The following is a 271657-nucleotide window of genomic DNA, read 5'->3' on the forward strand; positions in this document are numbered from 1 at the left end:
GAGATAAAACAAATCAGTAATCACGTTCGTTTTGTTTAAAATCAGAATTTTGGGAGTAGGAGAAAGAAGTTTCAACAGAAGACAAGGCTTAAGTAAAAACCCTGTAGATTTGGATTATAATTCAAAGTATTAAGGTGAAAAACGTGATATACTTTATATTTAAAATGCATATTTTTGTATCAGTCAGCTTTAGCTGCTTAACAAACCACCCCAAAGTTTAAGGGCTTAAAGCAACAAACATTTTTATTTCTCATGACTCTGTGGGTTAGCTGGGTGGTTCTTCTGGTTTGGGCTGGCTAGTTTGGAGATGGACTGTGAAGGATAGCATAATTCACACGTCTGGGGCCTCAGCTGCGACAGCCAGGATGGCAGTGCCTCTTTCCAGCTGGGCTTTTTTCCTCAAGGACGCTAACTCAGCCTTCTCCCCAACATTACAGTGAGCAAGCCCTCATTGCCCATGTGCGTGTCAGATCTCTGCTTTTGTCACCTTTGCTGTTGTCCATTAGCCAAGACAAGATACAAGGCCAAGCCCAGATTTGAGGGCTAGAAAAATAGATTCCACGTCAAGACAGGAGGGCAGTCAAACTTGCGTTGCAAAGAGGCATGTTGCATACAGGACGCAGAGGGATTTGTGCCTATCTTTGCAACTTACCATAATTTCCTAGCGCTATTTAAAAGACCTGGAAACAATTATCTACTAAAAACTGCTATTTTGAGACCATGATCTGGCCACTACAGGTCCTCACTGCTATCCAGGTGGTCATTGTTCCTAGGTATTTTCAAATGAGTAGGAATCAGCACTAGGACTCCCTGGAGAGATGGCTGCTTCCAGGTCTGGGGCAAGAAAAGTAAAAGATGAAGCTGGAATATCTTATAACACCAGACCACAAGAAAACTATTAAAGACTACTAGGGTTGTATCAAGGGACCTGGAATATGGAAACGACCTAAATGTCTGTCGACAGATGAATGGATAAAGAAAATGTGAAATATAAATAAAAATATTATATAAATATATAAACGCACACACTATGGAACATCATCCAGCCACAAAAAGAATGAAATCTTGCCATTTGCAACATCATGGATGGAGCTTAAGCGCATTATGCTAAGTGAAATAAGTCAGAGAAAGACAAATACCACATCATTTCTCTTATATGTGGAATCTAAAAGAAAAAAAACCCCAAAAACCCAAGCTCATAGATACAGAGAATAGATTGGTGGTTGTCAGACGTGGAGGGTTGGGGTGGGTGAAATGGGTGAAGGTTGTCAAAAGGTACAAACTTCCAGTTATAAAATAAATAAGTCCTGGGAATGTAATGAACAGTACGGCAACTATAGTTAATAATATCGCATTGCACATTTGCAAGTTGCTAAGAGAGTAAATCTCAAAACTTTTCATCACAAGAAAAAAAACTCTGTAACTATGTGAGGTGATGGATGTTAACTAGACTTATTGTGGGGATCATTTCACAATACATACAAATATCAAATCATTATACACCTGAAACTAATATAATATTGCATATCAACTATACCTCAAGAAAAATTATTTCATAATACAGGATATATACTGTTATTATAGAACACTGCACTTAGTAAAGTAAAAAAAAGAAAAAGGAACTTGGAACCAACTTGAATAGACTTACAACAGCCAAAGATGGAGAAATTTGAGCATTAATTAGAATAATAACTGCAAGGTATTAAAATACATCAAAAATGTTTAAAATCCCTGAGTTCATAATGACGCTAAAGAAAAAAATACCATTGGTCATCTTTGGAGGATGCTCACAAACTAAGTCATTATTTTAAAAACTGGTAATTAAGCAAAGAATCAAGCATTTATTTTGTCTTTTTTATATTAGTTGTACCACAAGGTAACCTGATAGTTGATGATGGCAAGTTTCTCTTTATAGATGTTTCCAGCTAATAAATGAAGAAGAATGATGCCATTTTTCTATCTCTAGTGAATTAATCAATCTAGGTAACGGTCATCATCAATTGCAAACACATACATGCACACAAAGACAGCTAGACATCATGGGCCTCCTGCTGGAATATACAGCACTACTTGTGAAATCGTCTTGCCCCCCAAAAAACAAACATCATATCTGAATCTGATCAAGACTCTAAATTGAAGCATCGGCATAGAGGTCAGAGGAATGGGTGTTAAATGACACCATAGGGATGAAATCAGAAAATCTAGCCCTGCAGAAACAAACAATCTTGTCTCTTTAACAAAAAATTGCAAGGCATTAAAAAAAAGGGGGGAAACCTAAAGATTAAGAGAGTTAAGACATATCAACCAACTGCAATAAATGGACTGATGTTTGTCTCCCTTCAAAATTCACATGTTGGTGGTGGCCTTCAGGAGGTGATTAGGTCACAAGGCGGGGAGCCTCTTGAGTGGGATCAGTGCCTTATAAGAGAGATCCCAGAGAGTTCCCTTTCCCCTTCCACCATGTGGGAACCAAGAGAGGAGACGACTGTCTATGAAAAAGGAAGCAGGCCCTCGCCAGACGCTGAATCTGCTGGCGCCTTGATCTTGGACTGCCAGCCTCCAGAACTGTGAGAAATCAGTGTTTGTTGTTGAAGCCACACAGTCTATGGTATTTTTGTTATAGCAGCCCAAAGGGACTAAGGCAGACTTTACTGGGCTTCTGATAAAAAAACAAAGTGCAAAAAATGTTTACAAAAATTGTTTCACAGGAAACTGTGCAACCTGATTGTGTATTTGTTGCTATTTTGGTGCTAGCAGTTTCATTTTTTTAGGTGTGATGATATTGTACTTATGTTTTAAAGAATCTTCCTTTTTCATGATATCTACTGAAATATGTATGTATGATTTCTGGGATTTGCTTTAAAATAATCTGGGTGGGGAGAACAGATGGGATTCTAGAAAAGGAAAGATTGCCTATGAGCTTTGTCGATGAAAATAAGCCATAACCAATCTATAAATAAAAATTTGGGTGAGTTTATTCTGACCTAAAATGTGAGGGCCATGGCGTGGGGCCTTTCTTCCCGAAGAAGTGGGGTGCACAGAGTGGTTATATACCCCCAAAAAGGATGTTTCACATATGATTGAAATGTCCCTTTTACAATCATTGCAAGACTGCTCTGTCGGCATGGCGATTGATGGACACAGCAGGTAGGTCGCTGTCTCCGTGGACACCGCTGGGTGGCAGTCTGTTGTCTCAAGCCGGGTGGTCACAGGTGAGGTGGGTGGTCAAAGGTGAGTACAGCAATCAGTTCCTAGCCTAAGGAAAGATGCTCATCCTTAAGGAAATGCCAATGCGGGGGAAGTTGCACCTTTATCCTAAGGCCATTTGTTCTTGCCATAGGAAATGTTTAAAGCAGATATACGATGCGTGCTCAACAGCCATGTCAGGCCCTTTTGGAAAAACAAAGCCAGGCCGAAAGGTTTATACTAAATGGCTTCCTCATATACTCCAATATATCCTATTGCTTGCCATTTCTATTTGTCAGCTTTTAACTGTTGATGCTGAGTGGCATAATGGTTTATTATACCATTCCCTCTACTTTTATATATGCTTGAAATTTTCTATATCAATAAAACACACACACAAAGACAACATTAGGAAGATCAGGGCATAATAAGGCTCGACTGGAAAAAATGACGACAAGCATACCTAGCAAGGAGAAAAAATATGACAGTGAAGTGCAACAGCATTGACTTGGTTGAAAGATTTCTATCATATTTGACTTCCTCTTCTCTGTGGTCTATTTTCTTTATTCTCTCAACAGGATTTTCTTTGATACTTATGCTAGTCTCCATTTGACCAGCCAAGATCCATTCTCTTGCCCTTCTTTGCCTTTTTCCGGATTCCTGGAGGCTACCTCTAGGAGCTGTGTCACCCAGTCTCCAATATAGATTGACTTCTGGTTGCGTTTTGTCTGAGAATCACGGAGCAGACAGAAGTCAGGATGCAAGCTCCTCCCCTTCCTCCCCGCTGGGCACCGAGGTGTTAACCGCGGCAGTTTCCTTCTTGCAGCTCCAGCTCTTGCAGGACGGCTCCTCCTCCCTGGCTGTGCTCTCCCTGAGCTCTGATAACACGATTTGCTCCGCTTCTCCCTTCAGGCCCAGGCACGCTAATAGATTCCCACCCTTGCAAGCTCCAGATGCTTCAACATCTCTTGCTTGGTCCTTTCATGAAAGCACTCTTGAAATAGTCCCTTCATTAAAGCCTCCTCAGTTAAAATGTGTGAACCTAATTGCCAGGTCCTGAACAGATACAGTTCACCTTAATGACACACTATTTTCAGGATAACTGTATTTTACACTACTCAAAGCTGGAGCTGAATTAATTGCCAACAAATACTTACTGAGTACCCGCTGTGTGCCAGGCACTGTGCAGATAGATATCTGCTTATACAAGCGTGAATGAACCAGAGGTCTCTGGCCTCATGAGACATAGAGTCCACGAGGAGAGTAAGACGGTATAACAAAATCCTTCTAGTTGAATTGAAATGCTGAACCCAAACTGGCTTATGCAAAAAGGGGAATTCATGGGATTTTTTTTAAAAAGTTCAGAAACAGGGCTTGCTTCCCAGGAAGTTTTATCTAGGACTTCAAGCAATGTCGCCAAACCCAATTTCTCTCACGGTTCGGGCTCTGTTTGCCAAGTGAGGACTCAGTGTTCAAACTAGCTCTTCCATGGGGCAGCAGACGTGACGCCGCAGTTGGGAGGACCGCGCGAGCGCCAGAAAATATCTCAGCCCTGCTCAGTGGCCGGTCGGGAACGCGGCGCTCTGATTGGCCGGCCGGAGCCTCCACGCCGTCGTCAGCCCTGGGAGCGGAGTCTGCGCGTGAAACGCCCGGATGCAGAATAGGGGCGGGGTCTTCTGCAGAGGAGCGCTGCAGTATAGAATCCAGCCGCAGCAGCTCCAAAAACGTTAGACGTTCGCGAAGAAAGATACACAATGATGTGTCCTGATAAGTAAATTGAAGCTGATCAATATTGTTGTGCAAGGTGACGTAAGGGCAAAGCCTCTCCGGGTGAGCCCCGTCTGATTTTAACCGCACCTCTAGCGCTCAGTTCCCAAGCGCCTGGACGGCCTCCACCTCTCGTTCTGCCTCGGGGCTTCCTTGGTAGGTTTGGGAGCTCGCTCTGACCGCATTCAGGGAGAACTGGAGTGTGCACCAGGGCAGCCCTTAACCAAAAGAGGAGAGAAGCTGGTGGGAAAAGGCCCCAGCCTCCAATCCTTTTAGAGGACAATCCTGAAGCACATTCTACAGGGTTCATCAGACGGTTCCCAGGCGGAGGGAGCCCCGGTTGCTCATAAGCGTAACCAACCAATAAGTGGGTCTTTTACTGGATTTTCCTGCTCCCCCATCTCACTCTCCATCGCTCCCTCACTAATCCCGCCCTAAGTCCTTATCCTATCAGTCTCTGCTCAGGAGATATCAAGCTGAAACCCAGCGGGAGAGGAGCTCGCCAGTCACAGCAAGAAGACCGTGGTTTTGAAAAGGAGAGAACTCTCCCATCAAATAGGAAAAATATATCAATTTTAGACAGAGGAGAGCTAAGAAAGGTAAAAATGAAAGTGTATTAATGAAAGCACGACTGAATTGCTTCTACAGTTTAATAATAATTGTAAGGATTCTTACAATTACTTGCATATTAACATAATTCGTCAGGATAATAAATGTAATGTGTATAATTATTAAAGTTGGTTAACCTTGTTCCCCTCTATGCACTGCAATTTTTTTGAAAGCAGGAAGTGCTCCAAACTGATATCTCTAAATTAAATTTAACTCAATAAATTTGCCTTGAGTGTATTCTGTATCCAAAGCACTTTGCTAAGTGCTGTAAAACAAATTGTCCTCTCTCAAGAGGTCCTCAGAGTCTAGTGAAGGCAACAGATATACGTAATTAGCTCAAGACTTACCAAGGGAACTCTGAGGTTACAGGTATAATCGTAGTACCCGGTGATCCCTTAGTAAACATCATATATTCATTCATCTTTTACTGAACATATACCTTATGCCAGATCTGTATGAGGAGCTGTATTATTCAGGTGCAAAAAATATCAATGTGTTTCCAAAGGCCAACTCTTCTTACAACTACCTGCAACTTCTTTACCTTTGCTGTGAGCATCTTTCCTGCCTTTCTGAGACTCTCCAAAGAAAACCCCCCATTTGGTCTTTTTCATTGCCTCCCACGCCTACTTCCTGAGGGTTTTGGAACTTCTTCCTCTGGAAAACACAAATGCTACTCTTACAGATTCACAGAATGTTAGTTCTGAAAGGGATCTTCATGTTTTTCATAGAAATCCGTATATATACTGTATACTAAGAAAAAGGAATAGGAAGGTTTGTGGCTGGAAGTGGCAGATCCAGGGGCTCCGGCTGCCCTGAGGGCTGAGGGTTCAATACCTCTGCATGCCAGTGTGACTAGACGGGGGCAAGCAAATGACTGTCAGCCTGCCCAAAAGCCGTTCCTGTCACACTGATGTTACTTAGCACACTTGCTTGGAAATACTACCTTAGAGATTGTTTAGCCCAGCCCTTCAGTGTGTTTGTTTATTTTCTGGTGCTTCAGTTTTAGAAAGGAGAGAACCAAGGCTCAGAGAGGTGGCGCGGCTTACCCTAGAGCGCATACTGAGTCGGAGTTTCTCCCACTAGCTCCATGTAGAGATGGCTCCTCTTCACCACTATAAGGTACTTTCACAATGCTCTAAGTCCAGGGTCCCCAACTTCCTGCCCCTTTGTTTATGTCTGGAAAGCGCGTCATTCCATTTCCCACTCATTTCTTCCTCTCCACTTGGTGACTTCCTATTCATCCTTCAAAGCCCAATTAGATTATTTACCTCCTTTGTCTAGCCTTCCCTATCTGCCCTGGGCAATTAGTCACTCCCTCTTCCTTTACCAGTGATTTCTTTTTTTAAAAACCAGCTTTAATAAGATACAACTTACATACACTGAAATGTGCCCAGTTTCAGCGTACAGCTCAATGCATTTTGACAAACGTATCCACCTGTGTGTCTACCACCACATCAATATGTAGAACATTTCCATTGCCCCAAAAGTTCCCTCATGCTCTTTTCAGTTAATTGCCCTCCTCCCCCAGCCCTAGGCAATCACTGATCTGCTTTCTGTCCCTGTAGATTAGATTTGTGTTCTCCAGAATATCATATAAATGGAATCAAACAATATGTACTGCCTTGCCCTTGGTTTCTTTTGCTCAGGATAATATTTTTGAAACTTGTCTATGTTGTTGTCTGTATCAGTAGTTTGTTCCTTTTGTGGGAGTAATATTCTATTATGTGGAGAGACCACAGTTTGTTTCATCATTCACCTGTTGATGGACATCTGGATTGTTTCCAGTTTTTTCGCTATTATGAATAAAGCTGCTGTGCACCCCCACAGCGTTTTACATTGACTTGTACTATAGCACTTTTCATGTTAATTCTAATTATAGTTTATATATAGTGGAAAGAGCACTACCACCAGAGCTGAGCCCTAGATTTCTGGTTCTAAGTTAATGATGTATGTAAATTGCTCAGCACAGTTTCAGCATATGGTAAATGCTTAATCAATAATAGCTATTATGGCTGCTGTTCTTTTTACCTGTGTGACCATGAATAAGTTACTTAACCTCTCTGAGTCTCAGCTTCTCCTCATGTGAAATGAGAAATTTCCAGGGTCTTGCCCGCAATGCTGAAACACACTGTGAGGGGTATCCAGCAATCATGTAGGGCGTTGGTAGGGGATGCTCTCCCAGTGGCCGATTAAATAATGGATGGTATGACTTAAGACTTGTTGGAGGGCCAGCCCGGTGGCATAGGGGTAAAGTTTCCACGTTCCATTTCGGTGTCCTGGGGTTCACCAGATCATATCCAGGGTGCAGACCTATGCACCACTTGTTGAGCCATGCTGTGGCAGGCGTCCCACATATAAAGTAGAGAAAGATGGGCATGGATGTTAGCTCAGGGTCAGTCGTCCTCAGCAAAAAAGAGGAGGGTTGGAGGCAGATGTTAGCTCAGGGCTAATCTTCCTCAAAAAAACAGACAAACAAAAGACTTGTTGGGAGTGACATGCTCAGCCAATTCAGTGGGAGGAGAGTTTACAGTGGGAAGCTGGGGAGAGATGGGCATAGGGAGCAGTAATAAGCTTCATGGAAAGTTACACACAGACACACAGGATGTGGGACAGAGCATTTCTTTGAGCTTCAGGGAGCATGTCCAGGATGGGCTTACATGTGTGCTAAAGCAAGTGAATTATGATGATCCTCCCCAAATAACTTGGCTTTAGTGCTAAGGATATCCAGCCAGGCTCAAGGTTGCACAAGCCTTTTTCCCGTAGCTCTTTGCTAATTGAATTAAACCCTTCTTGGCAACAAGGGAGTCTCCCAAAGACTGACGGGAAGGATTGATTTTGCCAGTTGCTTCAGGCTGTGTGTCTCAGCTCAAACGCCTCTTTTAGCTACTGCCTCCTCTCATCTTCCTGTGACCGTTAGTGACACCTGATCGCATTACACACCGGTGCCCTTCTGGGTATCATCTGTTGGCTAATACAATTGCTGCTAATTCGTAGAGGACAGGGCTCTGTACCCGGCTGGGGAGTCTTCACAGTGTCCTCACGCCCTTTTCAGCTTCAGCTGCAATGCCAATGGAATTTAAGGTACTTCACTCAGAAAAGGGAATGCTGTGTTTTGTTTTCCAGAATCACGTATGTGCTAGAACCCAAGCCAGCAGTAGAACAAAAGGAAAGCCACAGAATTAAAGTCTGTCTTCCAGCCCTTCACCTCCTCCTACTGTGGGCTTCAACTCACTGTCAAAGCTCACTGTGCCTTGCTCTGATGCCGGCCCTGACATTGGTTCCCCTACATTAAACCCAGCATATATGGGGTTAAAACCAAGAGCACCCAGCCCCTTCCCCTGCTTCTCCAGTTCCAGTAACTGGTTCTTGAAATTTATTGTGGGGAAACTGATAGCCAGAGAATAGCAAGAAGCTGAAACTTCCCAGACCCCAACTCCTCAGCTTCCTGACACCAGCGTAGGGGGTCGGAATTGATCACCCTAAAAGGTGTCTCTTTGGTTAAGGACAAGAGACTCTAAAAGAAACTTTGACCTTCCCCCTAACTGCCTAAAAGAATTCAAGATAGACGTCCTGTCCCCAGGACAGGCTGTCACCATAGATAACTCTGGGTATCAGTAGACTGTGAGGGTCCTTGCTAAGCCCATTCTTATCAAAGTTCTGTTTACCAAATCTCTGCTTTTCCATCTCCATGTGAATTGTCTTCCTCCCCTTCAAAGTCCCAAACCTCTACCCCCAACATCTTCCTTTGTCTTTAGCTGAAGATGGTATTTAAGGTGACATCTTCACCCATTCTGGCCCGATACTCAGTTTTTCTGGGTTTCTCCCATGTATATATGTTATAAAGCTTTGTTTGATTTTCTTCTGTTATTCTGTCTCATGTCAATTCAATCCTTAGACCAGCAAGAAGGACCTAGATGGTAGAGGAATTGTCTTCCTCCCCTAAACCAGAATTCACCATCCATCACAGAGGCAGACAACCAGGGACATGGATCTGTGGATTCTTTTATCTCACCATCCACCTCTCTGCAAGGAGCCTCACAAGGCCAAACACAGGCTGGTGGGAAGGTGCCAACCAGCAAGGCTACATGTTCCTCCTCCCTACAAGCAGCCACATTCCTCACAACCTTTGAAAACCCTTGCCTCCCATCTTTTGAAGAGACAAATTTGAGGGTTTACTCTCATCTCCCGGCTGACATCACCCAAAATAAACCCCTTTCCTTGCCATAAGCCTGGTGTTCCAGTTTTTATTTTGGCCCTCTCTTATGTGGTGGGTAAAAGAATGTGTGTTTGTGGCTGATAACAGCTCTGCCTGGAGCCTTCGCATGGCATTCTCCCAAGCTCTGAGCCTTCCTCCCATTCCTTCGTGATAACCTCTCTTTTGTGGCATATTTCCTTTTCGTTAAATTCATAAGTATCTAAAAATTGTGTTTCAAACTGCTAAGGCATCTCTCTCATAGGTCAAATACTTCATAGCTATAAGTTCCTTTGGAGAATTAGAATTTACCTCAAATGAGTGATTCGCAGGCTGAGCATTTCAGGTAACTTGATGTACCTGCAATTGGAGATATTTTGAGGCAGGTGGTTATTTTATTTTTTTTAAAGATTTTATTTTTTTTCCTTTTTCTCCCCAAAGCACCCGGGTACATAGTTGTGTATTCTAGTTGTGTCCTTCTAGTTGTGGCATGTGGGACGCTGCCTCAGCGTGGTTTGATGAACAGTGCCATGTCGGCGCCCAGGATTCAAACCAACGAAACACTGGGCCGCCTGCAGCGGCGCGCGCGAACTTAACCACTCGGCCACGGGGCCAGCCCCAAGGCAGGTGGTTATTTTAAGTTTACTTCATATCAGCTACTAATGCTCGCTAACATGGCCTATGAGATGAATAGAAATATTTTACAGTGCTTGTGATTCTGCATAAGATGGTAATTTTACATGATTGTGTGGAAAACTGAACCAGGAGCTACCTTGTCATGGAAGCAGAACTGGTCATCCAGTTCCTCAGTATGATAGTAGGACCTATGGCTAATAAACTAATTGGGACTGTTTGTTCCAATTATTTGTTCAGGTCCAATTCTTCTGTGGCCATGTGACCACAGCGTTTATTAAAAATTGTCCATCTTGCTTCCAGGAATAAACAGTAGCATGATTCATAAGAGAGGAAAAGGCCCTTAAGGTATGCAATCATCGCCACGCCAGAGGGATGGCTACAATTTATCAGAATCACCACTGTCAATAAATAGTGGGACTTTCAGAACTTGGTTGCCTTCTGAATAAAGCCAGTAAGGATTAACACATGACAAGTAATTTACCTTTTACAGAAACCACGCAGAGATGGTTTGTAGATATGTAATTGTTAGAGATTCAGGAAACCTCTAAGTTTTATAAAATTGATCTAGATATACCGTTTAGACAGGAACATCACCAAAGAAAGCTATAGCCTAGTAAACTATATTATAGCCTAAATGCATGAACAAATCAAGAAGAAACAGCAGGTTGTGTTCTTCACGGAGCACTCATTTAGCAGTGTTCTGCTGCAGTCGGCAGTACAAGTTTATAAGAACTGATTGTTAAATGTTCAGGAATTTTGCAAGTTGTTGTTAAATTCTGTTGGTGGCTTGAAATAAGCTGTGGTGGGAGTGTTTAACCACAGAAATTGGCAACTGCTATAGACCGGAGCTTTTTATTTGTTTGCTTTGTTTTGTTTTCAGAGAGCTGGTTTACCAGTCCACCGATGTCTACTGCTGTTGAAGGCAGAGAGATTCTATCTGTCAGGAAAATTTATATTCCCATCTCTCAGAGAGGGATGTGTTATTGTGGAACTGGAAAAACTCGCTAGACATTTTCCAGAAACTACGATTAGTATTCCTTCAGTTGTCTTTGCTTCAGGTCTGTGCTCCCCAAACAAACTGCTGCTTATTTATCTGGTACAGTAGATCAACTGGTGTTAAATGGTACTGCTTAAAGCCCTGGGGAGTCTAAGGAACCCTCTTAGGGGACATCTGGGGAAGGGAGGAGAAGGGTCACGTGAGGCTGAGCAGGACTTTCATCTATCTTCAACCAGAGCATTTTTATTTTCTCCATTTTACATATTGGTTGTCCACAAAAAACAAAACCAAACCAACAAAACACTTGTTTGAAGAAAGCGGACCACTGCTGAACAAACTTCTGGAAATAGAATGCCAGAACTCTTTGTTCACCAGAAAAGCACAGCCCTTATTGTGAATAAATTATTATTCTGGGTATAATTCAGCCACTTGTGAGTTTAGTTAACCTCACTTAGTTTCCTATTAACTGGTAAGGTTGGGATACACCGATTGAAAATTCAAATTTCTTGACACACCATGTTGAAGACCAGACCCACGCGTGAGGAGCTGCCTTTCCGAGATTTTGACCAGAGCGTCAGCAGGCCATCCTCTCTGATCGCTCTCTCTTATATGTAGCAACTGGGAGACTTCCTCTTTGCTACAAGGAAACTGGAAAATGAGTCAATCAGGTGAGCTGGGCTCAAGTCCTGGAAAGTTTTTAAAATGGCTCCTCTTCTAGTTACAAAAGTGACCTGACGTCCCTTATCAAGTTTTAGAAAATTAGAAAAGCAAAAAGAAGAAAACAAAAACCATTTGCACTATCCAAAGACAGTCACCATTACTTTCAGAGGATATTCCAGCTGTTGATACAAACATACATGTTCACTCACATATACGTCATTCTTTTTTAAGAGGAGTTTTGAAACATTCAGTTCGCAATGTAATGCCACTTGACTGGTTCTCATCATAGCTTCCTCATCTGTAATACGTGAGTGTGGGCTGATCTATTCATGAAACGCCTCTTCTCTATATGAAATTCTAAATAAAAGCTAATATAAAACCTTCAAATTAAAAAAAATCAAGTAGTTATTTTACTAGGTACTCTATGCATACGGTATAATCAAAAGCGCAGTATAGTATTCAACAAACAGACGGCTCCCTCCTACAGCCTCCAGTTCACTCCAGAGGCAATCATTGTTAGTGGTTCCTTGTTCATTTTCCAGAGATATTCTGAGCGTATACAAGCATATCTGTAAAGTGTAACAACTAATTTAAAGGAACGATTTGTGGTTTATATATGGAAGTAGAGCTCAAATGTTTTCAATCTATTAGAATCTTTTTAAAAAGTGTTTTGTTCTTGGGGCTGGCCCTGTGGCCGAGTGGTTGAGTCTGCGCGCTCTGCTGCAGGCGGCCCAGTGTTTCGTTGGTTTGAATCCTGGGCGCGGACATGGCACTGCTCATCGAGCCACGCTGAGGCAGCGTCCCACATGGCACAACTAGAAGGACCCACAACGAAGAATGTACAACTATGTACTGGGGGGCTTTGGGGAGAAAAAGGGAAAAAAAAAAATCTTAAAAAAAAAAAGTGTTTTGTTCTTGTTTTGTTTTTGTACTTTATTTTCCTTTATGGCTAGAGAAAACTCATCTATAGTGATTATTGTTGTCATAGTCATCAGCAAACATAAATTAAGCCCCTGTTGTATGCAGGTTACCGTAAGAGTATCTTCACTTAGAGAATGAAGTGTTTTGACTTTGGGAGTGGGAGTTGGGGCTTGGTAAGATGATAACTGCATAACAATAAGACTCGCCAAATCAGAAGTAAAGAACATATCTTCATTTTTTGTCTGGAAAGTTAAAAAGAAAAAAATCCCAGCATAATCACATTTAGAAGTGAGCAGGTACTGTGTGTTTAGGAAGTCAGTGTAGATGTGGCAGTTTTTGTTACCTGTGTATAGCCAATGTGGAGATGGTATTAGTTTCCTATTGCTGCTGTGACAAATCACCACAACCACAGTGGCTTAAAACAACACAAATTTATTAGCTCATAGTTCTATAGATTAGAAGTCTGACACAGGTCTTACTGGGCTAAAATTAAGATTTTGACAGTGCTGCATTCCTTTCCAGAGGCTCTAGAACCCCTTTTCCTGCCTTTTTCAGTTTCTAGAGGCCACCACATTCGTTGGCTCACAGCTACCCTTTTCCACCTTCAAAGCTAGCAATGTTGCATCTCTGCTCTGTCTTCGGTAGGCACGTCTTCCCCTGACCACAGCCAGGAAGGGCTCTCTGCTTTTAAGGTCTTGCGTGATTAGATTGGGCCCAGATAATTCAGAATAACCCAGATAATCTAGAATAACTTTCTTATCTCAAGGCCCTTAATTTAATCAAATCTACAGTCTCTTTGTCAAGTATGGTAATATATTCACAGGCTTTAGGGGTTAGAATGTGGATATCCTTGGGGGGGCCTGCCTACCACAGGGGGCAGGAGAAATGAATTCCCAAAGGAAAGAAGTATTCCTTCTATGCTGTCCTATGTGATGAAGGATTCTTGTGAAAATCCCCAAATAGGGCCTGAAATGTCTGGCCCTAGCCAAGTAGCAATTTTCTACTTCTTATGGGAATAATATACTAGCACATTGTGACCATTGTTCATAAGCAAGGCAGGCTGGAGTCACTGAGTCTTTTCCTGTAAGATATTTTAATGTCTCACTGAGTAACATATACTACTCCTTTGGTTGAAATCCCTCTTATTTAAGAATCCCGTTTCCTTAACTTTTTAAGATGCATTTCTTTATAAACAGTCAAGGTATAAGCTTGTCACTTTGAATCTCAAACAATGCAAAAGGAAGTTATAAAAGTATTTTTACCAGTGGCCCAGAATTAAAGCTTGTTGAATCTGTAGAGACTTAACACTAAGGCCAGGGGAAAGCCTCAGTTTCTCAGGGAGGAATTATAGATCCAGAGTCCTTTGGCAAACTGAAGATTCCCACCTACAGGAGGAAGACTGAAAGCGTTATAGAAAATACCCAGATATTTTTGGGACGTTGCATATATTGACAATTGGTCTGAGGAAGAAAAAAATCAAACTTGGTTTACAGAGGGGTCTGTACAATAAGCTGGCACCATCCAAAAGTGGATAGCTGCAGCATTACAGCCCCACTCAGGGATGACCCTGAAGGACCAGAGTGAAGGAATCTCCTTCCAGTGGGCAGAACTTTGGACAATAGATTTGGTTGTTCATATCTAGAGTGAGAGATGGCCAGAAGTATGGATCTACACTGCTTCATGGGCAGTTGCTATTTGTTGGGCTGGTGGGCTAGGGACTTGGAAGAAACAGGATTCAACAATTGATCACAAGGAAGTTTTGGGAAGAAGTATGTGGATGGACCTCTCTGAACGGGCACAAACTCTGAAGATATTTGTGTTCCACATGAAAGCCCACTGAAGGACATCTACAGCAGAGGAGGCTCTTAATTATCAGGTGGACAAAATGATGCTTTTTGAGATGTCAGTCACTTTGCCTAGCCACCCCAGTGTTTACTCAATGAACCTCTGAACAAAGTGGCTGTGGTGGCTGGGATGGAGACTATGCATGGGCTTAACAACACACACATGCTTACTAAGGCTGACTTGGCTAATGCTTCTGCTGAGTGCCGAATCTGCCAACACAAATACCAACATTAAATCCCCTTGGGTGGCTTCTCTGACGCATGGCTTATGTAGCACCCACTGACCACCAGCACCCAGTGGCCAGTAGGTGGCACCTCTCCAGGCTGTTTCATGGTGCAGTGTCTCCGGTGAGACATCTCCCTGTGAATAACTTTCCTTAGCACCCTAGAGGATGGATTTCCAGCAAGTTCTGCCAGCACAGCACCATGAAGACTTCTCTGTCATCCAACGAGTCACTCTTGAGCTCTCTCCAAGATTTGGACCTTGAACCAGGGGACTGAAACAGATAGAGAATAAATAAACACTTTCATTAATTTGATTGATTATTGTCCTGAAATTTCCGTCTCACTGTGATAAGAGGAATCAAAGCCTGATCCAGTCCTAAGAGGGCGAAGGCATCCCCAAATCTCACATGTCCTAAAATAGGAAACAATATTTCTTCAAGAATTCATGAAAATTTATTTCTTATTTTTAAACTGAAGCTGAATATACAAGAATAATTCTGCATGACTTTTGTTTATAATTAAAAAAAATCCAAATCCTTCATGTTTGCATAAACTTTTGTTTTAAAAAGGGTTGTCTACAAAATTGATTGTGACGGAAGAGATTAATGTATGAATGAGCCTTTCCAATGTCCACCTTTGGTTTTAGGCTAATGCAGTCTTTTGGTGCTTGTGTCCTGTGGCTATTTAAAGCCTGAAAAACAACAATTAACCTTGGAGGTGCCTTATGACTTACAACCTACTTTTACATATACTATAACTTTTAATCAACAACCTTCAAAGTTAGTTATGATAATTTAAATAATGTAACTTTTTTCTTGTTAAAATATTATATTTTTATTGTAGAAAATTTAACAAACAGCGGTTGTTTGCACATTCTACTTCGGCAGCCCAGGGTCGAGGTTTAGGATCCCAGGTTCGGGCCTATGCACTGCTTGGCAAGCCACGCTGTGGCAGGCGTCCCACATATAAAGTAGAGGAAGATGGGCACAGATGTTAGCTTAGGGCCAGTCTTCCTCAGCAAAAAGAGGAGGATTGGCAGCAGATGTTAGCTCAGGGCTAATCTTCCTCAAAAAAAAAAAAAAAGAATACATTTTAAATGACCTATAATCTCACTATCAAGTGATAACTGTTGTTAGAACTTTAATGTATATTCATCCAGTCTTGTTTTTATCCATATAAAGACATGTTTTTCTAAAAATGGACTCATGCTGCACGTAATCTGCTAATTTATATAACAATATAGCATGAATATGTTTTTATGTCATTAAGAGTGTTCTCCCTTAACCATGATCTTAATCCTTTGGAATTAAGACCTCCTTAAGAATCTAATGACGGCTATATGCCTAAACCCCAGAAGAAGCAATTATGCAAATACACAATTGAAATTTATCAGCGAATGAACACAGGAGGACCTAGGATTTCTGGGAGTTGAAGCTTACATAATTTTGGAGACTCTCTCTTATTTTCTTGTTTTAAACTTTATTTTCTTTTTCATAGGTTGCACACTTACTTTTAAAACATTTAAACAATGCAAAATATATAAAGTGGCAGCAGCTACCCCAACCTGGCCCCAAGTCATTCTGGTAAAGAGAATGGTATTTTCCCTATTTATGAAACTATAAATGAATAATATTTTCTACAGTATTAGTTTTTAAAAAATGCAAATAGGATCATACAGTTCAACAACTTGCTCTTCTCACTTAATAGTATCTTAGACATTGAAGAGTATTTATTAAATGTGAGAAAGTGAATTTAATTTTGACTCTCCATCTCTAAGTTTCAATCTAATTGTTAGCTGATATGAAAATGATTTCTTTAATGTTTTCATATCAGTTAATTATTAATTAGGTAGCCTTTTGGAAATGCTGCACAGTTTTATTAAATAGGAAAAAAGAGTGCTTTTAGTACTTGTGATTTCTGTTAAAAAAGTTTATTTTATTTTGGTTAAGAAACAAAATGAAACACTTGTCTAGACTGCAGGATTGAGAAACTGACCTGAAAATGATGGAAAATTTCCATTTTCTCACACCATAGGGATGCTCTGTAAAAGGAAAAAACCAAAATTACATATAAGTGTGAATATTTATTTAGAATAAGAAATCACAACATCTTGCTAGAGACTTAGAGATTCAGTTCCTTTTTAAATGAGATCTGTTCAGGAAATTTACCAGAAATGCTTATACAAAAATCCTTCCTGATTGCAACCTGGCTTCCCCTTCACATGTGGAAACTTCTTTAACTCTCAGCAATTCAGTACTCACAGAGGCCTGCATAAATAAGGGGTGAGAGAGCCTTCCTAGCCCCTCATTTCATTAACTTCAAGGTAAATTCACGTCTGTTCGTGAATTAGACCTATTGGGCCCCAGGTGAAGAACCCCTGCTCCACCGTAGCATCTTTAACGGCTTCCCAGTGGGCTACTGCATGGAGGTACAAAAGTGTGCTTAACCAGGTGCCTTCTGTTGAACATTTAAGATGGTGTTATAAACAACTCTGGGATAAACATCCTTATAGCTAGATCTCTGCACACTTCCTTGGTTATTTCCTTAGGATAAATTCCTGGAAGTGGATCAAAGGGTACGGCAAATTTTAAAACTTTAGATTTGGCAAGAATACTTAAGTTCCATTTCACATATAAAAAAAGTGAGGGCGTAGTGGTTCACAGATATGGATCTTTAAACGCAACTTCTCTGACCCGAATCATATGTCATTCACAGTCTACCACACGACTCCTGTAAACCATCTGCCACTGTAAAGGTTTTGCCTCCAGAATGACTCCATTGTGAGAGATGCTCCATTTCCCAGCCTTGCCACATGCACTTAGCTTCAGCTCAGGTTGTTCTCCACGATTTAGTTGTGGTAAACCTTTTAATTTGACACAGGACAGCCGTTAGGTATTTCTTGGGCATTGCTATTTGCTTAACTCCTTGGATTTCAGGAGGACTGTGTCTGGCACATAAGAGATGCTCAGTAAACTGTTGATTGTTGAAAGGAGTTGAATAGTTTCAACAGTCCTACAACTCCAGAGACGGGCTGTGTTTCCAAAATGTCACCATCTAGCTTGTGCTCCTAACATTTATGGTCCCAGATGGAAATGGCTGTAGACTTTTGAGAGGTCCATGGCTATTCCAAACCTTATGGCTATACAGTTTTGTGACAAAGTTTGTTGCATTTTGTACACTACTTTATTAAAGGTATGGAGGTAAGGGAATCAGCAAACGAGGGGACAGGTAGCTGGCTGCAATGCTCACTTTTCTCTCCCCCTGACTAGTTCAAAGCTAAAATAAGCAGACGTTTACTGAATACCTGCAAGGCATCGGCCACACTGGTTTAAGGAGTCTCAGTTAAAAGAATATCATTACATAGTCAGATTCCGACCTACATCACACAATTATTTATGTTTAGTTTTATATATCATTATAAGGTGTATTGAGGAAGCTGTCTAAAATAGTGGAAAAGAATGACCAACAGAGAGTGGTCTGCTTTTTACCTAGTTGTCTGGGTTAATCTACCGGGTCTGTGTCCTGGTCATCAAACCACACTAACAATGCCTTGCTAAGATGGAATTCGAATTCTACAAACACACACATTCATGTTTATATCTATATCTTTCTATATTTCGGGTTGATTCATTTAGGAAGATACTCTTTGAATAAAGTTTCATGTATATAACATGTTTAACTTCTGTAAGACGTTTAGTATTCATAGATAATTAGGTGTTCTTAGATAATGCTTTTCAGACGGGGTGTTTGGAGTGGTGATTTAATAATCATTTAAAATACCATAAACTACTTTGTGGAGCTCACAATGGGGGAAACTACGACATTTATGAAATGGTAGCTCTTGTTCATCGGAGTAAAGACATCCGCGGAGGGCAAACTGCAAGAAGCGTGTGTGGCGCACCTGGGATTACTTTTTGAACGCCTTCACATCTGCTTAATTTTGTTTAAACATGACGGTAAGAAAACAAAACAAAACCCTCACAGCCGTCAATTTATTTCCCTATCTGGTTGTAATAATCTTACATTCTTTAGGAGCTACTATAAACAGCAGCAAAGATGATCCATGCTCTTGAAAAAAGTAATTGTATTTATTAAAAATATGTCACAATGCGTTTGTGTGCAGTCAAAACAGAAGGGGGTGTATCAGGATTTAATGTCTCTGACACATTCCTTTGGCTCAGATAAAACATTACCTCTTCGCCTTCAGTGGCCAATTTAGCATAACCATTTTCATGGCTATATGTAGGCACATTACAAAAAGCAAAAAATAAATCACGATGCTATTCCTTTCGCTGCAGCACTAGGCATCTAATTGATTGAGGTTTGGCCACAAAGTGCAATTTCGTTGCGTTCTGGCAGCCCAGCTGGGGTAACTGCCCACGTCCCCCAGCTGCTTCTTAGGGACACTCCCGGGGTTAGGCAAAGGCTAGGCCTCACCACGGTCCGCAGGGTCTGAAGCGACCGCGGTACCACCCGGGCAGGAGCGTCAAGAACCGCTCGTCGGCCGCCGCTCAAAGCCTCCTTCCTAAGAGTGCGGCTGATTGACGGTAGCAGGTGGGCGGGGGCTCTAATTGGGAGCGCGGAGAAGATGATACGAGGAACCTGTGGAGCCGCCCGCAGACCGGTTCGGTTCGGTTCGTTGGGCGGCGGCAGCCGAGAACGAGCGCCGGCTGCGCGCGCAACGCCCGCTCCCGACTCGGGCCGCGCGGCCCCCCGGTCCCCCGGCGGCGCGCGCGCCCCGCCCACCCCCCTGCGCGCGTTCCCGCCCTGCCGGCGCGCGCCCCCGTCCCTTCCCGCCTCGGCTCCTGCCCGCGCGCGCCCCGCCCTCCGTCCCGCGCGCGCCAGCTCTGCGCCCACCCGCCCCCCGGCGCGGGCGAGCCGGCTGGCGAGGCGCGCGGGGGGCGGGGCGCCGCGCTGACGTTGCCCGGGATGCGGGCAGGTTCCGCCGCCGCCGCCGCCGCCGCCTCGCCTGCCACCGGGGTTTGTATGAACACACCGGGCGGCGGGCGGCGAGGGGTTCGCCGTGCGCCCGGGGAGCAGCCGCTGGCGCTGCCGGCGCCGAGCCGGGTGCTGCGGCTGTGCCCAGGCCCTGCCAGCGCCCCATCCTGGAGCCGGTGAGCGCCCCGCCGCCGTCCGCGCGTCCCGGCCGGCCGTCCCTCTGCTCTCCGCGGCTGCGGCGTCCGGGGGCGGGGGAAGCGGGCAGCAGCGGCCCCGGGCTCGCCGCCGTCTGCGCCCTGGACCCCTCCGCCCCTCTCCTGACAGGTCGGGGAACGCGTGTCTTTCGGGGGGTGGGCCGAGTCGTGAGGGAAACCCCCGATGGGTTGGGGCTGTGGCCGCTTTTTGGAAAACGCCCCACCCAGCCCCCACCTCCGGACGGTCGGTCGCCCCCGCCCCAGTCCCCGCGGAGGGTCCCCGCGCAGAGGCGGCCCCCGTGCCCTGCCTTTCCTCTTGGGCCCCGAGCGCCGGTCGCCGCGGTGCGGCGGGAGCAGAGCCGAGGGCGGCGGGCTGGGGCCGAGCGCGCGCCCCGCGTCCCCACCCGCCGGGCCCCCGCCCCTCGGTGCGCCGGCTGCCAGGTGGGCTGGTGAGTGTGACAGCGGCGAGGCGAGGTTTGCTTCCTCTCAGTGCGGGGCTTGGCCTGAAGTGTGTTCTCTGTTTACATCTTGTCGCCTTGTGGTTTGATTTGAACCTGTATCCGATCGCCCTCGATGACAGTGCAGTGTCCCTACGGCCTTCCTGCCTGAGTTGCGGCTTCTGAATCGCAGGTGTTCAAGGACTCCTGCCAGCCCAGCGCCGGGGCTTGCCGGGCTCCACGGCCGCTGCCGCCTGGTGCCGCTTACGCCTGGGAGTACCTGTGCGGTTCTGAGTCGGTTGGTTTCCTTTCCTGGGCATTTTCTCGTGATCGAAGGGAGTTTTGGTACATCTTAGTGTAATCGATGTGAATACAGCCCATTTCTCGTTTTAGTGTAGCTTGCTCAAGTGTCTGAAGGTCTGGCACTGCTGATGGCCTAAGACGTTCTAACACTTAGCGGGAATTTTCATTGGCGATATTAACTCTGTGTGGGTTTTTTTTTTTTTTCCTTCACGTGTTCAAAATTGTAACAGTGTTTAATTATAATGCATGACAATTTGTCATTAGAAAGGACTTTAACAGTTATCTCGATCACTCATTTTCACTTCCCTTTTATGTCCGTGTTATCTCTGTGTAAATGGAGTTATCACTTTATTTGTTAACTTCTGAATAATTCTTATAAATTGTCTTCTTTCCTGAGAAAACCAGAAAGTTATTTTTGTCATTGTATTGTGGCGGGAGGCCAAATAAGTAGTAGTGTATTTAAGGCACTTTAAATGGTACATATTTTTAAACATGTGCCAAATGTTAATCAAAACCAACCAACCAAAAAAAAGAAAACCCTGGAAGATCTATAAGCATTTCCTATGTAATTACTATGAGAGAGTTGGCGGTTCCTTATCCACTCCTTATTTCTCATCCTTAAGCAGAGTTGTAATGTGACTTGTTCAGTGTCCCTTTCCACTTGAGTTAAGTTCTTGAAGGAAATTAGAGGTTAATGACTTCAAAATTCTGCCTTGAATGGCTTCAACACATATTTAGAACTGCAGTCTCACTCTGAACTCTGAAATGAAGGGAGCAGACTTACAGTTACCCTTGTAATTGGCCAACACTGCAAAAACATTTAAATGTATTAATGTAATTTAACTTTTGTAGAAGCAATTTTTACAAAGCTTTGAATTGAGGCGCTATTCTCTTTAGAACAGTCTAGCTAAACTTCTGTATGATAATGGTTTTATCTCTGATAGCAAAGAGAAGAGAGGTCAAGACTTGTGAAATTCCCTAATTTGTATTATAGTCTGCATTTTGGAGTTTTAAAAAAATTCATCTTTCAAATTCTGCTCTTCTTGCTTGAAGTCCCCCAGTACCTGGAAGTTGAACAATGCATCACCCTGTCAGAGGGCTCTCTGCAGGTTGGGAGCTTCCCTTAGGCGGTGGGTCTCCATGTAAACACTAGGAATTGTTTAGAGTGGGCGCTGAATTTCAAACTTTGTACATTGTTGCTGGTTACTGTGCCTGTGTACTATAGTGTAGTGGCTAATCGGGCCTCAGAGCCAGACTGGCTGGCTTTGAATCCGGGCTTTGCTTTAGGCAAGTTATTTATCCTCTTTGTGCTTCAATTTTCTCAACTCCAAAAGTGGGAATAATAGTTATACCCTTAAGATGGTCTTGAGTATTAAATGAGTTAATACACATGAAGTGCTTAGCCCACAGTGCCTCGTACATAGTTAGCGCTCGGGAAATGCTGCTGCTTTTCCTCAGTCTTCCATGGGATCTAGTAAGCCGAAGAAGGACTTTGGGCTGATGGAGCGTTATTAGTGCAGATTATTCCTCTATGACCCATTTGCTCCTTTGAGACTAAATGAGAGCTTAGTTTCACTGTCCTGCCTTGGAAGCATGCAATTTAGTTTTAAATAGAACAGCTGGGAGCCTGAGCTGGGTGCCCTGAGATGCTGCTGGAGAGCTGCTCAAGTGCCCTGTTTGAACCCTCTGACAGGACCTTGGATTGTCTCCCTCCTGGTGCTGTTGGCTGCTATTTTAGTCACCTGTTTTTGAATTTGTGATTGTGCATTTCTTTGACTGTCATGTGCTGCTATCAAAAATATTATCTATCAAACTCTTGAGACGTATATATGTTTTTATCTGATAAGATATTGCATGATGTTTCCAGGATATATAAAGTCAGTTTCGTGTACGCTTTCCTTTTTGGTTTTGTTTTCTTCTTTATTGATCTTGCACAGAGTGAGGTTAGTTTTGCTTTGACATTGTGTTCCTTTTCAGCTTTCATGTAATTGTCCTAGGGAAGTTTGTTTTTAAATTAATGATTTTATGTACTGTTGCTCTTCCTGGTTTACAGGGATCTGCTATGAATACTCTGTTCTTTAAATCAGGTGTTTTCAAACTTTTGATCTAAGGATGCTTTTATACTCTGAAAAAATTATTGAGCACGCCAAAGAGCTTTTGTGGATTATATCTCTCTATACTTTTTATATTACAGATTGAAACAGAAATATAAAATTTTCTATTAATTCACTTAAAAATGACTTTTTAATAAAAAATGACTTTTTCAAAACAAGGTAGGAGAGTGGCATTGTTTTATATTTTTGTAAATCTGTAATATCTGGTTTAATAGAAACAGCTCGTTTCTCATATCTGCTTCTGCATTCGGTCTGTTGCAATATGTTGTGTGGGTTGAAGTATACAGAGGGAGAAAATCCAGCCTTACACAGTTAATGGCTGGAAAAGGGAGGGATATTTCAATAGCCTTTTCAGATAATTGTGGATATTCTTGTTTGGTACTACGTGAAAACTCAACATGTGGTAGTTTTTTAGTTATTTGCAATATAGAATCTGAAATCCTATCTGTGGACTTTTTCATAATGTTGTATTAAAATCCATTGGTCTGAACTTTGAATGGATCTTATAGAATCAAGTTTGAGTTTTATAACATCATGCCTTGATCACTGGTAAATATTAGTTCAGTCAGTTATGCAGATCTTCCAAATGTTGATACATTTCATTATATAATATCAAAAAGTCACATTTGTTAATATCACCACTCATTCTATCAGAAACAAATTATTGGGAAGCTGTCCAGGTCATGACATGATAGTAGATATGAGTTTTCCAGAAATCTGGTTTTTGTTTAAAAGCTTATATTTTATCATTGGCAACAAATATGACTGCCAGTTGTTTCCTAGAAGTGCAGGCAGACTTTGTTCATCTCTGAGAGAACCTCTGCCATAATACCTTAGTCTGAATAACCTTAGTCATTCTTTCAAGTAAAGATAGTGTTTTCATAATAAAAGGGGCTAGTTCAAGCTCTCAGTTCAGTGACACAGCATTTTTCCTTGAGACAGCCATCAGCTATTGTAATTCAGGATGTAGCCAACCCTGGTGGCCTAGTGGTTATGGTTTGAGAGGCTCTCACTGCTGCGTCACAGTTCCTTTTTGCTTAGGGAACAACACCACCATCTCTCACTTGTTACACTGTGACAGCTGCGTGTTGTTGTGATGCTGAAGGCTGTGCCACTGATATTTCAAATACCAGCAGGGTCACTCATGGTGGACAAGTTTCAGCAGAGCTTCCAGACTAAGGCAGACTAGGAAGAAGGACCTGGCCACCCGCTTCTGAAAAAATTGGCCTTTGAAAACCCTGTGAATAGCAGTGGAGCATTCTCTGATACAGTGCTGGAAGGGGAGCGGATGGCGCAAAAAGATCAGGCAGGTTCCGCTCTGCTGGACACAGGGTCGCTAGGAGTCAGAATGGACTCCATGGTACTAACAGCAGCAAATGTAGCCTTCATGCATACTTACCATTCTGTGTCACAGAATATTAAAAGGATGTATATTCAAGGGCCGAGATTTAATAAAATAAATAATTTGTACTGTTTTTTTCGCCTTCTTCTTCCCAAAGCCCCCCAGTACATAGTTGTATATTCTAGCTGCAGGTCCTTCTAGTTGTCCTTTGTGGGGTGCCGCCTCAGCATGGCTTGATGAGCCCAGCTAGGTCCCCGCCCAGGATCTGAACTGGTGAAACCCTGGGCCGCTGAAGCTGAGCGCGGGAACTTAACCACTCGGCCACGGGGCCGGCCTCTAATTTTTACATTTTAAGGACATTCTTAAGTGAAAAAGCCTCTTTCTTTTATAACTACACTTGATGGTGAAAAATACAATAACTAATAGTGTGGTTTGGTACCACTACCATAATTTGTTCCAAGATGCCAGAAATTTTACACACCATTGCTTTTGTACCGTAAGTGTAAGTGTTAATACAATTAAGAAGGCTAATAATATTTTAGTAGTATTATGAAAATAGTTTTGACCTTGTGGACCTCCTTAAAAGATGTCTGGACCCCAGGGGTCCATGGACCACACTTTAAGGACTTCTGCTATAAATCATAGAGCATTCCCCAGCAAACTTTGATTAGGAAGGGAGGTGGTAGTGTCAATCTCTAGTCTGTTTTTGCTTTAGACTTTTGGGCCCTGGTAAAGGCCTTCTTCAAAAAAATTTAAGCATAGTAAAAGTTTTTTACAGAAAATTGAGAGGTTTCTTAAGGATTTTAGTCTGGTGCTGATACAAGGGACTGTAGTATTAGTAATCTGAAATTACACTATCTAAAAACAAAAAGATTTGGTAGTACATTGCCATGTAAATATTCAGTCTAATGTTTTTGTATTTTACATACTAGACAAAGTGAAGGCACAGTGTGAAAAGCTCAGCTGATATCAAGATCATAAGCTAAAAAGAAGAAAAGCCAAAACAAACTACTCAGCTTCCCTTCTTAATCTCTGTTTGTTTCTCACTTAATTCAGGCTGAGGGTGAACTATCCTAAAGAGAGGTGCCCAGTACTTGCTGTCTTTGCCTCATGTCTTATGGGGAAAACGATTTAAGATGATGAAGATTATAAGGGTATAGGTTACATTGAGAATGAAAATGATAATAAGGTCAATGAAGGATTTATGATAGAATAATGGTGGTAAATACTTGAACACTGCCTACATATAATAGAGTTTAATGAATTGAAAAGAACAGTATTTTTGACAAGAACTCTCGAGATTAATTTATCATAGGCACGGTTTCTGGTTGCATGTAGGTAGAACTGATGATGGGGAGTGCAAGACAGCTGACTTCCCTGATGAGCTTCTTTCCTAATTGCAAAGTGAGAGCATCTGACCACCAGGTGATCTGGCGCTGCCTTCAATTCTAGAGTTCTGGGATTTTTTTCTTTGCCTGTTGAAAACATCTCCTTCATCTGTTAATTTCATCTCATCAATTTTAACTTGTGTTTACATGTGAAACTTATTTTTTCCAATTTTTAGCATTGATTCATATTCCTATTTTCAGTTCATATTTTGATTAAAAAATGTATTTCTAAAAATTATGGTAAAATATATAGATCATGAAATTTATGATTTTAACCTTTTTTTTTTTAAAGATTGGCACCTGCTAACATCTGTTGCCTATGTTTCTTTTTCCTTCTTTTCTCCAAAGCCCCCCAGTACATAGTTGTATATTCTAGTGGTAGGTCCTTCTAGTTCTTCTATGTGGGACACCGCCTCAGCATGGCTTGATGAGTGGTGCTAGGTCCGTGCCCAGGATCTGAACTGACGAAACCCTGGGCTGCCGAAGCTGAGCGCGCATGGGGCCAGTCCCACCATTTTTAAATATACAGTTCAGAGGCATTAAGTACACTCACATTGTTTTGCAACCATCACCGCCATCCATGTCCAGACCTTTTTTATCTTGCAAAACTAAAATTGTACTCATTAAACGATAATTCCCCATTCCCTCCTTCCTCTAGCCGCTGGCGACCACCATTCTGCTTTCTCTCTCTATGAATTTGGCTAAGTACTACATTGTATGAGAGGAATCATACAGTATTTGCCCTTTTGTGCCTGGCTTATTTCATTTAGCATTATGTCCATCCATGTTGTAGCATGTATCAGAATTTCCTTCCTTTTTAAGGCTGAATATTATTTCATTGTATGTACGTATCATGTTTTGTTTATTTGTTCATCCATCAGTAAACCATTGGGTTGTTTTTACCGTTTGGCTGTTGTGAATAATGCTGCTGTGTACATGGGTGTACAAATATTCCTTTGAGACTCTGCTTTCAGTTATTTTGGGGACATACTCAGAAGTGGAATTGCTGGGTCATATGATAATTCTATTTTAAATTTTTATTTTATCGCGGTAACATTGGTTTATAACATTATATAAATTTCAGGTGTACATTGTTGTATATTTTGTTTTCTGTGTAGATTACATCATGTTCACCACCTAAAGACTAATTACCATCCATCACCACACACAGTGCCTCATCACCTCTTTCTCCCTCCTCCCTCCCTATTTTAAAACTTTTAAGGAACTGCCATTCTCTTTTTAGAGTGGCTGCACCATTTTACATTCACACCAGCAGTGTACAAGGGTTCCAGTTTTTCCACATCCTTTCCAATGCTTGTTATTTTATTTTTTTGGATAGTAACTATCCTAATTGTGTGAGGTGATACCTTGTTGTGGTTTAGATTTCCATTTATGTTGCTGAATTTGGTATGTTGGTATTTTGTTGAGGATTTTTGCATCAGTATTCATGAAGGGTATTGGTCTCTAGTTTTCTTGTAATGTCTTTTTGTCTGGCTTTGTTATCAGGGCAATGCTGGGCTCATAGAGTGAGTTAGAAAGTCTTTCCTCCTCTTCAGTTTTTTGGAAGAATTTCAGAAGGATTGATGTTCTTTAATGTTTGGTACAATTCACCAGTGAAGCCATCAAGTGTGGGGTGTTTGCTAATTAGGTTTTTGGTTACTGATTCAGTCTCATTAATACTTAGAGGGCTCTTCAGATTTTGTGTTTTTTCATTATTTAGTCTTAGTAAGTTTTGTGTTTCTAGAAGCTTGTCAGTTTCATCTAGATTATCCAGTTTGTTGGTGCACAATTGTTCATACTCCCTTGAAATCCTTTTTGTTTCTGTAGAATGAGTAGGAAGGTCTCCACTTTAGTTTCTAATTTTAGTAATTTGAGTCCTATCTATTTTTTCTTAGTTAATCTTGTAAAAGACCTGTCAATTTTATTAATCTTTTCAAAGAACCAACTTTTAATTTTGTTGATTTTCTCTCTATTTTTCTATTCTATACTTCATTTATCTCTGCTCTAATCTTTATTATTTTCTCCCTTCTGCTAGCTTTGAGTTTAGTTCTCCTTTTTCTAGTTCCTTAAGTTGTAAAGTTAGGGTTGTTGATTTGACATCTTTTTTAAAGTGTGTTTATAGCTATACGTTCCCCCCTTAGCACCACTTTTGCTGCGTCCCATATATTTTGGTATGCAGAGTTTTTGTTTTCATTTGTCTTTAAGCATTTTCTGATTTCCCTTGTGATTTCTTCTTTAACTCATTGTTTAAGAATGTGTTGTTTAATTTCCAGAAATTTGTGTATTTTCCAGTTTTCCTTTATTTCCTTATTTATTTTGAACTTCAAGCTCTTCTGGTTATAGAAAATACTTTGTATATCTGTCTTTTAAAGTCTGTTGAGACTATTTGTGGCCTATCATATGGTCTGTCCTGGAGAATGTCCCGTGTGCTCTAGTTAAGTAGAGTGTTCTGTATAGATCTGTTATTTCTAGTTGGTTTATTGTGTTGTTCAAGTCCTCTTATGTCCTTACTTATCTTCTGTTTGGTCGTTCTGTCCATTATTGAGAGTAGGGTATTGAAGTCTCCAACTATTATTGTGGGAGTGTCTGTTTCTCCATGTAATTCTGTCAGCTTTTGCTTCGTATATTTTCATGGTCTATTACTAGGTGCATGAATGTTTACAGTTCTTATTTTCTTGCTCTCTTGAACCTTTTTTTAATGTATAATGTCCTTCTTTGTCTCTTGTAATCTTTTTTGATTTGAAGTCTGTTTTGTCTGACATTAGTATCCATTCCTGCTCTCTCTTGGTTACTATTTGCATAGAATGACTTTTTCTGTCTTTTCATGTTCAGCCTATTTGTGCTTTTGGATTTAAAGTGAGTCTCTTGTAGACAGCACATAGTTGGGTCATGTTTTTTTAATCCATTTTGCCAATCTCTGCCTTTTGATTAGAGAGTTTAACCCACTTACATTTAAAGTAATTACTGATAAGGAGGAACGCCTGTCATTTTGCTATTTGTTTTTTATATGCCTCATGGCTTTTTTTGTCCCGTAATTCCTATATATTTTGATTTTTCTTGGGATATTAGTGGGAGCTGACTTTGGGCTGTGGTACTTTCCTTAAAAACAAACAAACAAAACAAACTTTGTTTATGAGTCAGGCAAGGAAAATGGGTGTTTCAAGGTAAAACTTTTAATCTCATCTATCACCTATAAAGATTTAGAAATTTTGGCATCTGTTTAAGTCTAAAAATAGTAGGAATCCGAGTTGGGGAACAGTTATTTTAAATAAATTATTTAATTAAATTGAAATGTAGCGGGGTTCTGCTCCCAAAGCAATAAACTCTGTTATTTGGTGCATAATTAAAATATCACATAGCAAAACAAATTAGACTCTTTTTAAGTGCCTAAACATCTTTTGTGGTCTGATATGTGAACCATTCAAATTTGTTTTTTTAAAGAAGATGCATGATGAGGAAAGGTAAAAGGTATAAACTTTTTATAGATTTACCTGTACTTTTTGATAAAATTAATGACAACAATGTAAGTGAAATAAATTTGCCTGTTTGCAGATTGAGCTAAAATATTCATAAAATAATCATTGCATATCATGTGAGTAAGGTAACTGGATGAAAATGTATACCTTAGTACAGTAATTTAGGTTAATGTACACAGACCATGTCCAATGTATATATTTTTCTCAATTTAAATGCTTGGCTGAGGTAATAATCTCTATCTGCCTATTATTGCTGGGAATGTTACTCCTCTTTCCTTTAGACAACAGATACTATTTACCACCTTCCCTCAAAGTTTCTCACTTTTTCCTTTATGATCTTGCCAGGGGTTTGGGCATATTCTCTGGGATATTTTTATTAAATAATCAGCATTTGTCACATTGACATTGCTGGTGTGGGGAATAGTAGCTTCCTTATGTTATCAAAAAGTGATTTCTTCTTTTCACATCTTGAAACAGTTAGAGAAAGCTGATAAAAGATGATGCTGATGCCTTTTCAATGTACTTGTTCCCCGTCCCCTATGGTAGAACTACCTAGATCTTTTTAAACTACAGTCTTCCCCTAGTTGCCCACATCCACTCCAAGAACAATAGCTAGTATTTAACAACAAAGGTTGTCATTGTTGATCAGAGCAGTGTTTCTCAAACGTTTTTAAATAGTGGAAGCTTTTTCTCTGATGATGTCTTGTAGAGACCCATTTGTGAAGAGATGAGAGTAAAATATTGAAGTTGTTCTGGTTGAATGAGAATAGGGCCAAGTTTAAGCAAGGTAAGTCAACAGGGGATCATATTTCCTCAGATTCTATGTGGAAGATTTATACTGGACACTGGAGTGTGAACAGTGTATGTTTCTTTGCATTTTTTCTTCTTCTCTTAGCAATTTGACTTGAAATGAATTTAAAACCATGTGTGTTTGAGGTATTTATACATTTAGATCATAGAGCTTTAACTTTGGGGTGTGTGTCAGACTTTCTTTTATGGCTTGTTTGTGGAATGAAAATTAGGATGATGAAATTCTGATGCCTTGTGTATGTGTACACCCTTCTCGACTTGACTGATGAGTTTGATTTCAGGCTTACGCCAGTGAGAACTGAGGGTTTCAGTTTTTAGATTCCCTGGTCTCTGGAACTAGCTCTATTTTCTTCTTCTTCTTTCTTCTTTTTTTTTTTTTGAGGAAGATTAGCCCTGAGCTAACATCCATCGCCACCCCTTGTCTTTTTGCTGAGGAGGATCAGCTCTGAGCTAACATCTGTGCCCATCTTCCTCTATTTTATATGTGGGACGCCCACCACAGACTGACTTGATAAACAATGTGTGGGTTCACACCCGGCATCTGAACTGGTGAACCCCGGGCTGCTGAAGCAGAGCACAGGAACCCAACTGCTATGCCGTTGGGCCGGCCCCTGGAACTAGCTCTATTTAAGAGCAAAAGAGCAGGAAAAATCTAAAAAATTTAGAAGATGCAAAATGTGTCATTTTTCTTGAGGTAGAGTATACAAAATTGCTTGCTTTTCCTTACATATAGGGTAGTTAGGGCAAGTTGATAATGCTTGTAGGATTTTTCTGCTGATAGGGGCAAATTCCCACATTTAATTCTAGTATGAGCCCACCTTTAAATGTATAAAAGTCGACTCATACAGATCCCTACCCCTACTTGGGAAATATATACTGTGAATTTGTATGGAATAGCATAGATTTTTACTGCAGCTTTTTTCTTTTTTTTAAACTTCTGCTGGCTAAATAAGTCAGAGTACACCTTTGAAAGACCCAAAGAGGGTCAATAGTTTAGATCTTTTGTAAAAGGATGTTGTATTCTATCATGGGAAGCAGGCACTGAGGTACAGAGGGCATACGTCCCTAATCCTAATTTAGGAATGGTTGAACTATGAAAGTTCCTGCAGAGACTGAGTTTTTTTTAAAACAGCTTTATTGAGATATAAGTCACATACCATACAATTTCATACAATATGAAGTATGTGGTTCTGTGGCTTTTAGTATAGTCACAGAGTTGTGCAACCATCACCACGATCAATTTTAGAACATTTTCAATACCTCAAGAAGAAACCCGCATCCATCCTCCCCCCTCCCCTTCTCCCCTAGTCCTTGGTAACCACGAATCTACTTTCTGTCTGTGTAGATTATATACCTATTTTGGATATTTCATATAAATGGGATCATAATGATGTGGCCTTTAGTGACTGGGTCCTTCCACTTAACATAATATTTTCAAAGTTCATTTGGTAGCACATATCAGTACTTTTTTATTTTATATCACTGAATAATATTTCATTATATGGATATACCACATTTTATTTATCCATTCATTGGTTGATGTGCATTTGGGTTGTTTCCACTTTTCCATTACTAGGAAATACAATACCATAAACATTTGTTTCCAAGTCTTTGTGTGGCTGTGAGGTGTTGTTTCTTTGGGTACACTCCTAGGAATGGAACAGCCGAGTCGTATGGTCACTTTCTGTTGAGGCTTTTGAGGAACGGCTAGGCCGTCTCTAAAGCAGCCGCGCCGTTTTACCTCCCATCAGCAGTGTGCAAGGGCTCCGACTTCTCCACAGTTTTGCTAATCCTTGTTATCTGTATTTTTTACTATAGTCATTCTGATGGGTGTGAAGTGGTTACTCGTTGTAGACTAAGTTTTTAAATAGTGGTTAGGCATAACAGGAGTGATAACACTCTTATATGGAATTAGTATTACAATTAGAGTATTTAATAGGCTGACCTAGGAGTATAATCATCAGTAGCTGTTATGAACCCTGGCTGTATGTAATTAGTATCATTTCCCAATTTAGAAAAATGATGTCACGGATTTATCTCATCTCCGAGGATATTATATGATTCACCCCCTGCCTCCTACCCCCGCCAATCCTTTGTTGAAGAAGAAAACAGTGAAGATTCAGTTAAAGAATAGAATCGCTCTAGATACCTTAAGCTGAGAGAGTTTTTTTACTTTAGGATACTAAATAGCTTAAGGAATTGTTGGGATGTATTGGTCTGGGTCCAATCAGGAGATAGAAACCAGTATAGTAGTATAATAGGGAAAGATTAATATAAAGAATCGTTGACTATAACAGAGGATCAGAGCAATGAGGGATTTACCAGTAAGAAGTAAAGATAACACTAAAGAATATAGGAATAGCTGATATAAAGAGCAGTGACTACCCCCAGGAATGAGATAGAGTGGGCCCCCTCTCCTGCTGAGGTCTAGACCTTATTGGAAAGGGCAAGGTCAAGGCAAGTAGCTGTGCTGTGGCACTGGTGGAATTTGCTGGATATCCGCCTTCTAGGGTGCCAGGGAAGGCTATTCATGGGGAGATGTCTTGCCAGAGGCACTCTGCTACAAAACTGCGTGGCCTCCTGTTGGAGAAGCTGCACATGCTGCATCACGAGCCTGGTGTTGGAGAAGCCATCCTCGGTATAGGACTGCGTCCTGGAGAAGCCATCCTCGTTATAGGACTGGGTCCTGGAGAAGTCTTGCCCGCTGCAGCCAAGTGAGCACCCTGGAACCAGGAAGCAAAATCCTTTTCCACTGCAGTGTCTTTCCTGTGCCCTCTATTGACAAAGGTTATTGTTATGCCACTGGCCAAGAAATTACTATTTAAAGGGCGCAAACCCATTTTCAGAGAGCAGCCTGCAAGAGTGAATTTGAAGATGAGGGACAGTATATCAGTATCTGGGACAGGTATTAAGTGGTTTACGGAATCGTTTGATCTAAAGAAAGAGACCCCAGGTTGAGCTTTAAGGAACACCTCCCGAAATCTCTGCACAGAACTCAGAAACCAAGGAAGGTGTTCTCTCTTTTATGATTGAGAGGCCTCCTGTCTAATTGTGCAGTTGCTTCTGGATCTTCACTTCTAGAACCACACTGCTGTTTTAAAATCGGGGAACTGTTGTGGTCAGGAGGCTGTGGTAGTCAGGAGTCTCTTGCTGTACTTACCAGCTGTAGAACCACACTGGACCAGCACCTGTTCTGGTCTGCACCAGCCCTGCATATGAGAGGCTAGGTTAGCGTTTCTCAATCTTTATGCCCTGGAGGATCCATGAAATAATTTTCAGGTCTCAGGGAGCTCTTCCATAAAAATTATAGCATCTACGGCTGTGATATTATTCTGAACAGAGAGTTTAGGTAAAATAATTGTTCCGATCACCTCCTGTTTAATCCATTGGTGAAGGAGGGATCTCTTGTCCTAAATAGTGTGAGATGGCTGCTACCTGACACTGATCAGATGAGATTGACAGCCATGTGTTAGTCATACATACTCACAGTCTGGGAGAGAGGCTACTGCCTGCCGCATGGGTGTTGCACTTGGGAATAGAGTGAACCAGCCGTGGGGTCTGTGGGAGGCAGGATTCATAGTAACAAAGGATGAAGTAACCCATCTCCTCCTGGGAGGGTGTGATTAGTTTGTGTGAATGATTCTGAGGGCTGGCAGGGGGACTGAAATTAGTTAGGTTGAGGATTGAGTGGAGTGCAGCTGGTTTGGCTGATAGTGGCCCTAGCTGGGTGAGGAGCGGGAGCCTTTCCCGCTGGGTGGGGGCGCGTGTGGCAGGAGTGGGAGAACCCCCATTAGTCCTCTGGGGCTCTGGGAGGCTCCAAGCTGTCCGGGCAGCACTTGACATTTTAGGTCTTATAATACAGTACGTCAGTGATGATGGCTAATGCTCTTTTGATAGAGAATGATGTTTTTCTGTGCATCTGTTTATTTTGGCCATCTAAGTTGTCTACTCTTTTGTGAGGATACCCAACCCCACAAGGGATATAAACTCTAATGTGAGTTGGTAATGCAGATAGAAAAAACAAGTTTTCCTTTTCTTTAATTTCCCACTTTAATTTTTTTACTTTTACAGGTAGGTCTAGGAGTCTTACTACAAATTTTTACTATACAAGGTATTAATAAAGTATGGCATTTGTATGTGCTATGTGCAAGAGTACTTTTATTTTTATTTAAAGCACACAAAAAAAGACTTTAACCAACCTTACTTGGAAAACAAACAAGTGGTAAAACTTAGCTTACTATTCTGGAAAGTAATCTCTTTTCTTTTCTTGATTTTTAAAAAGTTATATGGTGAAGATAATAAATTTCTGTTAAAAACCTGGCTTAAGCTAATTGAGATTCAGTTTTTTTAAAGGTAGGGTTGAAAGACTTAGTTGAAATAAATATTCTAACCTAATGTTTTTGTAATTCTTTTTTATTGTGGTAAAATATATCTAACATAAAATTTGCCGTTTTAACCATTTCTATTCAGTGGCATTAATTACATTCTTGATGTTGTACAACTGTTACCACTATTTCCAAAATTTTTCATCACCCCAAACGGACACTCTCTAATTACCATTAATCAGTGACTCTCCATTCTCCCTTGCCTCCTGTCCCTGGTGACGTCTAATCTGCTTTTTATCTCTATCAATGTACCTGTTCTAGATATTTCATATAAATGGAAGCATACAGTACTTGTTTTGTTTCTGGCTTATTTCACTTAGCATAATGTTTTCAAGGTTCATTCATATTGTAGCGTTTATCAGAACTTCATTCCTTTTTATGGCTGAATAATATTCCACTGTCTCAATATACCACATTTTGTTTGTCCTTTTATCTGTTTGTGGACACTTAGGTTGTTTCTGCCTTTTGGCTATTGTGAATACTGCTGCTATGAACATTGATGTACAGTTATCTGTTTACTTTCCTGTTTTCTGTTTTTTGGGGTATATACCTAGGAATAGAATTGCTGAGTCATATGGTATTTATTTTGAGGAACTGCCAAACTGTTTTCCACAGTGGTTGCACCATTTTACGTTCCCACACAGCAACATATAAGGGTTTCAATTTATTTACATTCTTGACAACACTTGTTATTTACCGTTTTTTTGAATATAGCCATCCTAGTACATGTGAAGTAATATTGAGATTTCGATCTGCATTTCCCTAATGACTAATGATGATGTGCATCTCTTCATGTGCTTATTGGCCGTTTGTGTATCTTCTTTGGAGAAATGTCTGTTCAAGTCCTTTGCTCATTTTTAGATTGGATTGTCTTTTGGTTGTTGAGTTGTAGGAGTTCTGTGTATATTTTGTGTATTAAATGCTTATCAGATACATGATCTGCAGATATTTCTCCCATTCCATATGTTATCTTTTCACTTTCTTCATAACGTCTTTTGATGCACAAAAGTTTTTAGTTTTGAAGTCCAATTTGTCTTTTTTTGTTGTTGCTTAGACTTTTGCTGCCATAGCTAAGAATCTGTTGTCAAATCTAGTATCATGCACATTTACCCCATGTTACCTCCTAAGAGTTTTAGCACTTATATTTAGGTTGTTGGTCCATTTTGAGTTAATTTTTATATATGTTGTGCATAGGTGTACAACTTCGTTCTTGTATGTGTGGAAATCTAGTAGTCCCAGCAATAGAAGAGACTATTCTTTTGTCATTGAATGGACTTGGCACCTTTGTCAAAAATTAATTGGCCGTAGCTATATGTTTCTTTCTAGACTTTTAGTTCTATTCCATTGGTCTGTCGTTTGCCAGTACCACTGTAAGCTGATATTAATTGTTGTTTACAACATGAAAATTATTGACAAGGTCAAATAGTAAAGCTACTAAAAACTGTGAGCCAAAATAATATTAATAAAGATATAACCTAAGACATAATCTATACCAGAATTTGAAAAAACAAACTTTTTTTTGTCAGCTCATACAGTGAGGCTCAAATATAGCTCCAGAAGTTATAAACGATTGTATATATGTGTGTGTATATATATGTGTTTACTCGATCTTTTATGAAAAGGCTTTCTATAATAGTTATTTTTTAAAACTAAAAAATGAAATTTATCGCCTTCATGGGAAACTTGTTTTGCTTTCTTTTGTGGAACTTGAAATAACCATTCACAGATTTCATTTTCAACTGACATGAAATGATTTCCTTCTTGCTCTTAATGCTTGTTAGCAACAAAAAAATTTCCTTTCTTAAGAAGTTTGAACACCTGCCGCCCAATGTTCATTACTGTCGTGTGATTGGTAGGACACTACAGAACTCCTTTAGGGCGGGTTAGTGAATCTCACTGTGAGTGTATAAACAGCCCGCAACGCGTGAGATTCCTCCTCCTCCTCCAGTCCTCAGCCTGAGCAGAAGATGCGGAGGAAGAAGATGCAGGCTTCTGTTTGTTTGAAGGAAGGGAGAGTGCTGTTTAGTTTTGCTGCTCTCGTTAGCAAGACTTGAGATTTGCAGAGATCACCCTTCACTTTCAAGCCCCAGCAGCAGGAGAAACATTTTATGATTTCCTCTTGTCACATGATGTTTTCCCAAAAGTCCTGTTACTTGAAATCAAAACGTTTTCTCTCAGGTCTTGCAGAGTTGTTCAGTCGTTCCAGGCGGTAACATGTCCCCATGTTGGCCATTCGGCTGCCATTCCTCCTCGGCGCTCAGCGGGGCAGCGGCTGCGTTGGGGGGTGCTCCGGGGTCGCCACTGGGCCCCGGCCACTGAGGCCGCCTCTGCGCAGCCACGGGACCCCTGCGCCGGCAGGACAGTGTCTGCCCTTGTCTAGCTTCTCACACAGTTCTTTAAACATTTTTGGGTAAACAGGTTTTTGTCTAATAAAGTTAATCATTTTTTATAGTTTCAAATAGAACTTTTTTCATCTCTCAGAACTTTTGACCCTAGCACTTCTCTGTGAAGAAAACACTGTATTGTGAAGTCAGTTTTTTTTCCCCAGCGAGAGTGGCAGTCTTCACGTGGAGTCACTATTGATGGGACGTTATCAGTACAGATGCCAACATAGTTCCTCCAACACAGACCTTCTGTTTCCAGATAGGAGGACAAAACATTAGATATCCTGTCCTTGTTGGCCTTGGTCAGCACTCGATAGCCAAAAAGTTTTCTTGATTTTACCCATTTTCGAATCTTATAATATTTATAAATTCATAATACATGTAGAATATAATCTTATAAATATTACAGCTGAAGTCTGTTGACTCATTTAGTCTGCATAGAGAAACTTGTTTTTCTGTTTATTATATAGGCTTTTAATATCACATGACATGTTGATATGTTGACTTACCCTACTGTTATTGTATTGTAGAACTTTAAAAATTTCTCTCACTGCATCTCATATGACCATTTTACTCAGAGTAATTTTACATTCTGGCCTTACTAGCTTTTCAGTAATTGGGTGACTTTCCTTTTTGTGGTCAGCAAGTTCTGCTACTATATAACTTGCTACCTCAGCCTTTTCATTGTGTGTAATTTTTTAAAAATAAAAGCTTTATTATTTTGTTTTGAGATTCCAGTAGTACCTTGTCACATGACTACAAGTTGTATTTAAGTGTCTTTTGAATATTTCTGGAGCCATTGCTGTACTTGTGAAGATGTTTTCCACAGACAACACAAAATGGAATACCAGCCCATGTGTAAATCCATTGACAAGTAGTTTTCATCGTAAAGACGGGAATTTTGTGTGTGTCTCTTGTTGCGCTAGTTTAGTGAAATGACTTGCAAGATACAATTCTTTGTTACTATTTATCTTACCGGAGTTGTCCACTGGCCCTCCTCTTGTACTTCGTCCTCAAAAATTGCCACATTGGATTATCAGGCATACATGTAAAATACAAATGTTAATATATAAGACATAAGGGCATAACAAATAACTAAATGAGAAAAAATCACAAAAAGTCCAAAAATTTCATAATATAGGTCCCTTGTAATTTATTCAGTCAACATTTTGGAAAGTTCACCCAAGAGGAAAGCATTGAGAATGGGACAACTGCGTATAAAAATTTTTTCATTAAAATTAAACTTTCCCTGCAATTTTTTTATTACACTTGCAGAATTTGTTTGCTCCTGTAAGGCGGTTACCAGTGCATAAGAGGAGGTTAGGGGAGGTAATTTGAGAGGGAGAGGCTGGTGCTCCTCGGCCTCCCATCCTCCCCTTGTGCCATGCAGCCTCCAGTTATCAAGGCCAATTCTAACCATATGAACATGACCCTACTGTGCACCATCATATATGGCTGATTTCTAACAAAATCCTTTGTTACTGTGAATGCCACCATTGCTTGGTGCATAAAAGTAAAAAAAAAAAAAAAAGGAAAAAAATTCCCCCTGCCCTCAATCGTGAGCTCTCAAAGAGCTCTGGCAACAGTTTGTGGACCCCCATGTTGAGAAACCCTGGCCTAGACTCTGGGACCTCTGCATGCGCTGCTGTAGAGTCTGCTTGCCTGTGGAATCAGGAGGCCTCTACCTGAATTTTAGTATTGTAAATCTCTCACAGATGATGAGATTGGTGGATTTAAGTCACATCTGGAACCCTAGCCACAGGGGAGTCTGGGAAATGCTGCTTTTTTTTTTTTTTTTAAAAGCTTTCAGGCTCATGTACTACAGAAAGACATACTAGAGGGAAATGGGGAGATATTGTGTGCCAGTATACCATTTCTACCATATTGTCAGATTTTTTAATAATGAACACTTTCTCGCTCATTTGTGTAGTACAGTTTTCTCAAAAGTCTTTAAAGCATTTGTTTGTTCATTCAAGAATTTGTTTAGCACCTGCAATGTACTGGCACTATTCTAGATATGTGGGAGGCATTTAGTGAGCAAAATAAAGATTTCTGCCTCATGGAGCTTTAATTCCAGCGGGGAGAGAGAGAGAATAAACAATACACAAAGTTAAATTTTCTAGTTTACAAGACGACTAAAAAGAGTCAGACAGTGACCATTGAGATATTAGATGTTAAACCATGTGACTTCTTATGAGGACATATCAAGAACCTTGGGTTACCACCGCTTTTTCCTCAAAACTTTGAGGAAATGAAGGGACCCATTGTGATAAGTTGGTAAGGGTCTGGGATGAATTTGTGTACAGGATTGATGTATGTGGTGTGATGTGGCATATAGTGAGCATTTGTAAGTTTATAGAACTAACCTGATTGTTCCCTTAAAAATTGGGTTTGACACATGTTCATAGAGTTAGTTGTTGAGTAGTACAGTTTTCAAAGTGTTCAGTTATCGTTGAATCATCCCGTATTAGAAGGTGGTAAATGGTCTGGAAGAAGACAGGGTAGGTTCACGCAAGGGGCAGTGGGTATACTGGGGTCTGGAGGTGGCTTACAGTGTTAAATAGGATGGCTGGGATAGGCTTAAAGGTGATACTTGAGCAAAGGAAGTTTGGCAGTCGATTGGTCATTGGGTTATGTGGCAGAAGAACATTCCAGGTAAAGGAAGCAGCACTGATAGAGCACTAAGGTGAGGGGAGCCTGGCACGCTGGAGGACAGCACTGAGGCCCGGCCAGTGCGTCTGGGGCAGAGTGAGGGAGAAGAGTTGTGGGTAGGTGGGAAGGTCAGGGAAGGAAGGACTGGGGTGGTCCCCTCACGCCCTTAATGCCGTTGAAATAGGCAGCGTTGCAGGGCTTTGAGCAGCGTGGGGACAAGATCTTGCTAAGGTTTTTTGTACTCTTTCTTTTCCTCGAGGTTTTAAAAGGATCAGTCAAGATGTGTTGAGAATAGACTGTAGGGGGCCAAAGGTAAAAGGGAGGCTAGTAAGGACAGTGGCTTAACCGTGGAAGTAGATGTGGTGAAAGTGGTCAGATTCTGGATATATTTTGAAACTGAAATTGTCAGGATTTCCTGATGGAATGGATGTGGGGTGTGAGACAGGAGTTACGGAGGAGGTTAAAGTTTTTTTTTTTTTTTTTAAAGATTGGCTCCTGAGCTAACGTCTGTTGCCAATCTTCTTTTCTTCTTCTTCTTCTCCCCAAAGCCCCCTGGTACACAGTTGCATGTTCTAGTTGTGGATCCTTCTGGTTTTGCTGAGTGGGATGTTGCCGCAGCATGGCTTGATGAGCAGTGCCGTGTCCGTGCCCAGGATCCAAACCGGTGAAACCCTGGGCCGAGAAGTGGAGCGGGCGAACGCAACCACTCGGCCACAGGGCCGCCCCAGGAAGTTAAACTTTTGAACTGAGCAGTTGGAGAGAGAGGATTGTCGTTAACTACAGTTGGAAAAGCTGAGGGTAGAGCACACAGGGGAGGGGAAGGAAGGTCAGGAGATCAGCTCTGGATATGTTGAGTTTGTGATGTTATTAGAGACCCCAGTGGAGAGGTTACGTAGTCATGAGGCTGGATGAGATCACCAAGGAAGAGACTGGAGTTAGAAAAGGACACGAAAGAACCTAGCCGTGGGGCGTTCCAGGAAAGGAGGCTTATAAAGAGTAAGAGAAGGTAGGCAGAAAACGGTATGGCCAAATGAAAGTATTTCTAAGAAGAGGGAGTGATCAGCTGTATCAGACCCTGCTGAGAGCACCGGTAGATGAAGGCTGAGGATCCCCAGTTGGGTTTCGTAACTCAGAGGTCCTTGGTGACTGACAGGAGCTGTGTTGACGGAGTGGTGTGGGGAAAACCGGACTGGGATGTGTTTAAGAGAGAATGGGAAGAGAAGACTTGTTGATAATGTGTATAAACAACTCCTTGCTTTCAGGAGGGGGGAAATGGGACAGTAGCTGGATTGGGGAAGTGGGACCAAGAAGGTTTTTTTCCCCCTAACACATAGAAATAACACGATTTTATGGTGGTGAAAATGACCCAATAAAGAAGAATGAGTAGAGTATACCTAAATTCTGTGGTCAGTTCTTATAGTTACTCCTGTGATACCCTCTCAGCTTCTTTGCCTCTTTCTTGCTTTGTCACACTTGGTTGGCAAAGCCACAAACTTGGTACAATGTAATGCTTCTGTTTCTAGGTGCCTGCGCTTTCTTTGACACCATACTGTAATGAACCCAGATTTTCACAGCAAAAAAGAAGGGTTTTTGTTTACTCTGAGGCACTCTGGCCTCAGGCTTCAGCAACAAAAAGGGACCAAGGGACCCTGGCTTAGCCCTGGGATGATGGGGTTGAGAGCTGGCCTTTTTCCTGGGGGACTCAAATCCCAGACAGCAGAGTTCTTTCATTTTGACAAATGGCAAATGACAGAGGCTGTCATTTTCTCTAGTGAAGATTTTTTGCTACTTCTGTGACTGGCTGGTGAACATTTTCCACACTGGTGAGGCGTGGGGGTGTTGAGAAGGGAAAAGGTTATTTGCAGTTGTAGAGTTTTAGTTAGCTGTTTTGAGGTCCCCTTCTGTTGTCCTTGGTATTTCCGAGATTCCTGAGTTCTTCTGGACAGAGTACCCCTCGCCTTCTTAGTTTTCCTTTTTGTCACTGTGGGCTTAAACATAACTTTATTTCTTTACTGTCAACTTTAATCTGTCCCGGAAGGAGAGGAGAGAAGTGCGTGTGGTTAAACTATTATTTTATTGTGAACTGAAAGTTTGAGTCATTTCTTAACTGTTGAAATAGAATTGGCTATAAGTGCCCAACATTAACCTTTTCAACTCACAATTCATAGTGGACTTTTCATGAGATGTGCTGTTAGTGTAGTTTTAGAGAAAGTTATATCACTCAACAGAATTAACTTCAGTAACTTCTGTTTATGGCAACAACGGCACTTTTGAAAACACACAGGATTTTTTTTTCCCCTATCCTGGATGTATAGGATTCTAATTAATTTGGAAGTTGGAAAAAGTTACTTTGACTTTGTAATCATTTAAAATAGTCAAAAGAAAGAATAGTTAGCAATTTTTAAATTTCTTATCAACTTTAAAAACAGGCCATGTAATTTTTGTACATATATCCTAAATATGTTTCCTCTTTTATAATTGAGTTAATAAGAAAAATGAAAAAAAATAGTGTTTTGTTGAAGTAAAAGTTCTGTTATTGAAGGACATCCCGAATGCCTATATTTTCTAAATCTATTACGTTAGACAGTTTGAAGTTTAACATTCTCTTCTGTTCTTTGCATTTGTTTTCCTTTAAATATAGCATTACTAAATATTGCAAAAGTATGTGATTAACTTGTTGAATTGGCAGAGATTATTTTAATTTTTAGTGACACCACAAAATTCTGCTTCACTTAACATTGATATATAAAAGTCATAGATATCTAGAGTTTTTTGGGGGGTGCATAGTTGCAAAATAAATTGGAAAAATTATAGAAGTTGTGTGAATCAAGATTTAAGGTTTTAAAATGTATAATATGTACTTTCTAAAGATGAAGCGTATACTGATTGAAGGAAAATATGCATTATGTTAAATGAGATGATGTTATAGAAAGTTTTTACTCCGTCTAAACAATTTGTTCTTAGTTAAAAAAGTGTTCTCATACAGAAATAATCATACATACTTACCAGTACAGTCATGTGCTGCATAATGACGTTTCGGTCATTGATGGACCGCATATATGATAGTGGTCCTATAAGATTAGTACCATATAGCCTAGATGTGTAGTAGGCTAGACCATCTAGGTTTGTATAAGCACACTCTTTGGTGTTTGCACAATGACGAAATCGCCTAACGATACATTCTCAGAACATATCCCTGTCGTTAAGTGACATGTGACTATATTTGACTACTCTGTGAATGGTGGACAATACGTACTCTAATCACAGGATGCTGTGGTTGGTTTGAGTATTTTTGAGGAGGAAAATTAGAACAGGAGGATAATTTGAACTGTTTCAAAAGAAATTTTGACACTAGATCATAAAGTGTGTTATGTTAGGTTTTTGCATTTTTGTGGCTCCAGGATTTTGATAACATTTTACTGGCTGATTTTAGGTAATTTAGTAGTCACACACTGCACATTGAAGTGATTTGCCAGAAGCACGTAAAACTCAAACTTTCTCCTTTGGTTTCCAGTGTTATCTTGTGCTGCCCATAGTAAAAACTTTCAGTTGTATGGTTTTTATGACAGCTAATATGTAGAAAACAGAATTGTGTGTTTAATATCAACGTTTTTCTTTTAGATTATCTGCACTGGTGAAATGAAGTAACTCAAGATGAGCAAGTTAAAAGTGATATCAGAGAAAAGGTACTGTAATTCTGAATACCAGTACGTATAAATTACAGAAATAATACATGAAGCGATTGTTTGAAACTCATTACTTTAAAAATTATTTGTGTTTAAATAATAGTGTTATATTCATATTATTTTATCAATATTTATTAATATTTAACTTTTCAGTTAAAGTAGGAGTTGGCCACCTATGACCTGCAGGCCAGAACTGGCTCAACTCTTGTTTTTCTATAGTCTGTGGGCTAAGAATGGTTTTTACATTTCTAATCGGTTGGGGGAAAAAATAAAAAGAAGAATAGTATTTTATGACACATAAAGATTATATGAAATTCAGATTTCAGTGTACATAAATGAAGTTTTGTTGGGACATAGCTGTGCGCATGCATTTATGTGTTGTTTGGCACTTTTGTGCTGCTGTCACCAAGCTGAGCAGTTGTGCCAGAGACTGTATGGCCCATGGTGCCTAATACACATACTATGTGGCCCTTTACAGAAAGTGTTTAACTGACCCCTGAGTTAAAGCACTGTCTCTGTTAGAGCTTTTATGTACCAAGAATTGTTTTCTCATTGGTTTTACTGTGGACTCTTTCAGTTAAAAGAAAAATCTGATTGATTCTGTTCGGGAATTTTCTTAGCTAGATTGCTTAACCCTGTTAAACCTCAGTTTTCTCATCTATAAAATGGGTTTAATAATAATGCTGTTACAATAAACTTGTGAAGACTAAATAATACCTGGCCAGCTCAGTAAGTGACAGCTTATTAATATTGATAAATATAAAAATGTCTCCTTTTTAACAGTGTTGTATTTTATTTTATTTTTTGCTGAGGAAGATTTGCATTGAGCTAACATTGGTCACCAATCCTCCTCTTTTTTCGCTTGAGGAAGATTAGCCCTGAGCTAACATCCATGCCAGTCTTCCTCCATTTTATATGTGGGTCACCGCCACAGCATGGCTGACGAGTGGTATAGGTCTGCACCAGGGATCCAAACTCACAAACCCTGGGCTGCTGAAGCAGAGCGTGCTGAACTTAACTGCTATCCTGTGCTGGCCCCCAACATGTTTACAACTTGTTTACGTGTTTATCACTTTGCATTTATAGGTATGCTTTGAATATGTTTTATAATGAGAATACATGCAGTCTATTTAGATAAGATTTATTCCTTAAATTGTTAGGTTTTCCAGTTATTAACTATGTAATACATTATAACAGATTTCGTTGTTCAAGTATTTGTGTCATTTCTTATAGGAAAGGAATTAGACACTGCTTGTGTCTTAAAAAGGAGCTCTAGGGGTGGCTCAGTGGCATAGCGGTTAAGTTTGCACACTCTGCTTCAGTGGCCTCGGGTTCTCAGGTTCGGGTCCCAGGTGCAGAGCTAGTACCCTTGTCGAGCCATGCTGTGGCAGCATCCCACGTAAAACAGAGGAAGACTGGCACAGATGTTAGCTCAATGACAATCTACCTCAAGCAAAAAGAGGCAGATTGGCAACAGGTGTTTGCTCAGGGCTAATCTTCCTCACAAAAAACAAAAACAAAAAGAAAAACAAACAAAGCAAACAAAAGGAGCACTAGCCTTACTTTTTGTATTAAGTCAAATAAGCAATGCTGTTTCTACTGATTAGGTAAACTATTTAAAATTAATAGGTTGTTTTCCATAAGATTTGAAGTTATAGTTTGAAAACCTCTGGCTCTCAATTTTTTTCTCCTTAAATAGATTTTACTGGATATTTACTGTTATTTTTGTTGTTGTTTTAGGCCAACTAAATTGGAATCACTGCAAATGATCTTCATCTAAAGGAAATTATAATTTCTAGTAGTACTTTTCCTATTGCTCTGTGAAGAAAGCTGAATGCAATAAGGTGAATTGAGATAGAAAAGGGTCAGAATCTTTCTTCAGCCTCCTATAGTTTGCCCTATTGACACTCATTGTTTCTGAGAACTCAGAAAAAATGTCTTCCAGGGATCTAAGAAGGGGGGGGAAATCATACTTCCAGGTATTGTCCTGAATTTTTTTCCTTCCATCAGACTTGATCAAAGCATACCAATTTCCACAGAAAATTTGTTATTTATGTACTTTCTGTATCTCCAGAGGCTTCTACAGATGCTCCCTATTTATTTTTTGCCCCTTTTAGATTTATTTCTCAACCATGAGGTTATCTGTTAAATACTTTTATCTACCTATCTTGGCACTAAATCTGTGAGAGTAGAAAAGAAACATAGTATAACACTTACTACAGTGCTTTGCAGAAAATGGGTATTGAGCGTGTTCTAAAAATGAGTCCTACTCTCTTTTTACACGAAGCTTGTAACCTGATTGAGAATACTGAACAAATACACTATGGTGATTTAACCAGTGTGTAGTGAAGTGTTAAATTGTGAGGTCCATGGAGTTAGAAAATAAGATCCTCGTAAAGAGGTGTTTATTGTGTGATACCGGCTGAAAGAGGCAAGTCTCTTACTTCCTAGCAAATATGGAGGGGTGGATGGAATACTGATACTTGCTGAGTTTAGACAAGGATTGTAATTGGATGGATTAGATTGGCGGATTTAAAGACCATGTGAGTGGGAAGTGATTTAAATCAAGTAAACAAGTTTTATAAGATACAAGGAACAGAATTTTTCTCTATCCCTCGCTCTCCATCATCATGGTCATGCCCTAAATGTTATCACTAGCCAGACTCTCATTTCAAAGTATCAATTCAGACTTTTCATTCTCCAGCAATGATATTTTATCTTACTAGTTCTTTTGCTCAAATGTCTGTACCGCAAGAGTTCTGCCTTACCCAGAGCTCTAATCTGTTGTTGACTTTTATTTTGCCTCATTCATCTCCTTCTTTCTTACCCAGTGTAGAGCCCGTTGTCTGTCATTACACTCTTGCAAATAGCGGAAATGTATTGACCTCATTTTGTGTCTTTTCATCACACCAAGCCTGGATAAACTTTTGTTGAGCAGCTGAATGATGTTGGAGGAAGAAGAAACTTGGTACATGTCACTAAAAATTATCGATCATCAACTGAACTGAGCCCAACAATCTTACACTGTGGTTCTCTGGGAAGTTCATTTTCCCAGTTTTTGTAGTGACTCGTTTATACTTTCTCTATACTCTTCATACCTTTGAAATCCTCAGTGTATCGTATACATACCCTCAGCAAGTGTCCTTAACTCTTACCTTCTTTACCATTTGAACATGAACTGGATTTTCTAATATTTAGACTCTGCTTTTCTGTTACTGCTCAGATTATCTGATTCCCTTAAAAGCCAAAAATTTTGAAATGATCTATAAATGTAATCTACGTCTCATTGCAAACTCTCCAATCACTTCTGTTTAGTTTCTGCCTTATCCACTACACCAGCATTACTTATTAAGGCCACCTATAAATTTTTAAACAGCTTTATTGAGATGTAATCATCATACAACAAATTGTTCATAGAGAGTACAGTTTGGTAAGTTTGGCCTGTGTACACCTGTGAAATCATCCTCTCAATGGAAATAATGAACATACTCATCATGCCCAGATGTTTCCTGGTGCCCTTTTGTATTCCTTTCCTCCCACCCCATCCCTCACTCCAGGCAACCACTGATCTGCTTTCTGTCACTACAGATTTGTTTGCTTTTCTATGACTTTATATAAATGGAACCATACGCTGTGTCTTTTTTTGGTGGTGGGAGTGGAAGGTAGGGATGTGGGTCTGCCTTCTTTTATTCAGCACAGTTATTTTAAGAATCATCTCTTGAAATCATACCTTTTTTTTTTTTTATTACTAAGTAGTGTTCCATTGTATAGATATACCACAATTTGTTTATCCACTCAACTTTTGGATATTTGGGTTGTTCCCAGTTTTTGGCTATTACAAGTAAAGCTGTATGAACTTTCGTGTATTAGTATTTGTATGGACTTATGCTTTCTTTTCTCTTGGCTTAATACCAGGAGTGGAATGGCCAAATCACATGGTTCGTCTGTGTTTCTTTTTAGAAAACTGCCAACAACCTATTTTACAAAGATATCATACCATCTTATACTCCCTCCAGCAGTATGTGAGAGTTCTGGTTCTTCTACAGTCTCACCATTACTTGTGTGGTCATTCTTTTTAAGTTCTTAAATTTTTATGGTCATTCTTTCAAAATTTTAGTCATTCTAATAGGTGTGTACTGACATTGTGATTTTAATTTGCATTTCCCTAGTTACTCATGATGTTGAGAGTCTTTTCGTGTACTTACTTGCCTTCAGCGTGTCTTATTTGGTGAAGTATCTTTCCAAATCTTCCTCCATTTTTTAATTTGGATTATTATTATTTTTTTGTTATTGAGTTTTAGAAGTTCTTTATATATTATAGATACAAGTTCTTTATCAGATAGTTGAATTGCAAACATTTTCTGCCAGTCTTGTCTTTTCATATTCTGAACAGTATCTTTTAAATATTGGAAGTTTTTATTTTAGAAACTGTCCATTTTGTTTATTTGTTCTTTTATGGATTTTGCTTTTAGAGTTGTATCATATGTGTAAGCCATGTTTACCAATGTTTTTACTTATGATTTCTTGTAGACGTTTTTATAGTTTTAGACTTTACATTTAGGTCTGTGCTCTATTCTGAGTTAATTTTATGTATGGTTCAAGGTATGGATAGAAGTTCTTTTTTTTTGCATATGGATATCCATTGTTCCAGCACCATTTTTGGAAAGACTGTCTCTTTTCCACTGAATTGCCTTTGTACCTTTGTCAAAAATCAGTTGTCCATGTGTGTGTGGGTCTATTTTGTACTCTTTTTGTCCCATTGATCTAGATGTCTTAGTGTGGATACCTCATTGCCTTGGTAACTGTAGCTTCGTAGTGTTTCTCGAAATTAGATAGTCTTGGTTCACCAACTTTGTTCCTTTTTTCAAAGTTTGGCCTATTTTAGGTTCTTTGTATTTCCGTATGAATTTAGTATCAGTTTGACAATTTATACACAATAGCCTGCTGGGATTTTGATTGGGATTGCCTTGATTCTGTAGGTCAGTTTGGGGAGAATTGACATGTTGACAATATTGAGTTTCTTTGCCCTTGAGCATGTGTTATCTTGTTTTTATTTATGATCTTCTTCAATGTCTCTCAGCAGGATTTTGTAGTTTTCATGTACTGGTCTTTCAGGTTGGTTGTCAGATTTATTCCTGTTTCCTATATAAATAGGAAATAGGAAAAAGACCCCCTCTTTGGGGGTCTCTAGTAGCTTTTAAGAGTATGAAGGTATCATGAGGCCAAGAAAAACCAGACCTAAGAACCTCTGACCTAGCCCATACTAACTTCTACCTTAAGCTAAAAATAAGGCTGAGAAATGTGGTTTTAACAGGGTGGCCGTATGCCTGGCTAACTCTCATTACTGTGAAACAGAGACAGATATTGGGGGAAAGTGAGCAGTTAGCCACATACACTTAGCTAATATCTTGCCAGAAAAGGACCAGAGAAGTTATAAAAAATAATGAATTTAAAATAATTAGCATTTAATTAACTTTAGTGAAGGACTTTAAAGGACAACTTGATTAATTATTGCTGATGCTAGTATAAATTCAGGTAATTGAAAATTTTAACAAGCTTTTACTGTTGTCTTTAACAAGTCACTTGGTAGTATTGAGCTAGAATTTATGGTTAAAGAAGGTTTTAGTGCATTTAATTGTTATATAAGAAGTAATCAGAGAAGTAGTTATTGTTTTCTTACAGTTAGAAAAATATTGTTTTCTAAACTTACATATTTAAATATTTAATTTTGCAAAAGAATAATGAAATTTCTATTTTTCACTGTCCTTTGATTTACGATGGAAGGAAAGTCATGTGTTCAGTATTTGTAGAGAAACAGTAAAATGTGATTAAAGCAAAAGTAATAAAGAAGAACGTTAAGAAAATTATGAATGAGGAACAAACATTTCTGAAAGACTAATTTGACTAAAGAATAAAATTTTAGTATGTTTTTATGGATTTTTTTGCTATTAGATGATTTTACGTTATTTATGAGGACATGTTTATTACCTGCATTCACTTTACATTTTAAGGTGAAAAAGCTGAAATTTATTTATAATGTGAGACAAGTTCTATAGCCCTTGCACTTGCTTGGGAAATTATTTTTGCAAGGTAATATCTGTACACCATTGCAGCTTTTGTAATATCCAAGGAAATTTGTGTTTTTAGGAAAATAGCTCTGAGACTCAGTGTAAACTCAAAGAATCAAAAGGAGCAGAAGACTATTACAGTGAAACAAATATTTGAGTGATGATGTCTTTAAAATATGCATTTGGAAGTTAACTTGATGTGTTTCACATTGATCGTCTTTCCAGGTCCATGACTTTTCACTATAAAGTAATTAACATTAACAGTTATAAATGGAACCTCTGGAGGTTGGTCTTAGCCTCATTTTGATTCATCTAAAAATAGTGTAAGGCAGGGAAGATGCATCCTCTTCTGAGTCTCTTTAAAATTTTTCTGCTTTGCAGTGTAACTCAGATTGTTCGTTGAATATAGCTATGTAGCTGTTTTTTTTGCCTTCACCCTCAGCTTTTCCAAAGTGTAAAGATCATTGAGGAGGTGCAGCTGCCCCCTGGCGCTCACCCTTTGATTCTCTCAGCGTCAGTGTCCACAGCCTTTAATTGTTAAGAGTTGAGTTGTGGGTAGCTTACAATATTTTGCTCAATTTTCATTCTGTCGATGAGAAAAGTAGAAATAGAGAGGGAAATTGACTGCCCTGCATCCTCAATGTCCATTTATTTGTCTTCCTTCAAAAAAAAATTCATCCGTCTGTCATCTGTAAGAGCATGATTCTAAATAAAGTAATCAGTTGTAAGTTGTTTTTTTTGCTATTGGTGTAATTATGTTTTAAATTTTAAGAGTTACTGACAAAATAAACTCTTACCTTGGAATGGAACATATGTTATGCTCAGTGTGTTCTGTATGTTTGTGAATTTCTTGAATAGTAGACGTTTTATTAGAAAAATGCTAACAGATGACCTTTAAGAGAAAAATAATTGGAGGAGATAAATAATAAAACACTCAGTTATTGAATTTCAAATTTTGGTGTCCATAATGCAAATTTCTCTTATGTCTGGGTTACAGAATTGTTTTTAAAGATGTGTTTGCTCCCTAGTATGCACTGTGCTGTCTTAATACCATTTCTCATCCCCAAAAGAACCATGGCTCTTTGGAGAAAGGGTGGATTCCAGATCAGGAGTGCAAAATATGCAAGATAAGCCTAGAACAGCAGTTTTCAAACTTTTTGGCTGAGAACCCCTTTGTGCTTTTAAATGAACACAAACTCCAAAAAGCTTTTGTTGATGTGGATTATTTTACCTATTGATATTTACCATATTATAAATTAAAACTGAGAAATTAGGGGCCAGCCCAGTGGTGCAGTGGTTAAATTTACATGTTCCACTTCAGTGGCCCAAGGTTTGCTGGTTCAGATCTTGGGTGTGGACCTACACACCACTCATCAACCCATCTTGTGGCAGGTGTCCCACATATAAAATGGAGGAAGAGAGGCACAGAGGTTAGGGCCAATCTTCCTCAGCAAAAAGAGGAGGATTGGTGGCAGATGTTAGCTCAGGGCTAATCTTCCTCAAAACAAAAACAAAAACAACTGAGAAATTAATTCATTTATAAATAATAATATTTATTCATTTAAAAATAATAAACCCATTGTATAATGACATAATAACATTTTGCACTAAAATAGCTATGCTTTCGAAAAATAGAAAGTGGCATTGCTTTATTACATTTTTGAAAATCTAATGTCTGGCTTAATGGAAGATAGCTGGATTCTTTTATCTGCTTCTGAGTTCAATCTATTATGATATATCTATATATATTATACATATGTGTATCACACATGGATATTTTGTTTGTGTGTCTTGTTGAAGGATATGAAGACAGTCTAGGCTCACATAGATATGTAATTGGAAACGGAAGGAGTATTTGGATAAAAGGCCTTTTCAGATAATTATAGATGGTTGTCCTTCGGTTTATGATGGAGGAAAATAAAGTTGTGTGTTCAGTATTTGGAGAGATACATAAAAATGTGATTGTAGCAAGAGTAATAGTTATAATGAAGAACAAACATTTCTGAATGATAATACTGCACTTTGGAAATAAAGCCATATTGTTTGCAATTCAAATTGAAATGCATGTTCTTTGAAATTACAGTAAAACTTGATAAGTGGTAGTTTCTAAAAGATTAGTTGCAATGTGGAACCCGAAACCATATTGGTGAACTTTTTGTTCTCTGCTATATTAAAATCCACTGGTTTCTCTTGCACACTGAATGGCTCTTTTACCCATGTCTAAATTTGTAATGTCATATGTTGGTCATTTGGAAAATATTGATTCAGTGAGTTATACAGATCTTCTAAATATTGACACACTTTATTACACAGTTTCAAAAAATTACATTTATTAATAGCGCCATTGATTTTATCAAAAAATTCTTTTAGTAGAGGGAAGCTGTCAAGGTCATGATGGTAGATCTATGTTTTCCAAAATTCTAATTTTTGCTTGAAAGCTTAAATTGTGTCATTGGCAGGAGATCCGACTGTCACTTGTTTCCTTGAAATGATAGACTCAAGGATAGACTCACTTTGTTTATTTCCAAGGAAATGTGTGCCAAAATACCCCAGTCTGAATAGTCATTGTTTGTCAGTTGTTTTTTAAAGTAAAAGTGATCTTATGTGAAAAACGTGGCTAGTTCAGCTTGCAGGTTAAACAATCACACAAGTGTTTCCTCTCAAGGTAGCCATCATATTGCAGTGTAGCCATCATATTCCAGTGTGCAGCTGAAATATTTTATGTGTACACAGAATATTAAAAAGATGTGTACTCATAGGTGAAACTGGTGGTTTTGTTTTTAACTGAGTGCATGTTGGTGAAGAACACAGTGACTGCTGCTGACTACACAGGGACTAGTTTGGTGTCACTGCCTTGATTGTGCCACAGTGCCAGCACTTTACCCACTGTTGCCTTCAGACCATCGGTGCAAATGTCAGCAGTGTCAAGGATAAATAGTGTCTTAGTATTTTTATGAAAATAGTTTTTGACCTTCCGGATTTTCTGAAGGGGTCTCAGATACTCTCAGAGTTTTGTAGAGCACATTGAGAAATGCTGGCCAATAAGAGTCTGGTCATACCAGAAAGCCAGGAAGCTATGAAAAACTAGGATCATATCAAAAGGACTTAGGAGCCCACCTGAAGAGGCTCCCGTTGATCAAATGTGGGCAGTTAATAACTGCAGTGGATAAAATGTATGAAATGTCTTTAAATCTATCGGTTCATATTCATACGTGAAACCAAATACTTTGTTGGTTACCTGGGGAGGGTTTTTGAAAATGAACTCATTCTTCTGAAAACTGGTAAATATACATAAATTAAAAATCCATCATTTCTTTTGCTTTTATTTGATGAACTGTACCTCTGGATAATCAAATAAAGGATATTTCTGTTTATGGAGTTGTCTTCATTAAATGAAGAAGGAATGGAATGATAGAGTATCACTGTTTTTCACCCGTTAATGAAGTGAATGATCTAGACACTGGTGACCAGTCACTGCTTGTATTACAAAAACTAAGATAACCAGACACTAGCTGCCTCCTTATGGAAGATTACAGTACCACTTACAAAGAATTCATGGCACCAGATAAACCTTAATCAGATTAGGCCTTTGAATTCGACAACCAGTTTACACACAGTATAAAGGATAGACAAACATATTAATGATATACGGAATGCAGGAAACAAACCAAACTTCTTCAACAAATAAATTATGAGGGAAATAAGAGAAAGAGAGGCATAGGAAACCTGTAGGTTAAAAGAATGAGAGAGACAGACAGAGAGAGAATGAATGAATGAATGAATAAATGAATGAATTTGGGAAATTTGAATTCAAACTAGGTTTTGATATTAAAGGATTTTTGTTAGTGTTTTTGATATAGTAGTGATGTTATAGTTATATATATTTTAAAGAGTTGTTATAGTTTAGAAAATAGGTAATGCCAAAGTATTTAAAGAGGAAATGATCTCATTAAAATTTGCTTCAAATTTTGCCAATGGAGTGTGTGTGCTTGTAGGTAGGCACGGGTGAAGTAAGATTGTCCGTGAATTGATAATTGTCGGAGCTGGGTAATGGGGATATGATGGTTTATTATACTGTTTTTTCTTCTTTTGTTCATGTTTGGAATTTTCCATAATGTTAATGTTTTTGCTCATTCACATTTACAATAAAAATTTTAAGGAATCATTGCTTCCTCCTGCAACAGTGGAAGAGAAAGAAAGTACGTAAAAACTTAAACATGTAACTTATTTTTGTCTCTGTAGAATTTTTTTACTAAAAACAATTATCCAATACTTCTGAAAACCAAAAAGGATAGAGAACAGTATTGTGAACACCTGTGTACTGATCACCCAAGACATAAAAAGATTACAAATACAATGTGTACTGTTGCCTAATAGCATTTTTCTCCCCTATCCCCAGAGGTAATTACTATTCTGAATTTGGTGTTCATCATTTCCATGCATGTCATTATATATATAATACATTTTCTTATGTATTTTATATATATGTACATACCAAAGTATATCTTGTATTGGATTTGTATGTTTTCAAAGTTTATATTAATAATATCATACTGTACCTATTCTTAAGTTTTTCTGTTTTTTTCTCTTTTGGAGATTTATATGTATTGATATAAATTTTCAATTCTACACTATACTGGCTATCTGAAAAACTGAGAAATATTGCATTATTTTATTTTAAATGGTACATTACATTTTCAAATAGTGTGCTCAATATGTTGTTGTCAACCTTCAGATACTGTTTCAGATGAAGAACCTCTAAATTTAGAGCATTGGATCCATTTGTTAATCTGAAAAAAGTATAATAGACTTTTTTCCAAATGTTTCCAGATTTTTGGTTCATTCTGGAATATAGCTGTATTCCCTATTCTGTGCTAGACACTGTTTGAAATAGAAGTGTATGGAATAAGACATGCAAGCTTTCTACCTCCATGGAGCTGATTTCATTTCAAGTAGTGATAAATTCTCTGGGTACATTTTAATATTGGAAGTGGAGGGGCTGGTGGAGAAGTGGGGACATCTTTAGGTTGTAACCTCAAGTGAGAAGGAGCCCCTGTATGAAGAGCTGGAAGAAACTGTCTTCCAAGACCTTGAGGTTGGGAAAAATTTCCTGTATGCAAGGAACTGATAGAAGGCCAGTGGGACTGGATCCCAGCACGTGAGGGTAACATTGTGAGAAATAAAGTCTGAGAGGTAGATGGAGGCCGAGTGACATGTGGCCTGTTAGGCTGTGATAAGAAAGTAGGATTTTACGTCAAGTCTGATGAGAAGCCATTGAAGGGTTTTTCGCTGGATAACAACTTGATTAGATTCGTAGTTATACAAATCTACATGTGTGATCAAATGGCATAGAACTATATACCTGCCAGTGTCAGTTTCCTGGTTTTCCTTTTGTGCTATAGTTATATAAAATGTAACCACTGCGGAAAGTAGGTGAGAGGTACAAGGGACCGCTTGACTGTTTTTGCAACTTCCTTTATATGCTCCTTTTTGTGAGTCTTTATAATTCAAAATAAAAAGTTAAAAAAAATCACTGAGAAAGTGGATTATTGGGCAGCTAGAATGAAAGCAGACTAGTCAGGAGGCTATAATTTCTAAGTGAGAGATGATGATTGCTTTGACTTGGGTAGTAACAGTAGATAAGAAGAAAAGTGGTGGATCTGAGATGTTTGAGAGTTGGGGCTGATAGTGGGTTGGGGTGTGGGAAAGAGAGTCTTGATTTTTGTCTTAAGCAACTGATGGTTTCATGTGAGTTTGGAGGAATAGGTGGAGAAGAGGAAACAGAAGTAGTTTTATATTGGGCTTGTTAGGTTGGGTAAGCTCTCAGAGATTGAGGTTGGAGATGAATGTAGGAGCCAGGTAGCATATAGATAATAATTACAGCTGTGGGATTAGATGAGCTCATTCAGGTCAGGAGAGTGGAGAGAGTGAAGAGAAGAGGGCTGGGGATAGAGTGGTGGGGGGAGACTTCAGCATCTAGAGGTGTGTCAGAGGAGGAGCCAGTAGAGGAGATCTAAAAGAGGAGGTGATGGGAAGAAAATTAGGAGAGTATGGGGTCAGGGAAACCTGGAAAGAAAGTGTTTGAAAAAAGAGGGAGCTATCTGATTTGGATAGTGCTGAGATACTGAGGATGACAAGGAAAGAAGTGACCCGGGAGGTTTTTGGGAAATCTCAGAGTGCAGAAGATAAACTAGTAGCTTGAAAAAGTGAACAATGTGTGAGGAAATGGGGAGAGCAAGTCCAGATATTTCATTCAAGGAGCAGCGGAGAAATGGGGTGGTAGCTAGTGGGAACTCCTAGATCATAACTGTTTGCTGATGGCTGTGATCCCGTTGAAAGGGGGAGAGAGATGATGGAGCAGAGAAAGGATAACTAAAGGAGCAAATACTTTGAACCTGCAAGAAGGGCTGGGCTCAAGTGTGTAGGTGGAGGGAGTGTTCTTTGAATTGTACCATACCAGCCAAAGAGAGCCTTTTAAAAGCAAGTCAGAGCACATTAGTCTCTGCTCAAAAGCTTCCCACCCCACTCAGTGTAACAGCTAAAGTTTTTACAGTGGCCTGCTAGGCTCTGAGTGATGGCATTCTCTCCCACCCCACCCCGACTCTGACGTCATCTTTTACTGTTTTCCTCCTTTATAAAAGTCTACTCCAGCCACACTGGCCACCTCACTTTTAGTTGAATACAGCAGGCCTTTTCCTGTCCGGGGGTCCTGGTGGTTGTGACTCTGTTTCTGGATGGCTCTTTCTGCAGGTGTCTGCATGGCCCACTCTTCTTTCAGGCCTTTCTCTAAATGGTCCCCTCTCAATGAGGTTTTCCCTGACCACTGTGTCTAAAATTGCACCCTCCCGCACCTTTTATTTCCCCCAACCTGCTTTTCTCCATATCGCTTCCCACCACATTAATACCATGTAATTATTTACATATTTAATTTGTCTGTCACCATTAGAATGTTCACACTGTGAGGGGCAGGAAGTTTTGTTTGTTTTGTTTGCTGTTGGCAACACCTAGAACAGTATCAAATGTTCAAATGTATAATGAATGGGAACAAGGAAGAAAGGATGCCGGTAGAGAATCAGGTTTAAAGATCTGGTGATGGGAAGACGAGTGTTTTCTTGTTTGATTTTCTAACAGTTATGAAGCAGGGCACTAATTGAGAATGGAGTAGAGTGGAAGGGATGGTTGGAGTTTTGAGGAAAGTGTAGAACGTGTAGAAAAGGTTTCTTGGAGAGTGGAAAGGTGAATGTTCAGGTTGTGATTCAGGTGACAATGTTCAAGTAAGATTGATGGTCAGGGTTGAAGGCACATTTTTGATTTGTGGTTTTCTGAAATAGAATGTGTTTCTCATTTAAATCAATAGAATTTTAGCAATGTTCGGCTGTAAAACAGTAACGAAATGTGACATGTATAAAGGCTTAATGTTTTTAGAATGGTAGAGTTTTGTGTTTTTTTTAAGAGTGATCTTTATAGTATTGAATTTACAGTTGATGTGGAACATGGCCTGATATAAAATAACATTCTTTTTAGCCTTACCAATAATTCTCGGATTTTGGGACTCCTGGCTCAGCTGGAGAAGATCAATACTGAGTCTGCAGAATCAGATACTGCCAGATATGTTACGTCAAAAATTCTTCATCTGGCTCAAAGTCAAGGTAAGCTTTAATCTCTTCTTTTTGGAGTGTTGTTTTAATTCTTTAAAAGTAGATGCTGAGAACCTTCAAACTTTCGATAAATAGATGATTTTCTGTAAAAATCAAACTTTCTCTAATGGACACAAGAAATATAAAAATGAATGACCATGGAAGAAATTGATCTTAAAAGCATTGTTTCTAAAAATGATTATGACTTTACTCCTGTATGATTGCTCCCTCCATTTTCAAACAACACCTAATTCAAATGCTAATTTTTCTAGAATGGTGACAGAAAGATGTGAAGTAGCATACAACATTGGTGGTTAGTGTGGTTCTCAATTTGAAGTTGCAAGCTCTGTCATTCAATGGCTGAGTGACCTTAGGGAAGTTTTGAATCTCTAGGACTTAGCTGCACCATCTCTGAAATAGAGATAAGAGATATCATGGGATTGTCATGAGATTTACACGAGAAGGATGGAAAAGAACGTTAAAAATGTTGGATAAATGATATCTATAATTAGACATTTCTCTATTTTAGGAAGCTATCTAGTACTACTGAATTGGTCTCAAAACCTTGGCAGAGTACGAGAGAAGAAAAGTATCAACTTTGCATTTAGGGATATATATGTGAAAAAGCCCAAATAAAACATTAGTGAATTAAGTCTTATTATACATTAGAAGATGAATATCATTGCTAAAGAACATGTGTTTTAGGAATGTAAAGTGGTTTAATATCGGGAAATATATCAGTATAGCATTATTTGAACAGGTCAAATAAAATTCATCTGATTATCTCAATAGATGCTAAAAAGAGAATTTAAGATTCCAAAACTTGTACTTGATTTAAAAGACAAAAAACCTGATTTTTCTTTTTTTAAATAAGGGTAAACCAGCAGCTACCTTAATATTTAACAGTGACACATTGAAGGCATTCTGTTAAAATTAAGGTCCAGACAATTCACAATTAATATTTTACAGTCAAGCATTGCTTAATGATGGGAACACCTTCTTAGAAATGCGTTGTTAGGTAATTTTGTTCTTGTGTGACCATATTAGAGTGTACTTACACAAACCTAGATGGTACAGACTACTACACACCTAGTCTCTATGGTACTAATCTTATGGGCCCACCCTCATGTATACCATCTGTCATTGGCTGAAAGGTTGTTATGCAGTGCGTGGCTGTAATTTATTTAATGTTTTTATTACTCATTATTCTGGAGGTTCAGGTCATTGCTGGCGTTTACTCTTTTCAAGAGCTCAGTATCTGTTAACCCTTCTTTGTGGTCACAGACTCTTAATTTATTTTGATAATTTTCTTCTATGCAGCCTGTGTGTTTAGAGAGGAATTGACAGCACCCCAAAACCTGGGAGAGGTCCCTAATAGATTGCATTTGTTTCTAGCAAAATCTAAAATACCTATACCTTTTAATTCAGAAAGTTACTAAATTGGATTTTAGCCTTTGGAAATATTATGCTTATCAACTAAGGCAGATGTACAAGGATGTTGATTGTATTAGTGCGAAGTTAGATGTACCAAGTATATTCACTGTGGTGTCACATGAAATGCCTCCTCAAAACAAAAACAAAAAAACAAACCTTCAAAGACAAAAGAAAACAAATTCCCCAGACCTGTAAATAACACTGTGTACACTGCTCCCTCCACTGTAGACTCTTCCCATCATGGCCTGGAAGCCCCTGCTCCAGCATCACCGCTGAAAATACCCCCAGCCATGCCACCACCAGAGACTGCCCCTCTCCCCAGGCTACACCCACCACTGCGGGACCAGGCCCTGAATACCGCCCCTTGGGGTTGTGTGATACAGTAACTCTCTTAACACCTTGGATCAGCCAGTCAACACGGTATAAGTTAGTACTGACAGATTGTCCCTTCATCATTTATAGGATAATACGATTGGCTATCCGTGTGGGAGAGAAAGATTAGGAACTTATCGTTCAAGGAAGAAGAAATGCAAATAACCAGTAAACATATGGAAAGGTTCTTTACCTCCTTAAAAGTCAGGAATTGCTAATGAAAACAACAAAGATATTTTTTACTGCCTAGATTGGCAGAAATTAGAGAATGACAACATCCACTGCTGTTGAAGGCGTGGAAAATAGGGTAATCTCATACACTGTTGGTGCTGCAATAATTATTACAAGCTTTGGAGAAAGGAATCTGGCAATGTTTATTAAAAGTGCACCTGCTATTTGGCTTGGCATTTCCAGTCTCAGAAATGTATTTGACCGAAATAAAAATGTGAGTTTATAAAAGAATACTTGGGCATGTTTATTGCAGCATTGTTTATAATATCAAAGATCAAGAAACAACCTAAATATCCATCAGTGAGAGAATGGTAGCCAAACTGTGGAACTTTATATTATGCCAGTATTATCAATAGCAAATTACTTGTGATATATGGAACTTGTAGTTCATTTGTGGAACCATATGAATTGTCCTGGAGTCCTGCATTTAATATGTTAGGTAAAAAAGCAAGTTTTTTTTGTTAATCGAACTACGTGTATCTTACTTTTGTACTAAGTAAACCAGTAGATATGTATATGTTTGTATGAGCAAGGCAAAGAAAAAGGAAAAATACATACCAAATTATTAGCAGTAGTTATATCAATGGGATAGAAATGGAGGGAAATGAGTTCCTAATTTTATTTTAGTACTTTTGTGCTGTTAGAATCATTGCAACAAGCATATACTTCTTGTGTATTTAAATAATTTAAAAAAATCCCCTATAACACACGTCATTCACACAGTTAAAACACAAATTTCCATAGTTTGCCCCTGGTTTTCCTTGGATACATTACACTTTCTGTCTTTAATAATGTACTGCTTATTTGCAGTGTGCATGGTGCTTTTTGTAGTTTATGCTTATTTTTTTCCTAGAAACATTTATATTAATTATCCATTTTATATAAGTAGTCTAGTTTATTGGCATACAGCTGTACATAATACTTCCTTATAATCCTTTTAGTTTCTGTAGGATAAGAAGTGATATTCCTTCTGTCATTCTTGATTTTTGTCATTTGTGTCCTCTCTTATTTCTTAGTCTCTCTAGCTCAGTGATTCTCAACTGGGGGTGATTTTTTTCCACCCACTCCCACCAGGGACACTGGCAATGTTTGGAGACATTTTTGGCTGTGAAATTTGAGGAGGGGGATTGTTACTGGCATCCAGCGGATAGAGGCCAGGAGGCTGCTGATCAGACTGTTAACGTGTAGGACAGCTCCCTACAAGGAAGAATCATCTGGCCCCAAATGTCAACAGTGCTGAGATTGGGAAACGCTGGTCCAGCTAAACGTCTGTCAGTTTTGTTGATCTTTTGAAACAACCAACTTCTGGTTTCATCGATTTCATCTGTTTTTCTATTTCATCGATCTCTAATCTTTATTGCCTTCCTCCTCTTGTTGCTTTGAGTTTCATTTGTGCTTGCTTTCCCATTTTTTTTAAAAGTGGAGCTTAGATTATTGATTTTGAGACCTGTCTTTTCTAATGTAGGGATTTAGAGCTGTTCTTTTCCCTGTAAAGACTGCTTTCATTGCATTCTGTAAATTTTGATATGTTGTATTTTTTTTTTCATTCAGTTCTCATATGTTCTAATTTTCTTTGTGATTTCTTCTTCAGCCTATGGATTGTTTAGAAGTGTGTTGTTGAATTTCCCATTATTTCAGAATTTCCCAATTTCTTTCTGTTGTTGATTGCTAATTTAATTCCATTTTGGTTGGAGAATATACTTTGTATGATTTTAATCCTTTTGAATTTATTGAGACTTGTTTTGTCACTTGGTATATGGCCTTTCCTGGAAAATACTCCGTGTACACTTGAGTGTTCCATCTGCTGTTGCTGGGGAGAGTGTTCTATTGATGTTGATGAAGTCAGCTCGGTTGGTAGTGTTGTTCAAGTCTTCTATACTCTGTTGACTTTCTAGCCAGGTGCTCTATCAATTATTAAGAGTTGAGGATTGACATCTCCACCTGTTGTTTGAACTGTATGTTTCTCTTTTCAATTTTGGCAGTGTTTGGTTCAAATATTTTGAGGCTCTGTTAGCTGTGTGTACATTTAGAGTAGTGAAATCTTGTTGATGGTTTGACTCTTTCATCATCATGAAATGTCTTTCTTTGTCTCCAGTAATATTTCTAGATTTAAAATCTGTTTTATCTAATAATAATACAAGCCCTCCAGCTCTCTTATGGTTCCTCTTTGCATATTATACCCTTTTCCCTCCTTTCAGTTTCAACTTGTTTCTGTTTTTTGTTTTAGAGTGTGTTTCTTGAAGATGGCATTTAGTTGGATCTTGCTTCTATTTGTTTATTTAACTATCTATTTATTTATTTTTTGAGGAAGATTAGCCCTGAGCTAACATCTGGCACCAATCCTCCTCTTTTTGCTGAGGAAGACTGGCCTTGAGCTAACATCTGTGCCCGTCTTCCTCTACTTTATACGTGGGATGCCTGCCACAGCATGGTTTGACAAGTGGTGCGCAGGTCCACACCCTGGATCCGAACCAGCAAACCCTGGGCCACTGAAGCGGAATGTGTGAACCTAACCACTGCAGCACTGGGCCAACCCCTTGATCTTGCTTTTTTATCTAATCTGAGTGTTTATTGCTTCTAAGTTATTGTACTTATTCATATGATTGGATTTGCATCTGCCATTTTGCTATTTGTTTTCTATATATTTCATGTCTTTTACATTCCTCTTCTCATCTTTTATTGTCTTCTTTTATGTTATCTGTTGATTTGCTTTTTAAGATTGGCACCTGTGCTAACATCTATTGCCAGTCTTCTTTTTTTTCGCCTTCTTCTTCTTTTCCCCATAGCCCCCTAGTACATAGCAGTATATTCTAGTTGTAGGTCCTTCTGGTTGTGCCATGTGGGACACCAGCTCAGTGTGGCCTGATGAGAGGTGCTATGTCTGCACCCAGGATCCGAACCGGTGAATCCCTGGGCCACTGAAGCAGAGCACACGAACTTAACCACTCGGCCATGGGGCCAACCCCTGATTTTTTAACTTTTTAAAATTATAGTTATTTTCTTAGTGGTTCCTGTAGGGATTACAATATGCATCTTATTACAGTGAGTTTTAGATTAATACTAACTTAATTCTGGTAAAATATTGAAATTTTCTTCCAGTGTAACTCTGTTTCTTTATCACTCCTTTGTTCTGTTATTGTCATATATGATATATTTATACATGTAAGAAGCCTACTGGTACAATGTTATAATTATTGATAACAGTTTTATGCCTTGTAAATAAGTTAGAAGAAGTGAAAAATTTGGTACAGAGTTGTGAATGAAGAGCAAGATTAAGAGTCAAAAGCTTGGTAGTTAAGGTAATGGAAGTGAAGTGAAATTTTCTTGGAAGGAGATGTAGAGGGAAAAAACAGATTTGTGTCCTGGGAACTAATTACATTTTATATTTGGCTATAAGAGGGTCCTGTGAAAATGATAAAATGCATTCACATTTATCATTTTTATATTCTGGTGAGTTTCCCCTTTTATCATTATAGAATGTCCTGCTTTATCTTCTTTGCCTTGATGTTTATTTTATCTGCTGTTAGTATAGCCTCTCCAGCTTTCTTTTGGTTGTTGTTCGTATGGTACAGCTTTATCCATTCTTTTCCTTTCAGCCTATTTGCATCTTTGAATCTAAAGTGTGTCTTTTATAGAGAGCACTTTGGTGTCCTCTGTCTTTTTATTTAAGCATTTTGTGTGTTCACATGTAATCTAATGTTGATTGAACTTAAGGTCTGCAATTTTATCATTTGTTTTCTGTTTGTCCTTTCTAATTTTATTCCTTGTTTATTCTTGTCCTGCCTTCTTTTGGATTATTTGAAAATTTTTTTAGAATTCCATTTTAATTTACCCATTGGCTTTTTAGTTATACTTCTGTGCATTTTGAAAAAGTCATTCCTCTGGAGAGTGCAATAAACGTCATTAACTTTTCACACTTTGCTTAGAATTAATATTATAACCTTATGTAAAATTTAGAAGCCTTGGAAACTTACAGATCCATTTATATTTACCATTCTGTAGCGATAGTTGTCAAATGTGTCACATGGCTATACATTATAAACCCTACACGATAATTTTTGCTTGAGACAGTCCTGTGTATTTTAAAGACGTTAAGAAGAAAAATTAGTTTTTGTATTTACTCAGATATTTACCATTTCTGAAGCTCTTTATTCTTTCCTAAAGATGTGAGTTTGAGCTAGTATCGTTTCCCTTTAGCCTACAGAATTTCCTTTGGCATTTCTGATAGTGCAGGTCTGCTGTGGAAGAATTTTTTTTGTTTTATCTGACAATGGATTTATTCCATCTAATTCTTGAAGGATATTTTTATGGATATAGAATTCTAGGTTGATAGTTTTTGTCTTTTAACATTACAAAGAGCACTTAAAATAGCACTTCCACTGTTTTATGGCCTCCATAATTTCAAATGTTGCCATTTTTGAATTTATGTGTCATTTTTCTCTGGTTGATTTCAGGATTTTCCTTTAGTTTTGGTTTTCAGAAGTTTGCCTGGGTGTAGTTTTCTTTTATTTATCCTGCTTGGAATTTGCTGAGCTTCTTGAATCTGTAAATTTGTGTCTTTCACCAAATTTGGAAAATTTTTTTTCTTCCCCATTCTGTCTTCTCCTCTGGGACTATAAGTCTACATATATTAGACTTTTGGAGATTATTTCAGAGGTCCTTGAGGCTCATATTTTTCAATCATAATTCTCTCATATTCAGACTGGATAATTTTGTTTTTTTCTATCTTCAAGTTTACTGCTTCTTTAATTATCTTTCTGATAATGATGTCAGATACTACATTTTTCTATTCTAAAATGTGCATTTGATTCTTTTTTTATATTTCTGTTTCTCTGCTGTGGTTTCCTATCTTTTCATTCATTGTGAACTTATTTTCCTTAATATCATTGATCATAATTATAATAGATGCTTTAAAATTCTTGTCTGTTAAGTATAACATTTGGGTTATTGAAGGTGTTGCAGAAAGCATGTGGTAGTGTAAATTGGGAAGGACTGTAAGCGAGGAAAAAACGCGAAGAGAGGAAGCAGTGGTCAGCAGTGTTGACATAGAGAGGCTAGTTAAAAATAAAGGTCTTTTTGATTTGATAATTAACAAATTATTGACCACAGTAAGAGCACTTTCAAGTGGTAGGATTAGAAGGAAGGTTGCTATATGTTGTAATGTGAGTGCCAGATGAAATAATGGCAGGGAGTGTAGACTGTTGAGGGGGCTTCACTGAGGAAGAGACAGAAATAGAGGGAGAGGCAAGATAAAACAAGATTTGTTAGGTATGTGGAAAAATTATAAATCGCATGTTGGTAGAATTTGAAGGTATAGGTTCATGAGTAGGTAGAAAGGATGAGATTCAGAAGGTAGCAGAGAGGACACTTCCTCCCCCCTCCTTCAAACTGCAGAAAGGAACACAAGATTGTCAGGGATTTGATACATGAGCATGTGGAGTTTGGTCATTATTTGTAGGGTTTCATTTGTTGTAACTGATCGCTTTGCCTCAGTTCACTGAGGAAGAATGTAGTTGCTGAGTGTTGGCAATAGAGGTCCAGAGATTGAGAGGAAGGATTGCGGACTGGTACAAATTTTGAAATAGTTATGGGCTGTGGCAGGGCAGATAGTGATGGCTGTGAGTTAAATGAAAAGAGGAGTTTTGTGTTGCCACCTGAGGTTGGAAATGGTGAATTTTTTGGTACTAATAGTCTCATGCTAGGAGAAGAAATTCTTGTGGCATTATTTTTACTGTAATGTAGGCATAGCGACTGCACGTTTTAGCATTCACTTCTGTATAGGAGTTCACGGTGGGAAGGCTAAGGGGCAGGGCTTGGAATCCAGGGTAGGTGTGGAGGGGTCTAATTTTATGGGCAGACAACACTACCCGTGACACATTACAAGTTTCAGTGAAAATGCCAGTGAGGTTTACATAATCTTTAGGAAGGAGAGAAGAGCAGGAGTGTCAGGAGGCTGTGGTCTGAAAGAGAGAGATTGGGGGTTAGGTGGAAGAGGTAGAGCATTTTGAGATCTGAGGACTGAGCGGGTTGATAAATGGGCACAGAGGGAAGGATCTTGTTACAGGGTCAGGAAACTGTGAAGCTGGGTATTTGAATGAGTCATCCGCATTGACACTGAAGTCTCCCAAGGTCACGGCAGAACCTGGAGTAGAGGAGAAAAACGTGTAGCACCTAGTTTTCGTTGAGTGTGAGGAGTAAACTAGATGATGGTGGATGTTACGACAAGGGGAGTTAGATGCTGCGTTGTACTGTCTTCAAAGGAGTGGAGGTTTTTTTCACCTGTGAAGGTGAAAATGTAATGGTTTGTTAATAGTGGGGATTTCTGAATATTCTAAGCGATGTTAATGTTGAAAAATGATTTAACTTTAATATTAAATCAATAGTGTTATTTAAAATATTAAATCAAGGATGCGTCGTGGATTCTTAAGCAATATTTCATTTATTTTACAACTTAATGCTTTTTGGTGGAGGCAGCTGGGCCGGGGAAGCAGTGAAGGATAAGTTGGGGTGGCGTGGTGGCAGAGGAATCATCTGCTTTTTAAAAAGGAGAAATTTGGTTTTACAAACATTAGTGAGTTTTTCCTTTTTTATGTAGGTAAAGAAACTTGTCATTCTTTAAGCATTGGTAATCTGGCAACAGGGAGCAGACATGAACAGTGTTTTAGATCTTCGTATCACTTGTGCTAGTTTCTATTTTGAAGGATTACAAGGCGTTTGTAAGTTTTACAGAGTTCATTATCTGGACCTGAGATGATGTACGATAGCATGAGATTGTTGTTTTAAAGGAAAATATGAGTATCTAATCTCCAGCATATTTATTTTGTAGGTAGTTATTGATAGTTGTTGTAAATAATATTATACTATAACTTCTCTGTAGGACACTTGTCCTTCTCTTTAATAACTCCTAATTTAGAATAACTTAATTGTAGACGGATATCAGACTAATGACTTCTTAAAGTTTCAGGCAACTCTGAGATTTTGTGACTTGTACATTGCATGCTTCATATTCTTGTGAAATTGTACATGTGTGATTTTTATGTGTCAGAACTATACCACATGTAACTTCTTGTTCATTCACAGTGGAGGCTGCATAAGATTTGCTCTGGGCAGAATGTTCTAAAGGCTTAGCCTGACTTCGCCTTCCTCGTTTCAGGGCCTCAGTGCTCATTGTTCTGCTCTTAAACTCCCCTGACTATCCCCATATGGAGCAAATTTGTACTCCCAGTCTCTTGAATTTTATTGTGTAATATGTGCTGTATGGAGAATGGATTGTTTGCATTCTGTTTTAAACTCTCAAAGTGTGGAATGGATACCGTTGTCGTCTTGTATGAGAAGAATTTCTGGCGCTAATGTCCACGTGTGAGACGTTGGAGACTCTTGTGCACAGTCCTGCTGCAAGGGTGACTCCTGTCCTCCTCCTGGAAGGGCATGGAGCCAGTGGAGACAGTAAGCTTGGGGCTCAGGAACACCTGGCTCACCTGGTCTCTTTCACTTACTTGCTTGATGACTTTGTGTAGGTTTCTTCTCCTTTCTGAACTTAAATTTTTGGTCTGTGAAAAGAGTAATTTTTTCCCCAGAGGATTAGAGTGAGTCATAAATGAGGTAATGTAGGAGGAGTACATGGAACAGTAAATATTAGTTCCTTTTGTAAGTGTTGGCCTGCGATCTGCCTTTCTTCTCTTGTTAATCAAAGGAGAATAATTGTGGAGAAGCTCTAGAAACCTTTAAATAGTAGAAATGATTTATGCTGCTGCTTTTCCATTCTGGAGCTGGTCTCCAGACTCTTGCAGAAGTAGCTCTTCCTTAGTTTTGTTTATTTTTGTGTAATTCAGAATTTTAAAATGGCATTAATTCAATCAGAATATTTGAAGATGGCACTAGGTTTCTGTTTTCACCAATTTTGATTAAATATTTTCTAGTTCTAGTCATAAAGGTAATAAAGAGTTCTGCCATCGCCACTCCTGCCTGGCCTCCACTTGTGGTACCTGTACTATGTGATTGACTCTTAAGATTTTAGATGGACTGACAGAGCTTCACCTAATCCATGATAAGAGCTGTGGTGAAATGCAGGGAAAGTCTTGTTAACTGAAATCAGGAAGTCCTCACAGAGTAGAATTAGTGACATCAGAGAGAGGAACATCTAAAAACCAATTTAGAATGTTTACTGGACCAATGGAGACTTGTTGATTCTACGTTAGCTATATAATGAAACTGTATGTAATTTTTTTCTTTCATCTTTGAGAAGAAAATTTTTTCTACTTTTCAGAAAAAACCAGGAGAGAAATGACAGCCAAAGGTTCTACAGGAATGGAAGTTCTCCTGTCAACATTAGAGGTAAATCACTGACAGGCTTTGGTTATGTAACTGTTAATACCAGCCAGAACTCAAGAAAGAAAAATTTGAAGTATCAAGTTTTTATCCTGGAGGTAAAACCAATGAATGGAAGTTTGTTTTATGTTTTAAATTATCATTTGGAACAGTAGTATAAATATGGATAAACCCTCTCTTTCCTTATGATTATAATGATAGCCATATTTTAAATCTTAACATGCCATCCTACTTGGTTATAGAAAATAAAGCATTAGCTGAAAATTTTTAGCTTAATTTAAATTATCGATATTGGAAATTCTCATTGTATTGTTAGCTGATATATATTTGTGGTTTAGTTTACTACGTATATTGGTTGGATAACTATATTATGTTGATGATAATTAAGTCTCTTTGCCAGTGTGAAAGTTTTTTGGTGGATCAGCAGAACACGTTCAGAATCAGGATTATGTGTTTTATTCAATGCAATGTTAAGAACAGGGAGTGAGTGCAGTACGTTGTACATCTTGAACTTTTGTTTCGTGTCAAACTACATCTCAGTAGAGTTGGAAAAAAATAAAAGAACAGGGAGTGAGTTCATGTTTTTTGATAGGAATTACTTTTTATTAAAATGACATAAAACTGTCGTTTTTCCCTGAATTGATCTGTCAATTTAATGCAATCTCAGTAAAAATACCATCAGTTTTGTTTCTAAAGTCTACTGGGAAAATAATAAGTGGGAATAGAAAGGACATTTCTGAAAAAGAAGAGAAATAATAAAGGACTAGCCACGCCAAATAGCAAAGAACATTATAAAACTTCAGGAATTCAGATAGCTTAGAAATTTTGCATGAGTAGTAGATAGACATCAGTGTAATAGAATAGAAAGTCCAAAAATAAATTAAAATAAGTGGAGCTGGGACAAATTGGTAGCCATCCAGAAAAGTGTAATGTTGGATCCTTTCTACACCAAAATAAATGCCATATCAAGCAAAGATTTAAGCATGGAAAATAAAATTAAAATAGTAGAGAAAGTAATGGGAAAATTTTTTAAATAATCTTACAACAGAGAACGCTTTTCTAAGTATGGAAAAAAACCAGGAGCTATAAAAGAAAAGATTGATAAATTCAGCTATATTAACAAAAGTACGTTGGAGACAACACCATAGACACTTGGCAAACTGAGGAAAAAGTATTTTCGCTTGTATAATTTCTTTAACATATAAAGAACTTCTATAAATTAGTAAGGAAAAAAAATCAACAGTCCAGTGGAAAAATGTGTAAAAGTTATGAACAGACAGTTCCCAGGAGAAGAAACACAAATGGCACTTGAGATTGAGCATCGTTTTTTTTCTGTTTGTTGATGTCACAATTTATTGAGGTCAACAGAAGTGGGAGGTGGTGAAATACATGAGGGAGACTTGTCTGGGTAAGGCCAAGAAATAACAGTGCGACTGCCATTCAGGTTCCAGTGGCCTGAGCTCAGTCATGGCCCAAACCTAACTGCAGAAGAGCTGGAAATGTGGTCTGGCTGTGTACCCAGGAAGAAAGTGAAATCAGTTTGCTGAACACATAGCAGTCTTGCTGCCACAATCCGTTCTTCTCTTTAACAAATGTCTGTCCCTCTCTTTCTTCCGAATCCCTCCCCAGTGATCAGTGGTCCAGTTAATACCTCCAACACTAAGACGCGGGTCTCTGTTTAATGCATAGTCTTCTATCTGGTCTGGATGTGGCTTTTTGGTTCCATTAGTCTGTGAGCAAAAATGGCGAAGCAGAGCAACAATCATTCCCTTTCGGAAAGGAAGAGAAGAGTGCCATGCCAGTCACTGATACACAGCAGTTCTGGAATTCCTCTGGATAAACATTATAAGAATCCTTCTACTCTGAGTGAGGGTGAGGCAGTTCCTTGAAGAGGCCATGATTCTGCTCTTTGTGTGGTTTTCTTCATCCAAGCAGTGCTTTTAATAAGAGAAGTGTAAGCACAGTACAGTGTTTAAACATTTTCTCTTATTAGATTGGTCGTCCAGACTTTGGAAAATAGTTACTCTTCCACATTGCTGATGAGAGTTTAAATTGCTCCATGAAGAGCAATCAAAATAAATGCCCATATTCTTTGATTCAGAAATTCCAGGAATTTATCTCACATACAGATATATTTGATCCCGTGTAAATATATGTACTTGGTTTTTTGTCCCAATTTTTTTTTTTTTTTGTGAGGAGGATTGGCCCTGAGCTAACATCTGTTGCCATTGTTCATCTTTTTGCTTAAGGAAGATTGTCGCTGAGCTAACATCTGTGCCAGTCTTCCTCTATTTCATATGTGGGACACTACCACAGCATGGCTCAGTGAGCAGTGTGTAAGTCCATGCCTGGGATCCGAACCTGTGAACCCTGGGCCACTGAGGCAGAGCGTGTGAACTTAACCACTACACCACCGGACTAGCCCCATGTTGCAATTTTTTAATAGCAAAAGATTTAAAAAACAATTATCTCATTGGTAGTTGACTGGTTACGTAAACAATGGCGTAACCATGTAATGAAATATGACCTGTAGCCCTTAAAAAGAATGAAGAAACTATTTATGGATATGTAAAAATAGTGTACAAAGTAGTATTTATAGGGCAATACCTTTGGAGAAATAAATCTGTATATGCACGTTTATTTACATGGATTTCTTTATGTGTGTGCATTATATTTGGCTGGTTACATAAGAAATTGGTAATGCAGTTGTCTTCTGAGGCGAGCTAAGTGGTTGGGCAGTCACTAGTAGTCATATGTTGTAGTGCCTTTTACATTTTGATTCATTTATTTGTATTATCTATTTGTTAGAAAATGAATTCAAATGACAAATTAATTCCTCTTGTAATATTGTTGATACTAAGAAAATAATAGCTCAGATGATTTGCAAAAGTTCTTAAGGGCAAGAAGAAGAGACTGAAGGGATAAGTGAGAATAGTGGAAACCTGCATACATTTGTTCTTAGAGAAACTGGAAAGGTCATCTGTAAAATGTAGGTAGTTCCCAACAGGTAGAAAAGGTTTGGGAATCACAGATTTACAGTGGTTTAATACAGCAAATAAACTATTTATTTCAGAACACGAAAGATCTTCAAACTACACTTAATATCTTAAGCATTCTTGTTGAGCTGGTGTCAGCTGGTAAGTTTTTGTTTCTTTTGGTCTCATTTCTGTTTGTAAACAGTGGTCAACAATGTATCATGTGTACTTTATTTGGAATTTTTTGATACTCATATAAAGGCTATTCTGAGTATTGGAATTTGGAAACTGAAATGTCATACTCTTTAGTTGTTGCTTTCTTTTTGGTATCTTTCAGTCTCTCTCAAACTACCTCTGAAGCCCATGTGTTTCAGAGCCTTGAACATAGAGTTTTAGCATCAATTGTATTTACTCTCTGTGCTATTTTCTAACTAAAATAAATGAAATAAAATTTGATTTTGATGGTGTTTGATTTCAGAAGTCATACTTTAAATATTTCTTGAATGCTAACAAGTTGTGATATCTAATATGTTATGGGAGGATTTGCTGTTTAAACATATTTTTTAAAAAAATTTTTAGGTGGAGGTCGAAGAGCAAGTTTCTTAGTCACCAAAGGTGGTTCACAAATATTATTGCAGTTACTCATGAATGCCAGCAAGGAGTCTCCCCTGAATGAGGAGTTAATGGTGCAGATTCATTCCATTCTCGCAAAGATTGGACCAAAAGGTGAGGGTTTCACTTGTATGATTATCGGTTCTGGAACAGTCTTTGTGACATTGATTCTCTGTGCCTTGAAGCTGTTAAATTTTTAAAGTCAAAAAATGCTGCTGCTTTTTCTTGCTCTTAGTCGTGGAATGCTTTTTACAGTCAACTGCAAGAATTGAGGATCCTGGATTCGTGAGGAATTCCATTGCATATGGTGGAAAAAGGAACAAAAATGTGTCAAAATCACAAGTGTGTCTCGGTGTGTGTGTTCCTGTGTGTATCGGATACACGTAACATGGATGTTGTTGAGGCTAGAAGGAGGGAGTATGGATGAGAATGCTTTGAGGGGCATGGAGGTACTGCCCCTCATATTTGTCATATTTGTACTGCACAGTCTCAGTGCCCAAAAAACTTACAATCCAGTTAAAAAGAGCAGAAGAGATATAAAAAGTTGTAAGACCGATTATTACAACAGTAAGACATGCAAAATATTGAAAAATACTAATTGACAAAGCACGGGATATAAAACAAAGGAGGAAGCTGATTTAGGTTAAGAGAGAAAGGCATCCTTTGACTAGAACCTGAATTCAGTTTATAGTTGTCTGTCTGCATGCAGATTAAAATGATTCCCTGAACTCTTAGGATAGTGATTTTTCTTTTTCTTTTCTTTTTTATTTTGAGGAAAATTAGCCCTGAGCTAACATCTGCTGCCAATCCTCCTCTTTTTGCTGAGGAACATTGGCCCTGAGCTAACATCCGTGCCCATCTTCCTCTCTTTTATGTGGGATGCCTGCCACAGCATGGCTTGATAAGAGGTGCATAGGTCCACACCTGAGATCTGAACTGGTGAACCCTGGGCCGCTGAAGCAGAACGTGCAAACTTAACCGCTGTGCCACTGGGCCAGCCCCTAGGATAGTGCTTTTTAAGAGTTCTGCCATAGCCTTGTGACGTGCATGTGGTTTTAAACTTTGAAGTATGTGGTTAAAATCCTTATTCTAAAAACTGTGTGTGTGTGTGTGTGTATACGTTTATGTATTTTTGTGTATTTCCTGCGTATCTTTATGTATTGTATAAATATTTAAAGAATACTTTAACGAGTTTTGTCTTAAAGAAAGCATCCCTGAGATGACTTTAATTTTACAGGTATTTTAGGGGCCTTGAGACTTTAAACATATGTTCAGTTAATTTAAGAAATATGTTAGCTGTCTCTTATTTTTCTTTAATTCTTGTACTTGAGATTTAAGGGCTCCCTTCTGAGCTGTTTGCTGAGAATGGAAAATAAAGTGAGAAAACCTTATTTATTGATGAATATTATCTCCTGCTTCCTCCTCTCTTTAGAACCAGATTATCTTCTGCTTTTTGTTGCATATAATTAAGACATTGATGTATTTCTTATTTGTATTTCTTTAATGTCCCTTTTAAGTTGTAGCTCATTTATTTTATTTTCTCCTGTACTTTTAAGTTTGTGCTATTTCATTATTTGTCCTGGTTTTCCATTTTTATGTCATTCAAGGACATTATGCAGTAATTTTTTGATTGATTTTCTATCTTTTTTTTCTCTTGTGAGATGAGAGTAATTTTCCCTCAGGAATCTTTAGTTCTTTTTGACTTAAAATTCCTGTTATTGATAAAATAACTGTTTACTGGTGCCGCTTGTTTTCTCTGTTTAAAATCTTAATATTCTTAAGTTCTTGTTGTCCAGATTGTTTTTTACTGTTTTAATCTCTTTGTGAGAATAAAAATCAAGAACTTCTTTTATTCTCTTTCTCTGTTAAGAATTAGATCCTTTTAGAAATTTATTTAATAATATTTGCTAGATTACTTTCTATATAAGCTGTTAATTTTTTCATTAATTTATATTCTTTTATGCATCTGAAAAGAACACATTAATATTAAGTAAATAATTTTGGTAATGGACGTTTGGATTCTTTTCCTTTCTCCTGAGCCGTGTGATGATAATCCTTGGAAGTGTTGAACCGAGCAGACTTAGACGTGCAGTGGATCAGTTAAGTTACTCCTTTGATGACGGCCTAGGCGTCGGGCCACTCCCCCCTGTAGCCCCGTGCCGTCCCCCTCCTGTCCCTCAGTACTTTCTTTCAAGCCATGTTGCAAACATATAAGGAGTATGTTTAAAATCATACAAGAAAATGACTACAATTTAAATTATTTCAGGTCAATTTTATATTTGATAATATGAATTCATAATGTTTTAAAAATTTCATTACTTTATCATGTCTTCATTTTATTCAGAAGTTACATATGAATAATTTGTGTTTATTTTTTTTTACACAGACAAAAAATTTGGAGTGAAAGCTAGAATTAATGGAGCTCTGAATATAACCCTAAATTTGGTCAAACAGAATTTGCAGAATCATCGCTTGGTTTTGCCTTGTCTTCAGCTTTTACGAGTATATTCTGCTAACTGTAAGTGTTTCAGAACAGGTTTCAGTTAACTCAGCGTTGACAAGTTATACAAAATGAAAATTTAAAAGTACCTTAACTCCATGATTCTCTAAAATTTGTGGATCAGAAAAGAGAATATTTAATATGACTCTTTGTAGCGTCTAACCCCACCACCACAGAAGTGCTGTGGGGTAAGCAGGTCAGCTGACAGAATCGTGAGAATTCTCCTTAATTGCCTCAGTGTGTAGAGGCCTGTGGTGAGGGGAGGAGCAGGCCTGTGGAGAAGCTGTGGAAGAATATGAGGGTATTGGCAGCTGGAGAACTGCTGTGCCTGCTTGCATTTTCACAGCTGAGGGGAAAGCTGAGGCGGGGCTTGTGGTGGCACAGTCACCTGGAGCTCCTTATCTTCAGCCGTCAACAGGGAGGTGGCAGAACAGAAAATGAATACTGCTGGAGCCTCTGAGGAAGCTGGAGAGAAGGAGGTTGCAGAGAGAGCCTCAGATGAAGTGTCTCCCAACACACACACTCTCTCTCTCTCACTGATAGTAGGTCCCAGACCCACAGGGAATGGATTTTCTTCCTATTCTCTGACTGAATTGGAGTGGTTAACAAAACACCCGAAATTGAATTGTAGAGTACGTGGTATTGTGGAATATCATTGCAAAATAATGGTAATCAAAGTGGTAGATATGTGCGTGTGTATATATGTGTGTATACATATAAATTAGTATGTGTGCGTGCACTTATCTGTTTATCTATATCTGTACTTTGACGATACGGATAAAGATGTGCTCAGAGCAAAATAGCTTTGAACACTTAAATAATTAACACATATAATTGAAAAGAACATAAGGAAATGAATGAATTGGATATCTAGCCAAAGAAGTTAGGAACCAAGCGATGAACACAAGGAAAGCAGAGGAATGAGATAGTAAAGAAAAAAAATACATTAGAAAACAAAAAAATAGTTGATTTAAAAAATAGAACAGTTGGATTAACAACAAAACAAATAAACCACTGAATAGCTCAATTAAGGAAAAAGGAAGACAGCACAGATGTAAAATTAGGATAGTGGAGTGATAAACAGATACAGAGGGAATTAAAATCATCATACAAAATTTTAGGAGCTAAATTTTGGTGACATTTTATTGAATTAACCACTAGAAGGCTAGTAAATGGTTTATCTATAATTTTGTAATAATATTTGTTTAGAGTTGAAAATGTTAGGTATAGTTTTCTGGTTTGGTGCTTTGCATATTTTATGTGAAACTCTGTTACCTCTTCTTCCTACTGCAGTTGCTTTAATTAAAGTCCTCATTACCTCTCACCTCGACCACAGCCTCCTAATGTGTCTCTCAAATCCGTTTTCCCCCGAGTGCTGTGAGATCTGACCTGTACTTAAAATGCAGATCTGCATTTTGTTCCTTTTGGACCGTTCCTTGTTAATGAAGGAATTAACCACTTCTAGGGCCCTTCATAATCTGTTTACCTTCTTTCCCACCTCATCTTCCCATTGGTAGGCGTTTGATGCTATATGTTGTAACACCATGCAACTGCTCATAGCCGTGGTGTTTACTGACTCTGTTCTATTATCTCTGTTGCTCCTGTCTACACAGATAGTCCAGAGCCACATCCAGCTCTCCTGTCCTAGGGAGCGCCTCATTTGTAAAGACTGAACCCGGGCACCAGTTCTCCAGAAATGCCTTTCACCATGCTTAGGACCTCCTCACTGGTGGGACCTGAACAGCCTCCCACTCTTAATCTATTTAGAAAGTAATTTAGTAGTTATTTGTTTATTGTTTCATTCTGAATGACTGAAACAGTAAATAGCAGTGGCTGTTTTTATTTCTGATTCCCCATGACCTGGTATTCAGTAAAGTTCACTAAATTTGTTGAAGAAACAAATGTAGCAACTTAAAAGGATTTTTTTTGTAGTAACATTTTGTTGTTTTATGTAACTTCTTTCAGAATTTCCTTAACTTCCTATAAAAAATTAAAAAAAAAAATCTTCCCTTCAAATGATTGGCTAAGGTGGACGTTATGAGGGACTTGAGTTCACATTTATTAAATAGTTTGTGGATGTTTTTGGCTATGTATCACCAAGTATACACATTTCTACTTATTGCAGTCTTTAAATCATTTTACGTCTCTTTCTCCCCCTCCTAGCTGTGAATTCAGTATCCTTAGGGAAAAATGGAGTTGTGGAACTGATGTTTAAAATCATCGGACCATTTAGTAAGAAGAATTCGGGTCTTATGAAGTGAGTAAATGTTTTGAGTGTAAATAGAGGTATATCCTTTGTTGTTCTGGGCCTCCTCATCTTGATTTGGACAAGGAGCAGGTTGAGTTAAGTTGTATCTAGGATCCTTTCTTAGTTCTTTAATAGTGACTTTGTTGTAATAAAGATTTTCTTTAGTATAAAGTTTAATCTTCAAAAATATATTGAGATTAGAAAACTTTAATTTCATTTAATATAGTGTTAGAGAACTTAGGTATTTTTTTTGAATATTTCTAGATACTATAAGAGGAAAAAAGATCATTTATAAAGTATCATTCATTCAAAAACATTTACTGAGTGCCTACTATATTCCCTACCCAATTTTGCAATCTTTTATTGACTACTTCCTTTGTTCCCACAATTATCTGAACATATTTTAAATTTACACATTTCCTTTTTGTGTCAAAATAATGTCACTTTTTTCTTATTTTGAGGTGTGTATATCTCAAGATATGTTACGTGTATGTGTTTGTATGTCTGTATATATACACATAAGTATATATAAGTATATATATATGTATATATAAGTGTATATATATATATATTCATTTGTAGGTTTTTCGTCCTCAACCTCAGAAAATGAAAGCAATTTCCAGTTATTTGGTTATGTTTAGTATTTTCTTAAGCCATATCGGAGGTCATTCTTTAGAAACAATTTTATTATGGAATTTTTCAACATATATAAAAGTAGAGTCTATATTTTATTTAATTAATTATCTTGTATTAGTTAAGTTAATTACCTATATTCAGCAGTTATCAACATTCTGCCATTTTTATTTCATTTGTTCCCCTCCACACTTTATTTATTTATTTATTTTTGGTGAGGAAGATTGGTCCTGAGCCAACATCTGTTGCCAATCTTCTTCTCTTTGCTTGAGGAAGACTGTCACTGAGCTAATATCTGTACCAGTCTTCTTCCACTTTGTATGTGGGATGCCACCACAGCATGGCTTCATGAGGGTGTGTAGGTCCATGCCCTGAATCTGAACCTGAAAACCCTAGGCCGCTGAAGCAGTGTGTGTGAACTTAACTACTATGCCACTGGGCCAGCTCTCCACACTTTTATTTTTACTGGGCTATTTTTAAGCAAATCCCAGATATTTTCTCATTTTTCTCCTAAATACTTCAGTGTATAACTCTATGAAATAGGAACTTAAAAAAGAACCACAATACTATGATCATACTGAACAAATTATTAATTCCTTAACACGATCTAAAATCCAGTCTGTGTTCAGTTTTCTCCACTTGTCTCAAAATGCCCTTTTACAACTGGTGTTTTTGAATCAGAATCCAAACAAGGGAAATTTCCAAACCTACGCAAAAATAGAGAATAGAATAAGGAACCCTGATGTATCCATCACTTGATTTCAACAATGATCAATATTTTGCCATTTTTATTTCATCTTTTCTTCCCTTTCCTTTTCTTTTTGTTTCCCTGGAGTATTTATTTATTTATTTATTTTTGGTGAGGGAGATTAGCCCTGAGCTAACATCTGTGCGAGTCTTCCTCTATTTTGTATGTGGGGTGCTGCCACAGCATGGCTTGATGAATGGTGTGTAGGTCTGTGCCTGGGATCCAGACCCATGGACCCTGGTCTGCTGAAGTGGAGTGTGCAAACTTAATCACTATGCCACCGGGCTGGCTCCTCCTGAAGTATTTTAAAGCAAATAGCTATTACATTTGTTTTGTGAATTCTTTAGTATGATCACTATCAGAGACAGAGCTTTTTTCTTTTAGTATTATGACAGTATTATTTCTTTGCCCAACAGTATTAATAATTCCTTAATATCATCTAATATTTTCTGACTGAGAAATGTTGGCTCGTTCAAATTAGGATCCAAATAAGATCTACACATTCTTTTTGATTGATATGTCGTATGATCTTTTAAAATCAATAACAGTCCTTCTGTTTTTTTGGTTTATTTGTTGAAGGACTGGGTGATGTCTTGTAGAATGTCCCAACATTCTGGATTAAGATGACTGTATCCTCGGTCATTTAGCGTGTAGGTATATCCCTCAAATTTTCTGTAGACTCATGGAGCTAGAGGCTTGATTAAATTTAGGTTCTCTCTCTTTTTTTTTTTTTTCTGGTCAAAAATATTTCCTAGGTGGTGCTGGGTACTCTGTTTTGCACCGCTTGAGATCATTGAGTTGATGTGATCCATCCACTTTTCACCTAATAATTTAGCAATATTTCATGACGTTGCTTAGATCCATTATTTCTTTAGGGATTGCAAAATAGTGACTTTTCTCATTTTCTCATTCTTTCTATTTTTGTTAGCTGTGTGATTCTTTTATAAGGAAGAACTTGTTCACATCAACTATTTGGTTAAATTTTACAAACATGTAAGGTTCAGAACATTTCTAGTGTTTTCACCCTTGCTTCTTTTTTTTGCTGAGGAAGATTTGTCCTGAGCTAGCATCTGTTGCCAATCTTCCTCCTTTTGTATGTGAGCTGCCACCAGAGCATGGCCACTGGCAAGTGGTGTAGGTCTGCTCCTGGGAACTGAATCTGGGTTGCTGAAACGGAGCACACCAGACTTACCCACTAGGCCACTGGGGTGGGCCCTTTTTCACCCTTTCTTAATATGGGTCAAATATTTTAGCTTGCCCCTGTCTTGAAAATGGCAGCTTACTTGCACGTGTAATTATTTATTAAATATTATTTGATGGGATGACTTAACTTACTTATGTGGAGATCCTCCACAATCCTAGAGCATCTGATGAAATGTGATAAGATGAAGAAAATGATTGTGTCACAGTTAGTAAAACCAACTTACAGAATTGGTGTAGTCTAGTGAGTGGGCTCTGGTGGCAGGCAGAACTGGGTTGTGTGTCAGCTCTGTCACCTACTGGCTGGCTTCATGATAGGAAGTAAGTTACCTAAGTTATTATGTTCTGCTTTCCTGTCTGTAAAATAGTAATGCTTCTTAAGGTTGTTAGGAGTTAATGAGGTCGTTCCTGTAGTTAGCACAGCGCCTATCTTACTGCAGTGTAATTAGGTCAATAATGTAGTAATGTGGATGTGAATAATCCTGGTTAGTACTAAAAGTATATTCTTTATTTTAAATTTATAACCACTTCTCCCCTTAATTTTAAAGTACTTTATAATTTATCTTTTATTTAATGGTTATGAGCTCCTACTTAAGATCTATATTACTTTATTGTAATCAAGTTACCAAATCTAATGTAAAACGTTCCTAGGAGAAATGGAAATTTCACAAGTATCTTTATAATATACAACATGGAAAACATCGAAATCAATGTAGAAATCAGTGGGTCTAAACTTCTGAGGAAGGAATGTAGTTATCTAAAGTATCCTTTTGTTCTTTTCTCAATTTATATTTTAAAAAGAGAAACAAATGTTTTTTACTTTATTTTTACTTTAAAAAGAACAAACCATTCATTAACCAAATCTTGATCTCTTTATCATTTTTAATAATCTTAGGGTCTTCCCTTCTTTAAAAAATCTCGGCATCTAGAGCATTTGTAGGGCAGTTCTTCCTCCCCTTCAGCAGTGCCCTGTGTTTTGTAGCAGAAGAATGAGGGATATTATTTATGTTTGAAGAGTGATGCTTCCCTTTAGGATTTCCTCTCCTTTCCAATTTTTTTTTTTTTTTTTTGAGGAAGATTAGCCCTGAGCTAACATCTGCCAGTCCTCCTCTTTATGCTGAGGAAGACTGGCCCTGAGCTAACATCCATGCCCATCTTCCTCTACTTTCTATGTGGGACGCCTGCCACAGCATGGCGTGCCACGTAGTGCCATGTCCGCACCTGGAATCTGAACTGGTGAACCCCGGGCTGCCAAAGCGGAACGTGTGCACTTAACCACTGTGCCACTGGGCTGGCCCCTCCTTTCCAATTTTAAGTTTTGGATTTAAATTCTTGTTAATCCAGAAGGAAGCAACTTAGGAAGTTATTGTAACTCTGTCTTCTTGATTTTCCCAACAGGTTTAGAAGTTATTGTGAGGATAGCCCCCCAGTTTAAAGTAACTTCATGAGTACCTAGGGCTTCAGATTTTCCTCCCTAAATCAGTAAGCCACAGGCTTCTTTTTAAGCCAGTGTTGGTCGTAGTATTCTTTGTGGGACGTGTGGAGATTGGAAACATATATGAGGAAGTATAAAATATTGATAGTGAGAGAGTCTAATCAATTAACAGAGTACAAACTATGCATTTCAATAAATATATTATTCTAAAATTTTTTGTAACATATTTTATAAATTCAAACTGGCTTAAGTGTGTCATAGAATTTCAAAAATTTGTTCATACTGTTTTTTTAAAATACCTTTTAAATAACATTTGGTAAAAATATCAGTACAACTTTGTGCCAAACTTCCTAATTTCTTTTAATCTAATGGAGCTCTGGAACAAGCATGATGGGCAGAAAGAGCTAGGTTCATATGCCAGTTTTTCCAGGGTTGAAGAATCAACATCAACAAAAAACCCTGTAGTTTAATGATCAGAAACTGTCAGAAGCACTATTATTGGGTTCAAATGTGTTACAGACATCTACCAGCAGAGAGAAAGACCATTTCTGAAAGTGACTTACGATTTTCATAATTCTGAATAAAGACTTAGCTGTAGATGGGAAAATCCTATGAGTTCTTTGCAACTGATTGCATCTCAGTGCTTGTGTTTGTTTCCTAGGGCTGTTGTGACAAGGTACCTAGTACAAACTGGGTGGCTTAAAATAACAGGAATTTGTTGTCTCACAGTTCTGGAGGCTAGAAGTCCAAAATCAGCTTGTCAGCAGGGCAGCGCTCCCTCTGAACCTGTGTGGGGGACTCCTTCCTTGCCTCTTCCTTGCTTTTGGTGGTTTGCTCTCAATCTTTGGTGTTCCTTGACTTGTGGCTGCTCAATCATCACGTGGTGCTCTTTCCTGCTGTGTCTTCCAGTAGTCTTCCTCTTCTTATAAGGGCGCCAGTCATGAGGGATTAAGGCATGTTGAATAATTGCATCTGCAATGACCCTCTTTCCAGTGAGGTCACATTCTGAGGTACTGGGGTGTAGGACTTGAATATATCTTTTTGGAGGAGACTGGCATTTCTGATGTTATAATTTCCTTTCTCAACAAGAGGCTTGTATTATTTGTTTCCCATATCACTTAGTTTTTATGTGACTCAAGGCATGTTATATTCTAAAATCTTTAGTTTCCTTATCTGTAAAATGTTCCAATTCTATGGACCAGGACTGTTTTAGGAATTAAAGTAGAAAACATATACAAGGCACCTATAACAATTTCTGGCATTTATCAAGTCTTGCTGAACATAGTCTTCTTTTCCATTTTATTTTTCATAAATTGCCGTTTCACTTGGAAGTTCTATTTAGTTCTATGTTAATTTTGACCAAGTTAAAAGCCATCCTTATTCTGATAGTTTTATAATTTTATGTACATTTTATTGCATAATTATAAGATTATGGAAAGTTTCTTACTGATGATTCAGTGCTATGAAAATTCAGTATGTAATTTTATAATTTCATTTACTTTTAACTCAACAATACCAAAACTTCGCATTGTTTTGAGAAAGTTAGATAGGAATTTGTAATATTTTTTAAAGCCTATACTTTTGTTTTCATTCTACAAGTGTTATCATAAATAAAGGTTTATATGATTGCTTTATTTGTGTCAACAAACAAGAGTGTAAATGCTAACAACTTGCTCTAAAGGGTAGCAGTAATGAGCATTTATTATAAATGAGCAGTTATTCTCTGCCTTGTCTTGAATTATTGTTTCAGGTTTTACTGTGAACCAATATCCATCTTAAATCTTCTAATCGTTGACGCTCTTTACCTTTACCTACATATGGTCATGCTATGTCTCCGTTATCACTGATGTATACAGCTTTTACATCATTGCCTTGTTTTTGGTTTTATTTTCTTGAGTGGTTTTTTCATAGATATGTACATTTTTATTACGTTGTCTAGATTCTAGTATAATTATCTGTGGAAGAGAGAAATTTGTTTTCTAATTTTATACCCATGGAAGAACCTTCTACTGTGGGTATCTAGTAGGCATTCAACAAATGCTTAATGATGAGTGAAATGCTTAAATTTGACAGTGTACATATTTTAATGAAAATTAATTATAGTCATTGAAATCTTACTTAGAGGTAGTATGTAGCCTTTGGTTTTTACAGTTACTGAAGTGCCGTTTCTTCAGTAACACAGTTTTTAAAAAACTATTTTTGAATTACAGGTTTTTCACAGTGATGTTGTATGTATATTTCAAGCTGATTAATGGCAGTTTATTTCACTATGTGGAACTGAGTATTTATGTTCAAAGAAAATATAAGTACCTTCAATTTTGGGGCTATTCATGTGTCCTCTAACGGGCAGTAAGAGTTTTTGAGATGTTAATTAGGTTCATTATTCTCTTTGGTGCCTTATGGCTGAAAAATTTTAAAGGCTCGTACTTGCTCTCCTCAAACCTCCTAGTTCCAAACTATTTTACATTTGTTATCACTTTAGGATTAGGATTACTGCTTGATAGAGTTAAAATACTTTAAAGTCAGATAGCTACAAATATCTATGGAATTTTGTAGTTATGAACTTTATTTGTGTTAAAGCTTGTTTTTGTCTTAATTTCTTTGTGACTCAGGGCCTATGATTCTTAGTAGTGTTCCTTTGTGAACTCTGTCAAGGTCAGATACGGGTACAATAATTGATTCCATTCATCTGACCTCTGATATAAAGACTTAGACATTGTTAATTTTCTTTTTCTTCCTTAAAAAAGTTTTTTGTGTGCTTTTCTGTTGATATTTCAATCTTCCTCATCTGTTTTTAACCTGAGGAGAGAGACGCATACAGAGAAACACTGTATGTAATTGACTATAACAGGAATGACTTTTGGAATAGATAATAATTACTTATCTGAAAAGATTGTATGAATTTACTATTGTAGATTAATTTTACTAGTTTTGTTGTTGTTTGTGTTTTCTCATGTTGACAGGGTTGCTTTAGACACTCTTGCTGCATTGCTAAAATCAAGTAAGTTTTTAAATACTAGAAATACTAGATACTATTTTTCCGAGCATTCTATCTGCTTTGTTAAAGAAACTGGAAATGTAGATTTAGTCTACAGTTATAAAGCTGGTTTGTAATAATTTAATGTCAAAGTTGATTTTATCTTTTAGTACAGTTGATTGGTATACGTCATAGCTAATGTCCTTTATGTTTACCGAGCCATAATTTATTCAATACATTTATATAATTTTCAAGTACATTAACTTCCTTTTCTAAGTTATTTATGTAAACATAAAGCTCTGTTAGTGGAAGAAAGTAATATGTTAATATTATATAAGTATCATTTTTTAAAAGTGAAGCTAACCTGGTATTGAGAATGTTTACTATGAAGAATATCTTAAACAATTACTGTCTCTATATATAACACATTATTTTCATTTAGAACCTTCTTATTAAAGATTTTATTTTTACCATGAACTCAAATTTATAACATTAAAAATGAATATTAAAGTAAGTTTACAGTTTACTAAATTCGTTTACAAACTAAAGCACTGTTTTTTTTATCTTCAAAATCGAAGCATTGGAATAAATGTGTCTTGTTGTGATATGATGCCTTTGGAGAGTAATCATCTATGTTATGTTTTTCCTCTCTAAAACACTCAGTCTTTATTTTAAATATTAATTATTGTTAGCACTCTCCTGTTGGTTGATTAAATTAACATCTTATTTAACCACAATAACATTTCATCCTAAAGATCTGTGTTAATGGCTTTCAGAGTTATTTTTCCCCAAAACTGTCATCAAGAGTGAGACCAACTGCCCTTAAGTTTGAATGACCAGAATTGTATATTTGAATAGTAGCAAATGATTAATTGATTGAAAACCTGGTATTTGGTAAGGTAATGATTTATTAAATTTAAAATATCACCTTAGGTATGAATCTTATATACCAGAATATATAAAATTCAGTTAACAGTTTTATCTTTGAAATGAAATGTGTGGTACTTAGTTAGATTAGCCATGTAGCTTTATTTTCATATATGATGTGATAAACTTTAGACCAAGATCAGAACACTTGGATTAACTTTAAAAGATATTTGTAACCTTGCTTTGATGTGTCCTGACTTTGTGGTTAAAATTTTTTAAAGATTAATTTTTAAATTAATATAGGCATATATTTTTGATGTAGAGTAGATTAGCTATTAAAACTAAGCTCTTATTAAAGATTCTCACAATCACTAATAACAAAGTTACTAAATCTAAGTCAGTAGAAACTAAAACTCTCATAAGTTTCAAATATTTTGTAGAAATTAATCAACCTAAGGTGAATGAAATTTGATATCTTCAGTTTTAAATAGTGATCTTCCTTCTACACCCTGCCTTCTTCTCCTTCAAAGGAGGGTGGTGGGCAAACCTATCTGTTTACTCCATCAGGTGAAAAAGTAACTGAAAAGTAGAATGACTCTAGTTTATATTTATTATGTTTTCTTATGGCACACAGCACTAAATAGAATAAAAATTTAATAATGCAAAATGATATTTAGTAGCACACTGAGTATTTTTAAATGCACTGTGGCATTTTGGAATATTCTCATTAATTGATTTTTTAAAAAATTGCTTTTTGGTGGAAGGACAGTAATTTACTTTAAAAGCATAGATTAGACTACTATAGTAAACCTGAGAGAGTATAAAGCAAAGAATATGTATACAGTCATGCGCTGCATGACGATGTTTTGGTTAATGACAGACCATGTATATGATGGTGGTCTCATAGGATTAGTACCATATAGCCTAGTTACCATCTAGGTTTGTGTAAGTCCACTCTATGATGTTCCCACAAGGACGAAATCACCTAATGACGCATTTCTTAGAATGTATCCCTGTCGTTCAGTGACACATGACTGTACACACAGTGCAGAAAGACAGGTGGCTTCGTTGCTGTCATTGGAGTATAGGTTAGATGCTTTGTCTAAAGGGAGACCTAAGTTGTCTTTTAACTAGAGAGGGAAGAAGGGACGTAGGCTGGTTGTGAGTTAGGTGTCCTGAACACATGAATAAGACCCCTTTGCTAAGCTGTTTTAGTTGTGCTCATTTGCAGATAGCTGTGTTCCTTTCTCTTAAGGGTCACTCAGCACCTGTGTTTGAGTTGTGGGCAAGTTTCTTATTTAATTTTTAATAAAGATTTAAGTATTCCTCACAAATACCATTTAGACTATTGGGAATTCCAGTGGAAATACAGTCTGTAATAGGACTTAAACGATCATCATGTCTTTTAAGAAAATCATATTCACAGCTAGTAAGCTAAAGGCTTTTATATTCCAATTGGTGTAAACAGAGTCTGTATATTCATTTAAAACATATGAAACTATTCTTAGTCAAAACTATTGAACTAATTTTGTAAATAGCCACAGCCTTAGCTGTCTCTTCTAGACATAACAGAGATTTAGAGCTGTTACATAGGAGCCCCCTTCCTCCGTGAGTTTCTTCCTGCTTTCTAATGTCAGAACATAATTTCTGAGAGGACGTCAATCAGTTTTTTGATCTCAGCATCTTGTTTTTATGTTTTAGGTGTGTATTAGCACCTTTGGAAACTGTAGTGATCTTTCAGGCAACTAAAAGCAGGAGGGCCTTACTGTTGTGTTATCTTGGTGTCCATGCCGTGAGCCTGGGGGTTATTTTATAGGGAAATGAAGATTAGGAAGAGACTGGTATTTCTTTGTAACTAAACAACCTCAAATGGGTTGGTATTCCACATTACCTTGCACTCTGATGATTGGCGCCCCCATGTGGTGCTAGCTGGCTCAGGATGTTGCTATGATATGATTCCCTTGCTGCCATCTTAGTGATATACACCCTTTTGGTTAATAATCTTAAATATTAACACTTCAAAAATAATAAAATAGGTGAAATTTGTGGACTTATTTCTGTTAATTCTATCCCAATAAAATTGAATATTTACAAAATAATTTTTAATGTAGTTTCTATTACATTAAAAAATTAGTGACCAGAAGGCACCATTGTCTAATCATACAGTGCTCCTTAACATTTTATTTACTAAAAAGTTGTACAAATATTTTTAACTTAGTATTGTTATGACGTATATTTATATCATTGGGATAATTAAAACAATTAATTTCACTGGAAACATATAAAATTTGTAATAGGAGTTACAGTCCAATGGAGTTAATTTTAGTGAAAACACACAAAGTTTGCGATGGAAGTTACAATAATGATAATGACTTTTATCAAAATCGTATTCACAGCTAGTAAGTTAAAGGCTTATATGTTCCATTTGATGTAATCAAAGTCAGTATATTCATAAGTTATAAAATACATGAAACTTTTGTTAAGTATTAACATTTAAAAATATGTAGTCCTAATTGTATTAAAGGCATTTTAATACTTATTAACCACAAAACAATATATGGTCAGGTTTCTGGAAAATGTAATTTTCCATCTGGAACTTGTCATATTTATTTTTTTATATTAAAAAATATTTAAATATGTGGCTGGCATATGGTTTTTTTGAAAAAAGAATTATAGGAATTCATTACAACGTTGTGGTTATGTTTTTAATTTGATTTTTTCTACCACTTTCTCTTGTCATTTAAAAAATATTCTTTCTCAATTTTCTTTTGTTAAAGAAACAAATGCCAGGAGAGCTGTAGACAGAGGATATGTTCAAGTCCTTTTAACAATTTATGTAGATTGGCACCGCCATGATAATCGGCATAGAAACATGCTCATTCGGAAAGGAATTTTACAGAGTTTAAAAAGTGTTACAAACATCAAGTTGGGAAGAAAAGCATTTATTGATGCCAATGGGATGAAAATTCTCTATAACACTTCACAAGTGAGTTTTTAATTTGCTTCCTGTTATTGTGATTATGTATTAATGATATTATTTAATTCTTGAGAAAACTTAGTATTTCTTAAAAATATTCAGGAAAGTATGATAAGTGTATTAAAAAAAATCTGAAAACTAAAAGATCATTTTTCACATGTGACCTCAGACTGAGTTGCATATATCTGCAACGTGAGATTGTTTCCTACAGGTAAAAAGGAAGATGTGTAGATCCATCTGCTGGACAGGAGGGGGTTCCATGTAGCCATGGTGTCTAAGTTGTGCAGTCGGCTGTACTCAGTTTTGCATGTTCCCCTCATAAGGTATTTAGGGATCCTTTGCAGCTATTAAGTCCACTCTGTTGTCTGTGAGTGTTCTCCGTGTCTTCCTTCTGGATAGAGCGTTTTTAGAGAGGGCACAAAAGTGAAGCCTGGGGCTGAGGATCCTGGTTCTGCCAGCCACCTTAAGCATAACCCTTGTTGACAATATCTTTAGCAATATTTTTTGTAGCATCTCTAGAGGACTTTCACTTCCGGGGAGTGAGGATGTTGCACTGTGACCCTTTTGTTTTTAGAAGGCTATAATTGTTAGAAAGATACCTCTTGAAAATTCCAGCCAGTTATCTTGGTTGTGCACTCTTGGTCTTACACACAACAAACAATCTTTTCCTGTGTGACAGTAATTAAGATATCTGAACACACATTTTATGTTTACCTTTAGCTTTTTCTTTTCTAGATCAATCATGTGCCCTTGGTTTTACTATTCCTAATATAGGCAATGATAGGTATTTGATATATAAGAAAAAGTTGGGTGACTTTGTTTATAACATTTGTCATTTCTGAGCCTTAATCTGTTCTGATAGGTCAGATGTGAAGATGTGTATTGAAAATTTTATGGGATATTAAAGTGTCATCTAAATGTCAATTGTCAATAATAATGGTGTTATATGAAATGGTTTCAAATCCTATCCATTAGCTCTTCTCAAGATTATATACCAGGACAGCAAATTAAACTCTTAATCACACAATCCTGATATTCAAGCTATTCTTTTCTAAGTTGAACAGCCAATTATTAGAGGTGCTATTGCATGATAATGATGTGTTTCTGAGAAAGGCTCAGCCAAATGCATGTTTGTTTTTATTTCTTACACATTTCTTACTATCTTTCTTACTTAATCCTTTTTTTGCTTCTTCCTTTAAATTTTCTTTTTTATTTTATGCCCTAGTCTTGCTAAATGCTCCCTAAATCACTCATAGATATACTTAATACTTAGGTGACTTTTGGTACCACAGATGGTACTGACTTCTACTTAGTTAAAATTTTTATAGAAAAGCACTACTAAATTTGCCACGTAAGGTTGTTTCACAAAGAGATACTTCTGAATAGTCAAAGCTATTTTATAATTACATTATGTTAAAATAATGGTTTTTGTGATATTTGTTACTAGAAAATTATTAATGTATTAATTTCTGAAATCATGTAAAATTGGTTCAGTTATTGACAAAAGGCAAATTATCTTTTTTTTCTTTTCTTAAAAACCAGGAATGTTTAGCAGTCAGGACCCTCGATCCTCTTGTCAACACCTCCAGTCTGATAATGAGGAAGTGTTTCCCTAAAAATCGCCTGCCACTCCCAACAATTAAAAGTTCTTTCCATTTCCAGTTGCCAGTTATTCCTGTGACTGGACCTGTGGCCCAGCTCTACAGTTTACCCCCTGAAGGTAGGACCACATGCTTACTGCTGGCTCTCAGTGGTTCTTGGAATTGTGTGACTCTGTTGACTTTTTGTTGTACTTGTGTCCAACTCCCCAGCAATAGAAGGCCTTAATGGACACAATAAACTTTCACATTATATTTTACTTAATAAATGTTTCTTTAAATATAAGAAATTGAGGTCTAGTAATTAAGGGAAATAGTGTGGGATGTGTTACATATATGTAAATGTGAACTGCGAAAAAATTTAAGCATCACATAGCAACATTATTTGATAGTTTTATATAAATTTTCAAAATGTAGGAATGTAAATAAACATTAAATATGTAGGTAATTATATTTGAGCTTACATTTGTAGCTTTTTAATGAACTTCATTTTTTTTAAGTTAAAAATATCTGATCACCAAAATGTTTTGGGTTATGCTTAACAAAACTTGCACATAACTTCCCCAAATGAAAATATGAAATTATCAGAAGAAGGCTGTTTGCCATTTTCTGTACAGTACTGTAGGTACCTAGCCAGGGAAGTAAGAGTTTAAACTTATTAATGTGGGGAAAAAGTGGAATTTTTTTGATAAGATCTAGCAAAATGGAAAAGAGAAAATAGTCTAGGCTATTAATAGAATTTCTAAAGTATTTTCTTGTCAGTTGACCACTTTTTGAAAAAAAATTGAAGGTTCTTATATTTAAAAGCAATATTTTAAATAAAGTGGTTTAAAAGAATTTTCAAGTAGTTATGATTAATTTTAGTATCTTTGATATAGATTTATAATGGTATATATCACAGAGTACACTAAGATTTTATTTTATTTTCTTTTAAAGATTTTATTTTTTTCCTTTTTCTCCCCAAAGCCCCCCAGTACATAGTTGTATATTCTTTGTTGTGAGTCCTTCTAGTTGTGGCATGTGGGACACTGCCTCAGTGTGGCTTGATGAGCAGTGCCATGTCCGCGCCCAGGATTCGAACCAACGAAACACTGGGCCGCCTGCAGCGGAGTGCGCGAACTTAACCACTCGGCCATGGGACCAGCCCCTAAGATTTTATTTTTAAGATGTTTAATTATTAAAGTATAAGTTTAGTCTACACAAAATATCAAAATGGATTATTCAGAAACTTTCTTTAAAAGGTTTAAAAGTCTAAGACTAAGTCTGGGACTTGAATGAGATAGCTAAGTGAAAACAGTGGTCTAATTCCTTCTTTGAATTCCATTTAAAATTACCAACAAATTTTAAAAATAGGGGAAAATCTGTATTGGATCTGAAGACTAGGTAAAGGAACATTTTTTGTTTTTACCTAACAAACATAGAACCCATGCAACAAACGTGATGGAAATATGAATACAGAAGAGTGTCAGCTCTCTACTCAGTCTTCTTGAAATGCAGTATCTCTGGCTCCAAGTTGAGGTTCCACCAGCACCTGATTTGGAGGGACAATCAAGGGGCAGTTGGAACCCTTTCTTTCCTGTATCTCAAGGGTGCGGGAGTAGGATTGTGGGGATTTAAATGGCGGTTCGAACTGGTAGAAAGCTGGTGAAACTTCTCTATGATACGGCAGATAGTATCACTGGGAGGGAGAAAGGATATACCCCATAGTGTTCTTTATTCAGTGTCCAGAAGAATCACAAGGTAGAGAAACTGACTTCATGTAGTGAATTCACCAAACATGGGAAAAAAATGGCAGAGATGATATTTTTCTGAGGATTCCTTTTCGGCCCCATCTGAGACTGATGGATCTCTGAACTAGAAATGGAGATTTACATTGACTAACAGGCCTTCGTGATGAAGATGTGAGTGGAGTGTTCTAATAGCAACTGCATAGACACAAGGAAAATACCCTCTTTCTTCTTTCTGTTATTTTCTCACATATCAGGCTTCGTTACATTTATCACAATTTTCATTATTTTTTCCTTCCTCAGCTAGAGTATAAGTTCCATGAAGATAGGACTGTTGTTTTTTTCTTCATTTTGTCCTCAGCATTCATTAGATTGCATGAAACGTAATATGTGCATTTAACATTTGTTGATGAATGAATTGAGCTGACCTCAAGACTTACTCCCTTGAACATTAAATGCCAAAAGATAGTGAAACAGCATCTACAGAGATTTGAAGGGAAAGAGTTCTGACTCAAGATTTTTGAACCCTTATTAGTTGCCATCCATATGTGAAAGTACATATTCCTAGGCATGTAAGGGTATAGAAGTATGTTATCCAGGTACCCTTCCTAAAGTAATTGCATGAGGTATTACTCCATTCAGGCCAGCGATGAATTATGATGTCAAGAATACAGAAGACATAGGAGCAGAGTAATTGTATTAACCATTACAAACTGTTAAATATGTAATACTAAGTAGTTGCTCTGCTTTTAATTTGAAATATACTAACTAATTCTTGGTGAAGGATACATACTATACAGTTATAAAAAATTGCATCTTTTACATAAATAAACTAAAATTTATATTGATAGCTTTCCTAATATTACACTATTCTTGCATTTCTAAAATTATAATTATAGAAATAGTGGTCCAAATATGTGTTTTAAAATGTAAAAGTAACATCTAGAACCTTAGGCTTGGATCCACTGAACCATAGGAATCCATGGATGGACTTCAGAGACTATGAACACTTTGAATTCTATATAAAATTATGTATGTTTTTTTTTCTTGGAAAAAATTCTTGAAAGGGTGCATTCATCACTACTATAGAAAAGCAAGGAAATTTCAGAGATGCACAAAATCCTGAGAGTGCTAAACACCAAGCAAGAAAAAGCAACTCAGTTTCAGTAATGAGATATTTAAATGGATAAAATACTCCTATTAAAAGAGAGACTCTCAGATAGGGTTAAAAAACAAAATCTAAGTAGCTGGTATATACTGAAGACAGCAAGGATTGTTTTGTACAATCTAGATAATAACAAGTGTGCCAAATTCTAGAGCAAAGATAGATAAAGCTATAATCATTTGAATAATAAGGAGAAATTGATAGAAACATAGTATGAGTGGGTGATTTTAATACACTTCTAAGTTCTTGGTGAATTAAGTAGAGGTTAAACCAATCTAAGTGATGCTAAAGATAACTCTTGTTAATACGTTTGAAAATATGATTGAAATGGACAATAGGAAAATATGAATAACTAAATTTGACTTTAGTAGTAGAAAACCTGCAACTGAGGATGCAGTCGGGTTGTCTTCAGTGTAGACACCAAGTGCTGATGACTCTGTAGATTAGTTCTCTCAACTTTCAAGAAATTTTCCTATGCTTTATTTTCTAAAGCTTAGGGAAAACAAGGAAAGTTTAGAAGCTAGCAAAACCTGGTAAGAATGACCTGAAAAACCTACAGATCATTGTCACTTGTGAAAATAAATATTAAAATCCTAATATATTAGCAAATTGAATTGAGCAGTATTTTTCACGTATAGGAGACCTTGACAAAGTGAGGATTATTTTTATGAAAGTAAGTTCATTGTAGTATGTAGTCGTATGTAGTATGTATAATTAAGCTATAATAATTGATATTATTTAGTGGCAGTGGCACAAGAATAGATCGTTGGAATAGAAAAGAAGGTCTCAGACACCCTAAGCTATATGGCATTTCACATCTGGAGTATAAAACCAAGGGAAAATACCATATAAAGGAAAATATTTGAAAGGTTTGATTAAAAGTTAAGCCCATATATTCTCTCTGATGCTGAACTGCATTTTCCCTTCTCCCTGTCCAAGCAGTTATCTTTCTTGTTGGCAATAGGCTTTTCTGAATTCAGTCTTTTTCTTTTTCCCTAACAGTTCTTTCTCCAAATGTCAGTTCTTCCCTTGTTTATCCATGACTAACTGCTGTTAGTACAGTCGCATAAATAGACCCAGGTTACCATATGCAATATGAATACTTATTTTTTTGCTATTTCCAAAATAGTTTAAAAAGCAATTTGTTAACTGTGTTAGTTAGGATAGAATGAGCTGCTATTTCAAAGTGACCCCATACAGTGCCCTAGTCATTCAAGTAACAATTGTAATAACAGGTATTTTGGTAGCACATTCTCTTTGCCTGGGACATTACATATCGTAACGCCTTTACTGCTCACAAGAACACTATGAGTGTGGCATCTCTGTTTTATAGATGAGGAAACTGAGACACAAATAACTTATGTAACTTGCTCAAGGTCAAATAGCTAGTAAGTGGAGAAGCTAGGATTTGAATTAAGTATTCTGTCTCCAGAGCCCCTTTGCTACACTGCCACAAGATAGAAGGTTTTTTATATTATTTATTTATTTTTTGGGAGAGGAAGATTGGCCCTGAGCTAACATCTGTTGTGAATCTTCCTCTTTTTGCTTGAGGAAGGTTGTTCCTGAGCTAACATCTGTGCCAGTTTTCCGTTTTGTATGTGGGACGCTGCCACAGCATGGCTTGGATGAGCAGTGTGTAAGTCTGCGCCCGGGATCTGAACCTGCAAGTGCTGGCTTGCTGAAGTGGAGTACATGAACTTAACCACTACGTCACCAGGCTGGTCCCCACAAGATAGAAGTTTTTTTCTCACATATCCATCCGAAAGATGGGCAGGAGAGCCTGGGCAGTAGGTCTCTGTTCTACCAGGTCATCAAAGGAAACTGGTTCTTTTTGTTTTCATCATCTCCTATGGTGGTTTCCTCATGTGTATGTGGAAAATGGTAATGAAAAAAAGTGGAGAGGGCAGTTTTCTTCTTAAATAGTGATTAAGTTTGCGTGCTCCACTTCAGTGGCTTGGGGTTCACTGGTTCAGATCCTGGGTGTGGACCTATGCACCACTCATCAAGCCATGTTGTGGTGGCGTCTCACATAGAAGAACTAGAGGGACTTACAACTAGGATATACAACTATGTCCTGGGGCTTTGGGGAGAAAACCAAAAAAAGGAAAAGAGGAAGATTGGCAACACATGTCAGCTCAGGGCCAATCTTCCTCACCGAAAAAAAGCATACTTTAAAAAAAAAGAAAGAATTTCACCTAGAATTTGCATTTACCACTTTATGTCACATGCCATTGGTCAAAACTTGGTCATATGGCTGTAACTACTGTGAGGAAGGCTGGGATCTATAACCTCTAGCTAGAACTCAGAGGTGTTGGTACTAAAATGGAGAGGAGAACAGGCGGGTAGGGAGGAGTTTATAATCTTCACTGTAATGAGTCACATTGGAAATGGAAGTCAAGAAGAGTCTAAAGAAGGTGATGTCAGCAAGATGTTGGGGTAGGAGGTACCAACGCTTGTCTCCCATACAAATACAACAAAAACAAACAACCAACTAAAAACTGATGAAAATATCTCAGGGATAGTTCTGGGCTACCATGAAGAAGCATCAAAAACCTTGCAGAGCTCAAAAACTGAGGATGGTCGAGTAGAAAAGTACAGGAAACATATTATCTACGTCACCTTGTCCCCCAGTCCAGAGCAGCTTGGCACCAGGAGGGTTCCCCTCAGAGGAATTTCACCCGACAGGGAAAAGGAAAGCAGAAGAATCCCAGCAAGCCTCATTTCTATGGACATTTGTAGCCTTTGCTACTGAGGTCTCCCACGTCTTCGTCAACGCTGATCCCAGCTGATGGAGCTGCCTCTAGTGCTGCCCAATGTACCTGCTCTTTGGGGCTGGCGCTGTCACTCTGGGCCCGCTGTTGCTGCATCTCCCCCTGGCTGGAATCTGGCAAGACCCAGAGACCCAGACCCCTTTTCCATGAGAGATCTGCACGCTCTTGCATCTAAGACACTAATGCTATGCCAGACTCCACTGCTGCTGCAAATGCACCTGTGTCCCAGGACCCAGGCACTGTGCTGGTTCTGCATGCACCTAGTCCCAGGACTCCAGTTCTGCTGCTGTTCTGAGTGCCAGCATAGCAGACCAGGAGCAAAGAGAGATCTCCTTAGGTAGAACTTCCTCCCATGGGCAAAAAAGGAGAACAAGGAGACCACAGCAGCCTTTGCCTCCGAGCAGCCCAATAGCCCTAGCCACCACTGCCACCTGCAGGACCTCCATAGTATTGGCCACAGAAGACCCTTGCAGTTTGTGCTAATGTTGACCTCAGCTGATGGAGCTGCATGGAGACTGTTACTGTGCCTTCCCAGAAAGCAAAGATCCTATATCCTACCCAGCCATTGCCTTCAGGTGAAAGTCTTTCCCCACCTAAGCCTGTCTGAAAAGGCTAGAAGAGGTGACTGTGCTCTCAAATGTGTAGACATCAACACAGAGCCATCAGAAACATAAAAAAGCAAGAAAACATGACACTACCGAAAGGAACACAGTAATTTTCCAGTAACTAACCCCAAAGAAATGGAGATCTGTGAGTTACCTAAAAAATAATTCAAAATAGTTATTTTAAGGAAGCTCAAATAATTTAAGAGACGACAGATAGACAACTCACTGAACTTAGGAAAACAATACATGAATAAAGATAAAGAAGTCATAAAAAGAACTAAGCAGAAATTTTGGACCTGAAGAATACAGTGAATGAAATGAAAAATGCAGTAGAGGACTTCAGCATCAGGATCAATCAAGCAGAAGAAGGAATCTGTGAACTTGAAGACAGATCTGTTGATATTATCCAGTCAGAGGAGAAAAAAGAAATTGGAATGAAAAAGAGTGAAGGAAGCCTATGTGAATTATGGAACACCATGAAGTGAAACAATGCCTGTATTATAGGAGTCCCAGAAGTAGAAGAGACAGAAAAGGACAGAAAACTTAAAGAAATAATGGCTGAAAACTTACCAAATCTGGGGAGAGATTTGGCCATCTTGGTCTGTGAAGCTCAGAGATCTCCAAACAGATTCATCCCAAAAGATCTTCACTGAGACATTATAATCAAGCTCCATAAAATCAAAAACAAAGAGAGAAGTTTGAAAGCAGCAAGAGAAAAAAGACTTATCACATACAAGGTAATTCTGATAAGGCTAGTAGCAGATTTCTCAGCAGAAACCTTAGGCTGGGAGAGAGTGAGATGGCATATTCAAAGTGCTCAAAGGAAAAACTGTCAACCAAGAATACTTTACCCAGGAAAATTGTCCTTTAGAAATGAAAGAGAGATAATGACTTTCCCAGAATAACAAACGCTGAGGGAATTTATGACTACTACACCTGCCTTACAAGAAATGTTGAAGGGAATTCTTCAAGCTGAAAAAATAGGGTGCTAATTAGTAACATGAAAACATATAAAAGTATAAAATTTACTTTAAGGGTAAATATATAGTCAAATTCAAAATACACTAATATTGAAATGGTAGTGTGTACATCACTTTGAACTCTAGTATATAGGTTAAGAGACAAGTGTTAAAAATAAATATAGCTACAATATTTTGTTACTGGATACACAATATAAAACGATGGAAATTGAAACATTAACCACATAAATTGTGGGGAGGCAAGTAGATGGGTAGAACTTTTTTATACAATTGAAGTTGTTATCAGCTTAAAATAGATGGTTATAAATATAAAAAGTATTATGAAAGCCTAATGGTAACTACAAAGCAAAAACCCATAATTGATACACAAATGATAGAGAAGAATCAAAACATGATGCTACAAAAAACCGTCAACTCAGAAAGAAGGTGTAAGAGAGGAAGAAAGGAACAAAGGGCCCACAAAACAATCACAAAGCAATAAACAAAATGGCACTAGTAGGTCTTTACTTACCTGTAATTACTCTAAGTATAAATGGTTTAAATTCTCCAATTAAAAGACATAGCATTGTTGAATGGATAAAAAAAATAAGGCCCAACTATATGCTGCCTACCGGAGACTTACTTAAGCTTTAAGGATCCTCATAGGCTGAAAATGAAGAGATAGAAAGAGATATCCTTGCAAATGGAAACCAAAAAGGAGGAGGGGTAGCATACTTACATCAGACAAAATGGACTTTAGGTGAAAACCTGTAACAAGAGACAACGAAGATCATTATGTAATGATAATAGGGTCAATTAATCAAGAAGATAGAATAATTATGAACATGTGCACCCAATATTGGAGCACCTAAATGTATTAAAAAATTAGTAAAAGGTCTGAAGGGAGAAATGGCAATGTTTCCTAATATTAGGAAACTTAAATGCCCCACTTTCAACAATGGCTAGATCAGACAGAAAATCGATAAGGAAATAATGGATTTGAATGGCACTTTAGACAAAATGGACCTAACAGACGTATGCAGAAAATTCCATCCAACAGCAGCAGAATACGCGCTCCTCAAGTGCACATGGAACATTTTCCAGGATGTGTCATATGTTAGGTCACAAAATAAGTTATAATGAGTTTAAAAAGATTGAAATCACATCAAGTATCTTTTCTGACCGCGATGGTGTGAAACTAGAAATCAGTAATAGGATGAAAGCTGAAACATTCACGGATATTTGGAAGTTAAATAACACATTTTTGAACAACCAGTGAGTCACAGAGGAAATCGGAAAATATCTTGGATGTAAACAAAAGTGGAAACACAGCATATCAAAACTTTTGGGATGCAGCAAAAGTACCTCAAAGAGGGAAGTTTATAGCAGTAAACACCTACCTTAAGAAAAAAGAAAGAGCCAAATAAACAGCCTAGCATTATACTTCAAGGAACCAGAAAAGGAAGAATAAACTAAGGCCAAAGTTAGCAGAAGGAAGGAAATAATGAAGACTAGAGCAGAAATAAATGAAATAGAGACTAGAAAGATATTAGATAAGATTAACAACACTAATAGTTGGTGTTTTGAAAAGATAGACTTGGCAAACCTTTAGCTATACTAGGTAAAAAAGAGAGATGACTCAATAAAATGTAAATGAAAGAGGAGACATTACAGCTGATAGCACAGAAATACAAAGGATTGTAAGAGGATACTGTGAACAATTATACTCCAACAAATTGGACATTTCAGAAGAAGTGGATAAATTCCTAGAGACACAAAACCCACCAAGACTGAATCAGAAATAGAAAATCTCGTCAGGCCAATTACTAGTAATGAAATTGAATCAATAATAAAAAATCTCCCAACAAAAGCCCAGGACCAGATGTCTTCACAACTGAATTCTACCAAACATTTAAAGAGAATCCTTCTTAAACTCTTCCAAAAAATTGAAGAGGAAGGAGCACTTCTAAACTCATTTTATGGAACCAGCATCACCCTGATACCAAAGCCAGACAAAGATGCTACAAGAGAAGAAAGTTACAGGCCAGTATCCCTGAGGAACGTAGATGGAAATGTCTTCAACAAAATACCAGCAAACTGAATTCAACAACAAATTGAAAGGATCATACACCATGATTAAGTGGGATTCATCTGTGGGATGCAAGGATATTTCAACATCCACAAATCAAAATGTGATACACCACATTAACAAAATGAAGGATAAAAATCGTCTGATCATTTCAATAGATGCAGAAAAAGCTTTTCACAAAATTCAAAATACTTTCATGATAAAAGTTCTCAACAAATTACGTATAGGGGGAATGTTCCTCATTGTAATAAAGCCTGTATATGACAAGCCCATAGCTTACATCATGCTCAATGGTGAAAAGTTAAAAAGCCTTCCTCTGGAATCAGGAACAAGACAAGGATGCCCACTCTTGCCCTGTCTATTCAACATAGTACTAAATATCTTAGCTGTAGCAATTAGACTAGAAAAAAGAAAAGGCATCCAAATCAGAAAGGAAGAAGTAAAATTATGTTTGTAGATGACATGATCTTATATATAGGAAACACTAAAGTCTCCACCAAAAAACTGTTAGAACTAATAAATGAATACAGTAAATTGCAGGATACAAAATCAGTATACAAAAGTCTGTTGTGTTTCTATACACACTATCAACGAACTCTCTGAAAGAGAAATTCAGAAAACATTCCCGTTTATAATAGCATCAAAAACAATAAAATACTTTCAAATCCTTAGTAAAATTTATTTGTAATACCTGTACACTGAAAACTATAAGACATTGATGAGTTTGAAGAGAACACAAATGGAAAGATATTCTATGTTCTTAGATTGGAAGAATTAATATTGTTAAAATGTCCATACTACCTAAAGCGATCTACAGATTCACAGAAATGTGAAAAACTATCCAAAAATTTGTATGGAACCACAAAAGACCCCAAATAACCAAAGCAGTCCTGAGAGAGAAGAACAAAGCTAGAGGCATCACACTTCCTGATTTGAAACTGTTAAAAACCTATAGTATTCAAAAAGTATGGTACTCAAATATACCAGGCACATAGCCAGGTGGAACAGAATAGAGAGCCCAGGCATAAACCCATGCATATTTGGTGAACCAGTTTTTGATAAGGGTGCCAAGAATGCACATTGGGGAAAGGACAATATCTTCAATAAATTGTAATGGGAAAACTATGTATCGACGTGCAGAAGAATGACACTGGAACCCTATCTTACAGCACTCACAAAAATTAACTTAAAATGGGTCAAAGACTTAACTATAAGACCTAAAACTGTAAAACTCCTAGAAGAAAATGTAGGGAACAAGATCCTTCTGATTGGTCTTGGCAATGGTTTCTTGGATAAGACACCAAAAGCAATAGCAACAAAAGCTAAACACACACAGGGACTACATCAAACTAAAGAGATTCTGCACAACAAGGGAAACAATAAATTGAAAAGGCAGCCTACAGAATGGGAGAAAATATTTCCAAACCATATATCTGATAAGAGGTGGATATCCAAAATGTATAAAGAACTCATACAGCTGAATAGCACAAAAGCAAATGATCCAAGTAAAAAATGGGCAAAGTACCTGAATAAACATTTTCACAAAGAAGGCATACAAATGGCCATCAGGTATATGAAAAGGGGCTTAACATCACTAAACATCAGGGAAATGCAAATCAAAAGCACAGTAAGATATCACCTCACACCTGTTAGAATGGCTATTACAAAAAAGACAAAATAGCAAATGTTGGCAAGGGTGTGGAGGAAACAGAACACTTATATCTTGTTGGTGGGAATCTAAGATGGTAGAACTATTATGGAACACAACTTGGAGGTTCCTCAAAAAAATAAAAATAGAAATATCAGCAATCCCACTCCTGGGTGTTTATCTGAAAGAACCGAAATTATTATCTTGGAAGAGTTATCTGCACACTCATGTTCATTGCAGCGTTGTTCACAGTAGCCAGGGTTTGGAAACAACCTAAATGTCCTTCGAGGTATGAATGGATAAAGGGAGTATAGGAATATTATTCAGCCAATAAAAAGAAGGAAATCCCACCTTTTGCAGCAACATGGGTGAATCTGGAGGACATTATGCTAAGTCAACTATGCCAGACAGAGAAATACAACTATATGGCATCACTTATATGTGGAATGTTTTTTTTAAAAACCCAGTTTCATAGAAACAGAATAGAATGATGGATGTGGGGACTGGGGTCGTGAGGTCAAAGGGTACAGATTTTCAGTTATAAGAAGTTTAAGTTCTGGAGATAATAGTGTACAGCATGGTGACTCTAGTGTATACTTTAAAGTTCCTGAGAGTAGATCTTAAGCAGTCACACACACATACACAGACACACATGCTCAAAGTATTAAGTGTTAACTGTGTGAGGTGATGCCTCTGTTGAGTACCTTCATCTTGGTAATCATTTTACAGTGTATACGTATATCAAATCATCACGTTGTACAATTTAAATATGTACAATTATGTTTGTCAATTATTCCTCAGTTAAAAAAATTTTTTAAAAGTTTAGAAAAATGTCCTTTAAAAATATTCTCTAGATGCTGGCCCCGTGGCCAATGGTTGAGTTCGCGTGCTCTGCCTCAGTGGCCTGGGGTTTCACTGGTTTGGATCCTGGGTGTGGACATGGCACGCTCATCAGGCCATGCTGAGGCGGCATCCCACATAGCAGAGCCAAAAGGACCTACAACTAGAATATACAACTGTGTACCAGGGGGCTTTGGGCAGAAGAAGAAGAAGAAGAAAAGACTGGCAACAGATGTTAGCTCAGGTGCTAATCTTTGGAAAAAAAAAATTCTCTGCTTTGTTTTACAGCCCTCAGTTACTTACCTGAGTACTTTCAGAGTACTCTTCTACTCTTCTTTCCCTGTCTCCTCCACTTTCATGGTCCTCATGTCCTTTTACATTCTGTCCCCTGAGTTTCTCTCTAGTGTATATTCATTCTTCATCCCTATTACTGCTGTATCGGTCCAGATAGTTGGTGTCTTTTTCCTCTACTGATTGGTCTCGCTCCACATATATGTTCTCTCTCTCACACCTGCCTTCTTTTGAAAAATGTAAGTTGAATTAAGTAATTCTCCTCTTGAAAATCCTCAGTGCTTATCTTCCATAGGGTAAAGATCTAGGGGGCCGGCTTGGTGGCGTAGTGGTTAAGTTTGCGCGCTCTGCTTCAGTGACCCGGGGGTTGCTGGTTTGTATCTTGGGCATGGACCTACACACTGCTCATCAATCCATGCTGTGGGGACATCCCACGTAGAAGAACCAGAAGGATCTACAACTAAGAGATATGACCATGTACTGGGAGTTTGGGGAGAAAAAACAAAAGAGGAAGATTGGCGGCAGGTGTTAGCTCAGGGCCAATCTCCCTCACCAAAACAAACAAAGAAAACACCCCTGAGGGGGGAGAATCTAACCTACTTGGCCTACTATACCCTTCATTTTCCTATTCTTATTTGCCTTTCTTAGGACTTTCCCAAGCATGTAAGTTAAGTCGTGGTTAACTTATTATTTTCTAAAGATATCATCTAAATTCTTTATTTAGCGTTATTTCCTCTTCTTAAAAGCCACACTCACCCACCCTTATGTTCACCTGGAAAGCTGCCGTATTTTCTTCAAGATACTACTTATTACCTGTTTTGTGAAGTGATCACTGATAACCCCTTGGCCATGAGCAGTTTGTAATTAGTTATTCCATCCCTTGTTTTCCCATAGCATTTTCAAGTATATGCCTTCATTAACGTGTATCTTTTGTATTATAATTACTTGTTTACTCTTTTCTGCTCTTTAACCTCATGAGCTCCCTGAGGGCAGGGACTGTATTTACACATCTTTTAAAAAAATCCCCAGCACACAACACAGCACATGGCACATGGTAGTTCTTGAAACACATAAATGGGAAGTGAATTGTAAAGGGATGAATTGAGATATTGAAATTTATCATAAATAAGAAACAAAATGTTTGATTCAGGTTGTTGCAATGTAAGACATTAATTTTTTAAAACTGAGAACAATAGTAAAAAACCCATACATTTTTTACAGTTTTTCTCCAAATTTTAAAGCACTGTTACTTTGTCTCATAGATTTTTCAACACTTGGGATATTTTTAATAAGAAATTTCATTTCCTTTTCCTTTGGTGGTTGAAATACTTTATATATATCATTCTACCTTTGGATGTGCATGTTTTAGAATGCTTACCTCTGACCTACTTATAGCACATTTTGTATCATAGTGGATGACGTAGTAGATGAAAGTGATGACAACGATGATATTGATTTAGAAGCTGAAAATGAAACAGAAAATGAAGATGACCTAGATCAAAATTTTAAGGTGAGTTTAAATTTCTGTCTTTAGTCAACTTGATAAATTGTATACACAGTTGTGAAACAAAGATTGGGTAAATAGAGATAGCTAATGGTGGATTAATTTGTCCACATCTTTTTATTGTGGGTGACTGTGGACACTAAGCTATTGAAAGGGAAAATAACGTTGCTGTGAATGCATTGGTCTGGAAAGGGCCTTAAAATAGCTTATTTTCACTCTTCTCTGACCAGGAAGATTTTATCTAACTTTTCTGACTTAGATTTTAAAGTCTAAGGAAATTTAAGTTTGAAGGAAAGTGGTTTAACACTCTTTTAAGTGGCAACATGCTCCTCTTTCAGCAATCTTTAGGGGATACAAAAATAGTAGGAAAATAATTACTGATGGGTTTTTGGTAAAAATTAGTGTTTACATAATGATTCTTAGGTTTCAGTTGATTGGAAAGGGAAATGGACGTGCATTTATTGAATCGAGAAAAGATAAAAAATTATTGTCATGTTACATGAGATATTAAGTAAAGAGGCAGGTGAGTTTTGAAAATTTTATGGCACCTCTGGAAGTCTAGGTAGTCTATACTTGATTTATTTAGTGGTAGAGGGAACCATTCTAATGTCTGTAGAAAAATATTTGCTTAACGCATTTTTCAACTGTTTAGCTTAGTCCTTTTTTGGAGGGATTCATTTGACTTCTGTCTCCTTGAGCCTTTTTGTCTTGAAATGCTGTTCTCAAAATTGGGGCACACTGAGTATTTGACTCTCTTTGGATGTAGCATCTAAGATACTGGAAGGGGAAATAGCAGATATAGAACCAGTTTCATTGTTACCAAATATGGTCACCAAGGCAATCTTTGGCAAAATTTTCAAGTTAGCCAGTCTGGGTGACATGATGGTCTACATCCTGTCCTCAAGAAGCTACAAAGAAGAAAAACAGAGCAGGCTCTGATGGTGAAGGCAAAAGATCTGGGGTAACTGTGTGTTTGTGGTTCTCGACTTGATATAAGTAAAAGAACTGGTAGGATCCAAGAAGTGTTCCTTAGATAACAGAGGCTATATTCAAATCAACTTTTTGGATTCTTTGAGAGGTATAGGGCTAATAATTAGCAGATGGAGGCACAGGAAGGTTATCAGTGTAGCTTATAAGAGGTGGGGCCAGAATTCAGAATAAAGCAGGCTGGTGTGAATGTCCCCTCTCTTCACTGCTGTGCTATACTAAAATATGATTTTTCTTAAAGAACTATAGAATTGTTGGCTCTTTGAGACTGCTGAAGTGTATTATCATTTTTCTTCTTTACCACTGTTGTCGTCTTACTGTCATTGGCTGTTAAATTTGGACTTTAATTTTTTCTTTGTATCTAAATACCGTCACTTCTTTCATGCCTCAGTTGAACTTGCTGCATTGTAGTGGGGATAATATTTGTTTGTGTTCTATTGTGATTGTGGTCTTAGACACTGTCTTTTCCTCACCACAGTGATTCCATTCTCTTGCCCCAGATTTTTCAGAGTTTGGAGTGTTTACAGAAACCTGGAGGTTCTAGAAGACTCATCTCCAGGTCGTCAGGTCTTGTTAGTCTATAAGCGTCAATGCATTCTTTTTTCCCTTTTCCCTCTTTGACTTTAGTAGGACTGTATGGAGCGGTAGAAGGTGATTTTGTTTCTTTCTTCCAAGTCTATCAGTAGTTCTTTATCTTTGTTTTTCCCCAAACCAAAACACAAAATTGGCCTCTCAAAGTACAGTTTTCTTGCCTCACTATGGCTGTTTTACAGGTAAATTTTTTTTTTTTAAGTAGAGAGTCACTATGTAAGGCTATATTTTCACAAAATAGTATTGAATATTGAACTAGTATGTTTAGAGAAAAGAATATCTTTGTAAATTTTTTTTGTTATTTTGAAAGCATTGTCTACTTTATTAGATTCTAATCAAGAAAATTACATTATTTTTGGTTCATCAATGCATAATTTGAAGATATGTGAAATTACGTATGTATTCATGTAATAATAATTACACAATAACGATGCAATGATTAGCATGATACTCTTTAGATAAAACCAGTCTTTATTATTCATGGCAATGGGGAAAATCTTTTTATTGATTATACAAATAGTAGCTAAATTTCTGAATATGAAATAATGAGAAATACTTAGTATGTTTTTCCTTTTAAATTACTTATTAATATGAAAATGTATAAATATAGTCAGATACATGTATATAGAGCATTTTAAAGATTGAAGCATAGTAGAATACATTTAAGGATGAAAAATAAGTAGTTACTCTGATAGTAAGATAAATGCAAAAATAAAAATGAATACAAATTGAAAATGAGTGAGTGGTCTTCTTATCACTCTTTAGCCATCAGTGAAGGTAATGTGAGGCCAGAGTTGAGGGTCCTGGAAAATATCGTGGAAAGGAGGTAAACTGACACTTTTCTTTCTATCATGGGGTAGCATTAGCTCTTTGAACAGGTAGGAACCAATTTGATCCCGGATACACATCCTGTTTCACTGAGATCATACTTGTTTAAATTTACCCTCTTTTTTCCCAAAGGGGCGTGGAAATCCTTTCTGGCTGTTGTTCCACTCCTTACTTTACTTTTTCCCTGAAAAACTGAATGAGTGGTGCCCTGGGCTTTTCTAGGAGAGCGTTACTGACTACGGACTATGAGAGTGCGTGGTAATCATTAGTCTGTTGAGGCAGTGCTTTATGGAATCATTGACTTGTTTTACATTCTGGCTCCTCTCTTTGCAAGCTGTGTCATTTTGAGCAAGCCGCTTAACCTCTCTGTACCTCAGTTTCCTCTTCAAGTTAAATGGAGGTGATGATCCTGTATACTTCTTAGTGTTGTTATGCAGATTAGCTTAGTTACTATATGTAAAATCCTTAGCATGGTGCTTCATGTATTTTCAGTGCTCAATAAATGTTAGTTGTTTTGATTATCACCACCACCATCGTATACTTATGGTTTTCAATTTAGTTTTCTTAAGTTTTACTGCACTTTAATATGAGCAAAATGATAATTAGGGAGATTGGGAGCAACATAACTTGGTCTTGATCTTGACGCTAGTTTTTCTATCTTGAGGAGCCCAAGTACTGTGTTATATTAGAGTAACTTTGACCAAAGTGAAACACAGCAAAACAGCCAAAACAATAACAACACAACCACCACCCAAAAATACAAGCAAATTTTAATTTATGGTAAAATACAATCTTTATTCAGTGATTCTCTAATACATGTAATTAATAATTTGTGAAACTTTAAAGCTAAAATGTATTCTGTAATTTTACCTTTTTCTTAACTGGTGACTTGCTATTTTTGTTATTTCAGAATGATGATATTGAAACGGATATTAACAAACTAAAACCCCAGCAAGAACCAGGACGAACAATAGAAGAACTTAAAATGTATGAACACCTTTTCCCTGAGCTTGTTGATGATTTTCAGGTATAAATATAGAAAATTCAGCATCTTAACTGATTTTAAGAAAAAGTTCTTTTTTTCTCCAATAGACCTATAATCACTGTTTTCATTTCTAAAAAAATGAAAGTAGTATTGCTTTTCTGAGTGACATTAGACAATTACTTCTACACTTTGAGCTGCAAATTGCTTATCTGTAAAACGAGAGGACTAGCTCATTTAATTTTTGGAGTAGTGTTTTAAGTTTTTCATCACTTTGGTTCATCGCTTTAATTGACGTAGATTTTTACTCTTTGTAAAAAATAATCTTTAAAATGGTATTTTAAGATCTTATATTAAAGTTGTCTTTGTATCAGTTGAATTCAACTAAGGGGAGATAAGAGCTATGAAAGTACTGAATTAAAAATACAGTCTTTACATGTTGAATTTTTTTCCCTGATGTTCACTGTATAATGGTGGAATGTGGGGAAGACAGGAAGACAACTTGAAGTCTTTAAATCTTAGTTGGTTCATAGGGAGAGTGACTTCCTTTTCTTTTTGGAGGAAGATTAGCCCTGAAGTAATATCTACCGGCCAATCCTCCTCTTTTTGCTGAAGAAGATTGGCCCTGAGCCTACAACTGTGTCCACCTTCCTCTCTATGTGGGACGCCTGCCACAGCATGGCTTGATAAGCCGTGGGTAGGTCCTTGCCCAGGATCTGAACCATTGAACCCTGGGCCGCCAAAGCAGAATGTGTGAACTTTACTGCTGTGCCACCAGGCTGGCCCTAGAGTGACTTCTCAGTAACATTTCTTACCCTCATTTATTTACTGGAATATAATCATTCAGCCTGGATTACACAGCTAGTAAAGCTGATTGAATCAATAGTGACTGGCAGATCTAGTTTCTTATTCTCACTCTGCTGCTCACTTGTGGTGGGTCCTTGAATAAGTCCCTGAAAATGCCCAGAATCTTAAACTGTGAAATAAAGAGTTTGAACCAGATCATCACAGATTTATTTAGCTTTTGCTGCAAACCCCATGCTCCCCAAATTCCATACACTTAATTCTTAGTTGCTTAAAGAAAAGACTTGAATATGAAGTTCTAGGTGAGAAATAAAACTAGAGAAGAGCTTGCCCGCTAGTGTTTGCATTTCGCGGTTCCGATTATTTAGCTTCCCTTTGGGAACTAAGGAGCTTTGCATGCAGTGGAAGCAGCAGCAGCCCCCGTCCACGCCTTCCTGCTGTCTCGGTACTCCCCATAGATTTGGGGTATGTTGGAAGGTACTTTGAAATCAGGAGTACTAGAAAGAGAGCAAAAATGAAGTAGAGGGTATTTGTCAAAAAGAGAAAAAGAGGAGCTGGCCTGGCGGCATAGTGGGTCAGTGTGTGTGCTCTGCTTTGGCGGCCCAGGGTTCACAGGTTCCAACCTCGGGCACAGACCTAGTGCTGCTCGTCAAGCCATGCTGTGGCAGCATCCTACCTAAAATAGAGGAAAATTGGCACAGATGCTGGCTCACTGACAATCTTCCTCAAGCAAAAGGAGGAAGATTGGTAACAGATGTTAGCTCAGGGCCAGTCTTCCTCACAAAAACATAAAAAAAAGAAAGGAAGGAAAAGAAGAAGGCAGAAAGAGAGACATTTGGGAAAGGATACAGGGTGATTTCCTTTGATTCAACTTACAGCAGGTATCTGCTGCTCTTTTAACACCTTTGTGTCCAGCTAAGAACCACTGAAAAATAAAACCCCAGAGAGAGCAAATGTTGCTAACTCAAAGCAGAAAAATACTGCGGAAGGAATTTGGGGAAGCAATTGATTATTAAGAAATCACCTATTTTCTTTCTTATTTATGTGCATATGAGATATATATATAATGTGATTAAAAATTGTAGGAGTTTGATGTGGGAACAGAGAAGAGTAATTTTGTAATGGGTGTCAAGGCCAAGATTTTGCTTCTCCTCCTTTCACAAGCCAGGCCTTCCCTCTGGTAGACTGTGAGGATGAGTTCTTGCGCGTCTGCTTGTGTTCTTCACGCAGAGGGGGCTCCCCTTGATGGCGTCCTGCGTGGCCCTCGGAACACCTGGCCCGCTTGACCTTTAGTTTGGCTTCTCCTAGAGCAGGTTCCTTCCTTTGGTCTGACTTGGTGTGGCTGGGGGCAGACTGTCTTGTCTGAGTTTAAGAGCTCTGAAAAGTTTTCTTCCCACCTGAGTTACGCCTTTTCATTTTGTTTAAGCAAAAGAAGCTACTTCAAATATTTCAGATAGTACATATTTATTAATGTATTCTCTGTTTTGCCATGAAGTTTTATGTAGAGTAGTTAGCTCTATTTCCATAGCATGTGTTATGGGAAATAACACATTGTGTTTTATTTGCATAATTAGAAAATCATTTCTAAAATAGTTGTGTTGGTACTTGACTGTCTTTCTCATTTTTAACTTTCAGAGGAATGCACTGTTCAAATACTTTAGTCTCTATTTTTTGAAGTATGTGTTGTAACTACATACAGACCGTGTTTAAGTGATGTACTTTCGAGAATTAAAAATATTGGTTGGTTCCACATAGGAAGTGTTTGAAAGAATTTTTCAGCCATCATCGTATCAAATACTGGCAGATCATGAGATACTAAACATAAATGAAATTAATTTTGATTGTGAATTTTTCAAATTGGATTTCCCTGTCATTTTCTATCAACTGTTGAAGCTTAAAATTACTTGATGTGTTTGTTTGAATCCTGACCACCACCTGCTTTGTTTCTACGTGTGTTACGGCTGCCGTTCAGTGGTCAGGTGCGGGCAGAGTGAATGCCTTTGAAGGCAGCATATGGAATTATTGAAGGAATTATCAACAGAGTTTTTGAGGGGAACTTACTGTGCTTTGATTGTTTTCGGTAAAGTGACAGTCATAGCTTTATTTGCTTTTGTTTCTTGATGGCAGCATAATGGAAGTGTCAAAATTCCATGTTTTCACACATCTCTGGTGGCGTGGTGACATTTACCATACAGACTTCTATTATTTTTCTTTCCCTCTCTTTAATTTGCTTTTAAATTTTTGTTAAAGTTATGCATGGACAGATTTTAAAGTGTCAAATAGTTTTACATACTTTAATCAGGAAAAGCTGTAGTACCTTGCCTGCCTACTGTTTCCTGTGATTACTTTTAGCATGTTTTTGAAGTTAATCCCCATGTTTCTAAATGATATGCGTACAGTGCCATGTTTTGATTTTTCTTACTTTAGTTCATTTTTTTCTTTCTTTGTGTTATCGTGTTAAGATGGGCATCTAGTAATTTTCTACTTTTCCCCCCAGTATTTACATGTTTTGTCTGTAAATTTCACGCTTAATTATTGTTTTAGCTGTGTCATACAAGTTTTAATATTTAGTATTTTCATTATCTTTGTTTTGAACCTTTATTTCCATATGATTCTTTTGTTTGTTTCATTGGTGATGTCCAGTTGGCTTTTTAATTTCCAATTTTTTATCTTTTTATTGATTTCTAGCATATGGTAGTAGGATAACATGACTTATTCTTTATGAGATGGCTTTGAATGTGGTCAGCTTTTGTTACTACTTGTGTTCTTGAAAAGAACTCTTCTGCACTTGTCAGGCACAGCGGTATATTTTGTAAGTTTGCCTATTAGGACGAGATGGTTAATCGTGTTGAGTTCTTTTCTATCTTTGTGGATTATTATTCCTGTGCTACCAATTACCGTGAAAAGTGTGTTAAAAATTTCTCACTATGATCGCTAATGTGTCTCTTTTTGCAGAGCTGTTGGTTTTTGTTATATCTTTTTTGAAGCTTATTGTTGTTTTTTTTTTTTTTAAAGATTTTTTTTTTTTTTTTAATTTTTTCCTTTTTCTCCCCAAAGCCCCCCAGTACATAGTTGTATATTCTTTGTTGTGGGTCCTTCTAGTTGTGGCATGTGGGACGCTGCCTCAGCGTGGTTTGATGAGCAGTGTCATCTCCGCGCCCAGGATTCCAACCAACGAAACACTGGGCCGCCTGCAGCGGAGCGCGCGAACTTAACCGCTCGGCCACGGGGCCAGCCCCTGAAGCTTATTATTTATTGTGTATAAATGTAAATTGATTTCTCTTCCTTTTGGATTGAGCTTTTTATTGTTATGAAGTTATTGTCTTTGTCTCTAGGACTTTAAGGCAAAAAGGTTTTTTAAAAAAATATTAATGTAGTTACCTTAAATTTGGCTACTGGCCTGATGTCTTTTGAAATCTTTTTACTTTCAAGCTTTTGATATCCTTAGATGTGTATCTTTTAAACAGCATATGGTTGGATTTTAAAAAATCAAGTCTGAGTCACTGCTGTTTAACTGGAGCATTTAGTTTATTTACATATAATTATTCCTATATTTGGATTTATATTTATGAGATCTTATTTCTTTTTGTTTGTTTCTTATCTATATCTTTGTCTCTTTACCTTGCCTTCATTTGGAGTATTTTTTTCTTGTTTCACTTTTCCACCCTTATTAGTTTGAAAACTGTATAGTCTTGTTATTTTTATTTTAATCAACTTTGTTGAGGTGTAATTTATGTACAATAAACTGCATTCATTTAAAGTGTAAGTTTGAATATTGACATATATGAAAAAATTCTAGTTACTTTTGATATTGTAACATACATGTTTACTAAATTCTGGAGTTAATTAGGATCCTGTCTTTCCTCTTTCTCTTAATTATGAAAGGAAACTTAGAATACTTTAACCATAGTCACCTCCCAAACCAACTCATATGCGTTTATGTTTTAACTCTAGCTTTTAAAAAACCCAGATGATGGTACTGCTTTGTGTTTTTACCTTCAGTGTTTCTCAGACCTTCTGTCTGAATTATTTTCCTTCTTCTTGAAGTATGTCTTTTGGTGTGTGACTGTCTCTCTCTCTCTTTTAGTCTGAAAGTGTCTTTATTTTGTAATCATTCTTGGAAGTTAGCCTCTTTTCTCTGTGCTTTTTTAAAATCAGCTTTATTGAAGTATAATTTACAAGCAGTAAATTACACATATTGCAGTTAAACGAGTTTTGAGAGTTTATGTGACTGTGTAACTACCAGCCCAGTCAAGGTAGGGAATTATTTCTGTCACCCCAGAAGGTCTCCCTGAGCCCCTTTTCCTCATGTCCTGCCCAAGTAACTACTGATGTGCTATCTTTCATTCTCGGTTGGTTTTGCCTGTTCTAGAACTTCTCATAACTGGAATCATAGCGTATGTACTCTTGTGTGTGAGGCTTCTTTTGCTCAGCATATGTTTTTGAGATTCACCCCTTTTATTGCGTTGGTGCTTTCCTTGTTGCTGAGTAGTATTTTTTTTTTTTTAAAGATTTTATTTTTTTCCTTTTTCTCCCCAAAGCCCCCCGGTACATAGTTGTATATTCTTTGTTGTGGGTCCTTCTAGTTGTCGCATGTGGGACGCTGCCTCAGCGTGGTCTGATGAGCAGTGCCATGTCCGCGCCCAGGATTCGAACCAACAAAACACTGGGCCACCTGTAGCGGAGCGCGCAAACTTAACCACTCGGCCACGGGGCCAGCCCCGCTGAGTAGTATTTTTTGTATGAATATACCACAGTTTCTTTATCCATTCTTATTGATGACTATTGGAATGTTTGGAATTTGGGGCTATTATGAATAAAATTGATACTAATATCTGTGTACAGAGCTTTTTGTGGAAATATGCCTTTGTTTCTCTTGGGTAAGTTCCTACGAGTGAAATTACTGGATAGTAATTGTTAGGTTTATTTTTTGCTTTATGGGAAATTGTTTCTGGTGACTTTTAAGATAATTTCTCTGGCTTCAATGCTGTGCAGTTTCCCAGTAGTGTTGACTAAGTGTGGATATTCTTTTTTAAATCTTGTTTGGGATCCATTGTGTTTTGGAATCTGTGAGTTGTTTGCTCATAGGATTTGGGAAGACTCTCCGTTTCCTTCTTCAGATGCTGCCTCTTTCCCCTTCCTGCTCTCTTGTCTGTTGGCATTTCTAATTGAATGTAGACTTTTTTACTTTCTTGCATATCTTTTACCGCTTTTTCATGTTTTCCTTCTCTTTGTTTCTCTAAGCTGCAATCAGATAATTTCATCAGAACTGTCTGCCAGTTCCCTAATTCTATTTTTGGCTGTAGCTAGTCTGTCATTAGAAACATCAGTTAGGCATTTAGATTATTATTATCTTTTTGGTTTTTAGAAGATTTAAAAAATCTGTTTCATCAGTCTTTAACTTCTTGTTTCTTGTCTTTTATTTCTTTGAACATATTAAATGTAGTTATTTCTTAGTCTTATTATTTTAGTGTCTGAAGTTCTTGCACGTCTTTTTCTATATCTGTTGTTTCTTTTAATTCTTTCTCTCCTACTTTTTAGATTGTGTATTTAGTTGTTTTTTTTTTTTACTGTTAGCTGCTCATTTTCTGTATACTTTTGTTGTGGAAACGATGTGGAAACTCCAGAAGTTTTTGTTGTTGTTACTTTTGATGAGCACTGTTAAAGATTAAATTCCTCCTTGAGGGTTTTTGGACCACCCAGACAATGTGAATTCAGGCTGCATATCCGTGTGATGGCAAGCTGTGGTACCAATTTGTGAGTAGTGGTATTTTTCATCCTCTTAGTGCTAAGGTTTGGGACAGTTGGCTTTCCTTGCTGTTATTTGTTGTATGTGTGGGGGTAATTTCTGGGTCCTCTATGTTGAAGGTTTAGTTCTCTGGGGCTCCATCTTTATGGGAGGAGGATCTTCCATTAGACTTCCCACCTTATGCAGGTTCTTGGCTTGTCTGTTCTTTATATTCTTTGAGATTGGAAAACCTAAGGCCCAGGTCACCTGGTTTAGCAGATGTTTTCCAAGTGAAAGCCAACTTCAGTCTTACCACTTTGGGGTCCCATCTTCATTTACTATTTGTCTTTATCCTTGCTTTCTTATCCACTTGTTGTCATACTTAAAATATTTTAATATTTTATCCAACAACTGTAAATGTTTCTGTGGGGTGGATACCTAGCTCACCATGTTTCCTACAACAGATTTTTTTTAATGCAAAGTTACTTCCCTTCAACCCTTTTGATGCAGAGCCACCTACCCATTACCTCCCTTGTGCCTCCACTGTCTCCTAGGGTTAGACATAGCACAGGAGTAGAGAGTGGGTCATCTTTACTCCCTGGGTTTTATATAGTAGGTGGTTAAGGAGTTAATTATAAATATATAATGTGTATAAAGAAGTTAAACGAAATTAAAAGATGAATTGCAAATCCAGAAAAATATTTGCAAAAATGAGTTAGCTAGAGGACTAGTATATATGTGTGTGTGTGTATTTTTCTGTGAGAATTTATACGTCAAAACAAGAAAAATCCTGCTTTCCAGGATTACCTATGAAGAATTAAACAAGTTAACAGATGTATGGAAAACTGTTTGCTTTTCTAGTAGACAAAGAAATGAAAATTAACGTAACAGTAAGACAATATGTCTTATCTACCACTTTAGAAAAAATTTTTAAAACTAGTACCTAATGTTGGCAAGGAGGAGAGCACCTGAAGTAGATACTCTCATATACATTACTGGAAATATACATTTATATAAACATTTTTGGAGAGTACTTGGACGATTCCTATTAAAGATTAAAATTGATTATAGTATCTGACCCTGTAATTCCATTTCAGTGCTTAGGAAATCATCCTAAACAAAAAAAATTCTGCAAAAAGATGTTCATCACAGAGTTCTTTGTAATAGCAAAATTTTGAAAATAGCTTAAATATACACCTAATTTGTTTAAATCCTTCCCTGTTCTATAAAGGATTTAATGCCCAACAATAGAATAAAGATTAAATCAATTGTGTTGTATTTCCTTGAAAGAGTCTTTTACTGTTTATTTCTTTCTTTCTTTTTGTGAGGAAGATTCACCCTGAGCTAACATCTGTTGCCACTCTTACTCCTTTTTCCTGAGGAATATTGTCCCTGAGCTGACATCTGTGCCCATATTCCTCTATTTTGTATGTGAGTCACCTCCACAGCATGGCCACCGATGTGTGTAGGTCCACGCATGGGAATTGAACCCAGGCTGCTGAAGTGGAGCCCACTGAACTTAACCAGTAGGCCATGGGGCCAGCCCCTGATAGAGTCTTATGTAGACAAAAAACTATTTCTAAAAGTACAAAAATATAAAGGCTACTTGACCTGTCAGAAGCATCCTTTTTTTTGCTTGGCTTTCAGGATACTTCTTCTTCCTGGTTTTCATCTTTCCAGACTGACTTTTCCTTCTCCATTTCCTTTTCTGTTTTGTCTTCATCTCCTCAACGTCTTAAGATTGTAGTACCCCAAGGTTCAGTCTTTTGTCCTCTTCTCTTCTGTTTATTTCTTTCCGTTGATGATTTCAAGTCTCATGGTTTGGAATGATGTCAGTATGCTAATGACTCCCAAATTTATGTCTTCTGCATAGACTTCTCCTCTGATTTCTAGACTCATATATCCAGCTGCCTATTTTACATCTGTTGACCTAAATAAATAAAAGTCAGTTGTTTTACCAGAAAATGAGTTTATCTGGGAATAGCAGAAGAATTGCAGTTTGGGACAAGTAAGCTATATCAAAAGCCATAGACAAGTCCAACAAACAAAGGAGAGGAATGTTATTTTATAGAAAAAAAGGAGGAAGTTGGGAGGGGTTTATCATTGCGTCTAGCTGTAGTGTGTGAGGGCTCCCTCTTGTGGCCTCCCCACCTCATTTATTTCTTTAATTTTTTAATTTAATTTTAGCTTTTTGAGGAAGATTAGCCCTGAGCTAACTGCTGCCAATCCTCCTCTTTTCGCTGAGGAAGACTGGACCTGAGCTAACATCCATGCCCATCTTCCTCTACTTTATATGTGGGACGCTTACCACAGCATGGCTTGCCAAGTGGTGCCGTGTCCGCACCCTGGATCCAAACTGGCGAACCCCAGGCCGCCAAAGTGGAACGTGCGAACTTAACTGCAGCACCACCAGGCCGGGCCCCCAACCTCATTTTAAATGAGGTTTCTTCTATTCTGTTTCACACATCCTTGTCCACATGTGACTAGCTCACACTTGACGTTCTAGAGTGATGTTTTCCCTTGAGTTCAGGTAAACACTTTGGCACCGTCTGTGACCTCTCTCTGTACCGTCTACCCTATAGCTGGTCTATCAGGATAGCATGTTGATTCTGCCTCACAGTACATTTAGAATCCAGCTGCTTCTTACCAACTTCCCTAGATTACTGCAGAAGACTCTCAATTAGTCTCCCCACTTCTACTGTCCCCTCCTCAGCCTATTCCCAGAAGAGTGCTAAAGTAGCAGTTCTCACCAGGGCCGAGATTGCCTCCAGGGGACATTTGACAAATGTCAGGAGACATTTTTGGTCAAGACAGATGTGAGGGGGTGGGGCCAGGTACCTAGGGTGAGAGAGGCCAGGGATGCTGCTCAACATCCACCAGTGCACAAGCCAGTGCTGCCCTCCTGCTCCCGCCCCCACCGCTGGAAATACAGAACCAGAACCAAGCAAAAAAGAATGATCTAGCCTAGAGTGTCTGCTGCGGCAGTTAAGAAGCCTTGCGCTGTAGGTTTTTGTTTTCTTTATTCCTAATTATGTCATGTCATGGTACTACTCAAAACCCTCCATCGACTCCCAGTCTCACTGAAAACCAAAATTCTTAAATTGCCTGCAAGGCCCCACAGTATCTGGCCCTCTTTTTTTTTTTTTTTATTAATGTTATGATAGATTACAACCTTGTGAGATTTCAGTTGTACATTATTGTTAGTCATGTTGTGGGTACACCTCTTCCCCCTTTGTGCCCTCCCCCCACCCCCCCTTTTCCCTGGTAACCACCGATCAGATCTCCTTGTCAATATGTTAACTTCCACCTATGAGTGGAGTCATATAGAGTTCGTCTTTCTCTGACTGGCTTATTTCGCTTAACATAATACCCTCGAGGTCTATCCACGTTGCTGCGCATGGGCCAATTTTGTCTTTTTTTATGGCTGAGTAGTATTCCATTGTGTATATATACCATATCTTCTTTATCCAATCATCAGTTTCTGGGCATGTAGATTGGTTCCACATCTTGGCTATTGTAAATAATGCTGCGATGAACATAGGGGTGCAAGGGACTCTTGGGATTTCTGATTTCAGGTTCTTAGGATAGATACCCAGTAATGGGATGGCTGGGTCATAGGGTATTTCTATTTTTAACTTTTTGAGAAATCTCCATACTGTTTTCCATAGTGGCTGTACCAGTTTGCATTCCCAGCAACAGTGTATGAGGGTTCCTTTTTCTCCACAACCTCTCCAACATTTGTCGCTCTTGGTTTTGGATGTTTCTGCCAATCTAACGGGTGTAAGGTGATATCTTAGTGTAGTTTTGATTTGCATTTCCCTGATGATTAGTGATGATGAACATCTTTTCATGTGTCTATTGGCCATATTTATATCTTCTTTTGAGAAATGTCTGTTCATGTCCTCTGCCCATTTTTTGATCGGGTTGTTTGTTTTTTTTTGTTAAGCCGTGTGAGTTCTTTGTATATTATGGAGATTAACCCTTTGTCGGATAAGTGGCTTGTAAATATTTTTTCCCAATTAGTGAGCTGTTTTTTTGTTTCAATCCTGTTTTCCCTTGCCTTAAAGAAGCTCTTTAGTCTGATGAAGTCCCATTTGTTTATTCTTTCTATTGTTTCCCTCAACTGAGGAGTTATGGTGTCCGAAAAGATTCTTTTGAAACTGATGTCAAAGAGTGTACTGCCTATATTCTCTTCTAGAAGACTTATTGTTTCAGGCCTAATCTTTAGGTCTTTGATCCATTTTGAGTTTATTTTGGTGTGTGGTGAAAAAGAACGGTCAATTTTCAATCTTTTGCATGTGGCTGTCCAGTTTTCCCAGCACCAGTTGTTGAAGAGACTTTCTTTTCTCCATTGTAGGCCCTCTGCTCCTTTGTCGAAGATTAGCTGTCCATAGATGTGTGGTTTTATCTCTGGGCTTTCAATTCTGTTCCATTGATCTGTGGACCTGTTTTTGTACCAGTACCATGCTGTTTTGATCACTGTAGCTTTGTAGTATGATTTGAAATTGGGGATTGTGATTCTGCCGGCTTTGTTTTTCTTGCTCAGGATTGCTTTAGCAATTCGGGGTCTTTTGTTGCCCCAAATGAATTGTAGGATTCTTTGTTCAATTTCTGTGAAGAATGTTCTTGGGATTCTGATTGGGATAGCATTGAATCTGTAGATTGCTTTAGGTAGTATGGACATTTTAACTATGTTTATTCTTCCAATCCATGTGCATGGAATGTCTTTCCATCTCTTTATGTCATCGTCAATTTCTTTCAAGAAGTCTTGTAGTTTTCATCGTATAGTTCCTTCACTTCCTTGGTTAAGTTTATCCCAAGGTATTTTATTCTTTTTGTTGCGATTGTGAATGGGATTGAGTTCTTAGGTTCTTTTTCTGTTAGTTCATTGTTAGTGTATAGAAATGCTACTGATTTATGTGCGTTGATTTTATACCCTGCTACTTTGCTGTAGTTGTTGATTATTTCTAATAGTTTTTCTATGGATTCTTTGGGGTTTTCTATATATAAGATCATGTCGTCTGCAAGCAGCGAGAGTTTTACTTCTTCATTACTTATTTGGATTACTTTTATTTCTTTTTCCTGCCTAATTGCTCTGGCCAACACCTCCAGTACTATGTTGAATAGGAGTGGTGAAAGTGGGCACCCTTGTGTTGTTCCTGTCCTCAAAGGGATGGCTTTCAGTTTTTGTCCATTGAGTATGATGTTGGCTGTGGGTTTGTCATATCTGGCCTTTATTATGTTGAGGTACTTTCCTTCTATACCCATTTTATTGAGGGTTTTTATCATAAATGGGTGTTGGATCTTGTCGAATGCTTTCTCTGCTTCTATTGAGATGATCATGTGGTTTTTGTTTTTCATTTTGTTGATGTAGTGTATCACGTTGATTGACTTGTGGATGTTGAACCATCCCTGTGTCCCTGGTATAAATCCCACTTGATCATGGTGTATAATCTTTTTGATGTATTGCTGCATTCGGTTTGCCAGAATTTTGTTGAGGATTTTTGCATCTATGTTCATCAGTGATATCGGCCTGTAGTTCTCCTTCTTTGTGTTGTCCTTGTCAGGTTTGGGGATCAGAGTGATGTTGGCTTCATAGAATGTGTTAGGGAGTACTCCATCTTCCTCAATTTTCTGGAATAGTTTGAGAATAATAGGTATTAAGTCTTCTTTGAATGTTTGGTAGAATTCTCCAGAGAAGCCGTCTGGTCCTGGACTCTTCTTTTTGGGGAGGTTTTTGATTACTGTTTCTATTTCCTTACTTGTGATTAGCCTATTGAGATTCTCCATTTCTTCCTGATTCAGTTTGGGGAGATTGTAGGAGTCTAGGAAGTTGTCCATTTCTTCCAGGTTGTTCAATTTGTTGGCATATAGTTTTTCATAGTATTCTCTTATGATCTCTTGTATTTCATTGGTATCTGTTGTGATTTCTCCTCTCTCATTCCTAATTTTATTTATTTGAGATTTCGCTCTTCTTTTCTTGGTGAGTCTGGCTAAAGGTTTGTCGATTTTGTTAATTTTTTCGAAGAACCAACTCTTTGTTTCATTGATCCTTTCTACTGTCTTTTTTGTTTCAATATCGTTTATTTCTGCTCTTATTTTTATTATTTCCCTCCTTCTACTGACTCTGGGCTTTGTTTGTTCTTCTTTTTCTAGTTCTGTTAGGTGTCGTTTGAGGTTGCTTATGTGAGCTTTTTCTTGTTTAGTGAGGTGAGCCTGTATTGCGATGAACTTCCCTCTTAGGACTGCTTTTGCTGCATCCCAAATGATTTGGTATGTCGTGTTCTCATTTTCATTTGTCTCCAGATAATATTTGATTTCTTCTTTAATTTCTTCAATAATCCATTGTTTGTTCAGAAGCGTGTTGTTTAGTCTCCACATTTTTGCACCTTTCTCTGCTTTTTTCTTGTAGTTGATTTCTAGTTTCATAGCATTATGATCAGAAAAGATGCTTGATATTATTTCAACTCTCTTGTATTTATTGATTTTTGCTTTGTTTCCCAAAATATGGTCAATCCTTGAGAATGTTCCATGTGCACTTGAGAAGAATGTGTAACCTGCTGTTTTTGGATGAAGTGTTCTATATATATCTATTAAGTCCATCTGGTCTAATTTTTCATTTAATTCTGTTATTTCCTTGTTGATTTTCTGTCTGGATGTTCTGTCCATTGGTGTTAATGGTGTGTTGAGGTCCCCTACTATTATTGTATTGTTGTTGATGTCTTCTTTTAGTTCTGTTAAGAGTTGCTTTACAAATTTTGATGCTCCTGTGTTGGGTGCGTATATATTTGTAAGTGTTATGTCTTCTTGGTGGAGAGTCCCTTTTATCATTATGTATTGTCCCTCTTTGTCTTTCTTTATCTGTTTTGCTTTGAAGTCTACCTTGTCTGATATTAGTATAGCGACACCTGCTTTCTTTTGTTCATTATTAGCTTGGAGTATTGTTCTCCATCCCTTCACTCGGAGTCTGTGTTTGTCTTTGGGGCTGAGGTGTGTTTCCTGGAGGCAGCATATTGTTGGGTCTTGTTCTTTGATCCATCCTGCCACTCTGTGTCTTTTGATTGGGGAGTTCAATCCATTTACATTCAGAGTGATTATTGAGATGTGGGGGCCTACCACTACCATTTTATGTTTTGTTTTCCGGTTTTCTTCAATTTCCTTTGTTTCTCGTCCCATGGTTTAGTCTGTTCTGATGAAGAGCTGCTACTCTCTGTTGTTGTCCTTCTACTTATCTCCTCTGCTCTTGGTTTTGTAGCCCCTTTCCTTTTTTGGATTTTTCAGGAATGAGGGTTTTCCTGAGGATTTCCTGAAGAGGAGGTTTTGTGGCAATGAACTCCCTTAATTTTTGTTTATCTGGGAAAGTTTTTATTTCTCCAATGTATTTGAAGAATATTTTCGCTGGGTAGAGAATTCTCGGCTGTAGGTTTTTGTCCTTCAGATTTTTGAATGTATCATTCCACTCTCTTCTAGCCTGTAAAGTTTCTGCTGAGAAATCTGCTGATAGCCTGATGGGGGTTCCTTTGTAGGTTAGTTTCTTTTGCCTGGCTGTCCTTAGTATTTTCTCCTTGTCGTTAACTTTTGCTAGCTTCACTACTATATGCCGTGGGGTTGGTCTTCTTGCACTGATAAAGTTTGGAGATCTATTGGCTTCTGTCACCTGAAGATCCATCTCTCTCACCAGATTTGGGAAGTTCTCAGCCATTATTTCTTTGAATAGGCTTTCTGCCCCTTTCTCCTTCTCTTCTCCCTCTGGTATACCTATAATCCTTACATTGCATCTCCTAATTGTGTCTGATAATTCTCGGAGAGTTTCTTCATTTCTTTTTAGTCTTACTTCTCTCTCCTCCTCTGCCTGCAGCATTTCTATATTTCCATCTTCCAAATTGTTAATTCTTTTCTCCATATTATCGGCCCTACTGTTCAGTGCATCTAGATTTTTCTTAATCTCTTCTATTGTGTTCTTCATTTCCAGTATTTCTGTTTGGTTCTTCTTTATCGTATCAAACTCTTTTGTGACATAGCTCCTGAACTCGTTGAGTTGTCTATCTGAATTCTCTCTTAACTCATTGAGTATTTTAATGATGGCTGTTTTGAAGTCATCGTCATTTAGGTTATATATTTCATTTTCTTTGGGATTGTTGTCTGTGTATTTGTTGTTTTCCTTCTGTTCTGGAGATTTAATGTATTTTTTCATATTGCTTGATGTTGTAGATTTGTGCATCCGCATAGAGACAGAGATTAGTTGCTCCTTCCACTTATTTCTGCTGGTGTGGTGGGGGAGCAGCTGTTTATACTGCACCAACCAGGAACCCTATCTGCAGTTGCTAACTGGGCGTGGGCCCCTCCTCGTAGTCACAGTGGTCCTTTGGATTCCCTTTTCTGCCATGGGGGCCATCACGGGGGGGCTTCAGGCTGCTGGTGCCTACTGTTGCAGCCCACCTAGACGTGCTCCCTCCTTGGGGTCTGCAACAGTGTTATGGGCTTTTCCAGCGGCCAGGGGTAGGATCACTTATATTTGCTGCTCCGTCACTGTTGGCACCCACAAAATCTCACTTGTCCACTGTGGGTCGCAGCAGAGCTATTGGCGTCTTCTACAGTCTGTGGTTAGCTCACCTAGCTATGCTACTTTTGTCCCGGGGTCTTCCAGCCTTGTGGCTGCCGGATGGGTGCTCCTCTTCCCTTCGGTCATTTTAGCTGCTGGCAGTCATTTGACGTATGTACTAGGGATTAGCAGACTCTGGTCTCCTGCTGTCCTGCAACCGTCTGGCTACACGGCTTTGGGCAAGTCACCTAGAAAGCACAGAACTCGCTAAAGAAGTTCTTACATCACCAGATTTTTAAAAAAAATTTAAATGATATCATCAACTATTTATGATCATAAAGATAACAAATATTGCTGTGCTGTGCAGAGGCTTTCGCTGAGGCTGCTGTGAGCCTGTAGGGTTTCCCCCTAGGCTACGGAGCCCGGTCGCTGGAACTCCACCCAGCCCCAGTCCTGTTCCCCAGGAACTCGGGGAGCCCTTTGCCCTGACTGGGGGATAGCCGGAGATCCTGATTTCAGTGGTAGCTGGTCAGCTGCTGCCCTGCCTGATATTCTCTCCGGGACCCTCCTGGTGTTGTGGATGCTGGGCGTGGCCCCTCCGCTAATGGCAGACAGAGAGTTTTGTCAGCTGCCCGGGTGGAACTCTGGAGCTTTCCCCCCAGGCCGCGGAGCCGGCCTCTGGAGCTCCACCCAGCCCCAGTCCTCTCTGAGATCTCCGGCAATCCCTTGCCCCACGGGGTGGGCAATGGCAGCTGGGGGTCGCCGCGTCCTCTGGGATTCTCTCCGGGACTTTCCCAGAGTTGTGAGTGCTGGACGTGGCCCCTCCACTAATGGCAGACAGAGAGTTTTGTCTGCTGCCTGGGCGGAACTCTGGAGCTTTCGCCCCAGGCCGCGGAGCCGGCCTCTGGAGCTCCACCCAGCCCCAGTCCTCTCCGAGATCTCCGGCAATCCCTTGCCCCATGGGGCGGGCAACGGCAGCTGGGGGTCGTCTGGCCTTCTTTTACCACTTGATGTTTGTCTTGCTCATTCCATCCCAGCCATCCTAGCCTTGCTGTTCTCTGATCACTCTGTGTCTCCCACTCTGGGCCTGTGCGCTGGCCATCTTCTCTGTCTTTGCTCCTATCTCGTCTTCTCAGTGAGGCCTCCCTAATCAGTGACGTTTAAACTCGCAGCCTGCCTCTCCTCCCCCGGCACTTGCAATCCATAGTACCCTTCCCCCTCTTTTTGCTCTAACACTTTACCTTTCTAACATTAGGTAAAATACATTTATAACATGTTTTTCACTTGTTGTATTAACAGTCCTCTCCCTTCCTGTAGAAAAATGTGAGCTGCAAAAGGGAAGGGCTGTTGTTTTAACGGATGAGTCTTAGGTGACTGAAACAGTGCTTGGCACAAAACAGACGCTCATAAATATTTGTTGAGTAAATGAGTAACAATTTAGTTGTGTTTCCTTTAATAGGATATTGGATGATTTTAATGTTTTTCTATTTTTATAAAATTACCCATATTTCTGTTGTATATAAGCATTATTTTTATAATAGAAAAAGTAAAATAAATGTAATGAATATTGTTGTGGTTAAATATTTTCTGTTTTATCAGTGAAATTAAAACGTACTTGGTTTTATTGGTCTTTAAAATTTTCAAATGTTAGGTTTCTGAGGCAGCATATAAAATGAATATGATCTTAGTTTTGTTATTGCGTTTTAATATTTACAGATAAAAGATTAAATTTTTTTTTCTTTTCAAAGGACTATGATTTAATCTCCAAAGAACCAAAGCCTTTTGTATTTGAGGGAAAAGTACGAGGTCCTATTGTTGTTCCTACTGCGGGAGAGGAAGCTTCTGGAAATTCAGGCAATTTAAGAAAAGGAGTTGTAATGAAGGCGAATGTGTCCTCTAAAGGAGAGGAAGGTGATAAGAAACCTACCTTTATGGATCTGGGGAAAGAAGATGTTAAAGATAATGACAGAACATTACAACAGCAGCTAGGTGATCAAAATAGAACTACTTCATCAGTCCATGGCTTTAACAATGACATTGTGAAGGCCTTGGACCGAATTACATTGCAGAATATTCCCTCTCAAACAGCCCCAGGTTTCACTGCAGGAATGAAGAAGGACTACAGCCTCCCTCTTACTGTCCTTACGTGCACGAAAGCGTGTCCACACATGGCTGCTTGTGGGAATGTTCTGTTTGAGGGCAGAGCAGTTCAGCTGGGGAAGCTTTGCTGTACTGGAGTCGAAACTGAGGATGATGAAGACAGTGAGTCTGCTTCGTCGGTGGAGCAAGCATCAGTTGAAATCTCTGATGGACCAACTCTCCACGACTCAGATCTCTACATCGAGATTGTGAAAAATACAAAGTCTGTCCCAGAATATTCTGAAGTGGCTTATCCTGATTATTTTGGTCACGTTCCGCCTCCATTCAAAGAGCCTATTTTAGAAAGGCCTTATGGTGTACAAAGGTGAGTTGCAGATTTCTTCTTCCTTCTAAATAAGACCATTGTTAAAATATGAAGCATTCTTAAAAGAAAAAAACTACTTTGAGTATTTAAGAAGAAAATTACTCTAAATTAAAGTTATTGTAATTTTTTATCCTGCTTTGGAAATTTTGCATTGTTTTGCAGTTGTCCTTATGGACAATTTGTGGACAAATCCTTATGGACTTTGTTTATTTTCTTAGCTCATTACTTATTCAAATGAAGCCAGCATAATAAACCTGACCATTGGACAATTTAGAAATTTTTCATTTAGATCGAATCTGAAAATATAAAAATAGATTATTCAATAATCTTTGAATAAATATTACATTAGTAATATATATTAATTTAGTAATTTGATTATTATTTGTACTTGATTTAGGTACACGATTTAAAAATAGCAGTATGGACAGTTTTATTTTGTTGTAAAATTTGAAATTGGAAATATGGGATTCATAAAAGCAGTAACCTTTAAGTTATTGAATCTTGCCAATTAATTTTAGAAGTTACAAATAGTATTAACTGTTGCCAACTAATGAATATTTGGCATAGGAATACATTTTTGGTGCAACTTGACTATTTTCAGTGATTATGGTTAAGGTTTTGTGATGAAAGCTTACCAGTACCTCAGAATGTTATATGGTCTTGTTATGAATATAGTGTGTAGTGATAAAGGAAGCCATTGCTGAGGATATTTGATTCACCTTAGGCTATAAGCTCCTTTAGGCAACAACTATATCTTTATTTTTTTAACTTCAGCATGTAGTATAATTAATCATTTTTACTTGGCAACTTAGTGTGTGTTTAATGGTACCAGTTGACTTCTTGATCCACAGGTATGGCATCACATCTAACGTAGCATCAGAACAGGGAACTTACTCTGCTGGGAAAGGTGTATGGGAGTGGGTCTGTGCCTTGGCATTCACTGGTTGTATCGCAGACTGCTCTGTCCAGAGGCAGCTGGCCTCATGGAGTGCTAGAATGGCCTTTAGAAGGCACAGGCGAAGCTCTAACTCAGGAAATACTCTCCAAGGATGGGTTGCCATCTTTCAGGATGCGGTATGTGCACTAAATTGGGAACTACCACATGGTTCTGTATCCCCAGTAGAAAGAACACATGGGTCTGGGAACCAGGAGGTGGGAACAGAAGTAGGCGTCCTTACTTTAGCTCGCAGTGCCCCGCTGGGGGACTTTTGCTTCTGTCCCTGCACCTCTGAGCTCTGCAGGGTTAGTAGTCCTGGTTCCCAGTGTGGGTGCAGTCTTTCCGCAGGGGACATAGCAAGGGTACAATTAAATTACAAGCTGTGGTTGCCAGCGAGTTACTGTAGCGTGGGGCCCACAGGCAGGAGTGGGCTCTACCATCTTGACCCAGATCAGCTGAAGCAGGTAGGATTGCAACAGGTTGAATACGTGTGGAACCCAGGTGATCCACTAATTTTCATCCCACCATCCTGGAATGAGAATGATATGACTGCCAAGGGCTCAGACCCCTCAGGAATGAGAGTTTGGATTAGTTCATTAGATCAGCTACCAAGACCTGCAGAGTGATTGCTGAGGGTGAGTAGGATTAGATAGATATTGGAGGATGGAGATGAGGAGTTGCAGTCCTGAGGATGATTGCAGTGATGGGGGCAAGGTTTGTCCTGCTCATGTGTTCTTCTGAGTTTTTCCTTAGGAGAGGCCCACAGGAACTTTGGGGGTGCCGCTCTCCCGATGTGGGTGGAGATCCGTGCAGCACAGGGGCCTGTGGCAGCCGTGGCAGTGAGCTGCTCATCTCTCCCTTCATGAGAGAACTTGCTCTGAGGCTTGTAGTTGCCAACGGCCTTCTGCCGCCATACTTTGGGGATCTATCGCAGCGTTGATGCTGAGGCTGTGCCCTCTCTGCGCTGCTGCCAGCCGTTGGCTGACTGTGGTGGGCTTACTAGAGCTGACCTGTCCCTGACCAGTGCAGGGTTCTGCTCATGGGCAGTGTGCTCTGGGCTCCCTGAGGGCACAGTTGGTGCGACTGCTGCGTATCTGCAGCGCAGTCTGCGGCTCCTCCTCCTCAGCTCTCTCCTCTCGCAGGCCTCAGGCCCGAAGGCCCTCCTCCCCCACTACTGCTCTCTCTCCCTCTGTCCTTCCTGTGCCTTTCCCCAGTTGATCCCTTGCATGTCTGATTGTCGTGGCATTTGCTTTTTGAAGGCCCTGAACTGACACGCCTGGAGTGATCAGAATCAGTCAGCAGCTTGGTGGTTTGCTTTTTAGCATCACCTCTTAGGCGTCTCCTCTCCGAAGTCAAAGATGTCCTCTTGACTCCAGAAGACGCTTCCTGGACTTAGTGTTCTTTAAACTCTGAGAGCAAATTTTCTTATTAAATTGCCTCAGTCTGAAAGTTTTTTCTCCTTACTAGCCTGTAATATCTGAGGTAAGATTAGAAGGAAGGAGGATTGTGGGATGGAGGTATGCCTATTGTCTGAGTCTCTGACTCTCAGCCTTCAATTTACCTACCGAGGCTCCTTCCCTCTCCTCATGGATTTTGTGTTATGAACGTCAGTTGAGACTCTTATTTAAGTTTTTTACCCATTTGTGTTAATAAAAGGCATACATATTCCTGCCGAGCAGAGCCTCTGATTGACATTTGATAACCTTTTCAGTTGATATCTTTATTGACATCAATAAGTAAAGAAACAGTGTTCTAATTAAATTTAGCCTTAGTGCAAATAAGTGTTTGATGGCCATGAATAACTGTAATACCTACTCTGTGCATCTTCACAATGTCTGTGCTGCAGGTGAGGTGCTGCCACCCTCAGCTCTGATGACTTCTGTCCTCTTTGAGCAGCTGTTTCTGAGGTTGGGCTTTGTCTGTGCCTGGCTGGGTCTTTCAGAGAATGTTATTCCACCTGTGGTCCCACGCCCTACTTGCTCTCCCACCTGCACTGGGCCTATCCTGATAGTGGAGGAGTTCATGCGGGCAGGGAATTGGTGTGGCTCTTCTCCAACCCTCTCATCTCTCTCAGTGTTTGTGATAAGTTCTTTCACCTCATCCTTGAAACACGGACCCTACAATTGCTCTGCAGATCTAATCTACAGAGTAGAGTCTGACCTCTTGAGTATACAGTAGTGCCCCCTTATCCATGGTTTCGCTTTCCACGGTTTCAGTTACCTGAGGTCAACCATGGTCCAAAAATTTTATTAAATGGGAAATTACAGAAATAAGCAGTTTATAAGTTTTAAATTGCACGCTGTTCAGAGTAGCCTGATGAAGTCTTGCACCATCCTGCTCTGTCCCGCCCAAGATGTGAATCATCCCTTTGTCTAGTGTGTGCATGCTATATACACTACCCTCCATTAGTTACTTAGTAGCTGTCTTGGTTATCAGATCGACTGTCACGATACTGCAGTACTTGTGTTCAAGTAACTCTTACTTCACTTAATAATGACCCCAAAGTGCAAGAGTAGTGATGCTGGCGATTTGGATGTGCCAAAGAGATGTTATTGTTGTTAATCTCTTACTGTGCCTAATTTATAAGTTAAACTCTATCATAGCTATGTATAAGAATAAAACATTGTATATATTGAGTTCTGTACTATCTGCCGTTTCAGGCATCCACTGGGAGTCTTGGAACATATCCCACACAGGTAAGGGGGACTACTGTATTGGACCCCCTGTAGGACTTTTTCCTGAAGTAGTTGGCTTTTTTATTGCCTCTGTACACAGTGTAATCTACCACTGAGTTTGTTATTCAAACCAAAGCTTTTAAGGTGTATATATATATATGTATATATTTTGTGTGTGTGTGTGTATGTGTGTTTGTGTGAGGAAGATTGGCCCTGAGCTAACATCTGTGCCAATCCTCCTCCACTTTCTATGTGGGATGCTGCCACAGCATGGCTTAATGAGCGGTGTGTAGGTCCCTGCCTGGGATCCAAATCTGTGAACCCTGGGTTGCTAAAGCAGAGTACGCAAACCCAACTACTATGCCACTGGGCCGGCCTCAGATAAAAATATATATTTTTTAAGATTTTATTTTCCCTTTTTCTCCCCAAAGCCCCTGGTACATAGTTGTGTATTTTTAGTTGTGGGTCCTTCTGGTTGTGGCATGTGGGATGCTGCTCCAGCATGACCTGATGAGTGGACCATGTCTGTGCCCAGGATCTGAAACTGGTGAAACCCTGGGCCACCAAAACAGAGCATGTGAACTCAACCATTCGGCCATGGGGCCAGCCCTCAGATATATTTTTGATACTAACCAGCATGATGAAAGATCAGAAGGTCAATAAGAGTTGGTATGTGTGTTTAAAGGTAGGTGTGTTGGTATACAAGTTAAACTGCAAAGAAGATGGAACTCAGGGAAATGAAAGCGCAGAAAACCCAGTGATTTACAACCCGGTTACCTGTGTGTGCTCCTGGAAAATTTGCAATGAGAAAAATAGGGCTAGGCTCTAAAATACTTTTGAAGGTTGAGTGATCCGTGTCTGCCTGGAAGTTTCAAAGATTTCTTTCCCCGCTGATTTTCATGACCTCGATAAAAATGTTCTTTTGCCTTCTGATTTGTTGCAGCAGAAGTAAGTTATAAATTGTGAAGTTTAAAATCTTTGTCTGCTAGTCTCTCTTGCTGTATTATTTTATATTTTGTGTGATGGTGACTGTTGCAAAGAACCCCTTTTATCATATTTGTCATAATTTCCATTTTAATATCACATTTGTCAAAATTTCTGTGGCTATCAGATACTTGATATGAGGTAGGAATATAACCGTATTTCAATGAAACAATGTGATTCTGTTATTTAGATGTATAGGACTTTCCCCAGTAATGTTAATTGCTTTAGATATAACTACTGAAAAAAATGTACTTAAAATGTTTACAAATTATATATTAGATAACAGTACTTTGCTATTTGAAGGTTGTTACTCTTTCCTCCTTATTTTATATACAGTCGTACACCACATGACGACATTGTGGTCGACGACGGACTGCACGTACCACGGTGGTCCCATAAGATTAGTACCACATAGCCTAGGTGGTGTAGGCTATACCATCTAGGTTTGTGTAAGCACACTCTGATGTTCGCACAACCACTAAGTCGTCTAATGATGCGTATTTCAGAACGTATCCCTGTCATCAAGTGACACAACTGTGCCCCGTTGGCAGATATTTGTCAGATATTTATGTGGAAGTTGTGGTGAGCAGTGCACTCCCGGTGAGCAGAGGTGCATGCTCCAAAGCTCCCTTTTTCCCTTTTTACCCATCATTTATGAATAATGGGTAGAAAACTCTTCAGCATTATTTCTTCCTTCAAGAGACATTAATCTGAGACTGGAAACAAACGCATGTAGCAGCCCCGCCTGGGCGTTTGGCTTTGACTTGGGAGTGACGAGGCAGTAGTGTGGTGAGGTGTCCTGGCAGGACAGGACGCTCTGAAAAGCAGGTCAAAGCTCTTGGATTCTACCCTGGGCTTTCCCCCTGACCTGAGTCTGTGTATTTGAGCAAATACTTTATTTCTCTAGATACCAATTTTTTCAGCTAAAAGAGTTTTTCAAACTGTGGATTGATGCCCATTAGTAACCGGTATTAAAAGGGAAAATTACAGTGTGTCACATGTAGTACAGCAAAATATTATTTTATAAACCTGTGTTTCAGTTGCATGTGTGCACGTGTGGGGCTATGATTTTTAAAATGTATTTCTCGTAGGTCATGATCAAAGCAGTTTGATAGTCATTCACCTAGATCAGAGGTAGCAAACTGTGCCCACGTGTCAAATCCAGCTCACGCCTTCTTATGTTCAGTCCACAAGCTCAGAATGGTTTTTACATGTTTAAATGGTTCAAAAAAAATCCAAAGAAAACCAATATTTTGTGACACATGAAATTTATATAAAATTCATATTTGTGTCTGTAAAAAAGGTTTTATTGGAACCTAGCCATGCCTGTTTGTTGTGTTATCTATGGCTGTTTCATTCCACAGTGGCGCAAATGGTGTGACAGAGACCATGTGGCACTCAAAGCCTAAAATATTTACTATCTGGCCCTTTATAAGGAAAAGTTTGCTGACCCCTGTAGCTAGGGAGTCTGAAGCCTTTATGGTTCTGTATTTGTGGTAAGATATCAAATATGGGCCCGGTAATAGATATTTCTATAGTACTCAGAAATACTTCTTTTTAAAAATACATTGAGCATATTGATTCTAGTTTGCTTACCTTATTTGCCTAGTCTTCTGCGACTTATTTTTTAAGCAAATGATAAACATTCTGTAAATTATTTGCCAGCTTTTAATCAAGTTGCTATCTGAATGAAGTAACATTGTAAATGAACGATGTCAAAATTAATGAAGATTTACTATTTTATCATTCATAAGAAAGAACCATTAGATTTCTTAAAATTATTCAGTGAAAATATCTTTTTATTTTGAATTTCTCTTTTATGATTATCTTTCTTGTAATCACTGTAATCACTGTAATCAATGTAATCGCTGACCTTTTTTAAAGAAAGTACAGTAAGTAAATAAAACTTCATTAAAAATCTATCCAACTAGGGGCTTGCTCGGTGGCATAGTGGTTGGGTTTGCGTGCTCTGCTTCAGTGGCCTGGGGTTCTTGGATTTGGATCCCGGGCGCAGACATAGACACTGCTCATCAGCCTTGTGGCAACATCCCACATAGAAAATAGAGAAAGATTGGCACAGATGTTGGCTCAGGGACTATTTTCCTCAACCAAAGAGAGGAAGATTGGCAACAGATATTAGCTCAGGGCCCGTTCTTCCTCACACACACACACACACACAAAATTAAAAAAAAAAATCTCTCCACCTCATTTGGAAGGGGAAAAGTCTTTGTAAGATACATATCTCAATGTAGATACTGCAATAATATTTTTAAAAAAATTTATTGTAAACATACTGATGATTACTTGAATCCATATTTTTGGTTTAAATTGGATTAAAAATTAAATCAAAACTCATTTCTTAGTTTCAAGTATGCTTAGCACTTTTTGGTGCATTTTTCCTGTTTCCGTATTCCATAAAATTAGAACATGAGAAAAAGTAGAAAGAAGAAAGCTCGCTCTGCTCCATTCTCCAGAGAGCATTTTGATTTTTCTTTCCATTATTTTTTTGTATGTTTTAGAAAAACTGTCTAGCTGTGTTTTAGAATATGTATTTTATTATAGAAAGAAATTTTTATTGCCTTGTTTACAAAGTATTTAAAGTACAGAAATACTTTCATCAAAATAAAATGGAAAGTATGGCAAAGAAATACAGTGCCTCTTAACCACAAAAACATGTTCAACTTCGCTCAAAATAAGAGAAATGCAAATTAAAATCTAGTGAGGTATCGTTTCCCACATATCGAATTGGCTGAAATCTAGAAGTTTGACGGCACATTCTCTGGATGAGGCTATGGAGAAACAGTCTCTCATACATTCATGGTGGGATTGGCAGTTGATAGCACCGCTTGTGGAGGGCGAGCTGATAGGGTCTGTCAAAATTAACAGGACGTATTTCCTGGCACATTAATCCCACATCTGGGAATTTGTGAGAGATATATACATGATATTATGTACACACACACACACACACACGTAATTTGCACGTCTGTGAAATGATATTCAAAGTTTTTCATTGCAGCATTGTTTTGAGATTGGAAGCAATTCAAACGCCCACCAACTCAAATGCCCATCAATGAAATAAATGATGGTATATCTAGTCTATGAATATGGTGCAGTGATTAAAAAACAGAAAGATCTATGCATGGATGGAAAGAGCTGTCAGATGATTATTAATAAAATAATCAAGGTGCTTGTGGAGGGAAAGTAAAAAAGTAAGTGGGAAGAATCGAGGATATGGGTTGTGTTGAAAATGGGATTCTTCTTTTTATATTTTTATGTAGTATTTGATTTTTGTACTATGTCAGTATATCACCTGATCAGAAATTTAAAATTAAAAAGTAGGTGAAGGAATTGTGGCAAAAGCAAAATGAGGAAAGCGAAACCCTGGATTTCTTTATATTCAGTTTAGAATGGCTCATGGGAAATCTAAGTACTTCTGGAATGGAGACAATAGTAGAAGTATTAGTAGGAGCGACAGCAGCAGATAACCTTTATTGAGTGTTTTTTATGGGCCAGGCACAGAGCTAAGTAATAAGCACTTTATCTGCAGTGTATACATACATGTAAAGTATGTCATGTAATGGTATAACAGCGCTATGAGGAAATTGCTATTATTTCTCTGGTTTTACAGAAGAGTATGCTGAAGCGTGGGATTCTTGAGTAGCTTATCCAAGGCTACACTGCTAGTAAATGGCAGAGCCAAGAGTCAAACCCTGGTCTAGGTCATGAGCCTGTCCTGTTAATCATTTATCTATAGTGATCATATGTATGTGGTTATACCATACTCTCTGTGAAGAAGAATGTCCTTCTGTGGATCCTCAGAGAATACTTGTCTAATGTGTATTTCCCATAATACCCTTGTAGTAAATATAGCAGTGAGGTGTACTAAGTTGTTTCTTACAATGTTGCTCTGTATTGATTGAAACCTAACAAAGTCCACTTTTACTGGTGGCCAAATATCTTGTGAACTCCTGAGTAGATTGAATGGGTTGCACATTTTCCAGATTGCCCTGCACAAGTTGTTTTCTTCTGAGCAAAGCTTTGGTAAATATTGAATATCAGTAAGGTTGAGGTTGTAGTCTATGAGGATACCTGGAAAATATTTATTGTTTTGTTTTGAGTGGAGAGCTATATATTTTAATAGGCAGCTGAGGTAAAGGAAGGATTGACATCCTTTTACGAAAATTGTGCTGTTTAACACAGATACATGTCTGAATAAAAGACTGGTCTTTTTCCTTTATCAACGAGGACCGAGCAGGGCAAATATTTTCCTCAAGTGTTAATTTTAGGTCTAGTCTAATAAAAATGGGCAATTGTGTCCCCTAAAATGCAGTATCAGAGGTTGAAAATCAGTGGCCTCTAGGTCATATTCAACTTGCTCATGATTTTGGCTTCACTTGCAGAGTGGGTTTTTTGTTTATTTTTTTGTTTTAATTGATTGCCAACATTTAAAATTTGGGAGGTTCCACATAGAAATCCAAGTTTCTAGCGTTTGTTGAAAAATTGGTATGACAACCTTAACTTCTGTTTCCTACTTGGCAACAATCAGTTTATTTTTATATGGAGCCCCTGTTCCCCAGTTTTCCACAATGTCACCCAGTCAGCCTCACTCAGCTGCGTCACCGCCCACCCTGTGCGTGTCTGTGCTTTCTTACCCTGTCTTACATTTTGGAACACTGCTGAAGAACAGAGCTGTTACATAGCCTTGCAGTATCATTTTTGTTTAAAAAAAAAATCCTGGACTTTTGTAAGTGTTAATTTTTGCACATTTGTGCTATATGTCAACCTTATTTAATAAGTTGTTCTGACAAATGGTTGTATGTAGTCGTTCACCCATACTTGAACACCTACTTTGTGCGTGTGTGTGTGTGGTATATCTGAGTATATATAAGTGCCGGCTCTTTCATTGTTGAAGGTCTGGGTGATACAAATTTTGGATTTGTTTATTATTATAATTAATTGCTCTTTAAAAGGTTTTTCTTTAGAAAGAATTTGGCATTTGAACCTACATCAAAGATTTATATCATAATCCTGTGATAGTAGGTTTATTCTTGATAGACTACTTTGTCAGTGATGAGTTATTTGTAGTAGAATAAAAATTAAAAATAAATTATGCGTAACTATATAACTACTAGATTAAGAATTTTAGAGTTGCGCTTTGTTAATTTTTTGGTATCTTTTTTTGTGTTTAACTATCACATCTTTTAATATTTTCCTGATGATTTTTAATTCTTTGTTAGACTAGGTTCTTGGCTTATTTTGAATTTAAGGTTATATTGTGGTATTGTTAGATACGTTTCTAGACTATGTGAGAGTTCATACTCTGTAGTCGTGGAGAACTGTCTTTGTGCAGGAGACTAGTTTCACATCTTCCTGAAGTTGAGACTTTTCAGTATTTAGTGTATTCTTGAAATTTTATAACCGTGTTGGCAAACTTTCTCACTCTGTTCTGTCAGTAAATCAGTAAATCACGATTCTAATCTGCATTACCAATCTTTAGCTGAAACAAGCAATCTTGAAATTTGAATCAGTTCACATAATCAGCTTCCTCTTTAAGTGTAAATGACACCATGAGAAGCAGCTATGTATTAACACTAGCAGGCGCCTTCTCACAGGCCTTTGTGGCCCTTCTGCCTGGAGTTCTGGGCACCTGGCTTATGATACAAATTTATTCTGTTTCAACTAAAGTTTGATGCCACTTTTAGTGATCCTTGTCTTCCTTGGCTTAAATATTGATGGGAAAGATTGTGGGGTGTGTGTGTGGCTCAGTTTTATATGGTAATGGCAGGGATTTTAGGAATTTTCCGGGTAGTTGGTGTTCATTTTGTTGGACTGATTCAGGGAAAACTCAGGCCTAGAGAATCCTGGAGATGCAGGGCCCACCCTCTGCCCCCTGACACAGTGCATGCCTCTCCTCCTCTTTTCCCCTCCAGTCACAGGACAGAGAGTCGATTCTGCAGAATATCCAAGCCGATTGCCAGCTTCATTTTAGCTAAATTCCAGCGAGGATTAGTTTTAACAATCTTCTTATATGACTCTGGCTTTTCAAATTTTTATTGCTTCTAATAATGCTGCTATTATGTATACACATTTTTTGCCCAAAGGCTAGAGAGTGGATCCATACTGTTTCTATGTAGAAAGGTATAATAGACATTCAAGAGTTTTTTTTTAAACTATTGGACTTGTAACTGTATTCTACATGGTTATTTTCTAGAACTCAGACTTGAAAAATATTGATTTTTGTCTTGTTATGTATTGATAATTTTTTTGTACATAAAATTTATGGAGGAATGATCATTTTTATCATTTTACATTTTTTTCATCCAAAACTTATCCTGGAGAAAGTTGTACCTTGGTGTATAATAATGAATTTTGGTCAAACTTCTCTTTTATGATTTCAGGACAAAAATTGCCCAAGATATTGAGAGGCTAATACATCAGAGTGATATCATAGATCGAATAGTATATGACTTAGATAACCCAAGGTAAGTCTGTTTTGTTTTTGTTTTACTTTTATTAGTTTTATTTTTACTGTAAAATTTTAGTGTTATTTTGAAAAGATGAAAAAGTATAGTTAACTTTCACCTAGTTTAGCCTCACTATGTTTCCATCTTTTAGCCAGGGATGTGATGGTAAAGTAATAGTAAATCGTATTTACTTACTTCAAGTGAAGGTGTCACAAGCTTTTGTTTGTTCTTGGGTGGACTTAATGGCTTTAAGAAGGTAAAGGTCACAAACTGATGCTGTCTTTTTCAAAAACTGAAATTACCTCCATTTAACAGAGTGTAGATTTCACATGAATTGCTGCAATTTAGTTTGTAACATTGAGCCTTCGTTTCCTTAGGACAACAATGCACTCCTTTAGGAGGAACACGTGCTTGCTAAATCCCACAGTGCCCGCTACTCTCCCTCTCTCACTGCTTCCCATCTGCTTCAGTCCTTGAAACTGCCTCCCTGACCTTTGAAGCCATTTGTGTGTGGTTCTTGATGCATTAATTTAAGATTATCACTGATATTATCACATTTTAGGGTTTAAATATAAGTAAATAAATGAAAATTACAAATGATGTGTGACTATTATTTAGTCATATTTGCTTCTTCAAATGAGAAATTTAATCAGCCCTCAGGGGCTTTCCCCCTCCCTCAACATTCTAATATTTGTGGGAAATTTCACATTTTACTGGTCTTATTTGGAGGAAATAAAACACTTTCTAAAGATTTTTGTGAGAGAGATAAGGGTAAAAGCTGTATTAAAACTCATGTCTGAATTTGAATTATATTGTTAAAAATGGAAAACAAATCTCGCTTATTCATAATCTCTTAGTTATTTCAGCATTTGTAGCTCTGTGTCAGATGGAGCAGGCAGAGGCAGTAAAGCAGAAGCTCAGGACCCTGGGTGTGATGCCCCAGTGCTGCGTCTGCCTGAAGTGACTGGACAATCTCATTGGGCTTCGTGAAGCCTCAGTGCCCTCAGTAGAATGTCAGCTCCAGAAAAGCGAGACTATGTATTCAGTCAGGCAGACAGACCGGCACACAGCTAACAGGGTCTTGCACCTTGGAGGCGCTCAGTAAATATTTACTAGAGTAACGAAATATCTAAGATGAGGATAGTACTTTCTCCTTTTTGGTGCTAATTAAATAAGATAGTAGATAATGTAGCTCTCTAAATTTAATATTTTCTCCTGAGAACTACATGTTTATTAGAATTATTGCTACTCAATACAAGTCATATGCATTTTTAAAAACAAGTCTGGTCTTTCTATATGATTATTAGTATGTAGAAATGGCATTTATTCAGTAAGCCTTTTTTTTAAATTGAGGTTATGATCGTTTGCAATATTGTGAAATTTCAGTTGTGCAGTATTTTTGTCAGTCACCTTATAGGCGCGCCCCTTCACCCTTTGTGCTCAGCCCCCACCCCGCTTCCCCCTGGTAACCACTGAGCTGTTCTCTTTGTCTGTGTGTGTGTTTGTCTTCCGCATATGAGTGAAATCATACAGTGTTTGTCTTTCTGTCTGGCTTATTTCACTTAACATTATACCTTCAAGGTCCATCCCTATTTTTTCGAATGGGATGATTTTGTCATGTTTTATGGCTGAATAGTATCCCATTGTGTGTATATACACACACACACACACACCCCATATCTTCTTTATCCAATCATCAGTCTGTGGGCGCTTAGGTTGCTTCCACGTCTTGGCTATTGTCAATAATGCAGTACTGAATGTAGGAGTGCATAAGCTTCTTTGAATTGCTGATTTCAAGTTCTTTGGGTAGATACTCAGTAGTGGGGTAGCTGGGTCACATTGTATTTCTATTTTTAGTTTTTTGAGACATCTCCATACTGTTTTCTGTAGTGGCTGCACCAGTTTGCATTCCCACGAGCGGTGTATGAGGGTTCCCTTTTCTCCACAACCTCTCCAACATTTGTTGTTTTTTTGTCTTGGTTATTATAGCCATTCTGACAGGTGTAAGGTAATATCTTACTGTAGTTTTGATTTGCATTTCCCTGATGATCAGTGATGATGAGCATCTTTTCTTGCACCTATTGGCCACCTGTACATCTTCTTTGGAGAATGTAGGTTCATATCCTCTGCCCATTTTTTGATTGGGTTGTTTGAGTTTTTGTTGTTGAGTTGTGTGAGTTCTTTATGTATTATGGAGATTAACTCTTTGTCAGATATATGATTTGCAAATATTCTTTCCCAGTTGTTGGGTTGTCTTTTTGTTTCAATCTTGTTTTCCCTTTCCTTGTAGAAGCTCTTTAGTCTATGAAGTGCTACTTATTTTTTCTTTGGTTTCCCTTGTCTGAGAAGATATGGTGTCTGAAATGATCCTTTTAAGACCAGTGTAAAAGAGTGTACTGCCTATATTTTCTTGTAGAAGTTTTATGGTGTCAGGTCTTACCTTCAAGTCTTTGGTCCATTTTGAGTTTATTTTTGTGAATGGTGTAAGCAAATGGTCTACTTTCATTCTTTTGCACGTGGCTGTCCAGTTTTCCCAACACAATTTATTGAAGAGACTTTCCTTTCTCCATTGTATGTTCTTAGCTCCTTTGTTGAAGATTAGCTGTCTGTAGATGTGCGGTTTCATTTCTGGGCTTTCAGTTCTGTTCCATTGATCTGCGTGCCTCTTTTTGTACCAGTACCATACTGTTTTGATTACTATAGCTTTGTAGTATATCTTGAAGTCAGGGATTGTGATGCCTCCAGCTTTGTTCTTTTTTCTCAGGATTGCTTTAGTTATTGGGGGTCTTTGGTTGCCCCATATGAATTTTAGGATTCTTTGTTCTATTTCCGTGAAGAATGTCATTGGGATTCTGGTTGGGATTGCACTGAATCTGTAGATTGCTTTGGTTAGTATGGACACTTTAACTACATTTACTCTTCCAATCCATGTGCATGGAATGTCTTTCCATTTCTTTATGTCATCATCAATTTCTTTCAGTAAATTCTTGTAGTTTTCATTGTATGAGTCTTTCACTTCCTTGGTTAAATTTATTACAAGATATTTTATTTTTTTGTTGTGGTTGTGAATGGGATTGTGTTCTTGAGTTCTCTTTCTGTTAGTTGGTTATTAGAGTATAAAAATGCAACTGATTTTTGTAAGTTGATTTTGTACCCTGCAACTTTGCTGTAATTGTTGATTACTTCTGATAGCTTTCCGATGGATTTTTTTGGGGTTTTCTATATATAAAATCATGTCATTTGCAAACAGCGAGAGTTTCACTTCTTCATTGCCTATTTGGATTCCTTCTATTTCTTTTTCTTGCCTAATTGCTCTGGCCAAAACCTGCGGTGTTATGTTGAATAAGAGTGGTGAGAGTGGGCACGCTTATCTTGTGCCTGTTCTCAGAGGGATGGCATTCAGTTTTTCCCCACTGAGTATGATGTTGGCTGTGGGTTTGTCATATATGGCCTTTATTATGTTGAGGTACTTTCCTTCCATACCCATTTTATTGAAAGTTTTTATCATAAATGGGTATCTTGTCGAATGCTTTCTCTGTGTCTATTGAGATCATCTTGTGGTTTTTGTTCCTCATTTTGTTAATGTGGTGTATCACATTGATTGATTTGCGGATGTTGAACCACTCCATCCGTGTGTCCCTGGTATAAATCCCACTTGATCATGGTGTATGATCTTTTTAATGTATCGCTGTATTTGGTTTGCCAATATTTTGTTGAGGATTTTTGCATCTATGTTCATTAGCGATGTCAGCCTATAATTTTCCTTCTTTGTGTTCTCCTTGTCTAGCTTTGGTATCAGGGTGATGTTGGCCTCGTAGAATGTGATAGAAAGTGTTCCATCTTCCTCAATTTTCTGGAATAGTTTGAGAAGGATAGGTATTAAATCTTCTTTGAATGTTTGCTAGTGGAATTCTCCAGAGATGCTGTCTGGTCCCGGACTTTTGTTTTTGGGTAAGTTTTTGATTATTGTTTCAATCTCTAGTGATTGGTCTATTCAGATTCTCTATTTCTTCTTGATTCTGTTTTGGGATATTGTAAGAGTCTAAGAATTTGTTCATTTCTTCTAGGTTGTCCAGTTTGTTGGCATATAGTTTTTCATAGTATTCTCATATAATCTTTTGTATTTCTATGGTATCCATTGTAATTTCTCTTCTTTCATTTCTAATTTTTTTTGAGTCTTCTCTCTTTTTTTCTTAGTGAGCCTTGCTAAGGGTTTGTTGATTTTGTTTACCTTCTCAAAGAACCAGCTCTTTGTTTCATTGATCCTTTCTACTGTCTTTTTTGTTTCAATTTCATTTATTTCTGCTCTAATTTTTATTATTTCCCTCCTTCTGCTGACTTTGGGCTTTACTTGTTCTTCTTTTTCTAATTCGGTTAGGTGTAGTTTGAGAATTTTCTTGTTTGTTGAGGTGAGCCTGTATTGCAATGAATTTGCCTCTTAGGACTGCTTCTGCTGCATCCCAAATGAGTTGGTATGGTGTGTTTTCATTTTCATTTGTCTCCAGGTAATATTTGATTTCTTCAATGATCCATTGGTTGTTCAGTATTATGTTGTTTAATCTCCACAACTTTGCCCCTTTCCCAGCTTTTTTTCTTGTAATTGATTTCTAGTTTCATAGCATTTTGTCAGAAAAGACGCTTGATATTATTTCAATCTTCTTAAATTTATTGAGGCTTGCTTTAGTTTCCCGACATGTGGTCTGTCCTTGAGACTGTTCCACGCGCACTTGAGAAGAATGTGTAACCTCCTGTTTTTGGATGGAGTGTTCTATATATATGTATTAAGACCATCTGGTATAGTTTTTCATTTAATTCTACAATTTCCTTGTTGACTTTCCCTCTGGATTATCTATCCATTGGTGTAAGTGGGGTGTTGAGGTCCCCCACTGTTATTGTTTTGTTGTTAATATCACTTTTTAGGTTTGTTAATAGTTGCTTTGTGTACTTTGGTGCTCCTGTGTTGGGTGCATATATGTTTATAAGTGTTATGTCTTCTTGGTGAAGTGTCCCTTTAATCATTATATAGTGCCCTTCTTTGTCTCTCATTACCTGTTTTATCTTGAAGTCTACTTTGTCTGATATTTTGATAGATGTATGGCAACACCTGCTTTCTTTTGTACGCCATTAGCTTGGAGTGTCATCTACCATCCCTTCAATCTGAGTCTGTGTTTGTCTTTGGGGCTGAGATTTGTTTTCTGGAGGCAGCATATTGTTGGAACTTGTTCTTTAATCCATCTCACTGCTTTGTGTCTTTTGATTGGCGGGTTCAATCCATTTACATTTAGAGTGATTATTGATATACGAGGGCTAATGCAGCCATTTTATTGCTTGTTTTTCGGTTCTTCTGCATTTCCTTTTTTTCTCGTCCCATGTATTTCAGACTACCAATTCAGTTAGGTAGTTTTCTGTGCTGGTTTTCTTAGTTTTCTCCTTATTTATCTTTCGTGTCTCTGTTATAAGTATTTGTTTAGTGGTCACCATTAGGTTTGTATAAAACATCTTGTAGATGAAGTAGTCCATTTTCTGATAGCCTCTTATTTCCTTAGACCAAGCCAGTTCCATCCATTTCCTCTTCCCCTTCTAAGTTGTTGTTGGCATATCTTATTTCATCTTGTGTTGTGAGTTTGTGGTTAAAATCACAAGATTATATTTATTCTTGGTGTTTTCCTTCCCTTTATCTTTAATGTTATAATTAGCATTTGCTAACCTGTTCTGATGGAGAGCTGCAATTTTCTATTTATCTATCTATCTCCTGGCTCAGGCTTTTGTAATCACTTTCCTTTTTTTTTTTTTTTTTCCCAACCATGAGGGCCTTCCTGAGGATTTCTTGTGGGGGTAGGGGGCATCTTGTGGTGATGAACTCCCTTAACTTTTGTTTATCTGGGAAAGTTTTTATTTCTCCATCATATTTGAAGGATATTTTCACTGGATAGAGTATTATTGGCTGAAAGGTTTTGTCATTCAGAATTTTGAGTATATCATTCCACTCTCTCCTAGCCTGTAAGGTTTCTGCTGAGAAATCTGCTGACAGCCTGATAGAGTTCTTTTGTAGGTTATTTTCTTCTACCTTGCTGCCCTTAATATTTTTCCTTCTCGTTGACTTTTGCCAGCTTTACTACTATATGCCTTGGAGTTGGTATTTTTACATTGATAAAGTTTGGAGATTTATTGGCTTCTGTCACATGGATTTCCAGCTGCCTTCCTAGGTTTGGGAAGTTCTCAGCTACTATTTCTTTTTTTTTTTTTTTTAAAGATTGGCACCTGAACTAACAACTGTTGCCAGTCTTCTTTTTTTCCTCCTTCTTCTTCTCCCCAAAGCCCCCCAGTACATAGTTGTATGTTCCAGTTGTGAGTGCCTCTGGTTGTGCTGTGTGGGACACCGCCTCAGTGTGGCCTGATGAGCAGTGCTGTGTCCACACCCGGGATCTGAACTGGCAAAACCCTCGGTCGTCGAAGCGGAGTGCGTAAACTTAACCACTCGGCCACAGGGCAGGCACCTCAGCTATTATTTCTTTGACCAAGCTTTCTGCTTCGTTCTCCTTCTCTTCTCCATCTTGGATACCTATAATCATTATGTTGCATTTCCTAATTGAGTCGGATATTTCTTGGAGACTTTCTTCATTTCTTTTTAGTCTTAGTTCTCTCTCCTCCTCTATCTAAAGCATTTCTATATTCCTATCCTCCAGACTGCTAATTCTGTCCACCATAATATCAGCTCTACTGTTCAGGGAGTCCAGACTTTTCTTAATCTGCTCTATTGTGTTTTTCATCTCCAACATTTCTGATGGATTCTTCTTTATGATTTCAAGCTCTTTTGTGATGTACTTCCTGAACTTGTTGAGTTGTCTATCTGTATTCTCTTTTAACTCGTTGAGTTTTTTAAGGATAGCTATTTTGAATTCTTTCTCATTTAAGTTACAGATTTGTGTATCTTCTGGGGATTTAATATATTCTTTTATACTGCTTGATGGCTTGGGTTTGTGCCTCCACACAGAGATAGAATTTGGTCACAGCTTCCACTTGCTGCCACTGGGGGGAGGGGTCAGGAGCTGTGTATTCTCCACCCACCAGGATCCCCATCAGCTATTCCTGTCCAAGCCTGGGCCACTCCTTGTGATCCCACTGGCCCTGTGGGGTCTCCGGTCATTTTGTGTGGGTTCCCACACAATCACAAGGGAACTCTGAGTTGCTGCCGCCTGCTCCCACAGACCTGCCTAGATGCACTCCCTTGTTAGGGCTGCAGCAGTTTTATGGGCTTTCGAGGCAGCCAGGAGCTTGTTCACCCAGACTTGCAGCTCCACTGCTGCCTGGTGCTAGGTTGTACCAGCTGTGGTGCTTGGTGAGTGGGGCCTCCCCACTGGGTCTGAGCCTCTGCTGCTCCCTGAGACTGTGGTGGGATTGTGGACTCTCCCACTGGTAGAGAGAGTGATCACACTGGGGCTCAGGGCTTCTGCCACCTGCTCCTACAGTTCCGCCAGTCGTACTGCCCCTTCAGGGGTGCTGTAGTACTGTGGACGTTTGTGGTAGGTGGGGGCACTTTCTCCCAGGCCGCAGATCTGCTACCGTCTGTTCTAGGTCGGACCAGCCTTTGTGCTTAGTGGGCGGGGCCTCTCCTCTAGTGCTGAGCCCAGTCTCTCCCTGGGGCTGCGATGGGGCTGTGCATTTTCCCACTGGACCTAGGAGCGATCACTCTGGGACTCAGGGTTGTCACTGCCCACTCCCACGGTCCCACTGGATCTCACTTGCCCTTTCAGGGCTGCGGCAGAGCTATAGGTGTTTAAGGCAGCTGGGGGTTTGTTCGCGTAGACTCGGGGCTGTGCTGTGCTGTGCTCCTAGGTCGCAGCAGCCTTTGTGCTTGGTGGGCAGGGCCTCCCTACTGAGTCTGAGCCTGAGTGACTCTCTGGGGCTGCAGCGGGGTTGTGGATTTTCCCACTGGGCCAAATAGCAATCATGGGAGATTCAGGGCTACAGTCACCTGTTTCCACAGTTGTGCCAATGCACACGCCCAGCCTTGGGTGGTGCTATGAGTGTGTCAGCTGGGAGAGCATCGCTTGCAGGTACTGAGCTGTCTGGGGGCTGGAGAGTTCTCACCTATCTCCACCTCCTCTCTGGGGGTAGTCCATCCACCTTCAGATGTATAGCAGCGTGGGTCTCTCAGGCGTCCTGAGATGCTGCACTAGTATCCTCCATAGATCAATGGATGTTCATTTAGTTGTAGTTTGAAGGGGGAGAGACAAAGAGAACTGGTCACTCTGCCATGTTGCTGACGTCACTCTCAAGGCAAAAATTTTTATTTGTGATTAACATTCACTATAAATGTAGGAACAAATCTCTACTTGTAATTATAATATTTTGTTTATAAATATTAGCCAAATTGTATTTTGCTTGTGTTGGTTATGTTCTTTGGTTTAAGAATAATGAGGAGAGTGAGGTGGCATAATGGTGTATTTTTAATCTGGAGTGTAGTTTTATTTGTTTGTTTTCTGCTCACCTGTTTAAATGCAATGTATTTCATTATACTTTAAAAATTTTTAGTTACGCTATTCCAGAAGAAGGAGATATTTTGAAGTTTAACTCCAAATTTGAATCTGGGAATCTGCGCAAAGTAATTCAAATTAGAAAGTAAGTCATTTAAAATTTTCTCATTTTGTATGTGCACAGATATTTTCCTAATTTTCATCAGATTTCTTTATTTTCTATTTTCAGAAATGAATATGATCTTATTCTGAATTCAGATATAAATAGCAATCATTATCATCAGTGGTTTTACTTTGAAGTCAGTGGAATGCGACCAGGTGTTGCTTATAGATTTAACATCATTAACTGTGAAAAGTCCAACAGTCAGTTTAATTATGGTAAGACAATTTTCTTTCCCAGTTTAGAGGGCATGCTGGCATCGTAATTTTAGGACAGAAGATTTTTTTAAATTACTGACATTTCTTTTTTAAAGTTTCAGAATTCTTTTGTTTTCTCTAGTTCTCAAAATTTAGATATTTAGCATGCAAAATTTGCAATAAACTAAGCTTTGCTTTGTTGGTGAGAAGAGTTACCCTTGGATAGGCAAACGCTTTAAAATGCAATAAGTATGGTTGATTTCATCAAAATTGAACACAATTAAAGATTATTGTGTATGCTGCTTAAAATCAAGTTTTTAATGTCAGTTCCTCTAGGAGAGAATTACGTAAAACAATCTTTATTGATTTTTAATTTTGAATAGATTCATATCTAAAATATAGAAGTTGCAGAAAGGTTCCTTGTTCTCTTCACCAAGTTTCCTCCAGGGATTACATCTTACATAGTCGTAGTACGTTGCCGAAGCCAGGGTTTGACATTAGTATAATGTGCTGCATAGTTCTGCATTGCTTTATTTCATTCGTAGGTTCTCGTAGCTGTCACCACAGTCAAAGATACAGAATACTTCCATCACCACAAAGCCTTGTGCTACTCCTTTGTAGCAGACCATTCACTGTGACGTTGGCTGCAGTTTTCTGTATGTTTTTAAATGTAGTTGAGGAAGTTTCCTTCTATTACTAGTTTGCTGAGAGTTTTTGTCATGAATGGGTGTTCAGTTGTGTCATGTGCTTTTTCTTAATCAGTTGATCTGATCATGTAATTTTTCTTCTTTACCCTGTTAATATGGTATATTATGTTGATTGGCTTTTGAGTATTGAATGAGCCTTTTTTGTTCTTGAAATATACCTCCCTTGTTCATTGTGTATAATTGCTAATATTTTGTTAGGAATTTTTGTATTTATATTCAGGAGGGATATTGAGCTATAGTTTTCTCTTTTTTGGGTAATTTGTCTGATTTTGGTATCATGGTCACACTGACCTCATAAAAGGAGTTGGGAAATGCTGCCTCCTTTTATTTTCTGGACAAACTTGAGTAGATTTGATGTTAATTCTTAAACATTTGGTGGAATTCTCCAATGAAACCATGTGGGCCTGGAGATATCTTTTTTGGTAGTCTTTTAAATTAGAAATTCAGTTTCCTTAATAGTTTTAGGGCTGTTCAAATTATCTATTTCATCTTGAGTGAGCTGTGGTAGTTTGTGTTTTTTAGGAATTGATCCATTTCTTCTAAATTGTAAATGTGTGTGTAGAGTTGTTCATAATGTTCTCTTACTATCCTTTAGATATTTTCAGGGTCTGTAGTGATATCCCATTTCATTCTTAGTAAGAGTAATCTTGTGTCTTCTCTTTGCTTTCTTTTGTCAGGCCTACTAGAGATTTGTCAATTTTATTGACCCTTTCAAAGAACCAGATTTTTGTTTCATTGTTTTTCTCACGAGACAGTTTTTAAAAACTCCAGTGTTGTACTAGCAAAACTCTTAAATTTATAGCCTCATTTAAGGCTTTGTGTTTAGTACTTTAATAAATATAAAACTAAGGCTTGTTTGTCATGCATCAGGTATTTATAGTCAAATATATCAGTGGAAGATAATATAGTTGTATAAACTGAATATCAGTAATTTAAAAATGAAACATCAATTTTCAAGTATTTAATCTGATAATAGTAATTTTTTTGTAGAAGAAGAATTTTTTCTGGCATACCAAAAAACCCACTTACATTGGGGGTTGAGGAGAAACAAATATAATATGTATGTCAAGTTATGAAATCTTAGCGGCCTCCATCATTTGTTGTGAAGATTGAAATGGTTTTAACAACTGAGGCATGAGCTGTCATACACTCTGTTTCAAATAAATGTTATAAGTTGTTAAAAGCACGAGTATGATCTTGCTCTTTAAGAGGGGCATTTCTGAAAATTGAAGCATTCAGGAGTCGAAGAGATTGTTCCCAATTGTTGTTACTTATGTGAAAAATAGGAAATTATGTACAGTACTCTGGATATTACTTCACGTCTGTGGGATAAACGTTTTGGTCAGATTCACTAATTTAATATAATTATAGGAAGATTAGGTAACGTGATACCTCATTTAGTTATAAACATTTTTTAAAGTTTTTAAAATGTTTTAGTAATCTAATTTTAAATGATCTGTTCTTTCAAATAGTATATTTTGACTAAGGATTCAGTGGCTATATTGATTTGTATGAATGGCGATATAAATCTATTTCGTATTCTTTATTTTTGTGATTTTTGGGGTATAACTACTGATCATTGAATGTCATTTCTTGAAACATTTGTTTGTTGACCTTAAACCTTCATATAACTTTAAAAATTATCTTAATTGAAACTCATTCAAAAGGTTACCAAAACCAGAATCTCCTGTTTTCCCTATTTAACTTGTAAGTATAATGCTAACATAATATGTTGTGGGGGGAGGACAAGTAATTAAATGTAACTGTATTCGTATTTTGGGTGCTCCTTAGGAGTAAAATTTAAAGACATTTTTATTCCTGAAATGATAGTCACTATAATTTTCAAGTTGTAGTGCTACAGGTAGATGGCAATTTTACTATCTATGTTTATTTAGTCACTTTTATAAAGTAGTACTTTTACTACTTTAAACTTCATTAAATACTTTAATGTTAAAATTAAAATCATACATTGGAGCAGTGCTTCTCTGTTTTTAAAAAACCTATGCCTACATATGGTAAATAAAATAATCTCTTCCTTTAGTCTCATTTTAAATTTAAAATGAATAAAATTCTGCAACTAAAACTGAATCAAAGCAATGAGACAGATGGCTGATTTATTTTTCAGTCTCCTCTCCTGCTTACCCCTTGCTTGCTCTCTGGGTATTCTTGTATATATAGCACACTTTCCAAACTCACTTTGTAGAGAATTTGGAAAACAGAATGGTGTTAAGAAGAAAATTAAAACCATCAACAATGCATTATCCAGAGATAACCCAAACAATTCCATGGTCTGTATTTTAACCAAATAGTATATCGTCAGCATTTTTTCTGGTCACTAAATATCCCTCTGAAACACAGTTTAATAGACATTCTGTGGTGGAGGTACTGTAACTTATTTATCCAAACCTTTCTTTGTTGGATGTTTAAGTTGTTTCTAATTATTTTCTATTTTAAATAATGCTCAGTTAAGTATTATTGTACTAAATATTTGTGTGTAATTATTTAGTTACAAATTCACAGAAGTGGAATTTCTTTGTCTGCCAGCTGTAAATGTCTTTTTTTGATTATGAAAGAGTGGATCTTTAACATGGGAAATTTGATAAATTAAAGACAGTTTAGAGAAGAATTTCTGGCAAGGAAAGAGAAAAGAAAATTCACTGTTTAGCATTTTGTTGTCTATTTTTAAACTTACATTCACGTATTTTTAAAAGTAAATTTTCCCCTTTTATAGATTTGGGATTACAGTATGAAAACTCATTTGTAAACTATATTTTTTTACTACACAATATATTGTAAAACATTTTCCCATGCCATTAAGTATTTTCAACAACATATTTACCGATATCTGTATAGTATTCTATTGAGTATATACAATAATTATTTAAATGATAAGAGATTGATGGGAATTTGTCTTTTTCAACATCTCAAAATTATATACTGTACTTCAGTAGATATCCTTAATTATTTGTTTTTGTGTATGTGCCTGATTATTGCTTTGCCATAAATTCCTCCAAGTAGAATTTCTCAAAGAAAATGAACACATGTTGCTGATGACTAGGGAAAATGGGCACTTACGGTGTTGGTAGGAGTGTTGAATTAGTTCAGCCCTGTGGAAGTGCATTTGATAGTGTGCTTTCCGCGTTTATTTTTAACCTCATCCATCCATTACTTATTCTGGTGTATTCTGTGAACTGGGATCTAATTTAATCCTGTTAGTAGGAGTCGGTGGGAATTGTTGCTCAGAAGACATTGTACATGGTTGTTTTGTTAAAGCTGTTACAGAAAATGGTCAGGTTAGTTAAAACAGATGAGAAACTGGTTGCTAAGTATCACTATCACTTCCTCATAGTTCCTGACTTTTTTGAGTTTGGGTTGAATTATTCTGACCTCTTAGTCATATTTTATGTTCCGTTTGGTTTAAAACGCCACTATTCTCAGAAGCCATGGTCCTAACGATATACTAGTTGTTATTTGGGGACCGTTTGTTGCTCTAGTCCCACTTGATTTTGATTATTCTGACCTTCTAGTCTAGCGTAACATCCTTGTTGCTCTAGTAACACTTTGGTTTTTAATTATTTTGACTTTATGATGTGGTTTAACATCCTGTCATCTTTTTCATAAACAGTTTAAAAACTTTTTCTGCCTATTTTTCCCGAATAGTTTATTCTAAATATTATTCAGAATAATGTTATTAAGCACCAAAAAATTTCCATTGCATTAAACTTGTAGAATAATTTGGGAGAAATTGAATTTTTTGTATTGTCTTGCTGCTTAGGTGTATAATTTTGTTTATTCAAGTTGTTTATACTGTCACCTAAGTTTTTTTATAAGTTCTATACATTCTATTTGCCATCGTTCTAAGTATTTTATGTATTTTTTGGTTTTCTGTTGTGAGAGTACTCCTCCCTATTTTCAAACTTGTTATTATTTATATTCTAGAAAGCTATTTATTTTTATTTCTTTACTTGAAAATCAACTTCCTTAACTGAACTTTCTCATTGGTTATCATAGTTTCTCAGTTGATACTTTCACTTTTCTTGGTAGATTCCTAGAATTTCTCCTTATCCATAGTTGTATTGTGTATCTTTCATTGCCTTTTGTGTGTGTGTGAGGAAGTTAGCCCTGAGCTAACATCTGTGCCCATCTTCCTCTATTTTGTGTGGGATGCTGCCACAGCATGGCTTGACTAGCTGTGCTAGATCTGTGCCCGGGATCTGAACCACAAACCCTGGGTGCCAAAGCAGAACGTGCTAACTCAACCACTACCCAGCTGGCTGTCCCCATATCTTTCATTGCTTTTGAATAGAACTTTGAGAATGTTTAAAATAAAAAGGAGACAATGGGCATCCTTGTTTTATTTTTATGTTAATGTGAATTCTGCTAGTATTTACATTAAGGGCGTTAGCTCTTGTTTTAAGACACAAATTCTTTCTTATAGTAAAGAGTTTCCATTTTTAGTAAGTTTTAAAAATCAGAATTATTTTGTTTTTTGCATTTATCAATGTAATATGACCATCTAATGCTATGAACTGTTAATATGCTGTATTATGTTTGTAATGTTCCTAATACTAAACTGTCCTTGGGTTTCACAAATAAGTCCACTTTGCCATGTGAATTAATCTTTTACTGTACAACTATTGTGATCTGTTAGTATTTTTTTTAAGATTTTGTTTTTCCTTTTCCCCAAAGCCCCCTGGTACATAGTTGTATATATATTTTTAGTTTTGGGTCCTTCTAGTTGTGACACGTGGGACGCTGCCTCAGCATGGCTTGATGAGCGGTGCTAGGTCTGCACCCAGGATCCAAGCATCCTGAACCCTGGACTACTGAAGCTGAGCATGCGAACTCAACCACTTAGCCATGGGGCCGGGGCCCCTGTTAGTATTTTGTGTAAAGGTTTTGCATCATTGGTCGTAAGTTAGACAAGTAAATTTCCTTTTTGGAGGGATGTCCAGTTTTGGAAGCAGGTGATGCTAACTTTGAACACTTAAATGAAAAGGCTTTTATCTCCCCACTCTTTGTTCTGGAGCAGTTTAAATAGCATTTGTATGTTTTCATGAAATTTGGAAAGAACACGTCTCTAAAACTGTCTGATTCTGTGCCCCTTTGTGGGTGGGAGAGGGAGCGTCTGGATAACTTTTTTAGTTTCCTGTGACTCAGTATAGTCTAATTTTCTATTTCTTACTGAGGTAATTTTTCTTATATAAGTGACATTTGGATTTTCAAAACTCACTGGCAGAGTTTTCTGGATGATGTCTGCAATATGTGTACTTGCTCGTTCTCCTGCTTCTTTTATTTTTTTTGTGTGTGTGTGCTTAAAACATGATTTGTTTTATTTTAGTATTTTAATAACCTGGCTCTTGGTTGTATCATTATTTGCTTTAAAAGTTTTTTTTATTTATTCGTTTCTCCCTTTTCCTCCCTGCAGGTTGATTTTTTTTCTCTTTCTAACTTCCAGTTTATTTACTTAAATTTATTTTTCTTTGATGAGCAAAGATTTAGGTTTTTAATTTGCTCTTGATTACAACTTAATTCTATATCCCCTCCCGTCCAGATTTTAATATTCAGACCTCCTGTTATTTTCTAGATTGCCTCTAATTGTATGTAGTTTTGGTATCCTTTTTGACCCAAGAGTTATTTAGGAAAGGGTTTGTTATATTTTAGTTGGTTAAATCATTTTGGTTATAATTTTTCTCATTACTTTCAAATTTTAATCAGTTTTGTTCATAGATGTGAAATTTATGATTTGAAATAATTTTTTATGGCTTAATATCTGGTCAGTTTTTGTTTTCATTGGTACTTGTAAAATAATATGTATTCTCCGTTAGCAACATAATTTAATATACATTGTTAGTTTAGTGTTATAACTCCATTTATTTGCTTTTCCATATCCTGGTTTATTTTTTACGTTCTCTTTCTGTCTAAAACTTAAAAAATATTAACGGTCTTTCAGCTCTATTGTTTCTGTCATGCCCTTATTAAAAAAAATGTATAGATTTTTTTCTATTTTAATGCAGTATTATTTGGCACATAGTTTATAACTTTTCCATATTTCTTTTGTGTATACCCTTTAACAGTATAAAATAGTCATATTTATCCCACGCAGTATCTTTTGCCCTGAATTCTGTTTTTATGTATTTTGGTTTGAATTTGCTTCCTACATTGTTTCTTGTAAACAGTTCATTTTGAGGAACTTTTGAAGAAGAATAGCCTTTTGCTGATCTACCCTTGTCTTTTAATACGTGATTTTAACCTGTTTACAATTCCTTTCATAATTGATGTGTTTGGTTTTTTTATGCTTTCTGTTTTTGTGCCTCCTCGTCGTTTGTCTTTATCTGTTATTCTTTCAGGGCCTTCAAGGGGGTTAGCGCAGCACTGCTTTTAGCTGTGGGAATCTGAAACAGACATATATAAAAACTAGATCAGGAGGCGTATCTGCACGGGATTGTCTTCAGTCCTTCTCCATCTGCTTTAAGTTTAGCAGAGATTCCTCCCGGATTCTGTCTAGAAGTTGTCTGTTGTGACTTTTCTTTTTATTTACATATACTTGTGAGTATTTAACCAGGAAGCTGGTAGATGCTGTAGAAGGAGCCGCTAGGTAGATGTAAGTTTTTTATGAAACCCTGTCATTAGATTTGTTAATACAACATAAAGGAAATCTTGGTTTGTTTTAACATCACTAGAGTTAGAAGAAGGAAGGGACCGATATTTTAGTTAACTAGAATTCAACATTTTAAGAAATCGTGACTAACTGTGTAGTTAGTGTTATTGTCATCAGATTGAGTTTGAATTCACTTCATGGATGGTACTGATGACTAAAGAAAATATTTGCAGTGGAAACTTCTTCAGCTGGAAGGATTTATTTAATTGGCATACATGATTGAAATCAAGAAATAACATTGATTAGAAAGTAGCTTATTGTCTGTAATTTTTTTTGTGATTGGGACATGCTGGTTGGGGGATTATTTATGTGTTGGGTTCTAGCAAATGTGCCCAATAAAGATCTTGTTCTTTGGCAATACCCCCCAAAAGGGGCAGAATTACTGTTGCTTTTGTTTCCCAAATTGCTCTTTTCTTAGGGAGTTTGTAGGTTATTTCTATTAACTATTTAGTTTTCTCACAAATGGATGAACTTATTTGTGAATTTATATTTGAGCATTTATGTCACTATATAATAGTGGTCTGTCAGCTGTAACCCATCACCGCATCTCACCCACCCCCTTACTTGAAAGGGGTTTGCTCAAATTACCACCAGATGGCAGTCTTGCATTTTAGCAACTTGGAGCTTTAGTCCAAGCGTTCTCTCTCTCTCTCCTTCTGCCCCTCCTTCCCATGTCTTGCAGATATATGAGGATTTTTAACCACCTTCTTACATAAATTGAACATATGTGGAACTAGGCAACAAAACAGAATTTTGGAGACTAGTCTGTAGCATTCCCACCTTGCCCACATTAGTTAATTCCAAACTTCAAAGTTGAGCTGAGCTATCTCTTGACTAAGGAAGTCTTTCCTGACTCCCCAGACTGGAGTAGTCCTTTTGATAAATGTTCCTTGTCGTTTTTCCCTTTTAGGGTGCTCTTTACAGTTTTACGTAGTTTACTTGTCCCATGACCATCACTTGTTTGTAAATTCCAGGAGATCAGGGGCAGCGTCTCTGTTGCTCACCACTGTATTTAAAGCATGGCATTTAGTAGATATTCAGTAAATATCTGTTAAATGAATGAGGCAACGGATGGATGAACTGTGAAGAAGATCTCATTGGAAACATAAGGTGAACGTGCACAAAATACAGTAGTCCCCGTTTATCCACAGGGGACATGTTCCAAGACCCCCAGTAGATGCCTGAAACCACAGATAGTACTGAACCCTATATGTATTGTGCTTTTTCCTATACTTACGTACTTATGATAAAATTAAATTTATAAATTAGGCACAGTAAGAGATTAACAGTAACTAATAATAAAATAGAACAATTATGACAATATACGGTAATAAAAGTTTTGTGAAGGTCGTCTCTCTCAAAATATTTTGTTGTGCTCTACTCACCCTTCTTGTGATGATGTAAGATGATAAAGTGCCTGTGTGGTGGGATGAAGTCGGGTGAATGACGCAGGCATTGTGATGTAGCATTAGCTGCTGTTGACCTTCTGACGATACATCAGAAGGTGGATCTTCTGCTTTCAGACTGTGGTTGACTGGGGGCAACTGAAATTTCACAAAGCAAAACCACAGATGGGGTGACTGCTGCATGTGTTAAGAAGACTCTAGTTCAATTTATGATGATCAACTTTTTCTGAATATTTTATTTTGACATAATTTCGAACTTAGAGAAAAGTTGTACTCTTTATCCAGATGTTGAATATCTGCAATGATACCCCATCACCCTAGAATACTTTAGTATATTTTCTACAAACAATGGCATTTTCTATATTACTGTAGTGTAACTGTCACCATCATGACATTGTTATTGATACATGAATTCTATCTAATCCTTATACCTCCATTTAAGTTTCACTTGTTTTCTCAATAATGTCCATTATAGCAAAAGGATTCTGCTTAAACCGCATGTTGTATTTAGTTGTCAGTTCTCTTTAGACTATCATAGGAACAATTACGCAATCTTTAGCATTCATGACCTTGACACTTTTGAAAATTAAAGGACTCTTGTTTGTAGAATGGTTCTCAGTTTGGAGTTGTCTCATATTCCTCATGATTTGATTTAGGCTAGGCATCTTTGACAGGAATATCACAGAAGTGGTGCTGTGCTCTGTTGACACAGGATTTTGTTTGTCCCATTACTGATAATAATAATTTTATCCCTTGATTAAATTGGTGTCTATCAGGCTTTTCCATTATAGACTTGCCCTTTTTCTCTTTGTAATTAGTATTTTATGTGGAGGTGCTTTGAAACTATGTAAATATCTTATTCCTCATCAAGCTTTCAATATGTTAATATCAGCATAGAATTGGTTTCCTAGTTTACTCAGTGCGTTGTAATTTGTTGCTATCATTATTTATTTTGACACTCAACTTGCGCAAGATATGGCCGGTGGGATCCCTTTCATGCCGGTTTGTGTGTCCTTTTAACATGTCTCCATCATTTTTTATGAATGTCTTGCTTTTTGGCACAACAAGATGCTCAAGGCTTATCTTTCCTTTCCCTGCCCTAGCCTGGAATTGATCATTTCTTCAAAGAGCCTTGATTTGTTTTAGTGGCGAATGATATTTAAAAACCAAGATCTGTGTGCATAGTGGTGCACATTGTTATTGGACCTCTTAATGGACAAAATTAGCGATTATATGGTTGTGTATACAAATATACAGAAATTTTCATTTGTGGTAGTTTCTATATATATGTGTATGTGTTTGTGTGTGTGTATGTATACACACACGTACAGTATCTGCATGAGGTCACACTGATACCTTCAATTCCTCAGGCTTTATTCTGGTTTTCTTTCCGTATTTACAACTTCCTTCTCCAGCATGGAGAATTTGGGCTTCCATTATCCTTATAGTATATTTACTTAGTTGATCAGTTACCGTGTCTCGGCTGCATGCCCTCCCCACTCTATTCAGGGTCTGACACCCAGATCAGCCTGTCTTCCCACCTCCAGCATACATGTCGTCCCTTTTTGTTTTTTCATCTTGTTTTTAATTTCTAGTTTTATTACATGGTGATCAGAGTTTTGTTGATAATATTTCTTTTATGGAACTTACTTATGTTTCCTTTTGATTTAATAAATGGTCAATTTTTGTGAATATTCCACATGCTCTTAGAAAAAGGTACAATCTCTATTATCAGGATATAGTGCTCAAAATATATACATAAGATTTACCTTATTGATTATGTTATTTAGATCTTCTATATACATGTTCTTAATTTTTGTTCAATTTGTCGGTCTTATACAGAAAGTGGTGTGTTAGAGTCTACCATCAATAGTATGTTTCCATCTTTCCTCTCCTGTAGTTTCTGCTTTATATAAGAGGTTGTCTTATCTAGTGCATATATATTGGATATTGTTCTATTTTCACTGTGAATTGTGACTTGATAAAGTTCCTTCTTTGCCTCATTTAATATTTTTTGGCCTAGAATCTACTTTGACCTCAGGATTTCAACCTCTGTTTGTTTATTTTTGTAGTGAGTAAGATTGTCCCTGAGCTAACATCTTTGCCAATCTTCCTCTATTTTTTGGGTGTGGGACACTGCCATAGCATGGCTTGTTGAGCAGTGTGTAGGTCTGTGCCTGGGATCCAAACCCGCAAACCCCAGGCCGCCGAAGTGGAGCGTGCAAACTTCACCACCACTCCACCAGGCCAGCTCTCAACCTGTACTTTGTTGTTTCCATTTCCCTAGTATATCTTTGCTGATTTTTCCACTAATACGTAATTTAATCTTTGTTATATTTTGTCTTCTAGTAATGCTGAAGGCCTGGGTCTTGTGTGGTTTTGTTTGTGCCACTTGTTGAAGTTTGTGAGGATGTGTGGACAGATTCGGATTCAAGTGGCTACCATTATACTCCAGACCAAGAATCTGACCTTCCTATCTTTAGTTAAATCTCTGCTGTGATACTAGCCGTATTAGAAGCAGGTCTTTTTCTCTCTGTGGAGTCACTGAGTCCAGATATCCAGCTTGTGATAGGGGCCTTCTTCAGGTTATTCAAGCTCCAGTTTAAACTTTTCTTGTCCTCCTCATCTGTTAAATGAGGATATTAGCTTCAACTGGAAAATTTTATGAATCTGTGATTCATAGTACATTTGATGATTGGGGCCTAAAATACTTTGTCTTTCTCTGTGACTGCACTTGTTATTGAGTATATTCTCAATACAACTTCGGCCTTTACTTGAATATTATTAGAGACCAGTGCCATTGGCTGTTGGTGTCACTGTGGCAATTTAATAATTTGATTGTCTGTATTCAAGTGACAAGATTGACCGTTCTTAGTATATTTGTTATGCACGTAAAGGTTTATCCTTTGGCTAATGACTAAATCAGTTACTCAAATATACCCTTTCTGTATCAGCTTGAGTAGGCTGTGGTCTATCCAGTTTGAGTTACTTCATTTGATTGATTTTTACTGGGACAACCTTTGTTCAAATGGTTTTTATTATAGTCAGAATTTTCAAATATACCTCCCTTCAGTGTGACCAGAATTAACTAGCATTTTAAAAGTAATATAAGAATACATTGTCTTTTATAAAATTGGAACACTTCAGATAAATCTCATGGGCCCTTTGACCTAAGCCTGAACCTTGTTTCACTATAGTTCCAGTATAGTTCCACTATAGTTAACCAGTGTTATGAGTTTTGTGTGTCTGGAGGAGGTTGAAGTTTCAGATTGAAATGGCTCGCTTAATCTAGGAAGAAATAAGGAAGGCAGGAATCTTTTATATGTACCAGTGAAATACTTGGGTTTCGAGTATAAAGAGATAATCTTAGCATACTTCCACTTTAAAAGAACTGCTTACTTAAATAGTGATAATAATAACAGCAGCTAACATTTGTTGAATATTTACTGTGTGCCAGGCCTTCTGTAATTGCTAACATGTATGATACTCTTAATCCACACGACAAACAACCCAGTGAGGTTGTTCCCTCATTTTACAGAAGAGAAAAGGGGGGCATAAGTGGTTTTATAGTTGCCCTGGATCGTGCGTCTGGTATGTGGTGCCATTGGAGTTCACGCCCAGGTAGTAGTCTGGTTGCAGATCACATGCTCTTCGTCACAATATTGTTCTATGTGTGAAAAAATTAGGTTAGTATTGGACTTCTCATCTGTGGCACTGGAAGCTAGAGAACAGCCAAATGTCTTTTGCAAAATCTGTCATTTGTCACTGCCAACAAACTACATCTTTATGTATGTAGAATTCAGAAAATGTGCTCCCCCTGAACCCTCTCTGAGGAAAATAAATGAAGAAAAAGATCTCAAGATAGAAGACTTGGAATTTATTAAATATTTTAAGTGAAAACGTTCTAAAGGGAGTGATCTGGGAGAAGCGAGAGTTGAGTTGTCCTTGTGCGATTGCTTAGTTATTTGATTTGATCGTATCAGAGAAATGTCCGTTAACCCTTACTATTAGATGGGAAGTGGGATAGAAAACCACAATAGAAAGCTTCCAAATGGTGGGAGAAGAAAGGAAATGTGGGGAAATGCAAACAAGACAGTAAAATAAGGTTAGAAGGAGAAAAAAACATTTAGAGGTAGAAAGAAAATAAGATGGAAGGAATGAGATGAAATGAAATGTGTGTCTGTCGTCACTGACTGTGAATGAGCTGAAATGTGCTCAAAAGTCAGTTATTGAAAGTCACCCAATTTAGGGGAGAGAGAGAATTAAATAAATCACAAAAATTGAAAATGAGTAATAGGGCAGGGATAAATTAGACAAATACAAATAAAAGCAAAAGTGGTAACATTAACGTCAAAGAAAAATTCAAGGTTAAAAGCACTGAATGGATGGTTTGTATTTACAAGTTGCAACCCTTAAAGAACCTATAAGAGTCACAAACCTTTTTCTTTTATTGAGATATAATTGACATGTAACATTATGTTAGTGTCAGGTGTACAATGTAATGATTTGATATTTGTATGTTATGAAATAATCTCCACAATAAGTCTAGTTAACATCCATCACTACATATAGTTATAAGTTTTTTTCTTGTGATGAGAAGTTTTAAGATCTGCTCTCTTAGCCACTTTGAAATATACAATATAGTGTTACTAACTATAATCACCATGCTATACATTACATTGCCATGACTTAATTTATTTTATAATTGGAAGTTTGTACCTTTTGAAAGCTTTCACCCATTTCGCCCACCCCTTATCCCCCTGCCTCTGGCCACCACTGATCTGTTCTCTGTATCTATGAGTTTGGGTTTCGTTTGTTTTTTTTTGGATGTCACGTATAAGTGAGATCATATGGTACAGTTGTGGGTTGCCTAATGGTGAGGGTGCATTCTGTGAAATGCATCATTAGGCAATTTTGTCATCATGCAAACATCATAGAGTGTCCTTACACAGACCTAGATGGTATAGCCTACTGCACACCAAGGCTAATCTTAGGGGACTGTCATCGTATATGTAGTTTGTCATTGAAACACCATTATGCAGCATGTGACTGTATTTCTCTTTCTCCATCTGGCTTATTTCACTTAGCATAATGCCTTCAAGGTCCGTCTATGTTGTCACAGATGGCAAGATTTCTTTCTTTTTTATGGCTGAATATTATTCCATTGTATATATACACCACATCTTGTTTATCCATTCATCCATCGATGGACACTTAAGTTGCTTCCTTGTCTTGGCTATTGTAAATAATGCTGCAGTGAACATGGGGTGCTTATATCATTTCGAGTTAGCGTTTTCATTTCCTTCAGATAAATACACAGAAGTGGAATTGCTGGATCATATGATAGTTTCATTTTTAATTTTGAGGAATCTCCATACTGTTTTCCATAGTGGTTGCACCAATTTACATTTCCATCCACAGTGCTCAGGGTTCCCTTTTCTCCACATTGTCACCAACACTTATTATTTCTTGTCTTTTTGATAATAGCTGGTCTAGCATGTATGAGGTGATATCTCATTGTGGTTTTGATTTGCATTTCCCTGATGATTAGTGATGTTGAGCACCTTTTCATGTAGCTGTTGGCCATCTGTGTGTCGTCTTTGGAAAAATGTCTATTCAGATACTCTGGCCATGTTTTAATCAGGTTGGTTTTTTGCTATTGAGTTATATGAGTTCTTTATATATTTTGAATATTAACCCCTTATCAGATATTTGATTTGCAAATATTTTCTCCCATTTGGTAGGTAGCCTTTTCACTTTGTTGGTCCCTTTGCTGTGCAGAACACAGACCTTTATACAATACAACAATAGCCATAACTATACGGCACCCACATAGGGAGAGCAAAAGTTCCAGGAAATACAGCTTGATTAGAAGACAATTACTGTAAGAATTTAAAATACCCCTTTCAAACTTTGACGTGTCAAGAAGACAAAACATGAGCAACAGTATGGAGAATTTGAAGAATAGTCAACAAGCTTGATTTTTGGATTCGTTAGGATCCCATGTTGAGAACATATTTGAAGATGTGCTTCAGTCAGCTGAGAGTAAATTTTAAGAAATTTAAGATGTGAGATAGAAGAAATGTTGAAACTGATCTGGGACTCCAGTGAAAAGAAATAACAGGATGAAAGCTGAGGAGCATTCCTCAAATTAGAATTGGAAGTTAGTGGGATCCTGTAGTTATACCTTAAAAAAAATGAAATGGATTCTAAGAAATGATATGATTAAGACACAGAGGGCCAGCCCGGTGGCGCAGCCGTTAAGTGTGCACGTTCCACTTCTCGGCGGCCTGGGGTTCACTGGTTCGGATTGCGGGTGAGGTCATGGCACCACTTGACATGCCATGCTGTGGTAGGCATCCCATGTATAAATTAGAGGAAGATGGGCATGGATGTTAGTTCAAGGCCAGTCTTCTTCAGCGAAAAGAGGAGGATTGGCAGCAGTTAGCTCAGGGCTAATCTTCCTCAAAAAAAAAAGAAAGAAAGAAACAGAAATGGTAAGGATATGGGGTAAAAAGGCCCATGTATCTTCTCTCATAGAAGGATAAAACAACAGGAAAACTATGCAAAGTCATGCTACAAATATGAAACAAACCAAATGTCACATGAGATGGAGTATTTGATGATGTGTATGAAAGAATATGTTTGAACTAGACCCTGGAAATACTTTATTTTGGGGGCGTGCACCTTGGCTTTGCATTGAGCTGTATTTCTGGAATCTTAGTGTAAGTACTGTTGTTTTTCACCTTTTACTGTCTGCTTTATAGAAGCAGCACAGGAAGCTATCTTCCTTAGGTTCATGAAGCATTTAAAACTGTTTTCATATTTTGTTACAGAGAAAATTTATTGGTTATTTAAAAAAACCAAGAGATTTTGTAGATTTCATTGTGACCCAGAATACTAGTAGAAATCAACAGATAGTCAACAGAAAATCAATACTTGGGGCCGGCCCTGTGGCCAAGTGGTTAAGTTCTCGGGCTCTACTTCGGTGGCCCAGGGTTTCGCCGGTTGGGATCCTGGGTGTGGACGTGGCACTGCTCATCAGGCCATGCTGAGGCGTTGTCCCACGTGCCACAACTGGAAGGACCCACAACTAGGATATACAGCTATGGGGGGCTTTGGGGAGAAGAAGAAGAAGAAGAAGAAGAAAAAGATTGGCAACAGATGTTAGCTCAGGTACCAATCTTTAAAAAAAAAGAAAGAAAATCAATACTTGGAAATATGTAGTATTGTTCCTGAGGAGAAAATTTAAAACTGATATAACAAATTATCTAGAACTATGCTGTCCAATATAATAGTGACTAACCACCTGTGGCTGTTTAAATTTAAATTAATTAAAAATTTGAAATTTACTTCTTTAGTGGCACTAGGCTCGTTTTCTGAGCTTGATAGCCGTGTGTGGCCCGCGGCTCCGCATCGGACCGTGCAGATCCAGAGCTCCTTTCCCTTCTGGCAGGAGTTCACTTGGACAGCTCTGATCTGGAATGTGCTGCAAGGGAGCACTCTTTATAGGCTTAGGGGACATAGAGGTACTGGGATTTGGAAGGAACTTGAAAGCCTTTAATAACTTGCATTATTTAAAATAACAAAGACTGAAAATAAGTTAACTAAGTACTCAAGAAATTAGAAATACAAGAAAATAAAAGGAAGTAGGAGAAGAGAATTAATTTTAAAAAATGCTGAAAACAACGAGATAGAAATAAAGTAAAACATAGAAATAACCAAAACTGATTAATAAAAAGTAGAGGTTCTGATCAGACTACAACCGTTGAAAAGGAAGTTAAAAATACACGAATTTATTAGTCACTGTATGGAGATGGTATTCCAGCTGAATTATATTTACCATTTAAAAAATAGCTTGTACTTGTATTTTGGGGCTGGCCTGGTGGTGTAGTGGTTAAGTTCGTGTGCTCTGCTTTGATGGCCTGGGGTTTGCTGGTTCAGATCCTGGGTGTGGACCTACTCACCACTCATCAAGCTGTGCTGTGGCAGCATCCCACATACGAAATAGAGGAAGATTGGTACAGGTGTTAGCTCAGGGACAATCATCCTCACCAAAAAAAAAGAAAGAGAGAGATTGTACTTTTATTTATTCCAATAAATGGTGGACATCTTTTTAATGTATTTTTCTAAAACTAGTGTAATCTTATACCAATACTTGGTAAAAGTAAGTTTTTAAAAAAAGGACAATTTTTAGATGCAAAAATTCTAAATGAGATTTTAGCTGCTTTAATCATATACTATTAAAAGAATAGCATTTTCTTGGACTGCAGAAATAGTTCACAATAGGAAACCTATCAATATAATTTATTGCATCAATAGATTAAGAAAAGCCATGTGATTCTATCAGTGGATGCTGAAAAGGCATTTGATAAAATATTTAAAACACTTAGGTGTAATACGAATTATGGAAGAAACTGCTCCAGTTATGGGATAAGCATAGCACCTGCCACCGAGGGCTGTGGCGAGGGTTTAATCACGTGACATGTAGAAGTACTTAACAGCAGTGTCTGGCACATGGAAATTATGCAGTGTTTAGTTCTTTATATTGCTTAAACATGATAAAGTGAATTTGCAGAAAAAAATTGGCAAATATTGCATTGAATGGCAAAACATTTTGATTGAAATTATGAACAAGATAGAGTGGTTTGTTCTTACTACTGTATTCAGAATTGTTTTTGAAGTTGTTTCATAAGAGTAGGAAATGAAATAACTGATATAAATACAAGAAGAGGAGATAAAATATTTTAAATTACAGATATTTACATACCTAGAAAATACAAGAGACTACCAAAGACTAATAAAAATACTCAGAGATAAGTTTAAAAAAATGGTTCTGTAGCAAGAAAATATCTTTAAATTAGAATTTAAGGAAAGTCAAACCAGATCTCAATAAAAATTATCAACCTTTCTAAAATGAACATATGAAGTTCACTAATTCCAGTTAGAAACCCAGTACATTATTTTATGAAATTGGATAAGATGATTTTAAAGTTCATGTGGAAAGTATATTTCTAAAACTACCCAGGAAAATATACCATATATTTAATTCTATTTTTGTTAACAATCTCCCCACTCCCCGCTGTAAACATGTATTTGTGAGGAGAAGGGTGAGGAAGAAAACAGTCGTGCCATTTTGATGCTATTTTTCTCTTAACCTCAGTGTGGATGGGACTCCATGGGGTGCAGAGGGGTGATCATATACTATGTCTTTATGTATTTTTTGACTCTCTCACTTGTTACAAGGAATATATATTCCTTGTTATTTTAGTTGATCTAATATAGGAAAGATAATAGAAAAAAGTGTAGTGAGTTTTCACTTATTAAAATTGTAATCCCATTTTAGTTAAACTGGAAATAAAAGTGTATCATTGACTGACTTAGGAAATTTTAAAGAAATTTCTCTGATTGCTTTTTTATACATAATAAAAAAAGGTATTTTCTTTTAGCTTTCGTGAACATTTGGTGTTTTCTACAATGGCAAGATTAATTTTCAACTCAAAAATTCTGAAAAGCATTTTCTCTTTTTTCTCTTTCTGTCAAAGGTATGCAGCCACTCATGTATTCAGTTCAGGAGGCGTTAAATGCCAGACCATGGTGGATTCGTGTGGGGACTGACATTTGTTACTATAAGTAAGTATTCTGAGAATAATAGGACAGCAGCTTACAGAAGGGAATATTAAATTCCTTCTATTTAAAGATAAAATGTAGAGTTGTCATTGCATTCTTTGAGTTGTGGTGATATGCTTTAGTATGACATCTAACAGAAAGTCCTTTAAAATCTGAGATCCATTTAGGGGGGTATATTTAGTAGAAATAAAATGCGTTCTGTAGACAGACGTACTTAGGTCTAAATCTTAGACAGCTCCACCACTTAGACAGCTATGTGTCCTCAACTATTTTAGCTTTAAAACTCTGGAAACTTTATTAAATGTAACTGAAAATAGAAATTCTAGGAAATAATTTGGAGTGGCTTTTGTTGTTGTGATAATATTATGTGTACTTCTTATCTTTTCTACACACAAATGTTTATCTCATTTTTATACAGTTCAAGTCTGACTTCAAGGGGTGATCTCCTTATTGAGTTGGAAATAAGTGCTAGGAATCATTTATTGCTTCAGTGGAATAATTAAGTTTTTCTTCAGCTTCATGTTGAAGTGATCTAGGACCACCACATGCCTTGCTTCCCATTTTTACTGTCTCTGTGTGTAATATGTTTCCAGATAACTTCCACTGTTGACTGTACTTGGCCTCCCCGTTTCTTCTGTGCTATTAATCTTAATGCTGACATTTTTGTTTAGTGGATTTTTACCTTTTATATTGTGCTTAATTACACTAATGTTTCTTCTTTTTTGGTTTTATCATTAGAAAAATGCTTCTAAGATTAAACTGTTCTTAACAGTTTATGATGAGGCTTTGGAGAAACTTAAGTCTTCAGTGCTGTTACTTTCTGGGAAAGAAAACGTCCAGTGGAGTTTATCTCAGTAGAGGTTTCCGCAGTGCGGATCTGCACAGTGCTTGCTCAGGTTTTGGCAGAGTGGTTTAGACTGTCAGAGGATGAAGCAGTGTTTTTCACAAAGTATTATTTCTTTCATGCTTCTCTCCCTTTGCACAGGAGAAACCATCAATCCATGAATACCTTTCTTTTTCACGTTGTCAAGTGAATGCTCATAGCATGACAGGGTATTCTGTGTAAGGGTGATGGCAAGGATCTTCATTCATTTAGTTGAGTTTTTGTTTTTTCTTTTGGCTGCTTCTAGATCTGGAACTGGAATTCAGGTCAATTCAACAGACATTTATTAACTGTTTTCTATGTAACAAGCACTGTTCTAGTTGCTTTTCTGAAGCCTGAAATCCAGATAGTGAGGATTAAAATCTACTGTTTTTTGCATTGTGTCTTAATCTTTCACGTTAACAAAGTCCACTCATGCCTGTTTATCTCATCTGTAAAATGAGAATGAGACTGCCTTCCACCAGTATGTGAAAGAGTATAACCTGTAAACTTCAATATAGCTATAATGTGGTGGTATAAATACCTTTTCAGTTAGATGTTAAACTTTTGGGTGAAAAGAATTGGCAGGGACTAGTTCTGGAACATACTTTGCATTTTCCACAACCCTTAAGCAACTATCATTCAAGATACAGTGGCTAAGTTGATGCAGACTATATCAGTTTGCTTATGTGCAAACTTGAATGTGTATGTATGTGAATGTGTGTGTACATAAATAAATAATCTATAGGTTGTTGCTTTTCTTTAGTTTGTGGCTTAAATAATACAAAGTGATTTGAAATTTTACAAATTAAATTAACAGACACAGCATTTTTAGGTCATCATATGTCAGTGGTATTTGAAGTCTGGAAAGTAACATGTAGTTTTAAAAACTTTTTATTATGGAAATCTTCAAACATTTACAAACACAGATAATAAGATAATGAGGCCCCATGTATTCATTACCTGGTTTCAACAACTATCAGCACATAGTTAGTTGTGTTTTAGCTATACTTTCACCCCCACCTCCTCACTGAATTTTTAAAGGCATTTCCGGATGTCATATTTATTCATAAAGACTTCAAAGATCTTTTTCTTTAGAGATACATTTAAGGCAGTCTAACCACAAAGCCGTTTTCACGCCTAAAGAAATTCCTTAATATGATAAAATATATAGTCAATGTTCAAACTTCCCCAGTTATCTCATAAATCTTATTTTATAGTTGGTTTGTTTCAGTCAGACCAACCAGGGATCACACATTGCGTTTGATTTTTGATGTCCCGTAAGACTCTTTCAATTTGTAAGTTTCCTTTTTTCCTACACATCATTTATTTGTTGAAGAAACTGGATCATTTGTCTTGCAAGATTTTCCACATTTTGGATTTTGCTGATTGCATCCCTGTTTGTAACAAATTCTTCTTTCTCAGTTCTTATAAACTAGTAGTTAGATCTAGAAGCTTGATCAACTTTGATTTTTGGCAAGAATACTTCATAGAAGGTGCAGTGAATTTCTCTTGTATCACATCAGGAAACACATCTCATCTGGTTATTTCTTTTTTTGTAATCTGAAGATTGATAGTGAATTTAGGTTTTTTCCCTGATGCATCCACTATGAAGGTGTCCATCAGCTTTCATTTAACGGTTGTAGCAGCCATTCATGATAATTGTGTAGATCCAGTAATGTGTATGGCTAATGAAGAATGAGATTCTAAAATTTTTATTGATGTGTAGAATATTAGCTTTAATTAGTAAATTTAGAATTGAAAAGTAATGATTTTGGCTGATAGCAGTTAACTGCTTTGTTACTACCAAGGCTATGTTTTACAGAGTATTTAAGTTAAACTTTTACCTACCATGGTTTTTCTCTTTTTTCCATGAAGTTCTGTTTAATAAAAATAGCAAGAAAAGTTAGAATTTTCATGTAGATGAAATCAATATGTTTTGTGCTTTTCTATTACAGAAATCACTTCTCAAGAAGTTCAGTTGCTGCAGGTGGGCAAAAGGGGAAATCCTACTACACAATTACCTTCACTGTCAGTTTTCCACATAAAGATGATGTGTGCTACTTTGCTTATCACTATCCATACACGTATTCAACTTTACAGGTGAGGACTCATCAAGTTGTATTATGACCATTATTGTGTTATATGCATGTGTCCAATCATTGAAAAATTGCTTTAATTAAATCTCTCAATAAAATAAGAAAATGATCCAGTGCTGAAGATTTTAGAAAACAATATTATATTTGTTGAAAACATTAAAGGGAGTAAAATGAGAATGTAGTCTTTATTTAATAGAAATAGTAAGGAAATTTGATGTGATTTTACTCTCCATCTTTGTGTAGAAATCTACTGTTCTTTAAGATTCTGTGCTTTACAGATTTTAACTAGGTGATATTTCCACTTGTTTAACGAGAAGCATTGAATCTCATAGAAAATATAACAGTAGAAAAATGAAGATGTAATTTAAGCTTTCCTGTAGGGACTTCATTCTTTTTTAGTGGTTTTATATGGAGTTCTAGAAACAGATTCCTTAGAATATGAGGTATAAGAGTTGTTTTGTGGATTCTCTTGAGATTTTTGAATATTTGCATTGTAAAACAAACATAAATGAATTAATTCAAGTAATTACTGTGCTAGATTTATTCTCAGAACAGAATGTCTGTCCTAATGATCAAGGATCAAGTTACCCAGAAAGAAATTGGAGCACTATGATTACAAACAAGCTTCCAAATTATTAGAGAGGGGAAAATGAGAGAAAGTCGATAGAGCAGGAGAGATCTCAGGGCTGAGAACACTCAAGGAGGCTCACATCATTTTAATAAAGATTACAACCTGCAAGAAAGGAGTAATTAGGTATCTTTCTGTGCTGAATAACACGGCACCAGAATACATAGTGTTGTTATTTACAGGGTTACGTGTTGTTGTTCTTTGCTGACGTTACCTTTTTAATATATTTTGAATTCCTTTCCTTTCTTCCTATTCCACTACCACGACCATTTCCAGGCATCACCATTGTTTCCCACCTGGACTTCTGCCAACCTCTCTGACTGGTGTCCTAGAATTCACAATTCACTTTTACCGCTTTCCTCTTCATTAGTCTTTTTTCTATGCTGTAGCAAGAGGACTCTTTGATGGCAAATCTAATCATATAAATCCCCTGCTTAAAGCTCCTTAGTGATTTTTCCTGCCATTTGTATGAAGTCTGAGATTCTTACCATGGTTCATTCAGTCATTTCCATGTTATTTTACATGATATTTGTCATAGTCACATACTATTTGAACTATTATTTATTTAATGTTTATCTTTAAATAGACCTTAAAATAATTCACTCTTTAAAGTTTATCCTCATCCTAAGTTAATAGCTATGGAATTAATTCACAGTAAAATACATACCTATTAATTTTTTTCTTAGATTGTCCACATATCTCTTAATCATCTCAGTTGCCAGTAGTACATATACTATACTTTGGGAAGGACTGGTCTACAAGGCCCTTCATTCTGGGTTAAATTCTCTCTATCTCACCCTTTCTGGCCTAGCTATAGTGAATCTTTTTCAGTTCTTTAAAATGCCCTTCTTCTTTCTTGTTTTGTGATCCTCCTGTTTACCCCTCCTTCTGCCTGCGGCCCTCTTCTCTGTCCTCTCACTCATCCTTGGATCTGAGTCTAAATGTCGTTTTCTCTGGAAGGCTTTTCCTTACTGCCCAGACACAGCCCGGCTGCCCTCTCTTGTGTGGCAGCTCTCACAGCACTCTAGATTTCCCTGGGGTGGGCTCATGTGTTCACTGTTCCGTCCCCAGTGGACATGGTGCCACACAGTGAATAGTGACGATGTCAGTGAACAAAGGCAAAAGTTGGGAGACCAACTAAGTCTCTTAAAATACGGGATTGAACAGTTTCGTTTTTGTGTATCTATATGCTAAAACCGTTAAAACTGTGTTTTCAAAAGACGCATTTAAGATGTTTAATGATATGTAATCATACTTATGAATATATGTATGTGTGTATACATTATTAACTGATAAAAGCAGGTTATAAAAACTCATGTAATTACAGTTTTGTTTATAAACATTGGCATGTGTTAGTAGTAATGTAGGTGATGCAATTATGGGTGTTTTAAATTTTTTCTTTCTACTTTTTGTGTCTTCCAGACATTTTACAATGAACCTGTATTAATCTTGAAATCAGGATAAGTTGTTAAAAAATCTTGTGCTACACAATTCTCATTCTGCCTATTTTAGATTGCTGTTGCAGGTCTACAGTCACTCACAATTTCAAAATTCAGAAGGCTTTGAAAACCGAAAGCTTTTTCATAACCCATTTGGCAGCAAAGCCTGGCCTGAAGTGATGTGAGCTTATTTAGCATATTGATTCCACTTAGAATGACTCTTCATGTGTTTTGCTGCAGAAATAATAATGTGCTCGTTCCAGGCTGCCGCTGCCGAGCCCGCGAGTGGTGTTGCATAGTTAATGTTGTATGCTCTGTGTCTGTCCTCTTTTCTCAAGTTCCCCAAATACTGACATTTGAACTACATTTGGCCCCCTAAAGTTTTCAGGGAAGGGATTAGAAATCTGATTCACTTTTAGTTATGTGGAGATCTGGATGCATTTATTTCTGTTTATCATAGGGAATTTATAAATGATTGTATACTTTGCTTTTAAATTTTTATCAAGATGCATCTTCAGAAGTTGGAATCAGCGTACAATCCTCAGCAAATCTATTTTCGGAAAGATGTGTTATGTGAAACCCTATCTGGAAACAGCTGTCCCTTGGTGACTATAACAGCAATGCCAGAGTCTAATTATTATGAACATATCTGTCAATTCAGTAAGTCTGTCTTCCTCACTCAAAATACCGGTCATTCTTACTTATTTTTCTTTGCTTCATATATGTTTTCTGAGGGCAGTAATACTAGGAATAGGCATCGGAAGTCTTGGGTTCTAGTCTTGGTCCTGTTACCGCTTGGCCCTGGGTCTATTTCTGGGCCTCAGTTTCCTTGTCTTCAAAATGAAGGAGCTGTGTGAGATGACCTCTGACGTATCTTTTGATACTAATATTCTGTGGTTTTTATCCTTAGAAGTCATACCCAAAGTATAGTAGAACACGTTATTTTAGGAGTTCATGTAATAATACAGTCAACTTAAAAATTGACAACTAATTTTATTTATAAATTAAGCCTTCAGAAACCTATCAAGTGTTTTGATGCTAGCACTGAATAGCTTCTTGTTTTCTTTACCATTTATGTGTGTATATATATATATTTTTTTTTTTTTTTTTTTTTTTTGCTGAGCAAAATTTGCCCTGAGCTAACATCTATTGCCAGTCTTCCTCTAATTTGTATGTGGGTCACCGCCACAGCATGGCTGACGAGTGGTATAGGTCCATGCCAGGGATCCAAACCCGTGAACTTGGGCCAACAAAGTGGAGCGTGCTGAACTTAACCACTATGCTACTGTGCTGGTCTCGCATACCATTTGTATTTTAAAAGTTGCCTCAAATGTACAGCTGTGGTAGAAAAGATAAGAAAACTGCTCTAATTTTTATAAGAAGATAAAGTATTTTCAGGAAAGGGAAAGAGCTTGCTGTGCATGAAAATAGTATGGGCAGGTGAACTGAGTGTTTATTTTGTAGACTGGTAAATCTAAATGTATAGAAAAAAAAATTTTTCTTTGTGAATATCTGAGCAGGTATACCTTTTTTTCTGTGCCTAGCAAGTGAGTATAAAACAGGGATAAGACTATATTTTCCTTCTTTTTCCCATGACTTTATGAAAAATAAATTTATATTTAAAACTTTCCCAACTACTTATTCTTTATAAAACCAAGATTATGTTAAAGAACTAATTGTATATGTTACTTAATTATAGGGAAATACATAAGTGACTCAATACTGACTATTGTGTTATGTTGATATTCTGGACTCCTTTGGGACATGGCTTTTGTGGGTTTCTGTCTGTTTCCTCTGTAGGGGCCCAGTGCAGGGCTGGGATGGAGCAGGTGCACAGTGAGCTCTGCTGTGAATTTATATGAGAATTCACAGTTCTAGTTGTCTAGAATTGAGTAGAAATATTTCTAAAGCCCCAAAGTCAAACATCATGCCAACTTTCAGTCACTGTTCATGTTAATTTGAGATTTTGTGTGTACTTTAGGAAATCGCCCTTACGTCTTCTTATCTGCTCGGGTACATCCTGGAGAAACTAATGCCAGTTGGGTAATGAAAGGAACATTGGAGTATCTCATGAGTAATAACCCTACTGCTCAGAGCTTGCGAGAATCCTATATTTTTAAAATTGTCCCTATGCTAAATCCAGATGGTGTCATCAATGGAAAGTAAGTTAAGCAATAGTTATAGAAATATTACAGATTATTGTGGCTGTCCTGTATGAACTTGTTAAAATAGCATCTAGGTTAATTTGGAAAACAAATCTAGTGATTTTTCTAGAGCAAAGAAATTTTTGGTGGGGAATTCATCTAAGATAAAGTTTTAAAATGAAAATATATTTTGTATATTTTGAGACATTCTCTATTCATGAGAATATGATTTCATAAAATGCATGCTTGCTTGAGTTGTTTTAGAAAAATCACAATGTCAGGATATGAAAAAGATTTTTAGCATGTCCTATTATATTCTTTCCTTTTTTTATTTGTCAGTGGTATGATCTCAGGCTGTTCTAAGATTTAAAATCTTCTGGGATCTCTTTCCACTGATACAGAACATTGTCTCCATCTGCTCTCCTCTTCCTCATATGAGGAGGTGTAGTTTCTGACAGAAGGAGTTCTTTAGCCTGGAAATACTGGAAGATAACTACTCTTTAAGTGGAGATGGCTTGTAGTTAGTACAGTTCCTTTATTGTGGCGATTAGACAAGATCTCTGTAGTGCTCCTGGAAGGTGGGACTTTGTCTAGCTCTCATGATCATCTCCAAAGTTGAGAATACTGTGTTTTATTTATTCAGTGAAGGTAGCAGGAATATTTCTCATATTTTAGGAAATTTTTTTTTTTTGAGGAAGATTAGCCCTGAGCTAACATCTGCCGCCAATCCTCCTCTTTTTGCTGAGGAAGATTGGCCCTGAGCTAACACCTTGCCCATCTTCCTCTACTTTATATGTGAGACACCTGCCACAGCATGGCTTGATAAGCGATGTGTAGGTCTGCACCCAGGATCTGAACTGGCGAGCCCTGGGCTGCCGAAGCAAAGCACACAAACTTAACTGCTATGCCACTGGGTCGGACCCTTAGGAAATTTTCGAATTAAAAAATAGAATAATTTCTTTTTAGGTAGTATGTTATGGTTATGGAACTAAAATGAGATTTTTATGTCTAGTTTTAATTCAGAAATATATTGACCAGTTGGGATTCTGTTCATGTTTCTGTTATCACCTTCTTATTCTTTGCTTGAATTTTTGCTCAATGGCTTTAATTCTTAATACCTACAATTAAATGAAAATGTATTTGAATTTTTACAAGAATGTATACTTTTCATATACTTATCTTTCTTAGAAGGAGGTCTCAGATAGCACTTTTACATAATAACTGTTACAACCAAAATATGGAATGTTAGTCTAACATTGATTATTATATAGTTAGAATGGAAAATATGACTATTAATAAATTCTGTACAGTATTGAACAAAACCTCAGAACTGAGAATTAATTTTTTCTGTAGCTTGAAAATTTTGACCTATAAATCTGAAAGCTTACCATGGTTAAACACGTGTAACACAAGATCTTGCATACAGCCAATGTTTAATAAATATTTATTTAAAGACTATAATATGCATTCTGTTGAGCCCAACATCTATACCTATTTGAAATATTTAGTGGAATAGAATCATAAATCAAGTGTATGTATAAGAGTTTATTGGTACCAGTGTTTGTCTGTCATTGTGTTTACATATGTGTAGTCACCGCTGTTCATTAAGTGGAGAAGATTTGAATAGACAGTGGCAAAGTCCGAATCCAGATTTACATCCTACGATTTACCATGCTAAGGGGCTGCTCCAGTACCTGGCTGCAGTGAAGCGCTTACCACTGGTAAGAAGCAGTATTTGTTTGCTTGTACAGTCAAATAAGTGATTTTGTTGATAAGTGACTTAGTATTTTGTACATTATTTTCTAGTTATAATAGCCTAGTGTTAATTTCAAAAGAAATTAAATATTTTTAGAGAAAAAATATCTTTTTCTGTTATCAATCACTTGTGTATTAATTATGATGTCCAGTTAATACAATGTAGCCATGTTATTACATCAGGTTTAATTTTTATAATTTCATGAGCATTTTCTTTTTCTTTTTTGTTTATGAATATTGGTAACTCCTGGTTGTAAGTTTTAGGTATTTAACTTCACTGTTTGAATAACACTAAGGTAACGGTATGTATCTTCCAAATTCTCAAACTGGTAGAAGCTTATTTCTGGGCCCTTAGTCAGATCTGCAGCAGGTGAGTCTTGAGCATGCCCCTGAAAGGTGGAACAGGCATGGAGGGGCACACTACTGAGCTGTGTATATTTGCCTCTTTCGTTTTCAGCAGGTTTTGTTTAGAATGTGCCCATTAGATTAGTGTTTAAAAGAGTTAATCTTCCTTTGGGAAAGATAGAAAAATTTTGCAGAGGGGCAAAATTGACATGCAAATCTGTCCTTCATTTTTCATTTTAAAAATGATACTCTTAAAAATTAAATTGAAACCATACCCTTTTTCATGAGAGCATTTTCATGTTCTTTTAAATTAGGTAAATGTTTTAACAACCCTTGGGGCAGTGATGACTGCAGCTGTAGATTTGACCTACGGTTGAGTTTGTTATTTTTTAAAGTAGCAGTAGATGCGAAAGAAAGAGTGGAACTCATTGCTTGATGCAGGATCTGCAGAGGACTTAGCCACTCTAGAATTAATCATAGATCTTTCCCAAAACTAGATATTATTGCTTTCTTGGGTTCTACTTGTTAAATGGTGGCTCAGTTAACAATAAAATGACCAAGGAGCACAAACTTGTTTATTGGCTTGATATTAACTAGCTTTACTTGGCAATATATGAATTTGAAGGTTTTTATATTTTTAAAATATATCATCTTTTCAAGGTTTATTGTGATTATCATGGCCACTCCCGAAAGAAGAATGTATTTATGTATGGCTGCAGCATCAAAGAGACAGTGTGGCATACCAGTGATAATGCAACTTCATGTGATGTTGTGGAAGATGTGGGATACAGGGTAATTATTACAGACAAGTCAGGAGTTTTTGAATTTCACACACACATAAAACTATAGAAAATAAGATATATGAATTACTCAGATTCAGTAAATGTTGCCATTTTGCCATTTTTGTTTCAGATTTTTCAATGTTCTAAAATTTTTTGCTTTTCCCATTTGGATTTAATCTATTTGGACTTTATTTTTGTATGAGATATGAGATCTAATTTTAGTTTCCCTGTGTATAGCCAGTTGCCTCAGCACCATTTATTAAACAGTTCATCCTTCCTCTGCTGATTTCATTAAGCCATCTGTTACACGCCATGTTTCCACATGGGTCTTTGTGTTTTGAGACATGCCCAGGACTGAAATGAGGTCTTACTGCTTCAAGTCCTGTGTGCTTTCCATTCTCCCACAGTGTCTCTCCTCCTGTAAATACGCCTAGACCAGCACCCAGGTTATTTTCCAAAAAGGGTGTCAGTAACATACCACTGCCCTTAGCAGAACTCCAGCACACATTTTCTTTTTGGTGTCCTCTCTCTTCTTCCCTTTTCCCAAATAAATAAAATGATTCAAGCTATTTAAAAAGTGGAAACACTCCAGAAGGATAAAGTAATCAGTGAAAGTGATCTTCTCTCTTAATCACTAATCAGTTTTACCATGCGTGTTGTGAGATGTGCCGGTAAGCACTTTCATTCATAGAGGGATATGCATATAGTATATGAAGTTTCATTTTTAAAAATTTTTTTAATGCTCCGCAGCAACTTGTTTTTTCATATGATGTTTGTTGGTCATCTTTCCAGGTCCTCATGTCTAGATCTGTCAGTCTTTTTAACTAATTGTTAAAAAGATGTCCCTTATGCATTTTTCGTATTATCGTACAGATGTACCAAAATTTATTTATTCAGTAGCCCCTGGTTAGTGGTCATTTGATTAGTATTAGCAAATTGTCCTTCCCCAAATTGATAGTCGCCAATACAAGGAATGATGGTGCGGTTTCTCCACACCCTTCCTGCATCATACTATCATCTTTGCTAGGTGAAAAAAATATCTGATGGTTTTAATTTGCGTGTCTGTAATTGTAAATGAGGTTGATTATCTTTTCATATGTTTGGCCAGTTATGATCTCTCCTTTTAAAAATAGGCTTTTCTCATATTCTCTGCTTACTTTTGTACTGATCATCTAATTATTATTGTTTTTAAAATAACTTTATGTATATTATAAATATATTTAAACTTTTTTTGTTTATGATGTGTAGTAGTTGAAAACTTTTATCATATTTGATTTTTTTTAAGTGGCTTATAGGTTTTGAGGCTTAGAAAGACTTTCCTCATTCCAAGATTTTAAAAGTATAGTTCCACGTTTACTGTTTTTAGTTTCATTTTAAAATTTTACTTATTAATTTTAAGTTTAAATTGTAAATCTAGTTAGAATTTAATTTAATGAAGAGGGACTTCAGCTTTTTTTTCTCAATGGCTATCCAGTAGTGAATGTCAGTCTTTTCTCCACCAGTAATAAATACTAGGTTTAACAAATTCTTTTGGTTCTAATTCTGAACTTACTTTCTAGGGATATATCTATTCTACACCAGTATTGCAATTTAATTTACCTTAGATATATAATTTGGGTTAATATCTGATGGCCTGTTTCTCCAGTCATAGCCTTTTCTTTCAGAATTCCCCCAGGAGGTGCCCTGAGATTTATACTTTCAGGTGAACTTGAGAATAATTTTAAGTTGCAAAAAATGTTGTGAGCATTTTGATTGTCATTGTCTTAGCTTTATTGATTAATTTAGGAGTGATTGACATTTGCAGTGTTAAATCTTTTAATTAGCCATGGCATCTTTCATGACTAAAATTTCATTTTTTAAACGTTTTTCTTCATATTTTAAACATAGTTTTCTTGCATGGTTTTATTCCGCTTTATTGCTGCTATGAATGTGATCCTCTCTTCCATTCTATTTTTTAACTGATTACTATTTGTCTAAGAAGCAGAAAATTCTAAATTAGTAAGAATTGTTTTGATGTTTCAAATAGCAGGGAATATAGCAAGAAGATCCACATGATTCTGTTCTAATTACTGTGCTTTCACGAAAATTTTTAAAACTATAAAAATTTAAAAAAAATTAAATTAAAAGAAAACACCTCTTGAAAGACTTTATTTTGTAATTCTTCTTCGCAGACTTTGCCTAAGATACTGAGTCACATCGCCCCAGCGTTCTGCATGAGCAGCTGTAGCTTCGTAGTGGAAAAATCTAAAGAATCCACAGCACGGGTTGTGGTTTGGAGGGAGATAGGAGTACAAAGAAGCTACACCATGGAGAGCACTTTGTGTGGCTGCGATCAGGGAAAATACAAGGTAAAGCGTCTCAGGACTTCGGGAAGAGGGAATATTGGAGGACTTTCCTTTCCTGGATACTCCACTCGTTTTCATGTACATATTAAGTGATACGTTTGTTATACTGAGTTATGTATCATTTGCAGTAATGGAATTGAATCATATGAGTCTTAAGAACAGTTATTTTTTTTACTTCTCTGCACTAAATAGCTTGCTTTGGGTCCTTCTGAAATCTTGTTTGAGTTTATTTACGTTCATAATTTTTAAGAAAGCACATTGTGGTACCCATTTAAATACTGATAAGTAATATATAATGAGATATGCAAGTAGTACGTTATTAATAAACATTTTCTATCAGTTTAATTTATTGAATATAAGTATATTTTTATGCATTTAGAAATGACGTTACACTTATCTATAAAGTTTTTTATACTTAGAGTTTTGTGTGTGTGTGACTTAAATGCATATTCCTTCACTAAATTTTTTTCTTTACTAAAACGGCTATTTGGTGTCATAGACTTGTTGGAAACAATTAGAATTTAAACTTGACTTTTGAAATTAAAGCCTAACAAAATGTTAGGTGACTTTGAGTTTTTAATTTAATTAATTAATTAAATTTAATTTAAGGTGAAGAACTTGATGGGCAATGAGTTGGACCTTACATAAGCAGTAGCAAACTGCATATTTGTTTTTCTTGCCTTGCCACAGAAAGATTTGAAAGTGCGATACTAATTGTTCCACTCATTCTGGGTTGGTTGGTTTGTTTTATTTTGGCATGGGGCAAGAGGAAGCTGAATCTAATAGTGATTTTCACATACCTCACATAAAGATGGTTTTAGCTTTAGGTCTGGAAAGAGTTAAGAATCTTCCAGTTGGTCAGTATTAAAAACGTTATAGTTGATGTCAAAATGTTTAAGTGGAGAGCCTAAATGAAGACTTTTTCAGTCTGTAACAAACTGGAAGAAAATTGTATAGGTTTTACAGCTGACATTCAAACTTTTGGTGCCTAGTAGATTAGAACTTAATGAAATTCCAATACTTTCTGATGAGTGACTTCCCTAAATTTTAACTTGACCATAGTACATACTGTTCTTCTAAAGTGTAATATCTTTTGCATTCTCTCCAGATATTGTAAAACGCTGACTTCTGGTGTTGGTAGTGAGAGATGAAATGTAGCATGCCACTGCTCCAGCCCCAGACACTGTCTCCTAACCATTGTGTGGGGGAAACTTTGCCAGTGGCCTCATATTCCTAAGTGTGTGGATAGGAAAAAAGCTTGAGAATCACTTTTGTTTAAGACCGTAGGTGACTCCCAGGAAAAACCTTGGGCTGTGTGACTTCTGGTAACAGACTGTAAGTTACATCTCTTCAGGAGATGCTTCTGCAGTTGGGCTGGAGAAGGCAACTTCAGCAGCCGTGTCTGTGAAACCAGCCTCTGGCAGCAGGGAGAAACGCAGTCAGGGAGGCTGAGACATGCGTGCCCCTTGAAGTGGACCCTTGCGGAAACAGTAGTGCTTTCTTACTGATAGACTTTCATGTGAATTTAAAAAATGTTGTGTCTGTGTTTTGATAAATTTGTTTGGTCACTGAGAAAACCACATTTCAAAAAATAGCTAGAATATATTTTGAAACAAAGTGTTTGACCAGTTTCCTAAAAGGTTATTCTTTTAATCTATAAACTTTTAAAAAGAAAATGGATACCTAGTAAATACTCATTCCCCTTTTATATGATTTAGTTTATAGAGTTACATTGATTTAAAACTCTTATGGAGAGAAGTATGTCTTACTAAGCCAAGTTTTTTTTTTTACGTCTAAAATTCAGCACTTTGATTATAACAGAAAAATTTTTTTTATCAATAAACTTGTTTTTTAGGGCAGTTTTAGATTCATAGCAAAATCAAGTGCAAAGTACAGAATTCCCACATACCCCCGTCCCTGCGCAAGCGTCTTCTATATGGTTTTCAAACTTGTCAGTTGCGCACATCTAATAATATTTTAAGATACAGCTCTCTTAAGCCTCCAAAATGTTCTTATATTACTGAATTTTAGGCTATGAATGTTCTTTGTTTTTATTTTCTATGAAGTAATTCAGAAACAAGCATAGCCTGTCTAAAGCTTTTAAATTAAGAAGGCAAAGGAATGTTCTAATAAAATCTGGTCTCATCTCCTAAAATATTTGGAGATGGCCAAACTAGGTAAGTAATCAATCAATGAATCATTGTTATAAAGGCATTGTGCTACATGTAGAGTAGGTAACGGTTTTTACAGTTTATTTTCTTCGGCTTTTAGTCTGGTCATTGAGAAGCTGTTTTATAGTGCGTTCTCTCTAAATGATCTTGGCTCTCATCTACGTGTGCAACTTTTGTTGGTGTAAGGATTTCACTTATTTTAGAGATTCATTTTTATCTGAAAATAAACTGATAAGCAGTGTCTTGATTTACAGTGCATTTTTATTCTTTTATGTGGGACCATTTAACTTTTGTTAAACCTTATATTGTTTGTTGAGAAACTGTTGGTTGAAGGCTGTGGGGATCGTGGGAGACTTTTCTTTGTGCTTTAGTAGACAGAATTTGCAATGGGCCTTCTCAGTTGACTGGGAACAAGAACTTTCCTTACAGCTACCTCCTCGGCTTAGATTGTTGGATTCTTTTTTTGACATAGTTGCCTTTCTTTGTTTTTTTTTTTTTACTTACCAGTTTTTTTAATCATACAGTAGAAGTAACTATAAGATAATGTTCAAGCATACAAATTTGAGCCTTGATTTTAACACTATAATATTTCAACATTGGCACCAAAGTAGATTACAAGAAATACTGGTAAGAGCTTGTAAAAATATAATTTCACACATGTACTCCAAGAATAACAACCACAAAATGTTTACCTATTTTTTTTCTCCCCAGTGTGTTGGTGAAAATAATTTGCTTATAGTGAACAAGAATAGGCATTTTAGCAAGGGTTTTTTAAGACAGTTTCCTTTGTGACCTAGAACAGTCTTACCTTGGTAAGACATTGTGCTTGTTGAGTCTTAGGTCCATACAAAACCAACCTTTTAATTTTATTAATATAGTTATAAATTTCTTTTATGTAATTTTCATGAGATGCAGCCAGAGAATAACAAATCTCCTAGTTACTTGTATAATATTGTTTTATTTCTAGGGTTTACAGATTGGTACTCGAGAATTGGAAGAGATGGGAGCAAAATTTTGTGTTGGTCTATTGCGTTTGAAAAGACTGACGTCCCCATTGGAATATAATCTGCCTTCCAGCCTACTTGACTTTGAAAATGACTTGATTGAATCGAGCTGCAAAGTAACTAGGTAAAACACACTTGTTTATTCTCTTATTGCATTGTAATACACTGTTAGACTTCATTAAATTAGTTAAGCAGAGGAAAGGCAGAGATTTTGACAGCCAAGAGCATTTTCAGAATTAATATAATTAAGTTGACACAACTAGTATTTGTTTCAAATTGTGATAATGTTCTTGATTCTTTTAACATTGATATTTGGATGAGATTTTAATGAAACATCCTTATATTTTGAATGCTGTTTTTAGTGATGCAGCCAGAGGATAGCAAATGAAAGGATTTCCTTCTTTTTTAAGGCTGAATAGTATTCCATTGTGTATCTGTATACTGCATTTTCTTTATGCATTCATCTGTTGACAAACACTTAGATTGTTTCCGTACTTTGGCTATTGTGAATAATACTACTTTGAATGTAGGAGTACAGATAGCTCTTCGAGATAATGATTTTGTTCCCTTTGAATGTATATACTTGATACGTACTTAGTATCATTTGTTATCTCTTGTCTTTGGGGGAATAGCCATTCTAACACACGTGAAGTAATATCTCATTCTCGTTTTGATTTGCATTTCCCTGATGATTAGTGATGTTGAGCAGCTTTTCATGTACCTGTTGGCCATTTGTATGTCTTCTTTAGAAAAATGTCTCTTTAGGTCTTTTCCCATTTTTAAATTGGATTGTTTGTTTGTGTTTGCTTTTCAGTTGTGTGAGTTCCTTGTATGTTTTGGATGTTGACCTCTTATTAGATATGTGGTTTGCAAATATTTTCTCCCATTCTCTAGGTTCCTTTTTCATTTTGTTTATGGTTTCCTTTGCTATGCAAAAGCTTTTTAGTTTGATGTAGTCCTACTAGTCTATTTTTGCTTTTGTTGCCTTTGCTTTTGGTGTCAAATCCAAAAAAAATCATTGCTAAGACGAATGCCAAAGAACTTAACCTCCTGTGTTTTCTTTGTTGAGTTTTTTGGCTTCTTACATTCTAGTCTTTAATCTATTTTGAGTTGATGTTTGTGTATGGTATAAGATAGGGCTCTAATCTCCTTCTTTTGCATGTGACTATCCAGTTTTCCCAACACCATTTATTGAAGAGACTGTCCTTTCCCAGTGTATATTCTTGGTTCCTTTGTTGAAAATTAGTTCACCATATATGTGTGGGTTTATTTCTGGGCTCTCTCTTCTGTCCATTGATCTGTGTGTCTGTTTTTATGCCAACATCATACTGTTTTGAATATTGTAGCTTTGTAATATAGGTTGAAATCAGGAAGTATAATGCCTCCAACTTTGTTCTTCCTTCTCAAGATTGCTTTGGCTATTCAGGGTCTTGTGGTTCCCTACAAATTTTAGGACTGTTTTTTCTCTTTTATGAAATGCCATTGTAATTTTGATAGGGATTGCATTGACTCTGTAGATTGCTTTGAGTAGTATGGACATTATAAAAATATTAATTCTTCTAATCCATGATCATGGAATATCTTCCCATTTATATGTGTCATCTTCAATTTATTTCATCACTGTCTTAGAGTTTTCAGCGTACAGAACTTCCACATTCTTGGTTAATTTATTCCTAAATTTTTAATTATTTTTGCGGCTGTAGTAAGTGGGATTGTTTTCTTAAGTTCTCTTTCTGATAGTTCATTGTCAGTGTATAGAAATGCAGTGGGTTTTGTGTATTTATTTTGTATCCTGCAGCTTTACTAAAGTTGTTTATTATTTCTAACATTTTTGGTGGAGTTTTTAGGGTTTTTCTAGTATAATATGATGTCATCTGCAAATAGAGAAAATTTTACTTCTTCGTTTCTGATTGGGATACCTTTTACTTCTTTTTCTTGCCTAATTGCTCTGGCTAGGGTTACCAGTACTATTTGAATAAAAGTGGTGAGAGTGAGCATCCTTGTCTTGTTCCCTGATCTTAGAGGAAAAGCTTTCAGCATTTCATTATTGAGTATGATGTTAGTTGTGGGCTTTTAATATACTACCTTTATTATGTAGAGGTACATTCCTTCTTTACCCAGTTTGTTGAGAGTTTTATCATGAATGGATGTTGAATTTTGTCAGATGCTTTTTCTGCATCTATTTAGGTGATCACGTGATTTTTATCTTTCATTTTGTTGATGTGGTGTATCACATTGCTTTGCATATGTTGAACCATCCTTGCATCCCAGGAATGAATCCCACTTGATCATGGTGTATGTCTGATCCTTTTAATGTATTGTTGAATTGGGTTTCCTAATACTTTATTGAGGATTTTAGCATCTAAGTTCCTCAGGGATATTAGCCTGTGGTTTTCTCTTTTTGAGTTTCCTTGTCTGGCCTTGTAAAATGAGTTTGGAAGTGTTCATTCATATTCTATTTTGGGAAGAGTTTGAAAAAGATTGATATTAGTTTTCTTGAAATGTTCAGTAGAAATTATCAGTGATGCTGTCCTGGACTTTTCTTTCTTGGGAGGTATTTGGTTACTTACTCAATCTCCTTACTAGTAATTTCTCTGTTTACATTTTCTATTTATTTCTTCATGATTCAGTCTTGGTAGGTTGTATGTTTCTAGGAATTTATCCATTTCTTCTAGGTTGTCCAATTTGTTGGCATATAATTGTTCATAGTAGTCTCATTTGTGTATCAGTTGTAATGTCTCCTTTTTCATTTGTAATTTTATTTACTTGAGTTGTCTTTTTTCCTCAGAAAGTCTAGCCTAACAGTTTATCTGTTTTATCTTTTCAAAAAATTAACTCCTGCTTTCATTGATCTTTTTTATTGTCTTTTTAGTCATTTCATTTATATATGCTCTGATCTTTGTTATTTCCTACCTTTTGCCAACTCTGGGCTTAGTTTATTCTTCTTTTTTCAGTTCTTTGAGGTATAAAGTTAGGTTGTTTATTTGAGATCTTTCTTTTTTTATTAATGTAGGCATTTATTGCTGTAAATTTCCCTCTTAGAACTGCTTTTGCATCCCATAAGTTTTGGTATGTTGTGTTTTAATTTTTACTTGTCTCAAGATATTTTTTTATTTCTCCGACTCATTGGTTGTTCTGGAGCATGTTGTGTAATCTCCACATATCTGTGAATTTTTCCATTTTTTTCTTGTACTTGATTTCTGGTTTGATACTGTTGTGGTTGGAAAAGATGCTTGATGTGATTTTGGTCTTCTAAAATTTATTAAGACTTGTCTATGGCATAACATATGATTTACCTTGGATAATGTTTCATGTGTGCTTGGGAAGAATATGTAATCTGCTGCTGTTTGCTGGAATGTTCTATATATGTCTGTTAGGTCCATCTGATCTAAAGTGTAGTTAATTCCAGTGTTTACTGATTTTCTGTCTGGATGATCTATCCATTTTTGAAAGTGAGTGTTAGAAGGCCCCTGCTATTATTGTATTGCTGTGTATTTCCTCCTCCAGATATGTTAATATTTGCTTTATGTATTTAGGTATTCCTATATTGGGTGCATAAATTTTGCAATTGTTATACCCTCTTGATGAACGGACCTTTTTATCATTATATAATGACCTTTTTCTTTTGTTACAGTCTTTGGCTTAAAGTCTGTTTCTTTCTGATACAAGTATAGCTACCCCTGCTTTCTTTTGGTTTCCATTTACATCAAATATCTTTTTCGTTTACTTCACTTTCAGTCTATGTGTGTTCTTAAAACTGAGGTGTTTCTTGTAGGCAACATATAGTTGGGTCTTGTTTTTTTTAATCAACTCAACCACTCTGTGTTTTTGAGTGGAGAATTTAGTTCATTTCTGTTTAAGGTAATTATTGCTAGCTATGGGCCTTATATTTCCATTTGGTTAATTGTTTTCTGGTTGTTTTGTGGTTCCTTTGTTCCTTCCTTCCTCTCTTGCTCTCTTTTGTGATTTGATGATTTTCTGTAGTGGTATGCTTTGATTTCTTATCTTTTGTGTGTCTGCTATAGATTTTGCATTGTGATTACCATGAGGCTTACATAATACATTTTATTTTCAAAATAGTGTGTTTTAAGCTGATAATTACTTAACTTCAAATGCATACCAAAGCTTCCCCCTCTCCCACATTTTGGTTTTGATGTCACAATTTGCATCTTTTTGCATTGTATGTCCGTTAACAAATTATTGTAGTTATAGTTATTTTTTAATACTTTTGTCTTTTAACCTTTGTACTAGATTTATAAGTGATTTACTCACCACCATTGCAACATTAGAGTATTCTGAATTTAACTATATATTTACCTTTACCAGTGATTTTTATACTTTCATATGTTTTCCTGTTACTAATTAGCATCCTTTTGTTTCAGCTTGAAAAACTCTCTGTAACATTTCTTTTAAGGCTGGTCTAGTGGTGATTAACTCCTTCAGCATTTGTTTATATGGAAACTCTTTATCTGTCCTTCAATTCTGAAGGACAACTTTGCCGGGTAGAGTATTCTTGGTTGGCCGTGTTTTTCTTTCACCACTTTGAATATATCATCTCACTCCCTTCTGGTCTGGTGAAAAATCTTCTGAGAGTCTTATGTAGGTTCCCATGTACATAACAAGTCACTTTTCTCTTGCTACTTTAAAGATTTGCCTTGTCTTTAACTTTCCACAATTTAATTATAATGTATCTTGGTGTACGTCTTTTTGGATTCGTCATTTTTGATACTCTCTGGGCTTACTATATCCAGATGTCTCCTCCCCCGACTCCCCGCCACTAGCCCTTTCAGGTCCCTTCTGTTAACGATTTTGTGATTCCTTCTCTCTGGCCCTCTCAAGGCTCCAGTCTAACCTTATATTAGCTTATAGTAACATTATATTAGTCTTATGTTAGCATTTCCGACCTCCCATTCTTCAATGATATTGGAGATTTTGCTGGACAAGTCGCTGAGTTTGTGAGGGTTCTGGTGTCTATCTCCTTCTTTCTGACTTAGACATTGCAACTTTATAAAATCTTAACCTGAGGCAGAAGTCTCAACCTTATTTTTTCAGCTTGCTTTCTTCTTTTTTTTCTTTTAGCCTCCTTTCTAAAGTGAGGAGCCTCACTCCAGTTGCTGGATTCCCATGAGTCTGGGGTTAGTTGCTTGCCTGTAGGACACTTTTAAGCCTCCCTGTTGCCTTGAAGGAGCTATTGCTGCCTGCTCTTGGACCTGGAGTTCAAGAGAGTCATGACCTGTTTTTGTGCTTCTGTTCCTTTTCTGGTCCAAGGAGATGTTTATCTTGTTTCTATATGTAGCTGTGTCTTTTTTGTTTTCCTTTTTTATATTTTACCTATTATTTCTCTGTTTTTAGAGGAGGGATAACAGGGACCTCAAAGCATGTACTTTTCAACTTCTAAGAAGTTTTTCACTCACACTTGCTTATCTAACTCCTAGGTAACCTCAAGGGCCATAACTGTGCCCTTCAGCACTGTCTAATGTGCCAGTCGTGGTTCCTTGCATAGTGCCACTCTCATATTGAGAAGAAGTGGTAGGGTGCTGTATCAGATTTTAAAATTCAATTGTATTAGATTGCTTGGGTGGGAGAGGTGTTACAGTGCCCTAAATACCAGTGTAAGGCTGTTTATCCTTTAGGCAGTTGGGAGTTTTGAAGCCACTGCATTTAGTATGCTAAATGGTGGTTTTTATCTGAAAATACTGTACAGATTTGATTGAAGCTGGGGAGGTAGAGGCAAGAAAACACTTAGGGAAACTGTTGGGAGTCATTCATGTTTGAGAGGAAGAGCTCAAATAAGAAGGTAGAGGGGCAGTGGTTGTCTGAGGAGATAGTATTAGGTAGCAGTGGAGAAGTCTTGACAACTGAGTATGGAATCAGAAGAAGGTGAAGCCAGTTTCCATGTTTGAGTGAAAGGAAAAATGACAGTATTAGCAATGGAACTAGAAAACCACTTACTTTTACTAAGATTACTTTCTTCTTTTCTCTTCTTTGTTGTTTGTGCTCTTCTGGATCCCTTTGTCCTTGATAATTTTTTGTTTCCTGGTCCTGATGTGAAACTGAGGCATCAATTTAATGAATATAAGTTCTCCCCCTGTTTTTTTTTAATGAGTTGATCCTTTAAAGATCTTTAAAACTCATCTTCCCCTGCCAAATTTTTGCTTTTTTTCCCTCCTATGTTCAGTGTAGATGATTTTATTTCACATGCTAGACTGCAATTAAATTTTATCCTCTCAGTTTTAATTATTTCCCAAGGTAGGGTGTCTATTTGTTGTGAACTAATTTGTTTTCACTTATAGGCAAGTTATATCAAGTAAGCTTGGAATAATTGCCGCAACAAGAATAATAGATATTAAATGCCTTTGTGAACAGAATCAGTAACTCATTTATAGATATCAAATAATTAGTCTTTGCAACATCATAAAACAGCAGATATTTGGCACATAACATTTGAGTTTATTTAAATAAACTAAGAAAAAGGTAAGAGACTTATTCAGAGTGAATCCATGATAATTATGAAAAATAAGTTCCCAGTCATTCCAGTTAGTATATATACCATTGCTTCATTCAATAAAAGATAAGTTTAGTTGTATAAATAATATTGAGAATCTAAAAATCAAGTATAAGTTGAACAAAGTTTAAAAACAACTGATCTGTAAATTATTTCACTTGGAAAGCTTGAAACTTCTGAATGTAAGACTTTATATTAGAAAGCTGACAGATTCTTTAACCATGTCGGTATTACTATTTGTATAAGCTATAACTAACTAACCTTTTTATTTAGTGTTTTTTTAAATTTTCTGTCTCTTTATATTTAAATATGCACTATAAGCAGAATATGGTTGTTTTTATAAAAATTTAGTCTGTTACTTTTAATTGGAACATTTAGTTCATTTACATTTATTGTAGCTATTGACATATTTAGATTTAAATCTGCCAGCTTATTATTTGCTTTCTATTTGTTCTACTTGCCCTGTGGGTGTTTTTTTTTTTCCTCCCTTCTTTTGTATTGTTGTTGGATTTGTATTGATTTTGTCCTCTTAATTTCTTTCAGTGGACACTTGGCATAACTTCATGCATTGTCAGTTTATCAAACTCAATATAAATTTGTACTTTTATCTCTTTTGGGATAACATAGGATCCTTAGAACATGTTAATTCCATTTAACGTTCTCTCAATATATGTACTGCTGTTGTCACGTATTTTATGAGGATACTTGTGAGTATTTTAAATTTTACAGACGTTATTACTGTTTTATGCAGTCATTCGATCTCACCATGCATTTACTGCCTTCCTCCCCTACCCCTCTTTTCCTCTTCATTCCTTCCACTATTTCAGTTTTTATCTGAAGGCTTCTTTCTTCTGCTCAAAGAATAATGTTAAGTCGTCCTTCATTCTGAGGAATATTTTTGCTGGGTAGAGAATTGAGGGACACGTGCTCTCTTGGAGCGTGTGGAAGAGACCATTCTGCTGTCCTCGGTCTTCCACTGCTAAGTTGTCGAGTCGGCCCTCAGTCTGATCATTGCGCCACTGAAGGTGGCCTGGCTTTTAAGGCTAAGTTGCTTTTATGAATTTCTCTTAGTCTTTGGTATTGAGGGGTTTTAACTAGATGTGATTTTATTTATTTTACTTGGAATTCACAAGGTTTTTTAAATTTGTGGCTTGATGTCTTCTGTAATTTGAGGACATTCTTAGTTTTCTCTTCAAACATTGATTCAGTCCCATTATCTCCCTCTTTCTGGGACTCTCTTTACATTAAAATTTGACCTTTTCACTATATCCTCTGTGTCTTTTACTCTCATGAGTAAGTTTCTGTTCTTTGGTCTCTCTGAGCTTTGTTCTGGATGTTTTTTCTATCCAACCCTTAATTCACCCCTGCTCTCTTTAGCTGAGTCTAATCTGATGTGAAATTTTTCGTTTTCATTCTTTTTTTAAAAAAATATTTGCACTTGGGCTAACAACTGTTGCCAATCTTCTTTTTTTCCCCTGCTTTTTCTCCCCAAATCCCCCCGGTACATAGTTGTATATTTTTGTTGTGGGTCCTTCTAGTTGTGGCATGTGGGATGCCGCCTCAGCATGGCCTGATGAGTGATGCCATGTCTGCACACAGGATCTGAACTGGTGAAACCCTGGGCCACCAAAGCAAGTGGGCGAACTTAACCACTTGGCCACGGGGAGGGCCCCTTTTTCCTTCTTAATTGTAGTTAATTAAGAGAGGGCATTAGGGAAAAAAAACTTTCTAAAAAAGATCATTGCGGGGGATGATTTAAAAAAAAATTGAGTAAGATTGCCCAGGGGCATAAGTCCAGTGGCTAGCGTTCTAGGAGCCCAGGAAGGCTTACTTTTGGGCTGACTTTCACTTAGTCTCCCCAGCTCCACCCCTATTCCTGCCTTTTGGTCCTAAGTGAATAGCCTTTCTGATAGAAGTCTTTAGAAAGTCAACTTTCCATCTCTCTGAACTAGGGGATGGCCTGGGGAAGAGGATCTGAAAACCTAACTGCCTTTATAAAACCTTTTAACCAATTCCACCCTGATAACCAGCATCTCCAATTCTTGAACTTTTCTAGTGTTTTGTAATGCAAATCACCACTTTTCCCCTTGGCTTTCTCTACTGTAGGTATTTAGCAAAGTGAAGGAGGTTGGAACTCAAGCCCACTAATTTCATCCATCTGACTTCATCTTCCAACATATTGTTGATATCTCTTCGTTGCTATTATCTCCTCTCCAGTTTTCTTTTTCCTATGGATTTATCCTTTAAAAAAAGTTATTCTTTTACTGTCATATTAGTGGCTTTTGAGGTCCACTCTGCTTACCAGAAGTTATAGAACTTCCTTTTCAGTGAAGTCTCTGGTTGAAAATTAATTATGTTGTATATTCCCAGGGCATTCATTGGAAATTACCGCACATAAATCATTTTAATTTTACCCAGTTGTGTTTGTTGTATAATAAAAATTCTTTCTGATACAACACTAGGCCAAAGCTGAGAATATTGGTAGAACTCATGTAAAAGCTTACAGCTGTATAGTACTTTTGTACTTAGCAAAAGTGTTTTTATTTTACCTGTCACCCAGATATTAAACAGTCTTCTCAGTGGCCCTCATTTAAAGGATTTGAGAACTGATAAAACATGTAACAATACTTCTCATTAGGATATTGTGGTGGTGACTGAATTTCAGGATATTAGGCATATGGAAGAAGCATTTGAAGTTTGAGTATTTTTAAAACATTATAGGAAAGTGAAGTTGAAAAATACCAAACTCCATGCAGTGTTTTATCGTAGTAAAGAATATGCCCATGTTTAAATGAAGCCTTACTGTCTTATAATCAACAGTATTTGGACCTGGGTTTTCTTTTAATTGAGAGGAAATTCACACAGCATAAAATTAACCATTCTAAAGTAAACAGTTTAATGGCATTTAGTACATTCACAATATTGTGCAACCATTAGGCACCTCTATCTAGTTCCAAAACTTTTTAGCATCCCCAGAGGAGACTCTGGTACCCATAGAGCAGTCATTTCCAGCCCCTGGCAACCACTGATCTGCTCTGTGCCTCGTGCATTTACGTATTCTGGATATTCTGGATATTTACCTATTCTAGATATTACCTGTTCTGTAAATGGAATTATACGGTATGTGATGTTTTGTGTGTGGCTTCTTTCACTTAGCTTGTTTTCTAGGTTCATCCATGTTGTGGCAAGTATCCATACTTAATTCTTTTCTGTGCGTACAGCATAGACATTAGAAAATTTGATGAGAAATTGTTCCTATTGCAACTAATAAAATAAATAAGACTTAAGCTGGAGGAAGTCTTTAAAATATGCTTAGCATTAGTTCTATTTTGTGTTAATGCTTTTTTAAAAGTCTAATTTGATGTATTTTGGTAAAGGTGGAGTATACTTTCAGTAAGATATAGGGAATGTGTACAGGCCTGTGGACAGTTAACGTCGTCGTGTTCCTTGGTTAAAAGCTCTATCCCTGTCCCCATCACCGTAAGAGCGACTGGCGGGAGGTTCTTGGTAAAGTAGTACAACGATATTGATTACTACACCCTGCTAACACTAGACTGAAATGTTAACCTCTATACTACTTGTATTTTCTTTATGTGAAGCTCGTGTTTATTTACAAATGTGTAGGAACTTTTTCTTCTGAGAAAATTAAATTAATATTGTTAAGGAAGAAGTTATTTGTGACGCGTGTGGAAGAACGGGGAGGCAGACTTCATACAGGAGGGCTGCTCCAGTGGACTTTTGCAGGAGTGGGGAGAGATGGGGCCCAACTCTGACTACGGTGAGGAAAAGTGGGGTTCATAGCCAAGAAGCAGAGTAGGGGATTGGTGGATGGAAGACTACTAAGAGGCAGCATCAGGGGTGAGGGAGATCCTGGCTAAACCAACTTGACAGAATTTTTGCTGAAACGCAGGCCTGGGTGATGAGATACTGAGAAGGGGGCCATTTTCAATAAACTCACTCAGCAGGATTCTTGCTAAAACTGGACTAAGCAGGCAGAGCCATAGACCAGGGGCAGAGCCCAAGATCAGGGCCTGGAAAGAAGGAGGACCCAGAGGAGCCTGACTCAAGTTTGGTCAAGGAGAGAGTCTCTCAATATAGGTCATTTGTGGCCAATGTTGACACTAGTACCTAGCTATGTAGTAAAGCTTACTGGTAGCAGTGTGCTTTATTTTCAGTTTACAGTTGACCATTTAGTCAAGCTAATCTTAAAAAAAAGGATCTTCCTTTTTAATAGTTGTGATGCACATGCTTGAGTCTGGTTTGCATTTCTGAGGGTCATTTATTGCTACCATGTAGAAAATCCTTCCAGCTCTGATTGCTGTTGGAATATTTTCTGGGCAGATAAATCATGCCGTGTAATTGAAGATCATATCACAACTTCTAGTCCCCTGAGAGCACAGCTGCTTATAACCGAAAGCGAACCAATTGTGTTTTTGTGCTAAGTCAATGAAATGCTGTTAGACCCACAAATATAAAGGAGATTGAAATCATCCAGAAAAAGAAGTTTGGGACTTATGTGAGCACTTTAGGCCAGCTTTGATTATAATGAAAGCTTTGAGGCTTATCATAAGAGAAGGAAATGATCCTTACCATTGAGATCCAGATAGGTATCAAGTTGGTAATTGTCAGTCTCTAAGACTTACCTGCACAAGGAATTTGATGACTGTATGTATTTATAGAGACGTATTGTATTCTTGGTAGCTTCTTGGAGGAATGAAGTTATTCCTCTCACATAAGCGTCTGAGACTTCAAAATAAGAATATAATATATCAGGATAAGAAAGAATACATATTCCTTCGGAGAGGATTCATTCCATCCTCTGGCAGGCCGTAGAGCAGTGCAGATTGCCCCGAGTCACTGAGGGACCGAGCCGACTTGAGGTGGGTTTGCAAAGCTTGTGACACTTGTTTAACTCGTGGCTGACCCCCTACCCCCTTCTAAGTTGTAGGCTCCCAGAGGTCACACTCAAAGGCCTAGAGCCTCTCCTTTCCTCAGCACCACAAGACTGTCAAAAATTCTGTTATTTTCTGTTTTGTTTGTTTTGCTGCTTTCTGCTCTGTGTTTTAGCCTCTTGCACTGTGTATTTTTAAGAATTTGTCAGATGCCTCTAGGGGAAAACTGTTGGGGTCACATCTCTGCAACTCCCTTCTTTCAGGAAACTTGGCAGCTCTGAACTCCAGTTTTTGCCTCCGGTCCTTTGAAAAATTGCTGAAACTCTGACGACTTCGCTGCCTCTTAGCAGCTGCCCTTGCCCGGCCTTGCTTTCCTCTGGACTTTGCCCCATGCGCCTTTCCTCTTGGTTGATTTTGCTTTGTATCCTTTCACTGTAATAAGTGATAGCTGTGAATGCAACTGTGTGCTGAATCCTCATAAGTCTTCTAGCAAATCACTAAACCTGGGGCGGTCTTGGAACCCCCAACACGCATGCCCAGTCTGAATTTCTGTGAAATTTGATTATTATGTCAGAGATTCGAGTGTTGTACTGAGAACGATCAGAGACAGATGGTCTTGTAACACCTTCACATATGTGCATAAACTGAGGCTCAGAGGTGAATTTACCCAAGGTCCTCCATCTAGTAATTCCCGCCAGAAGCAGCAGTAAGTCCAGGTCTAACTCCAAAATTCCCCTGTACTTGCATTTATCTTCCAAGTGACTAAGCAAAATTATGAAAAAGGAACGGTTTCAGTTTTTGAAGCTCTCCTGCATTATTTGGGAATTCAACCCTCTCAATATGTATAAGGCGTGTTTTTTTTTGTTTTATTTTTTTCCCTTTTTTGAAGAAGAAGATTAGCCCTGAGCTAATAGCTGCCACCAATCCTCCTCTTTTTTGCGAGGGAGACTGGCCCTGAGCTAACACCTTGTCCATCTTCCTCTATTTTGTGTGGGACGCCTACCACAGCACGGCTTGACAAGCGGTGTGTAGGTCTGCACCTGGGATCTGAACCAGTGAACCCCAGGCCACCAAAGCAGAACATGCGAACTTAACCGCTGCGCCACCAAGCTGGCCCCTAAGGCGTGTTTTTAAATCAGTAGCAAAGTAAATTGGAGTTTCATAGCTTAATTCATTAGTTTCCCAAAGGCAGCTCAGTTATAGTTCTTTTTCCAACAAAGTGTCAGTAAATTAACCGCTTTCTTTCCTTTTTTTCCCAAATAGATGTTCTCTTGTTAGATGGTCTATACATTAACTCAGCGTGTGTGTGTGCACATGTGCATGTGTGCAAGTGCTTGTGTGTATGCTGTGGTCACTTAAGACTGACACTTGTTACTTGTATTTTATATGGATGATTTTGTTTACTTTGTGATATTTAGTAGATGCTGTATCTCTTATAGGAATCAAATTGTATAAATAAAATATTCTCTAATATTTGTGCAGATAGAGATTTTCTTTTACCTTAGACCTGACCCTTCACCATAAGAAAGACACAATCAGCAGGTCACACATTGCTGATAATTTGGGCAATGGAATATTTTTCTGTTTGCTTATCCATTTCAGAAATTCTCCCCCAGAATATCTTTATTTCGCTGTCTTAAACAGATATGTTAGTCTCCACGTTGAGGAGGAGTTCCAGGTTGAGGGAGGAGTCTGAGTCCCAAGGGCCAGGCAGTGTTTTCAGTCCTGTTGGCTTGGGGCGGCCCATTGCCTGGGCTCGTTAGGAATTGAGAAAGATTGATTTACATTTTTCTTTAACAAGGTCAGTTTTATTAATGTTATAATAGCATTTTATATTTGTACAGCTTAGGAGTTTACAAATGCATTCACATTTACTACCTAATTTGAGCCAAACAACTTGGTGAGGTCTTGCCGCTGATATTGTCGTCTCTCCTTTACACTTGGGAAAACCCCAGGCTTGGAGAGAGTAAGTGACTTGCTCGAGGTCACGTGGAAGAGGAGAGGCACAAACCCAGAATTTCTGACTCCACACAGTGTTTGGTTTCTTTCGTGCTTGTGTAGGTGACAGAGCTGATCACCCACATTCTGGTATCTTGGATGTCAGCTCAGCTCTAATGGAGGTGGGCGGTGTACCTTTGAGGGGCATGGTGAATTTTTAGATTTAATTGTGTGCAGTGCTTAATAGTTTAACATAAGGAAAGCCAGAAAACTTTCTGACTCTGAATGAAGCAGAATTTTTTGTTATCTTTAGAAATCATTTGTAATTATAAACGTTTTCTGTATCATAATGACATCATACAGCAAAGAATTTCAATGCGTTTATCCTGTAAGAAGGCAATTTGGGTGAAGGTTTTGATATTTTTCTTAAAGCAGCATGAAGAGGATTTGGGGCAGGAGGGACTAAAATGCTATTCTCTTTCAGAATGAAATGTTTCTTATTGAATTGTTTTTGTCTTAGTCATCTTTATCTGTAGAATTAAAATCCAGAATAAAAGGATGTTAAAACAGGTGTATATAGCTACTGGACAGTGAAGTAAAAACAAGGCAAAAGGAGTAAACTTAAATGAAGAAAACCAGGGGAATGAGGAAGCAGTGGTGGGAAGATAAAGTAATAGTGATGGGAAAGAATTAAATGCTGATTAGACTTCCTTCTTTATGGTTGAAATAATATTTGAATTCCTATCTGCTGATGTAAAGGGATTCATGATTTTATAACCGTAGGGCAAGTTACCTGAGAGTCTCTCTTAGGTGAAGGGCCTTGTGAGCATACGGAGGCATTTCCTAGGTTGTAAAGTGCTCACGCATATGTTGCAATTACTAATAAAAGTAAAGTTGAATTGTTGTGATTGGTCTCGTGCCTTAAGTTTTTTTACTAAAGTAAAATCAGTGGGGAGGGGTAAACTAGACATCAATGATCTTGTCGACCTTGTGGCTTCTCATAAAGAGTTCAGCAAACATTTGTTTAGGGCCCACATGGTCTGGCCCTTCTGGGAGCTGACAGGAGGGACTAAGATGGGTAAATTCCTGACCTTACAGCATTTACGATTTATACTGAGAAGATGGGCCCACAAATAGATGGTTTCAACTGCATACGAGAAGTGTTCAAAGTTTTTGCAGAGTTTGAAGGGAATAGAGAGAAAGGGCACACATCCCACGACGGGCTTTAATAAAAGAAGAACATCTAAAGTTGTCTGAGCTGCAGTTTGAAAGAAATACGAGTAGTTAGGAGAAGAAATGTGGGAAGTGTGTCCTAAGCAGAGACACAATGTCAGCGAAGGCTTGTTGTGCGAAGTGTGAGGCAGGGAGAGGTCTGGAGAGTGACCGGCAGGACTCGCTTGCTGAGAACGTTGGTTTTCTGACTCACTGAGTGAATGAGACTGAGAATACTACAAGAGGAGCAGGATGGGGGAGAGCAGCGAGTTGAGGTGTGAGTATGCTGCCCTTGGGCTGCGTGTGAGACAGCTGTGTGAATATATTAGCAAGTCCATGCATGGACAGGAGAAGTTCAAGGGGAGGAGTCGGAGCTGGAAATTGGATTTGGAAATTATCAGAATACAAATTAAAATATATGAGCTCACGCAGAGTGCATTGTACAGGAAGAACAGTTGGCCAAAAGAGCCTTTTTGTAAGCACCTATTTTTGATGCATACATAGAGGATGATGAGCACTTGATCAATATTGAGAAGGGACAGAGGGAAAAGAAGGAAACCAGAAGAGAGGGGTATCGGAATTTCCTCCACAGACAAAGTGCAGCAGAAAGATCTAGAAAAAATGGATTGGAAAGTGGCAGCTGGAATAGCAGTGGGAAGACTGTTCTGTCGAGTGATGCGGCTTGTAATCTTCCTCCTTCCCTTTCCTCTATCTCAACGTGCCCCTGGCTCCTTCCGCCTAGATCTGCGATCTTCCTCTCCTCTGTCCCCCGCCCGCCCCACACACATATACCGGCCTAAGTTAGCACTGATGGTCCCATCACCATTGCTGGATGTTCTCTGACCTTAAGGAAGCTGAGGCTAGACACCCGATTTTATTTGGATCTGCAGAAACAGGAGTCGAGTACCAGGCCCAGTGTGGGTTACAGGAATGGGATTCCACTCCTGGTATCAGGATGGGTGATGCCAGAACATGCATGGAGTTCGTGTCACAGTCAGCATATGAACGAGCCAAGATCAGGAACTGACAGGCTCAGATTATTTTCTGGATCCAGTGCCCTGCACCTTCCTTATTATGGGATTTCTTTTAAATTTCCAGGAGCTTGCCTTCCAGGTTGTGCTTCTCTGTCTTAATAGTGCTTATCAGCATCTGACACCAGCCTTGCTCCAAGTTTCCTTGCTGTCTAGGAGCTTTTTTGGCTTGATCCTGCGCATCTCTGTTGCCCCTAAATCATACTTCTCTCCTCTTTCCTGGTTGACTTACAGCTTATAAGACGAGGCTTTTTCTTTAAACCCTTTCCCTTACTTCAAACTGATTAATTTTCTAGTATTCAGCTTCCATGTAGAGCTCGGTCCTTGCTCTGACCCCAGTTTAGTGGCTGGGCTTCCTGCAACCAGTTGAATTTTTGCCAGTCCATTTTCCTTGGTGGTGGTGATGGGATTGGAATTCTGCTGTCCGTAGATCCCCTAAACAATGCTGGCCTGCTCACCCTCCCACCACGTGGATTTTGTGCTCTTCCTGCCTGTTGGGAGGCTCCATGCTGTTGCCGGGTGCCTGCAGTACACTGGCCACTGTGCCTCATCACTGTGGGGTCATCCTGTACAGTCTGGTTGCTGTCCCCAGCCGCTGTACCAGTGTAGTGCATGGCTTTTGAGCAGATCTGTTTCCTTCCTTGCATTTCCATGATCATTTCTTCTTGTTATGACAGACTCCAGGAAGAAAATAAGCAAGGATGTGGCAGGAAATTTGTCTTTTCTGGCTTTCTCTCCCCACTTCTCTCTTCCCCCTCCTTTGCCTCAGCCAGTCTTCCATCTATTCTGGGAATCACCTGGGACACCCTGAGGATTTGAAACCCCAAGGTCAAGAAAGAGGAATGATTTGCTTTTTAAAAGAAAGAAAGAGAGTAATTGTCATTTTAAAAGGCAAATAATTTTTTCCTTTAATCTAATTTTTTTTTCTAAAGACCTAACAGATTTGTGGTAAATATTTTGTTTGCATAATTGAAGCTGTCAAGTTGTTTTTGTGAATGTTAGGTGTGTTGTAAGCCTCACACCTTCCTCCAGCGCGCTCAGCCGGCTTCATCAGGGCTGCTCCATCGTGGTGTGTGCTCTGCACTTTTAAGAGGAAGTTTGCTATGTAAGGTCATGGTGGTTTTGCAATATATTCTTTTCTTTAATGAGCAAAATTAAAACAATTCTAGGAAAAAAGATACTCTCACCAAATGAGTTTTGCTTTCTCTTCTCAGAAAATTAGAACCATATAATCCATTAACTTGTCTTTTCTAAACTTCCAGATAACTGAGTTGAATTTAATATTCAATGGTAGGAATTCTTTCATTTTAAGTCTAATGACATCTGCTTCTCTGCTCATTTTAACAGATTACTGTTCCCTTTTTATTGTCTGATTTTATAGCTTTTAATTGCATCGGCCATGGGAAATCCTTTTTGGAAGCAGGTGGGATATAAACAAACATACATCTCTATGAGATTGAGATAGTTTTGGTCACAAAATGGGAGCATTGAAATGTTTCTGTAATGTTTCTGTGTGTGTGTGTGTGTGTGTGTGTGTGTGTGTGCACGTGTGTAAAATCTCCAAAATGGGGCGAAAACAGAATACTGTGATTTTTTGAAGAGGAAAGAATGTGTTCCCCCAGTGGCAAGATTGTCTTAATCCCAAACAACCTACCTAATGAAATATTTAGAAGCACTTAGTGCTTTTAAGCGAATATCTTCTTCTGCGTCCCAAGGGAAAGTAATTAATCTGGGTGTGGAGTGTTCACTTCTTTTTCATTTTTGTTCTTGACTGATGGAAACTGTGAGGAGGGGTTATGTGCTGTTTTCATGGCAAGTAATCGCTGTATAGACTTGGAATAAGTGGGTTGAGTGCATTACTGGAGGAGCCAGTTAAATACCCACAGTTTCTTATAAAGCCTATTGAAATTATTGTTGCTGGATTTACAGTGATTAAAATAGAACTTTTAAGCCTGCAAAGTGATGAATTTCTTCAAAGAAGTAACCTAATGAGTCGGTTGTTTTTTGTAGCTATAGAATTGTAGGATGTATATTGACATTGTTGTATTATAACTAAAAATTAGCATTTTACCCTTTATTATCAATGCAAAGAGGTTTCAACCATTACAAATCTCTTGTTCATTTGGATAACATTTTTAAAGTGAACTGAAACTACTCGTATTCTAGTGAAATAAAGGCTAATGCAGTATGGTCAACTAGTCTTACATTGGAACCTTAAAACCTAATGAAGTCTTGTGTGTCCTCTGTGCTTTGGCTGCAGCCCCACCACTTACGTGTTGGATGAAGACGAACCTCGATTCCTTGAAGAGGTGGATTACAGTGCGGAGAGCAATGATGAGTTAGATATTGAATTGGCTGAAAACGCAGGAGACTATGAACCCTCTGCTCAAGAAGAAGTCCTTTCTGACACTGAATTATCAAGAACATACCTACCGTGAACCCTCTGCATCTCTTGTTAACTGCAAAGAAGAAATGAATTATCTTGGTTTTTATTACATAGGAAGTTTGAGAGAAATGAGTTTATAGAGAGCTGACTCAGAAAGACAAAAAGTAACGTGGGCCTGTTTGGTTTCAAGACAATAAATATGTTATTAATTCATGATAAAATTGGCACTTGTTTTATTTTAGATATTCAATGCACTTTATATAGCATTGAATTATCAAATATTGGATTTACTTTTTTTTAAAAACAAATCCTGAGTATCATTGCATGAATTTTTATCTCCTTATGGTTATATCCTGCATCAAATGGATAATTTTGAAGTGTGTGAGAATGTGAAATCTAAATTCTAGAGTTGTTGAGAATCCTGAGTTGTTGAAAACTAATATATATGTACATGGATTTCTATAGATGTGTCTGTGTGGGGGTGGGTAGATATTGAAGATAAAGACTGTTCTTCAGAATCATGTTAACTGTTGAGTTGTGACTGCAATAATCCAGAGTTTGCCTTGAATCGTTACAGTCTACATTTACCAGATTAAACAAATAAAAACTATATTAAATGTTGCATTCATTTCGTCATCCTTTTTAACCAGCCCAGGTTATTTGGTTTATAGAATCTTTGTTAGAATATTATAAAAATTCAACATCTAAACACATTTGATAAAATCTGTTAAAAAATGCTTAATTTACTAATGTTTAGGGTTTTTGTAGTCTAGGTACACATCTACCTATCATAAAAGATATATTTGAACACCTCCTTTCTCTAAAATTATGGGCGCACCTGAAGTTTATCACTGTAATCGGTTCTTTCGTAAGCTTTAAAAATGCAGCGAGGACACAATCCAGTGTTAAACGTGTGTTTGTATATTACGCTTGTTTAGCATCTCCTGAGCTGTGCTCTGTTGCTGGACTAACTGAAGTGAGTTTCTTTAGGGCGTGCTGACGCTGGTGTCTGACTCCTAGGTGACTGCACTGAGTTTAAGCCATTTCTTGTAGCGACATCCTCCCGAGTTTAAGCTGTCCTGGTGCAGGAATGACTTTGTCTTCAAAATAAATAAATCCAGTGACTTTGGATAAGTGCTTTAAGTACTAAGTTTCTGTTGTAGCAAAACAAGTCCACAGAGATTCCTTATTAACAGATTCTTGCCAGGACTTAGGTGCTTAGGTTTTGGCATGTTATCTTTGATTATTCCTGATTAGAATTTTTAAAAATCTTTTAAGCCTATAATAATGGAAAAGAAGTGATAAAAGTTATTTCACATTTTTGCATTTTCCAAATCGTTGATTTTCATTGTATTATTTGAGGCATTTCATGCACAGTGTAGCTCCTTTCCAGTATCATAGGAATGATGTTTAAAAACATAGCACGGGATGAGAGCCGGCCCTGATGGCCTAGTGGTTAAAGTTCAGTGCGCTCCACTTTGGTGGCCTGGGGTTGGTTCCCAGGCATGGAACCACACCACTCATCTCTCAGTGGCCATGCTGTGGCGGCAGCTCACATAGAAGAACTAGAAGGACTTACAGGTAGAATATACAGCTATGTACTGGGGCTGTGGGGAGTGAAAAAAAAAAAGAGAGGAAGATTGACCACAGATGTTAGCTCAGGGCAAATCTTTCCCAGCCAAAAAAAAAAAAAAAAAACCACACACCATAGCATGAGACAATTGATAAAGAGGTCTTTTTCTCTAAATAGCCTAATTCTTATTAATCTCAGAAAATAAAGACCATAGATTGTGAAGTTGAACCAGTCCTCTTAGTGTATGGTGACCTAATTTAGGGAAGATCAGGATACTTTAGCAAGGTAAAGTATTATTTAATAATTTAATAATTCATATTTATAAAGTTATTATTTATATATCTTATATGTAAAATAATTACATATTTAATTGTAATTTTTTCCCAGAGAGTGGATTATGGAGCCACTATGTCTGTATATGAGTTTTTCTTGGTTCTTATAAAACTGGAAATTAAAAACCAAAGTAGTCATGTATGGAAGCAACTGCAGTTACTATAATGTGCAGAATCACTCAAAACTTCAATTTATTAAGTTAGCAGTGTAAAAGCTCCTTACTCTGTTATAATATTTTATATTGATGAAGTACGTCTTTTAGCATATGTTACACACTTGAATATGCCTTTTATTAAATAATTCTTCACAAGATTGAAGAGAAAATCTTTATAGTTAGGAAATGATTTTTTTCCTTAAATGATAAATAGCTTTGGAAAAATAAGAAGTCATTTAAAATCCTAACTTTCCTAATTAGGGGCAAAACTAAGTTTCATTGTCTATTAGTAGCTAAAATTGCCCTAAATTTTACTTCTGTGGCTGTGTCTTTTCAGGATTTTCAAAGAATGATTGAGATGCCTTCAGTGCCATAATCCTTAAAGTCATGTGTAGTTGATAAACTGAGTCTAATGATGGAGTTTAGATTTACTTAATCTACTTTGTGTTTGGAACTGTGAATTTCTTTAGTTTTGCTCTAATCCAGTGGTTCTCAAACTGTGTAGTGTGCATCAGAGTCACCAGGAGAACTTGATTCTCAAAACACAGATTACTGATTATGTAGATCTGGGATGAAGCCCCAAATTTTCATTTAAAAAAATTTTCAGGTGGTGTTGCTGGAGGAAACACACTGTGAGGGCCACTGGCAGGGTCTGGTGTGCTCTTTCAGCATCACCGGTTCCTAAGACTTGTAGGATCTATAAGTTGGAAATTAGCATCAGGGATGATTTAGATCAAACTAATTTGTAGAGTCAAGAAAACAGACACGCAGAGATCAAGTGAGGCGACAGGGTTACTGAGGGGCAGAGCCAGGGCGATAGTTCAGGTCTCCTGACGACCAGCTTCGTGGTCTTCCCACAAAAGGAGATGCTGTCCTTTGCCATTCTCCAAAGAGTGAGCGATGTTGACAGCTTGAGGGTCTCTCTTGAGTTAGTGACGTTTATTCAGGCATGCAGAATGCAGAAGCACATGGTTCACATTGGCTTTTCCTGTGTTGGAGTCACAGTGTCGTTGGAATACTACAGGATTTTCTCTTGAATCAAGTATCTTTCTTAATCACTCTCCACTTTTGCCAGTTTTTGTGTAGTATTTAGAAACATGGACATTTGTCTAAATTCTAAGTACAAATAAGTAACCTGGATTTTCATTTCAGATAGCTCACTAACAGTAATGAATTTGATACTAATAAATTTCAAATATCCAAATAAAGATGACCATATTATTATAAGCACTGAAATGGATAAAACAATAAATGTACTAATTGAGTTGTTTTTGTGCATGATCCAGAAATAAATGACAGTAATGAAACTAGAAATGTATCTTTATAAATCCTTTCGTTTTCCTATATGTACTCTAATCATTATAAAATATTAATTGAAAATCAGTGAATTTTTCTCTTATTTTGGTGAGCGTTTAGTAGCCATGTGTAAGCCCTAGTTCTCTCCATTAGGAAAAACCTGTTGAAGCAATATTTTAATTGAAAGACTTTCTACTTTATACAATAGAATGTTATTATTAAGTAAATATTTCTCTAAATATCCCATATAGAGCATATTTAATTTCCTGCATAGGAAAAAGAAAACTCAAAAGAAAGTTTTATTTTCTTTATGTGAATTAGTGTTTGGAAGGTTTAGTCCTTGAAATGTCACATTTCAATTGTTTTTCACTATTGGTGATATTTACGAAGCACTTTTCCTTATCTATCCCCGGCTGACACTGGCCGAAGAGAAGTCTAGCCGTGGTGCCCTCCTCTCTCTAGACCCTGCGTAGTAACAGGCCTGTTGCCACTCGTTCTTCCCACTCCACCTCATTAGCCTTCTTTGAACCTCAGGCTTTTTTGACCTCCTGGCATCTTCTATCAAATCTTACTAGGCCTTCAGAGCTTGGCTGGTTGTTGGGGGCGTTGATCCATTAAATGTTTCTTCAGTTTGACATGGATAAATATGCAGTGCCTAGATGCAAATGAATGGCCCTTTTATGGGGGTCTCTGAGGCATCATGCAGTGAGAGTGGCATTTTGGAGTCTGGGAGGTGGTTGACACTGTCGAGGACTGAAGTGATCTCCAGGTGTGTGCATTAACACAACCCACTCACAGACCCCTGTGAGGTGGAGGTGGGTTTGTGGTACCCTTCTGTTTGTAAACCCCGACAACTTTAAAGGGCTGCAGAGAGAGCTCCAAATATTTAGAAACTTTGTGGGACTGTCCATCTCAAAGACCTCATTGATAGAGTGTCCAGTGAATATGAGGTGAGCAGTAGTGGAAGTCTGGGCAGAATAATTATGATGCTGATCTTCCAAACATTTCTAATGCACTTTTAAACCACATAAAGATCTGTGGTAAATGGCAAATGTAAAGAAATTATAAAAGGCAAAGATGCTCATTATTGACAAGAAAGAAAAGGCTAGAGTTTCATAAAGTCTGCACGTTTGAAAATAGGTTGGTTTCTCTGTAAGCTTTTTCTCTAGCTGAAGTTGCAATTAAGTAGGGAACTTTAAGACTGAAAGTTTGTTTTCCTGTTCAGTGCTAGATATTTACCAAAGTCAAGTTACATGCTCTATTTACGTCATTGCTTTTTTTTACTACTTACAGTTTCCCATTCATCATATCATCTATGTGATTGTTTTTTCTCCTGTTTTACTCATATTAATTCTTAGAAATGTTTGACATTTCACCTGTTTTTTCTTTCAGAATGTGGCACTTGCAACAAAAGAGTGACTGAATTGGATAATTTCACATAAAAAGATAAATTTCAAAATCTAAAAATATCCTTTTTTGGGGGTGAGGAAGATTGTCCCTGAGCTAATTTCTGTTGCCAATCTTCCCCTTTTGGCTTGAGGAAGATTGTCACTGAGCTAACATCTGTGCCAGTCTTCCTCTATTTTGTATATGGGACGCCACTACAGCATGGCTTGACGAGTGATGTGTGGGTCCACACCAGGATCTGAACCTGGGAACCCCCCAGATTGCCAAAGCGAAGTGCAAACCTAACCGCTATGCCATTGGGCTGGCCCCTAAAAACATCCCTTTTAAAGGATTATAATTTGTATTCAGTGTAAAGAGAGGAGTGTTCAATGCATAACTACTTTTGCCAACCTTTATTTCCCTCTCCTGGTGAGCTACACAAGATGAAAAAATATCAAAAACTAAACCACTGTTATCACATAGGCTAAAATCCAGATCAGGATGGAGTGGACACATGTGGTTGCCTCTCAAATATCCATTCTCCCCTAAGCCCTAACCCATGTTCAAGATCTACATGTTCCGAGGTCACCAGCTTCAGGAATGGAGCCCATGACCTGAGCTGAGCCAGTCAGCTCGTTTTGTCTGCTGACCACAAAGATTGGTCTGGGGCTAGCGTGTGATCCAAGGTAGTCAAGCAGAATGAAGGTCAGGACTTTGGATGGTAATGCTAGAACAAAGATCCTCGGTAAAGAAGGATATAGCTGCTGGTAGTCTCCATGCAACCCTGAGAGGAGAGCGCTCTAGTGCCGAAACAAAATGAAGACATTTCAGATAGAATGTTTTCCATCTGAAAAACATTCCTGAGGGGGTGGCTCCACCCAAAGCACACGTCCTAAGAGAAGTTAAAAGGAAGAGATGAGCCCTTTTACCCAAAGGGACTCTCTGGGAAAGCAAAAGAAGGACATCTGCAGAGGTCCACTCATCATGTCAGACTAATTTTTATTTTGTGTCTACCAGAAAAGTTTACTGGGCCAGAATTGAGCCATATTTTTGTCATTGCCTACTCGAAACTTGTGGATTATTTCCTCCAGTGATGAGACTTGTCATTGGTTTGTTCAGAGACAATATTGTCCCAAGAGCTGACTTTTCAGCATCTTGAAAGTTCTAGCAGTAATGACACAGATGTTGTGAAATGTTAATATTGAAATATTTAATAGTGCATCGTAATAAGATGAACACAGGGAGCATGCTGAAGGGATCAGAGATCCCTTTGTTGAGATACAGCAATTAAACCAATGAGCAAATAGAACGGGATGAAGTTTGTTTTATTCAGTTACCAAGTCAAAGCTATTTCCATCCCGCCCACTGATTGGAACTGCAAATCCCTGCCTTTCATTCGCACAAGATTCATAGATAGCATTGAAACGGCCCTTTAAAGTGTAGGAAATACTTTCTCCAAAGTTATCTCATTTGAGCATCACAAAAACACTATTAATAAACAGATATCATTAGCATTTCCATTTAATATGTGAGGAGTGTGAGGCTTCTAGAGGCCATGTGACTTCCTGTTAGTACATGGCAGACCCAAGCCTGGGGCCCCACTGACGACCCCGGGCTTCCTCACAGACAGCCAACCCATGGCCTTTGCCCTCTCTGCAAGTGAGCCAGCCCAGCAAGCCTGTAGAAGGAGTTTGATGATATTGGAAAAATATGCACCTGTTTTATCCCTACAAGCCATAGGGTCCCCACAGAGGGCGAGGGGAGCTGGGCCTGACAGTAGCTAGGGTGTGGGAAGCACTCTCCGGGGGCTTGATGAAAACATTCTTGACAGAAGCATCTTGTCTTTGGCCTATGGAATGAGTCTTCATGTTTTTCCAAGGCAGTATTTAGATGAGTGGTTAGAGGAAGGCAGTACCTCCAGTTTTTGTTCCTAACCATTTTATATTTTTTTAAATAGGAAAGAGACCCTCAAGTCTTTTTTATTTTATGTTTAACAAAACAGGTAATGGTTTAGTCCAAGCCCTTCTCTGTCCTTTCTGGTTTTTCTCAAGGCTTAGAAGGGCTGCTATTCTGTCTATGATGCTGAGGGCAAAGAATTTTGTCTAAGATACTTACCTAAAGTAGATTTTCTCTCACAGACTTAACCTAAAGCAGATTTTTGCTTCAATTTCTTTAAAGAATTTATGTTTTTGCTGGGAAGATAGTTTATTCTGTAGCTTCATTATCACTTTAACCCGAAGGACCAAGAAATACATTTTAGAAATAAGCCCACAATTATCTGTTTCTCTGGATTCAATTTTATTAGAGGAATATAATATTTTAAAATACAAAACAAAAATAAGATGGCCTAAACACTTCAACTTTGTATTTGTATTAGTTTATAATTGAGTGGTTGGCTAAATTTTTATAGAGACGTTTTTATTCGTTGGTTGATTAAGCGTAGTTCATGTCATCCCCAGAGGTGTGTAATTCTGGGGGTGAGTGCAGTAGTTGTGAACTGGAAAGCTGGGGAGCTGCCTCTGTAGCCATGTGAACAAGGTGCACTCTTGCCTGCCTTGTCGAACACATCCGTTATGGATAATTCTTAGAGTTTGTATACCAAACTCAAAAGCATAAAGCATCCTAAACAGGGAAGACAGCTCTAGGATCCTACATGGCTTTACTGCTGGTTAAAGTGATATGGGAAGTTTCACTGTCTCTTTGGGATAAGCCCATCAAACTTACAAAGGCTTTTAGTGAGCCCACTCCAAAGCACGCCAGTGTGATACTTAGAGTGAATAGACTTCTTGCTTTGATGATGAGGCTAGCATTGACAGAGTGCCTACCAGACCACAGGCACTGATTTGTGTGCTTTGTATATATGCCTGTTTAATCCTCACAACAACCCTGTGATATATATATTACCCCCATTTTATAGATGTGGAAACTAACTTGCTAAAGATCACACAGCTAATGAATTGTTGGAAAATCAGTTGATTCTTATTCAAGTGAAGCAGGAAAGTGGCTATCGAGAACTGCCATTGGGGGTTTTACAAAGTTATCACCCCAGATTCCACGGTATCTCACCAAGGAGTACATTTCATAGCCAATATGGTTCAAGAATGGCTTACAGACATGGGCCTGCCATTTTGCTTATTATCCTCAAGGAACAAATACAGTGAACCCTTAAGTCTAAGCTCAGGACCCTCACTAACTCAGAAACTGTAGCAGGATGGCCTTCTGCTCCATCACGTGTAGCTTCTCAGGCGTAGCTCCGTTTACAGTGTTATCCCCCATCACACGCCTCCTTGTGGGTAAGAACAAAGGAATTCAGACAGCAGTTCAGCCACTCCATGGTCCAGTCCCACAGTTATGCCCATCATAAACCTTTTGTTGTTGTTAAAACAAAAGGAGAGAAAACAAAGCAGAAACTATCCTGTTGTCTTGGTTGGAATAAAGAGAAAATGGTTAATTGGGAAAAGGTTCACGGACTGAGAAAAAAATAAATATATGGTTCTAAAATATCTCCTATGCTGCCAGTTTATAAATCCAGAGGGTCAATATGATAAGACGCCCTGACTGATACAGTCAGACTGTGAGTGTTCTCTCTTGGGGGCAGTGCCACACTTTCCAGCCTGTCCTGTTATCCCTTAGGCACCTGCCTGCAGCGCCCTGAACGCGTAGGGCAAGTGGGGGCTGTATATGGAGCCCAGGCACGGGCGGTACTGAGTCATCGTGCCTGATCACCCCGCGGCTGGCATCTGTGAGTGGAGCCTGGCGGGGAGGGAATGCTGAAATAAATTTCTAGGCCCAAGATGGAGCTGCTCCTGCCTGTGGTGCCTCATCAGCAAACTGAGACTTAGATAACTTTAGCGTCTCTGTAATGCTCCTCTTGACCAGAAGCGCAGTCTATCTGGTCAGCCAATCCCCAAACGCCAAGCCAACTCTGGGCTCTCTACTTATTTCCTCGTTTCTTCTCACCCCAAACAAGGTTGACTCTGTGGCCCAAACCAATCAGAAGTTTTCTATCTGTCTCTTCCTTGTTCTTTATTCTTTATTCTATGAAAGCTTTCTGCTTCTGCCCCACTTTGCACTTCTCCGAATAGAGACTGTCTGCCTCAGGATGTGGTCAATAAAGTTTGTTTGTATCACCTAAACTGTCTTCTTTAATCGCTTTTTAACAGGAGTCTCCCACGCAAGGGAGGGCTGGAAGGGCTGTGAGGAGAGCATCAGTGGTGGAAAGAGACGGTGAGCAGCAGCAGGCACAGGGCCGAGCGTCAGCAGGAGCGCCCCGCGCCCGGGAACTGAGGTTTCCATCAGGTACAAATGCCAACTAGTCCAGGAACAATGAAACGTATTTCTACAGACTTAGAGAAGTGGAAAGTTCTGTCAAAAACTGGCATTTTTCCGGTGCACACAGGAAGACACACAGGTAAAAGCTAGATACAGCTACGTTAGTGTTGAAACAGGCCCCACCGCCGTCAAAGCTCCCCGCTGAGGAACTGACGGGGCAGAGGTAACGCCCAGAGGTCAAGTTCGCCCCGGTCTTTGGATGGCTGCTTTAGTCTTTAACCCTCTGCCTCTCAGCACCACCCCTCTGTGCTCCAGCGGTCCACGGGAGGTTTGTCGCAGCTTGAGAGCCCCGGAATCTTACTAAGTCTAGATTCCTTCAAATTATCTGACTTTGTTCAAAGGGACAGAGGATGTCCTTTCATAGGTCTATTTTTTCTAATCTGGAATTTGGAATTAGTATGCAATGGGTGGAGGATTTAATGTCCATTTAAGTAACTCATCAAATATTATTGTCACAACCTGTGAGGTTATACAGACCCAAATTTGTAGGGTGTCAGGTACAAAGCCTGGCACAAAATAACAGCTCCATAAAGAGTATGACTCTGTGGGTGCTGGCTCATTTGACTTCATTTCAGTCATTTTACTTAATACCTCAGAATTTTTCTGTGCTTCCGTGGAATCGTCAGGGCTGAACTGGGCCTCAGAAGTCATCTAGGCCCACTCTTTTTTATTTTTATTTTTTTATTTTTTTTTTTTATTTTTTTTATTTTTAAAGATTTTATTTTTTCCTTTTTCTCCCCAAAGCCCCCCGGTACATAGTTGTATATTCTTCGTTGTGGGTCCTTTTAGTTGTGGCATGTGGGACGCTGCCTCAGCGTGGTTTGATGAGCAGTGCCATGTCCGCGCCCAGGATTCGAACCAACGAAACACTGGGCCGCCTGCAGCGGAGCGCGCGAACTTAACCACTCGGCCACGGGGCCAGCCCCATAGGCCCACTCTTTTTTAGACAAAGAAATTCAGTCCAAGAGAGGTTAAATGATTTGCCTGAGGCCACCCAGCTGTCTGATTCTGCTCCTAGCCCCTCATTAGATCCTTCATGACCTGTATGCTCTCCTGGCACATCCTTTTAGGCTGAGCAGAATTGACTCTAATTTCAGACTCATATTCAGACTCTAATTTCAGATTCATATTCTGTTGACGATTACATCACTCATCTTACCATTTACAACTTTGACATTACAGCTTTGGGAAACACCTTAAAATATAATTGCAAACACTTTACCCATCCAAATGTGCGCTCCCCGTGCCTAATAATGAAGCTGTTAAGTGGTAGCATAGGAGAGCAGCAAGATGTAGATCATGTGAAGTAAGAAATCTGGGCAAATGGGATTCGTAATGGACTTTTCGGTGACGCTAGTTGTCTGATCATTGGTCCATGGTTATGATGGTACATTTTGTATTTTGAAAGGCACAAAATGTTAAGTCATTGCCCAAATACTGGTTAACATTTTGATTATTTTGCAGAATTGTAACACAAAGCCTCAGGACTGATTTTTTTTTTCTTTTTCAAAGCTTTATGTGTGATGTTCCCGTCCTTTGTTTAGAAGTGGTATTTTCTATTTTTCCTAGATCTATCAAAAAAGTGTTTCTTTCCTACTGCCTCAGTGATTTAATTGTTCTGTTCTTGGAGCGGAAATTCCAGCTGCCCTTGGATTTGAGACACAGAGAAGATCTATGTGCACACATAGACACGTGCCTATGAGCTCGGCAGCTCTTGATTGAGAGCATCCGTTCACTCATTCATTTGTAGCCTTTCATTAAGTACTGATGTGCACGGCAGCAGAGTAGGAGAAAGGAATGCAAAAGTGAGTAAGACGTGGTCCTGATCCTTGAGGAGCCCTCCCATGGAAGAGATAGGCAGAGTTTCAATCAACAACACTGACGCAAGGCAGACCACGATCGGGGAGAAGGGGCCAAATGCCGAGGGAGCACAAGGGAGGGACTGACCCTGAAATGGGCCTCTGGAAAGCTGTGATGATGTGAGACCGAGCTGGATCTGACAGAGTGCTGGGGAGGGGAAGGCGGTTGGCAACAGGGGAGGAAGGCAGAGAGAGAGGGTGAAGAGGACAGGAATTCAGGCAGGGGAACACGAGGGGCAGAGGGTGGAGGCTGGCGGGGGCCAGAGGTAAGTGGGGGTCTGGTTGTACAGGCCCTGGGGAGTTATGCTGTGGTGTTTGTTTCCACAGGTCAGTGGGGAGCTACAGATGGGTCTTAAACTAGTAGGTAACGGGATTAACTTTACGTGTTAGATAACGAGGACTGGAGGGGCATAAACCCCGGATTCACTTTCAGATCCAACAACCAATTGGGTTTCTCAGATTTGCCTCTCAACTCTCTTCTTAGGGGGTGAGCTTGTAGCTGACCCTCAGCTCCCTCTGGCCACGAGCTGCCACTGGGTAACAAGTCCCCCAGGAGCCCTCAGAAACGGGACCCACCCTCCCTCCAAGCCAGGGCCAGCTACAGCCTGCTCCAGGAGCCCAGAAGGGAAAACGGACAACCAGAAGCACGCCAGAGTTACTCCTGCTTCAGTCTAAGACATCATGTGCTTGAATCTGACCAGCACATGCAACTTGCGGATCTTGAACTTTCAACTAAGGAGGCTAGGCTAGATCAATATTGCCACAGAGCAAACTTCTCCAAGGCTAGCAGGGCTCACAGAAAGTGACAATTTTCCTTCTCACCACATCTGCAAACAAATTCCTGATTAATGAACGTGCTGATTACCCCCTGAGGAGAGGCAGCCTGGGGAAGTGGAGGGACCTGCACGGGAGCCAGCGTGTCTACTCAATGGCCCTCAGTCAAACCTCCGCAAATGGCGCATTTCTGATATCGACCCTGATATCAGTTTCCCCACATTAAACCCAGCATATATGGGGTTAAAACCACAGCACTCATTCCCTGCTTACTCTCTGGCTTCCTCGCTCCAGAATCCACTATCCTCCACGGAGACAGACTCCACCAAGGACAAGCACCTGGATCATCTCCTCCCACAAAGAGATACAGGCTGGTGGGAAAGCTGCTAACCAGCAAGGTCACGGGCTCCCTCCTCTCTCCAAGTGTCTCAAGGCCAAAGACAGGCTGGTAGGAAAGCTCCGACCAGCAAGGCCATATGCTCCCCCTCCCCTACCTAAAGCCCCAAATAAAAACCCTTCCTTTTAGCTTTTCGGGGAGTTTGGGATTTCAGCGTTAGCTGCCCTTTCTCCTTGCTCAGCACTGTGCAAAAATAAAATTCCTACTTTCTTCCACTACACCTGGTGTCAGAGATTGGCTTGCTGCGCAACGGGTGAGCGAACTCACTTCAGGTTCGGTATCATTTCCTTGGAATTCAGCATCTCAGCCTATAAAATGAAAGTTTTGAATAGAAAGATCCTAAGGTCCCTGAGTTCTGGATTCAGTGATTTGGCCCGAGTTTATCTGTTAAAACATGTAGAAGATAGGTGTCTCTGGTTTTTGTTACGTGTATAACCAGAAGGTACCTCAGGCAGTCACATCACCTTAGGTCCATGTGACCTAGCACACAACTTTGGCAAGTTCACGGTCCACACAGACACTTTCTCCTGGTGGTTCTGACAGAGAGAGGGTGGCTGCCCCTCAGGAACAATTGGGGTCATCGCTGGCAAACGCCCCATCCCTCTACTCCAGCTGTGGGCCAGTCTGCTCCCCCTCCGCACAGAAGGTGGCCTGTTCCATGGGACGTGCTTTGGACTCTGACCTGCGGTTGGAGGTGAGCAGAGGACTTAACGTGCTTGGGTACTGTGGCCTGTCTTTTACCCTGTGGTGATCCTGCAGAGGAAGAGTGCCCTGGGCAACTGCTGCCCCTGCGGCCTCGGCCCCAAGCAGACGCACATGCGCGTGGAGCCCGGCCCAGCTCAGGAGCAGCCCGAAGCGAAGCGAGACGGAGACGCGCAGCTGAGCCCATACAGCAGCCGGCCAGGGTCAACCTGCAGACCCGTGAGCTGCGAACAGGGGCTGGTTGTTGAAGGCCACCGAGTTCCCGCGGGGTGTGTCACGCAGCATGGCCGGGGGAGCAGCGGGCTAATGGCACCCCGGCAGGGGACTGGAGCGCCTCCCCATCATGTGGGCTGCTGGGTGGCTGGACGAATGTTGTGTCAAGTGCTCGAAGCAGGGCCTCAGCTTGTTTTTATTACTATTATTGTTACTATTAATCTCACACTGAACATAGCTCACTCCCCCTCAGAACCAAAACCCCAGAAGCCCTCTTAGCGGCACTGGGAAAGGATGATGGATTAGCGTCTGTGCACTGATTAAGCAGGACTGACAGGCCTCGCACTCAGTTTTTGATGAGGGAAAGAAAGAAAAGGGAGGCGGTGGGGGAAGGGAGGAAGAACAAAGCCAGGTTCTCCGGCTCCCGTTGGTTGTCCCCATCTTACCCCTTGCCTTCTTTTCCAGGCCAGAGTCCGCGTCCCGCTCACCTTTGGGGAATCTGCGAGGCAGGCGGCCTCCTTTCTGTCCCCCAGAAGGACAGTGGGGGCCTTGACCCCCGTCCCCTCCAGTTGGGTCAGCACCTGCTGCGCCACTGCTGGCTCTCTGAGTCCCAAGGGGAGCACACCCTGGATTTGGCTGAGGGCTCACAGTTGCTTTTCTGAGACGAACGCTCAGCAAGGTTGTCAAGGCCCCGTGGATGCAGATGAGAAAGACGGTGAGAGCATCGGAGGGGAGCCCTGGGGAGTCTCCCCGTCCTCGTGGGGCTGTACGGGCGCGGCTTCCTGTGCCCTTCGGAGGCCCGACCTCGAGGTAGGCCGTCCGCGCCGCACCCCTTCCGGTCCTGGAGCCGCGCCGGCCCTCGCCCAGGGCGGGGGTGCGCTCCCCAGCTTCTCTAGGACCCGCAGCATCCTCTGCTTCCTTCGTGGATGTCGGCCGAATCCAGACTTGAGTAGCAGAAAGTTCTGGCTCTGTGACCAGGGGCTGGGCTGGGGAGCAGGCAGGGCCCTCAGCTCCGGGCGGGGCTGTCTACACCCGAGTCTGAAGAGCTGACGACAAACACGGCGGGCCCACGAGGACCAGCTGCTTCTCACTGGACAGGCCGCGGGGCGTGCGGGGCTGCGGGGTCCTCCTCTCAGGGCACGGGTGGTTCCCGGAAGAGAAGCGCCTGTCTTTAGAAGGAATTCCTTATGAACCCAGTCCTGTGAGAAAATGGTACCATTTTTGCACGTTGTTTTCCTGATCTGAAAGTTTCTAGCTGATCTTCTGTTAAGAGGTGTGTGTGAGTGAGTGGCGTGGTATGCGTGTGTGCATGTGATATGCGTGTGTATGTGGTGTGTGGTGTGTGTGTGTGTATGTGTGTGTGTGAGGGGTGTGTACGTGGTATGTGTGTATGTGTTCGCAGTGTCTATGTGCGTATGTTGTGTGTGCGGTGTGTGTGCATGCGCGTGTGGCCGAGCGTCTTCGGCGTGGGGAGTCTGGGAGACTGCGCCTGTTTTCAGGACGGTCCTCGTCCCCTGGCCGCCCTGCGGGCCCAGCCCTGCGCACACCCCGGCCGGTTAGACGAGGACGGAGCGGGTGCCGGGAGCTGTCCCCGCGCGCATCCGGTCCCATCAGACGGAGACGCAGCGTGCTCCTGCCTGGGGCTCTGCGCGCGGAGCCGGGGGGAAGGGTGGGGGGGGGGTGGGGGGGGGTGGGGGGGGGTGGGACTTCAGGACGGGCGTCGTCCGAGCTGACGGCGAGTTCGTGCGTCCCCCAGAAGCCACCTGTCCCGAGTTAGAGCCTCTCCGGGGCTCTCCCGTCGCTGAGCTGTGGCCGCGGCTCCGGGAGCGGCCGCCTCGCCCGGCTCCGGCCTCCCTCCCGCCGCACCCGCGCTCCTCCCGCCGCCCCTCAAAGCGGGAGGGGGAGGGAGGGGAGGTTTGTGTTACAATGTTCGGATCTCCATCATGCAAAGAAGAAAACTAAGCTGAAAGCGAGTTCGAGTTCCTAGAGGGCAGCGGGAGGAGAGGGTGCAGGCGGAAGTGTCGCTGCCCCCAGGATCCCCGTTCCCTGTCGTTCAAACGCTAATCGAGGTCCTGCTGTGAAGGGGCTTTGCCGATGGAACCAGGGTCGCCGGCCCGCTGACCCTCAAGCAGGGACCCTGTCCTGGCTTCTGCAGGGGGCGCCGTGTGTCTCAGGGAGCCGCGCGGGCAGCCGAGGAGGGCGGACTCCGCCGGAGCCGAGGCGGGAGGGGAGCCGGAGGGGCGCGGCGGGGGCCACGCGGCACGACCCCGGCGCCGAGCAGCGGAGGGGCCTGGGCCCCCCGGACGGGAGTCGGCGCGCAGCTCGGCCGAGCTCGTCCCCGGGCGCCGCAGCCCCGCGGGCACCGCGTCTGCTGCCCGGTGCGGTTGCAGCCCCCCAGGAGGGCCGCTGCGCCCCGACCTCCGACGGAGAGGAGCGGATGACACATTCCTGTTGTTTTAATCTGCTAACTTTGGAGGAGTCTTAATCTGTTAAATCTCTAGCTACAGGAAACTAATCCAGAGGAGGAAAATGGAGAAAAAGAAGAGGAGGAGGGAAAATGAACAAATGCCGGGCGCCCGGCTCCCCGTGTGGCTCGGTCCCTCCACGGCCCCGACCTCCTCTCCCGTCGCTGGAGCTAAACGTTCACGTGTTTGGCTGCAGCTTCAAAGGGATGCTTTGTATTTTTTGCCAGTGTACTGAACGTTTCTTGCCATCTCCTTTTGAGTTATGAAAGTATGAGAATGGGGAAAACACACTTTCCTCGTTTAAAGAAGTCCAACTGTGCAGAGTGGGTTGGGTTTTAAGGCTTTCTGTGTGATTAACACTAAGCGTGGAATACTAGTTTGGTTTAAGTTTTGGAGGAAAAGAGAGAGAAACATTCTGACGAGATGGCGGAGCCGCCCGATGCTGTGCTTTGTGACGGCCTGGTGGTCTGGAAGGTGCCTGATGCCGGTGGGCCCCACTAGCTCAGCCAGTTTTGTGGCCGTATTTGCGTGGCGCTATTTACAGTGTGCAGACGCTCTTTGTAGAAAACTGCACAATGCAGTAGCTCTCTGCCACGCATTCTTATTTTCCTTGATTTTTGAATCTTCTACAGTGATCCATTTTGTTGGAGTGACTTTGGCCATCTTAACTTTTTAATATCAAAAAGTGGAATTTTCCAGCTGTTTTTGCCAGGTGTGGCCATGCCGGTGCCTCCAGTGCGTGTGCGATTACCCGTGAACGAAATTTCCCGAGTCAATGGAAAGGCCAAGTGATGCATCAGTGTCGCTGGGCCCAGGGAGGGGAGCTGTGGAAACAGCTGGGCTCCAGATGGTTCTCCAGCGCCCCACTGGAGGGCACTGCCCAGCGGACGGCCCACCTACCCCAGGGCCATGGGATGTAAAGTGGTGGCACCACCCGAGGGCGCTAGAGAGACTGCAGGCGACTGTGCCATGAGGACCCGCAGGGCCCTCTGAAGGACTCAGACACACGCCTCCTGAAACATCCTCCCAGAGGGCGCCAACAGCCTCCAGTGAGGGCTGGAGAAGCTGGGACAACCAAGAGAGAGGTTTACTGCTGGACCAGACCTTGTCCCTAACTCTTAGCTTGAGAAACGGAGGCAGGAAGGGGTTGGGACCCAGTGACCTACAGAAGCACTCACGTATTCCCTCTCGCTGCTCCTCCCCCAGCACACTGGAGCAGTGCTGCCCAAGAGCAGGCCAGGAGCTCAAACCCCTCCCGCATTCGGGGTCTTCCTCAGGCTAGCACTTGAGGAGGGGAGAAAATGCGGCTTAAATCAAATTTGAGGTTAAATCCATGGTCTGAACTCAACATCAAGGGAAGGAAATGGGAGATTTGACACAGTATGACTGAAAATAATCATTGGAGAAAAATAAAACTTCATGCTTATGCCTCCAGAGAGTTGAGAACCGCTCAATAAATTAGTGCAGTGTCATGGAGCAGAAGGGTTACACTGGCTCCAGACGGCCCCTGTGGGTTCTGGGTGGAGGTGTGAGCACTGATGGCTTTGGACTCAATGTAAGAAAATGACTGGAGGTGGAATATGCTGACCAAGAGGAGTGAGGTCCCCATCCCTGCAGGGATGCAGGTAGAGATGGGAAGTGGGAGCAGATAGATGTTCCTTAAAGTCACTTAAACTTTGGGCTTCTCTTCCCCTCCTGGGGCCCTTGGGAGAGGGGGTAGGTGGGGGTGGCTCAGGAGGAGAGAGCAGGCTGGTGGTGGTCTGCAGCTGTGAATGGCCCTGGGGCCATTGGGGCCTGGAGTAGGTCGCTGTGGGGCTGGACTCCCAGGCTGGGCTCTCCTGTTGCCTTAGCAGCGACTCAGGCAGGCTCTGCTGTGGTCACTACTTCCTGCTGGTTGTGGGCATGGTGATGCTCAAAACCAGTTGAACTAGCTGGTGCATTGGGTCAGGCCCACGGACTCCAAGGGGAGGTGCAGCAGTGACAGCTACCCACAGGGTGCATGTGCTGAAGCCTTGGGGACCTACAGGTCACTCACTCTGCTTCTGCTCTGGCGGAGGGCCGGCCACTCCACCTGTTTGGTCATCTCTGCTGTGGAGATGGGGTGGACGGGGATGTTTGCAGGTGGGAAGGGCTGGGTGTGGACCCTTGCCAGGGGCAGCCAGCAGGGGACCGTAGAGCCCAGACATGGGACTTACCCTGGCTACTGTTGATTTAAGTTTGGGGAGAAAAGGGATAAAAAGTGTAACGGGTGAGATCATTAAGCAGCCCTGGGCTTAGCAGGGCACAAAGAATGGTGGGAGTTCAAGTCCACAGCTTCTGTGGGCCTCTTTGGTCTTCAAACTTATTTCCCTAAGGCCTCAATTCTTTGATATCCTCCTCTCTTCTTGACTAAATAAAAAAATCACTCCCATTCCCACCCTGGTCCTTGCTGGCGCAAGCCCTCCCTCCAGCTCAGAGAAGGAGGAGAGCTCTATTCCTCTGCTACAGGAGGCCCTCGGCAGGGTTCGCCGTGAGGCTGGGGTCCCAGAGTTAGCAAACAGAAAGGTAGGGCGCCCAGTTAAACGTGAATTTCAGATATATTTGGGATATTCTTGCACTAAGAACTGATTTGTTGTTAATCTGAAACTCGAATGTAACTGGACATCCCGTATTTCACCCGGCAACCCTCAGTGGGCTCATTTCTGTGCTTCACATCCCTTTCCCCAGAAGCAGGCACAGCGCTCTGACTTGGGAGTGGGCATAAGTCCAGGCACAGGGCCACCCCTGGCTTGCTGTCTCCACGTTGGCGTGAGTGTGAGGCGCGGGGAGCACTCTGAACGACCTGCTTCACCAGCTTGGGCACAGACCAGACACGCTCCTGTTCCCTAACATGCACAGTGAGCCGCAGTGACCCACTCGCCCACCCTACAGAATGTCCAGGACCTTTCTCGGAGCATCTCTGCCACCTGGGGTTTGTTCAGTCCCGTTTCCAAACGTCAGTCCTTTCGTCCCCACCCCGCGGAAACAAAGAGATCTGGGGAATCTGGTCTTTTGCCTGTTATTGCGCTGCATCATCTTGCCGTAAAAACTGTCCTTCAAGGTTTGCTGTCCCTTTGCCCAGCGCTGTGATGAGCCCTTCGCTCAGGTCCCCGGCAGCCCTCCGCAGTGCTCCTAGGGAAGCCGCTTACACACTCGGCAGAAGGTTCTGCCAGCTTTGTGTCAGGGCCCCTGGCTGGGAAGGGCCACCTGGCCAGCTGGTCCTAGTGTTCAGCTGAGCTTACCAGCCAAACGCCTGTTTTCCTCTGGGGCTCTTATTCCTGTCCAGCCGGCTGACCGCGGCCAGAATGTTCCAGTCCCACTGGGTGGCTCTGACATGGTGACCCTGAAAGACTCAGGTCACTTCCCCATCCCTGTGCTCCCAGGAGGTGTTCTGGCTCCGTAACAAAGGTTCTCACACCTGCTCCGCAGGGAAAGTGGGTCTGCAGGCGAGGGCCTTGTCGAGGCCCCAGGCAGAGGGGGCCCACGGCCTCGGCTTCAAGAGCCAGGAAGGTCGTCCAAGTGGATCTTCCTTGAACAAATGTTCTAGACAGAAAAGCAGTTAGACATTTTAAGATGGCAGATTCTTAAAATTCGGCCTGATCAGGGCTCTGAATGCAGAGAAAATGGGGCCTCGTGCGGAGTTTGGGTCAATTCCGTCACCTCACAGTTGCTTAGAAGAGTGTTAGCAGCTGGTTTTGAATGAGCACACCACATAGGAGCAGCCTGGGTACGTGTGTGTGTGCGGCGTATCTGTTTAATGTGCGTTCGGGTAGTCTGTGGACCCCCCCTTGGCATCCGTCAGGCCACTGGAACAGCCTGGCAGCAGGCCTCGTGTCACAAGCGTTTGTTCAGAGTGGTAAACACACACACAATCCATATTGTGTTTAAGGAGACAATGGTTCAAAGGGTTTGCCAGGCTATTTTTAACATTGAAGTCTGGAAGGAAAATGATGTCACATGCTGGGAAAGGGGTCCAGATATTTCAACAGACCACAGCCAAAGAATTCTGTTTTTTATTTGTTTCTCTCAGAATTGAATCATTTGAAAAAGGTGAGTTTTAGCTCCTCATTCCAAAAAGCTTTGCAGCTTGATCTGTGCCTGGAGTGAGTTTGTCTCCTGTGTTTTGTCAAACCGACATGAACACTCCTGCAAGCCAGGAGCCTGAGTGGGCGTGGGTGAGCTGGTGGCAGGGGAAGAGGAGGGGTCTTCTGAGAATGGAGAGGAGAAAACAAAAAAATGGTGACCCTATTAGGATTTCCTGTCTCTGCTGTGTGATTTGGACAAACTACTGACCCTCTCTGACTTTAAATCATCTCATTTGTAATATAGGGTCATACCCACCTCAGAAGATGGTTGTGTGTATTGATAAGATAATGAATGGAAACAGCTGTTGCGGTGAATGGCATGTATGGGGTTAAACAAGTCGTCTGTCTCTCCTTTCCTTTGACTTTGCTTTTCCTTCCCCGTGTTTTATTTTCTTCTACTGTTTACTGGGGAACAGGTGTTGCAAAGATCTCCCCTACCTACCCCGGCCTCCCACCTTCTCATGGGGAAGAGCGCCCAGAAGAGATGCTGTCATAGGAAGGTGTGGAGCAGGAGGAGCAGGAACAGAGCCGCCACTCGTTCTGTGCCTGTGGGAGAGGTCCCCTCTCCGCAGGGAACGGTGGTCTCATCTGTAGATGGGCGAGACCCTGATGTAGTCCGTGCGGGGCTTGGGGACTCGGGGGTTGGGTCTTCTCTGGGGTCGTGGATGGTCTGAGAGCGGTGGGTTGGCCTCTCCCGGCCAGGACTCCGGGCTGGTAGGCCTGCTCTGGTGCTCAGGTGTGTGGGCTGCTCTGCAGTCCCTCGGCCTCTTGGTGAGAACTGTGCTCTTTTGCATCTTATTTCACTTTTGCCTCGTTGCCTGGGTTTCTTGTTTGCTCATAACAGGGAGACTGGAGACAGTTGATTCTTGCTTGGGGGACACAATGTTTTCCTAGGAAACCCCCAGGCAGAAGCGAGGGGGGCAGGCACCAGGTAGGAGACAGGGCCCTGCTGTCAGAGCACGGGAAGCAGCCTTCCCGTTCCTCTTGGGGGGGGGGGGGAGGTGGTTGGACCAACTTTGGGAGGATAATTTCTCTACTATCATGAAAAATCTAGAATTGACCCAGCCTCCTCCCACTTCTGCTCACTGCTCGTTGAGCAACTACAGCCCAATGACTTCTTTTTATGAAGAAAGAGTCTCAAAAATGGCCCATCAGGTGGGCTGGCCCAGTGGCTGAGTGGTTAAAGTTCCATGCACTCTGCTTCAGCGGCCTGGGTTCACGGATTTGGATCCCGGGTGTAGACCTACACCAATTGTCAGCCGTGCTGTGGAGGCCTCCCACATCCAAAATAGAGGAAGATGGGCACAGATGTTAGCTCAGGGCCAGTCTTCCTCAGCAAAACAAACAAACTAACAGAAAGGCCCATCTGGGGATCATGGTGCTGGGGACAGTTTGGTTGAGTTATCCTCACGAGAAGGGTGCCCACTTCTTTTATTTTTTTTGGTGACGAAGATTGTCCTTGAGCTATCATCTGTGCCAGTCTTTCTCTATTTTGTGTGTGGGTCGCTGCCACAGCATGGCTGATGAGCAGTAATGTAGGTCCACACCTGCGAAACCCAGGTTGCTGAAGCAGAGCACAAACTTAACCCCTACACCACCGGACCAAGGGTGCCCTCTTCATGTAAACATGAGGCTCCTGCTCACTGCGGCTGTTCGTTGAACCTGCTTGCTTCACCTGCTGGTCAAGCCTTAGTCTTGGGTCATTGGTGTGGGGACCTGAGGATGAACACTGATGAACCAAGCAGCCTGGGGTGGACGCTGGGAGACGTGGGCAAAGGATGCTCAGAGGATGGGCATCTCACCTGAACTTGTGTGGTTAGGCTGGTCTTTCTGGAAGAAGTTATGTCTAAGCTGGGACCTACAGGATATACTTTAGACTCTGAAGCCAGAGCAGAGAATTCTGAGCAGCAGGAACAGAACATGCAAAAGGCTGGGGAGAGACAGGCACAGGGTAGTGGAGAAGCTACAGCTACTCGTTATAGTCCGTGCGGAATGTGGAAAGAATAAATGAGAAAGCTGGAGAGTCAGCAGGGGCCGGGCCACATGGGGCCTTCTCTCCGACGTGGCTGTGCTTGCTGGATTGAAGATGCTGCATTTATTTATTACAAGGGAATGTTCTTCCTGAAAAAGGACAACCACATCTTTCTACCATATTTGAAATAGGGAAGGATTTTGTGAAGCTTCATGAAGAAGTCTACATTCGATGAATATTCCCTAGAACAAAGGCTAAAATTTCTATCTAAAAGAGGTTTTTTTCTATAACTAGGATAATGTTTATGTTTCCCAGCAAAAAGCTACTGTGTCCCCTTTATCAGAAATGGTAGAGATGGCTGGGCTGGGGGTGGGTGGGGTTGGGTGTCAGTTTAGAGTCTGCCCTTAACAGTGTGAGGGGCCCCCCTGGGCCTCAGTTCCCTCATTGATAAAACAGAGCGTGGTAGATTAAAGGTGACTACAAATTCTTTGCTACTCTTCCCATTGAGAGGTGGCATTTGATTCCATTCCTCCTGAATCTGGGCTGGCCTTAGGAACTCACTTGACCAATGCAATGTGGCTGGGAGTTTTGAGCGGGTCCTAAAGAGCCTTAGAGCTTCTGGGTGGCCTCTTGGAATGCTTGCTCTTGGGACGGTCCTCCCGGTAACCCAGCTGCTGTGCTGGGAAAAGCCTAAGCCACACAGAGAAGCCCTGTCTGGACACCCTGTCTCCAGCCCCAGTCGAGCTTTCAGCTGGCAGCCAGCACCACACATCTGCTCTGGGAGGGAGCACCTTGCACGTCAAGGTTCGTCGAGCCTTCAGATGGTGCAGCCCCCGCAACAGCTGACTGCAGTGGTGAGCGAGGCTCCGTGAGAACCTCTGGCTGCATCCAGCAAACCCAGCAGACTGCGGGAGCTAAGAAGTTACAGTTTTATGCTAAGTTCCGAGGTTGTGTTCGTTATGCAGCAACAGTTGACTGGAACACAGGGATTTGTCCAGACATTCTTTACGAGGCTTTTCAAATGCGGGTTAAGAGCCTTGAGTGGACAAAAGACCAGCCACAGTGGGATTAGAGAGGGTGAAGTGAGGTGCCCCACGGCCACGCTCTTGGCACAGAGAGAATGCTGGAGACCTGGGTATTCCCCAAATGCAGAGAGTGCTCTTGTGAGGGAAAGGGTGACAGTATAAGGGGAGAGACATCTTTCTAACATCGATACTGAGCTGCCGAGGAAGGGAGTGTTATCCTGGGACAAGAGAAGAGAGAGTACAGACAGGGGTTCCTTCTCCTGCTCTTACGTTGCCGTGATCAGCGCGAACTGGAGTCAACCTGCAGGAAAGCCGACACCTCCAGAACCCCCCAGTCTGCCGCTGTGCAGAAGGTGCGTGATGCTCCTCAGTTCTTTTGCCATAGAGGATTGAGAGAGGAAGGATGAAGAAGAGACGCAAAATGACTGCAGCAGCCGCTCCCAGTGCAGCAGCCGCTCCCAGTCCACCACCCTGCAGCCTTCCTTTGCACCGGCAGATCCCTGGTGTACTTGATGTGTGTGTGTCCCAACTCAATGGGCCTAGTGAAGATGCTGCATTTTCCAGTCTCCCGTGCAGTGAGTAGTGTCCATATGACACAGTTCTGGCCAGAGGTGTAAAGAGAACTCACTGGGTGAATCATCTGGACAGTGTGTAAGCGGGTGCAGGCTCCCTTGGCCTGCGCTCTTTGCCCTTGGTCTCTCCTCCTCCATGGGTCCGGGGCGGGGGTGCTAAGCCCTTGCATTTCTCAGGAGCCCCCGGATGCAGAGGCTGCCAGTCAGGGACTGCACTTTGAGAACCACTGCTCAGTTGTCCTGGGAGATGGGAGGGATATCATGTGTGAGTCTTTCTAGGCCCCAGAGCAGCTGGAGAGTGTCCAGAGGAAGGGTGAGCCTCAATGATCAGAGTCGTGACTGGAAGCGTAGAGGGAATTGGAGCCCACTGTCGCCATTGGAATAAACAACATGGGCCTTTTGTTCTTCAGGAACAGTGAGTACGTGACCAGATAAGGGTGTCCTTCCCAATGGCATGTCCGCACACAGCCCCCGCCTGTCTCTCGCCTGGTAGCCTGTTCCCCATCACTGTCGAGCTGGTCCTCACCTGTCTGGAGTCTATGGCCGGGGCTGCGCAATGGTTCTGGATTGCAGGCATGTTTTATCCATCATGATTCAGTTGTTACCATACACAGTGTTTATTTTTCTTCATAAAAAGATGCAAGCTGTGCGCCTCCAAATGCTGGGAGCTCAGAATATTCCATTTGTTTGTGGAGAGACAGACTGGATGGCACAATTTCAATCAAACTATGAAATGCAGCCTGGCATGCCTGCAGAGAACGGGAAATAATAAAGCCGTGTGCTCCTCTTTCCGAGAAGCCCGAGAGCCGTGCACACCGTTAACTCCTTACTCCCTGGGAGGGTCCTGGTGGACGTATTCCCCCAGCGGCCGGGGCCCAGGGAACTGTCCAGAGTGGTCCATCCTTGCACGGGGACAGGCAGGGCCGTGGGGCACAGGGTGTGCCCCCCTGATTGACTCTGGGTGACAAGGCGTGTGTGCTTTTGGTTCTCAAATGGAAATGGCCCTCTTTTCTAATTACAAAAGTAATAAATGATTATTAAAAGTTTTTAGGAAAACAAAGTCTGAACACCAAAAAAAAAAAAAAAAAAAAACCCACCTAAAATTTCTCCCTGTCTGTGCTTATCTGCCTGTTTGTATCTAACTTGTCTTTTTCAACTGAGGACAGCTCTCTGGTTAGCATTTATCGATCTAGTTCCCCGACTGTGAGGGCTGAGCAGTGTTCCACCTTGTGGCTCCATCAGCCCGGGTGAGGCAGGGTTGGCTGTCAGCCGCTTTCTCTTTTCGAAGCTGTGCCGCCTGGAACACTCTGAAACATTCGCCTTGGCCCCTGGTGGGCTCAGTTGCTGAGGGTCAGCTCTAAGCAGTGGGATACCTGGGGAAGTGCTTTTGAGGAACATTCCTGAACCATCCCCCCTGAAGTCCGTGCAAAGGATACCAACCCCACAGAGCAGGGGCCTGTCTCCGACTGTCACTCCGGAGGACACTTTGTCACTCTTGGGGGTCCTCTTCTCTTCAATTTCTGAATGACCGGCATATCTTGACATGGGAAATCTCTATGTAATAAAGATTTTATTTTTTTCTTCTTCTTATAAATTGTAGTTATAATAAATATTTTATTATTATAATAATAGCATTTGGTTGTTTCCTTATTTCAGCTTTTTGTTATGAAAATGTTCAAACTTTGATAAAGTTGAAATAATAGTACAATGAATACCCACATACCCTCCATCTAGATTCAGTTATTTACAGTTTTCTATACATGATTTCTCTCTATATATATGAATTCGTCTTTAAATTTTCCTAACAACCACAGTACTATTATCACACAAGAGAAAATTAACGATTTCATAATATCAGCTAATGTCTAGTGCATAGTCAAAGTAACCCCGTATCTGCAAAGTATTATTTCGGTATAGCAACTGCTGTATAAGACGTAGTGATAATATCTGGGCTTCTGCATCACAATCAGCTGCGACTATGTTTTTAACAGGTGCTGGGGCTTGAATTCAAAATTCTTAAAGGAAATCAAGAAAGAAAAAGTTCTGGGAGGTCACAGGTTACAGGCCTTATCGGAGGTGGGGGTTTGGGGGTTGGGAGAGGAGTTCACAGCAAAGTCGGGCCATAGCAGTGGCCGCGTTGCCTCAGTGACCAGCCGCGTATGGAAGGCCAGATGAGGAAAGAGAGACTCTTACTCCAAGACCCCAGGGAGTCATGCATCCCAGAAGGGGAGGGGGAGTGAGGACTCGGGCCCTCCCTGGATCCCAGGCCCAGAGAGGGAGCCACCCGGGTCTGCTCTGCTGGCTGAGGGGTAAGGGTGGGTGTCATCCTTGGTGAGCCAAATTTGCTTCATCTCTTGAAGAATTTCAAAGGAAACCTTTGTTTTTGTTTGCAAGATTCTACAGAAAGCAGAGGGGTAGGGGCAGGGGATAGGATTTTTTAAAAATTGAAAGTTTTCCTGCAAGTTAGCAAATTTATTCAGTGATGAGATACCCAGGGGCCCTGGTACAGGGGCAGTGGCAGGACACAGAGGAGCAGCATGGCCACCAAGGTAGGGCGGCAACTTCCAGAGCCAGCACAGCGTTATTGCCACGACTAACCCAGCACAGGGGGGACGAGCCATGAACTCATTAAGTTGTGCAAGATGTGACTTTGACGTTCGGGGCGGGAGGCAGTGGTGATGGTGGCAGCACGAGTCATCTCAGGCCCCTGACAAGGCCTTGTCATTTGTGCAGGGTTGTGTGTGTCCTGCAATGAGGGGCTGGGCGAGCTGACTGCCCGGTATCTGCTCCCTGTGCTCCCTGTTTCTGCTGCCTGTGGGAAAAAACTAAACAAACCTTTAGTCTGAAGTTACCCGAATGTCTTGTTAGGAGAGTCCACTTCGTTCAGAACTTGGAACCGCCACGGTTTTCAGCAGCGAAGCTTAATGAACTGGGGCCTGGGAAATAGGCAATAAGCTTCTGGCCTGCTTAACCGAATATCGTCTCTCTTGTACTGACTGCAATAATGTGTTTTATTTCCCCACTTTTGATTAGCTCTCAACTAAAGGCCACACTACATGAGCCCCTGTGGCCTTCTTTTTAGAGCAGTGGAAATCTCAGCTTCACATTCGCCTTCTGAGCATCTCAAATGCCCTCCGATGGCAGACCAAAAAGTGAGGTTTTGAAATGAAAGTGAGGTTTCAGTAATGGCCATGGTTTGCCATCTCCCCTCTTATAAATGCAATCTTTTTTCCTTTTGTATTTATTTGGATTTTTATTAAGTTGGATTGTCTAAGCTGGCAGGGTGTTTTTAATGAGACTGGTGATGCCAATCTAAACAGCTCAAGTCCCCTTACAATCACATAAACAGATTAAAGTGGGGATGCACGGCAGAGATATTTCTGGAATGCATCTGAGGGTTGGATTTCTGCTGGTTCCAGAGTGTGGCTTCCTTTTGAAACATCTTTGCATTAGGTTTGAAATCATCAGTAATTTGCTAATTGGGAGCAAAAATTTGGTATTTGCAGCTGAAGAAAGAGGAATAGAGAGAGAGAAAAAGAGAGAGAGAGAGAGAGTTAGGCATCAGGCCCTGGGTCCCAGCGTGTCAGTCTCAGTTTAGCTGTTTCTGAAGCCCGTGAACCACTCTGAGGCTCAGCTTCCTCAAATCTTCTTCACCACTGATCTTGAACATCCCTCTCCCAGTCTGGGGCTCACTCAGTACAATGAGCTCTTCAAAACTGGAATATTGCCGTTTTCATTGCATTTACTGAGATGGTGAACATAGGTTCCACACTCCCCTCCCTCTTAGATCTATAATATGAGTTTTACATTTAACCATAAATAGAAGGAAAAAATGGTGAATAAATTGTGTCTGTAAAATATATGTACCATAGCCAGGCTATGAAATAAAACTGTTATTATTTCTCAAGTTTTTCTGAGAGTTGTTTTATGGACAAATCCTAATTCTCCCATATTTGAAATATGCTAAAAACTGAAAGATGGAAAACTGAAAAGCTTCAGTGATCTCTCTAGACTACCTGACACTACTAGCATGTGAGCCAGCCACCCATCCACCCAGTTACCCACCCAGCCAGCCAGCCAGCCACCCATCCATTGACCCACCCATCCATTCACCTGCCCAACCATCCACCCATCTATCCATTTGGTCATTCTTTCTACTTCTTTTAAGCATCTGTGGTATTAAACATGTTGCCAGTTTCTGTAAACTTGATGCTTTAACATGTGCCCCATGTGCATATGTTGGACACACCTTGTTCTGGAAAGCCTCATAATAGGCCTGAGTCACTTTGCCTTGGCCTCCTGCCTCCCTCGTTACCTCTCGCTCAGGAGGAGTCCTTTTCCTGGGGGTGCACTTTTCAAATACAAACCAAATAATCCAGAGTCTACACCCCCAACTACCTTCCTTATTGGATTCTCACGCTTGGGGCCACTACTCACCTGCCCTATCACCTCAGGCCAGGTGCTGGACAACTAGGAGCAGCCCCCATATCCCAGAGCCCTCTGGAATTGCTCAAATGAGACAATCCCAAAACTGCTGCCCTGCCCACCCTTCCCTTTCCGTGGAAAGCACAATAAACGCTCTTGTCCACAGTTCCCCTCACTCCCTCTGCCTCCTGACTGACCCTGGTGCTTCTCCATGTGGCCCCCATGACGTGGTGTGCCCTCTCCTCTTGGCAACAGTGAGTAATAAACTATCTTTCCAATGTCAGTCATCTCCTGATCAGTTGGCTTTACCATACCTGAATAATACTAAAACCTATTAAAATGCCTACTATGTGCCAGGCATTGTGCTAGGCACTGCAATGTGAAGATGAGCAAGAAGAGTCCCTGCTTATAGTTTGGATGGAGACCCAGACAAGCAAACACAGACTGACAACACAGGCAGTGTGGGAAGTGCTGGATTCATGACTGTGTTGTGAGCACAAAGGGAAGGGAGCTGGTGAGGATGGTTTTGGGCTGGATCTTGAAAGGTGAGAAGGGGAAAAAGCATGTTCAGAGGCACAGAGCTGGAGTGGGCATGGTGGAGGCAACAAGGGCAAATAATTTTGTGTGGCTAAATGAAGGAAGGCTCAGGTGGTGATCTTAGAAAGTCTCGGATGCCATGCCAAGGATTTTGGACACTAATCTCTGAGTAACGAGGAGCCAGAGATGGCTTATAAGCAGGTGCCATGATCAAATGTCACCTGAAGGTGAGACTGGAGTTGGAGAGATCAGGATTGGGCTAATAATGCACTGCAGGGACTTGAAGAGCGGATTAAGCAGTGGCTGTGGGAAGGATTCAAGAATCAATTGGAGACTTGGAAACTAAGCCTTGGTGACCGAATGGATGTGAGGACTCCTGAGCACCTGGATGTGGGCCACAATGCGATGCTGTTAAGTGAGGTGCACACAGAAGGGTGGATCCAACGGAAAAGGTGGGGGAAGGGAAGGGCAAGCTTTTACACTCCTGTGGAACATTCAGAGGAAGACAAAGAGAGGAGCTGCCTGTGGGGGTAGCGTAGTTCCTAACCGAACCTTAGAGGAGAAGTGAGATAGCCTGGAGAGAAAGCCAAGGACAGAAACCTGAGGAAGCCAATATGTAACGGTACTCATGACCATCCTCTCTCCTGGATCGACCCCAGCCTCTTTGATTTCCCGTCTCAGCCTCCCTCCCTGGCTCCTTTCCCTTATTACGAGCTCTGCATGCCGTGTGTGCATGTGTGTATGCATGTGAGAGACAGATTGAGGGTGGCGTTGACTGCAGTTTGCTGGGAGGTTGAGGTAAGAAGTAAAGGAGGGAGAGGGTGAAACATCAGGAGAGATGTCAAATATTTGATCAAATAAGGACACGGAAAAGGGTGGAAAAGAAGGCTTAGCTTCGAAGCGGAGGAAGGGTGTCTCCTTTTCTAGACAGGAAAGGAGCAGGTGAGAACTGGCGTTGGATGAACAATTTAGAGGTGGAGGGAACATTAGCTCTGAACGTTTCTTTTCTCTGTGAATCTAGAGGCGAGGGGTGGCTGGAAGTGCAAGGCAGTGTGTGTGTGTTGATGGCCCTTTGAAGAGTGGAAGGGGTAGTGTCGAGTCAGCGGTGTGTGTCTGAACGAGCCTTCCTGTGCGCACATTGGGCACAGGGACACCGTGGGTGGTACAGGCCACGGAGGTGAGTGACACAGGCTTTGCCCTCAGGGAGCGTTTGCTCTGTTGATGGAGCTGGCAGCCTCACCTCTGGCTACAGAACAAAGCAGAAGGTAGTGCTCTAACAGCTGGCAGCCTGAGTCCTGAGGGACCAGGACCAGCTTTCCAGGGGTTGTGGCATTTAAGGTTGTTTTAAAGGATGTATAAGAGGCCAACAGGCTGAGAAAGAAGGGGACCCAAACTTTGCTTGCAAATATGGCAAGCAGAAATATCAAATCCCTCAGAGAAAAATCAAAGTAAACCCAGGGGGTGGGGGTGGGGAGTGAGGATGGTTTGAAAAGTGTGGCTTTTTCTACATCTTTGAGAGTGGAGAGCCATAGCAGCGACTGAACAGCGATGAGCATGTTTCTAATTATCGCATCAAGTCTTTGATCTGTTTTAATTATTTGTTTCCCTCTGCAAACACAAATTTGACTCACTGGTGCTGTGTTTTGCCAGCTGCTCCTCATGGAGGTGCTCAGGCAGTGGGCCACAAATGTTTCCCAAATGAAATACAAGTGCCCTGCCTCTCTACTCAGCTTCACAAATACGGAGCTCCCACTGCGCACTAGGTGATGAGGAGAGCAGGAAGAAACAGGACGCCTGTCTGAGGTTGCCTCAAATGCTGCTGACTGTCTCTCTTGCCCAGGGAAGAGATTCTGGAAGAAGAGAGGAGAAAATATAAAAATCCTGATCAATTAGAACCCAATCTATGGAAATATGAACACCTTGCAGGTGGATAAAAGCTGGAGATTTGTTAATAAAAACAGCTTTCCGGGTGGGTCTTCTGGGATTCCGGATGTCAGCTTCGTATTTGAAGCTTCTGCATCTTTTGTGTAAAACTTTCAGCAACAATCACATGAAACTGCGGGATGGTTCACTCCACCAACTTACTGAGGCTGGGAGGCAGTCAGGCAAAAAAGACTTTCAAATGCAGGCTTGTGAGTTTTGGTATTAAAAAATACTTCATTGAGGCATATTTTACATATCATATAACTCATCCATTTCAGGTGTACAATTCAATGATTTCTTTAAGTAAATTTACCAAGTTGTATAACCATCACCATAAATCACTTTTATAACATTTCCATCACCCTAGTAAGAACTCTCATGCACATTTATTGTTAATCCCCATTCTTCTCTCCCTGTACCCCAGGCAACCATTAATCTACTTTGTAGATTTGCCTTTTTCTGGACATTTCAAATAAATGGAGTCATACAATATGCAGTGTCTTGTGTGTGGCTTTTTTCACCTAGCAAAATGTTCTTGAGGTCCATCCACGTCTCATCGTGTATTAGTAGTCTATTTCCTTTCATTGCTGAATAATATTCCATTGTATTGTCATACCATATTTTTTCACCCATTTACCAGTTGTTGCACATTTTAATTGTTTCCAATTTTGGTTTTTTATGAAAAATGCTGCTATGACAATCCCTGTGCAAGTCTTTGTATGGGAGAAAGACTCAAAATTTGTAATAAAAAGTTCTGTCCCAATTCTCAGTTATCCAGAATGCTACATCTGCTCAAGAAAAGGTTTTGTCTGCAGGCCAGGGTTTTATGGTTCCAACAGGTGAGTACAAAAGAAAGAAGACTGAGCCTTTTCTCTAGAGAAATTCAGCTGAGTCCTGGAGGCAGAGTATAGCTGTCAAGATGAGGTTGAGTTGACAGGCACTTCTGAATGTCAGGAACTTGATTCATGGGTATCTGAATCAACCACTAAAAAAAGTAAAAAAAAAAAAAAAAAAAAGTACAGCTGATATGTTAAGAAAGAAGAGAAAATGGGATCATATAAAAGCCTCAATTAAAGCCACAAAAGGCAGAAAACAAGTGGAAGACAACAATAGGAACAAAGAACAAGGGCAACAAATAGAAAACAGTAACAAATATGGTAGATGTTAATCCAACTATATCAATAATCACTTTGAATGTCAGTGGTCTAAATGCATCAATTAAAGGATAGAGATTGTCAGATGGATCAAAAAACAAGACTCAACTCTATGTTGTCTATAATAAACTCACTTTATTTATTTATTTATTTATTTATTTTTTGGAGGAAGATTAGCCCTGAGCTAACTATTGCCAGTCCTCCTCTTTTTTGCTGAGGAAGCCTGGCCCTGAGCTAACATCTGTGCCCATCTTCTTCTACTTTACATGTAGGACGCCTACCACAGCATGGTGTGCCAAGCGGTGCCATGTCCACACCAGGGATTTGAACCGGTGAACCCCGGGCCACTGAGAAGCGGAACATGCGAACTTAACAGCTGCGCCACTGGGCCAGCCCCAATAAACTCACTTGAAATATAAAGACACATATAGATTAGAAATAAAGGGATGGAGAAAGATATACCATGCTAACACCAATCGAAAGAAAGCAGAAGTAGCAATATTAAATTCAGACACAGCAGACTTCAGAGCAAGGAAAGTTATTGGGGATAAAGAGGGTTAGTAATGATAAATAATAATAATAATAATAGTAATTATTATATATATATATAATAGTAATATAATAATAATAAGAATAATAGTAAATGATAATAATGATAAAAGACTCAATTCTCCAATAAGACATAAGAATCCTTAATGTGTATATGCCTAATAACAGAGAGTGAAACTATGTGAGGCAAAAACTGATAGAAACGAAAGGAGAAATAGATGAACTCACTTTTATAGTTGGAGACTTCAACACACCTTTCTCAGAAAAGGAGAGGTCCAGCACGCAGAAAATCAGAAAAAAACATAGTTGAACTCAACAACACAGTCAGTCAACTGGATGTAATTGACATCTATGGATTACTTCATTTAACAATAGCAGAATACACATTCTTCTCAAGCTCCTATGGAACATTTGGCAAAATAGCCCATTGGGCCATAAAACATACTTTAACAGATTTAGAAGAATAGAAATCATACAGTATCTGCTCTGAGACCCAATGGAATGAAACTAGAAATCAATAAGAGCAAGATAGCCAGAAAATCCCAAAAATACTTGGAGATTTAACAATATGTTTCTAAATAACCTGTGAGACAAAGAAGAAATCTCAAGAGAAATTTTAAAATATTTTAAACTAAATGAAAATGAAAAAATAACATCAATATTTGTGGGATATAGTAAAAACAGTGCATAGATGGAAATTTATAGCATTGAATGCGTATATTAGAAAGGAATAAAGATAAAAAATTGATAATCTAAGTTTTTACCTTAGGAAACTAGAAAAAGAAAAGCAAATTAAATCCAAAGTAAGCAGAAGAAAAGAAATAATGAAAATTAGAGCAGTAATCAATGAAATTGAAAACAGGAAATCAAAAGATAAAATCAATGAAACCAAAAGCTGGTTCTTCGAAAAGCTCAATATAATCAATAAGCCTCCAGCCAGGCTAAGTATGAACAAAAGAGAGAGAAAACAAATTACTAGTATCAGAAATGAAAGAGAGGACATCACTACAGATCCCATGGACATTAAAAGGATAACAAAGGAACATTATGAACTCTATGGCCACAAATTTGATAACTAGATGAAACGGACCAATTCCTTCAAAGACATGATTTGCCAAAATTCACACAAAAAGAAATAGACAACATGAATAGGTCTAAATATATTAATATCCTTACAAAACAGAAAGCCCCAGGCCCAGATGAGTTTACTTTGAATTCTACTGGATATATAAGGAAGAAATTATACCAGTTCTCTACAATCTCTTTCAAAAGATAGAATTAGAAGGAATACTCCCCAACTCATTCTATGAGGTGAACATTACTCTAATACTAAAACCAGACAGAGACATTGCTAGAAAAGAAAACTATGGACCAATATTTCTCATTAAGAGAGATGCAAAAATCCTCAAAAAATATTAGCAAATTGAATTTAACAATATATAAAAAGAATTGTACATCATGACCAAGTGAGATTTATTGCAGGTATGCAAGGCTGGTTCAACATTTGAAAGTCAATTAATCCATCATGACAATTGACTACAGAAGAAAAATTACATGATCATATCAATAGATGTATAAAAGCATTTGACAAAATCCAACACCTAGTCATGATAAAAACTCTCAGTAAACTAGGAATGGGGAGGAACTTCTTCAATTTGATAAAGAATATCTATAAAGACTATATTATACACGAGATTCTAAATACAAACTTCAGGGTAGACACTAAAATAAAATACAGAACAGAGTCACAAATCATAAATAAGGAAAAATCTAAGAAACCCAGCATAAGAAGTTGCAGTATTAAATGGGTAGGCTAAAGCACACAGGAAAAGAAACGCAGGAAAACAAGATAATGAGTGACAGATTGACAGCATTAAGTCCACATGCATCAATAATCACTCTCAATGTAAATGGATTGAACTCTCCAATAAAAAGACACAGAGTGGCAAAATGTATTAAAGAACAAGATCCAACAATTTGTTGCCTCCAAGAAACACACCTCAGCCCCAAGGACAAACACAGGATCAGGGTGAAGGGGTGGAGGACAATACTTCAAGCTAATAGCAAGAAAAAAAGGCAAGTGTTGCAATTCTTATACCAGACAAAGTGGGTTTCAAAATAAGACAGGTAAAGAGAGACACAGAGGGACAACATATAATGATCAAAGGGACACTTCATAAAGAAGAAATAACACTTATAAATATCTATGCACCCAACACAGGAGCACCAAGATTCATAAAGCAACTATTAGCAGACCTAAAGGAAGATGTTAAAAACAACACAATAATAGTAGGGGACCTCAACACCCCACTCACATCAATTGACAGATCATCCAGACAGAAAATCAACAAGGAAATAGTGGAGCTAAATGAAAAACTAAAACAATTGCACTTAATAGACATATATAGATCACTTCACCCTAAAAGAGCTGAATACACATTCTTCTCAAGTGCACATGGAACATTCTCAAGGATAGACCATATGTTGGGAAACAAGGCAAGCCTCTACAAATTTAAAAAAATTGAAATAATAACAAGCATCTTCTCCGATCATAATGCTATAAGGCTAGAAATTAATTACAAGAAAAAAGCTGAGAAAGGCACAAAGATGTGGAGACTAAACAACACACTACTGAACAAGCAATGGATCATTGAAGAAATTAAAGAAGAAATAAAAAAATACCTGGAAACAAATGAAAATGATAGCATGCCATACCAACTCATATGAGATACAGCAAAAGCTGTATTAAGAGGAAAATTCATCGCAATACAGGCACATCTTAACAAACAAGAAAAATCCCAAATAAGCAATCTTAAACCACACCTAACTGAACTAGAGAAAAAAGAACAAATAAAGCCCAAAGTCAGCAGAAGGAGAGAAATAATAAAAATCAGAGCAGAAATAAATACTATTGAAACGAAAAAGGCAGTAGAAAAGACCAATGAAACAAAGAGCTGGTTCTTTGACAAGATAAATAAAATTGACAAACCCCTAGCCAGATTTACAAAGAAAAAAAGGGAGAAAGCTCAAATAAACAAAATCAGAAATGAAAGAGGAGAAATAACAACAGACTCTGCAGAAATACAACGGATTATAATACTACGAAAAACCATATGCCAACAGAATGGATAACCTAGAGGAAATGGATAAATTCTTGGACTCCTACAATCTCCCAAAGCTCACTCAAGAAGAGGCAGACAATTTGAACAGACCAATCACAAGGAAAGAGATTGAAACAGCAATCACAAACATCCCAAAGAATAAAACCCCAGGACCAGATGGCTTTCCTGGGGAATTCTACCAAACTTTCAGAGAGGATTTAATACCTATCCTTTTCAAGCTATTCCAAAAAATTAGGGAAGATGGAACACTTCCTAACACATTCTATGAGGCCAACATCACACTGATACCAAAACCTGACAAGGACACCACGAGAAAAGAGAACTACAGGCCAATATCACTGATGAACATAGACGCAAAAATTCTAAACAAAATTTTGGCAACCAGAATTCAGCAATTCATCAAAAGGATAATACATCATGATCAGGTGGGATTCATACCAGGGACACAGGGATGGTTCAACATCCTCAAATCAATCAACGTGATACACCACATCAACAAACTGAGGAATAAAAACCACGTGATCATCTCAATAGATGCAGAGAAGGCATTTGAGAAGATCCAACAGCCATTTATGATAAAAACTCTGAACAAAATGGGCATAGAAGGAAACTACCTCAACATAATAAAGGCCATATGTGACAAACCCATAGCCAACATCATACTCAGTGGGCAAAAACTGAATGCCATCCCCTTGAAAACAGGAACGAGACAAGGATGCCCTCTATCACCACTCTTATTCAACATAGTACTGGAGGTCCTGGCCAGAGCAATCAGGCAAGAAAAAGGAATAAAAGGAATCCAAATAGGGATGGAAGAAGTGAAACTCTCGCTGTTTGCAGACGACATGATCTTATATATAGAAAACCCCAAAGAATCCATTGGAAAACTCTTAGAAGTAATCAACAACTACAGCAAAGTTGCAGGGTACAAAATCAATTTGCATAAATCAGTAGCATTTCTATACTCTAATAACGAACTAACAGAAAAAGAACTCAAGAACACAATACCATTCACAATCACAACAAAAAGAATAAAATACCTTGGGGTAAATTTAACTAAGGAAGTGAAGGACCTATATAATGAAAATTACACGGCCTTTCTGAGAGAATTGGATGACGACATAAGGAGATGGAAAGACATTCCATGTACATGGATTGGAAGAATAAACATAGTTAAAATGTCAGTTCTACCTAAAGCAATCTACAGATTCAACACCATCCCAACCAGAATCCCAATGACATTCTTTACAGAATTAGAACAAAGAATCCTAAAATTCACATGGGGCAACAAAAGACCCCGAATTTCTAAAGCAATCCTGAGAAAAAAGAACAAAACGGGAGGCATCACAATCCTTGACTTCAAAACATACTACAAAGCTACAGTAATCAAACAGCATGGTACTGGTACAAAAACAGGTGCACAGATCAATGGAACAGAATTGAAAGCCCAGAAATAAAACCACACATCTATGGACAGCTTATCTTCAACAAAGGAGCTGAGGGCATACAATGGAGAAAAGAAAGTCTTTTCAACAAATGGTGCTGGGAAAACTGGAAAGCCACATGTTAAAGAATGAAAATTGACCATTCTTTTTCACCATTCACCAAAATAAACTCAAAATGGATCAAAGATCTAAAGGTGAGACCTGAAACCATAAGGCTTCTAGAAGAAAACGTAGGCAGTACATTCTTGACATCAGTATTAAAAGGATCTTTTTGGACACTATGCCTTCTCAGAGAAGGGAAACAATAGAAAGAATAAACAAATGGGACTTCATCAGACTAAAGAGCTTCTTCAAGGCAAATGAAAATAGGATTGAAACAAAAAAACAACCCACTAACTGGGAAAAAATATTTGCAACTCATATATCTGACAAAGGCTTAATATCCATAATATATAAAGAACTCTCACAACTCAACAACAAAAGAATCAAAGAACCCAATAAAAAATGGGCTGGAGACATGAACAGACATTTCCCCACAGAAGATATACGGATGGCCAATAGGCACATGAAAAGATGCTCATCATTGCTGATCATCAGGGAAATGCAAATCAAAACTACACTAAGATATGACCTTACACCCATTAGAATGACAAAAATATCTAAAACTAATAGTAACAAATGTTGGAGAGGTTGTGGAGAAAAAGGAACCCTCATACACTGCTGGTGGGAATGCAAACTGGTGCAGCCACTATGGAAAACAGTATGGAGATTCCTCAAAAAATTAAAAATAGAACTATCATATGATCCAGCCATCCCACTACTGGGTATCTATCCAAAGAGCTTGAAGTCAGCAATCCCAAAAGTCCTATGTACCCCAATGTTCATTGCAGCATTATTTACAATAGCCAAGACATGGAAGCAACCTAAGTGCTCATCAACAGACGAGTGGATAAAGAAGATGTGGTACATATATACAATGGAATACTACTCAGCTGCAAAACAGAACAAAATCATTCCATTTGTAATAACATGGATGGACCTTGAGGGAATTATGTTAAGTGAAATAAGCCAGCTAGAGAATGATAATCTGTGTATGACTCCACTCATATGAGGAATTTAAAAATGTGGACTAAGAACAGTTTAGTGGACACCAGGGGAAAGGTGGGGTGGGGGGTGGGCACAGAGGGTGAAGAGGTGCACCTACAACATGACTGGCAAACATTAATGTACAGCTGAAATTTCACAGGATTGTAACCTATCATTAACTCAATAAAAAAATAAATTAAAAAAAAAGAATATCCATAAAAACCCTACAGCTAACATCATACTTAATGGTGAGAAACATGAAGATGTTCCCTCCCACCACTGCTTTTCAACATCATTCTGGAAGTCCTAGCTTATAAGATGAGATAAAGGAAATAAAAAGTATACAAATTGGGAAGGAAGAAATAAAACTTTGCGGATAACGTGACCATCTATGTAGAAAATCTGAAAGAATCAACAAAAAAATCCTGGAACTAATAAGTGATTACAGCAAGGTTGCAGGATACAAGGCTAATATAAAAAAGTCAATTGATTTCCTGTAGGCCAGCAAGGAACAAATGGAATTTGAAATTAAAACACAATATCATTTACAGTAGCACTCAGAAAAAATGAAACATTTAGATATAAATCTAACAAATATGTCTCTGTATGTGAGGAAGACTACAAAACTCTGGTGAGAGAAATAAAAGAACTAAATAAATGGAGAGAAATTTCACGTTCATGGATAGGAAGATTCAACATTGGTAAGATGTCGGTTCTTCCCAACTCGATCTACAGATTCAATGCAATTCCAATCAAAATCCTAGCAAGTTATTTCATGGATATCAGCAAACTGATTCTGAAGTTTATATAGAGAAACAAAAGACCCAGAATAGCCAACACAATATTGAAGAAGAACAAAATTGTTGGATTGATGCTACCCAACTTCAAGAATTACTATTAAGCGATAGTAATTAAGACAGTGTAGCATTGGCAAAAGACTAGACAAAGAGATCAAAGGAACAGAATGAAGAGCTCAGAAATAGACCTACATAAATATAGTTAAAGGAGCAAAATGTATTGACATAGGAGTAAAGGCAATACAATGGAGAAAAGGGTCTTTTTAACAAATGGTGCTGGAAAAAGTGGACGTCCACATACAGAAAAATGAGTCTAGACATAGACATTACAACCTTCACAAAAATTAACTTAAAATGGATCACAGACCTAAATGTAAAATGTAAGACTACAGCTCTTAGAAGATAGCAGAGGAGGAAAACTAGATGACTTTGGATTTGGCAATGACTGTTTAAATACAACAGCAAAGGCATGATCCATGAAGAAAGAAGTGATAAAGTGGACTTCATTAAAATTAAACACTTCTGCTCTGCAAAGCACACAGCCAAGGGAATAAAAGGAGAAACAGTAGACGGGGAGAAAATATTTGCAAAAGACATGTCTGATAAAGGGCTATTATCTAAAATATAAAGAGAACTCTTAAAACCCAATAATAAGAAAACAAACAATCCATTTAAAAAGTGGATCAAGGATCTTAACAGACACCCCACTAAAGAAGATACAGAGATGGCAAAGAAGCATATGAAAGGATGTTCAACATTATTAGCCATCAGGGAAATGCAAATGAACACAGTAGTGAGATTCCACCACACACCTATTAGAATGGCCCAAACCCGGAACACTAACAGCGACAAACGCTGGCGAGGACGTTGAGCAACAGGAGTTCTCATTCATTGTTGGTGGCAATGCAAAATGGTACAGCCACTTTGGAAGACAGTTTCTTACAAAACTAGACATACTCTTACTGTAAGATCCAGCAATCGCACTTCTTGGTATTTACTCAAAGAAGTTGAAGCCTTATGTCCACACAAAAACCTGCACACAGATACTTACAGCAGCTTTATTCATAATTGCCAAAACTGGGAAGCAACCAGGATGTCCTTTAGGAGGTGAATGCAGTAATAAACTGTGGTACATCCAGACAAGGGAATATTATTCAGCACTAAAAATAAATGAGCTGTCAAGCCCTGAAAAGTCATGGAGGAAACTTAAATGCATATTAATCAGTGAAAGAAGCCAATCTGAAATTCTAGAAAAGGCAGAATATGGAGACAGTAAAAAATCAGTGGTTGCCAGGGGTTAGAGGGAGGGAGAGCTGAACAGGCGGAACATAGGGTAGTGAAATTACTCTGTATGACACTGTAACGGTGGATACTCATCATCGCGTGTTTGTCCAACCTGTAGAATGTACAACACCAAGAGTGAACCCTAATGTAAACTGTGGACTGTGGGTGGTAATGATGTGTCAATGCACCACTCTGGTGCGGGATGTTGATAACGGGGGGCTGGGCTGTGTGTATTGGGGGGCAGGAGGTCTATGGAAATCTCTGTGCCTTCATCTCAATTTTGCTGTGAAACTAAAACTGTTCCAAAAGTAAAATCTATAAAATAAAAGAGAGAAAGAGAGAGAGAACACAAGGTAAAAAAGATCCCATTGGAGGAATTTGTCTAATGAGTGTGTTCTGGATGGCTGACAATAACTTCTGGGGTCAGAAGAGAGAAGAAACAATTCAGAGGATACATTTGTAGGCCTGGGCTATGTGGTCCATGCAGGCTGGGAATACATCTGTTCCTGGAGTGTACGGGGAGATTCTTGTCTCCTCTGTCCACCACGTGGGTGAAAATGAATGGGGAGAAGCTGCTCACTAACACAGATGTGCGAAGTAAGGCTGTGGAGAGTCTGGAACACATCAGCAGGATCAGATCTACATCAGACAGCGCAGATGTCATGGTGGGTGCTCAAAAGAGGAGCAGGATGAGTGATGTCAGTAGTGGTCGTAATACTTGAACAGGTATCTGTGCTTCAGATCGCAATCTGAGGTAAGAGCCCAGCAAAAATGGGAGAACCGGGGCCCACCTGGTGGTGCAGCGGTTGGGTGCGCACGTTCTGCTTCGGCGGCCCGGGGTTCGCCGGTTTGGATCCTGGGTGCGGACATGGCACCACTTGGCAAAGCCATGCTGTGGTGGGCGTCCCACATGTAAAGTGGAGGAGGATGGGCATGGGTGTTGGCTCAGGGCCGGTCTTCCTTGGCGAAAAGAGGAGGATTGGCAGCAGTTAGCTCAGAGCTAATCTTCCTCAAACAAAACAAAACAAAAAACAAACCAAAAAAATGGGAGAATTGTTATGCTCCAGACTCAGCCCTTATGCTTTAGGAGCTTTCTGTCTGGATGGAAAAAGATACAGAAATAGATAATTTACAACCCAGCAAGACAAACATATCATAGGGGAGATGGGACAAGAAGAGGGGCCACCATTGCCTGACGATATCCCAAATTCCAAAGTCACAGAACACTGTTGTGCAAACACACAGAGGGTTTATTCAGCAAAGGGTGACTCTGGAGTATGTGTGTGTGTAAGAGGGTGTGTTTGTGACTTTGTGTGGTGCGTGTGTGTGTTTCTGGAGGACAAGGCATCGATGGCGTGGAAATGATGCTGGGAAGGGCAGGCTGAGTCTTTGAATGTCATAGTGCCATAGAGCGAATTTCAAGCTACCAACAAATATTTTTAAACGGGGTGACCAGATCATTTATGAAAACCAGAGATCACTGATGAGCAGTGTGGAAGGCAGACCAGAGGGGGAGCAGGGCTCCAGAGAGGCCTGAGAGGAGGGGCTTGCTGCAGGTTAGGCTTGGCCTCCTTGGCTGGAAGACTTCTGCAAAGTCGGGGACAGTAACTAGAGTGGGTGGGTGCCTCGGGTCCTGGGTCTGGATTCAGATTCCCTGTTGGGTTGTCGCTGGCGGCTGGAGAGAGGAGCTGCCCGCCGCAGCGGGGAAAGCAGCAGAGGCCCTGGCCCAGCTCCTGAGGCCGCCCCCTACCACGCCGAGCTCTCTCATGCCACCCTGACCTGCTCCCGAGAGACGATGTTGCTCCACAGAAGGACCAGCGTTCTCGGACCCCCAGACCAAGGACTTGAGGCTGCGGACTGAGGACTGACTCCACCTAGTCCAGTGGTGTCTGGAAGTGGCTATAGATGACTTTTGGAATGCTGTTAGAATAACTCCTTTATATTTTGCTGCTTTCTTATGCAAACCAAGGGCACATACGTGTACTTATCAGACATGTGAAAATTGGGCTCCATGGCAGATGATTGATCACTTCTGAAAGTCCCAGTCCTGAGCGTGCGTGCTGAAGATACCCAACACCAACAGAATGGAGAGTTCAGATAAGCAGGGATTTCTCAACTGCGTAAAACCTTTCTTGTCTTTGGAAGGATGACTCGGGGTGAATTTGTAGGGGAGCTTACACGATGAGGGGAGAGAGCAGCAATGAGGAGGACTGACATAAGAAGAAAGCAAATTGCAAAGTGCTTCCTAATTTCCAGGAGCCTGCCAGCTTTGACTCACCTTTAGGTCCTTTTCTCAAATTGTATATCCCGTAATATAGCCAGACGTAATAGAGTCTAGTCCAAAATCCTTATGTTGCAGATGAGGAAACTGAGGCCCATAGAGGTCAAGTATTTGTGGCAAAGCAGAGACTTGAGCCCTGGTCTTTGGGCGCTCAGTCCCAGTATTTTTAAAATTTTGTTTAGTTACTTCCTTATGCAAATCAGGTGCACATACATATGATTATTGGGTATAACTAAATTTGGTTCCTTATATGGGAGCTAATTTTGGTCTGAGGTTAGAAAGAAAGGAAGCAGGAATGCAGGATTGGCCTCCAAATTTCACATTTCACTTTAATATAATTAACTAAGTATAAATTTAATTTACAAGTGTATCTCTTGTTCTTTATTGCCTTGAGAATGGAATAAAAAGGGAAAGAAATTTTTATGGGGATAAATAAGCGCAAATTGGGTGAAATCAGATAAAAGGGAGCAAACAACCCTATCCCCAAGGGGTCCTGTGAGAGAAGGAAGCTTCCTGGCCACGTGTGTGTCACTGTTCCCGTTGGTTCAAAGCCCTCGTTCTTCCTCTGTGCCAGTCACTCTAGTGAGGGCCTCGTGTATATCGTTTAACCCTATGAAGTTGGTATTATTATCCTATTTCCAGGAAAGAAAAACAAAGATCAGGAGATTTTTGCTTGAGGTTACAAAGCTGGCAAGTGACAGTCACTCTTGGAACTCATCATCTTGAAAGCCTTGTAGACTGGAATCCTGCAAGCTTCCTTCCTAGGAAAAAGGTTCCACGTCGGTCACCTGAGAAGGACAGCGCTTGCAGGTTCTCTGGGCTCAGAGTAGCATCTTCATCTCTGTCCTGCAGACAGGTGAGAACAGAGGGGCCCTTTGTAAAGAGTCATGGCGGGGGGTCACCATGGTGAACAAGAAGGGTTCCCACCTACTTGTCTCACCTGAAGGGCCCTGCGACAAAGGTGCCAGCTGTGATGTGAGATGAGAAAGGACCCCAGAGAACCAGGACCTTGTATGGCAGACCTGAATCTTATGCCGGGGACCCAGCTTTCGCAGCCAGTCCACTGCTGCGCCTCACCTGGCTGAGGGGCGTTGTGGGCTCTGAGTCTGGGGGCAGTTCCCATTTTTCTGTTTCTCTGGGTCTCCCTTTAATACAATTCCAATCCCAGCTCTTCACTGACGCTGGAGAGAGGGACTTGCCCGACTCTGTGGTGTTGACAGGAGAAGCAGAGGCGGGGTGGCCCCTTCTTGGTATGCCTTAGATCCGTTTTGTAGGACTCTCTCCTCTGGGCTTTCTTGAGCCTTTTCCCCACATGCTTGAACTCCCGGGCTGTGTCTTAAGTTGAATGGAATGGGAGGTGGGACATGTCAACTGGGACTTTTCCTGCCTGCTGCCGGCTCTAGACTGGGGGACATGAGGTCATCTATAAGTGTCTAGAACGGGCGTTGGCAAACCTTTTATGTAAAGGACCAGGGAGTAAATAATTTAGGCTTTGCAGGCCATACATATATCTCTATTGCAATCCTCAACTCTGCCACTAGATTGTGGAAGCAGCCATAGACAAAATGCCTCGAATGGGTGTGCCTATGCTCCAGAACCACTTTACTCACCAAAACGGGCTATGGGCTCCTGGCTGTAGTTTGCGGACCTCAGTCAAGAAGGTGGAGCAAATTAACCAGATGGAAGGAATTCTTTCACAGTGTAGACATACATCAAATCATTGGGATGTATGCTTTAAATACCTTACACTTTTATTTGTCAATTATACCTCAATAAGGCTAGAAAAAAAAGAAGAAGGAGCAGCCACAAGTGGGCACATGAGTGCCACTGCCCAGATGGAAAAGTTGTCTCAGATTGATCTGAGATACCACAGGACCCCAGAATTTGTGCAGCCAGGAGCTCTGTGTGCCAGCCTGCCCGGTGCAGCCCCAGAGGCAATATTGGTCTGGCCTAGACTGTTGGGGAACCCTGTTTCGGAGCAGCATATTTCAGGAGCCATGGGCGGGAATATGGGCCTGGATAGTTTAAGTGACAATGTCCAGCTTGTCCAGCTTGTTCTCCAGAGCTTGCCAGCTGGTGCTGAGCCAGGGCTGGGGCTGCATTCAAAGGCTGATAAACTTTCCAGAGACACATTCTGCCAGCAGACACATCCTCAGAACACATTGCTCCCATTACACTGGCCTTTCATGGTGTGCTCATGGAAAACTTATGGGGTTTGAATCTACTGTGGGCCAGGCCAATTCCCAGATACGAGGCCGTGGGGAGGTGTGGGCCATGAGCCCCAATGACCAAGATGGCACAGGAGGCCCGGACACCTAAGACACAAGATGGGAGAGGGTAGGCACCCAAGAAAAACAGCTACAGTGTGGGGAATGGCCAAGGGGGAAGAGCTTACTTTTGTCTGGGGCGCTGGCTTCATGAAGGAGGCAGCATCTGTGGTGGGCCTTGAAAGACGGGCCAGATTGAGACAGGTGGAGACAACGGACAAGGGACAGGAGAGTGAGGTCGTGGTTGGCTAATGGCCAGTGGTTTCATTTGCTTTGAGGTATAGGGCAGATTGTATTTTCCAAAGATGACCCTGACAACATCTCCATGCCCCTGCCCTTCTCCCCTCCCTTTGAATCCTGTGGCCAGTGCCCTGTATGTCACCACTAGAATGCACTGTAAGTGACAATGCCAGACTTTGAGGCTAGGCCATAGAAGGAGTAGCCGATCCTGGCCGGTGAGTGGGAACACACGCATAGAGCCTTGAGCCCCCACATAAGAAGTCCCACCCGCTCTGAGCCTGCCGTAGCCTGAAGAAGCCGCCCCGCATGGAGCAGCCGCACATAGGCGCTCTGGCCGGCAGTCCTGTCCTCCTCCGAGGCCAGGCCTGGGCATCCAGATGACTCCAGCCTCCTGATGCTGGGTCATCCCAGCCTCTGAGTCTTCCCAGGTGAGGCTCCAGACATGGTGGAGCAGAGGTAAGCTGTCCATGTGTGCTCTTTCTGGTTCCTGACCCACAGAATCCATGGGCAAGTTAAAGGGTTGTTTTATCCACTGAGGTTAGGGCGACTTGTTCCATGGACTCTGGGAAACCGGGAGAAGAGTGTAGGAAAGCTACTTGGCACAAATCCTCGCTGACCTTGAGGCCAGGTTCAATCACTCGGAACTTATGAATGACAGCAGGAACCCACTGGAGGGTCTGCCAGAAAGAATGACTTACTTCAGGCCATGCTTTCAGAAGAAAACTCTGCAGCCAAATCCGGGACAGAGTGATGGGTGGTGGCTGGAAAGTTGGGTGAAGAAACTTGCCAACGGGTTTCTTGGACTGATTTAGACGAGAAGCAATCTCAGGCAAGCTGTGGCTGTGGGAAGTGAAAGGAGGGGTCAACGCAAGAGATGCTCCTGTGGAAGACTAGACAGGAGTTCTTCCTCTTCCTCCCCAGCTCCCAGCCCCAATCTGAGACAGTGGAGAGCACACGCATGGCGTTATTGGAACCCGGCTGACACAGTCTTGTAAAAGTGGAACTTTCTCCTTAGAATAGGCCTCAGGTTCCTCACCTACCAGTGGAGTGATAAAACATAGAGCTGGTTTCTGGTGAGACTGTTATGTGTGTGTGGGTTGGGGGGGAACCAAGGAAGAGATGAGTCGATAACCAAGTTGCTCATCAGACTTTGACGGGTGAGGGACATAAGGACCAACGGCTTATGGGATGACAGGCAAGCAGCAATCTCCCTAAGAACACTAAAGGAAGATTGGCCTGCTTTACAGCCTACCCGTGTGGGCTGCCGCTACGGGGTTATTTCAGAGCAAAGTCCCCCTGTTGTGGACGAGTCTTTCATGGAGATTCTGTCTTTTCTTCCACAATCAAGGTGAAGTTCACTGTTAGATGCTTTAGTGTCTTAAATTCATACTATGTATAAATGACTATAAATGAGACTTTCCTGAGCGAGAATTCTGAAGCAAAGAGCCCTGGGCTACGTGAAGGTATCAGGTTGCTGACAGAGATAGGATGGGAAGGAGCAAAAAGGATGCAGAGAGTGGAGGCTGGGAGCCGGCAGTCAGGGCTCACTGATCTCAAGCCTGTGTTTAGGTCTGGGTTTGCTTACAGCTAGAGCTATTCTACTGGTACAACCCATTGAGTGTGAGTTCTAACTTGTCAGGCATCTATTCTGATTGGTTGAATGTCCGTTACGACTGGTTGGGCATCTGTTCTGATTGGCAGTTGTGAAGTGCACCTAAGGAGGCTAGACCAGGCATGGTTCCTGGGCCCCAAGTGTGGAAGAAAAATGCAGGAAGGCCAGTTCAGTCCTGTCACCTCTCTGGAGCCCATAGCCTTAGGTCCTGACCTTCCCATGTGTGAAACCTGCTAGATCTCTATGACCCTTTCACTCCTCGGAACTCTCTCCTTCTCTCTCGTGGTCCTCGGAGGTACTCATCTCTCTCTCTTCCCTTAGCATAACTCCTGTGGCAGAGATTGTGGTGTCCCACCCAAGTGCCCCTAGTCTTCATCATTCCCAAGCCCAGTGGAAACCCACTTCCAACTGCAAGTGCACGTGGACTCCGCCTTCCTCTGTCACTGCAGCCCCTTGGCCTGAGCACAGGGCAGCCTGAGGTACTGGGCTGTTAATGCTCCTCCAGAGCAGCCCTCAACCGATGATGGACGGGATTTGGTGGATGAATGGCCCAGACGTTTTGCCTCATGTTTGGGATATCTCAGAGGTGTTGTCTATACCGTCTCTGGGAGTTTCCCAACAGGCATGAGCCCTGTTTGCCCACACTGATAACCTGCCAATTTCCTCCCTTCTCATCCCCACAGTCCCACAGTGCCTCCTGAAGTCGCCTCCCAAATAACTATGTGCACTGATGCCCTCGTCTCAGGGTTTGCTTGGGAGCCTCTCACACCCAGACACCCTCTCAAGAACGCGTTTCAGGGAAGCAAAAGGTGAATGGTGTTCAGGCAACTCCTGCTGTTTTCCCAACACCACGCCCCTTCTCCGAAGCCAGGGAGCAAGAAAGGTGTGGCTGCCTTCTTGGTTCTGTTGACAAAAATAATCCATAACCAATCTATAAATGAAAATTTGGGAGAGTTTATTCTGAGCTAAAATCTGAGGACCACGGCCCAGGGCCTTTCTTCCCAAAGGAAGAAAGGGCACCAAAGAAGTGAGGTATATAGAGTGGTTATATACCCCCAACAGATGTTTCACATATGATTGAAATGTCCCTCCCACAATAGTCACAAGATTGCCCTGTCGGCACAGCACTTGGTGGGTCTGCTATCTCGGTGGGCGTAGCAGGAGGCAAGTCTATTGTCTCGGGCTGGGTGGTCACGGGTGAGCGCAGCAATCAGTTCCTAGCCTAAGGAAAGATGCCTAATCCTTAAAGAAATGCCAACTTTGGGAGTGGGAGGGAAGTTGCACCTTTATCTCAAGGGCCTTTGTTCTTGCCATAGGGACTATCTAAAGCAGATATACGATGTGTGCTCAACGGCCTCAGTCAGGCCCTTTTGGAAAGACAAGGTCAGGCCGAATTAGGTTTACACCAAATGGCTTCCTCATATTCTCCAATATATCCTATTGCTTGCCATTTTTATTTGTCAGTTCTCAGAGGGGAAAAACACAGTGAAAGCCAAACACAAACTAAGAACACAATAAATGACCGTGCCCCCAGTTCAGCCGGGCCTGAAGTCAGCCACTCCTAGACTTCCTCCTTAGACGAGCCAATACATTGTGTGTGTGTGTGTGTGTGTGACCTCGTTAGTCTGAATTGGTTTCTGAGACCTGCCACCACAAAAGTCCTGCTTCACTGAAGATCTCAGCTGAGACACCTCAGAGGAGCCTTCCCTGGTCACCTTGTGCTGCAGTCTAAATATTCGTGTCCCTCCAAAATTCATATGTTGGAATCCTAACCTCCCAGTGTGATGGTATAAGGAGGTGGGCCTTTGGGAGGCGATAAGGTCATGAGGGTGGAGCCCTCGTGATTGGTATAGTGCCCTTATAAAAGATAAAAGGTAAAAGATAAAAAAGAGACCCCTTCCACCATGTGAGGACACAGCGAGAAGTTGGCAGTCTGCAACCCAGAAGAGAGTTCTCCCCAGACCCTGACCATGCCGGCACCCTGATCTTGGACTTCCAGGCTTAGAACGGTGAGAAATAAATTTCTGTTGTTTATAAGTAAAAAATTAAATTAAATCTGTCCCATCTCTTATCTCAGAATCTCTAATGCAAATTAAAACAAAAAAGTCTTCCCTTCCCCAGCACTGACAGCCCTTCTCTGTGGTCGCGAATTTATCCCATCTTTGAAGACATTGCTTTCCCAGCCACGGGGGTGAGGTGCTCAGCTCTTCGCATCCTTGGACAGAATCCCTTTCAGGCTCTGCTCCCTCTAATGATTAGACGACATTAAAGAGAGATCTAAGCATCTGCTGTGAACACCCCTTGGCAGGTGCCGCGGCCCCCAGCGCAGACCCCTCCGCAGCTGATGTGCCGGTAACGGTGAACAGCAAGCAATCAACACACGCTGTGGGAGGGCTGCTGCTGCTGGGTGCAATCCGCGTTTGACGGAGAGAAAGGAGCTTGTAGTCAATTCGCGTCTTTAAATCTCCCCGGGCTTTGAAGTCAGAGCTAGAAGCAATGAGGACAGGAAAAGAGCAGGACTCCAAGGTTAGGAGAAACACGCAGATCTGAGCCAGTCCTCCATGATGAATTTGGAAACCCATTTCAAAAATGGAATCTGACTGTTTAGTGGGGATTTAGTATACTTTCCTTTTGATGCCTCCCTTTGGGGGCATCGTGCCGCGACAAGAGTGCAGGAGGCTGTAAAGCAAGGCCGTCCCTTGCTGGGGGTCAGCGGAAGCTCTGGAGGGACGAGAATGTGTGTAGAGCTTGTGTCTGCAGGGTTCATTCTGGAGGCTCCCTGTCAGCGGTTACGAGGGGGTCTCCCTAAAGTCCTGGTCACTGCTCTGCTCCTCCCACTGAATCGTGATACGCAAGCTCCTCCCCCAAAACCCGGCTGAAATCAAGAGTGAACGCTTTCTCCTTCCTCGTTCTTCTCCTCGTTCTTTTTTTGTCCCTTCCCTTCTCTTCTTCCCCCTTTCCTTTTCCGTTTTCCCTCTGTATTAGTCTACTTGGGCTGCCACAGGTTTAAACAACAGAAATTTATTGTCTCCCAGCTCTGGAAGCTGGAAGTCCAAGATCAGAGTGTGGGCAGGGTTGGTTTCTCCTGAGGCCGCTCTTGGCTTGTAGGTGGCTGTCTTCTCTTGTGTCCTCACACGGTCTTTCCTCCGTACCGTGCATACCCGGCGTCTCTCCCTCTTCTTGTAAGGACACCAGTCCTATTGGATTAGAGCCCACCGTTATGACCTTATTTAACCTTAATTACCCTTGTAAATGTCCCATCTCCAAGTACAGTCACATTCTGAGGAACTGGGGGTTAGGGCTTCAATACATGAAATTTGAGGGGACACAATTCAGCCCATAACACACTCTTCTCCACTTCTGTCCCCAGAAATGGTCTTGCCTTATCAACTTACATGCGTTCAAATCTTGGTTTTACCACTTATAAGCTAAGTGACCTAGATAACTTGGCTGACCTCTTTGAGCTTCAGTTTTATTATCTGTGAAAAGGGAATGCTAACCTTCGTGGTGGTGGTGTTGGTGTAAAGGGGACAACGTGGCAGAGACCCTCGCCCAGCACTAGGTGCGGGAGAGGCGCACACTGAACATGGGTTCCCTCCTTTCTCCTCCTCTCTCCTCCCACCTCCCACACCAGCGGCTTAGCCAGGATGCTGACCACCTCTAGAGAAGGTGTCCCCAACTGCCCTTCCGAGGCCTTGGGCTGCAGTGGCTCCAGAAAGATCAGAAACATGGGGGTCCTGACAGAAGACCCACTCCCTAGCCCCTCCCAGAGGCCTGAAGTGGGGCCGGGAAATGAGGCTCTCAGGCGATGGGGTGTGTTACCAGCCTCGGGAGCTGCTACCCTGGAGGTTACTGTCCTTTCAGATTTTAGGTTTAATTCACGTTATAGGATAGATACATCGGTTTGAAAATTATCAACATTATCTCCTATTTTTTAATAGATTGTTACATCAAAGATGTTTTTGTCTGCTGCACACGCATGTATGTTTTTGGCAGAGTTTCCCCATGGAACTGAGACTAGATCAGATCCAGAGACCAAGACTGAATCAAGTCCAACTCCAACTGCCTTGGCGCTCAGGCTGCCCTTCCCCAGGCGCGGCAGGGCCGCCCCGCACAGCACGTGGGCAGGACTTCTCACCATGTCTGTGCTCGTTGATCTGCTGGGCAAGCTCTGCCGGTGGATTAAGACAGTGGTTCTCAGGGGCAGAGTCGACAGATGCAGGTTAATGTTTCTGGATCAGGAAATAGAAGTTTAAGTATAAAGGCAAACCTCGAAGAACTAAGATTATACAACGATCAAGGGGTGCAGGAAGTGGGGGTGCAGCATGCAATTTAGATGCAGTAATTTCCCACCTTTCATAGCGGGAATGTCAATAGATATTGCCCAAAGTGGATGAATTAAGAAATGAAGGTACAGGGGCCAGCCCGGTGGTGCAGCGGTTAAGTGCTCATGTTCTACTTGCGTGGCCTGGGGTTCGCCGGTTTGGATCCTGGGTGCGGACGTGGCACTGCTTGGCATGCCATGCTGTGGTAGGCGTCCCACATATAAAGTGGAGGAAGATGGGCACGGATGTTAGCTCAGGGCCAGTCTTCCTCAGCAAAAAGAGGAGGACTGGCAGTAGTTAGCTCAGGGCTAATCTTCCTCAAAAAAAAAAACAAACTTGAATTTAAAAAAAAAGAAATGAAGGTACAGTGGTCCCTGCCTTCTGAATATTCGTGATGCCAGTCTCTGTAGTTATGAGGTTGTATTGAGAATCAAAAGTTGTCAGCAAATGCATATATTCAGAAATTATATGAATATTGATAGAATTAGTCCCCACTTAGACATCCTCCCTTGTTGACACCTGTGGTTATCTCCACCTATTACGTTGATTCAGTCAATCGCAAATCTTAACTGAGATGTAGGGGTTTGTGCAGACTGTGAAGTGATAGAGGACAGCTGCGTGAATCACACTCACAGCCAGGACAAACGCAGGGCTGGCGGAGCGAGGCCGGTTAACGACCGAGGAGGGACAACCTGACCAGGATGGCAACAGGACAGTCATTCAGAGGAAATGGATTTGAATATCACGAAATAAAGAGAAGTCCTTAGACTTTATGAAGTCTCCAAATGCTCTCTGCAAAGATGACCATTCTATGATTGAACTGTGACAGTGTCGTATCCTGCTATTGTACAATTTTGTCTGAAAAATTACTCCCCAAACCCTTTAAATGCTTGATTTATTCGTTACTCTTTCTAGGAATTAGTGCACAGTTGCCATTATGGTGTAAGTTTTATTCAATAAAAATACATTTATTTTTATCAATTTAGTTTCAGTTTTCAAGATAATCTCCTAATCACCATTTACTGTGAAATTTTGATCTCTGTTTTAAATGGATTCACTTTAAGTGGCTTTTTTTCTGGTGCCAATTGTCCTTGGGTAATGAGGGCCTCCTGTCTAAGCATCTGATTTAGAGGGACGATTATAACCAACCATTTAAAACAGAAACAGCTAAGAGAGTGGACCCCTGTGTGGAATGGGGATAGACACAAAGGCGAGGATGACTCTTATTTTTGATTGCCTATGTTTCTGTGCTGTTCCAACTTATTTCATTGTATTTATTTTGCAGAGGACACATACCACATTCAAAATTTGATTTCTTTGGTATTTGATAAAAATATCTCAGTGATGTAATTGGCAAAAATGGTCATGCTGTGAGGTGTGTGTGGGTCCCTGGATGTGAGTTTGTGGCAGACGCTGTTGGTACCCTGTACTCATCCTCGACACTTACTGTTCCTGTCCTGCACAAGCAGGCAGCTTCCTGCCACGAGCACCTGTGGCTGTGCCTGAGGCTGTCTCTGGCTCAAGTCCTATGTGTGGGGCAGACCTGACCTGCGGGGGAGGTGGGGCCCTGAGAACAGCTCTCAGCCATGGTGGAAGGACCGGAAGGTAAATAGCCCAGCTTCCACCTCATGGATTGGCCAACTCTGAGGCACAGTCTACAGCACTCAGTGGGCCCCAGCAAGAGTGAGCGCTGGTGGCCCCGGTGGCGACCTGCTCATTAATATACCCTTTCTTGGCCTCCTCGCCGTCCCCACTCCATCCCTGGTGCTTCTTCTGGGATCATCTCCCAAGTTAACTTCTGCACTTGAATTCTTGTCTCAGAGTCTGCTTTGGGGGAACCCAATCCAAGACGTAAGTTCTAGTGTGTATACGGAGAAGGTTGCCTTTCTCTTCTGAGCAGGGGAAGTGGGCGAGGAAGTTCTGAGGAAGCGAGCACTTTTGGGAGGAGAGAGTGGAGAGAGGAAGTCTTCCACCCCCAGGCTCTCACGGGGCACAGCGGCTGGCACAGTGCTCTCCTGTGCCCCTCACTCCTTTGTTGGAGGTGCCACTGGAATGACAACACCAAGAAGAAAGGGCCAGAAGGTCGTTCCCTTTCATTCTTTCCACCCTTGAAGGGTCTGGAGCCCAGGGATGCTGGTAGCATCCAAGAACTCAGAAGCTGTGCTCAGAGGCCCTGGGTCTGGATGCAACGCACAGGCATTTGATTTATTCCTCCAGAACGTGAGTTTACAGCAGGATGGAGAACAAGCCACAAACCTGCGTTCCAGATCCAGTAATGGGCACATAGGTTTGAAATGTTGCTTCTGTTCTTGCAAAAGCCCTTCTCAAACATGTGCAAAAAGGACAACATGTAACCCAGCTGCTCAGACCCTGTTTTCCTGGGGGAAGCAACAGGGTTTTAGGAATAAACAGATTGATCTTGTTTGTGACGCTGTGGCTAGTAGAGAGCAGCGGCAGTAACTCTGTGCCCATTTCTGGACCTGGTCCTTACTGTCTACAAGCTTCTGCTTTCTCGCCTCTGGATGCTCTGAGCGTCCAGCTTAGTACAGCTCAAGGTCTCCACCCACAAAACTAATAAAATGGATGTTTAAGCCACTGAGCTTTGGACTACTTTGCAACGGATAACCGAAATCAGTAAGTTGAAGGAGAGCCGTGACATTTAGAATTCCACTCTTATTAATATTCTGTAAATCAATGTTCTGTGTAGCAAGAAATATATTTGGAGCTATAATTTCCTTAAATGCAATTTTTTATCATTATACTTCCCAATTAAAAATCTGCAGGCTTTCAATCATTTAATGAATCAAAATTAAACTTCTCAATTCCTCATGTGGTCGATTGATTACATTAATGCCCCCAAATTTTCATGTTCCCAGGGCCCACGTCCTTTGCTTCTCCCCTCCCACAGTGACTCTGGACTTGGCCACGTGTTATGGGCTGAATTGTGACCCCCCCCAAATGCCTACGTTGAAGTCCTAACCCCGAGTACCGCAGACTGAGACTATATTTGGAGATGAAGCCTTTAAAGGGGGGAGTGCATTGAAGTGAGGTCACTGGGTGGCCCTGATCCAGTCTGACTGGTGTCCTTACAAGCAGAGGCAATTAGGACACAGACGCGCAGAGGGAAGACCCTGTGGAGACGCAGGGAGAAGACAGCCACGTACCAGCCAAGGAGAGAAGCCCCAGAAGAAACCAGCTCTGCTGACACCTTGATCTTGGACGTCCAGCCTCCAGAGCTGTGAGGCAGCGTTTCTGTGGTTTAAGCTGCCCAGGCTCTGGCACTTCGTTAAGGCAGCCCGAGCAACTGACACTCCATGTGACCTGCTTCCACCAAACGATGGGACAGCAGCTAACTTTTTTCTTTAAATTATTACTAATACATATATTTTTAAGATTGGCACCTGAGCTAACAACTATTTCCAATCTTCTTTTTTTTTTGCTTTTTCTCCCCAATCCTCCTAGTACATAGTTGTGTGTTTTAGTTGTGGGTCCTTCTAGTTGTGGCATGTGGGACGCTGCCTCAGCGTGGCCTGACAAGTGGTGCCATGTCCGTGCCCAGGATCCGAACCCTGGGCTGCTAAAGCGGAGCACGCGATCTTAACCACTCGGCCACGGGCAGCAATCTTTATGCGAGCAGAAGGTCGAAGAAGTGCTTGTGAATCTCTGCTTCTCCTCGTTCGACCTCTGCTACTACTAAGAGAACACACCCAGTTGAGCCCGGGAAAGACGTCAGAGGCACTGGAGCAGAGCCAAGACCTTCCAGCCGAGGCCATCCGAGACCAACCAGCCCACAGCTGACCTGCCGCCTGACCACAGAGGCAGGGCCAAGCCCGGCTAGATCAGCTGAGTCTGTCAGATCAGCAGAACCACCCGCTGACCCACCGGTTTGTGAGAGCTATACGTGGTTGGTATTTGAAGCCAGTTTCGGGGTGGTCTGTTACACAGCATTACTGGGGCCATGGATAGGTGATATCCCCATTCAAGGCCTCCCACAGTCCCCTAGTGGCCCCTTCTCCTCTCCACCACCCTCTACTATCGGAGAACAGTAAAAAATTAAAGCAAAGCCTCTGTAGCATGTACGCTTTACACGTCCATCCATTGCTGGCTGCCCCAACCTGTCACCCTGGGTTGGCTTCTGGAAACATTCTACTTAATTTTCAAATCTAACTCTGATCTCTTCTGGGAATCCCTTCCTAGCCTTCTGCATTAATTCCCTATTGATGCTGGAACCAATTACCACTACTTCAGTGGCTTAAAACAATACAAGTTATTTCTCCCTCAGTTCCGGGGGTCAGAAGTCTAAACTCAAGGTGCTGACAGGGCTGTGTTCCTCTTGGAGGCTTTAGGGGAGAATCCATTTCTTGTCTTTTCCAGCTTCTAGAGGCCACGCACCTTCCTCGGATTGTGGCCCCTTCCTCCGTCTTCAGAGCACGTCACCCTACCTGCTGCTTCTGTTGTCACCTCTCTTTTTTCTGGCTCTGACCCTCCTGCCGCCCTCTTATAAGAACCCGTGTGACTATATTAGGCCCACCGGGATAACCCAGGATGATCTCACCATGTCAAGGTCCTTAACTCAACCACATCTGCGCAGTTCCTTTTGCCACGTTAAGTAACATATTCACAGGCTTTGGGGTTAGGATGTGGATATCTTGGGCACCATTATTCAGCCTACTTATCATCTACCAGATAGCATTGCTCTGTTCCTCCTCTGAACATTCTGTAAATCTGAAAAAAAAAAAAAGCCTATCATTTACTTGATAAGCCGGCTGAGATCGTTTAGAAGTCTGTATCCACTATTAGTGAACTCCACAAGAAAAGGTATTGTGTGTGTTATTCATTTCTGAATCCTTAGCACTTAGCATAGACCCTGGCCCAGGGTAGGCGATCAGAAAAGATGTCTAGATGTTTAATATATGTGTAACCTACAGCCTCCTTGTGTATAACTGTGTGTAAGAAGTGCGTGCATGTGTCTCTATGTAAACAGTTGTACAGAGTCACACACACTGTATTTGTGTATAGTGTGTGGGAGAGGGGGCAGGAAACACTTGTCACTATGTGAATGGTATCGATTAGTTTAGTCAGCAAGTGAGATGAAAGAAGGCTCTTCCCAAAGCATGTATTTCATACTTCCATCCTTCCGTGTCTGCATTTTCTGTCTTAGAGTGACTCACACCACACAACCACACACAGTGGCCTCTCACATGCTCTTTCCGCAGCATCCCCGGGGAGGAATGATTCTTTCATCCTCTTCATTGGCAGGGTGGAAATGAAGCCTAAGGCAGCTGAAAGGCTGGAGACACTGAGGAGGTGTGAGTGGAGTGCAGGTGGCTGGCCTCCGGGCCAGCGTGTGCCCCCCTGGATGACAATGGACAATGGTGAGCGCTCAGCACTGCATCCAGGTGTCCATCATTACCACCCCCTCCTCATTCGCAACACAGCTTTGGGAGGAATTACTCCTGTGACTGGAAATTTTCCATGCTTGGTCTGCCTTCAAAGGGAGAGAAAAGATGAAAATAAAAGAAAAAATGTTCTCTGTTTTGCAGCTAGATGGAAAGACGGTTGTGTGTGTGTGCTTAATATGCAAACGAAGAAAATAAAAAGAAGCTTCCTCACAGATAACAGAAGAACATCTGGCAATTACAAAACAAAACCTTGCATATGTTAAAGTCACCATGAGAAAAAAAGTGCCTATAAAGTTTGAGAAAAGGAAGCACTGGCCTCACTTGGACTTTTCAGGCCAACTGCCCAAAGGCGTCTTGAGCATCTCAACAACATGACGGGCACTGTTGTGCTACGTGTTTTGACACAAGGTGACGAGCTTCACTGAAACAAAGGCATGATGGGGAAGACCAGCTCAGTTTTAGTTGTCCCAGGGTCACTGAAATGAGGCTGAGGCTTGGAGAAACCCACTGGTCCTGGAGGTGAGGGTTGAGGTCACTCTGGCACCCCTACCAGTGTCTTCACCACAGGAGAGCTTTTCCGCATTGCAAATTCTTCATCAGCCACCTCACCTCTGAGAAGAAGGAACCGTTGGGTGGTGTTTGCAACTTAGTGACGATCCCTGACGTTGGAACAGAGCTCTGCCCTCACCTCAGTGAATCCTAGTGAAGGCTTTCTTCAAGGTCGAGCAGGTGGGAATCATCGCTCCAGTGTTCTAAATGGGGACCCAGACTCTCTCTCTCTTCTCTATGCTCACTTTCTAGTCCATCCAACCCAACCCTGACCACTCCATGGGGCAAAGGGCCAGTTCACCTGCCAACTTCGTGTGTTCATTGGGCATCGAGCCAGCACCTCATACTCACCATGGCCAGACAGAATTCCCGATCTCCAGCTCCCAATCTCTTTCTCCTCTAGGCCTCCCAACTTCAGTTAATGGCCTCACCACCCACCTTGTTCAAGTTCTTTCTTTCCCCTACCCGTACCCTCACTCTCAATAGTCATAGACTCAACTCATTAGCAAGTTGACCAAGCACTACCTCAAAAATGAGTGTCAAAATGATCCACTTTCCTGCATCTTTCCTGCTTCTGCCTTGACCAGGGCACCCTCAGCTCACTCTGGAAGTACCATAATAGTCCTCTAACTAGTCTGACTGCTGTCACTCCACTCTCCACACATAAGCCAGAGTAGTCTTTTGAAGATATGAATCAGATGACGTCACCTCCTTGCTAATAAGTCTTTAATGGATTCCCACCACCTTCTAGGGTACAATCCAACCATAGGCCAGGAAGCAGAGCTCCTGCCCTCTCTCACCACTCCCATTCTCCCTTCTGCTCCAGCTGCACTGGCCTTCTTTTTCTCCTTGATCCCCTCCTTATTCACTCCCCATTTGTCCCAATGCATGTGCAACTTCTGCTCCTCTGCCTGGACCTGTCCACCTTGAGATCTTGGCAGGATCGACACGGCTAGGTCTCATTTCAAAGGCAGTCTCCCTGGATCTTCGGGCCCCCTACCGCAAGTGCTTCCCTCATCACACCTCCTTGTTCCCCACAAGCCAACTCCCCAGCTGAAACCCAAGTCCATGTGCTGAGCAGGGGCTTTGGCTCGTTGATCCTAGCATTCCAAGAACCTAGCATGGTGCTTGCACATAGCAGATGCTCAATTAATATCTGTTGAAAGATGCATGAAAAGAGGCCACTGCCCTTTCTGCAAGGCCACACCGCAGCTTGTAGGGTCAGCTGGGTCAGAGATGGAATAAGGAGGCCCTTGGGGTGGCATGGTGGGAGAAAGACCCTGGGTCAGTCTCAGGGTCAGACAACTTGGGTTCAAATCCTGGATCTATCTCTGACTGCCGTACTGGAGACACTTATTTCCTTTGAGCTATGGTTTCCTTATCTGTACGGTAGAGTTAATAATGCTTTCTTTCAGCTGGCTGCTGTGTGAATAAATAAGGTCACATGTGTGACAGTCCTGGGTGCACAACAAATGGTCAGGGTGCATTTCCTGTCTCCTTCGTGGCTTGTTTGATCAGAACACAAAGCTCACAAGGCGAAGGCATCATGGACTTAACGTCTCATGAGCTGGTTGCAACCGGCTTCCTGGCCTCAGATGCACCCTGGTCAGCAACCCTGTTGAAGAGCCATCTCAAAGTGCACATCACACAGCACCAGATCGAAACAAGAACGTGGGTCATCAGGGTATCCAGCACACATATGCAGGACCCCAGCAAAGGGATATGGATGGTGAACAAGATGGGGTTTCACCAGAGGAGAGAGAGAAATGCAAGTGACATTTATTACGCAGTTATTCCTTTCAGTGGGTCTACACACAGGATTGCAGCTGTCCCAGCATTCTGAGGAGGGGCTACCACTGTCCTCAGTTTACAGAGGAGAAAACCGCAGCTAAGGACGGTTGTGCAAAGAATAGGTGCGTTTTTAAGGCTTTTGCTCTATGCCCCATAACTTTTCAGAAGATTTGTTCTGGTTCACATGACCATCAGCAACAAATCTCACCACACCCTTGCAGAATTCATTTTTTTGGTGGGGGGGACAGACGAGTAACATCGACTTTTTATTAGTTCAATCACTATATGGGGAACTTAGCAGCAGGCTAATAGCAGGTAGTTACAAAATCTATTTTTCCAAGTTTAAAACAAGTTGTCTTGAGCAATGTCTAGCAACCTACAACCATCAGAACATGTGTGAATGGCCAAAGCACCGGTCTGTAATGCCTGTGGCAGGGTTATTAGCAATTTCCTCACAAAGACCTCTAGTTCACGGTGCACCTAATCTGGAAGCTCCATGATCATATTTGGCCTCTCATATATCTCCACAAATAATTGTGACTAAAAGTAAAATCAAGTAAATATAAGTAAAACTGAGTAAGAATACCCTGAAGCCTTCCCAATGGGCCTTGCTATTTGAGGGCATCCACCTGCTGACAACCCTTGCACCCATCTTAACTGGACTCCAGCTGCAGCGTGCCTTCAAGACTACTGGTGGCTGCCCTTGAGTACCCCATGCAGGTCACACTGGCTTGGAGATAACCAGCTTCAATTTTAAACCGATGCAAGTAGACGTAGGGTTCAGTGGTGCTAATAGGCTCAGCGTTGTCCCGTTCTTTCCCTCCCATCCTCACATTTTAGCATTAGAAAGAGCAGCCTCTCCTTGTACTGGTCAGCATGATGAAGACCCATAAACTTTCTTTTTGGTTCTACACAGGACATTTGATTTAGTAGTGTCATTGCTTGCTATTCTTTGGTTTGAAGTCACTGGGGATTTCTCTATTTCTTTCTTGAACCCTTGGAAACAGCTTGCTAGATGTGGAGGCTGAAGAGAACGTATCTATTCCGTCCACTTTGACCTCTTACTGGTCATAGGAGATGTCTTTTTACAAGCAGAGGCCTAGTTTTCATCCTCTTCAATTGAAGAGTTATGACACCAGCGACACGTCTCCTGATTGGTAACTTCTCAAGTGTCCTTGAGTGGAGGAACTGCCCTTCTTTTGATCTGCTGTGTTTTCCTCATTGGCCTCTGCGTTGTTTTTCCATTCTTAAATAATTTCCAGCACGTTGGTTGATCCTGCCAGAGAAAGTGTGTTGCCTGCTCACCACTGCTTATCTAGCAGGTCCGCAGCTGTGATTCTGGGAGCAAGACCCGCTTTTATAGGTTGTTTCAAAATGCTTTTAGCACAATCACTTACAGAATCTCAAAGTGGATCTTCAAAGTGTAGTTTTCTCTTTTTTACTAATTCAAAAACTTCTCTTCTGAGCTTGCTATAAATGGTGGTTCCCTCAGAATAACGTGTCCCTATGCATCTATGACCCAACGTCACACTGCTGGCTATGGCCATGGGCATTGATGGCTGCAGGGGTCCCACATGTGGTGCACAGCATGGCTTCCCCACAGCTAAGCCAAAATTACCTTTATGTTGAAGTTGTTAGCATGAGTAAAGCTGCTTTAAACCATTGTGCTCACCAGTTTCAGATCTCCGTGTACCCTCTTGTGAAGATGTGCTCCAGCTGAGGTGAGCGGGGGTCTGGATGGTCGACCTTGACTCGCTTTCAGAATTTCTTTGAGTTCTCCCTCCTCACAAAGCTCCATCACAAGGTACATTCACTTAGGTTCTCAAACACTTGCTCCAGGCGTGTGATGCGTTTGTGATTCATACTCTAATTTTAGGAAGCTCGAGTCTCATCCAAGTAACTTCAGAGTAGAGCTTCCAACCTGTCTTTGTTTGTCCACTTTGTTTCTGTTTCCTTGTCTCCAGACTCAGGGACCACTCGAAGTCACTGTGTCTCAGTGTTCTTCCAAAGGTACAGATTTCTTGGACAGTAGCTCCATCATCCATCTTTACATCAGCTGCTTTTCCTTCTGCAAAGTACCCCTGAGACCATTGTTGAGATGTTTTTCTCTTTGCATTTGAGGTTCTTGAGGGCTCTTCTGTGAGAAAGCAATGTTTCTTTGATGGTTGGGAGGGCAATGAATTAGCTGACAAGGCCCCACAGGGACGGGCTTAGGGGATGGGATGGCAAATTGTGTTGAGACTAGAATCTTCAGTATTTCCCAAATCTTTCCCAGAAGCAATGTCTTTGCTGGTAATTTTTTACCTCTGGTGAAACATAAAATTCTATGTGTAAATTCTGAACTACCAACGCTTGATGTATGTGGTGTATTTCCACTGAAATGGGAGAAACCTTTGCTTTACAAGAACATACACAAAGCCTGACGTCTGAGCATTAGCAACACTTGGGGCATTGGTGGGTTCTCTAGCCAGGCCACCAGCAGCCATTTGCTCAACTCTGTAACAAAAGCAACTCGAAAAGGTGTTTCCGCTGTTTGAGGAAGATAACCAGACCAAAAAAGATACGGAGAGCTGACGGCCGATTGGTGAGGTCCGTAGTTTGATGACTTACCACACTCATCTTCTCAGAGGGGGCTTATAGCAACTTAACTTGAAACTTTTAAAGTGGTTCACGTCCCAAGACAGGGTGGAGCTGAGAAGGTGCAGAAGAATGGGAATGATTGGGGACCAGCCCAAACACGGGACTCTGGGGAAATGGTGTCCCAAGCGCCCTGCCCCAGGAGACACTAGGAGACGAGACTAGACCAGAAAGCCTCAAGCCTGGTCCCTCTGCAGTGCTGTCCTGACCCTGAGGGGCCACGCCCTTCCTCAGTCTGTGAAGACCGGGGGTAAAGGAGCCAAGTGCTCTAGAATTAGGCGGCAGGGGCTGGGCAGAGGGATTTTCCTTAGCAGGGGCTCCAAGTGGGCAAATATCACATGGTAAGGCATAGTGGGGTTAATCAAGAGCGTGGATCAACCAGGAAAGGAAAAACACTTAGAAACGTATGTACACATTTACAAAGATAAACGCTAAATTAAGGTTTAAGAAAGCAAGTAAAAACACAAAAATCCTACCTTTTAGTGTTAACTGCAGTCTTGATGCACACTATTGGAAGAATAATATAATTTCTAATCTTAGGTCTGGAGCAAACATTTCAAGAAACAGAACAGTTTTAGCTGACAGAGAGCAGGGCTAAGAAAGGGGATGTGTTTAAACAATGCTCCATTTGATTGCTGAGCTAAAGACCAGTCCCCGTTTTGCCACTGGAAGCAGAGTCATTAAGCCTTTAAGTCTGATTAGACCACAGAACCAAAGATCAGAAAACCCAGGACCCTTCACATTCGTCTTGGCAATGACTTTTTGGATTTGACAACAAAAGGAAAAATAAACAGGTGGGATTCATCAAACTAAAACTTCTGCACAGCAAAGGAAACGATCAACAAAGTGAAAAGGCAATCTGCAGAATGGGAGAAAATATTTGCAAATCATACATCTGATAAACGGATAATATCTAAAGTATATAAAGAACTCATACAACTCAACAGTAAAAACAAACAAATAAACAAAAAATTCAATTGAAAAATGCAGAAGATCTGAAGAGATATTTATCCAAAGAAGACATATAGATGGCCAACAGGTACATGAAAAGGTGCTGGACATCACTAATCATGAGGGAAATGCAAATCAAAACCACAATGAGATATCACTTCACACCTGTTGGAAAAGCTAGTATCAAAAAGAAAGAAGACAGTGTTGGTGAGGATGTGGAGAAAAGGGAAGCTTGATGCACCATTGGTGGGAATGTAAACTGGTGCAGCCACTGTGGAAAACAGTATGGAGGTTCCTCAAAAAATTAAAAATAGAACTAACACATGATCCAGCAATTCCACTTCTGGGTATTTATCTGAAGGAAACAAAATCACTATCTTGAAAAGATATTTGCATCCCCATGTTCATTGCAGGATTATTTACAATAGCCAAGACAACCTAAGCATCCACTGATGGATGAATGAATAAAGAAGTTGTGGTATATAAATACAATGAAATATCATTCAGCCACAAAAAAGAAGGAAATCCTGTCATTTGCAACAAAATGGATGGACCTTGAGGACATTACGCTAAGTGAAATAAGTCAGACAGAGAAAGACAAACACTATACAAAATCACTTATATGTAGAATCTAAAATACACCAACCAAACTCAGAGACACAGAATAGATTGGTGGTTGCCAGAGTTGGGGGTATAGGGTGGGCGAAATGGGTGAATGTGGTCAAAAGGTACAAACTTCCAGGTATAAGATGAATAAATCCTGAGGATATAATTTACAGCATGGTGACTACAGTTAACAATACTCTACTGTATATTTGAAAGTTGTGAAGAAAGATTTTAAAAGTTCTCATTGCAAGAAAAAAATTCTAACTATGAGGTGATGGACGTGAACTGGACTCACCGTGGTGATCATTTTGCAATGTGTACCTGTATCAAATCGTTGTTGTACACCCGAAACTGATATAATGTTATATGTCAATTATATCTCAATTAAAGAACCAAAAAAAATAATAAAAAGAGAAAATTCAGAACCAATTTAGGGAATCCATCTGTTCTGTTCCTCTGGAACCAGGCTACGTACCAAATTCTGTATCAGTCAGGGTTCAATTAAAGCAGTAGGACCGTGTATATGATTTGTTGCAGCACTTGACCGTATGCGATTGTGGTTGCTCTTTAAGCAGGCTCTGTGTGATTGCTGTCTTTGTGTCTGATGCTGGAGCCAAGTCCCAGAGGTGGTTAGGAAGAGAAGATGGTTGTTGAGAGGGGAAGAGCAAGGACAAGCTGGAACCCATTGCAGAAACAGGAGCCCATGAGGACAGCCTGGAACCCATGTCTGTTCTCATTACCTTTGATCTTGGTGCTGTGGGCCCCTCGTCGTGAAGCTAAACACACACACCTGGTCCAGGAGTCAGGGAAGCTGAAGGAGGGTTCAGAGGAAGAAGGAGCAGCTGCAGACTTGGCTGCGGCCTCAAGCCATTGAGGTGAGCCAGATCGTGAGCAAAGATACAAGTGAGCCACAATGTGGCTGCTGCTTCTCTCCTGCCCTCCACATCTCCCACAAGAGTCTCTCTTGTCACCTGCTCTAACCGGAAATCTATGAGGAAGGGAATTCTGGGACATGTGGTTCACCCTAGCCAAGTCGACACATTGCCAAGCCACCGCAGCCGGAGTGGATTTCTTTCTCAGATTCTTGTACGAACAGGCTTATGCTTACAGAATCTCAACGGAGACACCGTGATTATTAAGTTTCTCCTGGAAGCTTGTAGACAGGCTCCCTTTGATTCTGGCTGATTTCCTCCCTGCCCACTCTTCCACTGAGTTTGCAGCCACTTCGGGTGCCCTGTATTTTGGCAAGGGTCTCATTCTCAGTGGACTCAAGGCCTAGTATCTTGTTCCCTTGCCCATGGCTGCGAATCCCTGAGGCTCTGGGTCCCTGACATCAGCATTTACTCCCACTCCGGTGCAGCCCCAGCTCTTGAATTTGCTCTATTTTAAGCTGACAGGTTTGGGTTTTTTTGGGGGAGGGGGAGTGGGGTGGAGATGTCCTTTACTTTCTTGTGAGCAAAGTAATGCATTTAAACTTATGTTTCATGAATTCATCCCGCATTTGGGTGTTGTGTGATGGCGGGTATTTCAGAACATCTGGTCCTACTGTGGGAAGTCCCTAAATTGATATGATGTAGATAAAGCACCCAGAGTAGTAAATGCCACGTGGCAGAAACCCAAGACATTGATTGATGAATTCATAGATACTGGACTGTGCTGGGCAGTGGGAATATCATGATAGACAAAGCAGTACACCCCCTGCCCTCCGGGGACTATATTCCCGTGTGGGATGGAGGGAGAGGAAAGAAATTGGCAGATAAATGAAATAACTGCTAATGGGATATGTATTAGGAAGGAGTTAAATAAGACACTGAGTTAGCAAATCAGAAATACGTAAATATGTAAAGATATAGAGCAATATATATAAAAATGTATGAAAATTGGCAATCCTGCCTGCTTTTCTTCTTTCAATGAGGGCACAGAGTGGAGAAGAAAAGTAACACATGGGAGAGAGAGAGGATGAGAGCAGCTTGCAAGATAGATGAGGCCACTCTTGCCTTGAGGTCTGGTTATGGAGTCTGAGTCCTAACTCAGTAGTTTGGCAGGAAGTTGAGTCTCTTCCCGAGGCCACTTCTCCCCTAATTGTCTCGGAATCCCTGACACGTCCCCGTTCCCTAACTGTCTGAGTCACACTTGGTGGTGGACCAGGTGCCCTGGTGTGCCTCTGCAGGCCCGAGGGTCCGGTGCTGGCTGTTGACGGCTTTGCTGCAGCTGGAGTGACAGAGGATTAGCAGGCCTAGAGGCAGTGGAAGTAAGGAGTTGTGGCTGTGCCCCAGTTCTACTCCGACACAGTAGGGAGAATGTCACCTCTGTGGTCCACTCAGTCCTTAAAGGTATGTGTGCTTGTGTGTTTGCGCACGCGTGTATTTGGGGAGGGGTGCCGTAGTGTGTGCCAAGGTGAGGTGGCCCAGGGCCCCTGGGCGCTGACATACAGGGACACAGCTCATGCCTTTGCCACCATGACCATGTGCCAGACTGGACACCTCAGAGGTCGCGGGAGCTGGATTCTCCGACATGCTCAGTCTCGCTGGCGCTGTGCTTGTCTCTGTGACCGCAGTCGGCAGAGTGACAGGCAGGGCTCGGAGCTAACCAGCCTGGGGTATTCCTCGGAAAATGAGGAAGACACTTCTGTCTGCATTACATTCAAGGGCACGTGGTCCATGTCCCAAGGATTTCAGCTCTTTGGTTTAATGACTGTTGTTCTCTACAAACAGTACATGCTATAAAAAATGAACATGATTTTTGAAAAGTATAAACAGAAGGCTGCAAACCACACTAAATCCAATTATCCCCGAAACACCTGTGTTAATATTTTCTGAATATTAAAATCGATACACGTCTATGGATCTATGTGTGTGTGTGTGTGTGTGCACACATACAGAAAAAATTTCCACAGTGGGATTATATACACATAGTGTTTTTAAAAACAAAATTATTAAATTTAATATTAATTGAAATCATTAGAAAAGGAAGCAGAAGTGAAATTGAAGGAAATGGTAAACTTTAGATGAATGTTCTTCTATTACAAGAGATTGTTGCCATTCTTAAAAAATTATCGTGAAGTATTTAGATAGGCAAGAAGTGATATCACAAACACTAGGTTTCCACCACCGCCCCCTAGAAAGTGGAAGGTTACGGTCCTTGAATTTCTCCCTCTGCTCCTGCCCCCAGACCCCCGGGCTGAGACAAGTGCTCACATCAGCTGGATTGGAGCTGGAGCCCCTGCCCCCACCAAGCGCCCCGTGTGGGTTCCCAGGGCCTCCATCCTCACAGTGAGCTCCTTCTCTTGGCCAGGTGTGTGGCTGGGCAGGGGTGCTGACGGTTTGTCTTCTGGGTTGCAAGGGCACCGCCTGTCCCTTATAAGTCAGTTTTGGGGGCCCCCAGCAACCATCCCGGGTTGCTGTGACATCAGAAGTGCAATTTCAGAAAGCCAGAGCCAATGACTAGATTTGGGACCCTGAAGGCTCCTTCTGCAGGCCCTTGTTGCTGACTTGGGATTGTTCAGAGGTTCTGATTAGTGAACCTCATGATTTCGGGTTTATGAGTTCCTCAGGTCTATTAAGTTTGGCGTCAGTTGTTTCCCTTATGCTTCATCTCTAAATTTATCACAATCTGGTCTTCTGGTGGCACTTTTCTGGTTTACAGGAATTGCTATGGATTTATTTTAATTATGTACTTTTTTTTTATTATTTCAGTAGGATTTGGTAGAGAGAAAAGATAAATATTTGTATTCAGTTGGGTATTTTGAATGGCAAGTCTCATTCTATTATTACAGTGCATATCTACATATATACATAGATAGAGCAATATAGAATATATAGAACAATGAGAAGAAAAACAAGCATTATTTAAAAAGTAGTGGAAAGTTTTGAATTTTTTATGGATGCTTCTCCACTTATTAATCATGCTTCTGATCCTGCATCTTAAATTCATTTACTAAATTATTACAAGTATCTTTATCTTTTCATATGTCTTATTGTTATTTTTCTCTTTAAAAAAGTTTATTATTTTTTCAGCTTTATTGAGGTGTAATTGACAAATAAAATTGTGAGATACTTAAAGTATACAACACGATGATTTGATATGTGTATATGTTGTGAAAGGATTCCCCCCACTGCGTTGATTAATATATTCAGGTGACTTGTTAAGGATGTCCATTGGCATTGGATGACATAGGGCTAGCAAAAGCACACAGCTGGGTGGTCAGGAGGATGGTGCACTTTGGACTGAGGATTTGCTACGTCTGTTTTCTAATCACCCCAGGTCGACTGAGTTAGTTTTAAAGTTGTCCGGGGGACTCTGGGAACTGGATGTTGGTTTCAGAGCTCGGCTTCTGGGCTGGATGTTTTCTTGCCCGTCCACATCTACTCCACCCTGCTCTCCTCCGCGTGGTGATGATCCCAACTGAACCAACGGGCTTCCTCGCCCTCCAGCTCCCACTTGGCTTCAGCCAATGGGAAGGGAGGAGAGTGGGGCTGGGGTATTTGTCGCCCTGGATCCCTGCTTCCTGTGGGCCGGCTTTGGAGGGCTGTGCCTTTGACAGAGGATCGCAGCTCCTCTCAAGACGGCATCGTCTACACAACTTTCGCCTTCTGGTTGGTGACCACTCTGTCCCCTCCACCCTTGAGTCCTGAGTGTCTATAGTCCCAGTGACACTAGTCCCAGGGGACTGCACTATTCCTTGTGGTTTCCTTTCACAATTTTAAATTGTTCTTTATTTAATATTTCTTGAATTATCTGAATTCGAGCATATCATCTCTTTCCTACTGGACCCCTGACTTACAGGTTCTATGAACAGTTGTTGTGAATGAAGCATGATATCAATATCCAATTCTATGAGGACTAAGGAGGGTGGATAATATACGACACGTTTTGACATTTCAGTGTGTGCGGTCTTGGTTTTACACTCCTCCGATTTCTTACAAACCGTGTGATCCTGGGCAGGCAAGCACACCCTCAACCACAGCTAACAAGAGACAGATCAGCATTAAATTTTCCACTTCGGGGTCGGAATTCTTCTCTACATTATTCCCAAACCATCCCTAGTGTATAATGTATTAAAAGTACTTCTAGGACACTTAAAAAACCCTCTTTCCTCCCATGCTACCTGGCTAACAGAGAACCAAGCAGTCTGGTCAGGGAGGGCACAGATTCCTGGCGTTCAATGAATTTGGCTAAATGACAGCCACATTCATGTTAGCAGGTGAGTCTGAGATGCTCAGATCAGCAGGAATTTAGCTTAAGGGAGCGACTTACCCTTGGACAAAGTGAGCTGTTGCAGGATCGCACAGGCTGCATTCCACTGGCAGGTCAGGAGCTCCTTCGGGCAAGGATCTTGGCTGATTCATCCTGTACTCTTAATCTCCCCAGTGTCTGGCAAATTGAAACGCCCAATCAGTGCTTGTTGAATGAGCAGTGTAGACTCTTATGGCTCCAGGGGGCTCAGGAGGCCATCTCTTCATTCCCCTGCCTCCAGTGGCCTTGCAAAGCAAAACGCTCTCCACTGTGAGTGAGGACGGCCTTGCACAGTTTATTCAGCCACACGTTTACAATCGTGCTCCAACTGAATGCTATATAATTGCAGGTTAAGCTAGTTTTACTGGACAGAAATAAAAAAGAATGGTAAGACATTTATAATAGTTCTTTTTATATCTGAAGGCATTCAAACCTCCCCTGGCTTCTTTCTCTTTCTTTTCTTTCTGGATTAAATTATCCCAATTTCTTAAAATTCTCCCAGGACTCAAACCCTATAGAGTATAATGAAATTGGCTGAAGACATTTGAATTTATACTGTGCCTGGTTTAGAGAAAATGTTTCCTAGAGTTACTGTCTTACAGCATGTTTAAGAGTCAAAATGATTCAGAAGCTAGTCATTGAGATGGCTTGCCTCCTCCAGGGAACCTCATTTCCCTTTAGTAGTGTTAGGGGAGACGGATGGCAAGGAGGGGATTCGTTGAAGATAAATCTTTTAATCCAACCTGGGATCATGGGTTCTAGAAAGTACTACAGAAAATTGGTGACACAAACCTCTGCATTCTCCAATCGTGGGCTGGTTCACTCAGTTTCCCACAAGGGAAAGAGAGGAATTAGCTGGGAAAGAATGAAGTATGTTTTTTCCTGCAGATTTTTATCAGTTAATCCCTTGAGTAAACTGGAACAGAAGAAAGCAGAGGAAAAATAAGTAAGGCTTCTCTTTTAATCGGCTAAGCTGAATCGGGGCACTGAGCAACTGTCAGCAAAACCAGCCTGGATTTCTAAGAGAAGTAGAGAAGAAAGCACATCCATTGATTTTCTGGCATCTGGTTGAGGCAAGGGCTTGAAAACGATCCGAGCAGATGTGGCAAATACTCACTTCCAGGCAAGCATTGTTCACAGTCCTAGTGGTGGAGCCCGAGAGCCTCAGGGCAAGGTTCTGCTGGAGCAGCCGCGTGAGGACCCCATCCATCCAGGCACAGGCCTTCAGTTAAAAGACATGCTGAATTGTGCCTGCATCTGTATCGAGGTGGAAAATCGCTTATTTTATTGACAACAGGCTCTGGCTTTACCTCCTGGTTTTGTATTGAGCTCTGGGCGGAAGGTGAAGCTCTGAAAGTCTAGGTGTCTGCTGAAAGCAAGGCCTTCACTCTGCGGAAGACGGAGGTGATGCTTTGGAGGGGAGAGGTGCTCTTGAACAGGAGGGCCAGAGGGAAAGAAAAGGAGAGAAGGGAGAGGGGGAAAGACAGGAGCAAGCAAGGTGGATCAGTTGAGGGGCCAGGTCTCCAAGGCTGGGGCAGACAACGGATGTTTCAAGAAGGAAGACGCCCAAAGCATGAGTTGTGCAGGTTGTACATGGAATAATTGCACATCTAAGGAGAGCAATTCACTTTGTAGGTATGAATATTTGAACTCGAATATTTACTATGATGCTTATCCACCAGATGTCAGTAAAGTGTCTCATTCTAATAGGATGAGAATACCAAAGGCAATTTTCCGACAGATGAAAGCTTCTCAAGGCAGGGGTGCTTTAAAAAAATTTACAGAAAAGGAGTAGTATGTGCTAGCAAAGCCCTGATTTTTGGCCTTCTTCCACTTACTATTTAAAATATCTTCCTCTTACACCCTTCCAAGAAAAGACAGAAAAGAAAAAAAGAAACCACTCCCAAATTTTCTACCCTCTGTGAAGCCATCATATCCAAAATCTACAACAAAACAACCAAATCGAAGTGAACACAATTTTTGTTGTGCCCAAATGCATTTGACCCGTTTTAAGAGCTTTTTTTGTGGTTCTCACAGCACACCATGCTTCACGTTGTGTATTTATAGTACGCGTTCTGTAATTATCTATGTTCATGTCTGCTTCTCCTAGAAGCCTGTAAACCCCTTTGAAATCAATAATTTATTTTTCTATTTAAATTATGCCTACTTGTAATTAAAAGTTAAATATTACTATTCGGCTTTAGTGAAAACCAGCAGTCACTCACCCCAGCCCCTAGCCTCCCGTTCCACTCCTCGGATGCACCTCTTTCACCTGTTTGTTTGGCTGTATACATTCATATATCTGAATAATTTGCTTCAATGTCTATTTCTTGGTTTTTCAGATTCTTCCTTGCCTTCCTGTTACAGCGGCTGAGTATATTAGTCAGCCTAAGCAGGGCTGGCGGCTGTAACACACCACCTCTCCACCACGCCAGCCTAACGCAGTAAGAGTTCCTTTCCCAGCGCAGGTCATCAGGGGAGGTGAGATTGTTCTCCCCACTTTCGGAACTCAGGCTCCTTTCATCCTGTGATGCCACCAGCTTTAACACATGGCCTCCAAGTTTCCCCCAGAACAGGAAGAGGGAAGCGAGGATTAAACGTGGGGGATGAGGCCAGTGAGGCGGGGAGTGAGAAAGCGGGTTAGGGAAGCAGAGGGAAGGAAGTACATCAGGTTGGAGGCAGCGACAAGTTGTGCCACGTAAGGAAAGGAAAGACTTGACTGCTGGAGTTAGCAACCCGAATGTCCTTGGTGACCACGCTGATTGCGGGGTGAAGGACTTGATTGGAGTGGGCCTAAAAGGGAGAGAATTGGAATAAAATAACCCGTGAGAAGGTTTTGCAGACTTTCGTATAGCGAAACGGGGAAGGAGGATTCCGGCTGCTCCGAGTGCGGCCGGGCGGCCGAGGGCGAGGAGAGGAAGGAAGGTGGCGCGGACGGGATCTCGGAGCGGCTCCCGAGCTGGCGGCGCGGGCAGCCTCGCAGCCGGCAGGGCCGGCCCAGCTGGCGTCCGGGGACCCGGAGGAGGAGCGCGGCGCGGGCGGGGATGCGGCGGGGATGCGGCGGGGGCGAGGGGAGGCTGAGAGGCGGGATTCAGCTTTATTTCTTCTTTTGTGAAAATCCTTTTACAGTCATTGTAGAGGGGTTGGGGAGGGAATACAGGTGTTCAACCTGCCATCTTTAACAGGAAGTCCAATCATATAAACTACTCAAAATTCCAGTCTACTCCCCTTTGCATCCGCCCGGCCTGAACAAGTGAACGCTCAATAAATATTTGCTCAGCTGAGGTGAATTTCCTTCCTGCCTGGTTACATTTAGCTTTTCCATTTCTTTTTTAAAAACAATTTTTTTTTTAAAAGATTGGCACCTGAGCTAACATCTGTTGCCAATCTTTTTTTTTTTTTCCTCTTCTCCCCGAAGCCCCCCAGTACATAGCTGTATATTCCAGTTGTGAGTGTCTCTGGTTGTGCTGTGTGGGACCTGCCTCAGCTGGTCTGACCACCGCTGGGGAAGTCTGCGCCCAGGATCCGAGCCAGCAAATCCTGGGAGGCGGAAGTGGAGCTGGGGAACTTAACCATGGCCACTGGCACGCAGGAGATAACGTATTTAAAATGCTGGCATATCACAGGAACTCAGTCAGAGTTTTGTTAGAATTTAAAGTTGTTTTTCTTTTCTTTTTTTTTTTAATGAGAAATACAAAGATGTTAATATTATTTGAGCCATTTGGTAAGAAATACATGAAAGGCCCACTGATCTGCATAGTGATGGTTCTTACAGTTCTTTCCATTGTATTGTTTCAGGAATTGGTTTTTGGAACATAAAGTATAATTACTATTTATCTTGTACATTTTATTATTTGAATAAAAGTTCACAATTCAATGTGTTTTTTAAAAGGAAAGAAAATCTAATAATATTCAGAATAAAGTACCCCCTCATTTCTTTTTCAATTTTCATAAGGAATTTGTTTTTCTACTACAAGTCCCTCACTTTTCATTAATAATCTGGAGTATTGAGAGGACCAGACCCATTTTCAGCTGAAAAAAGCACAAAACAAGATCACAAAACACGGAGAACACATTTTAAATGAGGATTTGCAGGCTTCTTCTCCCCTGGGCTGTTTATTACTAATAGTAAAGCGGGTGAGGGACAAGCTGTCAGGGGAAGACGGTGGATGCGAGTCAGAAGACTGGGCACCGATTCCAGCCGGGCCTCTGACTGGCTGCCAGATCTTGGGTTGATCACCTGGTTTCTCCATGGTCAGTTTCCTTATTAGAAGTCGGAGATGAAGCTTCCTTTAGTCCCAGGAACACTAGTCCCATGAGGTACAGTAGATGGCAAAGAAAAAAGGGTGTCATGGTCAAATACATTTGGGAGATTCTACCTGAGACAAAGTGCCTTTACCCAGGGCCTTCTCGGAGCCTTTGGGATGTTAATGACACTGTCAATTTCCCAGGAAGGGACCAAGTGTTTCCTACGCTCACTTCCTCGTCACAGAACTGCTTTGTCAAAATATCCCTCACGGTTTTAGAAACACTGTGATAATATACATAGAAAGTAAAACTTTTTACAAATATTAGTAAATCATGATCACTAACTATTCAGACATTCATGTAATATTTAAAGAACCAAGTAAAATCTCTTAACTAGAAGACTTTCCCCCATAATTTCTCCATACTTTCTACTGCTGGGAAAAACACGCTTGTAAGTTACTGGTGCCATTCTTGTTGATACTTCGTCTTTGCCCACAATCGCTTCTAAGTTTAACTGTCCTTATTATAGAATAAAAGACCCACGATATATAGTATATGTTATTATTATTGTTACAAAATTGCTCTCCTTTGTCTCAAATCCTAGACGCTTACATCGAGAAAAATTTGTGACTATAGAAGACATGAGCAGACACCAGTAAAGGCCCCCAGTGTGACAGGGTAGATATTGTGAACACGACCTAGTCTGCTTTTTGGTTTTTTAAGAGATAGCGAATATGTCAGGTAAAGGAAGGCGTTGTTACGTATCAGAGTGGTGCCTGATTTCATCACCCGCTAGTGTTACACTAGAGATATTGTCTGTCCTTCTGCTCTCTTGTAGGATGGCTGGGAGAGTCATAAGGTGACAAATAGCTAAACAACTGGCCAGGACCATTTTTCTTACTGCTTTCCCTCACTTCCTTCTTTTTAATAAGGAAATTCCGAGCTAAAATGTGAATAAAAATAAAACCATAGATATTAATTTGCTGAATTCTGAACCAAATCAGTATACAAGATGATTCATTTTGGGTACAAAACAAATATTTCAAACTTGGATCCTTTTAAAATCATACACCTTTTTGTGTTTCTTTCTCTATATAAATATATAAATATGGTAGTATACTATTAATCTATAAAAAATAAATACTTGCGCAATCAAAAGAATTAAAAACTCATGGTCCAACTTTTGTGCCTTTGCTTGTTTCTGTGAAACTTTACGCCTTGAGGGTTTTTCATGGAGGACTGCTATCTATAAAACACACGTGTCGCACGTGTCGCCTTCGAGATATGAACATGACCTGTTTTAGTTCCACCTCGCTCTCAGGTCTGTGGGTTCCTATGCCCGCCCGCTAACCAACCCTAGATTTTTACAAGGCTTGGTCTCATTTGTCCTCTGTCTCCTCCCTCACTTTTACATTGATTGTTATGTCTCTTGACAACTACTCTCCTCTGCCTGCCTCCATCAGTATTTACGGTTTATTTTAGGCAAGGACACTAGAGGAGCAGGTGTAATAAACTCAGCAGGCTTTAGGTAATAGCCATCCTTCTGTTACATGAGCGCTGGGCTGCAACGCAGGGCCTGAGGCGCCCTCTCTGTGGCTTTTTAGAATTTGAATGGTGTTTGCTGTGGATGTGTGCTCTCTGGATAAGTGTCTGTGACTGCCATGATTTAAAAAATAACTTTCTAAAAATTATAGAATGTAAAATACTCATTTTAGAGAATTTGGAAAATACAGAAAGGTACAAAAAAGACAACTTAAAAAATTACAATTCCACAGTTAGGAATAACCACTATAAACATTTTCAGGTATCTCTTCCTTTTTTATTTGCGTATATAGCTCGTATATCTATTTTATGCATATTTTACAAAATTTGGTTTATACTGCATTTAGAGCTTTATGTTATACATTTTCATTTGACAGTGTTAGTAAGAATCTCCTATGTCATCACACTTTCTTCAAAATCCACGCCCATCTTAGTGGCCACATTCGTCGTGTGATTGTACAATAATTTACCTGACTATCCTCATATTGTTGACGTGTTTGATATTTTACAAAGCACTATGATGAAAAACCTTGTAAATAAGTATTGTCCCCATCTCTAATAATTTTTCAGGCTAAATTCTCAGAAATGAAAATCCTGGGAAGAAGATATGAAATGCAATGAGCATTCTTATGGCTAAATTCTTGTGCACATCCTTAATTATTTCTGTTCACAAATTCTGTGAAGCAGAATTGCTGTTCAAAGAATATGCAGGTTTTATTTTAAAATGGGAATTTTAAAATGGGAATAGGTCTTCCTGTTTTTTTTCTACTGATTGTGAAAGAAATAACATGCTTGCTGTAAAAAATATTCAGACACAGAAAAGCATAAAGAAGAAAGTAAAAGTCACCTGTCTTCCCACCATTCCCGTTGACGTTGTGGATTCTGTGCCCACATACCCAAATGTGTGCACAAATGGGAGAGGGCGTGTGCACCTACGCCCAGGTACAACAACGGGGTCTGTACCATACAAACTGTGTTGTACACTGATATTTTGAGAAAACTTATATTAAAGCATGGCACACTGAGAGAAATGTGCACAAACATAAGTATACAGCTGGACGAGCATTCACAAATGTACACCCAGATTAGAAACAGAAAAACTGTGGAACAGCACAAGAGTTCCATGTCAGCTTCACCAGGCGCCGGGGTCCCTCTGTGTCACGCCAGTTCTAGTACCTGCTCCTGAAAGGGACACTGACAGTCTATCGGGGACATCTTCCCACGTTAACAAAGAAACTGTATTTCATTGAATATAAGACATCCTTGATTGTTAGTGTCCCATTGTTTTATGTACTGCTAAGAAAGAAAGAAAGAAAGAAAGAAAGAACGAGCTGCTAAATAACTCTAGCACAATGCTTGTAGTCTTGTAATCCTGCATCATAACCAGCTTCTTATTTTTTGTTGAGGCATAATTGACATGTAACATTATATTAGTTTCCAGTGTCCCACATGATTCAGTATTTGTATATATTAAGAAATGATCACCACAATAGGTCTAGTTATCATCCGTTACCACACATAGTTGTGATTTTCTTCTTGTGAGAACTTTTAAGATTTACGCTCCCAGCAGCTTTCAAATATGCAATACAGTGTTATTAACTCCCGTCACCATGTTGTACATCACATTCGTGGGTCTTATTGATTTTTTACTGGAAGTTTGTACTTTTTGACCCCCTTCACCTGTTTTGCATCAGCCCCCCTGCAACCACCAATCTGTTCTCTGTATCTATGAGCTCGGTTTGTTTAGATTCCACATATAAATGAGATTATACAATATTTATTTTTCTCTGTCTGATATAACCAGCTTCTTGATGCTTTGAAATTTCTTTCATCTGTTCCTTGGTTTACCAGTCTCCCCCTCTTCAGCTGTGTTGCATGGTGTCGGGAAGCAATCTTTTTGCATTTTCTCCTCTTTGGCCACTTTTGGGTATCTTTCTTTCTTGGGTCTCATTAAGCACTTGGTTGTTTCCTCTCCAGAAAATAGGAAATTGTGGTCATTCTTCCAATGAAGATTATTTGCTTGAGTAACATTAAATTTGGGCCCAGCTTTTCTGTTTCCATCTCTTTCCGCATACATTATATGATTTTGTTTCAGTGCTGGTGATGGTGGAGTTTTTTGAAAGACATTTTAAATAAGAAACTCAACGTGTGTAGTCCCAATATAGTGCATAACTCAATTTGAAATGACAACTGTTAAAAGCTTTTTTGGAGTTTGTGCATGCCCAAGCAGCTAGGAGGATGGCAGGACTCAGGTGAAAAATGTAGGTCTCAGAGTCAATGAAATACAGTATATATGCACCATCTTTGTTTTTATAATTAAGATTTTATTGGTTTCTGTCTGACCTGTTCCCAGACAGTATAAACAGTCTATACACAATTCCTACACATAAAATCTATACACATAAGAATCTATACACAATGCTTGTGCGAGTACTAACAATCTAAAACAAAAGTGGTTGCAATCCTTTTTAAAAAAATTACCCAGTCCCTCCAGTAAAAATTTGGAGGCGTGGTGTTCTTAAAAAGGATTTCAAGTACCTATATGATAAAATATTGACAAGTTGTTAGATCTAAAATTCCACTAACTCGTGATTTAATATCATACTTACAACACACTAAAAAAAGTTCAATCTTTCACAGCGTATTAGCAAAACTGTGGGATGGACTGAACTACCACTACCAAGGACGTCACAGGTGGCATTCCAGCCTGACTGGGAGAGCCAAGAGCCGGGGCAGTTTCCTGTAGAAAAGTGTTCTACCAAAGAACCACGTGGATATAGAAGATAAGCAATTTGAAATGTTTGAGATGCACTCCCTGCGTGGTTAAGACTGTGAATCGCATTTAATTATGCTTGTATCCTATATGATAGGATCTAGCCCTCCCCAACCCCAGCCGGTGGAATGGTAAATTGGTGCACAAGACGTCAGAGACTTTCTTAATTCAATATTCCTCTCATTCCCGACTGTGCAGAAAAATAAACAACGGCGTCTGCTTTTACCTTTTAAGAAAAGTATTTACGGGGCTGGCTGTGTAGCTGAGTGGTTAACTTTGTGGGCTTCACTTTGGTGGCCCGGGGTTCGCTGGTTCAGATCCTGGGTGCAGACCTACACACTGCTCATCAAGCCATGCTGTGGCAGCATCTCACAGAGAAGAACTGGAAAGACTTACAGCTAGGATATACAACTATGTACTAGGGCTTTGGGTAGAATAGGAAAAAGAGGAAGATTGGTGACAGACGCTAGCTTAAGGCTAATCTTCCTCACCAAGAAAAAAAAAGAGAGAAAAGCATTTACACTTATTTAAATATGAAAAAATTTCTAACAATCATTTCTAGAGCTTCTAAAATTCTTGCCTTTACAAGACAGTTGAACAATATAGGAGAAATGGGGTCCATACTGCCTCTGGGGCTGGCTTGCCCTTGCTCTTGGGCATCTTGGGGTTTGCGGTGGGCAGGGGGCTACCTGACTGCTGTCACTCCTGCTGCTGTGCTGCTGGCACCTGCATCATCATTTTTCATGGCGGTGTGATAGTCCCTTGTGTGGTTGTGCCAAACTTTATTTACTGATAATCCTGTGCAGATGATGAGCATTCAAGCCTCTTCTAGTTTTTCACTATTCATAAAAGTCAAGACAATAATTCTTTTGCTCAGATAATTGTACTTTTTTTGTATAACTATTTCTTTGGAATAAATTCCTGAAAGAAGGACTATTAAGTCAAATGTTATATACATTTTATGGATTTTAGGTGTATTGCCAAATCGCTTACTTTTAAAAAATTTTTATTTGTTTATTTATTTTGTGAGGAAGGTTGTCACTGAGCTAACATCTGTGCCAATCCTCCTGCACTTTATGTGGGACGCCGCCACAGCGTGGTTTGGTGAGTGGTGCTATGTCCGAGCCTGGGATCTGAACCTGCGGACCCCGGGTGGCAAAGCGGAGCACGAGATCTTAACCATCACGCCACTGGGCTGGTCCCAAATCACTTCTAAAAAGTTGTAGAGATTGACACTCACTGCTGGTGTATGAGAGTGTGTAATTCTGGAATCCCTGAGAATGCTTTCCTTTTACATCTTTGCTTAGTGATGAAGGAAAATTACCTTATTTTAAGAATGCTCACATTCTTTGATTACTATTGAAGTTGGA

General features: G+C 39.8%; 1 protein-coding gene and 1 long non-coding RNA gene across 14 annotated transcripts; both read left to right on the forward strand.

Moving 5' to 3' along the window:
* The first annotated feature begins 4828 nt into the window (after nt 1-4828).
* Nucleotides 4829-9789, forward strand: LOC111770134 (uncharacterized). Its single transcript, XR_002803091.2, has 4 exons — nt 4829-5109; nt 5408-5552; nt 6563-6681; nt 9458-9789. It is a non-coding gene; the product is annotated as an uncharacterized lncRNA (long non-coding RNA).
* Nucleotides 9790-19819: 10030 nt separating this feature from the next.
* Nucleotides 19820-194974, forward strand: AGTPBP1 (ATP/GTP binding carboxypeptidase 1). 13 transcript variants are annotated; one of them, XM_070248715.1, is made up of 27 exons: nt 19959-20017; nt 43082-43146; nt 56739-56863; nt 67155-67222; nt 70290-70353; nt 70771-70917; nt 73190-73321; nt 75467-75560; nt 82531-82568; nt 86189-86397; nt 87931-88108; nt 101494-101591; nt 104902-105018; nt 121796-122511; nt 126109-126144; nt 133509-133592; nt 142110-142196; nt 142281-142429; nt 160728-160815; nt 163633-163777; nt 166347-166500; nt 167822-168002; nt 169576-169705; nt 170745-170876; nt 173038-173214; nt 176350-176510; nt 194225-194974. In XM_070248715.1, the coding sequence occupies exons 2-27, from the start codon at nt 43115-43117 to the stop codon at nt 194400-194402; spliced, it is 3720 nt and encodes a 1239-aa protein (XP_070104816.1). In that variant the 5' UTR covers nt 19959-20017; nt 43082-43114; the 3' UTR covers nt 194403-194974. The 13 variants fall into 13 exon arrangements, with proteins under 13 accessions (XP_023482901.2, XP_070104816.1, XP_023482891.2 ...); XM_023627123.2 differs by having other exon boundaries at nt 20011-20151; XM_023627126.2 differs by lacking the exon at nt 194225-194974 and adding an exon at nt 188047-190625 and having other exon boundaries at nt 20011-20151.
* The last annotated feature ends 76683 nt before the right edge of the window (nt 194975-271657 follow it).

The sequence above is a fragment of the Equus caballus genome, chromosome 23 (assembly GCF_041296265.1).
Source record: "Equus caballus isolate H_3958 breed thoroughbred chromosome 23, TB-T2T, whole genome shotgun sequence".
Classification (NCBI taxonomy): Eukaryota; Metazoa; Chordata; class Mammalia; order Perissodactyla; family Equidae; genus Equus; species Equus caballus.

Coding starts and splice junctions, on each gene's coding strand:
- AGTPBP1 (XM_023627133.2), top strand. CDS start 19,967: ATGCGGGCAGGTTCCGCCGCCGCCGCCGCCGCCGCCTCGCCTGCCACC. Junction 20,152..56,738: donor AGCGCCCCATCCTGGAGCCG/GTGAGCGCCCCG, acceptor CATTCTTTTTAG/CCTTACCAATAATTCTCGGA. Junction 133,593..142,109: donor TATGACTTAGATAACCCAAG/GTAAGTCTGTTT, acceptor AAAAATTTTTAG/TTACGCTATTCCAGAAGAAG.